Below are 288358 nucleotides of genomic sequence, written 5' to 3'. Positions count from 1 at the left end.
ACCAATATAAATCCTCCTGTTATTGAGCAGTGCGAATGTGTCCTGTTATCCGCACTCTCAAGCAAATAACCGCCCGGGTAAGTCGAGTTACGCGGAAGTGGCAGCAATCCTCCCTGTTATCCGTATTTATCCACGCTTCTTCTTGCAAGGATAAGAGGAGTTGTTTGCACAGAGTGAGTGCAGATAAATGCGACGTGGCCATAGAATGTCCCACTAGCAGTGTGCTTTTACTGTAGTCGTAGAGAATCTGAGCCGGGGAAAAGCTCACTGATAAAAATGACCCCTCTGGCAGTGTGGACAAAGTCACAAACACACATCTCGTGAATAATCGTAAGATCGCTGGGTTCGACCTTCGGCGAAGAAGCGTCGTACGGGGCCACAACCCAAAACGTCGTCCGCGCACGAGCCATGGTGGTAGCAGCAGATGCGGATACTTTACAATGATGACGATGATGACGATGCACACATGGGAAAAATAAACTATCCGGCGTGAGATGACTGTGGTCAACCAGAACAGACCGTGAAACAATTACTCGATGTCCGATTCGCAAATACGAAGAAGGAGGAGGCATCAGCACAGCGATGGACCACTCCGTTGCCACTGATGCAGTCATCCGGCTTGACCACTTCCACGTAACATTATAGTTGATAATAAAGTTTATTTTGGGGTTATGTCTGCGTAAACGTGTCGTTAAACCCGCCACCACCCGACACAGCCAATTAGTGAGGGTTTTCACGTAAAGAAGATCTGACGATAGGTTACTACTTCAGCACGCCAGTGTGTTGGAGAGTAAACCCACAACATTTTACAGTTTGAGTAACGACGTTTCGCTGGTGATTGCAACCAGCTTCATCAGGCGATTTGCCAGAATTGGGAAGCGGTCTTCCTGTTTCGGGTCAAATAGAGTAAAGGTGATGTCAACACTGTGAGCCTATCAGGTGCGAAGACCAGAGGGGGGTTAACGTCGTCATTATAAATTGCAATGCATTGTGTTATCATCGTTGTAAACTCACAGCTCTTGCTTGACATCTACATCAGCCATACGAAGAAGAAGACGTGTGGACATGGGTTTGTGTATTACATTGTGCGATGGGACTTTCAGCTTGAATAACCCGGCTTCAAAAGTGAAGGCTCACCACGGACGGGTTAATTGAATGTTAATACAAAGTCGATCGATCAAACAAGCACAGAGCCATTGCTTGGTAACGTAGACACAAGAAATTAACAAAAACAACGGCAAAAACACAATGATGTCATCAGAAGCTCCGTTGTGCTCACACCCTCCCAACATTTGGCAATATGGAATGCGCAGAACGTGACTTCATCTTGAGAAGATGAACTGGAGTAGTTTCCCAAGTATCTGGCAATTAGAATAAAGTATGGTGATGGCAGTCGGTGTGACAATTCTTTGAATGGCACCGTAAATGAGTCTCGCTTGCGAGACACGTCAACAAAGAACGCGTCAGAGCCACCGGGATTTTGAAATAACTACACTACATTTGGAGCTTTCGTGACTGCTGGAATTACTTTTGGTTCTTTCGGTAAAGTCACGTAAAAAGAAAAAGTATGCTATTATTCAATTTATTTTTTCTTTCTACATGACTTCACCGAAAGAACCTAAGAGTAATTCAACTCTACGTGACGGCTCTGGGAGCTCCGAAACGCGTTGTTCTTGCACTTAAGTGCGATTGACTGTTAACAATGGCTTACTGTGAAAGAGGCGAAAGATACCAAGGAGATGGTAGAAGGGGCACACCCCTTCAATTGCCGGCTCACGGCAATGATGACGGAAGGGCCTCCAATAGAAGGGAGTTCTTCTAGAGGCCCTCTGATGGATATTGTGGTCTATTCTTCCACACTGACCGGACATTAAAATGGTCGTGAAAAAAAAAATATGGTGGCATATATAATATGCGCACATTTGCGTACGATAAATACAGTGAACACACAACGTATAAGAATCGTATTGACCCTTTTTTGCCAATACAACGGGTGTTAAAATGTTAAAACACCACACAGAAACATTTTGCAAAGAATCCTGCCTGCACATCGTATCAGTCATTCAGAGATTCAATATAACCATGCACTATCTGAGCACTGCCCCACTGTGAGCTTTATGCAAACGCTGCTTCCTGAAGGTATTTTGCAATCTGTAGCATGGGTGACATGAACCATTACACATACCGTAACCCAATCCGTATGATTGTCCCTGTGTGAACGATGTGATGATGTATCAGAAGAACTAGAAAAATTACATTTGGTAAAACTAAAGTATGCTTATACCAAAACAATCTCAAAACCAAAACCTTCAACTTTGGGCACAAAAAAATTACATGCAACCCATGGCCGAGATACATTTGTCACTGGAGTTGTTTATGGGTGCTGAATACAAATATGGAATTGGGCCTTCCATAACTCAGCTGTTCGGATACTTTCATAAAGAGTGTGACACTGAAGTTTACACACAACAGGCATTTCATCAGTCGTGTTAAATTATGCTTAAGCCACTAAAATCAGGTTAAGAAAATCAGCACATTGTTCGATAACGCTGCCTTAAAAGGAAATATATGTGATAGGCAAAGTTCATGTAGTATGAAGCGTCATTGCCTGAAACGTCTCCTGCTATATATTTTTTATTTGAGGCAGTGGTATTGACGAATGTGTTTATTATTTGTGTTTGTGCCCCACTGCCAACAGAGCATCGCCAAACCACTCGTTAAAATCAGGTAGGGTGCTTTAGCCAACCTGGCGGGCCAGTTTTTTTAATGTGTTGTTTCAACTCTGGTTCTTTCGGTAAAGTCACGTAGGTAGAACATAAATTAAATCACGACGTTTCGGGCGCAACACAAGCGTCCGTCATCAGGTGGGACAACCACAGCCAGAAACAATTGCTGAATTGTTGCGCCCGAAACGTCGTGATTTGATTTATGTTATACCTACGTGACTTTACCAAAAGAACCAAAGAGTATGGATCCCTGCAGTCACAAAAACTTCAAATCTAGATTCTGTTGTCTAAGTTTATTCCTTCTTTTCGAAAGCTGCTTTGCTCAGCTGTGGCGATTTCAGACTTCGGGCACAGCCAAAGACAAAACAGCCGGTGGGCGAGACCAGAAGGCAAGATGATCACTGGAGGAGGGGATGGAAAGGTGAAAGGTAAACACAGTGGTTATGGGCTACTTTGGAGAAACAAAATAGATTAAGGTTTCGTTGTTGGGCACCGTGCTTAAACTATTAAACTACTTTAATTTCATGGGACCTCCTTTGCCAGTATCAAAATATACTAATATGGGTTTTCCCCTTTTTTCTGGCAACAAAAACTGACACCTTTTGCAAGGAATCATGCTTACATTAACCACAATACTTGCAGTCAAATGCAAACAAACAAACAAAAATTATCAGAGTATTGTTTTTGTTTGCATTTGACTGCAAGTATTGTGGTTAATGTAAGCATGATTCCTTGCAAAAGGTGTCAGTTTTTGTTGCCAGAAAAAAGGGGAAAAACCCTATTAGTATACTTTAATTTTACCAGGTAAAGTCCACTGAGCTACATAGCTCTTTATCAGAAGCGACCTGGCCACAAATGATGGCTCAATGAAGTGGCTCATCATGTGGAAATTTGTAGCAGGCAAATTACTCTAAACGCCTGTTTCTAAATGTGGAGGGAAAAAACCGGAGGAACCGGAAAATAATCCACGTGACCGCGGAGAGCGCGAGAGAGACACACGTAAACTTCAAATATACAGGCGTCTCGGTCGGGATCGAACCCACAACCTTCCTGTATACCAGGCGAGGCAATTAACAACATCTCTCCACCGCGGCTTAACGCAAATAGGATGGACGGAAGGTCCGTCTGATACGGTACGTGAAAGGATGGTTTTCCATACGCGAACACGTACGTCTATTGTGGTCCTCTGTGGAAAATACGAGCTGGCTCTGTAGATGCTACACACCCTGAACATGCAGTAAAATCATGCGGTTTGTGGTCACTGCTTGCGTGACCTCACACTCGTTGGAGAAAATCAGAACGAAGAGTCCACAATAGATTTATAAAGGTTGAACAACCCTTACGGGCAACACGGAATGTGGCGGGGAGGGGAGGAGGAGGACTTCATCCACGCGGTGGGTTGATAAAGGTCTGGAAAATGTGACAGCATTCGAGTATATTATTATTATTATTGCGGATAAGTTCGTACAGGTTACCAAGAAATCACAAAGCCAGGCGAGTCGCTTTTTTTACAGTACTGTTACTATTGTAACGACTGATGAGGTACACTGAGCTTGACTTGCCACCTTGGGGCCACGGTCGTTTAAATCCCGCGCGAATCTCCATCGCTTGTTGATATACCAGGGTGCTTCAAACACAATGTTCACACTTATATGGGACTATCGTTTTTAATGTAAAAAGAACGGATAATACACTGTAATTATGATGACAAAAAATGTAATCTTGATTTGAAGATTTCGTGACTCCAGGAATTCATACTATTTGGTTCTTTCGGTAAAGTCACGTGGGTAGAAAATAAAATATATAACAAATGTACGTTAATAGCTTCAAAAAGTCAAAGAGTCTCCCACATGTTCGCCATCATTGTCAGCGCACGCCCTGGAATCTTCTCCAGGTGGGTCTGCAGAGTCCCGAGTGGTGGGACGTGTGATGTGAACGGGCGCATCGTCCATCGGCGCGTTCCCGAGTTACCGCCGTCAGCCCCCGACGCGCCAGGAGGGGCACGGAGAGGGGGGGGGGACAAAAAAAACCGATGCCGGGTTAAATTTTGAATTAAAGCTTTCGTGGTCTGCAGGAATTCATTTTTCTTGGTTCTTTCGGTCAAGTCACGGAGATAGAAAATTAAATAAAAATAACAGATAATAAAATGTAATTAAAGATTTTTTTTAAATAATAAAAGCAAAAAACCCACGACGTTTCGATCGCAACACAAGCGGTCTTCATCAGGCGGCGAGAGACCGCTTGTGTTGCGATGGAAACGTCGTGGGTTTTTTGCTTTTATTATTTTCAATTTATAAAAAAATAAATATAATTTCATTAAATTGTATAATCTGTTATTTTTCATTTTATTTTCTATCTACGTTCCTTTACCGAAAGAACCAAGAAAAAAAAACGACCCCGGGGCCCATCGATCGCCGAGCACGTGCCGCGGCGTGGCCCTGATGTTGCGCCGCCTCTGGCGTCGGGACGCCGCGCCCTGCTGCCGTCTGCCTCCTGTGGGAACCCGACTGGCCAAGCTGCCAGCGTGCCCCGACAGGCAGCGATGGAGGTGGTGGGTGCGGAGGGGGAGGTCTGAGCAATGCAATCGCCGACAGTCAAATGTCACCGCCGCCACCATCACCACCATCACCACCAACAACGTAGTCCAGGCCACACTGAGCAGGGTCCATGTGCCGTAGTGAGCAGCTTCAGTGGTGAAACAGCTCGAGACTTGGCACCAACTCTTCATAGACGGACAGTTATAATTTACCAACAATAATAATTTGAACTTGTAACGCGTCGCGCGGTATTCACTCGCTCTCGGTGAGACAGACAGGAGAGACAGACCGGCTGAGAGGCGAGAGAAAGAGCCACAGCCACGCAGTGAGTCGGCGCTAACAATTACGCAAGCTCTGCGGTCCTCTATGCACGAAGGTGTTACGGGCCATATTACATGTAGAAGGCAACCGGAGCGCGCAGCGAATCTCAACGCAGGCGAGGGGGAAACGCTCTATCCTGCACAGATGGAACACGTGTTGTGTTTCTGCACAGCCCTCTGGCGAGCCAGGTTATGGCACCCCAATACCCTGCGGGAAGAGAGTTTCTCAACATTTTGTGAGATCCATCCACCGACCCGTCGCCTCCACAGTGCGGGAACACAGGCGTGCATCGCCCACCACTGCCCAGCAACTTGCGGATGTACTCTGCTGTCGTCTTGGTGCATCGGTCAGCGCGCTGAGCGGAGGTGCTGTTAGCGAGCAGCACCCATGAGGGCCGGCACGGCACACGAGGGGGTGGGTGGCTAGCAACCACGCCCGGCCGCCTTTAACTCCCCCAGTGGCTATGTTTAGGGGCCGTCCATAAATGACGTCACGCATCTGGGGGGGGGGGGGGTCAGACATTTGTGACGATGTGTGACGAGGGGAGGTGAGAAATGTGACGTCACATCAAAATGCGCAACTGTAAATAAATATAGACAACACGTTCTACTTAATTAAATAGACTTTTTGATAAATGTTTTCTCCTACAACATCAGAGTGCAGCGGCATATTAAACACGCACTACAATGACAATAGTTTAAAGCGATTTGAAGCATGTTTATTTTTTTGGGGGGGGCAGAGCTTTGTGACGTCATATTTGAGGGGGGTCTGACTTTTGTGACGCCGTGTGACGATTGGGGGGGGGGGGGGTCAAAAATCGCTCAAATTCGAGTAACGTAATTTATGGACGGCCCCTTAAGACACCACACCAGGTACTCATTTTAGGCTGAGTCGACCTAGGGGAGGCCCAGGGCCTTTTCAGATAATCGTCATTACTGGTGTTCGCCGTGAGCAGGAAGTGGGTTCTAAACGCTGCACTACCACTCTCCGTGTGTCACACATCTATCACGTGAATACATGCAGAGCATAGTATGGCTACACATTACACAGATATTTGAGAGATTTAGGTTATGCCGTCAACGTTTGGCTAATGGCGATGGTTTATATTTGTTTAAATGGCAAGGTTAGTAACGTGAATTTAATTATAATTATCCCCATATCATTGTGGGCACTGGAGATAGCTCAGTACCCCCTCTACCCCCCGCCCCCCATACTGAAGGCTGAGCCCCCCTTTATAAATCCTGATAGTCAAGTCAAAAAATGTTGGTTCAATATTTAACACCAGTTGCGGTTTTTTTAGCTTCTTGAAAGCCCTCCAGGTTCGGAAAACTTGGCAGAAGCAGATGCTGGCGTCACCCATTCCGTGTAACCTTTGACGTTTTGTTGAACGCTTCTGGTAACATTGACTGTGTCCTCTTCCCGCTGCACCCCACCCCCCCCCAAACTCCCCTTCCTTTTCAACAAGGTCACGCTTCCAGGTCGATGTGCAGCGTCATTGATTGATCCGCCATGCCTGAGTGTTAGAGTGGAAGATGGCAGCCCGCGCCGCCCACTCTGTTAAGTGAGAAATGTCGACGAATGCCATCAACGTGGCGACCGAACGTCGACAATCGATCTCCCGGTCTCCAGAGCAACAACAACACGAGCCACACTAACGGCCCTCTTCAAGGACACACAACGCGCCAGACGGGCCCTGGGACAAAGATCCTCCAAATGGACATTGAGGGACTCCCGTGGCCCAAGTGTCTGGGCCTGACCACCTGAATGTGAAATTGTAGTTGTCGCTCTGCAGCTACATCAGCCATACGAAAAAATAAGAAGACTTCTTTTTTTGGGTCTTTCGGTAAAGTCACGTAGATAGGGGGGGGGGGGGCTCTATTTTCTTTCTGATGATGATTGCTTGTGTTGTGATCGAAACGTCGTAGTTTTTTGTTTTATTTTATTTTTATTCATTTGAACCTATCTACGTGACTTTAAAGGCCCAAAGAATATGAATCCCTGCAGTCACGAAAGCCTTAAGTTAAAAGAAGAATACGAATTATTGACGAGTGGAGACAACCACACGAACCAAGATCATTGCGACGGAACGAATCGAAATGTGGGCCCGCATTTGGCGAAAACGAAATGGCGCACAGAAACGCACTGCGAGTTTGTGCTCACCGCATTAATCTTCTGAGTGGCTACAATTGTGGAATAAAATGTTTTTTCTTCCCGAGCCAGAGCCCCCAAGGCATGGTTCTGAGCCAGCATCTCTTACTTTTGGCATGTTCAATTTCGATTCCTGGCACACACACGAGTGTAAAAGAAACTTTCTCGTTTGTTATGCAGTAGTGACGTAAGTTTTTTTTTCTTCTATAGTTCCAGGCCAGATGCATGGACAATTGTCAGACCAACGCTTGCGATTGGTGTTGATGTTTTAGCTCAATTTCGCTCGCTAATAAGTGCTGGGAATAACACTCCGGATAAGCGGAAGCACTCTTCTAAGTTATATAACAGGGCAGCATTACCGGATTAATGATTTCAAGGACATTATACCCGGCGCGGTTCATGATAAGTGTGATAAGGACCATGATTCGTGATCTCGCATTTACCACTAATTTGTGCCTCTAAATTAGATTGCGATGGATTAAATTCCTTAATTACCCTTTCATATATATGTTTTTTTGTTACATGTTTCAGATGAATATTACTTGAGATACAATGTCGTCACGTGTATGACACGTTTGCTTCAGCGTCTTGAGATGTGGTTAACACGTACAGTGCTTGTGCAGCTGGATACGCTGCATGCTTCATGAGTGTCACGTGAGTGACCACACCATTTTTTTAGGGGGGGAGGGGGACGAAGCGTGTACGTAGGTGGGGCTACTGAAATATAAAAAATATATAAATATTCACGTGTGTGGGTGCGTGTAAAAGTGGTTATCGCATGGCAGGGCGTGGTGGTGGAGTGGTTTCGAGCACTGCGCGCTACGAACTCAGGTGGCTCGAATCCCAGGCAGGGCTCACAAGATTTTTTTTTAAAGTTCCGCACTTCTATTTAAAGCTTTCGTGACTGCAGGGAGTCATCTTCTTGGTTCTTTCGGTAAAGTCACATAAAAGGAAAATAATAAAATAATAAAAATAAAACATAATAAAACAATTCTCACGACTCTGTCCTCTCGACAGACCTGTTCTCCACCTGAAAACGGCTGCTTGCGTTGTGGCCGAAACGTCGTGAGAATTATTTTATTATGTTTTATTTTTATTATTTTATTATTTTCCTTCTATGTGACTTTACCGAAAGAACCAAGAAGATGAATTCCGCACTTCTCTTTTGCCGAGGGTCACCCAACCTGGCGTGGTGTGTGAACACAGGCACAAGGCAAGAATAAATATTTGGTTAGCGCGTGGTGGTGCTGGCCACCACCTCGTGTGCCGTTCCGGCCTTCGTTAGATGTCCTCTAAAAGCACTTGGCCCCACCAGCCTCTATAGGCTACACGGGGAATCTGTATCTGTATTACGCACGTGAAACAATGTACAGTAATATAGTGGTGGTGAATTTTTAAACTCTGTGGCAGAATAAAGAGTTTGCAATCTGGAATGAGTTTTCAATCTACAATGAGTTTTCTATCTCTTATGAGTTTTCAATCTATAAATTAGTTTTCAATCTAGAATGAGTTTTTAATCAATGAACGAGTTTTCAATCTATGAATGAGTTTTCAATCTATGAATGAGTTTTCAATAAATACATTCATTTTCAATCTAGAATGAGTTTTCAATCTATTATGAGTTTTCAATCATTCAATTCGTTTTCAATCTAGACTTAGTTTTCAATCTATGAATGCGTTTTCAATCTAAGAATGAGTTTTCATACTCGATAATAAAAAAAATGCACGCAGCTCCAGTGCCTTTCGTAACATCTATCGGATGGAAAAGCGTTCCCGACGGCCGCAGAAGCGCATCCGTGACAGACTCCAGACGTGCAAGTGAGCGTCGCCGTTCGATGGTTTAGCACGACGGCGACATCCACGCCACGCCTAATAAACTCGCTCGGTGAGCACAGACAATCAGACTCAGGTTTCTTCCCGGTCCCCCCCAACCTCACGTATGGGTTTTTTTTGGGGGGGGAGGGGGGGCAATTTATTAATTCATTTAGCTCACGTTAAATACAGTCCCACCGGGAGCGCTGACAACATGCACCGGTTTCAAACCGGTCTGACCAGCAAAAAAAAAGCGGTGGAAATCCCCGTCGCAGTCGCCAATCGGCTTCTGGAAACAAAACGCCTGCCACAAGCACCCCCCCCTCCATCACCACCAACCCCACGCCTACTGTATACGCGTAACGTGCGTGCACCCACGAAGCCAAGGCACGATGAAAACGCCATTAGCTTGGCACGCAAATGTTTGATCATCTTACGTCCCGGTAGGAAATCGAGTGTTGAGATGTTGAACCGCGGCCACCGTGGGATGTCGTGGGCGTCCAGACACTGCTGCGCCCCCCCCCCCTCCCAATGTTGTATATATTAGAAACATCTGAGAGACCTCACAAAATGTTGGACCACTGCTGATTAGGGGCCATCCACTTAGTCTGTACGCATGGAGGGGAGATGGGGGGTAATCCAAATGCGTACGATTGCGTATGGCGGGGGGGGGGGTCTACTGACAATTTACGTATAGAAAACGGGGGGGGGGGTGAAGCCTCGATAATAATGTGTCTACATCGGCCTTCAAATGAGTTAGATAGCCCGGCGGTGGACTATCTGTTTGCTTAAACACGTTCATATGATTAATCCTTGATCGTTTCTACGTGAAATAAATATCGCCCATTCTATAGGATTCGGGGGGGGGGGGGGGTGCGTCAAGCGAACGTACGCAGGTGGGGGGGGGGTGTAAAAAGTTTGCGTGCGTGCAGGGAGGGGGGAGTGGGTCAAGTTTTTTGCGTACCTCCTAAATTGATGGCCCCTTACAGAACGTTGAAGTATGTACGTACAAAGCGGGGTAAGAGAACAGTAGTCTCAATCGGTACTTTGGCAGTACGATGGAGTATAATTATAGTGCAGTGGAACTCGTCCTTTTTTGCGTGACGTTCGCGGGTTCCGTCTGTAAATTGCCCAAAAGCCACCTCGGAATTCCACGATGTTGCCGCGTGCGTCTTGGGGCTGCCGCAGCGCTGTCGCGATAGGCGTGCGAGTCGCGCCACGTGCCAGCTGGCGTTTCGTGCAAATACTCCGACGGTGTGAATTCGATATCTCGAGTGGCAATGGCTCTGTTGCGCAGCCAGTCATCATCCGAGCCAAACAAACAAATAACAATTGTGTGAAACTGCATTGGCCGTGGTGCACAAGCACGTCTCGCATTCGTTGTTTTAGGCCATAGTCAAGGATATACAAGGCTGACTTGATGATGGCGACCCACAACGTGGAAACCAGTCCATTCATGTATTTTTTTTTGCTTGCGCAAATGTTGCTGGTTACCTTAGGTCTGGAAGGGCAGTGGGTTGATGGACTAAAATATATGTTAAACGATGTATGCGGAGATAGGGAGGGAAACTGATTTATTCACGTGATAAACCAAACTCATCTCAGCCCAGGCTGCAATGAATATACATTTAAGCTACTCTGCCGGATTGTTTGTAAGGAAGGCACGGGTCCAACCATTCTATACCAGTCTGCACAATTAAGTGAATGACTGTACCGTGGCTTTGCAAAGACAAAAAACCCCTTGAAGAACATTGGGCAAAGGGCCAATGATGCCACAGGTCGTACCGCAATGAGATGCGCAGATCCGATGTCTGTAACTGGTTCCACTGTGGGAAACGTTTTCACCACTGTGTCGATTGGTGGAGAGCACATTACTAATTAAGTTATTAGAAGCATGATAACTGGATAAGCAATGGACATACAAATGTAACAGTGAAATTTGTATATCAAGTATACCACAAAAACAGTTTCATTTGAATTAAAATCGATTAACCATAAATTACATGGGCATGTGTAAGTGTATGCTGAGTAGCAATCTATAATAATGCAGTTATAATAATTTACAGAATTGTTTTTCCTGCACCTCCGATTAGCTACGTACGGTGTGCGAAAGAAGTTCAACGTACAGGTACAAACTTACATACGAACAATTTCACTGCTGGGCGAAGGCATCCCCACACAATGTTGCCATGCGGGGGTTCTTTGACCACGCTTCAAACACGTTGGCCAGCGAGTGTCGGTGAAGGGGTGGTGCATCAACAGGGTTTTGATGCCATGGCCGGAAATCGAACTTGGATCACGGGGCAGAGTGCAATGCATGAACCTGCGTCACCACCGAGCCCCGAGTTCGTAATTATACAACCGCATTTGCTCGAACTCACTCTTGGTTTCGAGTTGAAATCGCTGTCGGCGGGTGCACTCAGACCATCATTCGTCTTGGGGTTGATTAAAAAAAGGATACCGCTTGTGAGAAGTCAACGATGGTTGGGTTCTATGAAATGAATGTGTGGTCCATAACATGAGAATGTGGAACTCTCCTCCACTTGGCTCAGGGAGCAGCGTCGTCCCAAAGCTCCATCTGAGCATAGAGACACTTTTGGCCACTTTGACGGTCTTACGTGAAGAACGTTACCGCCCAGATGGCTCGGTGTTAAACGTCGAGTTGACTCGCAGATTTGCGTTCAGCGCAGCAAATTAACGGGGGAAGAAAAATCGCACGCACGCATTGTGTAAAGCGTTTCAGCATGCGCAAGTAAGCGTAGGCGCCACGGTGGAGAGATGTTAACTACCTCGCCTGGTATACAGGATGGTTCGTGGGTTCGATCCCGACCCTTGACGCTTGTATATTTGGAGTTTGCACGTTCTCCCCGTGGTCGCGTGGATTTTTCCCCGTGTCCCTCCACATTTATAAACACGCTTTTAGAGTATTTGACTGCTATAAATTTCCACGTGATAAGCCACTTCGTTGAGCTATCATTTGTGATAGCCATGTCGCTTTTGAAAACGAGCTATATAGCTCAGTGGGTCTTACCTGGTAAAATAATAAAAAAATATTTCGTATTTGTTTTTCGTGCTTTCCAGGCCGAGCTCTTTCCTTCCTGTCCACAAGAGCAAAACGGCCCTGACGCTCTTTTTCCTTTTTTGCATTTTGTCGACCCCGCTAAAGTGATTGCAGAGAGTTTGTAAATCAAATGGCTTGTTGATGAGAATTTGAAGGGGGGGGGGGGGGCTGAGACTTTCACAGGGGGTGCTCAGCTCCCTCCATCCCTCCAATCCCCCCACCCCTCCGCCCCACCGACCCTACATCGGCTGGGAGTTTGCCTCACTACCCACTCGCCTTACACGCCGACTTTAATAGGCGCTCGCTAACATAACTCATCCCGACAGTTAATGAGGCTAAAAGGAACGCCGTGGTGAAGGTGACAATTTTAACCTGACTGCGCTCCGTAAGGAATCAATGATTCATCGTTATCTATTTATTCAACTCACAAATAGACCCCTGGACTAACAGAGAGACCTACAGACGAGCACAGAGACCCACAGACACGCACATATACCCACATACACGCTCAGAGACTCATAGACACACCCAGACACCCACGGACAAGCACAGAGACCCACAGGCACGCACAGATACGCGCAGAGACCCACAGACACGCACAGAGGTCCACAGACACGCACAGAGACCCACATCATCCCCCTCATCAGGTCTAGTGTAGGTCCGGATCTAGTGGAGTCGGTGGGGGGTGGAATCATTAATGAGTTCCTCCAGTAATTTATTCTCATTTCCAGCCCTGCGTGAAGCCACAACCTCAACACACGTGTGTCAGAGGGATTTGTATGCTGCACGTTAATATATAACGTGTAGTGCCGCGAGTGAACGGTTGGGTGTTCTGCGTGAGCGATTGTTATCGCATCGGGGACCATTCTGACAGCCGCATGCCGACGTCGCGCGCCTCTGTTTTAATTCGAACTTTTTGTCTTGTTTGACACTCAAGGGACACGGCTGCCGAACACCACCATCGCACACACAGGGGTCAGTTGCAAAGAGAGATCTTGCGCTGGGCTTTCGCGCTAATATCGTGACGCTGGGCTTATTGCAAAGCATAGACAAATCCAAAAGTCAAATCAACGAATTGTCACCCAAACAATGGCAGATGCGCGGAACAGCTGATGAACAAATGGAAAATGGAAAACACATTCTTCAGTAGTAGTGCGACTGTGGTCATCCAGAACAGACGCGTACAATGCCCGATCCACACGTACGAAGGTGACATCGTCACAGCGATACAGCTCCACTGCTCCTGACAAAGAAGATGCACAGTGAGACATCAAAGACAAGCCACGGGAGTGTGATTGTGTCCACGCAACGCATGTTGTGGGCCGTATCGTAAACCACTTCCCTCTGCCCTCTCGTCGTGACGAGCAAGCCTCGACATTGGCATTCAGTTCCTCGACGTATTTGCTCTCCATCTTATGCAATAATAGAACAGTGCGCGGTGAAGGCCAGCAGTCACCATTATATTTGGCCTTGTCAGTGTCATCATCAATACACCGCTGTGGTCTATAGAGTCCAATAACACCCCAACACACACGCGGAGTGTCCCTCTATATATACACACACACACATACGGCGTGTCCCTCTACGTATACACACACACACGGAGTATCCCCTTACTGTAGACCAAAGACAGCAGACTCATGCGTACCGTCTTGTTTTTACGAGTCTGCATGCCAAAGTGCCGTATTTTCCACATTTTTAAGGTATCGTTTTGAAACACAGAAAGCTGGGGGTGCTGGACAAACAGCGGTAATTCCAGACGGTTTTTTTTCTTCCGAGTTCTCAGCAAGGGTTGCAGGTATTGAAGTCCTTTCCACACTTTCATCGCCGCTGGAAATATAAAACAAAGCTCTGATCTTCCACCCAACGTGTAAATTCCACATTTATCTGACGCCTAGGGGATCATCACAATTCTCTCTACGTTTTGTTTATTGTCTTTGCAATGGGCCCCATTCATGACAATGAAGAATCGGTGGCGCTATTTTTGTACACAACGGGGTGCTTGGGCAGTGTAATCGTTGCGACAATTACTCACCGCCCCTGTCCACGCTGTATACCGTCATGGGAGATTGTTTGACCATACTTCACCATGCTGGTCAATGTGGGTGGGTGAAGTCGGAGGGGCGGGGGGGGAAAACCCAGGACATGTTCGGCCATGACTCGGGGCCGATGCTGGCTCGGAATCAGAATCAGACCCCCTGGGTTTGTAACGCAGGGCGCTAAACATTGCGCCACCGCTCCGCGTACGTAACGCGTTTCGATGATCTGTCAATGTCAAAAAAACAGAGAACATTGCCTCGAGCAAATTCGGTTGACGTCTGGAAATAAAAGAAAGGAAGTTGCCGATTTTTGGCACGGTGAGACTGCTGAGTTAAGTGGGCGGTGACGCGGGCCGGGCGGTCGCGCGTTTGCCGAGGTTCGCGGTTCGAATGTCAGCGGCCACCCCGATTAATACTGCGGTTCGTTGTTTTTTTAACCCACGACAAAACGCGCTGCCGTCCGCTTTCACGGTGAACGTCCAAGACCCCGTGATGTCACCCGCGACGAATCGTGTGCTGGTGTGTCGCAAGTCCACCTTTCGAAAGATTACCTGCAAATGACTCCACTGGGATCACTGCGAGAACCGAGAGCTGAGCGGAGTTCACAAGAACTCACGAAACAAACAAACACCTTGCTTACGAAAGACCCAACGCACAACATCCCTGGGTTTGGTCTTCCACGAAGCTCATGGTCCACCCTAAACCGCATCCACTGCACAAACCATGGCAGAGGCGGATTCCTGATGCACAAATTGGAAAAATATAAAAACTCTCCCGCCGTGGTGCGACCATGGGCATCCAGAACGGAGTGCACGACGTGTAAGGGCGCAATGCCCCGATCAGCAAACACGAAGGAGACGCCACGGCGATGATCACAACTCCGTTGCATCTGACGCGGTTGAACGGCTTGACCACCCCGATGTGAGCAACGCAGTTGTTGCTCCGCCATCTTCGTCGGCCATACGAAAGAAGAAGATGAAGTAGAAGACTGAAAACTCGGCAGGACCCCTCCTGAAAATGTTGTCCGCGGGCACTTATGATAGCGAGTGTGAACCACGTGCTGTGGTGTGGTGAGAGAGCGAACTGTTGTTTCTCCACTTGTTTTTTTTTCTGATTGGACGCCGAAGCACTAGGGTCTCACTTCAGAATGAGTCAGTTGAGAGAAACCCAGGCCAGGAATCCGTCAATCGCACGCAATACATGTGTAATGCGGGCGAAAGCGACCTTCCGGATGTGACGTCACGAGGAGGCGGAGCCAGGTGACGTGGGTGAAAGGTAGGAGGACCTTAAGCGGGTAAACCGGAAGGAGAAGTCAGTCGGGGTGTGAATGGAAAGGTGTGGGGCCACGCGGGCGTACGAGCCGAGGGGGCACCGTCAGAAGCGGGAGCCAACCCTGGGAACAGTAGGGAGCTACTGGGAGGTGTAAAGCTGCAGACAGAGATAGGCAGTAAGGCTGTGTGTGAGGGGCAGCGAGGTGGCTGCCAAGAGTCGCAGGAGCAACGAGAAGGCGAGACAGCACGAGGCTGTCAGAGCTGCAGCAGGAACAGCCAAGGGAGCTGTGTGAGAGTACAGCAGCGGAGCTGCTGTGGGGCTGCAAGAGCGACAAGAACAGCAGCGGGGCTGCTGATGTGGACTGGAGTGACATCGGAACCAGCACAGAGAGAATAAGAGAGACAGCCGTGTGGGAACGCAGTACGGACCGAATAAAGGACACTGAGCCAGAGATCGTGGTCAAGTCTTTAATTACACTGGGGTCAGAAGTGAAACGGCATGTCTAAGCAAGTAAGGAAGAAAATTCCCCCGGCGCCAGCATCGGCTTCTTCGTCCGACGACGACGAATTCCCTCCGACCACGGATTCTGCTGGGGTGGTGGAGGAGAGCCCTGCTGAGGCGAGCACGGGGACGGGCGTGGAAGATGTCGGCGCGATGGCGGGTCCGTCAACAACATCGGACGCTGACCAAGGATGGCAACAGGTGGCAGAACAACTGGAGACACTCAAGGACGTCCTGGCGCATCTATGTCACCTCGTTACGCCAAGGACAACGATGGAACGAGAAGGTGCTCCACGGGCCGCCACGTTGCCTGTCCTGCCGCCGCCATTGGCCACGCGGCAAGAAGACGCCATCTTGCGCGCTCCGCGGCGCCAAACCGCCATCTTGGCCACGCCGCGGGCCGACGCCATTTTGAATTTGCCTCCAGAACAACCATCATTGGAAGGCGGCGTAAAGAGGAGTCGGAGTCGCCACCTTACTACAGTTAAGGAATTCTCTATCGGGGGCGATTGGAGCGCTTTCGCCTGCCGATTTTTGGCGGCGGTTCGTTCAGCAAGATGGACCGATGCGGAGGCCTTGGAAGTGTTGCCGACTCTACTGGATGACGAATCTGTTCGATTTTTCCGTTCCATAACGGCCGATAAGAAGAAGACTTTATGTGGAGTTTTTGAGGAAATGGCCGACGCCTATGAGCCACCTGACGACGCGCATCGGCGATTCGCTCAACGACAACGAGCACCTGAAGAATCGCCCGTGGCGTTCAGGGGTGCGGTGTTGGAGCTGGCCATGGCAGCATATCCTGACACGCCACAGGATCTGCTCGAGCCTCTCATATTGGGAAAAATGCTGGAGCTGTCTCGGGATCTGGGGATCCCCATGCCTGTGTGTGGGCATGAGAAGCTCACGTCCCGGGCGGCAGCAAAGTGTCTGGATGCGCAGTTTAATCTCCGTCGCTGGAAGCAAGTGGCGGCATGGACGGGTGGGCCCGTCAAGGAAGGAGGCGCGATGGGGTGGGACCCCACAAAGGCGATCTATGTGCCGGATGAGCGGGGTCCACAGGAGCTGACGGCTGCCTCCTCTCCATGGTCGGGACGCGGAAGGCCGGGGCCGCGCGCTACGCCATCGGGATGGGGCCGCCGGGATGCAAGACCTGCGCTTCGGCGCAACGAGGCCGATTGCTTCCGCTGCGGCCGTAGGGGCCATTACGCCAAAGATTGCTGGGCCCGCTTCCCGGGTCCGCCGCAGCAGGAGCCCACAACACCGGACAAGCCGACCAAGGAACCTCCGAAACAGGCATGTCGGCACGCACCAGACACTCGGCAAGGCTTTCCACCTCACCCACCACCTGTGTTGCGCGATCCTATTGTTGTTGTTAAAGAAAGGCCATCGACGGGGCCTTGTCATTCAGTTACGCAGTGGCGCAAATTGGCACGGAGAGTTGTCGCGGCCGCTGCGGGTTCGTCCACTGTACCGGGGTCCATACAAGGTGTGGACGTGCGCATTTTGGTCGACTCGGGGGCGTCTGCGACTATTATATCGGATGTCATTTTCCATCTGTTGGGCATTCCGCCGGGGGCTGTGCGTCCGGTTTATGGGTCTTGCGTCGCTGCGAACGGGGGTAGTATGGGTATCGTGGGCCAGGTGGATGCTAAGATATCTATAGGGGATGTGTCGGCTTCGGGCGTTGTGTTAATATCGAGATCTTTGGCGGTTCCTTGCTTACTAGGCACGGATTTTTTGGCTAAGATGCCCATTTTGATTAAAATCAATGAGAATTGTATTGAATTGCCGGGGGGCCGTCGAATCTCGTTTCTGCCGTCGCCCTGGGGGCGACCTGCTTCGGCCGTACAGGTGCAGGCGCTGTCCATCGCATCTGTGGACATCCCACCTGGTTCACAGATGCTTATACCCTTGCGGTATCGGAAGCCCCTGCCCGATCGGCTAGGAGCACAAGGGGTCTTGTTGTCACCATCCGCCACGATAACAACGGGATTGGCGTTAGTTGGGGCACAGACCATCGTCCGGCCGGATCAATTACCGGTTTTACAGGTGCTTAATGCGGGGGTGGAAAACATCCGTGTTCCGGCCGGTACGGTTGTGGCACATGCCACTACGGCGTTTGCGACGCACGATTGTCCGCATCGCCGGGGAGTGGTCGCTGGTGTTTCCGAGCCAAGGGGTTCGGATAATCGTTGGATCGCTACCTTATGTGACGAAAATTCTTCCCTGTCCGTGGGGCAACGTGATGCGCTGCGTAAATTGTTGCTGACGTATTCGGATGTGTTCAGCTCCGACGATTTGGATTTGGGACGCACATCGTTGCTTTCCCATCACATTGAGACGGGCGACGCTGCCCCTATTCGGTTAAATTCGCATCGGATGAGTCCAGCGGAGCGAGAACACGTTCGGGGGGCGGTGGAAGACATGTTGGCTGCGGACATTATATCGCCATCTAACAGCCCATGGGGCGCTCCTGTGGTCTTGGTTAAGAAAAAGGATGGCAACTTGCGATTTTGTGTCGATTTCCGGAAATTGAATAAGATATCGGTGGCAGATGCGTACCCCCTGCCGCGTATGGACGACTCCCTTGACGCATTGTCGGGGGCTAAGTTCTTTTCCACACTGGACCTCTCTTCGGGATTTTGGCAGCTTCCCCTTGACGAGTCCTCACGGGAGAAAACCGCATTCCGTACGCCGCAGGGGTTATTTCAATTCAACTGCCTCCCGATGGGATTGAATGCGGCCCCTGCTACATTTCAAAGATTGATGGAGCTCGTTTTGACGGGGTTGCAGTGGGAGACGTGTCTTATATATTTGGACGATATTATTGTGTTCAGCCGCACATTTGAGGAACATTTAACGCGGCTGGAGACAGTGTTCACGAGGATGCGCTCTGCCAATTTGAAATTCAAACCAAAGAAATGCCACCTACTGCAACGGTCCGTCCGTTATTTGGGGCACATTGTGAGTGCAGAGGGGGTGTCCACGGATCCGGAAAAGACGGCGTGTGTCCGGGATTGGCCGACTCCGGCCTCTGTGGGGGATGTTCGGCGGTTTTTGGGATTTGCCTCGTATTACCGAAGATTTGTGCCGGGGTTTGCGACGATTGCGAGGCCCTTGCATCTCCTTACGGGTAAAGGACGGAAATTTGTTTGGGGAGAGCCGGAAGAGGCGGCCTTTCGGAGTCTGCGTGATCTATTGGCTACGGCCCCGACATTGGATTATCCCGATTTTGATCGCCCTTTCATTCTTGATACGGACGCGAGTGACACAGGTATTGGGGCGGTATTATCACAGTCTAAAGGGGGCGTAGAGCGCGTCGCGGCGTATGGTAGCCGAGTCTTGTCGCCTGCGGAAACACGCTACTGTGTCACTCGTAGAGAACTTTTGGCGGTTGTTTTTTTCCTACGGCAATTTCGACCGTACCTTTACGGTCGTTCTTTTATTGTGCGTACGGATCATGCGGCCTTGCAATATGCACTTAAAATGGACCAGCCATCGGGACAGTGGGCACGTTGGTTGGACACGCTGCAGGAATTTTCCTTCCAAATTCAACATCGGAAGGGAGTGCGCCATGCGAACGCTGACGCACTTTCCAGATTACCAGGGCGCGCCCCTTGTAAATGTGCGTCGGGGACGCATAGGTGTTCGCCGATTCTGAACCCCCCTCAGCCGCTTACGTTGGCCGTCGGGAAGTCGGATACTCCGATGGAACCGGGACCGACTGATGGGGTTTTGAATCTGCCGCGGTCTGTCTGGATTCGGGAACAGATGATGGACGAGTCGTTGTTGTCCATGCGGAAGCGGTCTATGAGGGACAATGGGAGTCCGAGTTCGGCTGTGGGGCCGCGAACCGCTCTCCGAGATGGTCTGCTTATGTGGCAAGAAAGGTTCCAGGAAAGCTGGCGTGTGGTGGTACCAACGTCCTTGCGATTTGAGTTGATTAGAACTCTCCATTGTGACACACTATTGCATTTAGGGGTGCAGAAGACCTTGTTGACGTTACAACGTCATTATTTTTGGCACGGCATGGCGACAGATGTCGTAGGGCACGTGCGCGCGTGCCCTGAATGCGCCCGGCGTAAGCCGCCTAAACATCCTTACGTACCGCCTCTCCAGTCGATTCAGGTGTCTCGAGTCAATGAATTGGTGGCACTGGACATATTGGGACCCTTCCCACCATCGGCGAGGGGAAATAAATATTTGCTGGTAGGGGTTGAGTATCTCTCCCGTTGGCCGATGGCCTGGCCGTTGCCCGATCAGTCGGCCGCGGCCATCACCGACGCCTTTTTGTTTGGGTACATTATGGACAAAGGGGCGCCGGAGAGACTCCTCACGGACCAGGGCCGAAATTTCTCTTCTAAATTATTGGCTGAAGTGTGCGCAGGCCTTGGGACTAAGAAGATACGGACATCTCCATACCATCCGCAGACGGATGGTATGGTTGAGCGGCTGAACAGGACATTGTCTGCCATGCTTTGCCATACTGTGAGTGAACAGCAATCGGATTGGGATCTGCACATCCCCGGAGTGCTTTCGGCGTACAGGATGACGCCCCATGCGGCTACAGGGTACTCGCCATTTTACCTTATGTATGGTCGGGAAAACGTGCCTCCGGTGGATGTGCAATTGGGTACTGGGGTGAAGGGACCTCGTAAACCACTCCCTGAATACATTCAGGACACGGTTCGCCGGGTTACGGAGGCGCGGGAAAACGCCCGCGTGGCTACGGCCAAAGCCCAGGCCCGGAACGAGCGGTATGCTCGGCGGTCTGAGGGGGAGTGCCCCTGGAAGGTGGGAGACCTGGCCTGGCTCCATTGCCCGCAGGTGCGGCCGGGGACCTCTCCTAAATTGCACAAACCTTGGCATGGTCCTGTGCGCCTCATTGAGGTTCCCAATCCACAGTCGGCGCGCGTTCAGTTTGGTTCTCGCCGTTGGTTTGTTCATACGTCGCGGTTGAAACCATATGTTGCTCCCCTACGTGATGCGTCATCTCCCAATGTTGCCTTGCCGGGGTCTGTTGCTGCTGACTCTGACTCTTCCCCGCCTGCGTCCATTGATCTTGCTAGAGCGCCTGTCGTACCTGTTCCAGACAGGCCGACCGTGACACCGCGGGGGAGGAGTGGGCCTGTTCGGAGGGCGCCTGCCAGGGCTGCGGTACCTTCAAGCCCGGCGACCCTTCCGACCCCGCTGCAGGCGCATTCGCGGAATACGACCAAGACTGATTCGTCAGGGACACGAGATGTCGGTGGACTTCTAATCGCAGCAGGGGAATTACCCCCTGTCATTTCTCGTGTTCCATCGCGTCCCCGTTCTACAAGTGGGCCGCCGACCGTCCGGGACGGGCCGGCGACCCGCACTCGTTCCAAATCGCTTACGTTTCGTTGATTGTATGTTGTTATTGTTCTTGTTCTTGCCGTCGTATTTATCGCATGCTTTCGTACGTTCGTCGATGTTACTTGTGTGTTGTTCTTGTTGTTATATTGCATGCTTAGTGTCCTTTAAGGGGGAAGGTCGGTTCACCGCATTACGCTTTGGTGTTGTTCAGCCGAGGTCGGCTGGGTTTTTTCTATGGGGGAGGGTGGTGTAATGCGGGCGAAAGCGACCTTCCGGATGTGACGTCACGAGGAGGCGGAGCCAGGTGACGTGGGTGAAAGGTAGGGGGTCCTTAAGCGGGTAAACCGGAAGGAGAAGTCAGTCGGGGTGTGAATGGAAAGGTGTGGGGCCACGCGGGCGTACGAGCCGAGGGGGCACCGTCAGAAGCGGGAGCCAACCCTGGGAACAGTAGGGAGCTACTGGGAGGTGTAAAGCTGCAGACAGAGATAGGCAGTAAGGCTGTGTGTGAGGGGCAGCGAGGTGGCTGCCAAGAGTCGCAGGAGCAACGAGAAGGCGAGACAGCACGAGGCTGTCAGAGCTGCAGCAGGAACAGCCAAGGGAGCTGTGTGAGAGTACAGCAGCGGAGCTGCTGTGGGGCTGCAAGAGCGACAAGAACAGCAGCGGGGCTGCTGATGTGGACTGGAGTGACATCGGAACCAGCACAGAGAGAATAAGAGAGACAGCCGTGTGGGAACGCAGTACGGACCGAATAAAGGACACTGAGCCAGAGATCGTGGTCAAGTCTTTTATTACACATGGACAGTTCGTTCTCCTATAGAGCGGTAGTAGAAATTCCCGAAGAACACCGCGTTATGGGAAAATCGCGTTATAATACTGTCAACAATTATAGGGTAAAGAACAGTCCGCGATAACACGGCGAGATGCGTACGCAGGCTGAACAGAGACCGAGGTGCGCGGGTAGCATCTCGAAGCATCCAGCAGCATCCCGCCCTGTACAACCGCATGCTCCGACTCGTGCGGCCCAAGTTCCACTCGCTCAGTCGCCGCAAAGCCAATTCGCGTTATGACAGGAGAACGGACTGCGCTGCACGCACGAATATGCGAGCTTAAATAAGTAATGGCAATCGACGCAGCATCACAAACCACGAGTACTGCGGGAAATACACCACGGGCACGCCCTCGCAATTATCTTGACGGTGTGGAGCTGCGGCACGGGGTGATGAGCGCGCTGCGCTGCGAACCCGGCCGACCTGAGGTCTAAGACAGCCCCAGATAAGATCAGTGGGAGGTGGAATGTGGCCTGGCTCTGAAGCACCGCTCCCTCCCTCCCACCACTCCTCCTCTTCTTTGTGCAACCCACAGTGTCCAGCACGGTCAATTGCGGTCGAAGAAGCCAACACGAACGACGCGACGCGAGGAAGGAAGCCTGCAGCCCACCAGAGGATTGGCCAGAGGGCTGCGGGTTGCACGTTGAATGTGCGTGGTTTGTATGCGCATGCCCGCGCGTGTGTGTGTGTTTGTGAAGAGATGGAGTGATGTGGTACAGGAGGATGTGGAAATGAGTAGACTTGCCGATGACTGGTACCAGCGGTGTCAAGATCGGCCTCTGTGGAGGAGGCCCGTGAAGGACGCTACTGGGCAGTCAGGGGCAGACGCCCTCAAACAACAACGGAGGGCAGAGGAGCAACACTCACAACAACGAGCGGAGCGCCGGGCAGCTAAAGCACAGCAGGCTGGCACAGTAGGGGGCACAGGTGGTGCATCGGCCAGTAGTCATCTTAGTCAGTCGACTCATGTGGCACCTGCTGGGTCTGCCCCGTGACCTCCTGCCAGCGGGCGTTCGACACTTCACGTGGCCTCAACGTGCACCTAGCCTGGCACAAGCGCCGTGGTGACGTCACAACGCAAGACCCGAATGTCGGTTGTTGTGTTTGTGTTTGTAGGGGAGCGGGAGTGTTCGTGGTTAGCGCGCTCCGAACCTGGCGACTCCAATTCGATTTCCGCTCACGGCCAACACCAGTGACGATTATCCGAATCAGTCGTGGGCCTCCTCTAGGTCAACTCAGCCTCAAATTAGTACCTGGTGCGGCCACCCATCCCTCGTGCTGGCCTTCATAGGTTCTCGCTAACAGCACTTTTTAGGACTATACGGTCTATTTAGGACTATACGGGGGTCTTTGTGTACTCTGTGTGTATGGAGTGGAATGGTTTGCAAATCACGCTCCAATCCCACTACTGTCATGTCTAGCACCAGCGGCAAATGTTATATGAACCAATCAAAGGCCGCCGCCTCGGTCAACTTAGCATAAATCAACAACACATGGGGACACAAGAGCAGCGTAACTTGTGATATATCCTGTTTAGTGTTCGGATGTACACGTGGATATATATTATACTGGACTATGCAGTGGTGGGGTGGTCTGTGCACTGCACTATGTACCTAGCAACCTGAGTTCGATTCCTATCCACTGTTAACATCAGTAGCGAGTGATATCTAAACCGGCCCTTCGGTCTAGCGTGGTGATGTATAATTATACATTATTATTGTTAAAAATTATCAATGATAATTATAATCACCCCCCCCCCCTCCCCAACAATTGACAAGGGCCTGCAAATTAAACACTCCACACACTCATCAAGAACACTGCCTTCTGAGCTATGAAGAAGGGCCATTGCCCGAAACGTCGCCAATTATTTATTGTTTTGATATTTTAAGGCCACGGTGTTGTTGGTCAGCTTGTTGTGGATTTTTTTGTCAACGCAGCAGCAGCAGCAGCGTCACCAAATACTTTGCTTAAATGAAACTCTGTATGTTGCACATCTCCCCTTTGTAAGTACATATAAGAACAAAGCCCTGTGCTGTACTCATTGCAGCGACACAAGCAGTGGCTTTAATAAGGCGGCGTTAAACCATTAGGGGGGGTTAAAGGCTTGATGTATTTCTGCAATGATTATTATAGCAGCCGGGGGCCATTATCAACAGCCGCTCCATCCATTAGGCAGCCGCTGTGGTTAATGCGCTTGGTTTGCAGAGAGTGAGTGTTTGCTTTCTAGCTCTCTTCCCCCCCCCCTTTAGAGAACACGTGTACTGGACACCGCCCTCTACCTGACATCTGTGAAACAAAAAAGAGCTTTGTCGCTTATCGGATTCCTGATGTTTGACGTCGGGAGCCACGCAGCCAACGGACACTTGGAGTGTTCACGTCGGGTGGTGCGCGCGATGGGGAAGCCAAGACGAAATCTCAACAGTTAACCGTGCTGGGCGCAGGGAAGCTTTGCGTGCGATTTACGCAAAAATACAGAATGTTGTGCGAGGCTCGGGAGGAAGGAACCTCCCAGGAGCCTCCAGAATTCCCACGGGAGGAAGTGGCTGAACCGGCGTGACACCACGCAGCAGCCTTGTTTCAATGTCTCGCCTCCCCACCGCCCACACCCTCCAACCACTCACACGTTGTGCATCCATCCCCACCCCGCACCTCAAAACAAGCTCCCTAATTGAAATGGTGTGCACGAATGAAAAAAACCCATATATAATAATAAAAGCTACAAGTGTGCCGAAGATCGAAGAAAAGAAGCCTACGAGGAGGAAATCTAAGAGAGATGGGTTCAGGAATTAATACACATCCATAATACAGGATTTTTTGGGGGGGGGGGCTAGCTCGCATAAATATTTAAAAGTGTAATTAAACCCGCCACCACCCGACACAGCCAATTAGTAAGGTTTGTCACGTAAACAGAACGTGCCAATTAGTTACTAGTACAACACACCGGTGTGTTGGAGAAGAAAGCCACAAAAACACTTTTATATATTTACGCAATCCAACACAAAAAAACCCGTATAATGGATGACATTGGTCGCGAAAGCTTGTGATACGTGTTAAAGTGAAAACAATGAAAGGAACTGGGATCACCGATGGTGCTGTTGTTAAAGGAAAATAAATCGAGTGGCAATGGGCAGCACGCGTCGTGAGCACAGCTGACGAGAGCTGAGAGACAGAATCCACTCTGTGAGTGGAGACCGGGAGATGAGAGAGACAAGATTCTGAGAGACAGAAACCACTCCGTGAGTGGAGACCGGGAGAGGAGAGAGACAAGATGTTGAGAGACAGAATACACTCCTTGAGTGGAGACCGGGAGAGGAGAGAGACAGAGTTCTGAGAGACAGAATCCACTCCGTGAGTGGAGACCGGGAGATGAGAGAGACAGAATTCTGAGAGACAGAAACCACTCCTTGAGTGGAGACCGACAGAGGAGAGAGGCAGGATCCTGAGAGACAGAATCCACTCTGTGAGTGGAGACCGGGAGATGAGAGAGACAAGATTCTGAGAAGACAGAATTCACTCCGTGAGTGGAGACCGACAGAGGAGATAGACAAGATCCTGAGAGACAGAATCCACTCCGTGAGTGGAGATCGAGAGATGAGAGAGACAGAATTCTGAGAGACAGAATCCACTCCGTGAGTGGAGACCGGGAGATGAGAGAGACAGAGTTCTGAGAGACAGAATTCACTCCGTGAGTGGAGACGAAGAGAGGAGGGGGGGGAAGAAAAGCATAGGAAGGCAGAGAAAGGGACAGAGGTAGTTGAGACGACATCACGCAGTTCGAGAGGTTACTGCTGGACGGGAGCATCTCAGCAAGGGATGTAGGAGAATCGAGGAGGCCTTTACCCAGCAGAGAGAAGTTCCAGGCTGACACCAACAGCATTGCATAACATTCCAGCTTAAATAACAAATATGGTATTCGCGTGCAACGATACAAAAACGGTGGTGGGAATCAAGCCAATGCAACATTTCCGATCGATTCAGTGGAAATTGAGGCGCTCGGCACCAAACTGCGGTACAGTACTCTCCACGCATTGTCTCCGGCACCACTTTGGGTCATCGTTAAAGCCACTGCTGAGCAGAGGGCACTCACGCCGGCAAAGCAAAGTGATAAAATAATAAAAATAAAACATAATAAAATAATTCTCACGACGTTTCGGCCACAACGCAAGCAGCCGTCTTCAGGTGGAGAACAGTTCTGTCGAGACGACATTCAGACTCTGTCGTCTCGACAGACCTGTTCTCCACCTGAAGACGACTGCTTGCGTTGTGGCCGAAACGTCGTGATAATAATTTTATTATGTTTTATTTTAATTATTTTATTATTTTCCTTCTACGTGACTTTACCGAAAGAACCAAGAAGATGAATCCCTGCAGTCACGAAAGCTTTAAATCGAAAAAAGCAAAGTGACTTGAGTAAAGAAAGCGTCCCCAGCGTTTAACAGTGCTGCTATTTTTTGGTTTTGGAAGCCAACACCGGCCGTAAATCTTGTGGAGGTGCTTAACAAGGTACCTTCCCCTTCTAGCCCCGCCCACCTCCCCCTTCTAGCGGGGCCCACCTCCCCACCCTCCCAGTCCCTGACTGCCACATTTAGATAAGCTCTTCCCCCCTCCCATTAACCAGTATATAAGATCTTGTCTCTTGGATTTCCCATCACTTGATACAGTAAATTTGGCTGTGACGGTCCCACCTGAAGACGGAGACTTGTGTTGCCTCCGAAACGTCGTGATTTAATTTAGTTATTTTAATTTTTTATTATTTTATTATTATTATTATTTTAACTACGTGACTTTACCGAAAAAACCTAAGAGTATACTGCGGAAACAGTTCGAGGGACGGAGGGAGTTCCGCAGCTGACTTGTAAGAAGGGAAAACTAAAAGATGCGGGGAATTGTTTGGTGGTGCAGCGAGGCTGTTGCTCACTGCTACTGTGACTAATGTCACAGCGATTGTGGCATCGGTAGCAGTCGAAGAGAGACTCAGAGGTGACAGTGACACAGAAGATATTGTCGTAGAATAACAATAATAACAATACATGTTTTTGTTGTAGTCTTTTAGAGCTAGCCAGCTAGCTAAATGAACTGAGGATCGTCCGATAGAAAAATATCTGTCCCTCTTCCTGTTCATAGCTCCGTGGCTGATAGGGCAGAAATATTGTGCCGTCTTTTGGGCAACGTCACGTCATTGTTAAAGCACGGAATTGCCCTCCCCCCCATCGGAAATTCGGTTGTGGAATGTACGGGCGGTATGTGAAAACATTTCATGGAACAGACAAAATGAGTAACATAAATCTGTTGCGGATAGGCAAGCGTTAATAAGCATATTTTTGGAAAGGGAAGTTACATTTCTTGGACATGTAATGTGAAAACAAGAGATTGAATATGTTTTTTATACTGGGGAAATTAGAGGTACAAGAAGCAGGGCAAGACATTGAATGAAAAACTAAACTAGTTAAACTATATGTCGAGAGAAAACTCTTTTTTACTTTAACAGGTAAGCCCCACTGACCTGTATAGCTCTTTTTCAGAAGCGGCCTGGCCACAAATGAGAGCTCAACGAAGTGGCTTATCATGTGGACATTTATAGTAGCCAAATTCTCAAAATAAATGTTTGTAAATGTCGAGAGAAAACCCGGAGGACCCGGATAAAAATCCACACGACCACAGGGAGCACACACAAACTTAAAAATATACAAGTGTCAGGGTCAGAATCGAACCCACGACCTCCTGTATACCAGGCAAAAGGCAGCTAACATCTCGTCAACTGGGAGGAATATTCTATGCAGAGTTCTTGGGAAAATATAATTGAGAGAGCTAAATGGAAGGAAGGCCATGAGCACGAACATCTCTGAGGAAGGACTTGGCGCATGGAGAGACTTTTAAACCACTTTTAATGCCGCCAGCAGCAACAGCACTGGAGGCGATTTCGATACGAAACACAAAGTCACCAGCAACAAATAACCCAAACACAATGAAAAAACACAGGCGCTGTGGCGCTGGACGTGCCACGCACAACACACAAAAACGTCACGTGGTAGTGGTGGTGGTCGTCACGCACGCCACGCCGACGACCCGAGCACGTGAGAAGGTGAAGAGGAGGGTCTTGGCGCATAGAGAGAGAGAGGGGGGGGGATATACAAGCAGGTCACGCAGGTAGGTGAAGCAGGTCAATGGTGCGCCGACCTCTCCAAACACGTCTGGCCAAAGGGAAAAAGTAGACCAAATACCCTGTCGAGCATACGAAGTGGAAAAGGCTTGCAGTGAGGATGACAGCAGGTCAGAGAGACCCAGGTGTGATTGACAGATGCATCAGCTACATTACACACGTGCCAGCTTGCCTGCTGTGTTTTATCTGTACACTGCGTTCTTGTTGTTGCGAGAGTCTTCTGTTGTTGATGGAGGTTGCTACCACCAGATGTTTATCAGTCACAAACGTTAAGAAAAACCATACGCGTTTATGCAAATTTACATTTCGAGATTAGAGGGAACATGAGAATACTTGTGTAGTGGCGTAGGTCTCTTCTCCCTCCCTCTCACTCGTCGAGGTGTGTGTGTGTGCGGGTGGCGTGCGGTGCACACACTCAGTCGGAGACGAGGTCGTCACAGGAGGCACCGTCCTTCCTTTATTACGTTCACGCCACCAAGTCCGGCCCCCCTTTTCACGACCACGCTGCCGTACGACCCGGCCCAGACACGACCCTGTTGCACCAAGGGCGTCGACCGAGACAGCCAATTACTGTCCGGCTGCGCAATGATCAGGCGAAAGCGGTGACGACGAGATGAGTCCACTCCCAGAAGCGGCAGCCCGTAGCTTTCGCTTTCCGCTGCTTATATTTCCCACGGCGCGGCTTGGCTCCGCCCTAGCCGCGCCTCCCTTCTCAAACCCACCAGAGGGTTCCAGGGGCCTCCCTATGAGGTCTACCATGACCCTTGCCCCAGTTCCTCCGCCCTGCCGGCACACACATGTATATGCTCAACAGCGTGTGCGCTAAGTGTCCACCTGCAATTGCAGCTACTGTATAGCAGTCAGCGCTGTGTCACTACATCACCCCCCCCCCCCCGTTAAAAAAACAGCCGTCCTGGCTGTCAATACAGAAGCCACAACTGGTAAACAGGCAGAGCAACCCCCTAATCTCGAGGAACACCCCTCACATCAACGAAAAAAAATAAACTTCCCCACAATCCCATTACTACCATGGCATCCCCCGCGAATCAACAACACACCTCACTACCTCCCGGTGCCCCCTGATAACCAAACCAACACTCAACCCAATGCGACGCGCCCGATCTGGTGAATCGGCAACTTTCCCCACAGCGCGGTGCTCCCATCCTCGAATCGGCAACAACTTTACATACAGCCCCCCATCCGCGAATCAGCGGCCCCTCACGCCAGCACAATCGCCACACTTTACACAGTGCGGTGCCCCCCCCTCCGCAACTGACACACTTCTTTATTACCCCTTAACCCAGGCCCTTAGCCAAAACACTACTTCTCCCTCGGATTCCTTCCCAGGGCAAAGGAGAGTGCCCCCCATACCGGGACATAGCTCACGTGATTCGGTCCATGGCATGGGTCACCCCGTCTCAGCGGGGTCTTGCTCCTCTGGATTCCCGAGGGACAAGAGACCATAGAGACAAAGTCCTCGGCTCAAAGGGCATGGCTCCTCACCGCTCAGCAGCACCCGCTTGGATCTGGTCCCCGAGACCTCGCACTTGGCGATCTCGGTAGGCCTCAGAGACCCGGGTCCAGCGGGGCTTGGGTTGACTTTGCCGCTGGGCCAAAGGGCGCGGGTGACTCCGCTGGACATTCCTTAGCGATGAAGTCTGACCGGCCACACATGAAGCACTGCCATCATATCTTCCATGCTCCATACTGCAGCCTATCACCTTGCCCTCTGCTGCATTTCCTCAAAAACTTGTATCTTCCGGGCCACCGTTGAGGATTAAATTTATTTGCGGATGGCGGAGGCCAGGGCTACCCTCAGCTTTCTTGCCATCTCCCGCAGCCTCTCTGTCATGCAAAGGTTGAGCGCCCCCTCATCCAGAAGTGGGTATGCCTCCCATCCCAGCACCAGCAGTGCTGCCTGGAGGCATAGGGCATCTAATGCTCCATCCGCTCCCTCTGGAGGAATCTTGTGCGAGCCTCCCGTGCCAGTTCAGGAGCAGCTTCTTGTAGCTCCGTCACTCTTCGCACCTGCTCCGCGTCTTGAAATGGCGCCCACTGACCACGGGAGGTCCTCCGGAGACAAAATGGTGCCCACCATGTGCGCGGTCCCCCATCCGGAGCCCCTTGCTCCCACTCCGACAGAAGCTCCCGCTGGATTTTCCCCGCTCTCTTCTATGCCGTCTCCCAGGGTACGCTCCTCATGTTGGCCCGTGCCCGTCTTCACATTGCGGTCCTCCGCCATGCTGCTTGGTCGGCGTGTGACCACGGGAAAATCTTAGCTGCTCTCTCCATCGACGTGCAGCCCCCGCTCTCTCTCTCTCTGTCGACATGCAGTCGCTCTCTCTCTCCGTCAATGTGCACACAGCCGCTCCCACCGCCTTGCGTAGCCACTCTCACTGTGGACGCTCAGCCACTCTCCCACCATCGACACTCAGCCGTTCTCCCCGTAATATGCGTAGCAGCTGTCCCGCTGATCCGCAGTGGCTCTTCCGCTGCCCAACAGCCCCACGGGCTTCGTAACTGGGATCCCGGGTCCCAGGGCTGTTGGAGGGATGGCCGTCTTGCCATCCTCATCCCGATGACACTACAGGTGGGTTTTAAATACCCTACTTCTGTCACCAAATATCGTGTCGTAGGTCTCTTCTCCTGCTCTCTCACTCATCGAGGCATGTGTGTGCAGGTCGCGTGCGGCGCACACATTCAGTTGGAGACTGCGTTGCACCGACGGCGTTGACTGAAATAGCCAACTATTGTCCGGCCACGCGATGATCAGGTGAAGGCGGCAGCGACGACAGCAATGAAGGCGGCAATAACGACAGCGACAACGAGATGAGTCCACTCCCAGAACTGAAAGCCCGGAGCTCTCGTTCTCCGCTGCTTATATTCCCCTCGGCACGGCTTGACTCAGCCCTAGCCACGCCTCTCTTCTAGAACCTACCATAGGGTTCCAGGGGTCTCCCTATGAGGTCTACTGTGACCCTTGCCCCAGTTCCTCCACCCTGCCAGCACACCCGTGTATATGCTCAACGGCGTGTGCGCTAAGTGTCCACCTGCAGTTACAGCTGCTGTACAGCAGTCAGCGCTGTGTCAACTACACTTGGATGAGTGGCTCCGATTAGCACGGTTGGCTACGTATGGTGCGAAAGAAGTTCAACATAGTACAGATATGTAAAAATGTCTCTTTAATCTTTAACACGCATGTCAGTGCTCGCCTCTACGGCTAAATTCAAACATTCCTATGACTTGCGGCAGTCTCACCATCTGACGTGCACAATTATTTTCTGGCAGGGTGGGTCATATTTTTTACTTGACCCCTGGAGCGATGAATGCATATGAACTGAACCACCAGAAAGGATCTGATCACAAGTTAAGTAATTCGCCACATGTTGCAACATGCCCAGGGAAAGTTTGAAAACTAACATATATTAGAAAAACCCGGAGTTCCGTTTGTCCATCAAATACATGATAAGAGCCTTTCAGAAGGCCTGAATCAAAACGTTATATAAAGTGTCCCCCCCCCCCGAATGTTTTTATTTTTTTGTAGGCATATATGCCTACATACCCTGCATACAATATAGTCAGTAGTATCTACTACACACCCTACATACAATAGAGTTAGTAGTATATACTACACACCCTACATACAATAGAGTCAGTAGTATCTACTACACAAGCTACATACAATAGAATCAGTAGTATCTACTACACACCCTACATACAATAGAGTCAGTAGTGTCTACTACACACCCTACATACAATATAGTCAGTAGTATCTACTACACACGCTACATACAATAGAGTCAGTAGTATCTACTACACACCCTATACACAATAGAGTCCATCGTATCTACTACACACCCTACATACAATAGAGTTAGTAGTATCTACTACACACGCTACACACAATAGAGTCAGTAGTGTCTACTACACACCCTACATACAATAGAGTCAGTAGTATCTGCATGCATGGGGGGGGGGAAGAGGACATCAATGGGGGTGACGGGCGAGGCACGGTGCGCCGAGAAGCCTTCTGTAATTTCAGCCGCGAAATTCTAATCTTTTAAAATGCCCTTCCACGTGCCATTATGCACGTGTCTTTGGAAAACCGAAATTTGAAAATGAGAGTGAAAATAAGCATTGTGCCTGAAGAGGAGATTAGGGGCCGTCCATAAATGACGTCACGCGATTTTGGACGATTTTTGTCCCCCCCCCCTCGTCACACGGCGTCACAAAAAGTCAGACTCCCCTCAAATATGACGTCACAAAGCTCTGCCCCCCCCCCCCAAAATAAATAAAACATGCTTCAAATCGCTTTAAACTATTGTCATTGTAGTGCGTATTTAATGTGGCGCTGCACTTTGATCTTGTAGGAGAAAACATTTATTAAAAAGTCAATTTAATTAAGTAGAACGTGTTGTTTATATTTATTTAAAGTTGCGCATTTTGATGTGACGTCACATTTCTCACCCCCCCCCCCCCTCGTCACACATGGTCACAAATGTCTGACCCCCCCCTCCCCCAGGTGCGTGACGTCATTTATGGACGGCCCCTTAGAACATTTTCAATTGGTGCACATTGCAGGCTTGTGGTGTGTAGATCACAAACTTGGACGCTTACAGACGAAATGGGGAAGGAAAAAAAGTTAAATTGCACGAAGCAGATAGAGATGCATGCTTGGGAGTGCACGAAGAGGCAAAAAAGAGAAACAACGTGGATCAGGCAATAATTGCAAACCAGAGCTACTATATTGACTTGAGAAAAATTTGCCAAAGGCAGTGCACATCACTCGAATGAATAATTGAGAAAATGGACAAGACTGGTGACATAATGGATGGCCAAAGGAGAGAGGGCACTCAAGAGGTTGGATGTCCACCCTGCAGAGATGAAGCCATCAGTTCATGTGCACGAGTGAGAGAGATTGTTGCATCGTAGAATCGTGAGAGGTGGTGGCACCTTGGGGAGGCCTTCATCCAGCAGTGGATTGACCATGGCCGACCGTGATGATGCTGTACGTATTCTCATGGATTGGTTTCAGCGTAATGAGGGCTCACCATGTGTACGTATGTTGAACTTCTTTCGCACCGTACGTAGCCAACCATGCTAATCGGAGGTACAGGTTCTCTAGGTGGCTTAGCCTTGGGCAGGACACGTCACTCGAATGGATAATATAGAAAATGGACAAGACTGGTGACAAAATGGATGGCCAAAGGAGAGAGGGCATCCAAGCGGTTGGATGTCCACTCTGTAGAGATGGAGCCATGAGATCCGTTCATGTGCAGGAGCGAGGAAGAGTGTGGCATCGCAGGACCGTGGGGGATGGAACAGTGTGGGAGGGCCTTCATCCAGCAGTAAATAGATAATAGCTGATGATTGTTGCATAATGTGCGTTGTACATTTGTACGAGGCATAAAAGTGTGGCATTAGGTACAACATTTTTTTTTACAAATCGACATACATTAAAGACTAGCCACAGGAGTGAGATTGTGGCCACGCAACCCACACCACGGACCACGTAGTGAACCGCCGTAGTCTGTGCTCCTTCAACGGAGGAGGATTAGGAAAACTACACGAACTCTCTCCTGAAGCCCTCTCGTTGTGGCTAGCAAAGACCTCAACATTGGCAATTTAGCTCCTGAACATATTGCCACGTACGAAAATAGACTATAACCCAATCTATACAGATATTCTTGTCAACATAAATCACAAAATACAGAATGTATGTTCATTAAGCATCGACTCAAGTGTAATATTTTATAAATACATTGAGGAATCGCGTTTGAAAATTTTCATCCTAGCAATGTATGTTTTTATTTCTATCCTCACAGGTAGTGGTGGAGAGAACCGAAAGATACAACAACAAGAGGAACACATTGTAAAAATTACCGAAGTCCTTACAAAGCCCTTGTGCATGTGAGTAATTACAAGCGGAACACGCTGGGTTTTTTCAGGGTGTTTAGATGTTTCCATTTAATTACTCGGCTCCTTCCTCCATAAACGCATTGTTCAACGTTCCTCATTCATAGATTAAAAACTCATTTATAGATTGAACTCTCATTCTAGATTGAAAACTCATTCATAGATTGAAAACTCATTTGTAGATTGAACACTCATTCTAGATTGAAAAACTCATTCATAGATTGAAATTTCACTCATTGAATGACATTCATTCATGAATTGAAATTCATTCCAGATGTAAAACTCATTCTCGATGTAAAACTCATTCTCGATGTAAAACTCATTCTAGATTGAAAACTCATTCATAGATTGAAATTTCATTCATAGATTGAAAACGAATTCAAGATTAATATTCTTTGACTCTTTCAGTAAAGTCACGTAGATAGAAAAATAAGATTAAAAATAAAGTGAATACTTGTTTTTAAAAAAGAACAACAATAATAAAAACAAAACCACTAATGTAGACTGTAGCCTGGTTCTTAATCTGAGTGAGTGTACTAGCAGTCTATAATGTAGACTGTAGCCTGGTTATTACGTTTGGTGAGTGTACTGGCAGTCTATAATGTAGACTGTAGCCTGGTTCTTAACCTCGGTGAGCGTACTGGCAATCTATAATGTAGATTGTAGCCTGGTTTTTAACATGAGTGAGTGTACTGGCAGTCTATAATGTAGACTTATTCTTTGGTTCTTTCGGTAAATTAATATTTTTATTCACTTTATTTTTATTATTATTTTTTAATCTACGTGACTTTACCGAAAGCACCAAAGAATATGAATTCCTGTAGTCACGAAAGTGTTAAGTCAAAATTCATTCTAGATTGAAAACTCCTTCATATATTGAAAGCTCATTCTAGATTGAAAAATGATTCTAGATTGAAATCTCATTCATATATTGAAAACTCATTCCAGATTAAAATTCATTATAGATTTAAAACTCATTCATAAATTGAACATTCATTTCTCATTCTAGATTTGAAGCTTTCGTGACTGCAAGGATTCATACTCTTAGTTTTTTCGGTAAAGTCACGTAAGTAAAAAAAATAATTTAAAATTAATAAAAAATAAAATAATAAAATCACGACGTTTCGGAGGCAACCGAAACGTCGTGATTTTATTATTTTATTTTTATTTCATTTTTTTACCTACGTGATTTTACCGAAAAAACTAAGAGTATTCATTTCTCAGTTGAAAACTAGTTTCTTTATTTCTGCTTTTTGTGTTCAGATTGTTGTCATTCCCCCGCACCTCTGCTGATCACGGTTGGCTACGCACGGTGCGAAAGAAGTTCAACATACATACAATTCATACATACACACGTAAATACATTTTGAGACATGGTCGCATTGAATCGCTGAGGGAAATCTTTAAGACATCACCGCGTCACAGGAACGACCTTTTATTATCTTTAAATGCGCACGCGCGCGGTGAGAAACCTCATCGGATTAGTCTGCAAACACAGGGCACGCGATTGTTGGGGGAGTGGTGGCTGTGGTTTTCAAGCAAGAGAGCAGCGTGCAGAGTTGGCTTCCAATGACGCCGTTGAGCGGCGGGGAATGGGGAGCGAGGTGAGAATTTGTGCGGCTTGGTTAGGGGGTGGGGGGCTGTGTGTGCATGCGACGCTTCCTCGACGAGCCAAGGGCACAGTAGTGTGTTTGTGTGGGGGGCAGCTTTACGACAGCAGCTCCCGAAACTCCTGAGCACCACGTGGGAGTCCCAGTATGTGTGTGTGCTCGCGTAGTTGGGGAGCGGTAGTGTAGTGGTTAGCGCTACGTTGCCCTACGAACCCTGGCCATCCGAGTTCAATTCCCGCTCACGGCCAACAACACCAGTGGAGATTATTCGAACCGGTCCTGGGCCTCCCCTAGGTCGACTCAGCCTCAAATGAGTACCTGGTGCGATGAGTAAACATCGCCACTAAGGAGACAAAGGCGGCTGGGCCTGGTGTTGGCCACACACCCCCTCGTGTGCCGTGCCGGCCTTCATAGGTGCTCGCTAACAACACTTGCCCCAACAGTCTGTTAATGTTATACAACCTCTGCATCCATCCCATCACGTGCACGGTCCCCATGCTTTTGCTTCGTATTTAGTGCAGCGATTCAACAGCCTCTTAAGGCGATACAGGGTTGGTCACTGTCTTTGCTTGTGCGGTGCCTCTCGGTGACAGAAACGTGGACGTATCAGGTGAAGAAGAAGATGTCACGCTACCAGCAGAGGGAAGAACTGAATGTAAAAAAAAAGTAAAAGCACGGTCTTTGTGGTGGGGGGGGGGGGTGTATGATCACACGACCGACGAAAAAAACCCATCGAATATTTAACATCCCGCCGGGATAACAAAAGAGATTTCCCAGTATGTACCGCGACCTAAAATCTAACATTGATCCTGGGAAAAATGCAGGACAGGTGGCAGCCCGAGCTGTTGGCTCTTTGGCTTTGTGTAACCCTGTGTGACCCTACCCTCCGGCTGCGTTCACACGCGCAACACTTTATCGCTCTATAGAAGTCCCGTGTACTGAAGAGGTCACTTGATAACGTACACAAAAAGCCGCACTTCCGTGAATGTCACAAAGGTCAACCGGCCCTGCGGTTTGACCTTTGCGTTGAGAATTTTTCATTGGCATGCGATTTATTTCGGGGTAATTGCATTGATGTCACTATCGCCAGTGCTGAAAATACTGAATGGCCACGGAAGCGTAGAATCCTGTCAATTAATGTTTCTCTCGATCTGTGAATCTGCTCAATAGTGCCTCCAGACTCGAGCAATAACTTTTCAGGCACGGGCTTCGTCTTTGTTACCAGCCCTGAGCCAGTGTTTGCTATTATTCTTGTTTCCCTTATTTAACCAGGAGATAATTTCAACAACAACAACAACAACCGCCATTCGCCACTAAGTGGTGGTGACGTCACCACGACGCTTGTGTCAGGCTAGGTGCACGTTGAGGCCACGTGAAGGGTCGAAAGCCCGCTGGCAGGAGGTCACGGGGCAGACCCAGATGCCACAGGTCGACTGACTGAGACGACTGGCTGATGCACCACCTGTGCCCCCTACTGTGCCAACTTGCTGTGCTTTAGCCACCTGGCGCTCTGCTCGTTGTTGTGAGCGTCGCTCCTCTGCCCTCTGTAGTTGAGGGCGACTGCCTCCAACTGCCCAGTAGCGTCCTTCACGAGCCTCCTCCACAGAGGCCGATCTTGACACCGCTGGTACCAGTCATCGGCAAGTCCACTCAGCTCCACATCCTCCTGTACCACATCACTCCATCTCTTCTCTAGCCTGTGCCGCGCCCGTTTAGCCCCCTCGATCCGGCCGAACAAAAGCTGTTTAGGTATGCGGTGGCTGGGCATGCGGGCTACATGACACAGCCAACGCAGCCTTGCCTGCCGGAGGAGCTCACCGATGGGACTTTGTATCAGTGGGTTTAAAATCATCAAACCACGACCGATGATTTTAAACCCACTGAGCCACATGCAACAGCATTCCCTTTTATCATGGGCAGAGTTTGCGGGGGGGAGCATTGCCCTCCCCCCCAAGATAAAACACTGGACACCTTTATTATTTTATTTTCAGTAGCTTACATTTAAGATAAAAATTTTTATTAATTGTATCCACCCACGATTCCTAATGTAAGGGTCTAAGCGAACCTCTCCCCCCAAAAAAAATATCGAAGTCAAACTCCACCTATGCCTTTTATGCAAGGGTGATTTGGGTTATAAATTGCACATTACTATGGCCAGGAGCCAGTCTCTCCATAGGACAATCACATTCAGCTTTCTGAAAAGAGTCATGTTTATCTATCAATCACACAGTGGCGATGTGTCCAGTAGACCACTGACAAGGATGTGAAATGTCAACCTTCTGATTCAAAGTCGAGCGCTTTATCACAATACCATCCCCACCGTATAAGTTACACATTAGATATTTCGTTTGACTTTCCGTACACTCGCGGTTCCTGTTTGTTTGCTCATATTGATTATTTTGTTCATGTGCACTAACTGTTGTTGCTGCGCGACATACATCTCCTTGCATTTTACCCCACGTATCCGATGCAAAATAGGCGTTTGTCTCAAAGGGACCTAAATACAACACAATTCAAAATTAAAATAACAGTGCAAAAAACAGTTTGCATATATATGGCATCTTAATGTAAGCTCATCTCAAGACGCAAGCTTGTTCAACGGGCTTAAGAACTGCTTTTTGTGTTAAGTTTGTTGTCCTTCCCCGGCACCTCGGATTAACACGGTTGGCTACGTACGGTGCGAAAGAAGTTCATACCCAAAGGCAAATTGTTCAAAGCAACACTCGACACACAGCGAATGACCCTATCGCCGTCGATGAAGGCATCACGGCATGTCGAGTGAAGCGTCTCAAATAAGAGGTAATGTATTGAATGATTCAACACACGCCTGATCTCATTCTCACGTGCACCTTCATTTCAACGCTGCCCTCCAAACCAATCCCGCCTCCGCCTTGCTGTCTCCTCTCACCTCTTACCTTGGATGTCCCTCCATCAGTTGTCGCCTCTTGGAGTGACACTTTCCTGTTGAGAGGCCCCTTATTTACCAGTGGTGGTCGAAACATTTTTAAAACGAAATCTCCATCTGAGCCCAGAAATGTAATTTCTATCAGGTGTTTCGCACAGTTTCCAGCTGCTATTCACTCCATGTATGTGGCTTATATACCGTTCTGCTATGAATAATCACCATTGTTCTCAATGCCACCTATTTTATATTTTCGGTCTTCTTTAGGGGCGGCGTTATTGACGAATGTGTTGCTTTGTGTTTGTTATTTGTGCTTTGTGCACCACTTTCCAATGCAGTATTACAAAATAAAAATGGAATTGTTCACTAGCGATGTGTGTGCTTCTTGTTAGAACCCATGTGTTCCGCATGCGGTCAGGCTATGTCAGTAATTTCATCTTTGCAAGTGCCATTGTGCGGGTTTCAAGTGTTGTGCCCCTTCTTTTGCATAATGGGCCAATTTTCCGGTGGAGGTCATATGGCTGGCTGCGGGAAATGATTGAGGACTTTCCCTTAGAAGCACAATGGTCTTTTTCTCTTCATTACACAATTCGTCTTTCCAGAGGTAGGTCTCCTTCCGAGTTGGGGCGCCACGGTGGCGAGATATTAACTACCTCGCCTGGTATACAGGAGGCCGTGGTTTGCATGTTTTCCCCGTGGTCGTGTGGATTTTGCTCCGGGACTTCCGTTTTTTCCTCCACGTTGTAGAAACATGCATTTGGAGTCTTTGGCTGCTTTACATTTTCACGTGATGAGCCCCTTCGTTGAGCTATCATTTGTGGCCAGGTCGCTTCTGAAAAAAACTAACTAGCTCCAGTGGGCCTTACCTGGTAAAATAAAAAAAATAGTTTGTAGTTTTTTTTGTTCATAGGTAGTTCTCATGATTTAGGTCTCCTTCCATGTTCATGACTGTGGTTATGCATTGAATCACTGTACGAAATACAAACAAAAGCATGGGGGCCATGCACGTAATGGGATGGAGGCAGAGGTTGTGATTTGGTGAAAAGAGTGGAACTACTTATAGAAGAAAAAGATAATTTCGGGGCCGGGGGGGGTTAAGTAGGAAACCCTGCTGCTCAAACAATCAAATCAACCTCAACGCCCCAGACATTGTCGGATCAGAATGAACTCTAAGTAGGCCTGATCTGATTAGTAATTAGTCCACCCGAAACAGAATCCGCACACATCATGGCAGATGCGGATACATGATGCATACTTAGAAAACTAAATACTCTCCAGTGTGCGACTGTGGTCATCCAGAACAGACCAAACAACATATAACGACGAAATTGCCGATCCACAAATACGAAGGAAACATCACAGCGATGCACTCTGCTGCTCCTGATGCGGCTACCTGGCTCAAATTGCTCTTACTTGATACAGCAATCGTGCTGTGACGGTTCCACCTGAAGACAGAAGCTTGTGTTGCCTCCGAAACGTCGTGATTAAATTTTTTTTTTAACTTTTATTAATTTTAATTTTTTTACCTACGTGACTTTACCGAAACAACCTAAGAATATGAATCCTTGCAGTCACGAAAGCTTCAAATCTAGAATTACCTGGCTCAAGCACCTGAATTTGAAAGCGACCCACTGGGGTTTGCCAGGTGTTGTAAGTGTGGGGCATTTAGGTGGCCAGGAGATGGCAGGTGCTGAGTGTCTCCCCATTGTATGCGTGATGGGTTTTCTCCAGACTCTCCGGTTTCCTCCCAAGGGCTAAACACTCATTACGAGTACAGAGATTCCTCTACTTACGAACGTTCGACTTACGAACTTTCAGAGATACGAACAAACTTGTCCGTATGTCCAGTTGCCTGTTCGGACTGAGAGTCGTAAGTTCAACTGCCGCACAATAGATGGCGGTGGTGGCATCTACATCTGCAGAACGTGAAGAACCAGTGCTATCTACAGGAAATTATACACCATTTAAAACCATTCCCCGTGTTTCGTATAAATGCCATACAACGTGTTTGGAATCGATAGGAGTAAAGTTGGACTTACGAACAAATCGACTTAAGAACAGACCTCTGGAATCTAACTTGTTAGTAAGTAGAGGAGTCCCTGTACAGTACTCGCCAAACTTCCCAATGTAGGTCCCTCCTGAACTAAAAAAAGTATTGAGACTCGTTGAAGCTCTCCTGTTCAAATAACTGGAATTGTTATCGTTATTACCGGCACAGCACTATTACGATAATGATTGTATCACCACAATAAATGGCCTTAACTTCATATATAGCAAATTTTAAATTGTGGGTGGGATATTCCATGGTCATAGTTCATAAAGAGTATTGTAGCGTGAGCAGTCTCCTGTTTTCCCCTTGCTGCTTGGCAATGGCAGAGCCAGGATTTTCAGGTAGAGGGGGGGGGCAACCCCTCCAGCAATGAAAAATGATAGAGTTGTTAGTAAGTAAGGACTTGTCCCTTGCTGTTTATTCGACGCGATGTGCGGCGATGGCATAGCCATCGGTCGAGGGTCGAATTCGAACCGCGCTGTGTGATCGGCATCGCGCTCGCTGAAGGTGTTTGCCTTCAGGGAAGTCGTGTACTGTATACCAATTGCGCACAATTCTGAGTCACGTATAACTGCTTTGCAGTTACTTATTGCCAATTATGAATCAGACTATTGTCCTATCCTCTCATAGAGTCCCTGGCACGTTATAATATGCTACACAGTGGCAGCGGGGGTCGCAAAATGCCGATGTATTACTAATAAACCCCAATGATCCGATCGACATTAGGGATTTCGATCGGATCGTTGGGGGGGGGGGGCACGTGCCACCCAACCCCCCACTGGCTCCGCCAGTGTTGCTCTGCAATAATATCTGCAACGAATGAACAAACCTAGCGTTGTAAACACCCCGTGACTCTTGCCCATTATCCCTCCCTCTGGGGGGGGGGGTCGATAAAATTGGAACCACGTTGTGGGGGAAGTCAACAGTAAGCATCGTACGGATACACTCCCGCCCCCAGCCCCCGCCATAGGAATGTGTAACTTCCACCACTGGCCTCGGTGCTATAAACAGGAGATGAACAACGCCTCATTTCTCACTCAAGCAGCAGGATATGGCCGTCTTTTTTTTGTTCTTCCAACACCGTCACTCCCAAGACCAGACTATTGTTTATTGCAAAAAATCGCATCCCAAAATTCCACGTTAGAAAACTTCGCGTGCAAAGTTTGTTTTACTTTACTTCGCCCCAAACGATCTGAGTCACTATGGTGACGAAGTTCCACCCCCCGGATTCACCACCGGTCTTTACGAGTAACTGAGGTTACGCGGAAGATTGTTTTTTTTTGCACAAGCAACAGTCGATCTATCAAGGCCCTGTCGTGAGGGTGCCGAAGACGCGGGCGGTTCCCCCTGGCATTCGAGCGTTGCCTTGCCACTAATTGGGGTGCCCTTTCTCGAATTGGAAAAGTCAGAAATATCCCCCCCATTTAGAAGGTTATTTCTAAAGCCTCCCCCCAGGGCTGCTTGCCCGTTTGCCAGTGCAGCTCCGCGAGTCTTGTGAGTCTGCTTCGTTCGGGTGCTTTCATTTGATAGCAACCCCCCAAGGCAGTTTGGCTCAACACCGAATCCGGGAAACTTGATGCTGTATTCATGCGCGCTTCTGCCGGCCGTCAGGAACGCTCTTCCTTCCGATGTTGAGAAGCCACTGGAGCTGTGCACTTTCAAATCTAGGTCGTAAGCTCTTCTCTTTAGAACTGCTTTTTGTGTTTAGTTTGTTGTCCTTCCCCTGCACCTCCGATTAGCACGGTTGGCTACGTACGGTGCGAAAAAAGGTTCAGCATACATACAGACATACACACATATAAATAAATACAAATACAATTCCTTAAATGGGAAACAAATACCAATGAATAACAATTGAATGATTACCAATCTATATAATTACAATACCCTCCCCCTCTTTGCCTCGAATCACTGCACCAGATTGAATTAAATGATGACGTCACCCTGCTGCTGCTCTATTTAAGACCGGGAGCAACGGGAGAACTTCACCATTCTTGCCCGATGAAGCTGATTGTAATTATCAGCGAAACGTCGTACTCAAATTTTAAAATGCTGTTGATTCTCTCTTCAACACACCGGTGGGCTAAAGAAGTAAATTATTTTGTCCTTTGAAAAACGTGACACATTTTTTACTGTTTGGCCGTGTCGGGTGGTGGAGAGTTACGACACATTTATAAATAACGCGATCTGACCCAAAACCCTATATTATGAATAATATTGGTCGCGAAAGCCTACGTGTTAAACACATGTGGAAGTTACGCCAAGATATAATCCACCGTATTATGTTGCGAGTAGCCATGGGAGGTGATGCAAGATCGTGCTTACTGATGTGCAGACCTCACTCTCACCAACTATCCAATCGCGATAAGAGCGAGTCGGAGTGGACTCGTGTTGCAGCGGTTAGCACAGCGTATCATGAACCCAGCGGACGAGAGTTTGATTATCGGTCACAGCGACCATCGGTGGGGATCGATATCTGAATGAGTCCTGGGGCAACACCACTTCGCCAGTCAGCAGTGGATTGAACATGGCTGATGGTGAGCTGGTCGCGACGAATTTTTATGTTCGAGTTCAGCGGTGCAAATTTACGAAAAATAACAGGAGCCCATAGCCATTCACGCCGCTATCAAATATTCATATTTCACACACAATGGGCATGTATAAAGGTGTAGCATTACTTCCAGCGCAACACAGTGTGCCAAGGTAAACCCATGCTCATTCTGCAAAGAGTAAACATGTTTTTTTGGGCCTTCGGACGAGTTATTTCTTTCTGTGCGTTACTTGGTAATGGGCAAAATCACCCGCAAAACTTTTGAAAGATTGCAAACTTCTTCTTGTTCGTCGTCGTCGTCCGACTGCTGTTGATGCAGAGCAACAGCTGTGGTTGTACATTGCGGTGGTCGAGACAGATGATTGCGTCAGGAGCAGCGGAGTGGTGCCGTCTTCTCCTGCGTATTTGTGAATCGGCCATTGGGTCGTCAAGAGTCCCGTGGGTCTGTTCCAGGTGATCGCAGTCGCAGACCGGAGAGTGTGTTTTTTTAATCTTTCCATTTGTGCATCATCATCATCATCAATTATCTGTGTCTGCTGCTGCTGCCATGGTTTGTATGTGGATGCGGTTTAGGATTGTGGCCCCATGAGCTTCCTCGCGGAATATCTAAGCCAGCTTTTGCGTCGGCTATTTTGCGAGGTGTTTGTTTCGTGACTTCTTGTGAACTCCACTAGGCTTCATTACTGCACGCTCACCTGTATGTCACGTTACCCCCGAGGCTTTGATTGTTGGGCATGAACAATGCCTTCGGTGCGGAACTCCTGATCAAACAACATAAAACATGATCTTCTTGGTTCTTTCGGTAAAGTCACGTAATATATTATATTATATTATTATATTATTTTATTTTATCATGTTTTATTTTTATTATTTTATTACTTCCCTTCTACGTGACTTTACCGAAAGAACCAAGAAGATGAATCCCTGCAGTCACGAAAGCTTTAAATGGAAATAAGACATGATGTTGTTAGAAATTATGCTGATTCCTTGGAAAATTGGATTGACTCTTGGAAAATAAATAAATGCATGTGCCATTGCAGAATTCGGCCGTGAACATTGGTTTTCAACGTACCGGTGAGCTTACTTACACGTGACAGTCGGATTTGTTTGGCTGCGTTGGGCGACGGGGGCTTTACGACAGAAATTTGGCCAGATCATTGGGATGGACCATCCAAAAAAAGTGATGAATCACTGTGAGAGTTGTTCCCAAAACTCCGGTCCGCAAGGCTCAGCAGAACTGCTGCCGCATGCTGCGGCTCGGGGTAGGTTTCAGTGTGAAGTGTACGTCATCGGTGCGTGGAGGTCTGCGACAATTATTTGTTGTGAGTTCACAGCGATCCGCAAGATCGAGAGAAAATTTGGAACCACTGGTCTATAAGGTGCACCGTTGTGTAAGAAGACACTGGAGTGTTTGCAAAACACCTGTTATACACATCCTCCAGGGAGCGGACACAGATCACTATTGAAACGTGGCTATTGTAAACATATTATAGACTAATTTTAACATGACAGACTGACATATCTTAGTCAGATCGATGTATAAACACACTCCCTTGTTTAAATAAACAAATGCGGATTGTTTAAAAATACTGTCACGCAAACAAAACGTGCCAATTAGTTGCGAGTTCAGCACACCGGTGTGTTGGAGAGCAAGTCCACGACATTTACAATTCGAGCACGACGTTTCGCCGGTAATTACAACCGGCATCATCAGGCGGCAAGCCAGAATTGTGGAGAAAACTTCCTGTTTTGGTCTGAAATAGAGGGATGACGGTGTTGCTACATCCGGGTCACCTCCTCTTATCCTAAAGCCCCTGTCGGTAGTAAGAATGTAACGGATAAAAGCAACGTGCACGTGGCGCATTTTGGGTCGGTGACTAAAAGGAAGCGCAGATAATTCGGCCTCAGATCAGGGAGATTGTCATGCACTGTAGTTAATGAGGTCACCGTAACGAGGGTTAAACAAATTGGGATGACGTGTTTTAAATGTACGGCCTGTCACCAATTAAGTGATTTGATTTGTCCACAAATTACTGCGTTTAGCAAACCGTGCAGCCAGCTGTGTATTTAACGCGGATAATTGTATTTTTACTCATGGGGGGGGAGGGGGGGCTAAAACCTGCAACCTGCCAGTCAAGGGATGCCAGCGGCGATGATAATTCGAGGAGCAGTTGGTCCCTACCGGCAATTCAAGGAGAGGTAGCGTCGCGTACGCCCTATAATCTCGTGACGCGCATTACATCAGTGGCTCACGAGATTGCCCTGATGCTGTCGCCCGAGCGGTTTATTGAGTTATCTCAATGAGCTCATCTCGAATGTGTAATGTGTGTACGCTACCTGACGCGGTCCGCCCACGTTAGGTTTCGTAGGCCCTCCAGCCGCTGCTGACGGCTGGAGGGGCTTCCACAAGACGTAGTCCCTTTCGATGGTTGTTTGGCCTACCCTTCCATCCTGGCCGGGCGTGCTGGGAGAGGTTCGAGCTGCGTACGGCGCAAAAGAAGTTCAACACACACACATATATACTTACTTTACCGCAATGCATGTTACTCGCTGATCCTATACAATGTGGAGTACCCGTGTGTAGTGCTGAGAGTTATCGGAATGTAGAGTGCGTAACCAGCCGTGCTAATCGGAGGAAGGATAGTAAACTAAACAAAAAAGCCAGTGCAATGTTAATCTCAGGCAATGCGCTACTATTGGTGAATATTGTTCATAGAAAAAAAAGCTTTTTTTTACGTCATAAATCAATAGAATATACTGTGCGTTAAAGCGCTACCTTTTTTGTAACTTTAATGAAATATCGTTGCAATCGTGACATATGTAATGCGGGCGTAAGCGACCTTCCGGATGTGACGTCACGGGGGGTGGAGTCATGTGACGTGGGGGGAAGGTTCGGGTCCTTAAGCGGGTAAACCGGAAGGGGAAGTCAGTCGGGGTGTGAGCGGAAAAGAGTGAGGCCACGCGGCCGAGTGTGGAGAGGGGGGGCGCCGACGGCCATCGGGAGCCAACCCCGAAGATAAGAGGAAGCTGCGGAGTGGTGTGCAGCTGCAGAGGAGACAGCCAGAAGGGCTGCGTGTTAGAGGCAGCGGTGTGGCTGCCAGGAGGAGCTGCGGAGAGAGAGAGAGAGAGGGCTGCATGTTAGAGGCAGCGGTGTGGCTGCCAGGAGGAGCTGCGGAGAGAGAGAGAGACAGCAAGAGGCTGTCAGAGCTGCGGAGGGAGAGGAGTTGCAGCGAGTACAGCCAAGGGGGGCTGTGAGAGAAACAGCAGCGGAGCTGCTGTTGTGGATCGGGCCGACATTGGAGTCAGCACCGTGGAGAAGCTACAGAGTAAAGACAGCCGTGTGGGTGTACAGCACGAACCGAATAAAGGACACTGAGCCAGACATCGTGGTCCAGTCGTTTATTACACTGGTGTCGGAAGTGCAACGGCATGTCGAAACAAGTGAGGAAGAAAGTTAATCCGGCGCCTGTGTCGGGGTCGCTAGCCCCCGAGATCCCTCCCTCGATAATGCTAACGGCCGGGCTAGCATCATCAATCGCCCCCCCGCTGCTACGTTCCTCTCCCGTGGCGTGGGAACCATCGCCCGAGGATTCCCCTCCCCCGCGGGTCCGCGTAGCCGGCATGGCTAATTACCGAGTAGTATTCTGCCCCTCCCTACTACGATACCTCCCTGTCCTAATCGCGCGCCTGCAACCCACACGGAGCGAACGTACGCACGCCCACACACACACACCGCTCCGCGCACTCCAACTCTACTCGCGTTATGATCGCGCACCTGTATCGCACACGGGGTGGTCGCACGCACACACACGCAGCTCCCCACGCGACACACTGCTCAACAAGATCACGCGAGACCACGCTTCGCTATTAATGATTTATTATATGCTACCTGCGAATTGATGTTGACTCAGTGAGTCGACGAGGCTGGCCTATTCCACCCAAACCTGTACCTATTCCCTATTTATCGGCTTACGCTACCCTACTTCACCTCCCCACTCACTGTTTGGTGCCCGCGGTGGTTCGCTGCTCCCGGTGCTAACAGCGCACCTCGACACGTCGCACGGACGTCCGGGTCGCTGGCTGGAGCTGCTGCGGGTCCGCTGGCCTGGAGAGAACCGTCCGATTTCCCCTTTGCGCTTCCCATTTATCCTGATTCCCGGACCCCTACCCCCTTCCCACGCACCGTGCGCCTTCGCTATGCTAATTAATCCTTTGTCCGCGCGGCGTGAACTCCAAACAATGGCACGCGCCCCCCTCGCCCGGGCCAGGCAGCTCCGCGGTGCCTTTGTTCCGCTAATCAATGAGCGACCTGCACGGCGCAAATTCCAATCAATCCTTTTCTCACGCAGGCCCCCATCATCGAGGTTCATGCGGCGGTGTCCATCACAAAGGCCCGTCGTGGGAAGCTGTGCATGGCTCCTCGCGCGCCTCCCCTCTCCCAATTATTTATACTAATAGCCTTATCCTTTAACTCCCCTAACAATGGTGCCTGCGCGCTCAAGCGTAATTATCCCAACCCTCCATGACTATGCGCAACAGCTCCTGCGGTCCCGCTATTCGTGCTGTCCCGTCCCTCCCCTGCTTGCCCCGTCGACCCGTGGGGGTGTGTGTGGGGGGAAAATGCACCTCAACCGCGGTGGCCGAATGCCCCATGCCGCGACCACACCATATTACGGCTGGTCGCAGCGCCGCGGCGCAACGTAGCACGGGGGAGGTCGTCCAATTCCCTGATCGCCGGAAACCGTGAGAGTTAACCCCGATAAGGGTTTCTCGGATAAAAACCGGTCGGCCAGGTGACCTCCCCTCGGAGCTCTATGGGGGGGGGGGAATGCGTGCGGGTGTGTTCGTGTGAGGTGAGGTGAGGGGGACGCGGGGTTGGCTCCGTTGCTTGGTGGTGGCGAAGTCGGGGGTTTGGGCGCCTGCCGAACGGCTTCGTGGCGGCGGCATCACATAGCCCCCCGAGGTGCCAGTCCCCGTCCCGGGTTGACTGGAGCACCTCGCTTGGGCCGCGCCCACGAGGAAACGTTGCGGGGTCCGGGGGATCCGTCCGGACCTGGTGGCTGGCCTCGGGGCGGGTGGTTCCGTCCTCTGTAGCTCCTGCGGCGGTCTCCTCCTCCACTCCAGCGGCTCTCCCCGTCCTCCGGCACCTGTGGGCTGGGGCACAAACTCAGCAGCGGAAGGGTTTAGTGGCCGTCGTCCGCGTCTTCTCCGGACTGGATCGGGGCGTCTCGGGGGCCCGGCGGGGCCCATGTAGTGTGCGAGGCCCCCCAACACGAGGGGTGCGGGTACTCCGGGATTTCGGGGCCTTCGGGTGACGGGGTCCTCTCTCGCCGGGGCCGCTTTCCACGGTTTTAAGCGGCGGACGTTGACCACCGTCTCTCGATCCCTCTCCCCGCCATAGATTAGTACCGTCCAGGGGGATATCTGCCGCACCACGGTCCAGGGTCCCCGCCAGTAGGTCGTCAGTTTCCCCACCTGCCCGGCCCCGACGCGAGGGGTGTGTAGCCACACCTTAGCACCTGTCAGGAATAAGGGGGGTTCCATGCGGGGTCGGGTGCCCTGTTCCTGCCGCCGATGCGCGGCTTCCCCTTGCGGGTATGCTCGGCCTCGGGCTTCTCGCAGGGTCTCCAACAGGTGTTCCACGGGGCGGCTTCCCTCCTCCGGCTGGGGGGAAGGGACGCCGAATAGCAGATCTGCGGGTAAACGAGACTCACGGCCGAACATCATTAAAAACGGGGTTTGTCCCGTCGACGTGTGTACGGTGGTGGCGTAGGCGAAAAGGGCGTAGGGGAGGTGTTCGTCCCAATCCCGTTGATTTGCGGCCGCCATACGTTTGAGTTTCCCCGCTAGGGTCTGATTCATGCGCTCCACCATACCGTTCGCTTGGGGGTGGTACGCTGTGGTTCGGTCCTTCTGGATTCCGAACTCTCGGCACAGTGCCTGGAACAACTCGGCCTCGAACTCGCTACCCTGGTCGGTGAGGACTCGTTCTGGGATCCCGTGCTTAAGTACGTAGTGTTCCACGAATGCCCGGGCCACCACCAAGGCCGTTTTATCAGGGATGGCCACTGCCACGGGGTAGCGGGTGAAATACTCTACTGCGACAAGGATATATCGGTTGCCTCGATGGGATCGCGGGAATGGCCCCTGTAGGTCAATCCCGACCAGCTGATTCGTGCGGCTGACGCGGAACGGCCTTAGGGGTACCTGGTATCGTGCCGGTTTCGGCCCGCACTGCTGACAGGCGCGGCAGCCCTGTACCCAGGCCGCCACGTCTTGTGCCAATTTGGGCCAGAGATACTGGCGACGCAGGGTCTCTCGAGTGCGTCGTTCCCCATCGTGGCCCCCGAGTGGGTGGTCATGCACCAGCCGAAGCAGCTGGGGTCGCACCTGGGCAGGAACACAGATGCACCCCGGCTGGCCGGCCTCGGTTAACTCCCGTACCACTCCGTTCTGCACACACAACCGGGCATACAAACCGCTCCAGGGTCCTGGTAGGGCGCTCTTTTCCTCCCGCAGTGCCGCCTCCACTGCCGCCAGATCGGGATCTCGCTGCTGGGTCTGTCTCAGCTGCTCGTCGTTCAGGCCCGGGAAGGCGCAGCCGACGTCCTCCTGGATCCGTCCGATCGGGTCCCGAGCCGCGGGTCCCGCGCTTGCCGTGCGGTCGACGGGATCATCGGTGCCACCTGCGAGGGTCTCTGTGGCGCACACTGCACTCTCTCTCGCTGGGGGGGGGTCAGTGGCCGCGGCCGCTCGGGGGTCCGTTGCCTGCCGGCAGCGTCCCCCCGTGAAGCACGGGCAAGCCTCCTCCGCCCTTGTCTCGGTCTCCACCGTGGGTCGCCTCGACAAGGCGTCCGCGTTTGCATGCGTCCGGCCAGCCCGATACTCGATTTGCAGGTTGTACTCCTGCAACTGCGCCAACCACCGGGCCATCTGCCCCCGCGGCTCCTTGAATGTAAGAAGGAACTGCAGAGCATAATGGTCAGTGCGTACGCGACATTTCCTGCCGTACAAATACGGCCGGAACTGCTTACATGCGAAAATCACGGCGTACAACTCTTGGCGGGTCACGCAATAGTTAAGCTCGGCCCCACTCAAGGTACGGCTGGCGTACGCGATGACTCGTTCCGTCCCATCCTGTACCTGTGACAACACCGCGCCCAGCCCGCTGCTGCAGGCGTCGGTGTCCAAAATAAAATCGGTGGTAAAATCGGGGAAAGCGAGGGTGGGGGCGTGGGTGAGGTGGTCTTTGAGAGTGGTGAAGGCCGTCTGGCAGGCCCCCGTCCACTGGTAGGGGTGCTTAGGGGAGGTGAGTTGGGTGAGGGGGCGTGCAATCTCGCTGAATCCCTTTACAAATCGGCGATAATAGGTGGCGAGCCCCAAAAATGATCTGATCTCCGTCAGATTCCTTGGCCGTGGCCACTCCACTACGGCGCGTACCTTCTCCGGATCGGTGTGCACACCTGCCTCGCTGACGCGATGCCCGAGGTACCCCACCTCGCGTTGTGCGATGTAACACTTACGTGGCTTGAGCTTGAGATGAGCCGCTCGCAGTCGCTGGAACACCTCTCGAAGCCTGGACCAATGCTCAGACAAAGATCTACTGAACACTATCACATCGTCCAAGTAAATCAGGCACTGTTCCCATTGCAAGCCCCGCATCACCAACTCCATCAGCCGCTGGAACGTCGCGGGCGCATTGGTGAGTCCGAACGGGAGTACTCGAAACTCGAATAGCCCCATCGGGGTGGTGAATGCGGTTTTCGGCCGATCCTCCTCCGCCATCTCCACCTGCCAGTACCCGGACGCGAGATCGAGGGTGGAAAAATATCGCGCTCCAGCGAGGCTGTCGAAGGTGTCGTCGATGCGGGGTATGGGGAAGGCATCGCCGAGCGTGACTGCATTTAGTTTACGGTAATCGACGCAGAACCGGGTTGACCCATCCTTTTTCGTCACTAGTACCACTGGGGCTGACCAGGGGCTCGCCGAGGGCTGAATTATGTTATCGCGAAGCATGTCCCCAACTGCCTCTTTGATTTGGGCGCGTTCGGGTGCGCCCACTCGGTACGCAGGGAGTTTGATGGGTCGGGCTGCACCGGTGTCAATTTGGTGCTTAACAAGATCGGTCCGACCCACGTCCGAGTCGTGTTCACTGAATACGTCGGCATACTCCCGCAGTAACTCGCGCAGCCGATCGGCCTCTCCCTTAGGTAAATCCGCCCATGGTACATGTAACGCGTCGAGCAGGGGAACGACCTCGGCTCGGGGAGTCGGGCCGACTCGCCAGGCCAGGTCCTGGTCACCCTCAGGACGCCCGGGGTCCTCAGCCCAGAGTGCGAACACCGAGTCGTTAGAGTGGCGTGCGTGCAGGGGGTGTACGGTGGCTATCGGGGTGCGCCGCCGCAGTGTCGCTGGGGTACTGTGGGGGTTAAACATCCGCATAAACAATCGGTCCCCATCTGCGTTTACCAACGTGGCGGATCCCACGACCCCATACCGTTTTGCCAACTCCGGGTGAGGAGTTAGCATTACCTCTCCTGATGGTCGGAGCGCGGGGTCGGTGGGGGATGTTGCCACCGGCACCAGCATCTCGGTGAGCGGGCCGATGGTGACTGCCGTCGCCAGGATAGCGGCCACAGGTGCGAAGCGGGGGCGCGTTGGTTCTCGTCCCAGGAACGGTATCCGCTCGCCGTTGCTCTCCATGGTGGCGCATCGCTGGCGGGGTTGCACGTTGAGTCCCAGCCGTTCTAAGAGGTCGGTACCTGCGATACACTCGTGACACAACGCACTCGACACGTAGAACTCCTGGGTGCACACCTGACTGCCTATGCGGACCTCTAGGGTGGCTCTCCCCAGCAGCCCCATTCCGGCTCCGCTCGCCGTGTGCAGCGCGCGGTCCGGGGCCTGCAGGTGACGCACGTCGACCCCGATCGCGCTGCAGTGCGCTGCGCTCACGAGCGAGGCCACCGCCCCCGTGTCCAGCAGAATTCGGGTACGCACTCCGTTTACCTCCCCTTCCACCAGCGACGTGGCCCCCGTGATCCCCGCCACCAGCTCCCGTAGCCAGTCGCCAGGAGTCACCGTTTCCGTGGGCGTTGTTGTTGGAACCTGTGTGGAGATCACTCGCTCGCCATTATTCTCATTATCGTCTATTTGTATCGGGACCGCGTCGATTGCACCCCTAGTTGGTCCGCTTTCTAGGGGGCGTTGGAGTTTAACCCCCGCATCTGCCTAGCTCGGGTGATTTCAGGACAATCTCTCACTAAATGCCCTCGGCGATCGCACATATAACATGCCCGAGGAGGGGGGGCGGCTCCGTAGTGGGCCCCCTGCCCACTCCCTCCCCCCCCATTACGCCGCTGTCCACCCTCCGCCTCTAGTCGGGCCACCCTTCCAGATAACCCCCCTACCGTGGCGCGTAGGTCCCCCATTTCGGATCGGATGGTCTCAACGGAGGATTGCAGTTTGGTCATATTCTCACCTACGTGGGTTACCCTCTCACCTACATGGGTTATCTTACCGTCCATTTGGTCTACCCGGCCAGCAATATCTCCCATGCCGGTCTGTAACCCGGCTACCCACCCTGGGGTGGTCTCACTGGGTCTCTGGGGCTCCCTTGCCCGTCCCCTTACTGCGATGGCGATCTCTTCCTCCTCGTCGGAGAGTAGGCTCGCCACGGCGCACTCTCGTCCCCTCCCTCGAGGCTGCGCGCGCTCACCCGAGAGTTTCTCGCATTTGCGCGCGCGCTCGACGAGGGTGTTAAAGGAGAGGCGTGCACCGTCTACATTTGGCTGCCACCACGGGGTGCGTGCCAAATATCGTTGGATTTTACCGGCGGCGAGGCCCTCAATTATTTTGGCCTCGTACTCTGGGTACGCGAGCTGGGTCAACATGCGTACATCCTCGGCGTAATCTCGCAGATCCTCGCCGGGTTGACGACGGCGTGCCTCTAAGGCCGCCTGCGCATCCTCCTCGTCATAGGCGCCGAAGCGCCGTTCGAGTTCGCACATTACTATTTCCCACTGAGTTTGTGCGCTTGCGGGCAAAGCTTCCACAAAGTCAGCTGCCCGCCCATCTAAATGTAACTCTAACTGCTGCAACGCCTCCTCATCTGACCACCCATTAACTTTTTTAGCCCCTCTGATGCTGCGGGCAAACGATTTCCATGATGGAATTCCTTTGCCCGTAAATGTGCATTTGATTTTAATCTGGGTTGGGGGGCCTCTTTCCCTTGGGGGTGCGGGGGATCGTCCCGTTTCTGACACCAATATGTCGGGGTCGCTAGCCCCCGAGATCCCTCCCTCGATAATGCTAACGGCCGGGCTAGCATCATCAATCGCCCCCCCGCTGCTACGTTCCTCTCCCGTGGCGTGGGAACCATCGCCCGAGGATTCCCCTCCCCCGCGGGTCCGCGTAGCCGGCATGGCTAATTACCGAGTAGTATTCTGCCCCTCCCTACTACGATACCTCCCTGTCCTAATCGCGCGCCTGCAACCCACACGGAGCGAACGTACGCACGCCCACACACACACACCGCTCCGCGCACTCCAACTCTACTCGCGTTATGATCGCGCACCTGTATCGCACACGGGGTGGTCGCACGCACACACACGCAGCTCCCCACGCGACACACTGCTCAACAAGATCACGCGAGACCACGCTTCGCTATTAATGATTTATTATATGCTACCTGCGAATTGATGTTGACTCAGTGAGTCGACGAGGATGGCCTATTCCACCCAAACCTGTACCTATTCCCTATTTATCGGCTTACGCTACCCTACTTCACCTCCCCACTCACTGTTTGGTGCCCGCGGTGGTTCGCTGCTCCCGGTGCTAACAGCGCACCTCGACACGTCGCACGGACGTCCGGGTCGCTGGCTGGAGCTGCTGCGGGTCCGCTGGCCTGGAGAGAACCGTCCGATTTGCCCTTTGCGCTTCCCATTTATCCTGATTCCCGGACCCCTACCCCCTTCCCACGCACCGTGCGCCTTCGCTATGCTAATTAATCCTTTGTCCGCGCGGCGTGAACTCCAAACAATGGCACGCGCCCCCCTCGCCCGGGCCAGGCAGCTCCGCGGTGCCTTTGTTCCGCTAATCAATGAGCGACCTGCACGGCGCAAATTCCAATCAATCCTTTTCTCACGCAGGCCCCCATCATCGAGGTTCATGCGGCGGTGTCCATCACAAAGGCCCGTCGTGGGAAGCTGTGCATGGCTCCTCGCGCGCCTCCCCTCTCCCAATTATTTATACTAATAGCCTTATCCTTTAACTCCCCTAACAATGGTGCCTGCGCGCTCAAGCGTAATTATCCCAACCCTCCATGACTATGCGCAACAGCTCCTGCGGTCCCGCTATTCGTGCTGTCCCGTCCCTCCCCTGCTTGCCCCGTCGACCCGTGGGGGTGTGTGTGGGGGGAAAATGCACCTCAACCGCGGTGGCCGAATGCCCCATGCCGCGACCACACCATATTACGGCTGGTCGCAGCGCCGCGGCGCAACGTAGCACGGGGGAGGTCGTCCAATTCCCTGATCGCCGGAAACCGTGAGAGTTAACCCCGATAAGGGTTTCTCGGATAAAAACCGGTCGGCCAGGTGACCTCCCCTCGGAGCTCTATGGGGGGGGGGGAATGCGTGCGGGTGTGTTCGTGTGAGGTGAGGTGAGGGGGACGCGGGGTTGGCTCCGTTGCTTGGTGGTGGCGAAGTCGGGGGTTTGGGCGCCTGCCGAACGGCTTCGTGGCGGCGGCATCACACCTGCATCGGCTTCTTCGTCCGACGACGACGAACTCCCTCCAACCACGGATCCTGTTGGGGTGGTGGAGGAGAGCCCGGCTGAGGCGACCACGGGAACGGGAGTGGAGGATGTTGGCGCGGTGGCGGGTCCGTCGACATCATCAGACGCGGATCAACGATGGCAAGCGATGGCGGTACAACTGGAGGCACTTAAGGACGTCCTGGCGCATCTATGCCATCTCGTCGCGCCAGGGACGATGGATGATGCAAGTGGTGCTCCGCGGGCCGCCACGTTGCCTGTCCTGCCGCCGCCATTGCCCACGCGGCAAGAGGCCGCCATTTTGCGCGCTCCGTGGCGCCAAACCGCCATCTTGGCCACGCCGCGGGCCGACGCCATTTTGAATTTGCCATCACAACCACCACCATTGGAAGACGGCGGGAAGAGGAGTCGGAGTCGCCACCTTACAACGGTTAAAGAATTTTCCGTCGGTGGGGACTGGAGCGCGTTCGCCTGCCGCTTCTTGGCGGCGGTACGCACAGCAAGATGGACCGATGCGGAGGCTTTGGAGGTGTTGCCGACTCTCCTGGACGACGAATCTGTCCGATTCTTCCGTTCCATAACGACCGATAAGAAGGCAACTTTATGTGGTGTTTTTCAAGAAATGGCCGATGCTTATGAGCCACCAGATGATGCGCATCGGCGATTCGCTCAACGCCCGTGGCGTTCAGGGGTGCGGTGCTGGAGCTGGCCATGGCAGCTTATCCTGAGACGCCACAGGACCTGCTCGAGCCTCTCATATTAGGGAAAATGTTGGAGCTGTCTCGGGATCTAGGGATCCCCATGCCTGTGTGTGGGCATGAGAAGCTAACTTCCCGGACGGCTGCTAAGTGTCTCGATGCGCAATTCAACCTCCGTCGCTGGAAACAAGTGACGGCGTGGACGGGGGGGCCCGTCAAAGAAGGGGATGCGCTGGGGTGGAACCCTGCGCAGGCTGTCTATGTTCCGGATGACCGGGGCCCTCAACAACTGACGGCCGCCTCCGCTCCATGGACGGGACGCGGCGGGCCGAGACCGCGCGCGGCGCTACCAGAACGGGGCCGTCAGGAGGCGAGGCCTGCGCTTCGGCGCAACGAGGCCGAATGTTTCCGCTGCGGGCGTAGGGGCCACTACGCCAGAGACTGCTGGGCCCGCTTCCCGGCTCCGCCGCAGCAGGAGGCCTCGGCACCGGTCAAGTCGGCTAAAGATCCTCCGAAACAGGCCGGCCGTGACATTGCGGGGGACGAGGGGCCCTGCTCGGAGGACGCCTGCCAGGTCTGCGGGACCTTCGAGCCCTGCAGCCCTTCCGACCCAGCTGCGGGCACGGTCACAGGACAAGCCCAAGACTAACTCTTTAGAGACACGGGACGGCGGTGGACTTCCAGCTGCGACAGGGGGATTACCCCCTGTCATTCCTCGACTTTCATCGCGTTCCCGTTCTGCGAGTGGGCCGCCGACCGTCCGGGACGGGCCGGCGACCCGCACACGTTCCAAATCGCTTACGTTTCGTTGATTGTTGTTGTCTTGTTATTTTTTTTCTTACAGTTGTATTTATTGCATGCTTTTTGTACGTTCGTTGATGTTAATTGCGTTGTTGTTGTTGTTCTTGCTGTTACATTGTATGCTTAGTGTCCTTTAGGGGGGGAAGCTCGGTTCGCCGCATTACGATTTGCTATTGGTCAGCCGAGGTCGGCTGGGATTTTTCTACGGGGGAGGGTGGTGTAATGCGGGCGTAAGCGACCTTCCGGATGTGACGTCACGGGGGGTGGAGTCATGTGACGTGGGGGGAAGGTTCGGGTCCTTAAGCGGGTAAACCGGAAGGGGAAGGCAGTCGGGGTGTGAGCGGAAAAGAGTGAGGCCACGCGGCCGAGTGTGGAGAGGGGGGGCGCCGACGGCCATCGGGAGCCAACCCCGAAGATAAGAGGAAGCTGCGGAGTGGTGTGCAGCTGCAGAGGAGACAGCCAGAAGGGCTGCGTGTTAGAGGCAGCGGTGTGGCTGCCAGGAGGAGCTGCGGAGAGAGAGAGAGAGAGGGCTGCATGTTAGAGGCAGCGGTGTGGCTGCCAGGAGGAGCTGCGGAGAGAGAGAGAGACAGCAAGAGGCTGTCAGAGCTGCGGAGGGAGAGGAGTTGCAGCGAGTACAGCCAAGGGGGGCTGTGTGAGAGAAACAGCAGCGGAGCTGCTGTTGTGGATCGGGCCGACATTGGAGTCAGCACCGTGGAGAAGCTACAGAGTAAAGACAGCCGTGTGGGTGTACAGCACGAACCGAATAAAGGACACTGAGCCAGACATCGTGGTCCAGTCGTTTATTACACATAGAAGGCAACTCCGAACGCGTTATGAGAAATGGGTGTCGGATTTATTTTAAAATATCATGTCGGGATGAAGCAAAGGCTTGGTGGAAGACAGCTCAGGACAAAGTTTGCAAGTCACTTGGAGAAAATGTTGAAGATTTGCTCTCCAACACACGGGTGTGCTGTGCTAGTAACGAATTGGCTGTGTCAGGTGGTGGTTCATTCTAGATTTGAAGCTTTCGTGACTGCAGGGATCCATACTATTTGGTTCTTTCGGTAAAGTCACGTAGGTATCAAATAAAATAAATTAAATCACGACGTTTCGGGCGCAACACAAGCGTCCGTCATCAGGTGGGACAACTACAGCAAGAAACAATTGCTGAAGTGGGCATTGCTGATGACGGACGCTTGTGTTGTGCCGGAAACGTCGTGATTTAATTTATTTTATTTTATACCTACGTGACTTTACCGAAAGAACCAAAGAGTATGGGTGGTGGTGGGGTTGACGACACATTTACACAATCTAACTCAAAATATATATATGATCGATTTCGTCTTGACTTAAAGCTTTCGTTACTGCAGGAATTCATATTCTTGGGTTTTTCGGTAAAGTCACGTAGATAGGTTGTTATTTTTGTTATTTTCTTTGGACCTATCTGCGTGACTTTACCGAAAGACCAGGAAAAAATAATAGTTCTACATGACATACTTTATTTATTAATGAAACTTCAAAAAATCCAAAAATTCCACTACTCACATTTTTAAGACCAAATCATTCCAGGCGGTACATTTTAAGAGCACAGAAAATCACGCGTTTACGTCAAACTTTGTACCACAACTTGTTTGATATTACACGTTTCTATTTACCGATCATAACATGTTGATGAACACCTCTTCAGCAAGCCCGTGACTACATCTCTCTTTGTGTGTGTTTTTGTCGATTTTGTAAGGACGAATTTACAACCTGAAATTGGGACATTTGCTTAAAAAAACACTTGCCTGAGCTATAACACGCATACAAAAATATCCTTGTGTTCACAAATTGCACACACACTTTAACTGGACGCTGCAGCTGAAAATAAAGACACCGGCCACTCGATGATCTGAAGGGTGGGCGGCTATGAATGTAGCAAACGAAAACATCGTTGAGAACCCGACCGTGGAAGTGCCTGGATTATCTCTCTCACGACGGTGGTGGACCACACTCAACCGCGTGCAGACGCAGCACGGGGGATGTGCTGCGTACACGTTCCATAAATGTAAAATCAAAGATTCACCAATCTGCGACTGTGGTAAAATCCCAAACCATCAAACGCGTCGCCGACAAGTGCGCCATCCGTGCACACCCTGGCGGTATCGCCGCAATCCAAAGATGTGTCTACTGCCACCTTGGATTTCTTGAAGGACCTTGACATTCAACTATGACATCGTCTATTGAAACTGTTGCTTACATGCCATACGAAAGGAGAAGAAGACTGGACGCTGGTGTGACGGTTTGCCGCACACTGGACTTGCAATCCAGAGGTTGCCGATTCGATTCGATCTCCTGACACGGCGGTTGAAACGATGAGCTTTTTTCAAAAACCCTCCCGGCTCAACATGGAACCCCTTGACGACCTCTCCTCCAGTGGGCATTGATTCTTAAGAGCATTCATGAGGGTATTTAGGCACCCCACCCGCCCATACCTCCACCCTCTCCCTTTTATTTATACTCTTACAGGGGTATCAGAGCTGAGGAAGACACCAGAGGGTTGTGGAGTTTATTGAAACAGTTTATTGAAACACGCGGTCTCGACAGGTTTCCTGTAATCCGTAATGTGTGCTTGTTCTGGTGTCAACCCCTTTATATCCTCTGTGGTGTGTACCTGATATCGTTTTGTTAATTAAAAAAAAAGTACTTTTGGAGAGAAAAAAACCCCTCCCGGCTCTGTCCATGCAAAAGTATGAATGGGTGCACCGTGGTTCATTGACGAGCAGGTCACGTGTTGTGGGGTGTGGGTATGCCCACCTCTCCTTATAAATCGGTGGGGCGAAATGGCGTCTGGCCTGCATGGAAGAGTAGGCCAAATGCCCTCTCGAGGGTCTCTCTAGAGCTCCCTCTAGTAGAAGCCCTTCTGGCAGCAGTGGTGTGAGCAAGAAATCTTCTTTTGCAAACAACTAAACAGACCTTGCTGATCTGACATTGCCAAACTATTTGGCCATACCTGCACGTGTTCGGTAAATTAGAAAAACGTTGAATTAGCTTCATATTTAAAGGCTGGAAAATGACACAATCGCTTGCTGTAATATACTTAAGTATAATCACAATGATCTGGTATAATAGCATGTTGAATCAGATGGAGAAAAAAAAAACGTACCGCGTTGTGTTTTGAACCGCAGCAGAGGGATTTAAAAGTGTAAACTTAGCCACTGAGACGATGGAGAATGTAATACCCCTCGTCCACTGGCACATCCGAGCTGCACCATCAATCACTCTGTATTTAATGTGCTAATACCGACCTCATTAAAGTGGGCATCGGTGCACATCACAACGGAACGGGAACGCTGCAGGGAGCATAGAGCAACAGGAATGAAAAGAGAAACCCGTCACGACCTCGGCGGCTAACACCGACCGAGCAAAGTAAATTGCAACCACGCGCAAAATTAAGTACAGCCGCACGCAACGAATCGCATAATAAAGTTAAGCAGTAAATAAAACATGAAGATAAAGTAAATAATTTTTATTTAAAATGTTTTATTTTATGGGAAGGAAAGTCTGAAAATATGCGTCTTGCACAGACCACGGAATCCATAAATTCACCAGTGTCGAGCCCTCGTGGTACAAACGGTTTTCCACTGCCTATTTACCTACCCGAGCCAGAATCACACCCTGAAAGTCTGGCTTCACAAGAACACATCTGAATCTGGCTCGGGGTCATGCAGGGCTGGCTGCAGGTTTAACCATACATGCGGTTCATTTATTGAGTGTGATATTAGTGGCACGGCCCAAGTTCTACAGTGGAAAAACAAGCTAGCCCCTTGTGTGCTGTGCCTGGCTCGATCAGCACCAGCCCCACTTAGCTCGGATTTACAGCGAAAAGGAAATATAAGTTCTAGCAATGACTTGGTTTAAAATTTCGTGGTAGTTTACTCAGTGATGACTGTCCTTCAATGCCCTACGTAATTTATAATTATAATTTACAGACCTTTATGCATCCATTGCTGGATGGACTCTCCATGCCGTACTAACTCTGGGATTTGTTTGGCCATACTTTGACCATGCTGGTTCGTGTGGGTAGGTGTTGTTTTTAGATATCTGGATAATACTGTATAGAGTGGTCAGTGTGCAAAAAAATCAACAACACCATTAATCTCCTGCTTGGGTCATTTTCAGCAGGAAATTACCAAAGTATGCCATCTGCTGTGAGGTGGGTACTGTGCATCATTCGCAATTGCTCGACTAATCGTATAACACGAAAATAATTTAAAAAAAAAACAGTAATAAAGTATCACCGTCCCCACGTCTGCCGCTGGGCAGGATAAGATGAGCGGAAGAATTAAGAGCATCAGGTAGGACACGTTGCTAGACGGGACGATGGCGGATGGTGAAGACTCGTGGCCGAGTGGCAGCCAAGGGGACGGAATACGTCCGAGAGAAAGTGTCCACCGAGGTGATGGAGCATTAAAATCGGCTCGTGTGTTGGTGCTGGGTGGATTGTTACATCGCCCGAACAGTGACGGCTGGCGATGGCTTAGGGAGGCCATCATCCAGCGGTGGATTGATCATTATTATCATTATGAATATTCTGCTTGCTAACCCATAAAAGCCTCACTGAGCCTTAGGCCCTTTTTTCAAGGAGGTTCCTGCTGAGTTTTCGCAGTGGGGGGGTTGGGGGGCAATGTTGCTACTTGTAATCTAAATTGTGTAATATGCAGGTAACTATTCACTATTGTGCATTAAACTTCTTTCGCACCGTACGTAGCCCAACCGTGCCAATCGGAGAATCGGGACGTTTGGGCAATACCAGGCAAGTTGTATTCGTGTTTTGACCTGTGGGATGAAACCGAACGGGCCAGAGGAGACCCATAGAGAAGAGGGGGAGGGGCTCACAGTGTGCACAGTAAGCCACCAAAGTCGAGAATTGAACCCAGGGCCACTCTTGCCGTGTGGCACAACGAGTGTGCCACCCTGCAAACCCACGAACGGCTGACGATGATTGTAAACATGCATTTTGCAAGCGCGAACTTAAGTAACGCGCGTACAAACGCGTTTCTGTTGAGCACAGCAAAATCAGCACCCTTCCATTTCAGTGAGCCTCTCGTGCACGGGCAGTTGCTTGCACACAACGCTTTTGTAGCCAGCTGCTCTAATTTTTTTAAAAATATATATTTAAACAAAAAACACACGTTTTGAGTGCCCCTGTGCCCACTGGGGGACCACCGATAAGTGTCAGCACAACGGTTCACACCACAGCGCTGCAGCCAAATGCGTTGGTTTTCCAGAGTGTTGTGTAAACACGAAACCCTGAGTCAACGACCACCCCGGGAGCCGGAGAGGTGTGTGGTTGATGTCGGTGGTTGTGGTGGTGGTTGTTGTGGTGGTGGTTATGGTGGTTGTGGTGGTGGTGGTGTGTGCACGTGGAGTTGGGAAGCACAGCAAGAGACTAAAGCAGCTGCGTAGTCAAGCTGTGACACAGTCTCAAAGAAGAAAACAAACACGTCTTCAATTATTTTTTTGCTCATGTCCAGTGGTGGAAATTCCTCGGTTCTGATGGCAGGAGCGAGTCCTTCCATAGGACAATCGCTGTTCACTTCCCCACATAGTGCTTTTTATTTTTTTGACCCCGGATTTATGATGGACTGGGTCAACCAACCAACCGAACCGGCATTTTAACTCGCAAACTTGATTTTGACGAGCCGCTCACTCCACCGCTGGGCGTGAGAACGAGCCACTCAATGGTGTGCCGTGTCAACAAACCCGCGCTATTCCAACTCCGAGAGCCTGATATAAGCACAGTTGTGATGTTAGCCACACGCTTAGATTACACCTAGAGGGAGGGGGAGGCAAAAAGGCAACCTCTCATACAAGCACATTACTTCTGAGTGAGCACACTTTGGATATAAGCGTAGATTTGCCATTACTCCCAAGAGGTGTGCTAATATCCAACTTCTGCGGTAATAGATTAAGTAAACAAGCAATAACGTAGCTTTGTTAAATTGCCACGATGAAAAAGACACGCATATTTCGTTCACCCAATTAATCGGCGAGGAGCGGTAGCACAGTGGTTAGCGCAATGTCTCTATAATCCAATGACCCGAGTTCACTTTCCACCAACGGCTACCATCAGTGGTAGTATTAAATATTACCATCAATATTGCCATCAGTGGTAGTATTAAATATTACCATCAATATTGCCGTCAGTGGTAGTATTAAATATTACCATCAATATTGCCATCAGTGGTAGTATTAAATATTACCATCAATATTGCCATCAGTGGTAGTATTAAATATTACCATCAATATTGCCATCAGTGGTAGTATTAAATATTACCATCAATATTGCCATCAGTGGTAGTATTAAATATTACCATCAATATTACCATCAGTGGTAGTATTAAATATTACCATCAATATTGCCATCAGTGGTAGTATTAAATATTACCATCAATATTGCCATCAGTGGTAGTATTAAATATTACCATCAATATTGCCATCAGTGGTAGTATTAAATATTACCATCAATATTGCCATCAGTGGTAGTATTAAATATTACCATCAATATTGCCATCAGTGGTAGTATTAAATATTACCATCAATATTGCCATCAGTGGTAGTATTAAATATTACCATCAATATTGCCATCAGTGGTAGTATTAAATATTACCATCAATATTGCCATCAGTGGTAGTATTAAATATTACCATCAATATTGCCATCAGTGGTAGTTTTAAATATTACCATCAATATTGCCATCAGTGGTAGTATTAAATATTACCATCAATATTGCCATCAGTGGTAGTATTAAATATTACCATCAATATTGCCATCAGTGGTAGTATTAAATATTACCATCAATATTGCCATCAGTGGTAGTATTAAATATTACCATCAATATTGCCATCAGTGGTAGTATTAAATATTACCATCAATATTGCCATCAGTGGTAGTATTAAATATAACCATCAATATTATCATCAGTGGTAGTATTAAATATTACCATCAATATTATCATCAGTGGTAGTATTACCATCAGTGGTAGTATCTGAACTGATATTGGCCTCATTGAAATCTGCATTGATAAGTGTGGTAATGAAACAAAAAAAACTGCCATAACTGACAACGGCGTCAGGAGGCCTTTATCCAGCAGTGGATTGAGAATGGCCGGAAAATAATATGAATGATGACTGAATTCATCAGTGTAATTAAGCTGATCCGACAACCCTCGCGACCAGCAGTGGATCCAAAAAGGGGCTGTAATGTATGATGACTATTACTCGTGTCGTTACATCGTAAATAAACACGTTTTACTGCTTCGGATGTTTGGCTCGGTATTTATTTTTTGGAATACTTTGCGTACGTGGAAAGAAACCAAAACGCGCATAATAAAACCCCACACGTGATAAAACTGCAGCGCTGCGGCCTGCAACCTGCTTGCTGCACTGCCTTCTACATGCACCTTGTTGCCCGCCAGTGTGGGGGGGTGATGACTCATGTGCATGACCTCACCATCTCTGTGATCCACCAAACCCCTCTCTGGACCACAGACACGCGCTACTACAAACAGCCAAACTCATAGGATGCCAAGCTCAGGAGAATCAACATTCAGAGCCACAGAAAGCAGGGACAAATGGGTACAAATTGTGCCCGGCAAAGTGGCAGATATATAATTGGCCATTGCGAAGGGGGGGAAAATAGCCCCTTCATTAAAAAAATTGGAACAGCGCAATTAAAGTTCCAAACTTGTTCCAGCGATGAATCCACAGACATTTATTGGGGGTGAGACCATTTCTACCGCATTCAGTGGAGTTGGGGGATGCAAAGCATTTTCTGCGCTCAAGTTTTGAAAACAGTCCACGAGACTGCAATAAAGAAAGGTCTTTATTTAACTTGTTGCGATGAGTCATTTCAAACGGGTAATAAAAGTGTAAAGGAGCAACACGATGTTTTTTAATTTGTTTCGCAAAGGAAGGAAAACTATGCAGCTGTGTGATTGTCGGAAGAGCTTCATTGTGGAATATACGTGGGTCAAGTCAAAGAGGTCTTCGTGCTCCAATGAGAAATGGCACAGCGCTCACCTCCTGAAGCAGCCCAGAGGTACCGGTGGAAATTTCACACTGGCATGGAAAAGTCCAGTTCCACCATTACGCTAGCCTCCAATAAATAACATTTTACGAGCTCATATAGTATGTAAGGCTGACTTATGTAAACAAGCAAAATACAAAGCCAATCTCGTGATACTGCTTTGGCAGTGGTGTACAACTACAAATAATAATTTTAAAAACACACCGAACACATTCGTCAATAACGTAGCTCTCAAAGGGAAAATGAAATGTATTATTGCCATTTTTGTCAGTCAATGGAACTCATTCGTTTACCTCCGTTGAAGAACAGCCATTGTCTGAAGTGTCTCCTCTCCGAAGCGCGTTCCTTTTAAGGCAGCGCTTTATTGACGAGCGCGTTGGGTGTTTTGTTTTTAAAAAAGCAACAGTTCAAAAACAATTACAGGGCCACGAGACCTTTATTGAAAAACGCACCACAGTTGTTTTTCGTTCAATTAATAAAACGTCGCGCTAACATAGGTCATTGTTTCCCCCCCATCCACCCCCCGTCGCAAAACGAATACAGAATGAAACCATATAAGGTGGCACGAGGCTGCTATTTAATTACGGAGGACATGTCAGGAAGTAAGCGAATTAAATAAAGATTGCGCAATGTTGATTGAATCATATCGCCCGTGAACACGGAGTTGTGTTCTCTCGCCTGCCACACCCATGAGGATGGAGATACGGCCCCCTGTTTGTGTCGGATGACTACCACGGCACAACTGGAGGAGGGTCAATGCGGGCGTTTCACGATGGAATGCAGCGGCACTGTTGAATCAGACAAAGGAGCTTATGGGTTTGCAAAGATTAGTGCAACGTCCTTACCGAGTGGGGTTCGCGGGCTGGGCCGCATGTTGTTCAGCACGATGTCCGACGTTTCGGGTGTTCCCAGTGAAGCACCCAGGCATGTTTCAATAACGTGCGGGCATGGCCCAAAAAACTCATCGGATGGTGATTGTGGAAAAAAATAGAAATCATTTGTCTTGACAGCAATGATAATAAAACGGCATTTGTATCCGTCACGACTACAGCAAGACCAGTGGCATGTTCCCTTTGACGTCACACACGGAGCCAAACAACGAGTAATCACATGTACACACAAAGACTCCCCCCCCCCCCGTATAGCCTTCGCTGACTTTTGGGGCAAGTGCTGTAAGCGAGCATCTATGAAGGTCAGCACGGTAGACGAGGGGTTGGGTGGCCAGCACCACGCCCGATTGCATTTGTCTCCTCGAATGGCGATGTTTACACACCGCATCAGATGCTCATTTGAGATTGAGTTGACCTAGATGAGACCCAGGACCGGTTCATATATGCATCACTGGTGTTAGCCGTGAGCGGGAATCGAACTCGGGTCGCCGGGTTCGTAACCCGCTACACTACCTACACTGACACACACACACGTAAAATAGACAAAGAACCCCTTTAGCCTAGTGAGGATGTTAAAGCAAAGTGGACATCTATTAGAGCTGACATACACGCCTGTGTGTGTACACACAAGTGCACACGCACGCACGCGCGCATGCACGCGCGCACGACAAAAGGTTCGTCCAGGGATCAATGGTTTCCATTTGGGTGCCGTTAGCAGCACCTTAATTATTAAGGACACAAGCAGGGGGGGCGGGGGTGTTGCAGCCGGACCACACCCATGAGCCTTTTGTCCACGTTGCTGAAAATACAAAAACGAGATATTGCAACACCGGTCGATGGGACAGGTCGTGTGTGGTTGGGGCGAAGTGTGGACACTCCGATCTCTGCCAAGACGTCCGGGCAGCGTGGAAGAGTAGGCCAAATCAACTCTGAGAGGGCCTATCTAGGGCTCTCTCCAGTGGAGAGTGGCGTGAGTGTAGGGGTGTTACGGAGGGGCTGTATACATAGGATCACACGGGAAACAAACACAGTGGGCAGGGCTTCATGAGTGCACGGAGAGGTGCTCTCAACGACGTCCGCACAGGGCAGCCTGGGGGGCTGGCCCCACCCCTCAGCGGGGGGTTTTGGTATAAAAGGGGATGAGCCGGAGAGCTCGGGGAACAATGTTAAAGCTAAACCAGTGAAGACCGAAGATCGTCTAGCTAGAGCCCTGGACTCCCCTGGGTCGCCGCCCTTGTCAGGGCCGCGCAGGACCGAGCCAGCGGCGTGGTCCCGAGAACCAGAGCTAGTGCTCTGGGACTCCGGGTACCGTAGCCCGACTTACCAGTGTCGTGCCAGACAGCCTCCCCTAGCCCGTTAGTGGAGGACTAGGAGGTAGGTCAGAGATAGCTAGCAGTGTATTCCCAGCTAGCCGGGTGAGGGGGCCGATACCCCCTCCAGTGTTGTATGTCCGCGGTTGTGACAACTGTTGCGGAATAAATACGTGTGCCTCAACCCCGGCGTCCAAGAGTCCTCAACGATATTACATCTGGTGTCAGAAGTAAAGATCTACGAACATGGACACGCGCCGGACAGCTCGAGTCAGGGTACCGGAGGGGGAGGACACCGTTGCAGTCGGGGAGCCCGGGACGGCTGAAGAAAACACGGAGCAGTCGGGGTCGGATGCGTCCACATCGCAGCAACAGGAGAATGGAGAGCCGTCGACAGAGGGGCTGAGGCAGGCGCACGCTAAGCTGGCGGAGCTGCTGTACGCCGCTGCCGCCATGCTGGACCAGATCACAAAGCTGGGGGCTGCTGGACCGCCACGGGGCGACGGCAGCCGGCGACCACAGCGCCTTCCCGCCATTTCAACGGAGCACCACTTTGAAAATCCCGCCATCGCCGCAGCTGCTGTTGAGGGCGTGGCCGGGTTGGGCATCGAGTCCAACGGCGGGCATACAGTACCTGCGGCGTCATCACCAACGGACAGCATGTCACCACGGGTAAGACCGGCGATGCCATCGGTTGTTCGAGCCACGCCACAGCCGGGTGGGGGAGACGGAGTCGCGGCACAGCCGGGTGGGGGAGACGGGGGAGTGCGACCTTCCGCGGCAGCCGCCGCGTTACATCAGCGGCTACCTCCACTCAAAGAATTTGTGGGCGAGGAAGGCGACTGGGGCGGCTTCCAGCAGCACTTCCTCGCTCACCAGGAAATGGCGGAGTGGACGGACGCCGAAGCTCTCCGCGCGCTGCCGGCACTCCTCGACAGCGACGCCCTCGCCGCTCTTACATCGGCGCCGAAGGACAAACGCTCCACGCTACAGATGGCGCTGCAGTTGCTGGCTGCGGTCTACGGACCATCGTCGGAATGCAGGCAGCTCTTTTATGATCGCCAGCGGGGTGCAAAGGAGTCGCCCCTGGCGTACCGTACGAGTCTCCTGGAGCTGGCGAAGACGGCCTTCCCACGAATGGACGACGAAGGCGTGGATGCGATGGTAACGGAAAAGATCCTCCTGCTGGCGGACGACCTGGACATCGCCGTCGTTGCACAGGAGGACACAGAAATGGGTTCCCTCCAGGCTGCGCGGCTCCTCCACGCCAACCTGCTGTCGCAGCGACGGAAGGCCAGCAGGGCAGCGGCCGGGCGTACGGTGGCTGCAGCCACCCTCCCGGCGGAGGAAGTTTGCGCCATCGACCATCGACTGCAGCAGAGGGTGGGAGTACGGGCGGGCCGGGATGGATCGAGCCGCTCCGACCATCCGTCATCGCCGCCTGCGCTCCCGCGCTGTTACAACTGCGGCATCCGGGGCCATGTCGCCTCGGGGTGCCGCTCTCCTCGGCAGCGCGGGACGATGCCTCGACAGGACGCCGGCCCTCCTCCCAAGCTCCATCAACATAACCCGGCGAGTCGCGGCACCGTCGCGCCAACACGCACCACTATGGGGACTCAGATCGAACCCAGGCAGTGGTCCGTGTTGGCCCATCGCGTTGTGGCTGCATCGTCGGGGTCGTCAGCCGTGGTGGGGCACATTGACGGGGTTGAGGTGCGCATCCTGGTCGATACAGGAGCATCGGCGACCATCATTTCGGAACTGATTTACAATATTCTCCCTGTCCAGAGCCGTCCTTTACTGCCGGTTAACGTCCCATTCTATGCTGCTAACGGGGGCTCACTTGGCATCATTGGACAGATTCGAGCACAAATTTGTATCGGTGATATTAAATTGTCCGGCCCGATTTTTGTTTCCTCCTCGCTGGCGTTCCGTGCCTGCTGGGGACGGACTTCTTGGGCAAAATGCCGATTCGTATTTTAATAGACCAGGGCTGCATTGAGCTCCCGTCAGGACGACGCATGGCGTTTCTGCCGTCCCCTACTGCGGCTCGGACGGCGTTCGCGACGGTACCGGCGTTCGTCGTTAAAACGGTTCGCGTACCGCCGGGGGCACAAATGTTGGTGCCTCTCAAACTTCGTCGGCCCTTCGCTAAAGGCATTGGGGACCAGGGAATTCTGCTGGGGCCATCTAGGGCCGGGGTTAGCGGACCTCATTTGATTCCGGCCCAGACCATCGTAAAAGGGGACGGGGACCCTTTCATCGCGGTCCTCAATGTGGGGTCGCAGACAGTGGTGGTTCCTCAAGGGACCGTGCTTGCTCACGCAACGCCGGTGCCCTGTGAGGAACCTGTCGCGAATCACGTAGGCACTGTCCCTCTGCCGCATCCACATTCGGACACCGATGAAGGGTGGCTCGAGGCGCTTTGTGCGGGATCGACGGACCTGTCGGATTTAGAGCGTCAAAAGCTTAGGACACTGCTGCGTGAATTTTCCGACGTTTTCAGTCACAACAAATTCGATTTGGGCTGTACCCATCTGCTGCGTCACCATATTGATACAGGTGACAGCGCGCCAATACGCCAAAATCCTTTTCGGTTAAGTCCCGCCGAAAAGGACCATGTCAAATCGGCTGTTGATGACATGTTAGCCGCCGACATCATTTCTCCCTCTACCAGCCCGTGGGGAGCGCCGATCGTCCTGGTTAAGAAACAGGATGGCTCGTTGCGGTTTTGCGTCGATTTTCACCGCCTCAACAAAATTTCTGTTGCCGATGCATACCCGCTCCCACGGATTGACGAATCGCTGGATGCCTTGGCGGGAGCGCGATTCTTCTCCACATTGGATTTACTTTCGGGATTCTGGCAGCTTCCTCTGGACGATGATTCTAAGCCTAAAACTACATTCTGTACACCGCAGGGTCTCTTCCAATTCAACCGGTTGCCGATGGGACTCCACTCGGCGCCGGCGACTTTCCAGCGATTGATGGAATTGGTTTTGGCTGGATTGCAATGGGACTCGTGCTTAATTTATTTGGATGACGTTATCGTCTTTAGCAGAACATTTGACGAGCATCTCCAGAGGTTGCGGGCGGTTTTCCTCAAAATGCGGGCTGCTAATTTGAAATTTAAACCCCAAAAATGTAATCTGTTACGCGAATCTGTGCGTTATTTGGGACACATCGTTGGACGCTCAGGTATTGCTACCGATCCCGCCAAAACGCAGTGCGTCAGCTCCTGGCCGACTCCCACCTCTGTGGGAGAGGTCAGGAGTTTCATTGGATTCGCGTCGTATTACCGACGCTTTGTCGCGGATTTTGCGACAATTGCAAAGCCCCTACACGCTTTGACGTCAAAGGGGGTCCGCTTTCATTGGGGACAGGAGGAGGAGGCTGCTTTCCGCTCCCGTCGGGACGCTCTGGTTAAAGCTCCTCCCTTGGTTTACCCCGATTTTTCGAAACCCTTTGTGCTCGACACCGATGCGAGCAACACAGGTATTGGGGGCGTGCCTTCCCAGGTGGTTGACGGCGTGGAACGGTTAGTCGCGTACGGTAGTCGGGTGTTGTCTCCAGCGGAGCAAAGATATTGTGTCACCCGTCGGGAACTGTTGGCAATTGTCTATTTCATCCAACAGTACCGCCCATATCTGTACGGTCAGCGTTTCACCGTCCGTACAGATCATGCGGCACTACAGTACGCCCTGCGAGTTCAACAACCATCGGGACAATTGTCTCGATGGTTGGAGGTTCTCCAGGACTTTGATTTTTAAACCACGTACCGTAAGGGCGTCCGCCACACCAATGCGGACGCTCTGTCGCGCATGCCAACCACCCCCGAATGCGCATGCCTCCTGGGGTCGGGTCATTGCAGGCATCCGGGTGAAATATCTGTTCCGGTCTTGGCGGCCGCAGACGACGCAGCGTCAATGACGAATTCGATCGCACAACAGGGATCAGATTCCCTGTTGGGGTTGCCTGTCACTGAATGGGGGCGCCTACAGATGGAGGATACCTCCCTCCTCGCGTTGCGTCGTCGCGTCGGGGATGCTGGGCGGGGGAGGGGTGATGCCGACGCATGGGAAATGGTCACGGGTCTGCTGATGCATTGGGACGGGAAATCCCATCGACACCGGCTGGTGGTCCCTTCTGGGTTACGGGGTAAGGTGGTGTGGGCCGCTCATGAGCGCCTCCTCCACCTGGGGACCCAAAAGACCCTCGCCTTGCTCCAGCTTGATTTTTTTTGGCCGGGCATGACAAGGGATGTCGCAGATCTGTTGGGGTCATGCCCTCGGTGTGCGCAACGGAAACCACCAGCACGGGAGTCTAACCCGCCTTTGCAGTCTATCAGAGTCTCCAGAGTTAACGAACTTGTCGCGCTGGATATTCTGGGCCCATTCCCCGCCACCCCCAGGGGCAATAGATATTTGTTGACCGGGGTGGAGTACTTTACGCGCTGGCCTATGGCCTGGCCCCTGGCCAACCAGTCGGCAGCAGCCATCGTGGAGGCCTTTGTCCAGGGATACGTCCTGGACAAAGGTGCTCCCGAGCGGCTGCTGACCGACCAGGGCAAAATTTTTCCGGCAAACTGCTCCAACAAGTCTGTGAGCTCCTGGGCACGAAAAAAATTCGTACCTCTCCCTATCACCCGCAAACTGACGGAATTGTCGAGCGTCTGCACCGAATCATCACGTCCATGTTGTCACAGCAGGTTTCGGACTCACAGACCGATTGGGACCTGCAAATTCAAGGGGTCCTGGCAGCATACAGATTGGCCCCCCATGCGGCAACGGGATTTTCCCCCTTCTTCCTCATGTATGGCCGCGAACCTGACCCACCTGTTCGGGCCCAGCTGCAGATCCCCGCGCCGCAGGCTAAAACTAAATTGGCCGACCATGTTAAATTTAATCTTGCGAAATTAACAGAGGCACGGGATGCTGCCATGCAAAATTCCGACCTACGTCAGAAAGCTAATGAGCGGCTCAGACTGGGTCGCGCGCACGTGCTACAGTGGAAGCCGGGGGACATGGCATGGCTGCGCTGTCCCCAGGTACCACTCGCGACCTCCTCTAAACTGGTGCGGCCGTGGCGGGGCCCTGTCGAGGTGGTTGAGGTTTTGCAGCCTCAGTGCGTACGCATCAAATGGGGGAAGCGCCGGTGGTTTGTGCACCCCTCCAGATTGAAACCCTTCGTTGCGGTGCGAAGTCCCACTCCACACACGCGTGGCCAAACATGTGGGGGGTCGACCAACTCAAAGGGTCCGTCTCCGCTGCTCTCGCCTGACGTGTTGCCGGCTGTCCCGCCCCCAGGTGTACCAGGAATGACGGGCTCACGCCCGACAACCCCTACGGGAGATGCCGAGGGTCTCGCGACATCGAGAGGAGACTCACTTGGAAATGGACAGTTGCCGCCCGACGGCCCGCCATCCGGGGTTGCCCCGTGTGACGGGCCTGCTGCGAGGACGCGCGCAAGAATGCGCAGACTCTTGTGATGCACAAAAAGAAAAAAAAAAATATTTTTCACATGTTATGTTCACTGTGTGCGGCGTCGGTGGTGTGTTCCGGGCACATTGGATTGTACGTATGTTGTGTTCACTGTGTGCTGTGTGTGTGCTGGGGTTCCCTGCAAATTGTAAATACGTTGGTTTTACGGAATTCGTATTTATTCGGGGGTGCGGTGCGTCGGGTTATTTTCCCTTCTTGCTTTTCTGGTTCTTGTTGTTGTTCTCGTTCGCGTTATTGTTGAAAAAATTGCGAGGCACACGCGGGGTCGAGGGGTAAATAAACTTTTATTGTCGTTTGGTGCAGCCGGGACGGCTGCGAGCTGTACAGGGGGGGGTGATGTAGGGGTGTTACGGAGGAGCTGTATACATAGGATCACACGGGAAACAAACACAGTGGGCGGGGCTTCGTGAGTGCACGGGGAGGTGCTCTCAACGACGTCCGCACAGGGCAGCCTGGGGGGCTGGCCCCACCCCTCAGCGGGGGGTTTTGGTATAAAAGGGGATGAGCCGGAGAGCTCGGGGAACAATGTTAAAGCTAAACCAGTGAAGACCGAAGATCGTCTAGCTAGAGCCCTGGACTCCCCTGGGTCGCCGCCCTTGTCAGGGCCGCGCAGGACCGAGCCAGCGGCGTGGTTCCGAGAACCAGAGCTAGTGCTCTGGGACTCCGGGTACCGTAGCCTGACTTACCAGTGTCGGGCCAGACAGCCTCCCCTAGCCCGTTAGTGGAGGACTAGGAGGTAGGTCAGAGATAGCTAGCAGTGTATTCCCAGCTAGCCGGGTGAGGGGGCCGATACCCCCTCCAGTGTTGTATGTCCGCGGTTGTGACAACTGTTGCGGAATAAATACGTGTGCCTCAACCCCGGCGTCCAAGAGTCCTCAACGATATTACATGAGTAAGCAATGCAGGGCTGCATCGTTCTTTAAAAAAAAATACAATTCTCACAGGCAGTGGGACAATTCTCATATTGCAAAGCCACGCAGAGGCTAATTCGATGCTACGTGAAACATCTGCGTTACTTTAACGTTTGCAAATAACAAGGGACGTTGGCTTATGCACCGACCAATGTCTGTGTGTATGCACCCAAGGCAATGAGTAAGGGTGTGCACAGTATTCACAAACAAATGCGGTTTTCCAGCCGCACGTCGGTCGGACGAGTCTCAAAGAAAATGCCAAATGCGTTCCCTTCGGCGCTGTTCGCACGCTAGTGATCTGCGTCGCCCACGGTGACGGCACGATACGAAGATGGTCAATTATTGAAGCACAAGGTGGATGTGGTGTAAAGTGAAAGAAGAGCCATCATCCATTTCAGTGCCCCCGACCCACACACTTGAACGGGCGTTCATTGCTCTGATTGGCAGACTTCATTCTACCAGGTGACACAGCTCACTGATGATTCGAGTTGCGTCTGGAAAAGTGTCCTGGGTCCGTGGACCCACTTGTTAAGTGACGACCAATTATGCATCGTAGCGCAAGGAAGTGGCGTCGCTATTGCGTGCGTGTAGGGAGTGCAACTGCACCGGAGCCAACTCGGCTGCAAGGGCCTGAGCTCTGGACTATGCACGGATAAAAAAAAAACGTTATTCTCTTAGGCACATTGGTATGTTGCCTTTTTCTTTTTACCAAATTTGATTATTCTGTCGATCGTCGCTGTATTTTATGTTTTATCCCGTTCTAACGTCAAACACCGTCCACTGGGGAGACAAAGGCGAAAAGGACCATGTCAAATCGGCTGTTGATGACATGTTAGCCGCCGACATCATTTCTCCCTCTACCAGCCCGTGGGGAGCGCCGATCGTCCTGGTTAAGAAACAGGATGGCTCGTTGCGGTTTTGCGTCGATTTTCACCGCCTCAACAAAATTTCTGTTGCCGATGCATACCCGCTCCCACGGATTGACGAATCGCTGGATGCCTTGGCGGGAGCGCGATTCTTCTCCACATTGGATTTACTTTCGGGATTCTGGCAGCTTCCTCTGGACGATGATTCTAAGCCTAAAACTGCATTCCGTACACCGCAGGGTCTCTTCCAATTCAACCGGTTGCCGATGGGACTCCACTCGGCGCCGGCGACTTTCCAGCGATTGATGAAATTGGTTTTGGCTGGATTGCAATGGGACTCGTGCTTAATTTATTTGGATGACGTTATCGTCTTTAGCAGAACATTTGACGAGCATCTCCAGAGGTTGCGGGCGGTTTTCCTCAAAATGCGGGCTGCTAATTTGAAATTTAAACCCCAAAAATGTAATCTGTTACGCGAATCTGTGCGTTATTTGGGACACATCGTTGGACGCTCAGGTATTGCTACCGATCCCGCCAAAACGCAGTGCGTCAGCTCCTGGCCGACTCCCACCTCTGTGGGAGAGGTCAGGAGTTTCATTGGATTCGCGTCGTATTACCGACGCTTTGTCGCGGATTTTGCGACAATTGCAAAGCCCCTACACGCTTTGACGTCAAAGGGGGTCCGCTTTCATTGGGGACAGGAGGAGGAGGCTGCTTTCCGCTCCCGTCGGGACGCTCTGGTTAAAGCTCCTCCCTTGGTTTACCCCGATTTTTCGAAACCCTTTGTGCTCGACACCGATGCGAGCAACACAGGTATTGGGGGCGTGCCTTCCCAGGTGGTTGACGGCGTGGAACGGTTAGTCGCGTACGGTAGTCGGGTGTTGTCTCCAGCGGAGCAAAGATATTGTGTCACCCGTCGGGAACTGTTGGCAATTGTCTATTTCATCCAACAGTACCGCCCATATCTGTACGGTCAGCGTTTCACCGTCCGTACAGATCATGCGGCACTACAGTACGCCCTGCGAGTTCAACAACCATCGGGACAATTGTCTCGATGGTTGGAGGTTCTCCAGGACTTTGATTTTTAAACCACGTACCGTAAGGGCGTCCGCCACACCAATGCGGACGCTCTGTCGCGCATGCCAACCACCCCCGAATGCGCATGCCTCCTGGGGTCGGGTCATTGCAGGCATCCGGGTGAAATATCTGTTCCGGTCTTGGCGGCCGCAGACGACGCAGCGTCAATGACGAATTCGATCGCACAACAGGGATCAGATTCCCTGTTGGGGTTGCCTGTCACTGAATGGGGGCGCCTACAGATGGAGGATACCTCCCTCCTCGCGTTGCGTCGTCGCGTCGGGGATGCTGGGCGGGGGAGGGGTGATGCCGACGCATGGGAAATGGTCACGGGTCTGCTGATGCATTGGGACGGGAAATCCCATCGACACCGGCTGGTGGTCCCTTCTGGGTTACGGGGTAAGGTGGTGTGGGCCGCTCATGAGCGCCTCCTCCACCTGGGGACCCAAAAGACCCTCGCCTTGCTCCAGCTTGATTTTTTTTGGCCGGGCATGACAAGGGATGTCGCAGATCTGTTGGGGTCATGCCCTCGGTGTGCGCAACGGAAACCACCAGCACGGGAGTCTAACCCGCCTTTGCAGTCTATCAGAGTCTCCAGAGTTAACGAACTTGTCGCGCTGGATATTCTGGGCCCATTCCCCGCCACCCCCAGGGGCAATAGATATTTGTTGACCGGGGTGGAGTACTTTACGCGCTGGCCTATGGCCTGGCCCCTGGCCAACCAGTCGGCAGCAGCCATCGTGGAGGCCTTTGTCCAGGGATACGTCCTGGACAAAGGTGCTCCCGAGCGGCTGCTGACCGACCAGGGCAAAATTTTTCCGGCAAACTGCTCCAACAAGTCTGTGAGCTCCTGGGCACGAAAAAAATTCGTACCTCTCCCTATCACCCGCAAACTGACGGAATTGTCGAGCGTCTGCACCGAATCATCACGTCCATGTTGTCACAGCAGGTTTCGGACTCACAGACCGATTGGGACCTGCAAATTCAAGGGGTCCTGGCAGCATACAGATTGGCCCCCCATGCGGCAACGGGATTTTCCCCCTTCTTCCTCATGTATGGCCGCGAACCTGACCCACCTGTTCGGGCCCAGCTGCAGATCCCCGCGCCGCAGGCTAAAACTAAATTGGCCGACCATGTTAAATTTAATCTTGCGAAATTAACAGAGGCACGGGATGCTGCCATGCAAAATTCCGACCTACGTCAGAAAGCTAATGAGCGGCTCAGACTGGGTCGCGCGCACGTGCTACAGTGGAAGCCGGGGGACATGGCATGGCTGCGCTGTCCCCAGGTACCACTCGCGACCTCCTCTAAACTGGTGCGGCCGTGGCGGGGCCCTGTCGAGGTGGTTGAGGTTTTGCAGCCTCAGTGCGTACGCATCAAATGGGGGAAGCGCCGGTGGTTTGTGCACCCCTCCAGATTGAAACCCTTCGTTGCGGTGCGAAGTCCCACTCCACACACGCGTGGCCAAACATGTGGGGGGTCGACCAACTCAAAGGGTCCGTCTCCGCTGCTCTCGCCTGACGTGTTGCCGGCTGTCCCGCCCCCAGGTGTACCAGGAATGACGGGCTCACGCCCGACAACCCCTACGGGAGATGCCGAGGGTCTCGCGACATCGAGAGGAGACTCACTTGGAAATGGACAGTTGCCGCCCGACGGCCCGCCATCCGGGGTTGCCCCGTGTGACGGGCCTGCTGCGAGGACGCGCGCAAGAATGCGCAGACTCTTGTGATGCACAAAAAGAAAAAAAAAAATATTTTTCACATGTTATGTTCACTGTGTGCGGCGTCGGTGGTGTGTTCCGGGCACATTGGATTGTACGTATGTTGTGTTCACTGTGTGCTGTGTGTGTGCTGGGGTTCCCTGCAAATTGTAAATACGTTGGTTTTACGGAATTCGTATTTATTCGGGGGTGCGGTGCGTCGGGTTATTTTCCCTTCTTGCTTTTCTGGTTCTTGTTGTTGTTCTCGTTCGCGTTATTGTTGAAAAAATTGCGAGGCACACGCGGGGTCGAGGGGTAAATAAACTTTTATTGTCGTTTGGTGCAGCCGGGACGGCTGCGAGCTGTACAGGGGGGGGTGATGTAGGGGTGTTACGGAGGAGCTGTATACATAGGATCACACGGGAAACAAACACAGTGGGCGGGGCTTCGTGAGTGCACGGGGAGGTGCTCTCAACGACGTCCGCACAGGGCAGCCTGGGGGGCTGGCCCCACCCCTCAGCGGGGGGTTTTGGTATAAAAGGGGATGAGCCGGAGAGCTCGGGGAACAATGTTAAAGCTAAACCAGTGAAGACCGAAGATCGTCTAGCTAGAGCCCTGGACTCCCCTGGGTCGCCGCCCTTGTCAGGGCCGCGCAGGACCGAGCCAGCGGCGTGGTTCCGAGAACCAGAGCTAGTGCTCTGGGACTCCGGGTACCGTAGCCTGACTTACCAGTGTCGGGCCAGACAGCCTCCCCTAGCCCGTTAGTGGAGGACTAGGAGGTAGGTCAGAGATAGCTAGCAGTGTATTCCCAGCTAGCCGGGTGAGGGGGCCGATACCCCCTCCAGTGTTGTATGTCCGCGGTTGTGACAACTGTTGCGGAATAAATACGTGTGCCTCAACCCCGGCGTCCAAGAGTCCTCAACGATATTACATGAGTAAGCAATGCAGGGCTGCATCGTTCTTTAAAAAAAAATACAATTCTCACAGGCAGTGGGACAATTCTCATATTGCAAAGCCACGCAGAGGCTAATTCGATGCTACGTGAAACATCTGCGTTACTTTAACGTTTGCAAATAACAAGGGACGTTGGCTTATGCACCGACCAATGTCTGTGTGTATGCACCCAAGGCAATGAGTAAGGGTGTGCACAGTATTCACAAACAAATGCGGTTTTCCAGCCGCACGTCGGTCGGACGAGTCTCAAAGAAAATGCCAAATGCGTTCCCTTCGGCGCTGTTCGCACGCTAGTGATCTGCGTCGCCCACGGTGACGGCACGATACGAAGATGGTCAATTATTGAAGCACAAGGTGGATGTGGTGTAAAGTGAAAGAAGAGCCATCATCCATTTCAGTGCCCCCGACCCACACACTTGAACGGGCGTTCATTGCTCTGATTGGCAGACTTCATTCTACCAGGTGACACAGCTCACTGATGATTCGAGTTGCGTCTGGAAAAGTGTCCTGGGTCCGTGGACCCACTTGTTAAGTGACGACCAATTATGCATCGTAGCGCAAGGAAGTGGCGTCGCTATTGCGTGCGTGTAGGGAGTGCAACTGCACCGGAGCCAACTCGGCTGCAAGGGCCTGAGCTCTGGACTATGCACGGATAAAAAAAAACGTTATTCTCTTAGGCACATTGGTATGTTGCCTTTTTCTTTTTACCAAATTTGATTATTCTGTCGATCGTCGCTGTATTTTATGTTTTATCCCGTTCTAACGTCAGCAATTGTCCTAGTTACAGTATACCATCCACCTTTGAGCAGCAGCTCAAGGCTCTCACCTGTCCAAGCTCTCACCTATTCAGCTCTGACCTGTTCAGCTCTCACCTGAGAATAGGTTTTCCCCTTTTTTCTGGCAAAGGAGGTCCCATGATGCAGCTCTCACCTGTTCAGCCCTCACCTGTCCAGACTCTCACCTGTTCAGCTCTCACCTGTTCAGCTCTCACTTGTCCAGGCTCACACCTGTTCAGGCTCACACCTGTCCAGGCTCACACCTGTTCAGCTCTCACCTGTCCAGCTCTCACCTGTCCAAGCTCTCACCTGTCCAGCTCTCACCTGCAGGCTCACACCTGGTCAGGCTCACACCTGTTCAGCTTTCACCTGTCCAGGCTCTCACCTGTTCAGGCTCTCACCTGTCCAGGCTCTCACCTGTTCAGGCTCTCACCTGTCCAGACTCTCACCTGTTCAGCTCTCATCTGTCCAGGCTCACACCTGTTCAGCTCTCACCTGTTCAGCTCTCACCTGTTCAGCTCTCACCTGTCCAGCTCTCACCTGTCCAGCTTTCACCTGTTCAGCTCTCACCTGTCCAGGCTCACACCTGTCCAGGCTCTCACCTGTTCAGCTCTCACCTGTCCAGGCTCACACCTGTGCAGGCTCTCACCTGTTCGAGGCACGTTGTGCTCTGCTTACTAATGTGATATCCAGTTGTGAAATGTATATACACATGTATATATGAAGGACTGTTTATTCATGAATAAGGAATACTTATTAATATATATTGAATCTAGATTTGAAGTTTTCGTGACTACAGGGTTCCATACTATTTGGTTCTTACGTGACTTTACCGAAAGAACCAAACAGTAATATACATTGAATAATTTATTATAGAATGGAACATGAACAAAAAAACACATTAGAAAGTGAGTCAGGCAACTAGATGCAATATTAACCATCTCAGAATGTCCATTGACAGTCATTATAACAACAAACTAAAATCTATTAAAGTAAACGATTGAAGAACGTAGCGAAGAAGGTGGCACTGTTTGGCTCAAGTTAAGTATACTGTACATATATACGTCAAACAAAAGTCACGAGAAACAAGTTTGCCGAACGACTGAAGATGTCTGTCAGAGGGGTCACAACTGGAGAATACATCAGGGCACGGATGCATTTGGCCGTTGATCAGTAACGATGATTCACGAGGGATTTACATTTGGCAATAGCTCGAATGTCATCGTCAAAGATTGCAGAGAGGCACATGCTTTCCTCCTGACTGGCCTGGCTGATCCACACCACTGTGCCAAGGTCACGCTGCTGTAGGGCTCAACGATTTGGGGAAAATATCTAATTGCGATTTTTCTGACAGACATTGCGATTTGATTTGCGATAAAAATATTTAAAGTCAGGCTTAAGTTAAATTTTCACTGTGTAATAGATTTAAAACATGTGATGGAGCACTACCACATGATACCATCAAAATATGAACTACTCTATATATTATAATGCAAGGATGAGAACTTAAAAGATATGAATTGCTTCCAGCATGTATTTATTAAAACGTTTTAATTGAAATAGAACAATCAAACATAGAACAATTGTGAAGTTAAATAAATAAAGTTATAATAATACAAAATTATACAATTCCAATAAGAAAGTAATTGGACTTTTCGAATCGCAAAAAATTGCAGCCTTTGCGATTTGCTAATCGCATTGTTTCAAATTGCGATTTGAAATCGATTAATCGTTCAGCCCTACGCTGCTGTAATAACGACAGCCCACTGCAGGCATTTGTGATGACCTTACCAGGCTAATGGGGTGAGGACAATTCGTGTCGCGGTGCCACGGTGGCGAGATGTTAACTACCTCGCCTGGTATACAGGAGGCCTGTTGGTTCGATCCTGGCCCTTACATCTGTATTTTAGTCATTTACATGTTTATCCCTGTGGTCACGTGGTCCCACCACATTTAGAAACGTTCGTTTAAGGTATTTAGCTGCTATTGATTTCCAAGCGAAACGCCACTTCGATGCGCTTTCATTGGTGCCCAGGTGGCTTTTAAAAAAGAGCTGTATAGCTTGGTGGACCTTACCTGGTAAAATAAAATAAAAAGTTTCCTGTTCGGAGTATAAAAAGCAGTGTTGATTGTCTACCATTGAGTTAGACCTTTTTTATTGACTCAGCATTGCAGAAATATTGTGTGGCTCAAATTAGGCACAAGCATTGCTTACTTTTCGGCCGAATTATTTTGACATGCCACATCCATCTCGCCTTATGTTGTCAGACATTTTGTTTCACGTAAAGCTGTTCATAGGATTATAGCAACAGAGGGCAGCGTTGTAATAGCATTATTATGAATAGACATAACCTGTACTCTGGTGGTAGTAGTGCCCTACGCTGATAATCGAGATTCCAAGCGAGCTGAGCAGCGTTTCGGAAAGCATTGAGGGAGAAAGTAAGCCCTGGGCATAAATAACTAAAATAATAAAGTGGGAGGCTGCAGCGATCAGCCCACGTTCTTGTTCCTCATCATTGAATTGGGCTGCTTTCAATGGCTCTAGTGCAGAGTTGAGTGGTTTGTGTTGGGGTGTGCAGAGAGTGAAGTGGTGCTTTCACTTGGTTTCAAATAAAAAGTAGCTGAAACTACTCCACACACACAATCTGCCCTTCTTACTTACTGCACCACACACATGGGTTCTAACCAAAGATATCCCCCGTATAGCCTTAATTGTTGGGAGAAGTGCTATTTGCGAGCAGCTACGAATGAGGCCAGCGTGGCACACGAGGGTTAGGGTGGCCAGCACCACGCCCGGCCGTCTTTGTTTCCCTGGTGGCGATGTTTACCCACCGCACGAGGTACAGTACTCATTTAAGGCTGAGTCGACACAACATCTACAGGATTGGGTTGTAAGACCCCAAACTTTTGCTTTAAAATTCATGGGAAAAAAAAAAAATTCTTATAAATAAAATGTGGTATGTTTATTCCATTCATTGCACTACAAATGCATTGCAAACCGTGTTTTTGAATGTGCCCTGTTCTTGAATATGATATTTATTTGTAAAAGAGCGAAACAATGTTATTCTCCCCATCTACTTTTCCAAACCCATTTGTAGTCCGAGCACTTATTTGAGCAAAAAAAAAAGGCTAATTGCAAATCCAGCGGTAGTTACGTAGCCCAAATGCGAGCGCCAGCCTGGTCCACTTTACTTTTAATTTTAATTGCTGGTCTCTGGTGTCAACTCAAAGTTGCACAAAAGGAACCGAGGAGGTCAGAGGGCATGGAGGAAAAGAGCTTCGTCCAAAAAGCCACGCTCTTTAATTCTTCAAGGCCCCTTGGATAGACACATAACAGATGCTCCTCTTCTGAGTTGTTTTTGCCCAGCTGCTTGCTACCTTTGCTGGCCTTGAAATTAGTCAACATTTCTGCTACGACCGGTGGGGGGAGGGGTAAGCAACGGGTGGGGGAAGGGCAGCGGACACGGTAGCTCCAAAACACAAGCAAACAGAGGCTTGCTGCTCGCTCAATCACTCGGTGCCATTCTGATGGTTTGATGGTCGAACCGAGCAATGGCAAGAATTGCCGAAGAACAATGCACTATGCAGATTCAATGTCTAACCGATAACGCCGATTTATTGCGCTCCTTTTGCTAAGCTACGCTTTGTGTGAGCTTTGAAAGCAAGCAATGCTCTGATTAGTCAAGGGGAGACGGCAAGTAGCCATGCAACGTTGGCCCAATGTGCCGTGTTTACTGGCAAGTCAGAGGCTCGATTCAGTTCCTGAAGAAGCTCCCGACGCGTGGAGAGAAACGTCGGACATCGCGCCGAACAGCACGCGCGGCACGACCCGAAAACGCATCTAAGTGGATGCACACACATCACTAACAATAATTAACTTTTTAAAATTTCTTGTGAAAGCGATCTGGAGATGATGGAAGCCTTCTCCCAGTGGGGTATGGTGCCAATAGTTGAACCAGGCACTGATCATTTTAATTTTTAATAAAATGATCTGTGGAGGGCAATGTTTTGGTCAGTGCAGAAGCCTATTTATTGCAAAGTAATTTCAAGGCACAAATGTTTACTCAAGCGTAAATGGTGCAACAACTCACAACAACAACAACAAAATACCTTGAGCACATTTAACGAAATGAAAGGCTTTATAGCACGAGGAGGTGTGTTCGTGCTTCGTAAACACGCCTTGGCCAGCTCACAGCCTTCAACATACAGTAGCCAAGAATGGAATGCGTTTTTCAGTGCAGGGGGAAAAGAGTTGTGAGTGAGTGCGTGGGGTGAGCTGGTGGGGGTGAGTTGGGAGTGGTGGTGGTTGTGGTGGGAGGGGAGAGGCAGGGAGTAGGAGGCGAGGTGGTGGCTGGGGGGGGGAAGAGGAGGGATTGGGGAGCGGCGTGGGGATGGATCGTGGTTTTAGTCGTGGGGGAGGGAAGGACATTTTGGCAGGGAGTCTGTGTGGGTGTTCTGTGGGGGGGGGGTGCAAGGGCGGGTGGATGGGAGGGGAAACGGGGGGGGGGTAGTTTGGTAGAGGTCAGAGGGCACAGGGATGTGCGTGTGTGTGAATGTGTGGGTGTGGGAGGCGGTAGTGTAGCAGTGGTTAGCGCGCTGCGCACACGGCCAACACCAGTAGTGACGATTATGTGAACCGGTCGTGGGCCTCCCTTAGGTCGACTCAGCCACAAATGAGTACCCTTGTGCGGTGTGTAGTAAACACCGTCCACTGGGGAGACAAAGGCGGCCGGGCGTGGTGCTGGTCACCCCCCCCTCCCTCGTACGCCGTGCTCGCTAACAGCACTTGCCCCAACAGTCTGTGAAGGCTATACGGGGGGGGGCTGTGGATCTTTGTCTTTGTGTGTCCGTGGGTGGGAGAGTGAGCGGTGGTGGGGGGTGGGGGAGAAGATGACAAACGCCAACATGAGCATGGGGCGTAGCCTCGCGTGTGTGTGAGTGGAGTGAGCTCTAGAGGGGGCTGGGGTGTGTGTGGGGGGGGGTGTATGTGTGGGGGGTGTGTGTGTGGGATGTGTGTGTGTGGGGGGGTGTGGGGGATGTGTGTGTGTGGGGGGGATGTGTGTGTGTGTGGGGTGTGTGTGGGGGGATGTGTGTGTGGGGGTATGGGGATGTGTGTGTTGGGGGTGTGTGTGAGTGGAGTGAGCTCTAGAGGGGGCTGGGGTGTGTGGGATGTGTGTGGGGGGTGTGGTGGGATGTGTGTGTGTGGAGTGTGTGTGTGGGGGGTGTGGGTGTGGGATGTGTGGGGGGTGTGTGTGGGGGGATGTGTGTGTGGGGGGGGGGTGGGATGTGTGTGTGTGGGGGGGGGGTGTGGTGGGATGTGTGTGTGTGTGGGGGGTGTGGGGGAGATGTGTGTGTGGGGTGTGTGTGGGGGGTGTGGGTGTGGGATGTGTGGGGGGTGTGTGTGGGGGGATGTGTGTGTGTGGGGTGTGGTGGGATGTGTGTGTGTGGGGGGTGTGGGGGAGATGTGTGTGTGGGGTGTGTGTGGGGGGTGTGTGTGTGGGGTGTGTGTGGGGGGATGTGTGTGTGTGGGGGGTGTGTGTGTGTGTGTGTGGGGGGATGTGTGTGTGGGGGGGTGATGTGTGTGTGTGGGGGGGATGTGTGTGTGGGGGGATGTGTGTGTGGGGGGGGGATGTGTGTGTGTGGGGAGTGTGTGGGGGGGATGTGTGTGTGGGGGGATGTGTGTGTGGGGGGGGATGTGTGTGGGTGTGGTGGAGGGATGTGCTCGAAGCGCAAAGCCGTCCCTACTCTCACTCACAGCGAGACGAGAAGCGAAGCGAGCGAGAGGCGATTCCAAGGAGCAACCCCCGTGAGAGAGAGAGAGCGAAGCAGCAGCAGCACTTTCTTCTTCACCCGCCAAAAGTGAGTTGCAGAGCATCTCCAGTACGCAACCATTATATCTCCTCCTCTAACCCTGCAGACACACACATTATTATTACTACATACTATAAATTTAAACTTTTTTTAGTTTTGTCAAGTAAGGGCCCACTCAGCTATTTTAGGTCTTTTTTCACCAGAGAGCTGCCTATCTCAAATGATTGTTCAACGAAGTGGCTTTAGTGATGTTTAAAGCAGCCCGAATAACTCGAAACGCGTGATTGTTGATTCTGAACGTGGAGTGGGGGAAACCCGGAGGAGTTGGGATAAAATTCCACGCGACCACGGGGAGAGCGAGACACGCAAACTCCAAATGTCGAGCAAGCGGTCAGGGTTGGGGGATCGAACCCACGGCCTCCTGTGTACCAGGCGAGGTAGTTAACATTTCGCCACCGTGGCGCCTACTGGCACAAATTAATAAATATACCATGATAATACTTTCACAGACGAGCTTTTTAACGCCCTTTGCCTACACCCATGTGACTACACTTTTTTGTTCGAGAAGAAAAAAAACCCTTTTAAACTGTTGATCACGCACACGCCCCTTTATACGACCACATGCGCATTAAAAATGTCACGGCTTTTAAGTCCACTGCTGAATGAACGCTTCCCCCAACGCGCCTGCTTTAGTGGTCGCGATGGTTTTGGGGGGGTGGTGGAGAGATAGAGAGAGAGGGAGGGGGGGTTATTTGACCATACTTCACCACGCTGGGTTAGTGGGGAGCATAGCTGTTGGGGGGAGGGGTGGGACATCTGCGCACAATACAACAATTGTCAATTTTCTCCACCGCCATAGGCTTATCGCAAAATCACGCGTGCTCGGTATTCTGCAGCCTGAACTCTGGGGCGGTGGCGCTGTGGTCAACGCCACCCGATTCCCATTCCTGGCCACGGCTAACATCAGTTTGCCGGTGATATCTGCCAGAATCGATCGGTTCTAGCCCCAGCCCCACCGCTCCCACGCCTAGCCCACCCTTGACCAACACGCGCTTACCAGCGTGGCGAAGTATGGTCAAACAGAAATTCCACGGCGTTGGGATGCATTCAGTCATCCATCAGTGGGACATTGACAAAGGGCTGGACATTGTTTGCTCTGATCCTTCATCAATTTGTGTACTCTTTGACAGCATTATCGCATCCTAATTATGATCTACACCATGCAAATACGCATGCATTCTCTTACCATGCACATTGAATGCGTGCACTTAATTCTGTTCTTGGCCGACAATCTCCATCGACCGTGCATATATCTCTTACCTGATGCACTTCACGTACTATACTCGGACAGGCATACGTTTACATCCTTGGATATATTTCTTGGAAGCATGCATTGCATCGTGGCAGTGTAACATGTGCCTGATCATGCTCGGTATTCTCGTATTTGTCATACGTCTACATTCATATCACAGCGATTTTTAAACAAAATAAACCTCAGTATTGTAATCAATATCAACGGAACAGCAGCGTTGTTGACGGATGTGCTGAGTGTAATTGTGGTTTTGCACCACTACCAACATCAAACTGTTGGCATACTCGGTATGCAACGAGTGTGTACCTACTACCTACAAGTACTCGGATTTTAATTAGTCTCATAAAAGTGTGCACCCAACGACTCGTCACAACACAAGGCGAGCGAGTGGACAACACGAGTAAGATGAGAGGTTGTTGTGTTGGGGACTTGGATTATCCTGTAGACAATGTGGAATTTTCGTTGTTTAAAAAAAAATTCGGTCAACTTGTCTTTGCTATAATAAACACCGATGCAGACTTTATTACAAAGTTTTGTATTTTCAACATTTTTTTTCTTTCAATATAGCTTATGCCATATACAGTGTAGCAAACACGTGGCGGACTTAGTAATGATGTATTCAGTCAGTATTAATCTTGTGTACACGTATTTACTGGCTTTTAGATTCAATAAGAAAGCATGTGGTGGGGTAAGCGGTGTGTAATTATTAAACTTAATTTAAACGGCCTGGCGGGGGAAACGCGGTTCATATGTCCGAGTTTTCTATCACGATTAATAACGCTGTTTGTTTTGTCAAAAGATTTGTGTTGGCCAGTACATTGCTGAGTGAGGCATGTATCCAGTCGCCCTCGGTGTGTGTGTAAATGCAGCTCTGACACCAGCCTTTTATGAGACTATGGGTAACGTTTATTTCGTTTTAAAAGTTATGAACAAGACCGTATAACTTGCAGTAACCCTACTGCATTGACACACATCACAACATCGCTACAAGATAGATGAGATATATGCAGAGTGCATCATCATTTTAGGATCACGAAACATCCGCCTGAAGTCCAAACTCGATTTGCCTGAAACCACTTTCCAACGTGGAGTCGCAGCGACATTTGATCACATCGACATTACACTCACTACAACTACGCTGTTGATTCTCTCTTCAACACACCGGTGGGCTAAATAAGTGAATTATTTTGTCCTTTAAAAAACGTGACACATTTTTTCACTGTTTGGCCATGTCGGGTGGTGGAGGGTTACGACACATTTAGAAATAACGCGATCTGACCCAAAAACCTATATTATGGACAACTACGCTGCTGTGCGTTGCCTTTAGACAAACGCTGCATTGATATCTGCCACATCAACCCACCTCCTCCACTTCCAATTTGCAGAACACGTAGAGGTGTAAGGCGTGCTGGAACGAGTGTGTGGGGTGGGGATTTTGTGCAAAATATTGTGTTGGATGTGGTTTACAAACAAAGACAAAGATCCCCCGCATAGCCTTAACAGACTGCAGGGGCAAGTGCTGTTAGCGAGCAGCACCTTATGAAGGCCGGCACTGTGGCACACGAAGGGGGTTGTTTGGTGGCCTGCACCACGCCCGGCCGCCTTCGTCTCCCCCAGTGGCGATGTTTATTTTAGAAGCATGTATTGAATTTGAGGCTGAGTCGACCGATGGGGAGGAGGAGGCCCAGGACCGGTTCAGAGATAATCGTCACCGGTATCGGTGGCCGTGATCGGGAGTCGAACTCGGCTCTCTGGGTCCGTATAGCGCCAACCGCTCACACTACCGCTCCCCCCACTGGCCGTACACGCGCACACATCGTGGACTTAGTTGGCGTTGTGGGTGACCCCTGGGGGTTAGTTGCATGGGGGCTGGTGCCTTTTGTGCCTTTTCCCGCCCAATTTCAAAACGGAGGCCTCTAACTTCCACGGGCGGCATTGTCCAACACCCCTATAACCCGTAACGGTTCCTGCTCGTGTGTTTTTAAAGAGGTCGGCAACAGCTGTGGATTTCACGGTGGTAAAGTTTGCTAGCACTTCATGTGGGACAGATAAATAAAGAGCGCTGACTTGGAACACGTTGCTGTTGTACTGTATCAGAATGGGTCGGTCATTTTGTTAAGTGATCTGTGTGTGTCCATACCTGTCACCCCCTTATTACAGACCTTAAAAATGGCCGACAGTTTGTTCACATTTGACACAATCTGTGTTACATTTGACACATTTTGAAACGCGTGTTGTGTATCGGTACAACGGAAGTGGCTAATGCTTTTTTTAAACGAATAAATATGAACATTCACAAGACAATCATAACTTGAGTTGTCAATTTTCCCAGAGATTTGTTGTAAAATAAGCCACTGTTAAACCCCTCTTTTCATATATTTATCAAGCATGGTACTAGGATGTAATTGATTATACTATTTGACGAACCAGTCCTTTTGAGTAATAGAAACTTACAGATAAAAGTGTTTTTTTATATTAATGGGGGAAAAACGCATCTTCCCTGAAAACTCTTACCAACAGAAATTCAGGAATTATTAGTAGTTGAGTATATTAATGCAGCAACATTGGACGTTAAAAGTTTAAAATGCAACGTCCAATTCTGTGGGGTTTATTTTTTAGTCCAAGTTACGATTTTGGAACCCAATTCGCCCTCAAAATCCAGAAAACAAGACTCCGAAAAATGGGCTCCCACCTCGTTTAAATAAAAGGTTGATGGGCTATCACTGGTTTAAATAAACGTCATTCACAGTATCATCTGCGTATCTACAGCATCTACCAACATTGTCTCATCAGATTTGTTGTATATATAGTTTTTGGCACGACGTTGGATCAAAGTGGGATGATGTATTCATTCTAAGCAAATGCTCTTCAAGGAGACAGTTCAAAGGGGCAAAAGGTTAGGAGTGTTTTCTTAAGCGGTTGCAGCAGGGTTGAACACGGGTAAAGATGCCACAGCTTGTAAAAAAGGTCAACAGTGCCCTCATGTGCAAACCTCATTGGTCGACCCCAAACCAGTAGTGGACATTCCTTGGGGCAGGTCACATTGTGGTCATAGACAACAACTATTGACTTCCCCACTCACGTGATTCCAACAAGGTGGTGAAAATTTTACTGACCTCCCCCCCACCACCACCACTGTGATGATGATGATGGTGAATTGATCCCGGCTGAATTGAAATATAATTATCATGATGTCAGAATGAGAAGCCGTGTTCATTCTGGAGAAATCCGATGAGCTATGAAGCTCTTTTTCACAGACATCTCCATGCAGATGGAGACGTTGCTCAATTGAGCTTGATATAAATATCAACAGGAGCCCATGTGAAGGACTTGCACGCTCTAAAATTCCATAAAAATGTAACGTAGATAAATACAGGAAATCACTTTGCACGTAAAACAACATTGAACAATGATATTATACCGGCAAGCATACACTTCTTGTTCCTGAAATGCATTGTAGTAAAGTGTGTTTCTAGCAGTGTTATCTGGAGGCCGTGTTGGCATATAGATACAGTACTCGTGTGCCTCTGTACTGTACTTTACACTGCACAGTATTTATCTTGTCTTTCAACGTTGCATTTAGATGTGTATACATGTGCTATTAATCGCCATGACCAATTCATCCCGGAATGTGCCTGCCTCCCCCGCCCCTAATACATTGAAAACTAAGCAGAGTTAAGAATGGACAGAGCTCGCACGGGCGACCACCCATGCACAAACAATGTACAGCATAGGTGTTGTGAGCAGCAGAGGACAGCGCAGTAAAATCTGTTCTGTAATTCCCCCCCCTCCCTGACTTTTCATCAACCCGCACCGACCAGTGCGGTGAAGTATGGTCAATTAACCATCGTCACCCGCACGGTGTGGAGGAGAACGCCATCCAGCAGTAGATTGACAAGTTGGCATGTCGCACTGAACTTTACGCGTAACCATAAGTGTGATGCTACCCTGTTCGGCTCATGCGCACACCATGGGAATGTGGAATTTCCACGAGTGGCTCAGAGCCACCAGTGAGACGAGCACCACCCCGATGCTCGATTGATCACAGACGCTTGGACTTTACTTTTTTCGAACTGGTTGCTTTAATGCACGTGGCACAAAGAGAGGAAAATGGTTCGGATGTTTCGCTCAACCAATTGGGGCATGCAAGTTCAAAACATACTAGGCCCTCGCCCCAAGCTCTGGGAGGGAATTGTTGAGTTGCTGCCAATGTGATCTGTGCATTGTAAGGCCTACTGGATTGTGCCTGTAGCATTTTGAGTCGCAACAAGTACTGCATCTACGTATGTTGAACTTCTTTCGTACCGTACGTAGCCAGCCGTGCTAATCGGAAGTGCGGATGAAGGTTGCAATATCATGAACCATGATCCGTCCACTCCCAGGATGAAGGCCCCCTCCCCAAGCTTCCAACGTCTTTCGTCATTCTGCGATGCAAAAACAAGCCACCTGGCATCTGTAACGTGAACTGGTTTCTTTGCTCTATCTCCCCCGGTGGATGTACTCTCGTGCGCTTTCCAACCATTGGCTGCCACTCGGTCGTTATTATTGACCCGTCGGCCATCATCTCATTCTAATCTCGTCTCCTGTGCACACACCGCCAACTTTTCTCAACAGTTTTGATCTCACGTGCAGCGTTTAACGTGCCTAAACATGCGCACGTTCTCTCAAGCACTCGTTCCTCTTTCTGTCCTGTCTCTCGATGTTATGAGTAAAAGTTTACATGCTTTTCCTGGTTTTAACCCAAAACACAGGTTAACAGGACAACTGCACAAAGTGCATTAAAAATCATGCCTTGGTTTCCAATGCCTTTTTATGGAAATTCAATACATGCTTCAAAAATACCGTGTAAGTTAAAAACTAAACGAAACTACAGGGCATCATGAATTCTAAATACTGCTTGAACAAGATTACTGTACAACTGTCCATTTTTAACATGCTCGTACATGTAAAACTTTTAGCTTGGCGTGCCCGAGTTACAATTTTTACATTCCCTAGCCAGGTGGGGCGCACAGATCTCTCCACTCATACCTGCGGCTGCCCTGAGGTCTGCACACAAATGCACGTCGGACAACTGAATGCAAAAACGATCCCCATTTTAGTAACGTCGTCACGATTTGCCGAGGACCGTGCGGTTAGCGAGTAGCTGCAACAGCAGCTTTAGAACCAGCGCCCGCACCGTGGTCAACACCCGGCCGCTTAACAATGGTGTTGAGCACCACAAACAGACACTAATTTTAGGTTGAAGTGAGAAGCCACCGACAGAAACGTCACGGACACCGTCAATCTAACAGAACAATGTAAGTCTCTTTTCTCCTATGACACGGTAGTAGTTGCGTTCCTGAAAAACACCGCGTTATGGAATAATGGCGTTATAATGAATAATATATAATATTGGGGGTTAAGCACAGTCCTCGATAACACGGGAGATGCGTACACAGGCTGAACAAAGACTGAGGTGCGTGGATAGCATCTAGAAGTATCCAGCAGCATCCCACCTTGTGTGATGTTACGTCGAGGCAGCCGTACAAACGCTTATTCTTACTCGTGCGACGTAGCTCCGTTCACTTTATCGCATTGTATAAAATTCGAATCCGCGTGATAAAAAAATGTGTTCCCCAATACATTAATCGCGTTATAGCCAATTCGCGTTATGAAAAGACGCGTCATAGGAGGCCTGACTTGATGGCAGGCTGATGTTTTGGGAAATGACCCTTAACTCGGCAGTTCTGCGGAGCAGCGATTGTTTTCTTTTTCTTTCTCCTTCCCAGTCTGTGTTAAACTAGGCCTACGTCCGCCACAGTTGTGCGGGAACAATGCACGCGTAGTGAAACTCTTACAATGCCTTGATTGAATGGAAAATAAACGTGCATGTATTCGTACAAGTTTCACTCGCAAGGGTTATATGGTGTAATTAAACGGACTGGAATTAAATAAAGTACACGTGTTGCACTCTATTGTCGAATTATGCCTTGCTCTGCCAACAACGTCATGTAAAATCCACCGAAATATCTTGGGAAGTAGAATAAAGCAAATCGAATAACTAATAAATGGCATCCATTCCCAATCCACCGATGGATGATGAATGCTCTCTCCATGCTATGTTGGCACAGCAGGGGAGGTTTGACCACACTTCACCACGCAGGCCCCAGTACCGGTTGGTGAAGTGGCAGGAGGGCAGGACTGGTTCTCGCCGATCACTTGCCAACTGACGTTAGGTGTGGCCAGGAATCAAATTCGTGTCGCCAGGTTCACAGAGCGTGGTGTGAGCCACTGTATACCACTCTCTCCGCCCTGTGCGGCAGGAAGTACAATCATAGTAAATAAACAAACAGGAAAGGGTCTGCGCCATCACCAAGTTGGAATTAAAGTCGATCAACCGCTTGGCTTTTTAAATAAATTTATTATAAAAATGTATTTGAAGACAAACCATATACCTTTTATAAATGCTGCTGGAATATATTGGGCCAGACCATCCTTAGGTCGATAGACTATAATGTTATTACATTTTATTCTGGAAATTAAAGGAGCCCTTCGTTTTTTTACTTGTATTTTATTCTTGTTTTATTGACCACAATATCCCTGCCAAGAATATACAGAACTGTACTATCAATCTGAATTGCTCTATGAGAATGGAATATTTACCAATGACCAAAAATTCCAAAAGCTTAAGGATGATCATGCCTGCTTTTTACTTGGATGGATGATCACCCTTGCATACCAGGTGTTACAGCCTTGAGGCTGAGAGGTGCTTGGAGATGGTAATGGGTACACACTGCAGAATTGGTCCACTCTGTTCAATTGAATCTGTGGATTGAACCTATCTGTGCCGAGTTTTTCGCTGTATCCCCTCATATGCATGGGCTTTTCTACGTATATTCTATTCTGGTTTCCTGCCACATGCCCCAAGCTCATAAGTGGCGTTAACATCCAAACATTCACAGGCAGGATCCTACCAAGAAGAAGTCCTCAGCCTCGGTGAGACTTTCCTGGCAGAAATAATTCGCATCAGATGCCACGTGCTCCCTTGTGTATACGTTTCCCCCCTTGCCTCTCTCTCTCTCTCTGCGTACGCTTTTGTACTCAAGCCATGAGATATCCGTTACATCGTTTTCACGACCAGATTTCCCCAAGTGTTCAGTATATGCCGCCGGAGTGCATTCATCTTGGCCGCTTGCCTGTTGGAGCGAACAAAAAAAAATGCACTGTATGCGGAACCCACTGCAGTTTGAAGCATTCGCCCCCGCTTACTTTGCCCAAACGCATGTCTGAACCTGAGGGGAGACGTGTCACGAGCCTTAATGGGAACGAAACTCACCGAGCACACCCAGAACATTCGATCAGTTGGGCACACCTGAGATGGGGAAAGATGACGGGAAGAAAGCCAGTGGTGTGGTTTATATTACGGTGCCGTTTTTAATGATCGTTTAACTGCTCCGCCCTGGCTCCTGACAATGAGGCACGAAACTACGGTAAAAAGTTTAGCGCGTAAAAAAAAACAACCCCACAAAGCCTTACAGAGTTTTAAAAAACATTTGCACACTACTCGCTAAGAAACGCATCCCAATGACGTATCCAAGTGTGGTGCAGTTGTAAATGTTTACGTGAATTCTTTACGCAGGGCGTGCTGGATTGGCCGCAGTCTCACCGCTTATTCATCAAAGCGCCAACACGTCTATCGATGATATCGGCAGGCAGTGAAACACATTGCCATGGCGATGGAGGTTTTTCATTTTTTATCATTATCAGTTATTCTGCAGAGTAATGACGTGAGTTTATCTCAGACACGGTCCCTCCATAACACCCAGTGGTTTATGGAATCATCGTGGTAACTGTTGTGCGTGTTTTGACAGCTTCTGACACACACGACAGTGTTTTGCACTGGGTTTCTGTAGAAAATCTTCTCATCCGCAACCTTATTACTTGCCACTGATATCCGTTTTGACGGAAAATATAAGTAGGGTGTACGAAAATTACTGTTACCCGTGGCCATAATCTTAGCAGTTATCCTTGATTATCCATAGGGTTACCATACCTGCTGTGCAGAGCAGCTTCCCGTTCGTTTGCACATTTTTCACGGATAATTCACGCTGTTATCCGCATTTTTCCCCAAAGGATAGGTGCGGCGAATTGGCCGATAATCCCACAGATAATAGGATCGCTACCCCTATCACCGTGGTTAAGAGGATTTCTACTGTATATGTCGGTCCGTGGCAAGTAGCACACACAGGTGTCGATAATCTTTTATTTGGGTGGCTGGATAGTCGAGGGTTAGCAAGTTCACCACTGGCTGAGAACACACGTGGTTGCCGATTCGATTTACCGTCGCAGGGCTGTAAAGTACACGTACGCACTGACGGAGTGCGTTGTTCGCTGTCGGGCGGATGCTAAAGGGTTCATGGTGTCATTTGCAAGAAGAGTAACGACATTGTGCAAATCGATGATTTGAAAATTACCCCATAAGTACATTTTGTGCGGAAAATACTGACTCGTTGCTAGGTGGACGGTAATTACCATTGACGTTTCTCACGAATTACACCTGTTTCCACATTATTCAAGGACAAAAAATTGTAACAGTTTTATTAAAGTGTTATAAAGAGGCGTTGTAAAGTCTTAATGTTGCGTATCAGCAGCAATGAATTTAGAGGCAACAAATCAATTTGAACATTCTCCAACTCTTTTGGCTCTCTTGGGCTATCAACTAAATGATCACAAAGCGTGTCCTGTAGGAATATTCCTAGTACTGTACTGTATACACAGTACACACAGTAAAGGGGACAGTTTTTCACTTGTCGAAGAGATAAATGCGGATACTGGGATACTTAACTACCACTTACAGATGATGGTCTAATCCACACTTGCCCATTTCTTCCCAGTCAACTATGGTCAGGTCAATACCACAGCAAGGTGTGGATGATGGGATGAATTAGCTGCAGCTTCTGGGTGACTCCTATTATCTGTCAAAGCACACGGATAATAGGAAGCATTTTTATTAGAAAAAGTGATCAACTCGGGACGTGGATGAAAGAGAAATGAGTTCAGGAATCGAACTCACGCCATCACTCCACCACCTACACCATAAATGTTCGACTGTAAGTGCCACATTCATTGGTCATCGGACTTTTTTGATCAGTGTGGCTAAACATTTGCAGTGATTGAATTAATTCAAAGGCAGGGAGGTTGGTGGTTCATGCAGAGAGGTTGCCTGTAGGAGACAGCCCTTTACATTTACATGGCATACCTGTAGGAAGCAGTACAGCAAATATATTGCTGGAATACATGGACAGATTTATGTTTCGGGGTTTTGAGGGTTGCCTCTTCGTAGGTGTGGTTTTACCACACGGTGCCAATTAATCAAATTACAGTACTTTGGAGACAAGGTTGGTGACTTGTACAGATTTCATGATGCCGCACCCAGACTGCTAACTTGTAAGGGGTACTTGGGTGGCCAAGTAAAAGGCAGCACAGCAAGCAGGTCAGCACGATCTGCACAGATCTCAAAGGGTTCTCACCAAATCGGTTGTGTGGTTTCTCCAGGCCCTTGAGTTTTTTCCCATGTGCAAAATGCTCATTAAGGAATTGGGCCAACATCCCAAAATGCAGGGACACCCTGCAATTTCTTTGATGGAGATAATGAAGTTACAATTATTAGTTGTATTTAAAGGGTGCTGAAAGCCAGTTCTGTGGCTGTCTGTAAAATGTCTGCCAACTAATTTTGTCAGTCTATAAATGAGACCCACGCACAATTCATTGAATTAAATGCAGAAATTATAAATCTCAATAAGCCCATTCAAAACCTGTTACCATGCCTAAGCTTTAATGTTTGAACTAACCATGAAGTGAACTGCATCAGTGCACACACTGAGGACTGAAACCTATTCCGTAAGATGGGAGGCAGCAAGTTCTGCAATTTTTGTTAAACAAAATTGACCAGGGAACAACGCAATATTAGTGAACAGGCAGCACAAAAAAGAAAAGCACACAGTCTACTCTGTACAGTGATGTAACACGTCTGTGCCCGTGTACTTTTCTTGGAAGTAGTCCCAGCGTGAACCCGTCCGGATCATGATTGTACGGTATGTTCATATTTATGTTTTTGTTAATTCCTCGGCTGTAAATCATCCCACACAACGTCAGCTTCGTGACCCGGCTAAAAACTTTGCATATCCAACGACGGCAGTGTTTCTCAACCGGCATGCCTCTGCCACCGCGGCATTTTCGGAATTGCAGAAGATGAAAGAACCTCACTGATCTCCAACTAGGAAAAACGAAACTCTCCTCCGCCCGTGCCGTTCAGTGGCCAATCCAGACCCGCCCCCACCTCCCACCCCTCTCCCATTGGTCACGGCGCAATATGGCAGAAGACATCCGCCAACACCCTGCCCTGTCAACTCTCTCGGTTTGCACGCACATGCGTAGAGTTGGGCCCGCTACACACGCAGCCGCTTACACTCACCCATCCGGGCCCACGGTGGTGTTTCGGTTTGGTGTCCGGAGCAAGCTGGAAAGTGTGCCCCGCGGAGTGAAAAATCAGCTTTGTGAAGCGCTGCACTTTGGTTACAATCTTATTATGTGAATCGCTGCTATCCGCTCTTCTCCCATATCCACACCCCCGAATTGATGTGGAAAATCACATTACATGCGCATCAATACGTCCCAATGTACACGCTTATCCGTGCATAAGTCTCCGCGCTTATCCCCAGATAACGATCCATTTGGAAGTCGGTCTCCTGAAAGCACCAAATTCATAACTTTATTTTAAATATTTGCATATTTCTCTGGATAAGAGGGGGTGCCCAGCAGAGGAGGTGGCAAATGCTGTGCAATGTGATGCAGCTCCTTCTTCACTCCGTGGGGCAATGTGATGAATAGCCCCCCACTTTTCTCTCCGCCTGATGAAGACCGCTTGTGTTGCGATCGAAACGTCGTGGGGTTTTCTGATTTTTATTTTATTTACATTTTTAATTTGAAGCTTTCGTGACTGCATTTGAATTTTATTTTTTGTTTTCTATTTACGTGACTTTACCGAAAGAACCAAGCATATGAATTGCTGTGCAATATTTGTGTTTATTTACAGATAACAGGAATACTATCCACGGATAAACGGCAGACATTGCGACAGTAAACACCATTGGTACCCCCTTACGCGTAGCAGGAGGGGGTTTGCACCGTCTTCTCTTTGAACGTTTGGGATAGAAGTTTGACATGACGCTGATTTAGTGCCCCACATTCTTTAATAAAATACGCCCTTTCTTTCTCTTGCCATTGAAAAGCTGCCCTCTTTTAATAATGGAGGAGCCACTTAAGCTGCCCGAAGGCTGTGCACAGACAATCGCCTCAACATAAAAGTCGATGTTTACCAGTGGTATGTTCTCACATATTCACCTTCTCTCGTTGGGGCACCAGCAAACTTCACTGACGACCAAGCGCACGCCTTGGGTTTCTCGAATGCCTCCTAATGCGAGAAACGTGTGCTCTATTATTCAACTGTTCTTACTTAACAACGGTACGTCACATCGTATAGAATTTACTGCAGTACTTTAGGATTATAAAAAATAAAATCTCCAATAATTTGAAGCGCCCGGTCGCGATGATGTTGTTGCGTCGTCAGATTTCGTTTGAAAGTGCTGGAGACTAAAAAGTAACGCGGTGATGTATGTAGAAAGAAAGACAAAAAATAGTCCCATACAACAGCAGAGTTTTGGGAGCAAGTGATGTCTTTCGACGTAACTCGAAAATTGCAGGACTCCCGACTACCGCGTAGGTTTCACCCGTTGTGCTGCTACCAAGGCTTTGCGATGCGTTTCGTTGTGCCCACGTTGCTGTGTGTCACTGGGCACGATGTCCCGACGTTTCGCTCCACGTGCTGTGGGAGTTGGGGGTGGGGTGGTGCTTTTTCAGCCCAATGAATTGAGCTCCGATTTTTTTTCCCCGTCATCAGCTCCCAAATTCGTTTCCTCGGAGGGGGGCGGGGTGGGGAAGCTCCCGGTGCGTGGAGCGAAACGTCGGACAATTATGCAACACGTGGGATGGAGCTCTAAAACGCTTTAAATGTGTTGGGGAAAAAAAGGACGAGCAAAATGGCTGAAGCGCTGGCCCTTGTTTTTCATTGGTGCGGTCCCCCACGCGCTTGGCCGTTGGGGTTTAAAAATGTGCGTGCACGCCTTTGCCTGGTGAAAACCAGGGTGGTGGGGGCGTTGAGGAGGGGTAATTAGAGACCGGCTGTATACAAAGCCAGCGTCTCAGCTGCAGCGCCATGAAACCTGAGCCTGTCAGACACCACCACCACCACTCCCAGCACCCCAAGTTAAGCAGGCAGGGGTAGTCCCCCGGTCATAAACTCGACGGGAAACCCAAAAAGGAAAACAAAATACACAATTGCTGCATTCCTGTAAGAAGTGTGTTGTTGTTTCGAGTCGTAGCAAGGATGCTTTAATTCCCTGAGGACGGTGGCGATTTTAAATGTGTGCACGAAAAAAATGCCACTGCACTAACGTGATGCCCGAGGGATGCTGTGCTGTGATAGATCTGTTGGACATCGGGGGACGAAACTTGAAAGCGATCTTGTGTCTGCGTAGTACAGTGCTGTACAATGTGCAATCCAGATGTCGCCCTTTCGATTCGATTGCCGGGCGCGGCGCTTGAAACAGCAGTGCAAAGTTAGCCGATCGGTAACGTCGCTTGTGGCGGGGTAAAGGTGTGGGTGCCACCACCTCTTCCAAGGCGTCTGGCCAGTGTAGATGAGTAGGCCCAAAAAACACCCTAAGGGTGGGTTATCAAATGTGCAAGCAATTTACCTTTTTTTTGGGTCGGGGGGTACAATGTGGGCCCAAAACATTGTGACGATCCATGGGCAGTGGTCGATGTGGCTACACGTTGGCATAAACGGCATGTGAATGACTAATCGAATGGATTTATGGTTTTGTTATTTACATATATGCCTGGCATACATAAGCATAAACGGAGAGCAAATCAATAAAGCTTAAGAGTGGATAAGCAAACATTTGGGGGGAGGTTGACCTAGATTAAAATCTTGCTCGTAGGTTAACCAATTAAATATTATTAGCCCATTTGCCTCGGCGGTCTTTGTATGGAACTCTGGGAAAATGAAATAGCGTGGATGACGAGATGACTAGTGGCAGCCAAGGAGAGGACGTAGATCGTTTACATCGCAGCATCGCGAAAGATGGCACTTGCTTTGGGTTGGCCTTCATCCAGCGGGGGAATTGACCAAGGCCGATGATGAAATGGTGCGTCCGAGAGAAGAGATAAAAGTAAAAAGAGCGTTTGTGAGAGTTCATTGAAGTGTGAGATAGAGAGAAACCCCTAACGTCGGTGACGGGAAGGAAACACCCCCTGTAAGGAATGGCGCACTCCACAATTGGTGTGTCTTGTGAGCAACGGTGGGTGTGGCATTCACTATGGCGAGCAGTGTGGTTTTTTTGTGTGGGGTAAGTTGGGCACGGTTTTCCCCCCAACTCCCACCGTGTGTGCTGCTTGAGCCGGCGAGTCCCATTGACCCAAACGGCTCGTGTACACGGACTAACAGAGTCTGCGAACAGAAGGGTCGTGTTTCATCCCTTGGCAGCGTTAATGGAGCAGCCAAAATGCGACTTTCAATTGAAAACAATGTAATTGTAGTCAAGGTCGACGCACTGATGACTCTGTTGGAAAATTGTGAACGTGCTTGCCTCTGCTGCTTGCTCATGAGCCACTTTTAAAGGATATTTATTCTTGCCTCAGCAGCTCTCCCGCTATATGTTTATACCTAATGACGATCACTTGTGTTGTGATCGAAACGTCGTCGTTTTTGGTTTTATTTTCTTTGAACCTAGCTATGTGACTTTACCGAAAGACCCAAAGAATATGAATTCCTGCAGTCACAAAAGCTTTAAGTCAATATTAGGCCTTGGTGACTTCGCTTAACAGCCCCAGTCGTAGTTTTTGGGCTACTACTGATACCTACTACATTCCAATTGTTGTGAAAATAAATACATTTCTAAGCATGGGCCCCCGAAATTATGAAGCAACCAGCAAACAAACGACGCAATCAATGTTTTAATTGATAATAGTTGAAACGTTGCTTGATTTGAGCGAGGTTGAACTAAACTATTTAATATTTTACCAGGTAAGGCCCATTGAGCTTATTGCTCTTTTTCAGAAGCGACCTGGGCACAAATGATTGCTCAACGAAGTGGCTTATCACGTAGACATTTATAGCAGCCAAATTACTCTTAAACGCACGTTGATTCTTAACGTGGAGGGAAAAACTGGAGGACCCGGAGGAAAATCCATGCGGCCACTGGGAGAGAGACATACAAACTCCAAAAATACAACAGGCGTCAGGGTCAGGATCGAAACCACGACCTCCTCCATAAAAGGCGAGGTAGTTAACGTCTATCCCAGATAATTACGAGCATGAGGTAATACATATCAATGGGCACGTACTTAACTTGACCAAACTACTGTAATAGCTACGTCTAGTGTTCTGACATGTATGGATTGGGAGTGGGGTTTGTTGTAACAGGCGTATGAGAGACTTACACGTGTCCTTCAGTTTCACATTTACATATTTATACACACTCGGAATAATGCACTCTTCCGCGACTGTGGTTGTGCTAGATAATTATATAAGGAGCATACCCACGCGATTGCATTTTTAAATGTATGCTCAGCTGCGATGCTCTTAGATGATTTGGCTGCTATAAAATTCCACATAAGCAGCTTCGTTGAATTATCATGTGTCCAGGTCGCTTCTGAAAATTAACTAATAGCCCAGTGGGCTTTAACTGGTAAAATAAAAAAAGATTAAGTTTTGGTTAATTTATTTTTAGTGTAGATTTGAAGTTTTCGTGACTGCAGGGATCCATACTCTTTGGTTCTTTCGGTAAAGTCACGCAGGTATAAAATAAAATAAATTAAATCACGACGTTTATTTTTAGTCATTTGCTTACCTTTCCTATACCTATCGTTTTTTTGTGTTGTTTGTTGGAACTTTCTGACCCTGCCCCTTCTGGACATCTGTGAAAAACAGCATATATAGCACGTCGGATTTCTCCAGGGTAAATAAATATACTGATTCTGATTTCAAATGACACGTATGCTGTGCTCATAGTAGTGCGTACACGTAACCATGTCAAATCAAAGGTTTAGAAGTGGAATCACTTGCTCATTCCACTGCTGGCACAAGGGCCTCCACTAGAGGGAGTTTCTGGAATATATTTGTCCTATAATTCCACGCTGGTCCGATATTTCAGTTTCAGTTTTCAGTTTATTTTGTATAGCCCTGTGAGCCATTCGGCCCTTGAATCGGATGCAACCGCATAAAAAAAAAACTAAAACATGAACAAGAAAACATCTTAAAGTGACTATGCGCAAACAAAAAAATCCAGGAAAAAACTGCAAAGTCTTCCAGAAAAAGCACCATACACCAACGCTGTGTGCATCATCTTGCAATAGGTGGGAGTGCCCACACTTTACCCCCCCCACCACCACACGCGACCTGCTGATTAACTGCGGTGCGCACATTTACACCGCTGGGTGGATACAGACGGCGGGGGGGATTTAAAAACCTTGCACTGTTGTTTCAAATGTCGTGCCGGGAGATCGTTACACCACGGCGGAAAATCTGTACTCGCAACAATGACGATGTTTCTTTTCTCTCGTCTGGTTTTGTTTCCCCAACAGCAGAAGTAGCTCCGTCATCATCGCAAGATGTTTGCCCTGCTCATCTCCATCTTTATCCTGCACATTGCGAACATCGTCCTCCTCTTTGTGGCCACCATTGACAATGTGAGTATCTCGTTTCACCTCAGGGTTCAGCCAAGTCGGAGAATCTCCGTGCCCCAAATGGCCACTGGAGCAGTTGCTTGTGTATATCAGCAGCTCTGAATTGGTGGTGGAAATTCCACATCCACATGGCAGCGGGAGCAGGTCGGTGCTATGACCGAATTACTAAATACACCTGATCTTGAATTACTAAATACACCCGATCTTGTCGGATCTCGGAAGCTCAGTCGAGTTGATCCTGGTTAGTACTTGCATAGACTACCACCAGGACTACACGCGTTTAGAGTATTTGGCTGTTATAAATGTCCACGTGATAAGCCACTTCGTTGAGCTATCATTTGTGGCCAGATCGCTTCTGAAGAAAAAGCTAATAGCTCAGTGGGCTTTACCTGGTAAGATAAACATAGTTTAGTTTTATTTGTATATTTTAAGTAATTTGTTTACCTTTCCTATACTTTGCAGTGCTATCATGTTTTTTGCATTGTTTGTTGTTGTAAGGTTCTGACCCGCCCCTACTGCACATCTATGAAAAGGACTTTTAGAGGCTCATCGAATTCCTCGAGTATAAAATAAATATTCTGACTGATCGGAGGGATTCTTGGTGGCGGGGAGATTGCAGTGCGTGACTGTTTGTGAGCTTTCTGGGTACTCTCGTTTCTTCCTGCATGCCAAAGCCTCATTGATAGAATTGCCCAAACGTCCCCAATATAGGCAGGGCCTGTCTGAAAGAGAGCCTCTAGGCTCTTGAGGATTATTTGGGTAAATAATTGCCATTACCTGCATTGTCATGGTCTTGCCATAGGTGAAACAACTGTTAGTTTTGCGCAAAACGTTGTTATTTTTTGTATAAACTCGGTTAAATAACAGGTTAATTTGGCCTTAGGCTTCAGCGGAAAAATAATAGCATCCCCAGAATGTGACAATGCAAAACACTCGCCCGCTGCCCGTTCGCAGTCCAGCGACGTTTGACAACAGCTGTTCAACACAAATCTGCTTGCGCTGCAACGCGTACGTACACCGCATGGTCGAAATTCCAAATTCTCTGCACCTAAATTACCAAAAAAAATGTGACGCCTGCTGGCTATCCTGTTAAACCCTCCACCCCCGCAGGGGTGTGGAGCTCTGTGTGTTTGGCTTGGTTTCTAAGAATGTTACGTAGTAGGCTGTGATGTGGGGGTAAAAAAACGATCGTGTATATGATGGCTGATAAGAAAAAAAAGCTAAGAAATGCCACGGAAATTTAAGTGCTGAATAATTCATTTAATTCCCTCGGACAGTTTGGGTTCCTTTGCTATCGCACCACAATGACATTTTGGCCTCGGCCCAAGTCTCATTGACAACAGCAGGCGTGCGCAGTCATTGGCGATTCGATGCATTAAGTAATTGCACATCCTTACAACTCGGTAGGTTTTCCCAGTAGTGCTGCTGTAGCCCTCCGCTGAGTTTTCAGGTTGAAGTGCGTGTTGTTGTTGGGCTTGGAGGGAAACGCCGGGTATTGTGTGCCAAAACACAGGTGGTACAACACAACGGAGTGCAAATAATTATCTTCTCAATTGTGCCACCGGTTAATCCTTCATGATTGTGGAGCGTTTTCAGCGAACGAACGTTCGCTTGCCACTTGCTGCAGAGGTTTGCAGTTTTGGCCACGCGCGGGCCCCCCTGTAGAGCAACAAACCGCTGTCTGCCAACAGTGGACGTGAAAGATTCTGTGAAGTTATAAAAAAAGGAGTAGGCCACGTTTGCTGGCGGCTGGGTTTACATTTGACACATTTTAAATATTACCAGCAAAAATGACTCAATTGGGGAAAATACGTGGCAACATCGTTCCCTCACCAAAAAACTCAGCAGGGCCCTCCATTAAACAATCGTAAGACCCATTGAGGCTCTGCTGGGTTAACAAATGTTGAAGTGAAAAGTAAAAACAGGACGACATTACAGAAGGCGGTTGGTTGCATAGCATCACCGGCATTGCGATTCAATTTGGCAATCATTCCACGTGGAGGGAAGAATTTAGTTCTGTGGCTCTGTGGTGGTCAGGCTGCGTTGGTGCCTGGCTTCGTTGCCCTCTCCCTTGCAGAGGTCAAATCGTCGGGCGTTCTGTCCCTGAAGGCGAGTGGTAAGCGAGTGGTGATGGAGAGTAACTGTGCGGGCGGCCATCAAAGCACGCAAATTCCACATGCAGAGCCGTGTCAGAATCAGAGCAGCCAAAGTGGAGTTAATAATAATGCTCCCTATTTACCCAGGAATGGCCTGTTCATTCTCAGGATTCTATTTTCAGGAGGGTCCTGCATTGCGATGTTTGGCAATTGCCTCAATGAGCCATCTGATCTGGCTTCAGTTTGTTTTTCGGCATTTTAATAAGATTTTTCCGAGTGAAACGTCGGGCATTATGCTTGACAAGACGCAGCTACAACCTTGAAACACATCGAAGAGATATAGAGCAAAAACCTGCGAAATCCTGCCCAGCAGTACCGATTAATTGGTGTTTTCCATGCGGGAGGAAGTGAGAGTACCCTGAAAAAACTAATTTATAAGAGAGGGGGGTAACACTCAAAGCCACTCAGCTCGAATGAAGGATCCGTTGTTGTCTTCTTGCCATCCATTTGCCATCTCACAGCTCAGGCCTGCAACACCTGGGATAGTCACAGGCAGACTTGTCACCCCAGCGCTCTAAACTGCTTAAGCTCCAGAAGCTGACATTCGGGGTGATTTTGTCATTGCCTCTCCCGTGAAGGATTTATAAACCGGTTCCACTTTGTATTCTCAGGGGGGTGGTGGGGGGGGGGCAAAAGCCGACAACGCAAATACAAAAATACAATTTTAGCTGAAGTGTTACTTTTGACAAGTGCCACAAAAAGTGGTTAATTTGGGTAAACGCCTTGTCATATGTGCATGCCATAGCACACAGGATATATCGGTGCCTAGTATGACTGCTCTTCAAAGAATCTATAGAATGTGACTTGCACGTGAATGTGAATGACCATCCACTGACCTAGTCCATTAGTACAGTGCAAAAACAGATCCGTAATACTATATTGCTGGTGTCTGTATGTGTGTGTGTACGCGTGTATGGGAGTGGCCACCCACTCCTCGTGCTCCATGCCGGCCTTCGTAGGCTCTGGCTAACAGCACTTGCTCCAGCAGATCGTTAGAGGCTAAACTGGGGATCTTTGGAGTGATGGTGCACTGTTTTCCGCAGCACTCTACAAACCAACCTTCGTTGTATCCCCAGTCACGGCTTAGATCGGTGGCGAGTGGCATCTGAATCGGTTTTGGACTTCCCGTCTGTTGACTCGACCCTAAATCAGTACTAATCCTACAATGTGATAAAAATCCCACTGAACGTGGTGTTTCCACCCCCCCACTCCCCCGTCTTAATAGGTGTTCGTGAACAACAGCATCTGCCTAAAAACCTCTCTATAGCCGCATTGGCACGTTGAGGACTCTTTTGTATTTTACAACTACAGGTTTTTTGTTGTTGTGTTTAGCGTCACTTTCATGTTGCATTTTTCTCGATTATTTTTCTTTATTGCGGTGCCATTTTTTTGGTTGTTCCTCATAAAATGTCAATAAAATCTGCATGTGAGGGATTACAATTTAATTATTTTATATTTTATAAGTATCTGTTCTCTCATCCATGTGTTTCTATTCTCGCCCTCTGGAGTTATTCCAAACGTGTATGTGTCCAATCACACTTGCGCTAAGCTGGCCTATATTTAGTGGAAGTGATGCAATTATTCGGATAGTTTAAACCAGAAAAAGCCATCTTCTACTCAACATGACCGATATTATCCCTCGTTAAGTAATAACGATGATCATGATATTAGGTTCACGTAACTTTCTAATTGTATTTCACAATGTGATTCCATAGTTTTTTTACGTTTTACTGTACTTCCAATACAAATAAAGATTACTTTAAAACATTCTTCAGCTCAACGTAAGCCTGCCATGATAAAATATTTTGATCGTTGCAACTTGACAACCTTTACTGCTTATAATCCACATTTCGTAAAAAAATAAGACCAACCACATAGTTTTATGGTTCATAGCTAATTACAAGGTTATTGTGCTTTTGTTTTTTCCTAAATATTTTGTGTGAAGAAATTAAACATTTTCCACAGTGTTTGAGCCATGATAATCACGATATGATATTTCGCAAAAAGGGCCATGTTTACTGTGGGCCTTGTATCGTATGATTCATCACAGTATCGCTAAGCACCGCAACATTACATGATATTAAGCCCACCACTTGCTTATGTTGATCATCAAATTTCCCTTCATTTTTGCACAGCCTACTTACATTCCACGAGTTCTTGTATGAGGAAAGAAAAATGTTAGGCATTGCGAAAATGTTAATTAACATGTGGGGGATGTGTTTGAGTAGAACTGCCATCCGCACGTGTGTGTGTGTGTGTCAACTACCACGTTCGTGCATTTAAAATTATCCTACAAGTTTCTGTAGAGAGCTTGTTTGGCGAACGGACGTGTTAGTACCTTAAGCAGATCAGTATAACAAAACGCTATGGTCAAACGAGATGGAATAACAAATATATTGTAGGCCTCTTGGCAAATACATAATTTTTTTAAACTTGTGGTTGTTGCCAATCTCCAAAGTTTGAAAGGCGCTGCACAAACAAATGTTGAAATGCCAGCTTACACGGTGGCTTTTGTGGCATATGCATGCCGATGGTTAATCCTGAGTAAAACAGATTGGGGATAATGTCGTGTTACGATACGGTTTAGTCAAATATCCAGGAGTTGAACGGGACACTTTCGCACCAAGTCAAGTTATGTTGGCCTCCATCCGGAATGCAATCCAATTTCATTCACCCCACCTCTGTGGCCTCTGCATGCTGTGTAGAGGGGCCTTTGCCATCAACGTTGTCTATGATGTACTTCTTAAGGCCACGGTGTTATTGACGAATGTGTTGAGTTGAATAAAATTTTGCATTTGGATGCTTTTGCACCATTATCAAATGTATGTAAAATGCTTTGTAGAGCGTTTTAAGAATCCAAATATGCAATCAAACTTTTCACTTCCATTGTCAGTGGCCTGAGTACATCTGGCCTGATGACTTGACCAATACAAATGTGGCACAGGAGAAAATTCCTTGTCCACGGCGGGGACTGATATTGTGGATCCTCCCATCAATGGGGAAACCAGCAAATAATAAATAGTATTGCTATGCAATTGCCATTACCTACAAATACATTGTCTTCTTGGTTCTTTCGGTAAAGTCACTACGCGACTTTACCAAAAGAACCAAGAAGATGAATCCCTGCAGTCACGAAAGCTTTAAATCGAAAAATACATTGTCGACAATAGGAAGCCACGTAGGTAAAAAAATTATAATTAATAAAAGTAAAATAAAAGAAAAATCACTTAAATTATTTTTACCTACGTGACTTTACCGAAAAAACCTAAGAATATGAATTCTTGCAGTCACGAAAGCTTCAAATCTGGAAGCCATTATGTTAACTCCCTCACTTGGTATGCAGGAGATCATGGGTTTGATCCCGACCCTGACGCTTATATATTTGGAGTTTGCATGTCTCTCTCCCTGTGGTCGGGTGGATTTTTCTCTGGATCCTCCAGTTTTTCCCTCCACATATAGAAATCTGTGTTTATAGTATTTGGCAGCTAAAAAAATCCACATGATGAGCCACTTCGTTGAGCGATCTTTTGTGGCCAGGTCGCTTCTGAAAAAGAGCTGTGTAGCTCAGTGGTCCTTATCTGGTCGAATAAAAAAATAGTTGATAGTTTGACTGTATTTACCGCCAATCACCCTTCTATCTACTTTGCTCTACAATATTTTTTTTCTTTTCCACCACTTTCTCTCTCCGTTTCTTTCTATATATATTTGCATGTCTCTTTCTCGTATATCACCTCCTGGGGCAGGGGTCTGCAACCAAAATAACAAGAAGAGCCATTTTTTGTTCGAATTCGGGAAAAAAACCCTCAATATTTAAAGAGTAGCTTGTTAATTAATAACGTCACGAGCAGCCCTTAAGGAGCAGCAGGTTGCCAACCCCTGTCCTAGGAGCAGCCGTAATTCCCTAGACTTTTTTTCTCATCCCGGTTGCATTGATGTCATCTTGTACTCGGTGGTCAGTAATTTACAGATAAATGTACCTATCGAAAATGCTGCGTTTTACAAATGCGTAGTCCATAGCGTGAGATGCTATTTGTTTGTCCCTTCCTATGCTGTGTGCAGGCTTGGTGGGTATCGGCGAATGGAAGCAACGTGCTTGACCTGTGGCAGTCTTGCATACAAACTGCAGATGTCTGGAATTGCAACGCAGCCTTCAAGGCTCAAGGTATGATTTCAATGTGCAGTGACTGAGGAGCTTGAGGCCTCTTTCAGGGGTCGTTTTACCGCTCAATGTCTTAAATGCCACTGCTGCGTTTAACTTGGAGCACTGTTTGAATTTAATGCTGCCACCACATGAGAGTCGGAGAATTACGTTGCGATGATGACTCGTTGAGTAACATCTATTCTGAAGCTTGCGATGTACGCGCCGGATCATAATAAGGAAGAAAAATCATGCATGTGCTTGGATTTCCATGACACTTTCCGACACGCCATTGATTGTCCTCGAATATGTCTAGTTCCAGATATCAACACAATTATTTTTACTCGTATTTTGTTGACGTTTGATCATCGTTTTAAGAGTCATCACGACCGCCCCCCGTGTTCCAGCCAGACAGGACAGCGGCCGATGCATTAACGCTTTCAGCTTTACTTGGAAAGCGTAACATTTTTTTACAAATCGGTAATAAAAAATAACTATGCATACGTAATAGGTGTCTTGAAATAGCTGCGTGCACGGCTTAAATAATTATACTCGTAAAGGCATTATAAAAGGGGCAGGACGAATGCATATTTAGCAGGGGAATACCTTGAAAGATAGCATAAGTTTCCTTTACTTCACTTGGACATTTCCAGAACCATAGAAGCGCAGCTTAACCGTGTACCCCCTCATACAAGTGTTATGGATGCCGAGCGGCAAACCCTGTTAGAAAATAAATAATTATACACTCGCCGGGTATCACGGCGGCTCGTGAGTTCGAATAGCGCGCTCGACTCTCATTGGCAAGGGTCTCATCGCAGGGGCGGCTGACGTAGAGGGGCACACAATCGGATGTGAAGGTGGAAAACCATTCAAACCGGATTGGTCGTCAGGGAGCAACTAAATTTGAAATGAGGGGTCGGTTGGGAGACTGTTAATTGGTTGAGACTCATGGAGAGTTCCAGATATGATGGGGAAGAGAATAAAAGGTAGGGACAGAATGGGGTTCGGGGTGGTGCCCAAACTGAGTGACGTGTTGTTTGGAAGACTTAATGAAGTCGAAGTTTCCAGACTTACCCGTGCTGCTCTAACCTCACCATTGCTCTTCACGCCTTCAGAACCGTGGCTGCAGGCGGTGCAGGCTCTCATGATCCTGTCCGTCATCCTGGCCTGCCTGGCGCTCGGCCTCTTCGTCTTCCAGCTCTATCGCCTCAAGAAGGGCGGCCGCTTCGTCATCTCTGGCGGCGTCCTCCTGCTGGCCAGTACGTGAGCACGCGCCGCTGCTCCCACTCCCACAGAGGGGCCCCACGTTGTTTCCACGCGCCCGCAGTGGCGTTGCTGCCTGGTCCTTCCTGCTCCACTGAGCATTGACGCAGTGCTCGTGTCCCGTTTAAGAGCCCTGGGCCAGTGGTGGGGAAATCTACATTGCTATGGCATGGGCGAGGCTATCCATAGCACACAGCCACTGTTGACTTTTGCACAAAGTGGTAATCGTTTTAAAGACCCCGGGGGGGTGGTGGGCCGAGCCAAACCCCGACCATAATTTGAACTCCCAACCATTCGATTCGCTCTACCGCTGAGCCACCTGACCGGTGGCGAGATGTTAACTACCTCGCCTGGTATTTAGGGGCTCGTGGGTTTGGTCTCAACCCTGACGCCTGTATATTTGGAGTTTGCATGTTCTTCTGGGGTTGCTTGGATTTTTCTCCTGGTCCTCCGGTTTTTCCCTCCACATTTAGAAGCAGGCGTTTGGAGCATTTGGGTTGCTATACATTTCCACATGACAACCCACTTGATTGACCTATCATTTGTGGCAAGGGTCGCTTTTGAAAAAGAGCTCTATAGCTCATTGGGCCTTATCTGGTCAAATAAAACCAGTGTTTAGTGTACTAATAATGTTAAATAAAGGTTAAGATACAGCCCAGCAATTGTTTGCTCATATCACTACTGGCACGAACGAATCTAATCGGCAACCTCTGGAGTACAAGTCCAGTGTGCTAGAAGCTCCAAATTAAGTTTTATCAATTATAATGTTGATGATAATGATCATCATCTGCGAGATGAAGGCCTACCTACTGTGTTTCGGTCGTGAGTGCTGTTTGTCCATACTTCAGCACATTGGTCACTGTAAGGTGGCAAAAACGGGAAGCCCGGGACACTTTCAGATATTGCTCGCCACTGATGTTTGCCGTGGCTGGGAATTGAACTCGGGTCACCAGGTTCATAGTGCAGTGCTCTCGCCATTGCACCATCGCTCCGTAAAATATGACTTGTGCATCTTTCCAACTGTCCCACGTCCCTTCTGCTCCGTGATTGGCTCAGATGAGGTGGCAATTAAATGCCTTATGAGTGAAAAACGGATTGTAATATTAACATTGACAAGGACAGTCACTAGCAATAATCAAGCGTGGACATTTTTTTATATCTGGTACAAATGGAGAAACTGTATTTCTATTAACGAGTGGACATGGCGGTATTATTTTAACAAGCGGAGGTGGGGTCGACTTGGAATTCGGCTGCCAAAAAACCCCGGCATCAATGTATTATGATAACGAGCGCTTAGGGTTTAAGTTTATTTGCTTAACTCAAGAGACCAGGATAAGTTTCATTTTGCAAGAGTGACCTGGGGAGGTCACCAAAATGGGAAAAAAAGCAAAACAAATAAAGTAAAGTATAGCAATAAAGCAATTAGTTAATCCTGAGCAAAGGAAAACCGCGTTCCATGAGGAATCGAAATTGCTGCACAAACATAAACTAACGTGATTGAAAATGTATTTCTGTAACGCAAGCTGGCGCGGATAAATGCTTTTAAACTGTTCATCATAATAGTTTAGATACAGAAACGTTAAAGAGATGTGGGTTGATTATTGCATAATAATGTAAACAGACAGATATCAAATATACGTCTTTGGCTAAGGTTGTTTGGTGCAAAAGCATGTTTATTAGAAAATATCTAGTCAAAATGGGTGAAGTAGTAGATATACTATGGCTGATGATAGGTATTAAGTGGTGCTTATTCCCATTACTGGTCCTGAAACAGTAACCAACATTCCAGATTCCTAAACCAGAGGCCAATTTTATATTTGGGACTACAAACGGTTAAGAAATCATGAATTATTGAATGCATTCATTGTCTATTTACTTTTCATTTTCCTATTTACAGTTTTGTTAAATTGAAAAAAAAACGCGTCTTGTTAATTGAGCCAGTTGAAGTAAAGATTTAGATCTCAATGTGGGTACACGTGTTCCATGCGCGTGTGTATGTGTGCGTGTGTGTGCGTGTGTGTGTGCGTGTGTGTGCGCGTGTGTGTGCATGTGTGCGCGTGTGCGTGTGTGTGTGCGCGTGTGTGTGCGTGTGTGTGCGTGTGCGTGTGTGCGCTTGTACGCGTCTGCGCGCGTGTGTGTGCGTGCGTGCGCACACGTGTTCCGCGTGACGCAGACAGCGCTAATTGTTGAGCGCCGTCACACGCGGGGACGCGTTTAACGATCATCAGGCGCGTGCAGCGTGGAACATGTCAATTTGTATTTGAATGGGGGGGGGAGTAAATTGTTAAACGAGCAGAGACATAGCGTGGTGGGTTGCAAGGACTGAAGTTTGGGAAACCCTGTCGTACGAAGTCGTAACGATAGCAATGATTCTCACTTAAAACAAAAAATAAGTCGTCACGTGCTGGCCCCCCGCACGTCAACGAAGAGCGTAACGGCCTAATCGCGTGTAAACGCCTTTTCATTTTTGCGTCTCGCCCACCCACCCACCCGTGCAGGTCTGTGCGTGATCGCGGCCGCTGCGGTGTACACCGGCCAGTACCCCTCCACAGAAGCACCGTACAATTCGGGCAACTTTGGGCACTCCTACATCATCGCGTGGGTGGCCGCTGGACTCACCTTCATCAACGGCCTCATCTACGTCTTCCTGCGGAAGCGCTCCTAAGCTGTCTGCCCCCCAGGCACTTCCGTACAAAAAAAGCATACCAGTCACACACGGCATTTTGGCCACTGAATCTCTGCGGTAGTGGTTACAATTAAATACACACACAATTTTTTTTTTTAAAGTGCAGCTATGTGCTGGCAAAGTCATCTTTTATCTTTGCTCTTTCTTTATGTTTAAGTTTTCTGTTATTCACTCACAATGTATTGAAGCGTTACAGTGCGCTTCCCTTGATTACAAATGCGCCATTGGTTTTGTTTTTTGTTTACAGTGCTGGCAAAATTACTCAGACATTTTTTAACCTTAATTTTTTGGCTTCAATCGCCTGCTTTTAAAAAGAGATGTGGTGAATATTTGAGTCTAGTTCCTTTTTGTTTATCATTACTGTTATTATTAACGTACACATTAAATAGGTAATCCTGAGTCCTATGGGCACAAATTATTAGAATTATTAACACACGGATGTTGATAGTGGGAGTGACTTCTTGCTCGATTACGATTTAAAAAATTACATATTTTAATTTGATATGCGGTGAGGAATGGTGGAGGTTGCCCCTCAGGCTTGGCACATACGGTAGAATCACCACGGCTTTACAAGCAAAAGGAAAGAAATGTGTGCGCGCACACTGTAAGTCATGAAACATTCTTAGCAAACTTAAAAAGGCCATATGTAAAGAAGCAAGCGCAAAAAAATATACACACGTGTCATCCATGTGTCTTTTTTTAGCAATCGCTAAGCGTGCCAGCGACGCCACGTGCAGCACAAACAAGGCAACTTTCATTCCCAATATTTATGTAACTCATCCATCTGTCCAACGCTGCAGGTGACTATGTGTTTGAGCACCGCAAAAACCCACAGGTGTCAAATACATGAAAAGGAAGCTGATTTACGTTTAATGCCGCTCGTATGAAAAAAAAGGTGATTCGTTGAGTTGTGTGAATCTGTCGTGTGCAAGGATTTTTAAGCACGTGTGTTCAGCGATTGCAAACACACAGATTCCTTTTTGTTTCCAAGTGCTTTAACGCTGAAGAAATATAAACAAGGTTTGTTTTGCCTTGAATAAACATTAGGAAGCAGAGTTGCCTTTAACCTTTTGCCAATAATGTATTTCCAACGTTTAAGGCGGCGGTGGTGGGTTTGTGCATCTCAGTTATTGTGGTAAAGAAAGAAAAGAAAAAAAAAATCAACTTTCAGGCGTAATTTTTAAACGTGCGTTAACAGTGTTTATATTAATCTTGCGTTCGTATTTTGGTTCCTAAAGTTTTTTTGTTACTAAGACACATTCAGGTGATCTTGTCATTCTTTGAAAGTTCGTGTGGAGTCGTGTACAATATCGCGCGAATGATCGGATGTCATAGGATAAGCAGGGGCTTTCACAGTCAAACATTACGGTTTGCCCTTTTCACTTAACATGCGGACATCTGATTAGACGGCTGGCTCGGGCAGCAGCAGGCCCTCTTGCCGGCAAACATGACCCCATCATAACCCCCAGGGAAGAAGCTATGGCGGCATTGGCATTTTCACATGAATCCACTTCACTTCAGTTTCCACGGGATGTCACAGCAGATTCGCCAAATATCTCTTTCTTTCTTCACCCCTTCTACAGGGCACCCGTCTAACATACACAAACAATAGTTGGGCACACAGTTGCAATGATGGTTAACGACCCACCCCCCCTTCACGATTAACATCCTTGTTTCAGCAGCAGTAAATGGATAAGCTTGTGTCGTCTGTGTTTGGTCAACCAATATTGTATGTTTACCAGAAAACCGTTTGGAATTATAGTCCAGTAGCAAGTCAGCGTCTTTGACATCAATGATCTTTGAGGCAGAGATAGCCCAGAGCCAGAGCTATATAAATTCCACATTTTTATGACAGGGGCCAGACCCTTAATAAGTGTGTGGGCACTTATTAAAGCAGCGTTATCCTACTAAATAACCATATACTCTAAGAAAATGTTACCATTTAAATTCTTACAATGAAAACAAATATTTTAAACTAAATCCGAAAGTAACTTGTGTGTGCGTGCGGGTACAGTATACGTCTATGCATTTGCGCTAATTCATTTAGAGCCAGCGAAATTAGTCGATCTTAAATTGTGGGCCGTAATTAAACATCCACAACTGTTTCCGCAAGTGCCACTGTCTTTACATTGCTTTGTTTGGCTGCGCGTTATTATTGTTCGGGCGTGTCACTGGGAAATTAGTCTTATTTATCTCTTTTTGTTTTGCATTCATTCCATCTAGGTTATGGCTTCGTGTAACGCTACTGGGGTTTATTTTACACACGTACAGTGTTTGCTACTGTATGACTAATACATACTTTGGGAAAAGGTGGCTAGAGGCACAGCACACTACTTAGCGTCTTGAATCGTACAAGAAATATGCCTATAAAACTTATATTTATTTACGAATGAATATAGTAATTTGAAGGATATCCAATTGTGATGTTTGAAACACTACATTTTCTCGGCGCCAAATGTGTTAACACTTTACATACATATGGTACCTAGGTAAACCCAACACAAATTAAGAAACACGTTAAACGATGAAAGTAAATCATTAGAATTCGATTAAATAAAGGTTTGGGGAAGGTTATTAAGAAGCAAACATAGCTGACTTGCAGATGTTATATTTTACGTGCCTCACCTGAGACTCAGAGTGAACGAATAAACGGCGATGTATTTCCAAAATGTACCCTTATCCATTTACTACGGCTGGAAACTATAATTTAACATTGTCGTTCCACTCATGGATCAAGACCTCCCCACTCCATATTACTCATGTTTTTTTTTTTATATAACATAAGTCCAGGTTGGTGAAGAGTGGAGAGAGCAGTGCCGAGTCTATCACCTTGGCCACTGATGTTGACTGTTGATGAGAATCGAATTTGGACCGGTTCATGGCTAACTAACTTTTTCTTTTAGCAGGTAAGATCAAATAAAAGGCCCGCTGAGCTGGCCACAAATACTAGCTCAACGAAAATTGGCTTATCGGTCAAATACACGAAACGCAAGTTGATTTTAAATGCGGAGGGAAAAACCGGAGGGCTTGGAGAAATATACACACATCTATGGAGAGAAGACGTAAACTCCAAATATACAAGCGTCAGGGTCGGGATCGAACCCATGTCCTGTATACCAGGCGAGGTAGTTAACATCTTGCCACCGTGGTTAGCTCATTGTGTTAACGCCAATATCACCGCTTCCACTCAATGCTATGTTGCCTGGCATAAAAAAATAATTAACTAATAAATAAGGCAACAGTACATTGCCCATTATCATCATCGGTATATTAAATATAATCATACATTTGCCAGCGTTGTGAAGTTTCATTATATTGCTTTGTTCAAGTTTAAACAAAAACACTCCATTGGAATATCTTTTGACAACATTTTATTTTCAACCATTACATTTGTTCTATTATTATTTTTAGAACGATCTTTACCATTTGCAGTCATGGATTTGGGCATTGGATATTAAATATATATTGAAAGTATGTCTATATGCTTTTTTGGAAGAATTTTGTTGCAGATTCATAATTTGAAGCATGGTATATTTCCATACGGTTAACTGTCCTAACAGGTTACTATTCATCATAATGTGGACATTTTATTCATCTGTACCTAAATGTTTTAATTGGCTACGATGGACATCATTGTATTTATCCCTAACCTGCAACTGAATTTTCTGGTTTTAAATAAAGGCTTTGGCCCTCAATAAAGTCTGCCTGCTGATTGGGTCAGCGGCTCAGTGGGACAAAGGCCTTGCTGACAAGGCGAGGCGATCAGCAAGAGGTGATGAGGTCATGGTTTCAGATCTACGCGTCCAAGTTGTTATCTCACCGATCACTGTTTTCAAGCATGCGAGAGGTTTCGCATCCCCAAGTCCCAAGACTTGCCGAAGATCAGCTGTTGATGATAATAAAACAGTGTTGTACATTTCTTTTCGTCAGGCATTTCTGCAAGTGCTTTGCAACTTGACTGTAACATCGTAGATAAATACGATTAGCTCTAAAGAAGCATCGCGCATTCATGATACTCTAGAAATCCGACCCTTAAGTGTTCGACCCTGTTTACTAATCACTATGTGAAGTTGACTGGAAAACGATCTTAGATTTTAATACATTTTTAAGAGTGACAACTCAACGAAAGTGTTTGTATGCCGGCATATCTCTTCAACAATAAATCCCTGGAAGCTGTTGAAATTGTGCCTTAACATTGAACGTCATGGCTTCTGTGGACTTGTGATTGGTCAAAACCATTCCATGTGACCCTTACAAATATGAGTGATACTATTGAAAGCCAGCATGGGGTGGTTGCTGCCATGATCGGTTTCCCCTTTCTCGTACGATGGTCACCTGGAACCTTTTTGATGAATCCCATCCTGATTTTAAGCCATAATGCTCAATGGTACAATTGCAAAAAATAAAGAAACTGATCTAAAGAGACTTGGCAGGTGCATAAATGACATTGTACCGCTTGGCTGTGTAGCTCATCTGATTAAATATTGTTCATTTGACACCAATACAGGGCAGCCTTTTTCATTGTTTTAAACTGTAGGTTATGACATAATATCTCAAATGTTCAAAACGTGGATTTATTTTTTTGTTTAAGATAGAAATATATCTCGAGTCGATTTCATTATTGTAAAATGAGCTGCAAAAATATTTTTCAGGAAATATATTTTGGAAGAATGTTTTAGATTCATTTGCTCGAGCAATATAGTAGCTATTCAACCATGCCGGACAATAATCTATCCATATTTACACTTTGGATAAATACCTTTTATTTCCATGGCTACATTGGGTGGAAATTTTTTTGCACTTCCCAAAATGAAATCTGATGTGAAAGGCAGTTTATTGCTGCATGCCGATGCAACAACGCTTTGGAGTTAACAGGATTTAATACATACTGCCATGGTTAGCTACAAGTTGCCATGTTTCAAAGAACGTTGCGGGTTTCATTCGCCGTTGCAGTTTTAATCGGGCACCTCAGTGATGTAACATGCTGAAAGGTGTTGGAACTCCTTAGCACAAATGTGAATTAATAATAACAATACATTACACCGGCATTTGTATGTGTTTGCATTGCCTTTTGTATCCATTATAAATCAATATTTTTATGGAAATAATAACTTTGAATGGAATGGTGCTAAATCTAATTCACCGTACTTGACATTACAGATGTCAACCCAAATGCATAACAAAGTTAATTTGTGATGGAAGATGTTTACCTGAATTGATCTACATCTGTAAAGAGTGAGACCCAATGTGAACCAAATTCTATGCGCAATGTGCTTCATAAAAATGGTCAATTATAATAATGGAATGTGCCAAATATTTTTCCACTCAATGTATGGATTATCCTTTTCTATTTTTTACTTGTATTGTTTAGATGCATAAAATAACTATATAAATGTTTAGATGTTTTTTTTCAACCCAGCAAATAAAAAAACCGGTTCTAACTTTGTAATTTACTTTTCATCCCATGAAAAATCCTAATATAAAAATGTGTTGTAGGATTATATAAAACAGATATTCATATTGTGAGGGCGAAACTCTGACAAACACATTGTTGGAATGTACAAATGCTGTAAGATCCTACAAGACATTTTGTTGAAAGCTTAGGATTTTAATTTCACGAGGGATGTGTTAATCCAAAACAACGATATATCTTGTGTACAGTGTATAAACGCTCATGTAGGTGATGTGTAATGTGGCTAGTTTTTAAGACGTGTTCACACTTGACACTGGGTGCAGCAGAATTATTAGCGGGTAATCAAATCTACATTGCCTTTGCCCTCTTGAGCCTACGTGGGCTGTGTGCTCTGACCAGAGTAATACGATTAATCGTCGTCAGCCATGGTCAATCCACTGCTGGATGAAGGCCTCCCCAAGACGTTGCCACCACATCGCACGATCCTGTGACGTACCCGCATTAGCACGTAAACCGACTTCAGCGGCGCTCCATTGGTTGGCTGAATATTTATGAAGGTCAGGTTGGGTCGTTCATCCGGTGCCCCTCTCCATGAAACAGCATCCCTGAGTGGTTCCTCGGGTATCAATGATCGGATCGATAATCTGTGCTTGGTTACGGATCAGCTTTAATGATGGTGTTACTGTGCCACCCGCTGCAATTGGGCGTCGGCAATGCCGCAAGGCTTGACACAACTGGGCACGTGGCACGGATAATGATCGTGTAGTTTCTTGATGTTCCGTATTTGATGAAAAAAATAATAATAATTGGGAATTTAAAGTTGCCCCTAAAACTGGGTAGTCTGGTTTCTTTTAAGATCACAGGTTTCGTCTGAAAATTCCTCAGAAAATTCATGTTGGTATGGTTTGATCTTTTACATTGTCTCGTGTGAACCCGGCTTTGGCTTTTTAAAACAACACGCTTGTTAGTTTAATTAGCGGTGGACTGTGTAGCAGTTAGCACGAGTCATTAGAAATGATTTTATTTTGCTTTTGCTTGGCTTTTAGTGGGCTTTTCAATTCTTTCCGTAGAGCCTTGTCAAACTGAAACAAAAACTGCTTTGCGTTTTTTTATGTTGTGTTTTAGAAGAGTGTTATTGTTTCTGGCAGGGGAAGTTTTTGTATCACCAATAAAGGACATTGACGCATATGTGACAAGTGTCATTTTGCATAAATGGTCACGATTTTCTTTTGCTGCATTATGAGTTACTGGAATGTGCAGCGAGGGAGTCATGCATTCATTCAATTTCTTCTCCGCCGGATACAACTGAATAACTAGGAAGAAAAACCATGCGTGCGCACGGATTCTTTGATAAATGCCTTTCAAGATGCGTTTCTCTATTAAGTATTATAATTCGCGATGATGATGTTAGGTTTATAGCCTCTCCACGATGACGCCACACGGCTCACGCCTTTATTGGCCGAAAAATCTTACCCATTTATTGCTAAATCTTGGGCAACCCAATGATCTACAGTATTTGCCTTTGAAGCTCAAATTGAAATTGTATTGGGATCTGCCTTACGACGGTTACCTTGACTGCCGCCGATAGACACGGATGGACGGCTCGTGAAGTAACGCTCTCAACTCTACACGCAAAAGCATTCAAGATGTATTCACACGTATGTCGTTTTGCAGAAATCCTCAATATGCATTTAAGTAGCGTTCGTTTAGAACGCGGCGATGTTAAAACTAATAGTGTTCTTCCCGCTTGCCTCAATGTAAGTGAATAATAGGTTACTTTGGGACTGGCACTCATGGGAACAGACACTTAACCTCATGGTATTCATCATGCATAATAGGCGAGGCTATTCTCTTACAAAAAAAAAACCTCTTGTAAGCCAAATGCTTTAACAAAGTGCACTTAACGGCTAATTTTTCCAGGCCCGCAGCATTGAAAGTGTCCGACAGATCGCCGGAGGGGCTTCTGTGTGTAATGGAAAGGCAGCAGGGTCCCTGTAATTTTCCAGGTGGTCAAACACACGCGCTGGAGAAGGGGGCTAGAAACATCATTATTATTGTTATTATTGCGCGTCGAAGCGCCGAACCTAGGGCTCGCGAAAGCGCAACGACGCTCAGAGCGAGCCCCCCCTTGCCTTGGCAAGAGGGGCCCAGGGTATGGTAAATCGCGGCGCGCGTGCGTTTGTAAACGGATCAAGCGTGGCTGTGATATGTTCAATACGCGTGTGTGTGTGTGTTCGTGCGTGGATCAAGCTGCGATATTTTTTCATACGGCATTTGAAATCGTTAAAGTGATTGCTGTCACGTGATTTCTGGATGTAAATGAGACGATTTGCGGATCGTAAAAATCCCCCCGTTGTAGGCCGCCCCTTGACGCCGATTGACGTCCTGCTACCTTGACATAATTTTGGCATTCTGTCGCGGATTCGTCTTATCCTGTTACAGCGCGACTTGACCAAAGCCGCAAAGTGTGAGGCACCGCCAACCATCAGCCCCTCACCCGGTTCCAATCGGTGAGCCTTCTTGTATTGTCCACAGCCCCCCAACCCTCTCCTTTCACCTCCCTTGCCACAAGTCTCGGGCTTCCTGTGAGTTTTCCTTCTCAAGCTAACGGGGTCCGATTGCCTGACCTAACCACCGACCCACCCCTCCAGCCATCCGACTCCCTAACCCCCCTCTCTCACAACTTCTGATAAATGGGTGGTGAGGTTTCTGGTAAAGCAGCGTTTCCGTTGTTGGCCGGCCCCAACAGACCCTCCCGGTTGCTTAGGAGTCCAGTAGTTGCTTTGATTGGTAGCGTCAAATATTCTCAGTGGGCACCTCCCTCAGCGCCCATCGAAACCCGCAATGGAAACGAAGAGAAGCCGTCCACGCAGCTTGCGTCGTCTCGGGCAGCCAACAAACCTCGGGTTGACATCTCTTGGAAGGGACCGCCGAGACACATTGCCCTCGGCAAGTTTGAGCAGTTGCCAAGCAATGGCAACGTGCCATTCGACAGAAATCGGACGTAGAGGAAATAAGACGTAAAATAACAGCGGCAATAATCAGAGCATAATGACCGAAAGGATGAGATCGCAGGTACAAAGCAGCCGAAATGAGGTTTGCCGGGCTCACTCTCCGTGATCGGGTGAGGAGCTCGGTAATTCGGGAGAGCCTCAGAGTCGAGCCGCTGCACCTCCGGATCGAGAGGAGCCAGTTGAGGTGGTTCAGGCGCCTTGTAAGGATGCCCCCAGTACCGGGCAGCACGTCACACTGGGAAAGGGTTCATTTACTTCGCTCGGCTGGCCTGGGAACGCCTGGGAATTCCCCAGGAAGAGATCAAGTATGTGTATAGTAGTGTATAGTGTAGTTTATTGTAGTGTATAGCGTGGTGTATAGTGTAGTGTATACTAGTGTAGTATATAGTGTAGTAGTGCATTGCAGTGTATAGTGTAGTAGTGTACAATGTAGTAGTGTATAGTGTAGTGTATAGTGTAGTGTAGTAGTGTATAGTAATGTAGTGCTGGAGTCTATCGCCAGGGAAAGGGAGGTCTGGACCGCCACTACTCAACACGCTGCCACCGCGATCCTCAACAAGACAAGCGGATTGAGAAATGAACGAACGAACGCACACATATATATGTAAAAGAAACATTGTTCTATATTATTTCGTAAGACCAACGAGGTTATTATGGAAAAAATTTGCTACTAAAAAGTCCCAACAAACTTGATACCTCTCTTTCAAGGAAATCACTTTCAAGTTGCGGAAAAGGTCGTTCACCCCCACCCCCCACCACCACCACCGTTAAATTTGGAAATTCCTAACTTTGGCCTATTCCAATGGGAATGATGATGCATTCCCACGGACATCCATCCACCAGAAAACTGCCACGACGCTCAGGGAGCTCCGTTCTGCATGTGCACTGTTGCCACGTGGTGTGCGCGCACGTGGGAACCATTCCAGCTGCAACCTCGCAGGATCGCCGAGTCACATTTTAGAACATCGCCACCACTGTCCGCTTCTTCGACGATTCGCTAGCAGAATCCCTGGACGTTCACCATGAGGCTTTTTCTACGTCCATCCACTGGCTCATTCGCCAAACCTCAACGTGAAAATGACATAAATTGCTCCTCAATTCCCCGGGCCCATAGTATCCATGTACATATTTTGGGCTTTACATAAAACTAGGGGTGATTATATGGGTCTACTGTATGAGTCTCTATTGAAGTCTATGAACCTCCGTATGAGCCTATGGGGTCTCTATGTAAGTTTATACATCTCTATGTTGAGTCTATAGAAGTCTATGGACCTCCACGTGAGCCTACGAGTCCCGATGTAAGTCTACGGATCTCAATGTGAGTGTATATCTCAAACCAGGGACCACGTTGACGCCACTGCCCGCTTTGATAGCTCGCCGCCAGCAGCAATTCAGACGAGATTTGAAGCTTTCGTGACTGCAATGATTCATACTCTTAGGTTCTTTCGGTAAAGTCACGTAGGTAAAAAAATGAAAATCACTAAAATAAATAACGACGCTTCGGAAGCAACACACGCCTCCGTCATCAGGTGTAACTGCTCCAGTGAAATTACTGGAGCGTGTGAAGAAAGCTATTCAAGACACGTGTCTTTGATATAGGGTGCTGGGCAGGGAGGAGCCAATGAGTGGGGGGGGGGGTAGAGATAACCATCTCGGTGCTTGTACACTGCAAGTACGGTGCTTGTACACTGCAGTAATTTTACTGGAGCAGTTACACCTGATGACGGAGGCTTGTGTTGCTTCCGAAACATCGTGATTTAATTTAGTTATTTTCATTCATTATTATTTTATTATTTTATTATTTTTTTACCTACGTGACTTTACCGAAATAAACCTAAGAGTAGCAATTCAGACGTTCACCAGTCTACTCCTGGAGCCCGTCCACTGGATCACCCGCCAATCTCGACACGAAGGTAGAAGCGCTCTGCCAATCAGCTCTCTGCCGCTGTGCGGAAGAAGAAGAAGAAGACTGACTGTGAAAGTGCTGCCAGGGAGCCACCCATTAAGAAGGATGACCGAAGAATATGAATGGTCAACACTTCACCCGGCCTCAATTGTCTTTCATTCAGACGCTGTCTCCTCGACAGACCTGGTCTTCACCTGAGGACGGCTGCTTGCGTTGTGGCCGAAACGTCGTGAGAATTATTTTATTATGTTTTATTTTTATTATTTTATTACTTCCCTTCTACGTGACTTTACCGAAAGAACCAAGAAAATGTCACGCCAGTATTTGGTGTCCACGTAATGCGCACCAGGGTGCCCCTTTAAGACGCGCCAAACCAAGACGTGCTCTGGGTCACGATCGGATTTCATGAAATGCCACTGGTGTTGTGCGTGGCCAGGAATTGAACCCAGATTTTCAAGTCACTGGCATCGTAGTGCAGAATGGTAACCCATGGGCCATTACAATCATCCGCACACATGCAGACTCGTGGCAAAAAAAAACACCCTCGTTAATACAAAGGTAATGGGCACAAAAATTGCGCACAACACACGTGCGGACATACTTTACTGGACATCTGTGAAAAAAAAAACTTCACAGCTCATCGGATTCCTCCAGTGTAAATAAATATTCTGATTCTGATACACGTGCGCATGTGCGCACAAAGCCCGCACAATACTCTCACTGCACACCACCGCAAAATGTGCTTTTGCACCGACAAGCTCAAATCGTATGGACTTTGACTTTACGACAAATCCTTCTTTGCACCGTGCCATTTGATTGTTGACTGATTTCACCCCCTCTCACACCCCCCCCCCCCCGGCCGTTTTATAACTTCGCTCACAAAGTCGCGGATCCTCCGCATCGCTGGTCGAATCTCCGTACCAGCCCGGCGAGGTGCCAGAGGAGTCGCCGCCGTCTGTCGGGGTGTCATGAGCGCGTCAACGTGGCTCGGCCATGGCTCTGCGCTCGGTTCCGTGGCTTCTGCTGCCGCTGCTGCTGGTGGTGCTGGTGGTGGTGCAGCGTCTCGCCGCGGGAAGTGGTGAAGCCACCGTGGAGTACCTGGTAAACGTGATTCTCATCCAGAACGATCATCTGCCGTGGTCCCTCGACAAGGTCGCTCCGTTCATAGCGCTCGGGATCGAGCACGCCAATGGAAGGCTACGCTCGGCAGGTGAGCTGCCCGCTGGACTCGACGTTAGTTCCGACAGAGAAAAAAGACAAGTAAAAAATGATAGGCGGCATGAATTGACGTGTGTAGTACTCTGTGTGTATGTTGCTGTTGTTGTTCGTCTGTGACTTACCACTGTAAGGCAAAGGCCTCCACCAATATTTGTCAATTCCTTCCCAATGCTCCCGTCCAGCACCGGCCTCTCGAAATCCGTGATGTCGTCTCAACTACTGCTATCCCTTCCGCTGCCTTCCTCTGCCTCTCTTCCCCCCTCCTCTGTCGGTCTGCACTCCCGGAGTCGATTCTGTCTCTCGGAAGTCTGTCTCTCTCCTCTCCCAGTCGCGAAATTGCCACTCGATTTATTTTGCTTTAACAACAACAGCATCGGTGACCCAACCCCACTTAGTTATTCATTCTTTAACCCATCTCTCTTAGATGTACTTCCAAAATACTTGTTTCCATAGATCACTATACATATATAAACCCAGACAAATGCAGAGAACAGCAACCACGCTTAATTCACTGATGGTGATGCCACTGTGCACTTTGAGGTTAGGCGGAGCATTGAAGGCACACATGAAGGGCATTTTAACACGTAGGCTTTCGCGACCAATATTATTCATAATATAGGTTTTTGGGTCAGATCGCGTTATTTATAAATGTGTCGTAACCCTCCACCACCCGACACGGCCAAACAGTAAAATATTTATCACGTTTTTCAAATTTATAAATAACGCGATCTGACCTAAAAACCTATATTATGAATGAAGGACATTATAGAAAGGTTGAGGGGGGGGAGAATTATAAAAGTATTTATCAATTAATATAAATATCTCGAGGCTCGCCATATTTGCACTGAACTACTCGAGTAACAATCGATGTTTCTAGGCGTTGTGTGAATGATCTGTAAATGCGTTCTAAAATCAATTTAACACTTAGGCTTTCGTGACCAATATTTCCATCAGGCGGTGAAGCTAGTTGTAATCACCAAGCGGAATGTCGTTGCTCAAATTGTAAAAGTTGTGGGTTTACGTAACTCCAACGCACCGGTGTGCTGAAGTAGTAACTAAGTGACACGTTTTGTTCACGTGACAAATCTTACGAATTGTCTGCGATTAACGACACATTTATATTTACGTGATTTAACCCGAAACATTTTATTACTAATGTTCTAAAATAAATGTCTTCCTATCAATTAAAATTTCCTGTAATAATAATTGATGACGATGGCCGTGTCAATCAACGAATGTGAGGTGGTCAATATTCACTCCGTTTACATATTTATGCCTTTATTGTTCTCATCCCATTCATGGAAACCCACCGTGGAATGTCTCTGCGAGCAACATTGGTGAAAGTCCGTCTCCTTAATCTGTGTCTTGCTACTTGAAGAATGCTAAGATGAAGAAGAGGGCAGAGTTGAGCTCACGATAAATACCGCGCGAGGCAAACAAAAGTCACGCACAATATCTTCACCAAATAGGTGAAGATATCATCTGTGGGGCTAAGGCAGCTGTAAACACACATCTGAGTAAGTGGTGGTAGCTGGGCAGTGGTGGCTATCAGCTCCTGCGATCCAGCACAGCGGAGGACAGCCAAGGGTATGGGCACCGCTGTGATGCCACACGGGCAGTGAGTTTCATATCGTCTGTGTGATCAACCCTGGCCTCCAGAGTGCCGCATTGCAGGCGTGCGTAGCCAACCACTGCCCGGCTACTGCTCCAGCAGAGATTGTGCATGGCCAGTGGTCGAGACTAACGGTGGAATGGCAGCCAAAGGAGTGAACATGCCTGAGAGCATGGCAACAATGTAGCTGGAGTAATGAAAGCTCGTGTGCAGGCAAATGTGAACGATAACGACAAATTGGAGAGGGCCTTCATCCAACAGTAGCTTGATATTCTCTGACGATGACGATGATAACATCTGAATAATACACTCAAGCTCACGTAAGAAACGTGTTTTTGTTTTTTACAAATGACATCTAAGGGAAAAAAACGTTTAATCATACAAATGATAAGTTACAACGTGAGGCGTGCGTCGTGGCAAATCCAGTTAATCTCCAGAGGGTTGGGGTGAATCATGCACCCATAATAGTGAACACAAACACTCGGGCGTTAGAAGTTAACACATTACCACGGACACGTGCACAAACTGTATGCGTGTTGAACTTCTTTCGCACCGTACGTAGCCAACCGTGCTAATCGGAGGTGCGGGGGAAGGACAACAAACTAAACACAAGTATGTAATTCAGTGAAATGCAGTGGAGAGGCAATTATTTCCTTAATAGTGACTTGACTGCAAGGATCCATACTCTTTGGTTCTTTCGGTAAAGTCACGTAGGTAAAAATAAAAAATAAAATAAAAATACTTTTTTTATAAAAGTAAATTAAATCACGACGTTTTTGTGTTGCAATCGAAACGTCGTGATTTTATTTACTTTTTTTTACCTACGTGACTTTACCGAAAGAACCAAAGAGTAGTGACTTGATTAATTAAAATAAGTGTCACATTAAAACACTTGTAGGCGAAACATCGTACTCAGTTTGTAAATGTTGTGGCTTGGCTCTCCAACACACCGGTGTGCTGTACTAGTGACGAATTGGCGACGTTTTGTTTATGTAACAACCCTCGCTAGTTGGCTGTGTCGTGTGGTGGCGGATTTTGACGACACATTCATATATTTACGCGATCTAACCCAAAAAACCTCCATTATGGACTTGTATGCATGTAATGTTTGTATGCATGTAATATTTACGTCCCGTGTAATGTTAAAAACACACACACACAGACATGTTCAGTGCATGTGAATACATATGTGGACGGTGCAAATTTGCAGTCAGTTTGTGAAATGTAATCTTTGCTTTTTTTGTTTTACGAGGGCCTCGGTGGGTCAGCGAGTCGGGAAACACGGAGTCCTGTCCCCTCGCAATTCTACCCGCAGCTCCGGATTAAGACAGTGCGGGGCCTGTAGCATATGCTATAAAGGGGACCTAAATTTAACAAAAACCTGTAAATATTAAAACACACATTTTTTTACTTGCATAATAAAGAAATTGTATTTTTTCATTTCCTATACAGCCAGATAATACGACAAATCGCTAACCTCAAACACCCAGTCGTTTATAAAAGTTGAAGGCAGTATAGTACTATAGTAATAGAGCAAGTGCAGAATCACTGAACCGAAATTGATAGCTTGAAAGCATGTAGCGCGGGGCCCTTGAAAGTGCTACTCGGATAATATAATCCGACATTGCTGTCTTACCTCCAATACCCAACGTGCATACGAAGCCGTTTTTACGATTACGGACTAAATCAGCTGCATTTTTGGTTTCCGTCACGATGGCGCTTATTAAACGACTACGGCCGTTGTTGAATGGCTGTTCTAGGCACCGCTAACACAGAAAGATAAACTACGGCCGGTTGAGAGTCTAACCGTGCTTATTTTTGCATCATGTCAAAATTTCGTAGTTTGAAAAAAAAAAACTCTTTGTATGGTTTTTCAAGCGATGTGTTGGCGAGCCTATGTCTCCACCACCTCATGCCAAGTATGCGTAGCTCAGAACAGCGAACACCACCACATGTGTTTTAATCTTTTTGGTGTCATCACTGTTAGTACAGCTGCCGTCTGATTTGGCCAAACGGAAATGTCCCGTGAAAACATAAGATCGGATACAAAGTTGTGCAGCTTTTACATAATGAAGATCATAGACAGATGTTTAATCCATTTAATTTCCTGCCAATCCCTGATAGTACTTCTGCCGATTTGTGGTCGTGTTGACTCAAAACATCTATTACCCAATCGTATCGCCTCACTTTTATTGCTGAGCGTGGAAGGGAAGCATTTGCTGAAGGCGAAATCACCGTTTGGCGCGCAGGAGCACTGGCACAATGCGTGCTTGTCGCAACCTGAACGACGAAAATTCTGGGTTTATTTTACAACAAGCTGCGTCACCAGGATAATTGCCACAGTAGCGGATGTCTTCCCAGCCAGGGCGGCGCTGCACAGAGGGCACGGGTCCAAGGTCGAATGAACCCATCTATCCTCTGGGGTCAAGACAATGAGTAACGCTCAGTGGAAAAACAACAACAACAGCGTTTGTGTCCTATAACTCAAATGTATACGGTACATGTAAAGCACTTTCGTCCGGATGAGGTCTCTGCTGGTCGTGGGAGTTACTTGACCATATATAACCGCATTGGCCAGTGCGGGTTGGTGAAAGTGCGGAGCATAGATGTGGGGGCATATAAATACAGTCCAACGTTGGACTTTTTGTGCGCACTGCCTTCTGCGGCCCACCACGTAGCCCCACAAGCCCTGTGACGACCTAGTTTGTGCATGGTGGCCGCCAATATCAGCAGCATTTGAAATAATGCTTTTCAATTATTGTGCATGACAGTGTTTTCAGGAGGTCCGCAAGACACGAGAGTGCTCCAGGAGTGAGTTCGTGTAACGTTACGACTCCTCCTCCTCTGTCAAAGGAGCGCAAACCACAGTGGTTTACTCTGTGGCCCATTATTTGGGATTGCATGGTCACAAAATGCACCGCCGCCGATAATTTGTAACTTATAATGTTTCATTTACAAAGGAGATGTGCGCAACGACCTGTTGGTGTTCGGACGGGATTGATGGTTACGCCGGTGACATCCGTGAAAAAGAGCTTTATAGCTCATCGTATTCTTCCAGTATTAATAAATATTCTGATTCCGATAAATATTCAGATTTTGAATTCCAAAGCCGAGGAGGAGCAAAATAATCCTGTGGCGCATGAGCCTGCATCGCGGTGAACAATGTTGAGATGGATTGTAGTGGATGCGCTGTTGTTGTTCTGTGTGTGTGTTTGTATCTCTTCCTAGGTTTAAATGCGCACATCAGTGCCACTTACGATAACTTCATCTCCTTCTCTGGAAATCCACAAAAGGTGTGCATAGACACGGACTGCGGGGCCAAGGAGAAACTCCAGGACATAACGGTGAGGCTGCCGGGAGCCGGCTCGACGAGGCGATGGCTATCCTCGTGCACAATTTACTTCACTGACATTTACCCGACCGTGAGATGCCAGATGTTTTATTGCTGTTATCCTCCTTTCATAGAGCAAACGTATAAAACAATTGCGAAAAGCACATCCTGCCGTTAATGAGACCACTATGAGGCCATTAATGCAGTTTCTCTCGTCGAATGCCATTAATATAGACGCGAGGTTTTGCAGCACTTTTTGTGAATCAAGTAAAATGAAGCAGTTGATGGAAATGCCAGGATTGATACCACTTTATACCAAACTTTATTTTCATTCATCGTTGGTTCGCTATCATTTCTTCTGCTTCTTTTTCTAAATTTGGATTTCCCTACCCTCGTCTCTTTTCCGAAGTCCCTATAATAACTTTGCTCGATTCAAGAAATGTGTCAACTCGTATTTATGACCAGTGTTATCAGTGCTGTTTGTACCTGACTGCTTGGTGTTTTTGGGGGGCCTTTGGTCCTGTGCCCAGTGACCTTGCAAACTGTGCAAAAAATGAATGGCACTACACATGCCATAATATAAACATTTACTGAAAACATATTTAACGAAATGGTATTTGGAATATAATCGCGTGGAAAAAGCAAAGTAAATGAAAGCTGAACTCACCATCAACACGAAACCTTTTCTCGTGTTACAGAAATAATACGGGCAATATTTGACAAATAGGCTTTCGCGATCAATATTATCCATAATAATATTGATGATAAATCTATACATGTGTCGTTAAACCCACCACCACCCGACACAGCCAATAAGTAAGGTTTGTCACGTAAACAAAACAAGCCAATTCTTCACTAGTACAGCACACTGGTGTGTTTGAGAGGAGAGAATTGCCACGTTTTGTTTCCATGACAAACATTACTAATTGGCTGTGTCGGTTGGTGGCGGGTTTAACGACACATTTACATTGTCGTAATCTAACCCAAAAAACTTGAATATGAATACAAATAATGTTACAATTACGCAAATCTCCTTTTTGGAGTTTCAGCAATTCCACTTTGAGCAAAGTTTTCCACGTGGGCAGAAACTAGAGTGAAATAGAGCACATATGTTTTGGAGATGTGGGATAACGTGGGCACACTGTGTAGGTGTAAGGTTCCAGTGGAGACCTCTCGATCTTTTTGCGAGCTCTCATGGAACGTTTTGACGTGACAAGTTTGACCAGAGGACCCCTGAGCAGAGGCCCCGAGTGGAGGTTTGGACCCCAAAGGTCCATGCCTCCTGGATGTTCCACCTCGAAGGCAATAACATCCAGGAGACAAGAGGATGAAATGTTGTTCGTGTGAATTCTCCCTTGGATAGTACGCTGCACTTGCAATCCAGAGGTCGCCAGTCCAATTTAAACTATGTTTTTATCTATAAGGTAAGGCCCATTGAGCTATATAGCTATTTTCTTAAAAGCGACCTGGCCACAAATGATATCTCAACGAATTGGCTTATCTTCTTGGTTCTTTCGGTAAAGTCACGTAGAATGGAAATAATAAAATAATACAAATAAAACATAATAAAATAATTCTCACGACGTTTCGGCCACAACGCAAGCAGCCGTCCTTAGGTGAAGAACAGGTCTGTCGAGAAGACTGTCGAGAAGACTCTGTCTGTTCTTCACCTGAGGACGGCTGCTTGCATTGTGGCCGAAACGTCGTGAGAATTATTTTATTATGTTTTATTTTTATTATTTTATTATTTACATTCTACGTGACTTTACCGAAAGAACCAAGAAGATGAATCCCTGCAGTCACGAAAGCTTTAAATCGGAATTGGCTTATCTTTTGGAAACTTACAGCAGTCAAATACTCTAAGCACATGTTTCTAAATGTGGAGGGAATAAAAAAAGCCGGAGAAAAATCCACGTGACCACGGGGGAGAACATGCAAACTCCAAAAATACAGGCGTCAGCGTTGGGATCGAACCCACGTCCAGGCGACGGCGTTCACATGTCGCCACCGCGGTGCCCTCGGCTAGGCAGTTGAAACATTGAGCAAGTTTATTAAATGGCCACCTACCAGCTCCCTCTTCTGTCCACCCAGATGTATAAATGGTTACACCACAGTCGAGCAGAAGGTTACACGTGGTTGGGTAAACTGTGGGTACTCGCTCCTTTATCAAGAAGTATGGGAAGAGTGGACGAGTAGGCTATGATACCATCTAGAGGAGCTCTCTCACGCACCCTGTAGTGGTAGTATGTTGAACTTTTGAATGTTTGTTGGACCTCTTCTGCACCGTATGTCGCCAACCGTGCTAATCGGATGTGCGGGGGAAGGACAACAAACTAAACACAATAAGCAGTTCTAAAGAAATGAGTTTTCAATCTAGATGATTTATAAGTGCATAGCTCCAGTCGCTCCGTAATATCATAAGGAAGAGCGTTCCAAACAGCCGCAGAAGCGTACCTGAAAGCACGCAATGCAGTGGCCATCTTTGTTTGTTGGCTCGGCCATTTCACCAGCAGCAGCATGAGCAAGACCGTTGTTTTTATGCTGGCAAAATTTGGTGATAACTGAGATGTGGACAGGGCTTGATGAACTTTGGAAACCGTTTAGCACATGTTCATGATGATCAGTATTGACACAACTATAAAGCACAGGTATAAAAAGGATCATGCTTTATATGTTCTCTTTATAGTTTTGCCGCTCTTGTCACATTGGTGTCTAGTTTATGAAAGCAACCAAACACGTAAAATGCCATATGCTGCGGATGTTGGCTCTATTTGACCTATTGTAATGTACTTTCCCACAGGAAAATAATTTACTTGGGTGTGCAGTCATCGGGCCAACATGCCAGTATGCAGCCTACGCATTGCTCAGGTATGGTATTTATTAAAAATGTACCCGTAAAAACAAAGTTTTTCACTATAAATCCTTTATATGCGTGGCGGCTAGAGTCCTCTCGTCCTCTGGCTTGAGATGGCTGCCACCTATGGGTCAGATGATTGCCTGCCACCATTAAGCAATTGGTAATGAAATATATAAAAAAAATTCCTAAAAAGTGTAACATTTTGGAAAACAATTTTCACGAAAATAAATTGTCACGCACAACGAGTCTGTGTGCAAAGTGTCAGCTCGATTGGATCACGGGAAGTGGGTTAAAAAACGACCTAAAGATTTGCACGGTCGTAAGCGCGCAAGCAAGCAAGCAAGTGAACTTAATATAAAGCATTAAAAAAAATAGCAAGCTTTGTAAATAATAATAAGACGTTTGAACTTGTAACGCAGAGCACAGAATTCGTTCGCTCTCATAGACAGAGAATGACACAGAGGCGGCAAGGAGGAGCCACAGACAAGTGGGAAGACGGCCATACAGAATAAGAATCTTTATTTATCCCACAGGATTTCGATGAGCTCCAAAGCTCTTTTTCAAAGATGTCCAGTAGAGGCTGGTCAGAAAGTTATAGCAACAAAGTTCTAACAACAAACATGCGGTGAGCTGGTGGCAGATATTCCCCAAGCTCTGCGGCCCTATATATATGAAGATGTTATCAGCAAATAATGAGTGTTTACATGTGGAAGGAAACTGGAGCACCGGGAGAAACCACACGCATGCGAAGGAGAAACACCCTATCCTATACAGACAGAACAAGTGGAGACCACCTCCTGATGAAGGGTACGGCACATGGCCACCCATGGGAAAGGAGTTTAGCAACATTTGTGCGATCCACCAATCATCACTTCCGCAGGGCCGCATTACAGGCGTGCATAAGCCACCGTTACCCGGCTAAACACCAATAAGTTGCTGCCGAGTTTTGATTTTTTGTTTCGGTCGCCGCTTAAAAAAAAAAATCGCCTCGCTTAAAGTGTCATGAATCTCTTCAATGACTTAAGCACAAAGTCAGGGAAGCTGCCATGGCGCAACGGTTATGATGCTGAACTTGCTTCATCCAGAAGTTCCCAGTTAAATTTCCCAGCACGGCAGCTGAGACAATGGTGCACGGTTTTTTTTGTTGTAAATTATTTTTTATCGATCCAACCACGGGGGTGGGGTGTGTACAACTTCCGTGACAGGTGAGTGGTGCATAGATGGACAGGCGGCTCGGATAGACAACCAACGCGGACGCGTAGGGGGCCGTCCATAAAGGACGTCACGCACCTAGGGGGTGGGGGGGGGTCAGACATTTATGACGATGTGTGACGGGGGGTGGGTTTGAGATTTTTGACGTCACATAAAAATGCGCAACTTCATATAAATAAAGACAACACTTTCTACTTAATTAAATAGACTTTTTTTAAATAATTGTTTTCTCCTACAACATCAGAGTGCAGCGGCACATTAAATACGCACTACAGTGACAATAGTTTAAAGCGATTTGAAGCATGTTTTTTTTTTTGGGGGGGGGGGGCAGAGCTTTGTGACGTCATATTTGAGGGGAGGTCTGACTTTTTGTGACGCCGTGTGACGAGGGGGGGGGGGGTCAAAAATCGTCCAAAATCGCGTGACGTCATTTATGGACGGCCCCTAGGACCGTAGCGTCATGTGGTACGTGGCGCGTCAGATCCCTTTTCTTCGGGGAAGGGGGAAAGAGGAGGTGGGGGAATCAGATGCACGTTCCTTAATACCTCCCCAGCCCCCTCCACCCCCACCCACCGCCTTTGTCCACCAGCGTTCGTCGATTGGCAGAGGTCGCGTGCGGTGAGGAAAAGTGTGGGTTCCTCTGACCTCTTCCAAGGCCTCCGATTGGCACGGTTGGCTACGTTCGGTGCGAAAAAAATCCCACATACATGAATTTTTGAGTATATTTGGCCGCTAAACATTTCCACGCGATAAGCCACTTCGCCGAGCATTCATTTGTGGCCGGGTCGCTTCTGAAAAACTTAAAAAAAAAACTATACAGCGTAGTGGGGCTTACCCGGTGAATTCATTTAGTTCTTCTTTGGTTCTTTCGGTAAAGTCACGTATAAAGATAAAATCATAAATTAAATAATAGCATACGACGTTTCGATTGCAACACAAGCAATCATCATCAGGTATAATGAAATAGCGACATAAAATCTAACCAGAAAACTATAGACAGACATATAAGCAGACATATATCACCAAGATACATAGAGAGAGTAACACAGGTACAGAGAGGGGTGATCGTCTCTGTGGGGTGGCCTTAAATAGACAGAGGGGTGCGGAGGCAGAGAGAGGGAGGGGTTAGAGAAAAAATGTACATGTCAATGAGTATGAAGAGACGCGTAGTTAAGTACGCAGGCTTAAAGGGAGAAAGAACACACTAAATTAAATAACCTAGCAAAGTATCGAAATGTTATGTAAAACGACACAGAGAGTCGGTCAACACACAATTAACGCATAGCCTGGTCGATTACGTATTTCAAAGATTGCTAAGTTAGAATTTAAGTGTGAAAATTCCAAAGAAAGACAAAACATAAAAACAAGAGGAACGGAGACACACAGAAAGAGCAGAACATAAGAACGACAAAAAACGAGTGTAGACAAAAAAAATTACACTAAATATACAGACAGAGAGAGAGAGAACAAAAAACCCAGAGAGAGAGAAAAAGGTAAACTTAGAACTTAGAACCAAAGAATAATTCCTGCAGTCACGAAAGCTCCAAAATTAAGATTAATTTAGTTCTGTTTAAGTTCAAGGGTGAGCGAGTAAATTCGAGGGCTGCAACGTTTTTTTTAGCCTTCAAACCCGCCACCTTCTCTTCTGCAGGGTGATAAAGCGCTACGAGAGAATGGTCGTTTCGGCGGGCAGCTTCGGCCTGTCCACGACCTTCGTGCCTGAGCTGACGCGCACCCTGCTCAGCGCCGCCAAGGTCTCAACCTTCTTCGTGGATTTCTGGAGACTTGTCCAGCCGCAGCGCAAGCCCGTGGCTTGGAGCACGGCCTACGTCCTGTCGGGAAACTCGTACAACTACGACGTGTGTTTGTGGTGAGACGACAACAACACAGGCCCCCCAACCCACAACCTCCCCCCCACCCAAAAAAAAAACTTGTTTTTATGGGTTCTAGATTTGAAGCTTTCGTGACTGCAAGGATTCATATTCTTAGTTTTTTTTCGGTAAAGTCACGTAGGTAAAAAATTAAAATTCATAAAAGTAAAATTAAAATAAAAATCACGACGTTTCGGAGGCAACACAAGCTTCCGTCTTCAGGTGGAACCGTCACAGCCCGACAGCTGTATCAAGTAAATGTAAATTAGAGATTACAAGAGATACCACTCCGTATATATATAATCGTTGAAGGGGGAAGGGCCAGGAACGGCACACTTTTTATTAATATGGTATGGGGTCTGGCACCGTGATAGTTTTTGGGGGTGCCTATTTGTAAATTCAATCATTCCTTGCCCTTTACCGTTTTACCCAACACCCATAGCCAATGCCAAACACTCGATTATGATTTAGCTCGGTTATTTAAGTTCCGTGTTTTTTTTTCTGTACGTATTTAAGTGTTGTATATGCGGTATTATAAAGGCACAACCAGACTGCTGCGATGGTTGGGATGTGTGTGCAATGTGGGAGAGGAGCGGTTACCCAGACGGGCATTGTGGTGTACGTGTGTATGTTGAGCTTCTTTCAGCGCCGTACGTAGCCAAACAGTGCTAACCGGAGGTGATCTCCTCCATGAGCCCTACTACCATGGGGAAGACCCTAAGAGCAGGCGGTGGAATAGTGTTAGGGCATATCTAGGTATGGGTCTCTGTGTGAGTCCGAGTCTATGCATCTCTGTGCAAGCCAAAATAAGAGCAGGCGTTGGGATGCGAACTGTTAGGGGGCAGAATCTTGGAGGTCGCTGCCCGGCTCCTGTGCAGCGGCTGCAGGATCTGGTGGAGGGAAGAAAGCGTTGGCAATGGGGTGTGGTGGTGGTGGCAGTGGTGGTGGTGGTAGTGGTGCTGGAGGTGTGGTTCTGGTGGTGGCGGTGGTGGTGGCAGTGGTGGTGGTAGTGGTGCTGGAAGTGTGGTGGTGGCATCCAGCGCCATCGGCCACGATGGTGCCTTGATATACTCAATGAGTCACGAAATGTAAAACTAAATCTAATTTAAAATGACCAAAAGCAACTGGTAGCAATGCGCGCAGTGATCCCATGGCTTTTAATGACACACATTCAAGGGATGTATCAGAGTGCTACAGCTTTGCGTTGTAACCATTATAGAGCAGTATATATACATGATTAGGGTGTCCCAGAACATCCGAGTCCCACCAAGGCTACAGCCCCTAAAGCCCCGTGCACGAATCCGGCCGCTGCCTCTCAACGACACGGTGATACGCGACACTAGCACAGGCCATTCACGCACTCGAGAGGCAAACAGACGAGGGTGGTAAAAGGTGTATTTACCTAACCCTTGGCAAGAGTTAAGGACCCCGTAAAAGTAAAGGCATAATAGAACACTGAAGTTGCAATGGATAACAACAACAATATTTTGTGTTTAGTTTGTCGTCCTTCCGCCGCGCCTCGGATTGGCGCGGTTGGCTACGTACGGTGTGGAAGAAGTTCAACATACAGTACATTTGTGAATCCACTGCTGGATGAAGGCCTCCCCATACCCTGTCGGTTATGGGGGTTGTATGACCATACTTCACCCTGCTGGTCAGTCCACGTTGGAGGGGAGGGGACTTCGGATTGCTCCAGATATGACAAGCTAATGATTCTAGTCGTACTTTTTGGTTCTTTCGGTAAAGTCACGTAGGTAGAAAAAATAATAGATCACGACGTTTCGATCAGGTGGGACAACCACAGCAAGAAAAACTGCTGAAGTACGCCTACTTCAGCAGTCGTGAACTATAATTTTTCTACCTACGTGACTTTACCGAAAGAACCAAAGAGTATGTTTGCTAAATATTAGGGGTGTGTAAATTGGAGCATCGCATCATAAATAATTATCAGCGCTTCTTAGGCTCGCGATACGTGGGTCTGATGTGTTGTATGCTATAGGGTTCACGTGACCTCTGGAGCCACTCGTGGCCGCTATGTTTACCACAATGTAAAAAAAAACGGTATTGATTTTTGAACCCAATTTCAGCCTTCCGTGGAATCACCGGGCAGGTAGGTGAATTGCGCATACCTGCGTAAAGAACCACTGACCTCACTATAACCCTTGCCATGTGCAGCACCCCACACCTGTCAACCCACTAGGGTTACCCCGTATTATTGTACAGGGAAATTGAGTTTTCAGGTCCATTCGGCGCACAGCCGTTTCAATACGGGCCAACAAGTTTTGTCTATTTGTTTGTCTTTCTCCCTTGTGATGGGACATTGTAGGATGAACGTTGAGATTGATAAGGGGCAGTGGGTGACCAATAAGGTCAGAATTGGTTTGTAATAAGGTAGGACACTATGAGACCTCCTTTACCAGTAGCAGAATATAGTGATAGCTTTTTACCCTTTTATCTGGTACAAAAACTGACACCTTTATACAAGGGATCATGTTTGTAATAACCACAACACACCAGATAAAAGGGTAAAACCCTATTACTACATGGTAGGACACTGATAAGGGGTTGACAGGTATGATTGCGTCGCCACCATTAAATATATCAAGCATTCCCAGATAGGGTTAGAGCTTTCATTGTGACCAATTTTAACTCATTGTGGGATTTGGAAAAGCCAGATTTGTTTACGTCAAAGACAATCTTGGTTATAATGTGTGGGCATGAGCTTAGCAGGGTAGTAACTAAGACTGGTTCTGCACAGCAAGATGGCCATGGGTTCCACTCTCGGCGAGGGCATCTTTCTGCGTGGAGTTTGAACGTTCTTCTCCTGTTCTGCATGGCAGTAGAGTTGGAGCCAACCACCTACTACCTCACTGGGGGGCTTTGACATTCTTACATCTCCAGAACTGTTATGGCTCTGCATTGCTTTTGAAGTTGAACGAGAGGGGGGGTCTAATATTTTATATGGAGTCCTCTTGCCAATACCGTCAGGAAATCTAGCCCGACTCTGTCGATGAGATCCAGAAGGACGAAACTGGTTCGGCATTTATTGACTTGTTTAAACAAATGCTGCTCGATAATGTTGTTCGGGAAGTCAGCCAAACGGGCTCACGGAGTCAAAGATGCGTTCATTCGTAGGTGGAGGCACACGACGGAGCCGTGATTTTACTTGCTGCTACCCACAGAGCAGTAGCTCGCGCGTACAGTACCCCGCCGATTAATTCCCGGACTTTGACATCTTCCACTGAAAATTAATGGCCCAATAAAACGTTTTAGCGTTCACTCAGCCACAACATTATATTGTAGGCAGCCCATTGCATCAACATGGATGTAATGAAAGGTTCCAAGATCCATCTGAAGGTGCATGTGGTCAAGTTCATCACGTGTACACAATACGCAGACACAGTTGATATATAAATGTGTGATTAAACCCGCCACAACCCGACACAGCCAATTAGTGAATTAGTAAGGTTTATCACGTAAAAAGAACATGCCAATTCGTTACTAGTACAGCACACCGGTGTGTTGGAGAGCAAATCCACAACATTTATAATCTGAGTACGACGTTTCGCCAGTGATAAAAAAGAATACCTGTGTCTGTCCCACCACATAAAACAAATTCCAACTATTTTTAAACATCCACCACATCCACTATTTTTACACATCCACAAATACCTTCTTGGAGATCTCTAGATTAAACTCTACACCGAAGTAAAGTCACTAATTAACTCTCAGCTAACTGGCTCATTGTGGGATTGCTATGTGAATTACCAATTGTATTACGCTATAATACAGGGTGCTTAAAAAATTCTAGATTTGAAGCTTTCGTGACTGCAAGGATTCATACTCTTAGTTCTTTCGGTAAAGTCACGTAGGTAAAAAATGAAATTAAAATTAATAAAAATAAAACAATAAAATCACGACGTTTCGAAACATGACTTTACTGAAAGAACTAAGAGTATGCTTAAAAAATGTTTAGCACTCATAATGGACTATCGTTTTTAATGGCAAAAAAGAACGGATAATATATCGTAACATGATCACGAATGTATGTTAATAGCTTAAACAAGTCAAAGAGTCTCCACTTGTTCGCCATCATTGTCAACACGCGCCTGAAATCTTCTCCAGGTGGTCTCCAGAGCCCGGAGGCACATTTATTGTGGTGTTGTTGCAAATCCTCGGAAGTGTTAACATTTTTTTGACGCACCCTGTATTGCTCACTGAGTGCATCCTCAATTTACAGCCGTGCTGATAGTATTTGATCGTAAAGATTCGGTCATATACTTTATTGCTGTTGTTCATGGAAATGATATGCATCATGTAACTGCGAATCAATACCTCGTTTTAAAAAAGATAAAAAATATGTTGACCATGGCCCCAGTGGCATGACTGTACGTGGCCTCGTCTTGAGTTCTGGTGGGAATGAAACCGGTGTGTTTATTGTTGGCTTATACCATGCATCGCAAACGTGCATGAAAATCATTTTATTGAGCCGTATATTTAGCTACGGCAGAGCTTGCCGCCAAACTGATGTAGGCAAAAATCAGTTCGAGGGATGTGCTCCCGATTTTCAGATTAATCAGTAAAATACGAACATCTGGCCAAGACGTGAGATTTCAGACGATCCGATGTTTTTCTTCGATTTATCCAAAAACCGGAAACTAAAAATGTAACCAAACTAATTTTTTTTTATTTTAACAGGTAATGCCCACTGAGCTATATACAGTAGCTGTTTTTCAGAAACGACCTGGCCACAAATGATAGCTCAACGAGATGGCTTATCATGTAAAAATTCATAGCAGCCTAAACGCATGATTCTTAGTGTGGAGAGAAAAACCCGGAGGACCCAGAGAAAAATCCACATAAGCACAGGAAGGACACGCAAACTCCAAATATATAGGCGCCGCAGTCGGGATTCAACCCACGACCTCCTGTATACCAGGCGAGGTAGTTAACATCTCGCCACTGCGGCGCCCCACAAGCGAAGTCACTCACGGGATGTCACTTCCACGCTTTTCCTGCCAAAGGTGCTGCCACGTGGCAATGGGTGACATCCCAATGGTTGGCACCAAGACTTTTTTAATTGGTATCGAACGAAAACAATCCAATCTGAAACTCATCCCTAATGTGCTGTGTATAATAGTCTTGTACACAATCACGACTAGAATCGCTAAATGTGATTGATTCTCTCTCTCTCCATCCCTCTCGCTCCCTCTCGCTCCTATCGCTTGATGTGCAGGTACATCCAGGCCTTGTTGGAAAACATCAAGGTGGCAAGTGGAAACAAGCTGTTTAACTCTACTAAGGCCGAGTTGGATAACCAGCTGATTGAGGTGCCGACACTGGACAAACTGTCCAATGCTTTAATGACGAGAGAGAGCAATGGTAAGTCCAAATCGTAGATTAGTTGGGCGTGGACATTTACAATGCAACGCCTGTCATCACGTGGCGATGTGGAGGGCGCTGTCTGTCCTGCAGAAATAGCTCCTATTAATCGCACGGCGTCCTTTAGGGGACATCCACGCAGGAGATGGAGTGATTAAATCAGTTCATGTGCAGGTGCTCGCTACAGTGTTGCGTCGCGAGCGTGTGAGAGGTGGCGATGGCTTGTGGGTGGCCTTCATCAAGCAGTGTGGATTGATCATGGCAGATGAACCTGTAATATTTGATCAATATAATTATAATTAATGCAATGTCTCCTGGATCTCCCGGATCTCTGCTCTGATGTAACGGTTTTTGTTTATTCACATTTGTTTTGTCTGTTGTGTACACCATCTTGGTTTTGATCCGCATCGCATTTTGATCTGCAGTCACTTCCTTACTGAGCTCGGTGGTTCTACATAAGCAATGGAGCGATGAAATTAGTTGTGGGTCTTACCAGGAGTTTGCATGTCTCTCTCCCCGTGGTCTTACCAGGTAAGACCCAGAGAGCCATTCAGCTCTTTTTTGCAGAAGCGACCTGGCCACAAATGAAAGCTACACGAAGCGACTTATCACGTGGAAATGAAAATCGGTAGACAAACACTCTAACTGCACGTTGACTCTAAATGTGGAGGGAAAAACCGACGGGCCCCGGAGAAAAATCCGACGCGGCCACGGGGAGAGAGACACGCAAACTCCAAATATACAGCAGCAGGCGTCAGGGTCGGGATCCAACCCACGACCTCCTGTATACCAGGCGAGGGAGTTAACATCTCCTAGCCACCGTGATGATGATGAGAGAGAGAGAGAGACACGCAAACTACAAATATACAGCAGGCGTCAGGGTCGGGATCGAACCCACAACCTCCTGTATACGAGTACTAGCAGTAGTACCCGGCGTTGCCCGGGTGAAAAATATATTTCTTAATAACCTTACATATATACACACCCTCACCACTCACCACTCACCCTCACCATTCACCCTCACCACTCTCCCTCACCACTCTCCCTCACCACTCATCCTCACCAATCACACCCTCACCAATCACCACTCACCACTCACCCTCAACACTCACCCTCACCACTCACCCTCACCACTCACCCTCACCACTCACCCTCACCACTCAACCTCCCCTCACCACTCACTAATCACCACTCACAATCGCCACTCACAACCGCCCTCACCATTATATTTTTGCCCCAGTCAACGCCCGATATTTCCCATTCGTAGCAGTTTATATCAACTCTATAACCAACTTATATTAAACAGGAAGCGCGATCCTAAAGTAATTTACAACCTTCGATTAGTCCTTTGTGCGATTCAAAGAATCGATTCCTGGCATGTTGGGGGTTTACATTTTGAATGATAGAGTTTCATTTTCATTGTTATTTTATTTTTTTATTTTTTCAGTAGTTTTTAATTACATTTTAGCCCCTGTCAACGCCGGATATTTCCCGTTCGTAGCAGTTTTTATCGACTTTAACCAACTTATAGTAAACGGGAATCGTCCGAATCTAAAGGAATCTACAACCTTCGATTCCTTTGCGCGAGTCAGAGAATCGATTCTTGGCGCGTCGGGTTTAAAAGTAATTACACAGTTGTTTTTTCATTGGTATGTAATGTTTGAAAGTTTTCATAAGATTTTAAATGTATTTTCCCCCCGGGCAACGCTGGGTATATCGAGTTTATACCACAAAGTCGTCGCTTGACACGGGTGGGGTGTCGAGGCCTAGTACCGTGCAGAGCCTCCGGCCTCGCCTAGATTGCCCACCTGGCTGAGGCTGGGTACCGGGGCCGTTACCCCCCCCCCCCCCGCGCTACAATAATACTGTGTAATCGCTATAATTTTATTATCTACCGACCCTATAATAGTAATTGCACACATTGTGGTGGGGGGGGAGTGAAGAGGACGTGAAACTTTGATGAATTTACCTCAGAGTCGCGTGGTGGGTGTCGAGGCCTAGTACCGTGCAGAGCCTCCGGCCTCGCCTAAATAGCCCATCCGGCTGAGGCTGGGTACGGGTGCCGTTCCCCCTCCCCACGCTACAATAATACTGTGTAATCGCTATAATTGTATTATCTACCGACCCTATAATAGTAATTGCACACATTGGGGTGGGAGGGGAGTGAAGAGGACGTGAAACTTTGATGAATTTACCTCAGAGTCGCGTGTTAATGCGTGCGCATATTTTTAACGGGAATTAAAAATGGCGTCCACCCCGCAGCGAATGCGTCGCTACCCATTGCCAGGGGCAACCGCCGTCCAATGAAACTGCGTATGGTCCGGCGACACACAGACACACACACAGACAGACAGACAGACAGATTTGCGATTTTATATATATAGATAGTTCGCTAACATCTCGCGACTGTGGCGGTCCATTAACTCAAATTCCACCTTTTGTTCTCGTGCCTCAATCTGTACTGCATGGGCGGAGCGGTGATATTCTGTGGGGAAAATGATGATGACGATGATGATGATCACAGTTTTTTGTTCATGCCCAGTGGTGATATTCTGTGGGGACGTCCCGTATATCTATGAAGTGACCAACTCGCTGGAAAAGTCTGTCAAAAATATCTTCCAGCAGCTCGTCTTTGTGGCTCTGGATCTATTTGGGTAAGTATGTTTGTACGTTGAACTTCTTCCACACCATACATAGCCAACCGTACTAATCAGAGGTGCAGGGGAAGCACGGGAAACTAAACACAACAATCAATTCTAGAGAAATTAGTTTTGAATTTATATTCAAAAGTGCATAGCTCCAGTGGCTTCCTAATATTGGAAGGAAGAGCGTTCCAGACCGCCGCAGAAGAAGCGTCTGAAAGTGCGCAATGTGTTTTGGTCAGAGTTGCATCGTTTGCTGAACAGCATTGCGTGACAATGTTATATATTCCTTGGGTCTTTCGGTAAAGTCATGTAGATAGGTTCAAAGAAAATAACAAAACACTACGACGTTTCGATCGCAACACAAGCGGTCGTCATCACCGCTCTGAGTTCTTCACCAAACATGTAGCCAGTGCGGAAGAGTAGGCCAAACACCATCTAGAAGGTCCCTCTAGAACTCAGGCTACTGGAGGCGCCTCTGCATGCAGTAGCGAAAGATAGAAAATTACCTTTTACCTTAACCCAAATACAAACATTGCTAGCTCAGCGTATAAAATTGGTACACAAGACTGGATGGGTAGTTCAGATATCTTGTGACCCCCCATTTCAGTCTGTAAAACTTAATATATTTTTAGGTAAGGTTTATTTAAAACAGAAATGAATATGGCAAGGAAAAAATGTCAAAGGTCAATTAATTGGGGGGTCACAAGCCATCTGGACCACCCTGGACACTGTGCTGTTCATGTCTCCCCCTCCTAGCGTCCACGCGAAGCTCCCCTACCCCCCTCCCTTGCCCCTCCCCCCTCTTACCTATATAACCTCTTACCACGGTATCTCTCTCCCACTTCAGCAAACAATTTCTTGCTGTGGGGTTCCCACCTGATGATGATTGCTTGTGTTGCGATCGAAACGTCGTGATTTAATTTATTTCATTTTATACCTACGTGACTTTACCGAAAGAACCAAAGGATGTATGGATCCATGCAGTCACGAAAACTTTAAATCTAGATTGTGCTGTTTTTACTTATACTGAAAATAATGACTCACATGGCTTTACAGTGGAATATTGTTACGTAAAGGTAATATGTATTTGCCCATTTCTCATCTCGTTTTTAGTGGAGGTCATGTCGCCGCTGAGCGGAATTACACGATTAAAGGGACTGTGCTGATAGTGACTCTACCTACGCTCAACGTCACTCTGCCCGTTGCAGAGCAACACAGAAACGCCAGCAATGCCAAGGTTTGTTTCATCACTAACAAAGACAAAGCTTCAAATCTAGGACAAAGATCTCCCTTATAACCTTCACAGGCACCTATGATGGCCGGCGCGGCACACAAGGGGGTGGGTGGCCAACACCACGCCCAGCCGCCTTTGTCTCCCCAGTGACGATGTTTACACATCGCACCAGGTACTCATTTGAGGTTGAGTCAACCTTGGGGAGGCCCAGAACCGGTTCAGATAGTTGTCACCGGTGTTGAATGTGAGCGGGAATTTAACCTGCGTCGCCAGGTTAATAGCACAGTGTGCTAACCGCTATACTATCGCTCCCCACTATCGTTTAATCACACACAACAACAATTGCCATTCGCCACTAGTTAGCGGTGACATCACCACGGCGCCTGTGCCAGCCTATGTGCACGCCAAGGCCATGTGAAGTGTCGTACGCCCGCCGGCAGGAGGTCACGGGGCACCACCTGTGCCCCATATTGTGCCAACTTGCTGTGTTTTAGCCGCCCGGTGCTCCGCTCATTGTTGTGAGCATCACTCCTCTGCCCTCCATTATTGCTGGAGGGCGACTGCCTCCAACTGCCCAGTAGCAGCTTCCTTCATCAGCTTCCTCCACAGAGGCGGATCTTGACACCGCTGGAACCAATCATCGGCATGTCCACTCAGCTCCACGTCCTCCTGTACCACATCACTCCATCTCTTCTCCAAACCCATGCCACGCTCGATTAGGCCCTTCTATCCTGCCGAACAAAAGCCGTTTAGGCATGTGGTGGCTGGGCATGCGGGCTACATGACCCAGCCAACGCAGCCTTGCCTGCCGGATGAGCTCACCAATGGGACTTTGTCCAGATCTTTCAAGGATTTGCGAGCTCCTCACACAATCCAGCCTGGTTAAACCCAGGATGGATCGTAGGCAGGCCAGCCTAAATGTTTATAACCAGCAAAGATGTTCCATTAGGGGGATCCACGTTTCGCAAGCGTAGAGAAGGGAGGGCATGACCGTGGTCGAGAAGACCTGAAGCTTTGTGTGGAGTGACAGACCAGGTAGCTTCCACACAGCGTTGCGCAACCAATGAAAAGATAATGCCACTCGACTGATTCGGAGTGAGACCTCTGCTGTCAAAGCGGAGCCGGTCATGAGCAGACTGCCCAGGTATGGGAAACTCTCCACTTTCTCCACAACTGCCCCATCACCAACAGACTCTTTTGAGGCGAGCAATATTCGTGAGCACCTATTCAGCCCATTGTCAGAGAATTGACATTCTACCAAAACATTTGTTTTTCCCAGGAACTAATATTCATTGCCCCCTCCCCACCCCCCTTTTGGGAATAATGGTCCCCCGCCCTTCTTAACGTTTATACCCATTTTTTTTCTTGTACGATTTAAAGTTTTAAGATTTTATTTATTTCAGCAGGAATTGCCAAAAAAGCTGTACGGCTCTATTTCAGTGTTCTTCAGTAATTTTCATAGGGGGGGGGGCACTTTTGCCGACAAGACATCATCAGTGTGAGAGCTGCCACACATTTCAAACCATTGGGGGTTTGACAGCAGCACGATGACGATGATGGGGAGTATTTTCACTCTTTGTGTATTGTCGGAGGGCCGCACGTCACCAGGGAGCCGCCAGTGGCCCGCGGGGCCTTGCAATGAAGAACGCTGCTCTATTTCAGGAGCGTCCTGCGACGGTACAGAAGCACGTATCCAATTCTAATGACAATAGAGCCTGAATGCGGTGTGAGGAGACTAGTGGCCACGGGAGGTAATGACAGGGGAGTCAGCCTCCAGTGCAAATGCACTAGTGGCCACGGGAGGTAATGACAGAAGAGTCAGCTGTGAGTGTGAATGCACGAGTGGCCACGGTAGGTAATGACAGGGGAATCAGCTGTGAGTGCGAAGGGACTGATGGCTACGGGGGTCAGGTGACGGTGGAGTCTGCTGGTGGAGCGAGCGTCCAGAGTCAGCGAGAAGGTTTGAGAAGGTGGGCGTGGCCTTGTGTTCAGATATTACGGGGAGATGCGCGGGAGACTCTGGGCTGTTGCATTGGGGATCTCCGCCTGATGTCAAGTGAACGTGTCTTCAATAAAGTGCCATCTCAAGAGAAGTGTGTCAAGTCGTCATTACACAAGGAACTCTGACCAGAACAAATATTCGCTGGTGGGACCAAATTTTCCTCCACACTGAGTATGGGGGGAGTCATGGGCCAACCACCAGCAGCAAGTGATTGGTTGGTTGTATGATGATCGCCCACGAGAGACACCTACTGAAGAAGGATCATTGCCTGAAACGTTGCCCATTATATATATATTTTCCTTTCAATGGCTTCACAGTGTTGTAAACGAATGCTCAATTATGATTTTTTTTTTGGTCCTTGTGCATTACTGGTGGCGAAGCAGCAGAATTCGTTCATCGCGCATAGTCAGCGAAGGACCGTTGCGCCAAAAAATGTCACCTCTGGCGACAGCTTTCGCGTGAACTGCTCTTTGCTGCCGTACACCGGCATCTCAAGTGACCTGTTTGATCAACGGATCACGACGGGGTCCGACCACGGGGGATGGCGCCATTCCTTCGAGGGTTGCAGTCCACTTCGAACGTCGACCGCCAACTGAAGTGAGCGCTCTCTGCTACTGGAGTTTACGCGTGGGGCCCGGCACGATGCGTCCACAAAGCCGATGGCCGTCTCCCTCTCGAACTGAGTCCTCGATCGCTTGGAGACCAGTCGCAGACGCGGCGGTGACATCCCTGACAAGAGTCGAACCATCGGATTCCCCAAAAGGCGTTTTTTGCATCGCACGTGGAAGGACTGCGACCGATCCAAATCAGCTTGAAGCAATGTCCAGGCTTGCATAACATACAACAACAACACTGACCAAACACTGCCGTGTGTTTTGTCAGCAGCAGCAGCGGCAGCAGCATCACAAAAAACGTTGTTGAAATATCGACGGTCGGATGAATTTCTGCAATAAAAAAAAACCCACAAAAGTTCCTACACGGAACTTAGTAGTGGCACAAGGACGAGCCCCCCCCCCCCAATGCGTGTGCACGCGTCGCCTTCCTGTGTGCACGTCCGCGCTGGTGAGACGGCGCCAAGAGCTCCGGCGATAAAGACTCCGACATCCAGAGCGTGCCATGCCCCACCCCCCCACCCCGTCCCTGCCCCCCCAGGCACCCCCTCTCCCCCGGGCACCCCCCCCCATCCTCTTCCTTCTGGAGCCCCACCGCATGGGAAGAGGCTCGTTTTCCCCCCCCCTCCCCATGTGACATCCAAATAGAAACACAGTGGCCGTAATTGATTGGCTACGGCCTACTGCTGAAAGCCTCAGTGGGCTTTGCCTGGTTAGTTTAATTTGCATGTTTTTTGGGGTGATTTGTTTACCTTTTTTTGTACTTGGCACTGCTATCGTGCTTGCATTGTCTGTTGCCAGTTGTAACGTTCTCACCCGCCCCGACTGGACGTCTGTGAAAAGAGATCTTTGTAGCTCATCGGATTCCTCCAGCGCGGTCTGGATAAATATCATGATTGTAAAGCGTGCAAGACGGCGAAACTGGTGCAGTGCACGTCGGGCGGGATTCTCTCAATTCGTGGCCTCGCGATAAAAAGTCAAAGCTCCGGCCGCAGTGAACCATTCTCCCTGGATTGTTTGTCCAAGCTTGTCTACCCTGGAAATGCCTTGCCCGGGCCTCAAGCCTATCTTTCTGAAGGGTTCTACCAAGCTTTTTTTTCTCTCTCCACAGCAGGGCCTGTGGTCCTATATATCATCCTATGCGAGTGCTTATTCTGATGAGTGATTTGCGGAGTTCTTTTTTTGTTGTTGTCAAATTTTGGGAACGCGACGCCGGCACGCGATGGCCTGCACCTTGCGAATTTGCATTACGAAATCTTTAACGTCCGCTGCGAGTGAAGCGGACGGTGCGTAGTATTGTTCCGATTATTGCGCTCGCAGTTATAATCAGTGGGGGGGGGGGAGGGGGGGCTGCTGGATTCGAACCGTGAACTTCTGCAACATTCGGGGAACAGCACCACCGCCGGGCCATGTCACTGCACCCCTTTTAAAGACCATGGGGTAGACGTAGGTTATCGCTACGTCCGCTTGGGGTTTCCACACTCGAGCGCTGGCTGTGTGTGTGTTCGCATCCACTGCCATCTCTCAAGCGAGCGGTGGAGATTTCACGTTCAAAAGACTTAGAGGGTCACTTCCGTAAGACCACCACTGTCGACGATTCCCATCTACCGATTTTCGGCATGTGGAACTCATTTCGCGAGCTCCCCCTGGGACAGTTACAGCTTGCTTTTTGTTTTACCTCGACCTAGATTTAAACTCGTGATCTTAGTATGTGGAGACTTATACTCCTCCTCTGGTGCAATATATAACATCAAATGCAACGGTTAAGCAGTCAACTCATCTAGCATTCGTCCTTTGAAATTGTGGGCATCAATGCAATGGCGTGGGAATTTCAACGTTCTTTGGTGGCATCAAGAGAACATTTCAAACGTGTTTCGGGCACTTCGGCAATCGAGTACGATTGTATTTTTAATAGCTGGGGCGAATTCTCCCGATTGGCAAGTGTCCACCCACTGCTGCTCGGTCGATTCCACAAAGCCGTTGTAAAAGCCGCCCTCCATGCCCCTCGTACATCATCTGACAAGCATGAGGACTTTTACTGTACCCACTTAGGCATCGACCTTGCTTTGACTTGGTGAGGGGAATGGCTTTGGTATGGTTTGGGAGGGGAGGGGGGGTTGACGGGTTGAGGAAGCATTGTAAAAGTAAAAAAATGCTTTTATAAAAGTAAAGTACACATTCATAAGCTTCGAGGAGGCCCATGGGAAAAGCCGTGGTTATTTTGGAGTGCGGGAGTCTGGGAGGAGTGACCTTCCTGTGGTAGCTCGTTTCTTTGGGACGATTATTCATTGGGGGCGGACTGCCGCTGCACAAAAACGGCCTTCTTTGAAGCACATGTGTGCGGGAGATAAGGCTGTTGCAGCAAAAATAATAATAAGAAGAGGTTTCCCCCACGACGTTAAAGCAACACAGTATACATTCCGCGAACTGCCATTGACTTCAAAGTGCAATATGCATTTTTTTACGATTTAAAATGGTAAAAGAAAAACGCTACTTTTTATTGCAAATATGAGGATTGGATGTCTAAGTTTTGTTTCGCTCGTACGTTTTGAAAACTGGGATCCGCAGTTTGAAACTGTTGATCTCCCTCTAGTGGAGGCCCTTCCGGCAGCAGTGACATTAATAAGCAATTGCAGGCCTGCGCCTTTATCCTTTACTCACCACTCTCCCACTACTCCACCCTCTATGCATCATTATTTTTATCATATTTCTTAAAACACACACCATGGCTTGGATTGCACTCTGGCAGCAGCACAACCTCAATATTCGTCCATCTTCATAATGAGACCCAGGGCTTGACCAACACGCGATTGAAGAGTGCCCTTCAGCGCCAGGTTGCTCAGCAGCCAAAGACGATGATTCCCGCAAGGGTCAAAGGGCAGTGAACTGAGAGGCGAGCGAGCTGCTCAAATACGTGCGATCCGATTTGAAGGTGTGGGTGACCGTAATGACCGTAAACCAAGCTTGCTCGTCAGACATTTGCCAATAATATCGGATTGTATATAATGTACATAATGGAGATGATTAAATGAATACAAAAATACTCCCAACTCGCCATAACGGCGCCTCGAGATGTAAACTCCGTCGCCTGGTATACAGGAGGCCGTGGTTTCGATCCCGATTCTGATGTATATTTTTGAAGTTTGCATGCCTCTCTCCCCGTGGTCGCGTGGATTTTTCTTCGGGTCCTCCGGATTGTCCCTCCGCATTTAGAATCAACATGCGTTTAGAGTATTTGGCTGCTATAAATATCCACGTGATGATAAGCCACTTCGTTCAGCTATCACTTGCGGCCAGGTCTCTACTGAAAAAGAGCTATATAGCTCAGTGGGCCTTAACTGGTAAAATAAAATAAAAAGTTTAGTAAAATTTTATACGTACATACAAAACTTTCAGAAAACGGTCTCAGTGGGAACTTATGAAATAGCAATTTTTATTTTATTTTAAAAGTAGTTGATTAGAACAATGCCTGTCAATCATCAACGAACATTAAACCTAATAACGTTTAAAGTTGCATATTCTGACGCTACAATGTTTAAGTTAAAACGCAAGTGAATGGAATTGCAGATAAATAGTGAAAATCAATCATTAGAATTACCTACACGGTATAATTTACCACGAAGGTTTGTCGCGGTTGTTGCACCACGTGTAGTTTCGTGATGACGTCTGATGTTTACCTCCACGTGCTGGGAGTTTCGTCAGTGACTTGAGATTCCAGTTGGGATTCCTTAATCTCTCGAAGAAGCTCCTAGCACGTGGAGGGAAACATTGCACCCGTATGTACGTTGAACTTATTTCGCACCATTCGAAGCCAACCATGGTACTTGGAGGTACGGGTGAAGGAGAACAAACTCAATTTCGATTTAAAGCTTTCGTGACTGCAGGGATTCATCTTCTTGGTTCTTTCGGTAAAGTCACGTAGAAGGAAAATAATAAAATAATAATAATAAAACATAATTAAATAATTCTCACGACGATTCGGCCACAACGCAAGCAGCCGTCCTCAGGTGAAGAATGAAACACCACCAAGCTTGGAGCGTATATTTAAGCGGGGTTGGAGGTGGAAGAAGAGCGCCTTGACAAAATAATTTGCATATCAAGAGGAATTTAGCATATTTATGGGAAATGCGTAGGAAGTGGGCGGGGGGGTTTCAAAGTCATATTATGCCCATGCATTATGCAGGATTAGCAGCATCAAAGGGAGGGGGTAGGGGGTAGCATTAACAAAGGGAGGGAATGTTAATAGTATGTAGAAGCAACGAAACGTGTCAATGGGAGAGCGGTGAAAGGAGACCCGCAGCAGAGCAAATAATCCATTCCCTGTGGAGAACACAAGATACACAGTCAATGCCAGTGAGTGGACTGCGGTCTGAAAGTCACCGTAAACGTGAACAACAATCAGTTAAGATGCGAAATGGTTTATTACGACCTTCCAATGATTGCTGAGCCAGAATCCATCTTCTCGGTTGAAATTGTCTCTGTGTTTGTATATGTGGATCGCCTCATGAACGACTCTCTCATGGTAGCCATATGGCTTGCAGAGAACCTCTGTCTTGGAGAAGTCAATGTCATGTGAGCCCCCTGAATTGTAACAGTGATCTGCCACGGCTGAGGTGTTTGTCCTACCGTGTTTCAGGTCTGCTTTATGTTCACCAATGCGGTCCGAGACATATGGGCTCTATGGTATAGAGTCTTGATGAAGGAGTTCTCTGAGATGGATGGTGGTGGGAATCCCATACGGATGCTTACCTAAAACCGGATTCCCACCACCATCCATCTCAGAAGAACTCCCTCATCAAGACTCTATACCATAGAGCCCAATGCATCTCAGACCAGGAACACATTGCCAGTGAACTCAAACACATACGCCAAGCTCTGAAGGCTAATGGTTACTCCGACTACAAAATCCGCAAAGCCATCACTCCAACCATCAAGAAGGATCCTGTTGTGGAGCCTTTCAAAACCATCACCTTACCCTACATTGCTGGGGTCACAAAAAAGATCTCCAAAATCCTGATTAAGCACAAGATCCAGGTCCGATTCAACACAGTAAATAACATCCGTGATCTGGTCCCATCTGTAAATGATGTGGTTCCAGACATACAGTACCCTGGCGTCTACAAACTAAGTTGCCTCTGTGGTAGCAGTTACATTGGAGAAACCAAACGACATGTCTCGGACCGCATCCGTGAACATAAAGCAGACCTGAAACACGGTAGGACAAACACCTCAGCCGTGGCAGATCACTGTTACAATTCAGTGGGCTCACATGACATTGACTTCTCCAAGACAGAGGTTCTCTGCAAGCCATATGGCTACCATGAGAGATTCGTTCATGAGGCGATCCACATATACAAACACAGAGACAGTTTCAACCGAGAAGATGGATTCTGGCTCAGCAATCATTGGAAGGACGTAATAAACCATTTCGGATCTTAACTGATTGTTGTTCACGTTTACGGTGACTTTCAGACCGCAGTCCACTCACTGGCATTGACTGTGTATCTTGTGTTCTCCACAGGGAATGGATTATTTGCTCCGCTGCGGGTCTCCTGCCACCACTCTCCCATTGACATGTTTCGTTGCTTCTACATACTATTAACATTCCCTCCCTTTGTTAATGCTACCCCCTACCCTCTCCCTTTGATGCTGCTAATCCTGCATAATGCATGGGCATAATATGACTTTGAAACCCCCTTGCCCACCTCCTACGCATTTCCCATAAATATGCTAAATTCCTCTTGATATGCAAATTATTTTGTCAAGGCGCTCTTCTTCCACCTCCAACCCAGCTTAAATATACGCTACAAGCTTGGTGGTGTTTCTTTCTTCACCTGAGGACGGCTGCTTGCGTTGTAGCCGAAACGTCGTGAGAATTATTATTATTATTTTTTTTTTTTTCCTTCTACGTGACTTTACCAAAAGAACCAAGAAGAGAACAAACTCAACACAAAGAACAGTGATATGACACAAACGTACAAAGGAGAGCGGAAGCCAATTTTTTTTTTGCATAATAGAGGTTTTTTTCTGGGATCGATCGCGTAAATATAAATGTGTCGTTAAACCCGCCACCACCCGACGTATCCAATTAAGTAAGGTGGCCCACTTTACTCCAGTGACCCGGGTGCTGCTGCGGGGTCCACTTTCTGCCCCGCCTCCCCCCCCCCCCTTCTCTCTCCCCCCCTACGGCCGAGGCCTACTATACACTACACTATACACTACACTATACACTACACTACACTATACACTACACTATACACTACACTATACACTACACTACACACTACACTATATAACCTAGTGCCACGGCAGATTTCTCGCCTACTTCAGCAGTTTTTTCTTGCTGTGGTTGTCCCACCTGATGACAATTGCTAGTGTTGCGATCGAAACGTCGTGATATATTTTTTTTCTATCCACGTGACTTTACCGACAGAACCAAAGAGTAAGTAAGGGTTGTCACGTAAACAAAAAACATGCCAATTCGTTACCAGTACAGCACACTGGTGTATTGGAGAGTAAACCCACAACATTTACAATTCGAGTGCGACGTGTCGCCAGTAATTACAACGAGCCTCGTCAGGATATTTTTTTTGTTTGCTTTACAGATACCCCATGTGAATAAGTTTGCAGAGGCGTACTACGAAACGATGCTGATATACGGAGATTTCTTGAAGAGAAGTCTTCAAGACGGCACCTTCACTTGCTCCAGCACAGACGCCACAACAATGCGTGGGAAAAACTACATAGGTCAGGCTCTTTGGGGCTGCCCTCAAAACTGTGTGCCGTATGATAATAATAATTTCAAATGTCCACCACTGTGGCTCAGGGCAGCCGTGTAGAATTCCAAATGCGATTCGTGGATAACAAGTTCGTGAATAACGATGGAATATTCTAGATTTGAAGTTTTCGTGACTGCAAGGATCCATACTCTTTGGTTCTTTCGGTAAAGTCACGTAGGTGGAAAAATAAAAATAAAAATATAAATAAATAAATCACGACGTTTCTTGCTATGGTTGTGACACCCGATGATGATTGCTTGTGTTGCAATCGAAACGTCGTGATTTATTTATTTATATTTTTTTCACCTACGTGACTTTACCGAAAGAACCAAAGAGTCACGATGGAATACTGCATTACTAATAGCCTGCGATTGTGAACTGTGGAATTTTAAAGGGCATAGGGCGTCAGTGCATCAGCTTACTGTGAATTTCACCGGTGTGACAATGAGCTACTCTGTTCTGTTGGGCAGGAAAGGACAGGATGGTGCACATCGATGAGAATGGTGACAGCGAAGGGGAGTTGGAGGTCCTCTATCTTCACAACAACAAGGCAATTCACCCCATTCATCCAGAATAACTCACGCGGAAGTCACCCTCAAGCAAAACCTTGCCTGCTCCCTGGGTGGAGCGGTGGCGCAGCGGTTAGCGCGCTGCGCTACAAAGCCACCCCGGTCCCGAGTTCAGTTCGCAGCAACGGCTAACATGAGTGGCGAGTGATGTCTGAACTGGTGCTGCCCTTACATCACCCTGCGTTGACCAGCGTGGTGAAGAATGGCCAGTCAGCCTCTGTGACTGACAACAGCGTAGAGGGGAGGGGGTCTTCATCCAGCAGTGGATTGGCCAGAGGCTGTAAATTATTATCTCGTGGGGGGCAGGGGGGGGTGTAGTGGTTTTAAGAAAGTTGTCAACGTCCAATCAGCAACAGTAGCATACATAAATACATAAATGGCTAGACCGCGGTGTTTGTGTACAGATGGGCACAGGTCACGTGCGGTGGGGTAAAGTGTGGGTGCTCGCAGCTCTTCAAAGAAAGTTTGGGCAGCTTGGAGGAGTTGCTCAAATGCCCTCTCTCTCTCGAGCTCCCTCGAGTGGAGGGCCTTCCGCCGGCGGTGACGCGGGGGAGGAGAGGGGGCAATTGCAGGGCTGCGCCTCTGCCACAGTTGCTTCACCGCGCTCGCCATGTTTGCTGCTGCGACTGTACAAACTCAGAGGGGGCATTTAATGAAATCATAATTTAGCACGGTGCAAAAGAAGTTTAAAATGCATACGTACAGTTTCGTTAATATCTTGACAAAAATGTATTGTTCGTTTTTTGTGTAATATGTGACTTCATTTTTTAAATGATGCAATTATAAAGCCATTATTTATTTCCCTGTACCTCTGACGCGTCCCGTTTCGGACGTTTTCTGTTCCTCCCTATAGACCACCCTGACGTTGTCGCTATTGTTATGTGCTGACAGCACCACGGATCTCCCTTGCAAACCAGCTGGGTGACTGGCACAAATGGGACTTTCCGTGTAACAAATGAACACATAGATTGATCGTGATCGCAACACGCTTTCAACTAACGGTATTATACTTTGCGTGCAGTTCCACGTGGTGTGGCAGTACGACACTTGGAAAAACACGTTCAGAGAAGTCTCCAACCTCAACTTCACCCTCCCGACCGATATCCCAGGTACAGCCGCACGTGTGGCCATCGAAGCGATACGCAGCGATGTGTAATGGTGAAATATTGCGTGAGAAATCATAAATCGTACTAACAATCATTATTAAAACACACACGGTAATATATATTTTTGTCAGAATGGAGGTAATTAAAAAAGCTATGTTTACTCACTTGTTTTGCACTGTTGCAGAGTACTTGATTCACAATTAATAAGCGAATAAACGTATTGGCGGTATGCCGGTGAGCGGCATAACAAACAAAAAAGCTAATTTTTCACAATCATTACTTATTTTCCCACGATTCGCAACCCTCGGTCAGAAAATCTTGCAGGGTGGGTGGTGGTGCATCAAAATAAGTTTCTTGAAGCAGTCGGAAGACGAATCTCCATTCAAATTTTAGATTTCAGACTGTTTCATGAGGGCCGGTGTATTATGCTGCACCGGTGTGCCGCCAGTGCGTACAAATGTAAAGGTGCAACCCTGCAATCGCTTGCTCACTCCACTGCCAGTGAAAGTGGCCTCCGCTGGAAGGAGCTCTAGAGGAGAGCCCCTCTGAGAGGGCATTTTTTGGCCTCCTTTTTACATGCTGGCCAGTCGTCTTGGAAGAGGTGGGAGAGAACGAACACACTTTACCCCACCCACACGCGGACCTGCCAATCGACTGTGACGTACGCATATCCACTGCTGAGTGGGCAGAGGTGGCGGTGGGGGCAGTGGGGTGGTGGGGGGAGTGGTTTTAAGAAACCTGTCCGCATTGTTTTTTACATTTCATAAACAAATAAACAAAAAAACGTCAAGCGCTATCCTCGCACACTAATAATTCGTCACGAAAAGATGCAAGTGACTTCGTTTTGTTTTATTTCGCAGAGCGGAAGGAGAATCACGCCACGATTATTGCGCTCTTTGCCATCAGCATCATCTTCATCGTGCTCATTCTGGGCTTCCTTCTGCTCTGGAGGTAACGCAGGCGGCGAGGACACAGGGCCCACTCGGTAAGGGGCACCACGGTGGCGAGGAGATGTTAACTCCTTCGCCTATGCAGGAGGTTCGTGGGTTCGATCCTGACCCTGACGCCTGCTGTATATTTGGACTTTGCGGTGTCTTTCTCCCTGTGGTTGTGTGGAATTTTCTCTGGGTCCTCCGGTTTTTCCCTCCACATTTAGAATGAACATCACGTGTTTATAGTATTTGGGCTGCTATAAATTTCCACGTGATACGCCATTAAGTTTGAGCTATCATTTGTGGCCAGGTCGCTTCTGACAAAGAACTATACAGCTCAGTGGGTTTTACCTGGTAAAATAAAAAAAAGTTTATTTAGGTTCAGCATTAAACGCTCATGAATAGAATTGGCCAAAGATCCCATTGTAGCACCACAGAGCTTCGACAATTGTTGACACTGGTTCTAGAGGCTGTCTGCGATTTACCGAGTGAACAAAAACTGTGCAAGTTACAATTGTAACCCATTATTGCAGATGCCATGGCTTAATAGTACTCGTATCACCGTTTATAACAAACAAAATTTTCCCCAATTTTTCCCCAGTTGTGCTATCGGCATGTCACGAGGACCCTTGCACAGCAGTGCAACCCTCTAATGTTAGAGAACGGCTGGCAGAAGTGGCTTTTGCGGAACTACTTTTGAGATCCCATCACGTGACCTAGGAGAATCCACTAAGTGACCATCAAGTGACCCCTGATCCATCCAGTAGGGGCAGCAATTCCCTATCCCTCCTTGATACTACAAAGATTAATTGAACGTGGTTGGATTTTTTTTGCGAGTTGAAACCATTGATTCACGACTACACTCGAGAACCCAGTTAAGTTACAGGCAGATTCGCGTGTCGTGGGGTAAAGTGTGCGTACTGCCACCTCTTCCAAGCGTGGATTTTAGGAACGTGTCTATTGCTTCCACTTCCGTACCGAGAGATGCTATGGAACTGGCAACCTCTGGATTGCAGGTCCAGTGCACTGACCATTATAACCACAGCAGCAGCAGCATCCTCTGTGCTTTGCCAGTCCCAACTTTGTGTTAAATTTAATTATTTATCCGTTTACTAATCTGCAAATGAAAAGCATTTCAATGCATTCAAATAACTCATCTTAGGGAAATACTGTGTGTTGCGCCAGAAACGTCGTGATTTAGTTTATTTTATACCTACGTAACTTTACCGAAAGAACCAAAGAGTATAAATACTGTGCTGTAGAACGTGTCCATTTGTTCTGAGAATCGCCTTCTGTATCTTTGCACCACATGCAAAAACGTTAGTTTAGGCGGTCTTTTTTTCCCAGGCTATCTTGGTTGTACGTCCCTTGGGTTTATGAAACAATTCTCATGACCCCTGGATTAGTGCAATGACACGCTCGGAGCGAGAGTGTGGTATTTATTACGCAGCAAATCGCGATGAAGTGACCCTCACAATGCGGACGACAGTACTGCTTCTCATGGAATGTTTTAAATGTTATAGAGGGAAAAAAAAGAAAAACAACTGTAGCACAATGGCGTGTGTCCTGCGCCGTGAATCTGGCAACCTGAGTTTGATTCCTGGCCATGGCTATCATTCGTAGTAATTGACTATTTAACTTGTCTTTTACCAGGTAAGGTCCACTGAGTTATATAGCTCTTTTTCAGAAGCGGCATGGTCACAAATGATAGCTTTGTGAAGTGGCTTATAATGTGGACATTTATAGCAGCCGAATACTCGAAAAGCATCTTTCTAAATGTGGAGGGGAAAACCGGAGGACCCGGAGAAAAATTCACATGACCACGGCGAAAGAGAGAGACACCGCAAACTCCAAATATACAGCAGGCGTCAGGGTCGGTATCGAACGCCACGACCTCCTGTATACCAGGCGAGGTTGTTAACATCTCGCCACCGTGGCGCCCTGAACTATCTGAACTGCTCCTGCTCACTACCTTCACCAATCTCGATTGACCAGTGTGGCAAAGTATGGCCAGACAACATCCACGACTGGCACCGTGTTGAGAGGCCTTCATCTAGCAGCAGTTAAATCCACATAATTCCATGTGGATTAACATGGAATTATTATATTATATCTTATATATAAAAGTCTCCGTGCGCTCGCGCTTGCGGGGGATTTGGCTCTCGGACGGTGGGGTTTAAGACCGAAATAATTTGCCAGCCGGCACGCCCTAAGTCCCGTGGTGGGAATAGGCTATTCCGTTTTCCCTTCCGTAAACTTTAAAGTAGTATAATTAACACATTTGTGCCGTTTCTATTATTCATTATTTACTTATTGCACCAGATCGACCGTACCAAGTGACGCCAATTGCGTTGGGGGGGGCGGACCCTGCCAAGTCATGCGCGTTCGCTCCAGCTCACGGGGGACATTTTCTTTTACGCGTTTAACATGGAATAAATATCCACATCACGCTGCCGATTTCTCTTCACAGTGTGATGTCCTCTTCCCCCCACCACCCCAATGTGTGCAGTTACTGCTATAAAGTTCTTAGATATTAACTTAATATTTTTAAAGCACTTACATAGTATTATTCTGCCTCGGGCGGGGGGATGGTGGGGGGGGGGTAGCGGCCCAGCCAGCAGCCTGGCAATGTCTCACCTCCTCCGGCTTGCTAATCTAGGCGAGGCTGCGGGCTCTGCATGGGACGAGGCATCACCACGCCAATGTAAAGTACAATTTTATTGCATCTTTCGCTAAGAACTGAGGTTTATTGTTTACTATTATTAATCAAATAAGTTTACAAATATTACAATGATAATATTTGTGTGCACATAACAACTCTGCTTAATTGTTTACTATTATTAAACTAATACGTTGCCTAATATTACAATTATAATGTTCGTGTGCAGAAACTACATGTGTCCCTAAAGTCGATGTCTGTGTGTGTGAGTCCATATGTGTTTGTGTGCATGTAAGTCGATGGGTTTCTACGTGTGTGGGTCCATGTCTGTTTGTAAGTCCATGTGTGTGTCTGTCTTTTTTAAACGGACAACGCCCAATGTGTGTGTGTACGTACAAGTGTGTGTGTGTCAGTCCATTTGTGTGCGTATCAGTCGCTGTGTGTGTGTTAGTCCACATGTGTGTCTAAGTCCATACATGTGTGTGTCTCACTCGATGTGTGTGTGTAAGTCAATGCGTGTGTCTGAGTCTATGTGCCTGTTAATCCATGTGTATCTAAAGTACATGTCTGTGTGTCACAGTCCATATGTGTATGTGTGTGTAGGGCAATGTGTGGGTCAGTCTATGTATGTGTGTGTAAGTCCATGTGTGTGTGTCTTAGTCGATGTGTGTGTGTAAGTACATGTGTGTTTACGTCAATGTGTGTGAGTCCACGTATGTCTGTGTGTGAGTCGATGTATGTGTGAGTCGCTGTATGTGTGTACGTCGATATGTGGGTGTAACTCCATGTGTGTGTATCTCAAGTGGATGTCTATGTGTGTGTGAGTCCATACGTGTGTGTGAGTCGATGTGTTTGTGTGTGAGTCGATATGTGCGTGTGTGTTAGTCGCTGTGTGTGCATGCCTCCATATTAGTCAGTGTAAGTCCATTTATTTGCGTGTCTGTAGGTCCATGTGTGCATCTTAGTCCATGCGTGTGCTTTATTGACTATGCTCAAGGCCAATGATACCATCAGTAGGCCTGGCCTCTGGGTTGCTCTTCGTGCTTTCCGAGTCCCTGACCCACTCATCACCATCCTTAAGGACCTTCATGATGGTGAGCGGCCCCGCGTCTAACTACGTGGCCGTGAGTCAGAGCCATTCCCTTTACACCTTAGGGTGCAACAGGGATGTCCTCTGGCTCCCACATTATTTTACATATATTTGGACCACGTAGTTCGTCAAGCCTTCAATGCCTGTGTAGTGGTGATACGCGCTGGGGTAAGGATCGTGTGCCAGCGCGTAGTAATTGGCTGTGTGTGTTGGTGACGCGCGCTGACGGTGAAGGATCATGGGTCAGCGCGGGGTCATGGGTTATGAGGCGGTGAATGGCTGGGTATCGGTGACGCGCGCTGACAGTGAGGGGATCGTGAGGTAAGCGCGTGGGAATTGGTCAACTAAGGGGGTGCTCACGTCGCGGTCCGCATACGCTCCGTCTCCCGGGAGCGGAGGCTATATAAGGCGGTGCGCACAGGCGCACGGGGAGTTGGTGACCAGTGAAGACAGAAGACGGAGGAGGAAGAGATAGGGCCCTGAGGCACCTAGTCCCGCTGTCCTTGTGAGGACCAGGGCCCTGTGTGGCTCAGAGGCGGGACCTTGGGACCCGGGGCCGAACGTCCGTGTGAGGGCCGGCCCGCGGGACCCAGAGGTCGTGACCCACGCCCAAGCTGGGGTGGGTCTGGAGGCTCCACGGACGCTACGGGGCTGGAGTGGCTGTGAGCGTGCAGCGTGTAGCGTGTAGCGTGAGCGTGCAGCGTGAGCCGTAGTAACCACACGTGTCAAGTGGAGTGTGTAGTGTGAGAAATAGTGACCACACGTGTTATTGTGCAAAGACAAGATTTAATAAAGTGTGCTACCCGTCAAGTGGTTTCCCGCCGTCATTCCGAATACTTCAACTGGCGTCAGAAGTGAAACAGTCTTCCAGGCATGGATACAAGGAAGACTCTTCGGACTCACGGGATTGACCGCGAGGATAACCTCGACGACTCGGGCCAGCTGGCATCAGGGGGAGAGGACGAGGAGATGCCGACGCCGCAGGACCCACCGGGGGCGCCCGACGAGCGGCTGGGGGCTGTGGAAGAATTCCCATCTGCTACAGATACAATGGGAGGCTGATCGATGGCCGGGTGCGGTCAAGGGATCGCTCCCTATTGCTCACCCACGTTATGTATGCCGATGATCTGCTAATTTCTGCTCACTCGGAGGACGAGTTCGAGGTGCTGCTGCTAAACCTGGAGCTTGCTACCAACAGGTGGGGCCTTACCATCAGCCCCACCAAAACTAAACACCTGCCTGCCTATTTTGTACCATCGGACACTCCACCCCCACAACTCCCAATTTGTGATGGGGCAGTTGTGGAGACAGTGGAGAGTTTCCCATACCTTGCCAGTGTGCTAATGACCGGCTCCGGTTTAACAGCAAAGGTCTCACTCCGAATCAGTCGAGCTGCATTATCTTTTCATTGCCTGGGTGACGCTGTGTGGAAGCTACCTGGTCTATCACTTCATACGAAGCTTCAGGTCTTCTTGGCCACGGTCATTCCCTCCCTTCTCTATGCTTTCAAAACTTGAACCCCCCTAATGGAACATCTTCGCCGGTTAGAAACATTTAGGATGACCTGCCTACGATCTATCCTGGCTTTAACCAGGCTGCATTGTGTGAGGAGCTCACAAATCCTTGAAAGATCTGGACACAGTCCCATCAGTGACCTCTGGCAGGCAAGGCTGCGTTGCCTGACTCATGTAGCCCGCATGGCCAGCCACTGCATGCCTAAACAGCTTTTGTTCTGCCGGATCGAGGGGGCTAAACGGGCGCTGCACGGGCTGGAGAAGACATGGAGTGATGTGCTACAGGAGGACTTGGTGCTGAGTCCACTTGCGGATGACTGGTACCAGCCGTGTCAAGATCGGCCTCTGTGGAGGAGGCTCCTGAAGGACGCTACTGGGCAGTTGGAGGTAGTCACCCTCCAACAACAACGGAGGGCGGAGGAGCGACGCTCACAACAACGAGCGGAGCGCCGGGTGGCTAAAGCACAGAAAGTTGCCACAGTATGGGCCACAGGTGGTGCATCAGCCAGTCTCCTCAGTCAATCGACCTGTGCCATCTGGGTTTGCCCCGTGACCTCCTGCCAGTGGGCGTTCGACACTTCACGTGGCCTCAAGGTGCACGTAGCCTGGCACAAACGTTGTCGTGACGTCACCACCACTTAGTGGCGAATGGCGGTTGTTGTTCAGTCTATGTATGTATGTGTGAGTCTATTTGTGCGTGTAACTCTATGTGTGTGTGTCAATGGATTTGCGTGTGTAACTACATGTGTGTCTGCCTTTTTCGCCCGGGCAACGCCGGGTACTAACCGCTAGTTCATGATAATTATCATAGGGATAAAAGTAACAATGTTGCGCATAGCAGAATGTCACACATCCGCCCGTCGCATATCCGCCCTGACCAATGGACTGCCTACACCAAGTGCAGTGTAACTGTTGTATTCTATAGATGTTCACATATCGGACCTTTTTACATTTCCGCCCGTACCTCAATTCCCAACAGTTGGATACGCGACATTGCGCTGTGCACCATTTCTTTGCCCTAGTTATTTTAAACCAAAAAATAAAAAAATCGTCTCCGCGCTCAAACTCGAGCAGTGAAGCGACAGGCCTCTCCACTTTCTTGGGTGGGTCCCGTGTCGGCGGAGTGCATTATACATTCCCATGGCCGGGGCCCGTTCTATCTATGTCAAGGACGTTAAGGGTTTAACAATCTCGGAGCGATAATGAGCCGCCGATCCAGTCAGGAAACGCACTCATAACCTTCTTATTGTGAGTCAGCCGTTCTCAGAGCAGTGCCAATACAGGATAGGACTTATCTCGTAGATAGCGCCTGTCAAGAGCACCAGTCCCGAGCTAAACAATCGACGTCTTTAGAATTTGACGCGGCCTCTCCACAGAATTGCCGTGTGTTTTGCAACGGGTTATCTGCAATGGAAAAAAGTAGAAAATAAAGTGATTTTTTTTATGTACCTGGATTTATCTCATTGAGACCCAGTCATATGCCAATTTAAGATTCCTCTTTACATTTACAAAAATACATTAATTATTCAATTTTAATTGGTATCCTGCCACGGTGTAGTACTAGGGATAATGGACTTGCAATCCCGTGGTGACCGGTTCAATCCAGAGTTTGCCGGTTCAATCCACCGGTCGCCAGCTCAATCCAGCGGTGACCGGTTCAATCCCCAATGTGGCAGTTGAAACATTTGTGCAATCTTGATTTGAAGCTTACGTGACTGCAGCAATCCATACTCTTTGGTTCTTTCAGTAAAGTCACGTAAAAAAATAATAATAGATCACGACGTTTCACCGGATCAGATGTCACCCCACCGATCGAAACGTCGTGATCTATTATTATTTTTCTACGTGACTTTATCGAAAGAACCAAATAATATTTGTGCAAGTTTCTTACATTCCCCCGCCCCACCGCCCCTGTCCACCCAGCGGAATGAAAGGTTATTCCATAGTTAGTCGATCGGCAGGTTTCGTGCGGTGGAGTAAAGTGTGGGGAATCCCACCCCCTCCAAAATATCCGTGCCAGCCAAATACTCACTAGAGGGGCCTCTATCGAGCTCCTTCGAGTCGAGGCCCTCCTGCCCACAGTGATCGTGAGAAAGCCATTGCAGGGCTGCACCTCTACCTTTTACATTTTCATTGCGGAATAGCTTATTTCAGGTAGTGCAGTGTTCTTCATTGCAAGGCCCGTGGGCCACTGGCTGCCCCTAGTGGCCTGTAGTGCGGCCCCTGACGTGCGGCCCCCGGCAGTACACAACGAGTAGAAACACCCCATCATGAAGACCCGCTGGGTGTGGTGCTTCACAAACCGTCGTGTCGCCGCCACAGCAAAGTCCCGAGCGTGCCGTGGTATTTTGGAATTATACGGAGAGGAATGAACCTCGCCGTTTGCAAGCGAGGATGGAGGAGCTATCCTCCTCCGTGCCGTTCAGCGGCCCGATCCAGCCCCCCCTGCACGCACTCCCCTCTCCATTGGTCTCGGAGCAGTGCGGCAGCAATCAACCATCAGCCCCTATCCCCGGCCCCTCTCAACTCCCTCGGTCGCGGAAAGTGCCAGTCGGGCAAACGGTGTGCCGGGAAGATCGAGACAGCTCGCACAGTGAGTGTCGTGGAATAACAAACCAAAAAGTAAGTTCAGCAGCACTGCTTTAGAAGACCATAGGAAGTCTTGTAAAAAACAAATTTGCCTCCACAAAATTAATGGTCACAGTGTCTGTAATCATGGAAACAGTTGGCTTAATCTCACTCATATCGTGACCTTGGAAGGCTCAGTGAAAGCTTTAGTGTTTATATTGAATGTTGGACTCGCAGAGTTATTGATTGATAGCACACTCAAGTAGAGTTTAACACCTCTGTTGATGTTTGCGAGTGCTTCTCATACATCAAGCTGCTCCAACAAATCTAGATTGACACCAGTTTATTCGTGATAACAATCCACTGCTGGATGAAGGCCCTCCCCCTGCCTGTCAGTCAAGGAGACAAAACTTCACCACCATGCTGGTACAGTGATGAGTTGGTGAAGAAGGGATGTCCCGGTTCAGATGTCACCCTGTCGGTTCAGATGTCACCCCGTCAGTTCAGATGTCACCCCGTCAGTTCAGATGTCACTCCACTGGTTCAGATGTCACCCCATCAGTTCAGATGTCACCCCACCAGTTCAGATGTCACCCCACCAGTTCAGATGTCACCCCATCAGTTCAGATGTCACCCCGTCAGTTCAGATGTCACCCTGTCAGTTCAGATGTCACCCCACCAGTTCAGATGTCACCCCATCAGTTCAGATGTCACCCCACCGGTTCAGATGTCACCCCATCAGTTCAGATGTCACCCCACCAGTTCAGATGTCACTCTGTCAGTTCAGATGTCACCCCATCAGTTCAGATGTCACCCCGTCAGTTCAGATGTCACCCTGTCAGTTCAGATGTCACCCCATCGGTTCAGATGTCACCCCGCTGGTTCAGATGTCACCCCCCTGGTTCAGATGTCACCCCATCAGTTCAGATGTCACCCCACCAGTTCAGATGTCACTCTGTCGGTTCAGATGTCACCTCCCTGGTTCAGATGTCACCCCATCAGTTCAGATGTCACCCCACCGGTTCAGATGTCACCCCATCAGTTCAGATGTCACCCCACCGGTTCAGATGTCACCCCATCAGTTCAGATGTCACCCCACCAGTTCAGATGTCACTCTGTCGGTTCAGATGTCACCCCCCTGGTTCAGATGTCACCCCATCAGTTCAGATGTCACCCCACCAGTTCAGATGTCACTCTGTCGGTTCAGATGTCACCCCCCTGGTTCAGATGTCACCCCATCAGTTCAGAAGTCACCCCACCGGTACAGATGTCACCCCACCAGTTCAGATGTCACCCCACCAGTTCAGATGTCACCCCGTCAGTTCAGATGTCACCCCGTCGGTTGAGATGTCACCTCGCCGGTGCAGATGGTGACTAACCATGACTGGAAATCGAACTTTGCTCACTGGGTTCATTGCACAGTGACGCTAAGCACTGCGCCAACCCCACGCCCCATCCCTAATAGCACCACTGTGTGCCCATTCATAAAAACAATGTCTTCTTCCATAATTGTTGCCTGTGCTTCAGATTCCAGAACCGCAGACCTCATGATCTGCTAATCAAAGGACACTGCTCCCATATGTCTCATTGTAAACACTGGCAAATATGTAAAAAAATCTGAACAAGTAGGTCACTGTGGGGGTAAAGATATGCTCCCCTCCCATTCAAGCATGTGTTTATATATTTTTTCAATATTACAGTGAACTTAGCGGCCTCTTGCGGCTAGAGGGGGCTCACACGTGGACCCATTTCGCTTCATATTAAAAACAAAAACGTCTCTTCGTGGAATTGGCCAAAAGCTACGCGAGCTCTCTCCTTGAAAGCCCTCTCATCGTAGGCCAGCAGCAGACCTCGACATTGGAACGGTGGCTCCTGAACGCATATCCGCAGCACATCATACGCGCAAGAGTAGAGAACAGCACAGCAGCATCGCGAAACGATACCGGAGTGGTTTCGACGACCGGACGTGTAAGTATTAGAGCGTCCTCTCGGAAATGGTCAGTCGCAAATATTTTTCAAGTCGGAGCATGGGAGACGGGATGTAGGTCAGGAGGCAGTCGAGAGAGATGCTTGGAGAGGACATGGGGGAGAGGAGAGAGATGGTAGTGACATTGGGGGAGGGGTGGGGGAGGAGAGTCTTCAATTAATTCCACTCGGCGTTTTCACTGCATTGCTTCTCAATTCACAATGGACAAAGTCACGAATTTGGCCTCACGCCCATCTTGTCGCCAAGCTAAAGGACTCTCTCTGCAATTGATGGGTTTCTCAATAACAAAGGAAGTTATTGCGACTGTTCGTCTTCTATAAATCGTGGTTACACCACTGGCCTTGTTTCTCTTATACAACGGTGTGAAGTGGTTACTGCGCGGGTCTTTTTTGCCTGGTGCATTGTGTACGAATGCAGTCAACGTATGAGAATAATTGTATACAGTTGTGCACTGTCAAAGCAGATATTTTGCATTGTGGGTAAAATGGAATTTAACATTATATTTATAACTGCAGCAAACATTTCACTTTTTGTAACTAAGTTTATTATTTTCAGGAATTTCCTCTGATTATTTACTCTTACTACCACGCTTGTTTACCCAGGAAAGCCTCACCGAATCTCAATTTGGTGCTTTTCAAGTTTTTTTCTCTCTTTCTAAAAAATTGGGATGTGTTGGCCAATATCAGTTGCAACATATGGCGATATTTTAGCTATGGGAGGACAACGGAGAACCCAGAGGAAGCCCATGAGGTTGAGAGCATACAAACTCCAACACCCGCCTTTCACCACTAAGTGACCGTGACATCACCACAGCGCCTGTGCCAGACTAGGTGCACTTTGAGGCCACGTGAGTTGTCGAAGGCTCGCTGACAGGAGGCCACGGGACAGACCCAAGTGCCACGGGTTGACTGACCGAGATGACTGGCAAACGCACCAGCTGTGCTTGCCTTCTGTGCCAACTTGCCACACTTGAGCCACCCGGCACCCCGCTCGTTGTTGTGAGCGTCGCTCCTCTGCCCTGCTCTGCACCCACGTTGGAGATTGAACCCAGGACTTTGCAATAAGACACAAGCGTCACCACTGTACCACCCTTCCGCCCATTAAATCACCTGTCCACTGTTTTACTGACATGTCAGAATATTCATCCTTGTCCCAATAAACTGCTGGATGAAGGCCACCAATGCCATGTCAGGCATGGGGTTGTTTGGCCACACTTCACCATGTTGGTGAAGGTGGGGTTTTGAATGGGAGAGGAGTCCAGTACATATTTAGATGTCACTCACCACTGATGTTGATCGTGAGCAGCAATTTAACTCAGGTAACCAGGGTCATAATAGTGCAGTGCATGAACCAATGGCTCCCCACAAACGATGCGTCTTCATTTCAACCAATCGCGAGCTGCACGTGACTTTTTGCGCGTGTGAATTGGAAATACCCTGGGCTGGTGTGAGGAGCTAAGCGAGATCCTCCAGGATTGGCACCACAGGCATCCGTGTGGTCATTCCGTGGACTAGTTCTGATGTGGAAAGCTCTCGTTGCGACTGTCGCCGCTTCGAGCTCGTGATGTGTTCACTTCAGTGCCCTCGATCTGGTCCGTGTTGTTTTTCACTGTGGTCCCAACAATGTTTCGATGCATATGTAATGCGAGCAAGGAAAGAGGGGGCGGAGTTAGGGTCACGTGAGAGAGAGGATTTAGGGGGAGAACCGGAAGGGATCTGGGAGTTGAGAAGGAGTGGAAACAGGAGGAGGCCACGCTGGGCAGTGGCGAGAGAGTGGCGCGATTGCCACGTGGTGGGAGGCCACGGCACCGTCGGCCAGCGGTGTAAGTGGGGCACAGCAGAGCTAGTGGGCTAGAGTTAGTGGAGTAGAGCTAGCGGAGGAGAGCTAGTGGAGTGTGGGAAGCTAGCCGGGCGTGAAGAGCGAGCAGAGTGTGCGGGGCACACAGAGCAGCAGTGTTGCTGCAGAGCGGAGCAGCGGTGTGGCTGCAGGGTGCACGGTGGAGGAGGTGCGGGTCTGAGCGAGGACGCCGTAGGGGCGAGAGAGACAAGAATCCGAATAAAGGACAACGGAGATCTACACTGTTTGAAGAGTCCTTTATTACACATATCTGGGCAATGGTGGCTATGCACGTGGCCTGTAATTCAGCACTGTTGGGGGGGCAAGGGTTGGCGGATCGCACAAACGTTGCGAACCTCGCTTTCAGTGGACATCGAGCCAGTGCCATACCCTGACTTGCACCTCCGATTAGCACGGTTGGCTACGTACGGTGCGAAAGAAGTTCAACATAAAGACACACGAAAGGAGGCAGTACAGCAAAAATGTGGACTACACCTGTTTCGTCTGTATGAGGATAGAGTGTTCCTCCGTCGCACACGTGTGCTTTCTCCGGGTGCTTCCGTTTCCTCCCACATGTAAACGCTCCTTAATTGGCCGATAACACCTTCATATGTAGAGGACCACAGAGCTTGGGCGGTTGTTGGCACCGGCTCATGACGTGCCTGCCTTACTGCTTGTCTGCGGTTCCTCCTCGCCTCCGAATAGTTGTCTCTCAACGATAGTGAGTGAATACCGCGCAGTGGCGAGTTACAAGTTGAAATCATCCCGCGTCGTCATTATTCGTATCGAAACGTCATTCGCAATGTTCAGCGCTAATGAGCACAATTCGCACGAATGACGTGCCATCAAACTATTATTCATGAGCAATAGCGGCACAGACTAAAGCGAAGCGTTATATTGCCGCTGTAGGCTTGAGCTTTAAACAACAACGAAAAAGACGACAATTCCTGGATGCCCCTTTGCTGATGGAACGGTGTCTCTCTCCAACGCAGGAAGTACAGCGTGGAGCGGCAGCTGCGGACACAGAGATGGGTCATCCCCTGGGTGAAGCTGGAGGACCTTCCGGAGGACGAAAACAATAGCACACACGAGGTGCAACGATCCGAAAGACAAAGATAAAAGATACCCCCCAGGATAGCCTTTAACAGGCCGTTGAGCCAAGTGCTGTTAGCGAGCACCTATGAAGGCCGGCACGGCATGGCACACGAGGGGGTGGGTTGGCCGGCACCATGCCCCGGCCACCTTTGTCTCCCGTGTGCCGATGTTTACACACCGTACCAGGTACTCATCTGAGGCTGAGTCGACCTAGGGGAGGCCCATGATCAGATGAAATATTTGCCGCTGTGATTGGTCGTGAGCGGGATTCGAACTTGGGTGGCCGGGCTTTTAGTGCAGCACACTAACCACACTACATTAACGTTGCCCACACTTTAAATATCCCCCATATAGTATTTAACAGACTGTTAATGCTATGAGCAAGCACCTATGAAGGCCGGCACTCTCTTATGCACTCACTCACACATATATGTATGCACACACCCTCTCATTCATACATTACCCTCCAGAGAACTCCTCTAGGCTCGAGGGTAGATGTTTTAAAAAAACGCAGCCCTGCAATCGCTTGCTCATACCACCGCTGACGGAATGGCCCCAACTTGAGGGAGCTCTAGACAGCTCCTGTGGAGAGCATTCAATTTGGCCCCGCTCTTCCACTCTGGCCAGACGTCTTGGAAGAGTCGGGGAGTACCAACACTTTTACATCGCAGGAGGTCGGCGAGGGCTCCGAAGTTGTGTTGTTGCTTCGCGGTCGCGTTGACTTTCGCGAAGCCTCGGTTTGAGTGGAGCGGCCATGGACGATCCGCCGTCTTTTAAAGAAGTCGGAAAGCCCATGGACCCGCGGTGGAATATAAAGAGCGCTCTCTGTCGCGCACGGCGAAGCGATGTTCCACGGATATAACACGCAGGGGCCAGATGTGCACTCTGTTTTTAGAAGGCAAACATTAGCAATTCATTTTTTTTAACTCTGAGTCTTAACTATTTTCTTTACCAGATGAAGCCCATTGAGCTATCAGCTCTTCCATAATAGAGGTTTTTGAGTTAGATCGCGTAAATATATAATTGTGTCGCTAAAACCCGCCACCACCCGACACAGCCAACTAGTAAGGGTTGTCACGTAAACAGAACGTGGCCAATTCGTCACTAGTACAGCACTAGTGTGCAGTGTATAGTGTAGTGTATAGTAGTGTATAGTGTAGTATACTAGTACAGCACACCGGTGTGTTGGAGAGCCAAGCCACAACATTTACAATCTGAGTACGACGTTTCGCCAGTAATTACAACCAGCTTCATCAGGTGACAGCCAAATTTGTGGAGAGGTCTTACTGTTTTGTTCCTTACATAGAGGAGTAGATGTGGTGACCACGATTGTGGACTCCAAATATCCAGTCACCGTCACGGGTCGGGATCGAACCCATGACCTCCTGCGAGGAGGTAACACCTCAGCACCACGGCGCCACTATTCAGTTTAGAAATGCAATCGACAGTTTTGAAACGTGGCCATGAAGTAGTTTAGGGGCCGTCCGTAAATGACATCACGCATCCGGGGGGGGGGGGGGGTCAGACATTTGTGACGATGTGTGACGAGGGGGAGGGGGTGACAAATGTGACGTCACATCAAAATGCACAACTTTAAATAATTGTAGGCAACACGTTCTTCTTAATGAAATAGACTTTTTAATATTTTCTCCTACAACATCAGAGTGCAGCGCCACATTGAATACGCACTACAAAGACAATAGTTTAAAGCGATTTCAAGCATGTTTTATTTTTTGGGAGGGGGGGCAGAGCTTTGTGACGTCATATTTGAGGGGGGGTTTTGACTTTTTGTGACGCCCTGTGACGACGGGGGGGGGGGTGTCAAAAATCGTCCAAAATCGCGTGACGTCATTTATGGACGGCCCCTTACACAATCCGGTTTACACAATTAGTGTTTTAATTGTGGTGAATATAGCGGCATCTAGTGGTTGCAAAGTTCATGTTGAATCGTCAACATTAAAACACAAAAAATTCCAGCCATTCTCAAGTCACTGCTGATAATGGCCCCCTTCATGCCGTGTCGGACATGGGGAGTGTGTTTTTTCACTCGCACTCATCCATGCACACACGTATTCTTAGGTTTTTTCGGTAAAGTCACAGCCAGCGTCTCGAGAAGCTGTGACTTCTTGTCTCGTTGTCTGTTAAAAACTCTAACAGATAGGTGGAATTCCTCCCCGTAGAGGGCATTAATTCTAGATTTGAAGCTTTCGTGACTGCAAGGAATCATATTCTTAGGTTATTTCGGTAAAGTCACAAAAAAAAACCTAAGAATATGATTCCTTGCAGTCACGAAAGCTTCAAATCTAGAATTCATGCACACACGGTCACGCACACTCGTTAGCTCACACTCATCCACATCGGAGAGTTGTGGGGGGGGGGGGTGAAGGGCTTGAAGGGGTGGGGTAGGAGGATAGGACCCGGTCTGATGTCACTCGTCACTGATGTTAGCCGCTGCCAGGAATTGATTTCAGGGTTCCGGGTTAGTCGCGCAGCGCCGCTAACCACAACAATCTGCGCCGTTTCACGCCGCATTCATACAAATATAGGAATTGACAGACATCAATTCTTACCGCTCCACCCCACCACTGCCATAGCCACCGTGCTAACTTGGCCATCGAGCGCTCGCTGTGTTTGTATCTCGACTGCGCTGTCGGCGTCGTGTCACGAGTCAAAGAATCCTCTCGGATCTCTCACAAAGAGCAGTACGAACTTTTCGTGTTCGGGAACGGCCCGCAGAAGCGAATGTCACAGAGCTACCCCTGGGATTCCCTTACAACGAGAACGGTGGAGGAGGGCAGCACTTTCCTCACCCGCTCTGCGCAAGAGAGTGAGGCTCATACTTCTAGATTTGAAGCTTTCGTGACTGCAAGGATTCATACTCTTTGGTTTACAGCGACTTTGGCTGTAACGGTTCCACCTGAAGACGGAAGCTTATGTTGCCTCCGAAACGTCGTGATTTAATTTAGTTGTTTTAATTTATTTTATGTAATTTTATACCTACGTGACTTTACCGAAAAACCCAACGAGTATGAGGCTCATACTCTTTGGTTCTTTCGGTGAAGTCGCGTAGGTAGGAAAAAATAATCGATCACGACGTTTCGATCGCCACACAAGCAATCGTCCTCAGGTGGAGGACGAAACGTCGTGATCTATTATAATATTTTCTACCTACGTGACTTTACCGAAAGAACCAAAGAGTATGGATTCCTGCAGTCACGAAAGCTTCAAATCAAGATTAGAGCGAGGCTCGTCGTCGCACAACAGTCGAAACTCGATATTTTCACACTCAGAGCTGGAATGTCGTCAGAGATTAGTGTGGGGGGGGGGACACACCAAACTGAACGTGATATTATTTACGCAGTTATTGATGACCGGCCTGACACCATAAACTCGCTACAATCGAGAACCGCGTCTCTGCGCACACGGCCCATCGGATTCGGACACCAGGATCTCAGCGACGCTCTGACCTCTGGGCGATCAGGCTCCGCCGTCGCCACTTTCTGAAATGTCACGTTTTGTCGCCGCAGGTGCACCAGCGGAAGCTTAGCGTCTACTTCGTCCCGGACGGCAGCTTTGAGTCGGATGCCATCACCAATAAGAAATACGACAACAAGGTCGACTGTGCTGCAGAGCGCCCCCCCTCCCCCCCTGCAGCGCTGTGCTTCGCGTGGTGACCACCGGTGCCCGTTTGATGAGATCGCTTTACGTCCCCGGCAATGTCACGCAATGCGCCGCACCGCCGCTTTCTAGCCGGCGCGTCCAACGAGGGAGAGTGTCAACGTCCCCAGCTCAGTCCATTGTCCGCCCAGGGTCGTTTAAGATGAGTATTGCGCCACTATTGTGGGGAAAGTCAAGCGGTGAACCCGTGCCTCCGAATATTACAGTTGGCTACGTACGGTGCGAAATAAGTTCAACGTACATACAACACGCAGGCGTATGTCGCCAGCGCTGCTCCCCCTGGCATCAGAATCTTTATTTATCCTGGAGAAATCCGATGAGCTATGAAGCTCTTATTCACAGAAGTCCAGAAGGGTCGGTCAGAAAGTTGCAACGACAACCAACACAAAAAAACGATCGGAGTGCAAAGCATCGGAAAGGGTAGGCATATCACGACAAAAATGATGATGAGTTCAAATCGCATCGGTACACCAATTCCTAAGCTTGGGAACGGCAGCAAAACAACAGCACGGGAACAGTCCCAGGCGACAACAAGACAATGACACGCGGTCCCTAGCCGTTGTGCGCCAGGCGGCGGCTCGCACCGCTCCGCTCGCCAGCGGCCGTGCCCGCTTTGTCGTCGGCGTTCTACCGCGCCGTCGTCGCTTGCGCCGACTTCGGCGGCTGGGGCGGTTGCGTCACCCGTGCTGTGGCCGTGGTGGGGTCGGTTTATTTGGAACCCACTGCCCTCTGCCGTGACGTCTGACCGCAAGGTCCGGCCTTAAGCGTTTCCGTGAGGGTTTGAATACGAATATCACGAGCCGTTATTGTTCCGGTGGTTCGGTCCCCAGGTTAGAGAATTCAGATTTAGAATCAGAATATTTATTTATACCGAAGGGATCCGATGAGCGATAAACCTAGGGGCGGGTAAGAACGTTACAACAAACAATGCAAAAACATGATGGTAGTGCAAAGTACAAGAAAACAAATCACCCAAACACACACAAATTAAACTAAACCATCCCCATCCTACTATGCAAAGCCGACTGAGGTATGACTTTATTTTTCAGAAGCGACCTGGCCACAAATGATAGCTCAACAAAGTGGCCCGTCATTTGGACATTTATAGCAGCAAAATAATCTAAATAATCTCAATGCACGTCTCTAAATGTGGTGGGAAAAACCGGAGGACCCGGAGAAAAAATCCACGCGACCACGGGGAGAGAGACACCGCAAACTCCAAATATGGAGCAGCCGTCCCCCCTTGTCCTCCTACTGAAGTTAAAAAGTGTCACAAGTTTAAAATTCGCGGTCGGACGAAGTAAGCTGGCGATCAAACAAGGGAGGGGGAGGCTGTGATCATCTCCGCTTGTGCTCCTGAACCAGAGAATTCCACATTCCTACGGCAAAGATGATGATCTACATTTCCACCTTCGGGGCCGTCAGCAAGTGTTATTCATTTTACCGACCTCGGAGGGATGTGTGGGTTTACTGTCTCACACCCGGTGTCGCTGAACTAGTGCCCAATCCGCATGTTTTGTTTACGTGACCAACCTTAACTGAGTGGGCGTGTCGGATCGTGGCGTTCGGAGCATTGGTGAAGAACGCTGCCGCGTAACCTGTGTCCATCAGGTGGTCATGCTCAAGCCGCTGAAAGTGTACGACGGGGTGTTCACCAACACGCAGAAGAGGGAGCTCTGCCTCGTGAGTCATTGAGCGGCACGGTCTCTTTTTTTTTAAACAAGCCACGCCAAGGTCGAGTCAAGGTCAAACTCAAGAGAGTTCCCATGCTGCATTAGTCCTTGGCCCAGAGTCGAAATTGGTACCACCTAAATTCAGCAAGAATTTGTAGCGATTTATTTATGTGGCGAATACGATTTAAAATTTTAACCAGAATAATTATTTAAACTGGAGGAATCCGATGAGCTATGAAGCTCTTTACCCACCCGTTCAAAACTGTTATCATACAATTCAATGTTATTGGCCACTTCAAGCTATTGGAACCACTGAAGTTTTGTAACCTCAGATGGTGCCCGACAAGCGAAATGATATCTGGTCTGGGCTCATGGGACCATCCGGTCTTTCGCAGTAGTGTGACACAGCGTTCTGATGGTTGGAACACCGCGGTACAACCAGAAAACGCATTGGAGAACGCAATACTCACTCACTCGGAAGAGCGTAGGCATTGTAGTCATCTCCATCGGTGTCCCCGGAGGAGCGTGGTGGAAATGTCTCAGTCCTATGGCAGGGACCGGTCTCTTACCACAGCGCAACCCCTGTTGGCTTTTCACAAAGTGGTGCACACGTTGATTTAACGTTCATTTGTACACAAAATGTACGGTTCATGGGGCGTGTATATTCGATGCCACTCACGGTGACGCAGTGAATTGGTGCACTTGCGCTATGAACCCAGTGAACCGAGAGGTTCATTCCTGGCCATGACTAACATCAGTGGCAAGTGATTTTTCAAGTCGAGTTCCAATTCTTTTTGTTTAGCCAGGTGAGAACTCAGCGTTCATGTGTACCAGGTGAAAACTCACCTGGTAAAATACACCCCCCCTCCGCCCAATCCCCTCCCACCAACCTGCCACTGACCAGTGTGGTGAAATATGATCAAACGACCCCCGAATGTCATGGGACCTCCCTTGCCAAGTGTCAAAATGTAAGAATAGGTTTTACCCTTTCTGGAAATAAAACAGTTGTGTTAAGATGATAAAACACCAAACAGAAACCTTTTGCAAGGAATCATGTCGGCATTAACGACATGTACTTGTGGTGAACATGCACACAGAGACTAGGCTCTAAAGAAAGCGGTCTCTGGTGTGGACCAATCAGTTTCAAAGACAATGCATCATATACTACCAGAGTATGTTTATTTGTGTGCGTGTTCACCACAAGTATATGTGGTTAATGCAGACATGATTCCTTGCAAAGAGCTTCTGTTTGGTGTTTTATCATCTTAACACAACTGTTTAATTGCCATAAAGGGTAAAACCTATTCTTATACCCCTGCAAGACCAAAGCAGGATGCTTTCATTCAGCAGTACATTGACAAATGAATTGAAATCATACAACGCAGCACGTGTTTCAAGGATGCTAGTTGAAGGTGCCAGAGTGCCCCCTGCTGATCTTAAAGCATCCTGTACCACTTCCCTTTACGAATGATTGAAGCTGGTAACTGCTGTGCGTCCATATGTGTTGACAACATGAGGTGGTCAGTAAAACTGGATCCGAGTTAGTTCAGGACTAGAGGCTCTGCAATCCGGCTAGATGTGTGTAGTGCGCGCAGAGTGGCGCACATCAAGACGAGAGGGCATTTGCCAATGGATGGCAATCGACGTCGCAACACGCACGCTCGTTTCACAAGCTTGGGAGCTTCACAGATCTGTGTGAGCCACCAGGCCTCACCTCCAAAGTTCTGGTCGCTGGCAAGCGCCACCGCTTCTGTGGCTGTCGCTATACATAACTGGCATTTAATCAGGATAAATAAAATAATTAAGAAAAATCTCACACTCGTGAACAAAGCTGCCTTAAAGTAATATATGTATATGATTGTACCTGTCCACCAATGCCAATGCAGCATCACCAAACAATTTAGGATGATAATTTTCATTTGTACACCTCTGAAATGCCACAGCAACTGAAGGTGACTTGCAAAGACATACAGTAGTTGAGATAGATGGCCAACAACACAATATGCAAATGCTGCGGGATAATTTTCATCTGGAAAGCCATTAGGCTACTGAACCTAAAAATGCATTCGATTAATACGCGCAGGCACGCAAATGGGTTCCGCTTGTATATCCATTCATTCAAAGTGCGTAGTCAGCGAAGGACCGATGCGCCAAACGTGTGACCTTTTGCAATCGCAGTCGCATAAACTGCTCTTGCTGCCACACCGTAATGCTCCACAACGATGCATCCTGGACAACGACGCAAACCGCTTCGTTCACAGCTGATATCCATGGCCTGCGACAACTTGACCAAGTTTTACGGGACCACGGTGGGAGGCATCGGGGTTACGTACGCTGTGACCGACTACTGCAGCAGAGGTTCCCTCTGGGTGAGTGACGCAAGATGCTCAACTCTCACCAACGTGAATGATACAGCTGGGCTCTCGACGGAGGTGTTAGGGGCCATCCATAAATGACGTCACGCACCTGGGGGGGGGGGGTCAGACATTTGTGACGATGGGGGGAGGGGGGGTTTGAGAAATGTGACGTCACATCAAAATGCTCAACTTTAAATAAATATAGACAACACGCTCTACTTAATAAAATAGACTTTTTAATAAATGTTTTCTCCGACAACATCAGAGTGCAGCACCACATTAAATACGCACAACAATGACAATAGCTTAAAGCGACTTTAAGCATGTTTTTTTTTTTTGGGGGGGGGGGGGGGAAGAGCTTTGTGACGTCATATTTGAGGGGGGGGGTCTGACTTTTTGTGACGAAGGGGGTGGGGTCAAAAATCGTCCAAAATCGCGTGACGTAATTTATGGACGGCCCCTTATTGATAAAAGCCAAAGTGATTTCCTGCTCCAGTTTACAGTCCTGAGCCATTGGCGGAAATTCCACATTACCGTGGCGGGGGCGAGACTATACATAGGACAAGCACTGTTGCTTTCCCCCACGACGTGGTATTGATTTTATCAACCCCGGGGAGATGATGGGCCAAGTCAACCACCAACCACGGATTGAACTGTCGAGCTTGTGATTGAGAGGCGCTCGCTCTGTGGCCGAGCCAGCTGGTCGCGCCGCGGTTTGAACTGTGCGGTCGAAAGGTGGCGAAAGCGTTCCTAGTCCAGCTGTGGAACTGACAAAGGGCTGTGCGTGCATTTACTCCGGGGTGCAACAATCTGCACTCATCACGGTTCGACGGATTCTCGTGTTTCAGGCTCGCGACTCCATTCAGCAGGTAAATAGTTTCAATCCTCACGTGTTAAACTAACTCGTTTTATTTTTGATTTGAAGCTTTCGTGACTGCAGGAATCCATACTCTTCGATTCTTTCGGTAAAGTCACGTAGGTAGAAAAATAATAGATCATGACGTTTCGATCGCAACACAAGCAATCGTCATCAGGTGGGACAACCACAGCAAGAAGAAACTGCTGAAGTAGGCGAGAGATCTGCTGTGGCACGAGGTTATATAGGCCTCGGCCGTAGGGGTGAGAGAGAAAGGGGGTGGGGCAGGGCAGAAAGTGGACCCCGTAGCAGCACCCGGGTCACTGGAGTAGAGGTCGAAAAAAGATGCACAGAGAGAGTCACACACAGAGAGTCGGAAATAACAGCTGACATGGGCAGGTAGGATGGAGACATCACAGTCAGTTAAGACTTTACCTGGTTAATAACGTCCTTCCAATGATTGCTCAGTTTGTACCCATCTTCTCGGTTGAAGTTGTGTCTGTGTTTATCTATCAGGATGGCTTCATGAACTAGTTTTAACATTGTGGTGAACATAGGGTCCTCCAGCTGCTGCAGGGGTCACGGGGAACCCATTCCCTGCAACGTGTATGAAACAGACAGCGCTTGGAACGAGCCTCTCCCATCCATCCATAACACAGGCGTTACAGGCACCTCTGCTGTTACCCTGAAGGCAGCAGAGGTAAATGCAGCAAAATCCATGGTTGTACTGCACGTCTATGCCCCAGGGTGTATTCCGCCAGTTTTCACAAACCTACACCGACCTAAGTGGTGAAGTATGGTCAAATAACCCCCACAAGCCCGCATGGTATGTGGAGTAGGCCCTAATCCTGCAGTGGACTCGCCAAAAATGGCTGCACATGTAAATACAAACAGAACAACGTTACTGCTGGCACACTCGATTCGAGTTTGATTAATAGATTATTAATAGCATTGATTGGTCTGCGTGTGTGTGTGTGGCAGTGCGTGGAGAGTGATAGTGTAGCAGGTAGCGTGCTGCACTACGAACCCGGCGACCCAAGTTTGATTTACGCTCGACCAACATCGGTAACGATTATCTGAACCGGTCCTGGGCCTCCCCTAGGTCGACTCAGCCTCAAATGAGTACCTGGTGTGGTGTGCAAATATCGCCACTGGGGAGACAAAGGCGGCCGGGCTTGGTGTTGGCCACCCACCCTCTCGTGTGCCGTCCCGGCCTTCATAGGTGCTCGCTAACAGGACTTGCCCCAACAATCTGTTAAGGCTATAAGGGGGATCTTTGTTTTTGTGGCAGTGTACGCACGCCCTATATCTTATTCTGATTCACTTTAAAACACAGGACATCCTTCAAGATGAGGTCACCTACCCGGAGGACACGCTCATGGACTGGGAATTCAAGGTGTCCATCATGCATGACATCGCCAAGGTGAGCGGTTCGCAAGCCCCGGGGTCTACTCCGACGACGATTATGTTAATCGATTAGCGTGGCTGGCGACGCACGGTGCCAAGAAGTTCAACATACGTACTTTCAAATTGTAAATGTTGTGTGTTTACTCTCCATCACACCGGTGTGCTGAAGTAGTAACTAACTGGCATCTTGTGTACGTGACGAACCTTACTAGTTGCTCGTGTTGGGTGTTGGCATGTTTAATGACACATTTATATTTACGCGTTCTAACCCGGTTTTTTTTGTTGCCTTATTATGGATACATGAATCTTGACTTAAAGCTTTCGTGACTGCAGGAATTCATATTCTTTGGGCCTTTCGGTAAAGTCACGTAGATAGGTTCAAAGAAAATAACCAAAAACTACGACGTTTCGATTGCAACACAAGCGGTCGTCATCAGGAAAAGGGGGGTTACCTTCTAAAGGCAACTGTTTATAAAGGTTTGAAATGGGCGTAGCCCAAATGTCAATCAGCCAATGTAAGTGGTGGGCAGCGACTGTGGCAGTGGTGGGTTTTCCACCAATCAAAGGGCTGCCAGGTAAAATTAGCATGTCAATGCAAGATCGCCGAGCATCCTCCACGGAGAGTGCGCCAAGGTGGCTGTGTGAGTGTGAGAGATTAGCATGTTAATGGTAGATCGTGAAGCAGCAACCTCGAGGATGGCGCGCGAGGTAGCTGTGTTAGTGAAAAATGTAATCTGTTAATGTAAAAAATGAAAGAGCCGAAAATAACAACTAACATCGGAAGGTCGTAGGATGGGAACATCACAGCCAGTTATGACTTAAACTGGTTAATAACGTCCTTCCAATGATTGCTCAGTTTGTACCCATCTTCTCTGTTGAAATTGTGTCTGTGTTTATAGACTCCAATACCCTGGAGTCTATAAACTGAGTTGCAGCTGTGGTGACTGTTACACTGAGGAAACGAAATGTCATGTCTCTGATCGTGTCCGCGAGCACAAGTCAGATTTGAAACATGGCAAAATTGAGTCTTCCGCCGTTGCCGATCATTGCTACAACGTGGTGGGCTCTCATGAGATTGTTTTCTCCGAGACTAAGGTGCTCTGCAAACCCTCTGGCTACTATCAAAGGTTTGTACACGAAGCCATTCAGATATACAAACACAGACATAATTTCAACCGTGATGATAGGTATAAACTTAGTAATCATTGGAAATATGTTATCAACCATGCAAAAAAGACTTAATTACACATTTTTGGACCATCTTACCTGACAGGCACTATTTTACTTTACTTTACCGAGTGTTAACATCCCCAGTGTTTAACAGTACTCTCTTTATTGTCAGCCAACACTGGTATAAACATGGGTATTTTCGTTCTTTTCTATCATGTGTATCAACAGGTGCTTGTACATACACATGTCCACGTACACTTGCACCCCACACTCTCTTTTAGCCCCCCCTCCCCCTCCCCGTCCAATACGTTAGCATGTGCAACAATAGTTACTTGCACACAACCACGTCGCCGGCTCTTGCGTACCACTTCGTGCATTCTTTTGGCCCCGCCCCCTCCCCCCTCCCGATACGTTCTACATAGCACTTCGTGCCTTCTTTTAGCTCCGCCCCCCTCCGTCCCGATACGTTCCATTCATTGGCTACCACATTCTGATAAGTCCCCCCCCCTCTCCTCCCCCCTCAACTTGCATTTAAGGACTTGCATTTAAGGGCTTACATCTTGAATCCTTGCCTCACTTGATGCAGGAAATCTGGCTGTGACGGTCCCACCTGATGACGGAGACTTGTGTTGCCTCCGAAACGTCATGATTTTTTGTTTTTTATTGTTTTATTTGTATTAATTTTCATTTCATTTTTTACCTACCTGAATTGTGTGTTTGTTCATGATTTTGGAATTATTTTTGGTGACCCCTGCTATGTATGCCAAGGTGATGGTTTTGATTGGGTCCTCAGATGCTTCTTTCCCACCGGTTGGGGTGATAGCTTTACGGATTGTGTGGTCCGAATATCCATTCATCTTAATTGTGGGTAAGTGAGGACCCCTAATGAGGAGGGAGATATGACGGAGTGTGCAGAGCAACACGGGGAGTTGGTTGGTGCTCAAGGGATGATGAACAGAAGAGTCGGGGAGAAGACGCCTGGGACCTCGCCCTCCTCACCTCGTCCTCCCCAGCAGTGTTGGCTGATCCCCTGCTGGGAGCAGGGACGAGGGTGGAGGTGTGACGGAAGCAGCACAAGATAGCGGAGTATAGAGTGAGAGAGTTAGCGGAGTACAGAGTGAGAGAGTTAGCGGAGTATAGCAGGGAGTTCGGAACAAGGGTGGGTGTGTGTGTTCGTGTAAGTGAGGAGCATCCACAAAGATCCCCCGTGTAGCCTTAACAGACTGTTGGGGCAAGTGCTGTTAGCGAGCACCTATGAAGACCGGAACAGCACACGAGGGGGTGGGTGGCCAACACCACGCCCGGCCACCTATGTCTCCCTAGTCACGATGTTTACACATCGCACCAGGCAATCATTTGAGGCTGAGTCTACCTAGGGGAGGTACAGGACCAATTTAGATAATCGTTACTGGTGTTGACCTTGAGTGGGAATCGAACTTGGGTCACCGAGGTTCGTAGTGCAGTGCGCTAACCGCTACACTACCACTCCGGTTTCCTCCCACATGTAAACACTCATTAATACAGGGAGGAACAATGTTCCACACTGCCCACCAGGGATTATTTAGCTGTCTGTCTGTCTGACTGTCTGTCTGTCGTGCATAAATAAATATATAATACACACAGCTCTTTGATTGGTGGAGACCTTACAAACAGCTCTTTGATTGGTGGAGACCTACTGCCGGGTACGGAGAGGGGAGGTGCCTAAGGGAGAAGGGTCAGGGGAGGGGCCTAAGGAAGGGGGGAGTCAGGTAAACAGCTCTTTGATTGGTGGAGACCTACTGCCGGGTACGGAGAGGGGAGGTGCCTAAGGGAGGAGGGTCAGGGGAGGGGCCTAAGGAAGGGGGGAGTCAGGAGAGGGGCCTGAAGGGGGGGGGGGTTCAGGGGAGGGGCCTGAGGGGGGGGGTCAGCGGAGGGGCCTGAGGGAGGGGGGGTCAGGGAAGAGGCCTAAGGATATGTGGGGGGGGGGGGGGTGCTAAGGGGAGGGGCCTAACAGAAGGGGGGTCAGGGGAGGGGCCTAAGGGAAGGGGGGTCAGGGGAGGGGCCTGAGGATATGGGGGGGGTGGTCAGGGGAGGGGCCTAAGGGGGGAGGGGCCAAAGGGAGGGGGGGGGGCGATAGTTAAGGGGGCTGTCTGCCTGGCTACCTAAAGTCAAGTTATCTTTTATACATACAGGTAGGAACAACAGGTTCCACACTGCCCACCAGGGATTATTTGTCTGTCTGTTGTGCACGAATGCGCTGTCCAACCAAGTTCCTACCTGCCCACTCCGAAGGAACGTGTTTGGCTGATAACACCTCAAGATGTACAGGACCGCAGAGCTTGAGCAGTTGTTGACACTGGCTCACCGCGTGGCCTGTCTGCGGTACCTTGCGTGTCTGGGTCATTCTCTCTCTTTCCAGGGCGAGCAAAATCCTGTGCGGCATGTTACAAATGTGAATGATTACCATCATGATTAAGAAGACGATTATGAATACATATCGACGTCCTTCGTAAGGCAAGTGTGTTCTCTCTGCGCGCAGGGCATGGTGTATCTGCAGAACAAAATTGGTGCGCACGGCAGACTCAAGTCCATCAACTGCGTTGTGGACAGCAGGATGGTGGTGAAGGTCACGGACTTTGGGCTCATCAGCGAGAGGGAAGACAGGGATTGTGAGTACACGATGTGTGTGTACATACGTACATTGCACTTCTTTCACACTCTAATAGAGGTTTTTTAGGTTAGAGCGCGTAAATATAAATGTGTCATTAAACCCGCCACCACCCGACACAGCCAATTAAGTAAGGTTTCATACTCTTTGGTTCTTTTGGTAAAGTCACGTAGATGGAAAATAAAAATAAAACACGTTCCTTCGGAGTGGGCAGGTAGGAACTTGGTTGGACAGCGCATTCGTGCACAACAGACAGACAAATAATCCCTGGTGGGCAGTGTGGAACCTGTTGTTCCTACCTGTATGTATAAAAGATAACTTGACTTTAGGTAGCCAGGCACAGCCCCCTTAACTATCGCCCCCCCTCCCTTTGGCCCCTCCCCCCTTAGGCCCCTCCCCTGACCCCCTTTCCCTTAGGCCCCTCCCCTGACCACCCCCCCCATATCCTCAGGCCCCTCCCCTGACCCCCCTTCCCTTAGGCCCCTCCCCTGACCCCCCTTCTGTTAGGCCCCTCCCCTTAGCACCCCCCCCCCCCATATCCTTAGGCCTCTCCCCTGACCCCCCCTCCCTCAGGCCCCTCCGCTGACCCCCCCCCTCAGGCCCCTCCCCTGAACCCCCCCCCCCTCAGGCCCCTCTCCTGACTCCCCCCTTCCTTAGGCCCCTCCCCTGACCCTCCTCCCTTAGGCACCTCCCCTCTCCGTACCCGGCAGTAGGTCTCCACCAATCAAAGAGCTGTTTGTAAGGTCTCCACCAATCAAAGAGCTGTGTGTATTATATATTTATTTATGCACAACAGACAGACAGTCAGACAGACAGACAGCTAAATAATCCCTGGTGGGCAGTGTGGAACATTGTTCCTCCCTGTATAAAATAAAAATAATAGATCACGACGTTTCGATTGCAACAACAAGCGACCGTCTTTAGGTGAGAGAATCTGACTGCTGTAGACGAGGCATTATATAAATCGAGAGGGGGGGAGGGGGGGGTTCGGATCGGGGTGGGGGTTAGAGATTGTGTGAGATTAGCATGTAGGGCATGTGAGAATGAGAGTGCAATCCAAAGGACATGTGAGAATGAGAGTGCAATAACTAGACGAGTGTGTAATAGAATGAGGGCTTGTGGGAAAGAGAGTGTGATCCAACAAGGGCTTAGTTGAGAGAGAGAAGAAAGCTGAGACATCAAACTTAGCAATGCAACTCAGAGAGTCGGCCGACACAACAGTTAAAACTTTACCTGGTTGATCAAGTCCTTCCAATTATTACTCAATTTACATCCATCTCTCGGTTGAATTTATGTCTGTTTGTATATCTGGATAGCTTCATGAACAAATCTTTGATGGTAGCCAGAAGGTTTGCAGAGCAATGTTTTGGTCTCAGAAAAAAACAATATTTCACTGACGGCGTCGACCGGGACAGCCAACCACTGTCCGGCCACATGATGATCGGGCGAAGGTGGCAGCGACGAGGGTGACAACGACGGGTCCAATCACAGAACTAGCAGCCCGGAGCTCTCGCTCTCCGCTGTTTTTATTCCCCTCGGCGCGGCTTAGCTCCGCCATAGCCGCGCCTCCCTTCTCGAACCCACCAGATGGTTCTAGGGGCTTCCCCACCAGATCTACCGTGACCCTTGCCCCAGTTCCTCCGCCCTGCCAGCAGACCCGAGTATATGCTCAACGGCGTGTGCGCTAAGTGCCCACCTGCAGTTGCAGCTGATGTACAACAGTCAGCGCTATGTCACTACACATTTTTTAAAATGTGAACACAACAAAACTATTTATAGAAAAGTATTTTTTATTATAAAAATAATGTCTTATCTCCAGCTGCTTGGTGGGGCAGCGCCCCAACGCTCCTAGTGGACGAACCGCGCCTGGCCGTATCCTTATTCACGGCTCTTGAGTCGCTGCTCAGCGCTGGCTTGAGCCACTCGGTCGCTTCCAAAGGTTCATGGGCGGCTCGGCCGTGGCTTGGCTCAGGCTCAGCTCATGGAAATCCTAAGCGTGGATTGGACCACGCTCAGAGACAGACATGGCATGGAGCCAGAGCGAAACATGACGAGGAATGGAGGCCGTAATGTGCGGCTGACATGCGGTACGCGTAATTCCTTGTGCAGGTTCCTTGAAAAGCACACCTCGTCCTGAGAATGCAGTCAAGGAGAAGATAATTTCATACGCCCAGATGTTAAAGGTACAAGCATAAATATGTGTATATATACACACACAGAACACATCACCACACAATCAACTTTATAGATCCCGGAAATTGTCTTGTGCAGTTGAAAATGAATTCACTAGCGTAACGTGCCACAACAAAAACAAATATTTGAACCTCCCGGCATTGTGGAGTGAAACGTCGGACCATCGTCGAGCAAAGTCTTGCAAGTATGGTCGTGCCATTCGGGTCTGCTTGTCGGGATTTTACCGCGTGTTGTTCGGCATGACGTCCAACGATTCGCTGCACGTGTTGGGACCTTCTTCAGGAAACCTACGCAGTGGTATGGACATAGGCGGAGACATTCCGCGGAGGAGAATTTCGCATGAAGCAAGCATCTGAAGGAGGGGCGAGTGACGCTTTGCTTTTGTGATTAAACTTGCCAGGGGTTTGCGACTGTTTATCAGCATTGGACGTGCCAGTTTTAACATTTCTAGGGTAAGATTAAAAGCACTCCATCTGATACATTTAAAGAATTACCTTCCCAGAACCTGCCTCAAAGTGCCTTAAATGTTGGTGGAAATCTCAGCTGACAGGTGCTCTTGGTTAATTTCAAGCCGGGGACAGTTTGTTCACAATTTCCAAACGCTATTGTGTCATTTTCTGACCAGTGAACGCATTTATAATCGTCTCAATTGCCGGACTAACGCTTGATGTTAAAACGCGTTGGCGCCCTCCCTCAGGCGCGGACTCGGGGTCAAAACAAGCTTTTCAACAGATTCATAGCGCGGCGCTCAAACCCATGCGACGAGATAAGGCCAACGAGACCGAGCTCAAGTAAGCCCATGTCATCAACGTGCAGCATTAACGTTCATCATCGTGTCCCAACCCCGTCCTTCCCCCACCCCTTTTTCCCTTTATTTTTGTTCCTCTTCCCTTACCTTCCCTTCCCATAAAGCCCTATGTTCCTGCTCGCAGTCCCTGCACGTGAGTGGCACTCACAGTCCCCGTGAGTGGGGCGCTCGCAGTCCCTGTGCGAGAGTGGTAGGGAGAGTTTGGACCTCGGTTCACGGAATTTATGTACCATCCCTCCCCTCCCTTGTAACGGTTTGTGCCTTGTACCGGGCTCTTATAAAAAAAAAATACACAAAAAAACATTCATTATCGTTTAGCTGTACTCGCCAATATCTGGATTCGAATTAACGACGTCAATTTCGCCCAGATGACGGCATTAGTTGTAGCGTTTAGGGTGACACAGAAAGACGTCGTAACAGGCGGAGCAGCCACGAGAAGGAGGCTGCCGACTCCCACCAAACGGAGGAAGGAGAACGGCAAAGCTACACGGACTCTCTCCTGAAGCCCTCTCATTGTGGCTAGCACCAGACCCCTAGACGTTGGCATTTAGTTTCTGGGACATGTTGCCACGTGTAAGAATAGAAGCATCATTATCATTCACGGTCAATCCGCTGCTCGATGAAGGCCTTTCAAAGTCACCGCTGCCACCTGTCACGATCCTGCAATGTATTAGTTCCCCTAGCACCTGCCAAGTAACCGGTTTAAACACTCTGCATTCATTTTATTGATTGGTGCCTTAACTTTCAGAATCCCGGTAATGTAGTAATTGTCGTTCTCCCTGTCGACAACACCATGTGTGCCCAATAGCAATCGGAAATTTGGCTCGCCGAGGAAGCAGTTACGATGGCAAAATGCGTCCACATCTCTGCATGACGTACAAGTGCATGTGCGAGGCCTTTATCAATCCACTGCTAGATGAGGGCCTCCCCACACCGTGCAGGGTCGTGGGGGTTATTCGATCACATTTCACCATGCCGGTGAAGGTGGCAAGCGTAAGGGGCGCGAGATGTTAACTATCTCGCCTGGTATACAGAAAGTCGTGGGTTCAATCCTGACGCCTGTATATATTGGAAGTTTGCATGTCTCTCTCCCCGTGGTCGCGTGGATTATTTTTATCTGGGACGTCTGGTTTTTTCCTCCACATTTAGAATCAACATCACGCGTTTAGAGTCGTTGGCTGCTATAAATGTCGACACGATAAGGACTTTGTTGAGCTATCATTTGTGGCCAAGTTGCATCTGAAAAAGAGCTGTCTAGCTCAGTGGGCCTTCTTCTTGGTTCTTTCGGTAAAGTCACGTAGAAGGGAAGTAATAAAATAATAAAAATAAAACATAATAAAACAATTCTCACGACGTTTCGGCTACAACGCAAGCAGCCGTCTTCAGGTGAAGAATGAGACACTGCCAAGCTAGGAGCTTATATATAAGCTGAGTTGGAGGTGGAAGAAGAAGAGAGCCTTAACAAAAGAATGTGCATATCAAGAGGAATTTAGCATATTCATGGGAAATGCGTAGGAGGTGGGCGGGGGGGGTTTCAAAGTCATATTATGCCCATGCATTATGCAGGATCAGCAGCACCAAAGGGAGGGGGGGGGTAGCATTAACAAAGGGAGGGCATGTTAATAGTATGTAGAAGCAATGAAACATGTGAATGGGAAAACGGTGGCAGGAGATCCGCAGTGGAGCAAATAATGCATTCCCTGTGGAGAACACAAGATACACAGTTAATGCCAGTGAGTGGACTGCGGTCTGAAAGTCACCATAAACGTGAACAACAATCAGTTAAGATCCGAAGTGGTTTATTACGTCCTTCCAATGATTGCTGAGCCAGAATCCATCTTCTCGGTTGAAATTGTCTCTGTGTTTGTATATGTGGATCGCCTCATGAACGAATCTCATGGTAGCCAGATGGCTTGCAGAGAACCTCTGTCTTGGAGAAGTCAATGTCACGTGAACCCACTGAATTGTAACAGTGATCTGCCACGGCTGAGGTGTTTGTCCTACCGTGTTTCAGGTCAGCTTTATGTTCACGGATGCGGTCCGAGACATGTCGTTTGGTTTCTCCAAAGATCTCCAAAATCCTGATTAAACACAAGATTCAGGTACGATTCAACACAGTACATAAAATCCGTGATCTGGTTCCGTCTGTAAAAGACGTGGTTCCAGACATACAGTACCCTGGCGTCTACAAACTAAGTTGCCTCTGTGGTAGCAGTTACATTGGAGAAACCAAACGACATGCCTCGGACCGCATCCGTGAACATAAAGCTGACCTGAAACACGGTAGGACAAACACCTCAGCCGTGGCAGATCACTGTTACAATTCAGTGGGTTCACATGACATTGACTTCTCCAAGACAGAGGTTCTCTGCAAGCCATCTGGCTACCATGAGAGATTCGTTCATGAGGCGATCCACATATACAAACACAAAGACAATTTCAACCGAGAAGATGGATTCTGGCTCGGCAATCATTGGAAGGACGTAATAAACCACTTCGGATCTTAACTGATTGTTGTTCACGTTCATGGTGACTTTCAGACCGCAGTCCACTCACTGGCATTAACTGTGTATCTTGTGTTCTCCACAGGGAATGCATTATTTGCTCCGCTGCGGATCTCCTGCCACCGTTTTCCCATTCACATGTTTCATTGCTTCTACATACTATTAACATGCCCTCCCTTTGTTAATGCTACCCCCCCCCCTCCCTTTGGTGCTGCTGATCCTGCATAATGCATGGGCATAATATGACTTTGAAACCCCCCCGCCCACCTCCGACGCATTTCCCATGAATATGCTAAATTCCTCTTGATATGCACATTCTTTTGTTAAGGCTCTCTTCTTCTTCCACCTCCAACTCAGCTTATATATAAGCTCCTAGCTTGGCAGTGTCTCATTCTTCACCTGAAGATGGCTGCTTGCGTTGTAGCCGAAACGTCGTGAGAATTGTTTTATTATGTTTTATTTTTATTATTTTATTACTTCCCTTCTACGTGACTTTACCGAAAGAACCAAGAAGATGAATCCCTGCAGTCACGAAAGCTTTAAATCGAAATCAGTGGGCCTTGCCGGGTAAAATAAAAAGAATTGTGTTAATTTCGCTACGATTTGGGGCCCGCTTGACAACCACCGTGAGAGACAATTCAATTGGCAGACTAATGTCCACCTGCAGGCCAGGGGCCGAGTCACCTCATGTCACCACTGGGACAGCCGCCGTTGGGGCTTTCTCGTTAAACGGTTGAGATGAGGCGCAACGCGGTTTGCAATGCCCGAGGCGTTTAAGCAACATGCAATAGCAATGAGTAATATTCTAACCGACGGACGTGACTTGCGATCAGAACTCTGGATGGCTCCAGAGCACCTGCGAGTGGGGGGCGTCTCACCCAAGGGTGACGTCTACAGCTTCGGGATCATTCTCCAAGAGCTCCTCTACCGCAGAGGCGTCTTCTACATCCGAGATGGGAGCTACGGCGAAAGTGGTGAGCAGCTGGGACGACGGGATCGTGGCAGGACTCCCCGTCCTCCCTTTCTCCACTTGCACATGTGAGACATGTCGGGGCCCCATGCTGAACCGGCGCAGCAACTGCTCAAGGCGGCACCGATATTGTTTTTTTTCACTGAAGAAGTCGTGAGCACGTGACGTCATCGTCACACGTAGACTGACTGACGCTATGTATGACGAAACATTTTTTTTTAATCAAACCCCTTGCCCTGCTTGGCCAGCGTGTCACGTTTTTGGTCACGGCTCGGCATGGCAAATAGCTGGTGGAAAACGTCCCGGGAGGCCTCTGTCCTGGCATGTCTCGGATGTGCCAGTGGAAAGGCGTGCTGCTGAGGGGACAAGGCCTGTGGGGATCAAAACAATGGCCATGCCTGTGACATGGTCTGAGGCCTCCAGTTAAATAATTACTCCGGCTGAGGTGATTTTTGTCAATTAATGTCCCCATTTGTTTTAGTCTTTGGGTAGGGTGCAGCAGTGGCAGCGTGATCAGTAGGCTGCACTGTTAACCTGGTGATCTGAGTTTCATTCCTGGCAAGGGATATCCCTACTTATTCTGGGCCTCCAACTGTCACCTACCCCACACTAACAAGCATGGTAAATCCATAATATTTTTTTTGAGTTAGATAGCGTAAATATAAATGTGTTGTTAAAACTGCCACCACCCGGCACACCGATGTGTTGGAGAGTAAGCCACCACACACCAGTGTGTTGTACGAGTAACGAATTAACATGTTTTGTTTACACGACAAACCTTACTAATTGGCTGTGTAGGGTGGTGGCGGGTTTAACGACACATTTATATATTTACGCGATCTGACCCAAAACGCCTTTATTAGCGTATTAATTGTACTCCAGACACACTTGAGTTCATTCTTATACTGCCATGCGGAAAAATAAATGCCTTCATTGGGGCTTTCATTCGACTGCCACTCAAATATCTGTGAGCCATGTGGCCGATGGAATAAGCACTGCACGTGGTGTACTTTGTATTAGTTGTTTGTGGCTTTACACGAACAGCGGTCGAGTCAGTCCACCGCTGAATGAGGCCCCCACCGTGCTGGTTGTGGGGGTTTTGAATCATACTTCGTGCGGGTTCGGTGAAGATCAGGAGCATCGAAAGTGCATTACAACAATGTACATTGCAACAATGTACAAACTCTTTGGTTCTTTCGGTAAAGTCACGTAGGTAGAAAAATAAATCACGACATTTCTATCGCAACACAAGCAATCGTCATCAGGTGAGACAACCACAGCAAGACAAAACTGCTGAAGTAGGAGAAAGAGCTGCTTTAACAAAAGTTTATATAGGATTTTTCAGCTACTTCAGCAGTTTTTTTTTATTGCTGTGGTTGTCCCACCTGATGACGATTTCTTGTGCTGCGATTGAAACGTCGTGATATATTATTTTTCTACCTACGTGACTTTACCGAAGGAACCAAAGAGTATGAATTCCTGCAGTCACGATGGCTTCAAATCAACAATGTACAAGTACATTAGAACAAAGTACATTACAACAATGTACAAGTACATTCGAACAAAGTACATTAGAATGAGGCATTCCGCTGCCCACCACACAACCTGGCAGCCTGGCGTGCGTGGTGGTCACAAATCTGAGCATTATTTTTACTTTTTTATTTCACCAGGTAACGCCCACCGAGCTGTGGAACTCTTTTTTCAGAAGCGCCCTGGCCACAAATTATTATAGCTCACATAATAGAGTTTTTTTTGGGTTAGATCGCGCAAAATATATAAATGTGTCGTCAAAGCCTGCCACCACCCGACACAGCCAACTAGTAAGGGTTGTCACGGTAACAGAACGTGGCCAATTCGTCACTAGTACAGCACACCGGTGTGTTGGAGAGCCAAGCCACTACATTTACAATCCGAGTACGACGTTTCGCCAGTAATTACAACCATCTTCATCAGGTGACAGCCAGATTTGTGGAGAAGTCCACCTCTTTCGTTCCTTCTATAGAGGCGTAGCCTACGTGTTAAACTATTACAACTCAACGCAGTGGCTCGTTACTTGGAAATGTACAGCAGCCAAACACTCTCAACGCACGTTTCTAAATGTGGAGGAAAAACCCGGAGGACCCGGAGACGAGCCCAAGTGACCACGGGGAGAGAGACACGCAAACTCCAAATATACAGCAGGCATCAGGGTCAGGATTGAACCCACGAGCTCCTGCGTACCAGGCGAGGGAGTTAACATCTCACCACCGCAGCACGCCAAGCGGTTCCACCTCTGCTGAGCTTCCGAGATCTGATGAGATTGGGTGCATTCGGGGGTCACTTGGTCATAGGTAATGGATTGTTTTGTTTATTGGGTGCAGTTGTGAACAATAGCCATATCAGACTCAGTCCTATAAGGCGTGTGGTGAAGTAAGGAGATGGCCATGTGGTGCTTGGCATTTGAAGGCCTGAAGACCAGAATTAGTGATTTCGCCGACGTGTTCAGGAAGGGCAGTTGCATATCCGGACAGCAGAGTGAAGAACGGAGCTTCTGACCAGGGAGCATGTTGTGCACCTGTTTCACTTTCTCTGCAGAGATAATAGAACGCCTGATGTGCACGGAGGACACTGGACATTTCCGGCCAACGCTCGAAGAGAGCGTCATCGTGGACAAGACCGGAGGCAACGAGGTGAAGACATCAGCTTGTTTCACTGCTTTTCTCGCTCGGCTAGAGATATACAACATCTTCACCTTGCACCGTCGGTTTAGAGGGGGGCAATGGCGGAGTGGTTAGCGTGCGGCGCTATGAGCCGTACTACCTGAGCTTGTTTCCCGCTGTGGTGAGAAGTTAACTCCAGTGACGTGCGGTGAGATCAATGGCTGGGGAGGCACTGGCTAGTGTCAGAGCCAGATTCACGGGGGGCGTGGCCTCACGGAGGGGGCGTGTCCTCACTAAGGGGGCGTGGCCTCGCGGAGGGGGCGTGGCCTCACGGAGGGGGCGTGTCCTCACTGAGGGGGGCGTGTTAGACACGTCCCCCTCAATTCTAGATTTGAAGCTTTCGTGACTGCAAGGAATCATCTTCTTAGGTTTTTTTCGGTAAAGTCACGTAGAAAGTAAAATAAAATAAAAACAAAATTCACGACGTTTCGGAGGCAACACAAGTCTCCGTCATCAGGTGGGACCGTCACAGCCAGATTAGCTGTATCAAGAGCTAATCTGGCTGTGACGGTCCCACCTGATGACGGAGACTTGTGTTGCCTCCGAAACGTCGTGAATTTTGTTTTTATTTTATTTTACTTTCTACGTGACTTTACCGAAAAAACCTAAGAAGACGTCCCCCTCAGTGAGGCAGATGTGATAGCTGCCTCCCCTGGTGCTTTTTCATTGCAGTTTCATGACGAGACCAGCGAGCCTAGATATCTTTATACACATACGTGAAATAAGTTACCTGGAGTATGGAAGGCGAGGACATGAAATGAAGGGGTCTACAAACATTACATTGGTGACATACTGAGATTGTAACAGGCACGCGCTTATTGCTCGCGCGCCATCCAGTTACTGAGGGGTTGCGCAATCAGAGGGGAGGCTGAGCTCGTCACTGCCTCACCTCTCGTCTCTTCCTGTATTTGCAGTGGAGCTCCGCAAGTTTGGCGATTTTGACTATAAAAATGATTTGAATCGTACAGAAATTACGTTTATAACACAGATCAGTGGAAAAATCTTAATATATATTTTGTTTGATTATTCTTTTTTTTTTACTTTTCATAACAGATATTTTCATTGGAGTATGATAGGTGAGGCTCTGCCTCCCCTGCCTCCCCTGACCGTACGTCCCTGGTTAACTCCCTCGCCTGGTATGCAGGAGGGCATGGGTTCGATCCCGACCCTGGAGTTTGCGTGTTCTCCCCCGTGGTCGCGTGGATTTTTTTCTCCGGATCCTCCGGTTTTTCCCTCCACATTTAGAATCAACACGTGTTTAGAGTATTTGGCTGCGAAACATTTCCACGTCATACGCCACTTCGTTCAGCGATCATTTGTGGCCAGGTTGCTTCTGAAAAAGAGCTATATAGCTCAGTGGGCCTTACCTGGTAAAAAAAAAATGTTCCAGGCCCTGGCTCAATGGTGAGCGATGTCTGATCCGGTCATTAATCATGCACATGCACAGATTCTGCAACACTTCCCAACACGCGTTTGTCCACGGACTTGTTTCTTTCTAATTAATAACGGTAGCGCTCGCGCCAGGCAAGCATGAGGCTATGTGGTGCATTAGCCATGATGAGATGACGGGCTTGGATCGCGGCTCTACCGACGTGCTGTACTCGTAACGAATTGGCACGTTCTGTTTACGTGACAAACCTTACTAGTTGGATGTGTCGGGTGGTGGCGGGTTTAACGACATATTTATATTTTTACGCGATCTAACCCAAAAAACCCTCTATTATGGATGTCACGTCGTGGTCCCGTGACTACTACCCAGGCTCTATTGCACCAGTTTCCCCTCTCTCTTGCCAGAGCGTCCCACTCATTGGCGTTTGTGTAGATGTGAAGCTTTGTTGAGAAGGTTTAGAAACCTAAAGACATTCTGTTAACCGTGAGTTAATTCCTATTCGAAGATAATATTTTTTCTAAAGTTGTATTGACGTTACAGTTAATGCGTCTGCATTTGGCTGCAGATGTTCCAAATGATCTCCGACTGCTGGGATGAAAATCCAGAAAGACGGCCCGACTTCAAACGTCTGGAGGGCAGCCTCAAGAGGATTTCTAAGTAAGAGGAGCACATATCATGCAGAACATAACTTATTTCGTTCGCAATTTCATTGAAACTAAATCTGATTCATTTAAATGGATTGTGTACGTGTGTATGTTGAACTTCTTTAGCACCGTACGTAGCCAACCATGCTAATCGGAGGTACGTGTGCAGCATATTTATAGAAAAAAATGCCAACCATAATAATAGTCATCACGGCAAGTATCCACTCTAATGTACTACACAGTTCCTGGCCTTGACTGAGCATTACTATTATCATTTTGGAGAACACCTCCGCTGGAACGCATTGCATCTCTGCATGCATGCTCTCCGTTCGTCTCCAGCAAAATCCACCAGGGCCACGGAGGCACGTACGTGGACAGCCTGATTTGGCGCCTGGAGCAGTACTCGAAGAACCTGGAGCGGCTGGTGGAGGAGCGCACACATCTTTACAAGCGCGAGCGGGACAGGGCCGACGAGCTCAACTACCAGCTGCTACCCAAGTGCAGCTCTGCCCACAGTGCCCTTCACCCATCGCTCTTCACCCACGACCATCACCGCAGCAATCACCACCCCCATCACCGCTCTCAACAGCACAACTGCCACGATAATAATTAACCGGATTATCGCCACCTTGGTAATCATCGTAATGGCCTCCATCATCATCATCATCGTTGGCACCATCGTTGTCACCGATATCCAGAAATATCACTATTATCATGACTATCACCACCGCCATCAAAGACAAAGATTCCCAGTATAGCCTAAACCAGGGGTCGGCAACCAAAATAACAAGAAGAGCCATTTCTTTCCAATTCGGTACAAAATTCAGTATTTCAAGAGCCGCAATGCATCTATGTACATACGTACATATCGTCAAGAAGCAGCCCGTAAAGAGCCGCATGCGGCTCCGGAGCCGTAGGTTGCCGACCCCTGGCCTAAACAGACCATTGGGGCAAGTGCTGTTAGCGGGCACCTCTGAAGGACGGCACCGGCACACGAGGGGGGTGGGCGGCCAGCACCACGCCTGGCCGCCTTTGTCTCCCGAGTGGCGATGTGTACACACCGCACCAGATACTCATTTGGAGGACTGAGTCGACCTAGGGGAGGTCCAGGTCCAGTTCCGATAATTGTCACCGGTGTTGGCCGTGAGCGGGAATCGAACTGCCGCTCGCCCCACCGTCATCACAACCTCTATTGACTCCACCGCCATTACCATCGCTTCCATCAACATCATAATTACTACGACCATCACCACTCCATCCAACACTACCACTATCACAATCATAAATCACTTCCACCATGGCCACTACCCCTACGCCACCATCACAACCACCATTACCACCTTAAAGAGTAATACTTTTAAGCAAGATAAAAACACCCCCCCACAAATACAAAGGTAAAAGCACATTTTTGCACAACAGAAGATGCTGCTGCACTGCACTCTGCTGCCTCTAGGCCTATTGACAGCCGAATTATTATAATTTAGCTTTGAGTGAGGATGTCACCTCCTCAAAGTGCCATCTCCAGGCTCAACTCGGTTGAAGTTCCGAGTTCCCATGAGATTGAGGTACTTCCCAGGAGATTTGATCGGAGGCATCGGCGGAGCCAGTGGGGAAGGGGGGGGGGTTGCACGTGCCCCCCCAATGATCCAATCGAAATCTTTAATTTCGATCGGATCATTGGGGTTTATTAGTAATAAATCGGCATTTTGCAACCCCCTCTGCCACTGTGTAGCATATTATTACGTGCCAGAGACTCTGAGATGATAGGACAATAGTCTGAGTCCATCATTGGCAACAAGTAACGGCAAAGCAGTTTTAAGTGACTCGCAGAATTGTGCGCAGTTGCGTATACAGTCCATGACTTCCCTGAAGGCATCAACACCTTCAGCGAGCGCGATGCCGATCACACAACGCGGTTCGAATTCGACCCTCGATCGATGGCTGTGCCATCGCCGCACACGCGTCGAATAAAAAGCAAGGGACAAGTCCTTACTTACTAACAACTCCTGTAATTTTTCATTGCTGGAGGGGTTGCCCCCCCCCCCCCACCTGAAAAGCCTGGCTCCGCCATTGATTGGAGGCAACAACGCACCGTAAAAAGATACTGCTGCTGAATACGGGCTAGATTGTGGAATGCAGAGTAGATTTCGATGAGAAGGGGGGGGGGGACACCAAATGGCATGTAACACAACTGGCGAGATACACCATTCAACATGGGGGACTGACCGGAGGCATCCGGGCTCGCTGCTCTACCACGGCAGGGGTGACGGTCGCGAGCATTCTATTTGGACGGGCGGCAGAAGAGCACGGAAGGAAGGTCACAGTTTACCAGATTGTTAACGGTCAAGCGGAAGGTGAATGGCACCCGTCAATTCCCAGCAGGATGTGCGCATAACTACGAGAGCCTCGTTTTTTTTTTGCACCCCAAAAACCCAAAGCGCCGTCGAACGGGTTTTTGAGGCATAACCGGGGCTTGAACCCTCGGCGGGGGCGCGCAGGTCGGCAGTGATGGCGCTGAAGGCCCGGGGCTTCTTGGAGCCCGAGCTCTTCGATGCGGTCACCATCTACTTCAGCGACATCGTGGGCTTCACCACCATCTGCAAGCACAGCGAGCCCATGGAGGTGGTGTGCCTCCTGAATGACCTCTACAAGGCCTTCGACGCCATTGTCGACTCGTACGACGTCTACAAGGTGTGACGGTGACGGTGGCTTGATTGTATCGAACTTCTTTCGCACGTAGCCAGCTGTGCTAATCAGGGGTGTGGGGTGGGGGGAGGGACAACAAGCTGAACATAAAAATAAGTTGTAAAGAAATGAGTTTTCTACCTAGCACACGTGACGTACAGAGAGCTCATTCTAATTAAGATTGAGAACTTGTGTGTAGGTGATGTACCACATCCAGATTTAGAATCGCTCTCTAGAATCGCTTTGTCAATCTCGATGATGATGATTTAAAAGTGCACAGCTCCCAGTGGCTTCCTAATATCAGAAGCAAGTGAATTTCAGACGGCCGTAAGAGCGTATCCGATACAGCACGATGCAGTGACCGTCTTTGTTCGATGGCTAGCCCAAAAGCTGAAGCTGCTGCTGCAAGGATGACCGGAGTTCACGCGATGGTTTTATGCTCCTCGACAAGATCAGCGAATTACTGCGGTTCATTTGTGGCAAGCACTTTGTGTGTCGTCATGAGGCTCGATTATTGGAGCGGTGTCATCCTCTACAAGCTTCGCAGTAGGGGTGTCGGTGGGGGGGGCAACAATTGCTATGTGGTCACCCCAATTAATTAGCAATTTAACAATTTTTGGACCGTGACATCAGCACACCATGCCCGGGCTTTTTTTCAAACAACACCGGATCTCGTGACGCTCACTGGGAAGCAGGCAGGCGCGCGTTGTATTTATTGCGCTCTAAAGACGGAGTCCTGCGGCGTTAACCAGGGCGGCCGCCAGGCTCGAAACGCGAGCCCCTGCGACGAGCGGTGATCGCGCTTCCATCTCCCCCGCCCCCGTCCCAACTTTGACCCCACGGCTCCAGGTGGAGACGATCGGAGACGCGTACATGGTGGTGTCGGGGCTGCCCAGGCGGAACGGCGCGCGTCACGCGGCTCAGATCGCCGACATGGCCCTGGACATTCTGGACTTTGTGGGCACCTTCCAAGTGGACCACTTCCCCGGCCTGCCTCTCTGGGTCCGCATCGGAATTCACTCCGGTACCACTCCAGCGCCCCGTGCCCCCTCCCCCCCCCCCCCACATGAGCAACGGTTGGCTACGTACGGTGCGAAAGAAGTTCAACATACAAAAAGTTATTTGTGAACCCACTGCTGGATGAAGGCCTACCCATACCCTGCCGGTTATAGGGGTTGTTTGACCATACTTCACCCTGCCGGTCAGTCCATGTTGGAGGGGAGTGGGCCTCTGATTGCTCCAGATATGACAAGCTAATGGTTTCAGCGTGCCTGCAGCCAGCCTCTCTTTTATTTATTATTACACGCTTTATATTAACTCACTCTGTCTGTTGTTGTTGTCGTATCCTCAAATCTTGTAACTCAATTTTAACCCACTTCCCAATGTGGTATCGACTGAAAACTTGGTATACTTATGTCATACTGATGACAATACTATATTCTATTATTTAAAACAAAATTAACCATCTTTGTTGTATGTTATGTTTCGCCTTGGGTCTACGGTAATTGTCCTACAGTCAACTGATGTTGGCTGTAAATCACCACGGCTCCTTACGTTATGGCAAGCTTCGGGGCCACTTTCTGGAGTCGTGGAGTTCTGCCATTACTAGTACGGTACATTTCATTAAAGCGTGTTTTTTAAAAAGTTTTTTAAAATATTACTTATTCCATCTTTTATCTGTCTTAAAATCACGTGCCTGCACTCTGTCAGTCTCCTGTTGGACGAGGGCTCCCCATGCCATGAGGGCCATTCGTTCCTGAGTAACAATTTGTAATGCACAACAAATTTAATTTTAAAAAGGACATTCAAGTATTGAGATTCCAACAGAGGTGACGACACAGATGTCGATGTGCCGTGCAGTGAGAGAGGAGGGAGGGAGGGAATTCCAGGCGACCGTAGCTGTGACAGGGTCTCTATGTGAGTCTATGGGTCTATGTGTGAGTCTATGGGTCTCTATGTGAGTCTATGGGTCTATGTGTGAGTCTGTGGGTCTCTACGTGAGTCTATGGGTCTCTCTCCGAATCTATAGGTCTCTGTGTGGTGAGTCTGTGGGTCTGTGTGTGGTGAGTGTGTGGGTCTCTGTGTGGTGAGTCTGTGGGTCTGTGTGTGGTGACTCTGTGGGTCTGTGTGGTGAGTCTGTGGGTCTGTGCGTGGTGACCCTGTGGGTCTCTGTGTGGTGAGTGTGTGGGTCTCTGTGTGGTGAGTCTGTGGGTCTCATTGTGGCGAGTCTGTAGGTATCTGTGTGGTGACTCTGAGTCTGTGTGTGGTGAGTCTGTAGATATCTGTGTGGTGAGTCTATGGGTGATGTTGATGATGCCGAGACTGTAGGAACAGACCGTGGAGGTTGGGTGCTGACTGGGCAGAGGAGTTGACTGGGATCAGGCAGAAGGAAGCGCACGCCAGTGAGGGGCGGTGGCACCCTTTGGCATTGGCCACGAACACCTATTTGGGACCCGTTCGTGTTATTGGAAAATGTTTATCTTTTTTATTTTATTTTTATTTATCCATCTATAACAAACACATCCAAGACTTCTTCATCGCCGATGTTGGTGTTTCTGCCGTTTTCGTTAGCCCGTGAACCGCGGGCCCGTTGTCTTGCAACACCACCGCAGCCATCGGGTGCCCAGTGGTTATCACTGATGCCCTCCCCATCTCCATAGCCACCCGCCACCGACTCATTCATCTTGTCACCTTCACCTCTGTTTTCTCTCGCGCATCATCATCATCATCGTGCTCGTATTTATGACATTCACCGCGCCATTCCATCTCGTCCCATGCCACGGTATGTTTTTGTACTGTCGTGAATTTGCTGTACGGCGCTCTTGTTAAGGCACTTGTAATTAAGTTTGGTAACGACGATCGTCGTGCGTGACCCCGCCGCCACAGGTGGCTGCGCCGCCGGTGTGGTGGGAAACAAGATGCCGCGCTACTGCTTGTTCGGAGACACGGTCAACACTGCATCGCGCATCGAATCAACCGGGCTTCGTAAGTAATCGCTGTGCATGTCCAACACTCGTAGGCGAGAAGGCTCAAGCCTCCCCTCAATCACGTGACTCACGTGTTAAAAAATAAAAACTTCATTTATTTTATTTTACCAGAGAAGGCCCACTGAGCTATGTAGCTCTTTTTCAGAAGCGACCTGGCTCTCACAAATGATGGCTAAACGAAGTGACTTAAAGCGTGGACATTTATAGTGGCCAAATACTCTAAACGCATGTCGATTCTAAATGCGGAGGGAAAACTCGGAGGACCCGGGGAGAGAGACATACAATCTCAAAATATATAGCAGGCGTCAGGGTCAGGATCGAACCCACGACCTCCTGTATACCAAGCAAGGTAGTTAACATTTCGCCATCATGTGGCCACCTCTCCACTCTGAATCCCTCCCCTCTCCTCTGCCGCTCCCCTGTGAAAGCAGGCACTTGCTCCTTCCTTCTCTCTCTCCTTCTCTTCCATCTCCTCTCATCACTCTCTTATCGCCGACATCTTCAGCTGGTCATTCCTTCTCCACCTCATCCCCTTCCTTCCCAGTGCTCCCTCTTCAGCGGTACCCTCTCTGTCCGTCTTGGGAACTTGCATCCCGGAATCGCTGCCCTTCTGTTTGCTGCCCCGTGCCCCCCCCCCCCCCATCTGCAACTCCTCTTCCTGTGGTGTGCCACAGGGTACAACGTTTTATAATGATAATAAGTAATGATTTACAGTCCCTTGTTACTAAAACCCTTTCCCGTTCCGAGACATCTGCAAGTTGCGGGGTGGGTCCCGTTCACCGCTGAATCTCGGAAATCGCAAGGGACTCAGCATTTATTTTATTTAGAGAGGTGTAGCGCTGTTGTTGTTAAAGACATTGTACTCACCAGAGGTGTGGACTCGAGTCATGTGACTTGGACTCGAGTCAGACTCGAGTCATGAATTTGATGACTTGCGACTCGACTTGGACTTGCATAACAATGACTTTGTCCCACCTATGAGATGTGGACTCGAGTCATGTGACTTGGACTCGAGTCAGACTCGAGTCATGAATTTGATGACTTGCGACTCGACTTGGACTTGCATAACAATGACTTTGTCCCACCTCTGGTACTCACCATAGAGAACTGCAGCGACACGGCCGCTGCACTCTACGATAGCTGGCGTCATACTGTGCTGCACGCCCTCCTGCATGGCCTTGTGGGAGCCGCGGTACTGAAAAAGTTATTTTATTCTTAGTTTTTCTTCCGGTTACATTCCGATGATGTAGATGTACGTCATCGGAACGGAATTGGAATAAAAACTTATGATGTACACGTACGTACACGTACGTACACGTATGTCATCAGAACGGGAAAGGGTTTACTGCTGGACGTGTGTCATGCCTGACCATAGTTCACCACGCTGCTCATTGTACCAATCTCAGCTTTATTTTGGAAATGCTGTTTTGGGTGCTCTGATATAATCTACAGTGCTAACAGAAGAAAAAACTGTTTCAATGGGAATTGCATAGCGGTCAAAAGTTATGGCGCCAGTACCTCAATACCGATTTTGATCACTGGCAAAAGACTTGAACATCGCTGATTGAATCACTTCGCCGCATTGCGATGGTTTTGTGTTGAAAGCCTGGAGAATACACACGAGCACCTCCACGGTGAAGATACTCACAGAGATCGAGTCGGGCCATATGTTCGAGGAAAGAGGACTCACGGAACTCAAGGCAAGCGGTGCCAGGGGGTTGCAATTATCGCGAAACGCGCACGTTCACATTCAATTGTCTCGGAAATGAATTTTGTGTTCACCGCAGGCGGAGTTTGACTTCCATATCTAGCAGGGGTTCACTTTATCCCTCGCATTAGGAATCGCCAGTGCATATTATAATTAATCAATGTTTAATACATTTTTTGTAAACAACTGAAAATAAACTTATGGTGTCCAGTTTGGGCGGGCCGTTGCCCTCTCCCCCCGTGCCCCCCCCCCCCTTCAAACTCCGCCCATGATATTTACATTTATGAAGGTAGATTTGTAAATGTCCATAGACTGAAGCACACCGTCACACTTATTATCACGTAATTCTATTGCTATACAGTACTGCTGTTTAATAGTAATACTATTATAGGATGGTCAATACTAACACGAGTTATTGTTCCTTAATTTCCAGGGACGCGGTACTGAAGTAACCTACTGGCTAATTGGAAAAGAAGACCTGACCAAAACACTTCCAGTCCCTCCAGAAATGTGAGCAAAGCCATCACAACCGGAGCCATCCCGTTACATGTGCATTCTGTTTGCTGCTGAGGTCAGAACGGTATTCCTTCGCCGAGGGGCCGGTGGCGTGGCCCTGCAGTAAGGGCGTGTGTGTCGCTTGCTGCAGAGGTGCGTGGTTCGAATTCAAGCGGCCGCTCCCGGTTAATACTGCGGTGCGCACTAACCATGAAGTGTGCGACGTCCGGTTCACAGTGCACGTCAAAGATCCCCGTGACGTAATTCGCAAGAGTAGGCCTCTGTGTGCCGGCGTCACACGTTGCACATTTTCAATATTACACTGCAAGTTAATCATTAAACTAAACTAAAATGAAACTTTTTTTTATTTTACTAGGTAAGGCCCACTGAGCTATATAGCTCTTTTTCAGAAGCGACCTGGCCACAAATAATAGCTCAACGAAGTGTATTACCACGTGTACATTTATAGCAGCCAAATACTCTAAACAAATGCTTATGAATGTGGAGGAAAAAACCAGAGGACCCGGAGAAAAATCCACGTGACCACAGGGAGAACATGCAGACCCCAAATATACAGACATCGTCAGGGTCAGGATCGAACGTACAAACTCCTGCATACCAGGCGAGGTAGTTAACATCTCGCCACGGCGGCGCCCTATTAGGATTATACGTAGCAATCATTGCTCCCTCCTCCCTTCCCACTGAAAAAAACTTGACAACCATGCGACTTTTCGGGGGTAAACAAGCATAATACAAACAACAAACTATTCTGGACAACCGTGAACAATGTGAAATGGGCCATGTAGATTGTGAAATAATTAATGAAAATTTATAATTGCCGGGTTATATCCATACCCTGCTGTTCAGAAAGTACAACCCTTGATTTTTCTTTGTTTGCTTGCCCCCCCCCCCCGTGAGGTTTCCAATTGAATGAGGTAATGTTTATCTTGGCAAAATTACCTATCACAAAACAAGTGGGTAAAAAAAACATTTCAAAGTCTTACACCAGTTTTTATTTTTATAAAAAAACATGAATTTACCCTATATACAAGAGGGCTTCAAGCTTAACCTGCACCTTTATTTTATGAAGTGAAGCGAATGAATGATTACTCTATTTGTCAATGTAGTCTGCTCATGCACAATAGTGAGTCCCATGGGTGTTATGATGTCTTAATTGAAGAAGCATAGAATGCCCCAGAAAAATAATAAAACTCCACTACACCACATAGTTCATTTCTTTTAGAACGTATATATTTTTTATATATATAGTTTGTTGTCCTTCCCCCACACCTCCGATTAACACGAGTTGGCTACATACGGTGCGAAACGAGTCCATCATACATGCGTACGTTTCTCACCATCATTAAAAAATAAATTCACACTGCTTTGCGGCAGCTGTGACGTCACTTCACAACGTCACGATGCGCCCCCCCTCTCCCCCACCGTTGCTGTGCTCTGCCACAGTGACATTGGCCATGGGATGAAGGGGGAGTTTGAGGAGATGATCAAGGACCTCAAACGGAGACGCCGAAGCAATCCACGCGCGCCGAATCGACGCCCCCGGAGAGACGCCCCCGTCGCAGAGGAGCTTCCCCTCGAGTACCTTCAGATACTCATCCCAGCTCCAGACCACGAAGATACCTTGCTGTGAAATCGTCCTAGGTCATCCACGCAGGTTCAATGGGATGGGGAAAGCGAGATTTACCCCCACACCAAAGACTTGGACATGTCAATCGATTCGTGGGGTTTGTGCTGCACGGCTCTCCCACCCACCCACCCACCAATGTGTTTTTCAAGGGTCGCTACGCAATGTTAAGAAACATCGGGGCCCCATGCCACATCACACGAGGTGCAGCAGCATCAACAGATTTGATTTTTTGTGGGGCAGAATGGCAAGGGAGAGAGAGGATGCACCCCCGGGGGTTGAGGGGGGATGATGAACACCGTGGGAGGTGGAGCGAGATGACATCAGTTCATGTTGCAGCTGCGAGTTGGATGCTGGAAATCACAGCCTCACATCCAGCAGCGGATGGGCAATGGCTAATATACAGGGCGCTTCAACAAAAATGTTAACACTTATACGAAGACTACTATCGTTAATGAAAAAGGAACGGATACTACACTGTAACATGACAAATGTATGTGAATAGCTTCAACAAGTGAAAGTGTCTCCACTTGTTCGCCACCTGGAGAATCTTCTCCAGGTGGTCTCCAGAGCCCGGAGGCACATTTTTGTGTTATTCTTTCAAATTCTCAGAAGTGTTAAAACATTTTTTCAGCACCCTGTGTATCTTCATAACAAGCTCCATGATAAGAAGGCTCAGCTAATCGAGTCTCTTACCTTTCTGAAGAGATGCCGCGACTCTAAGGTAATACCAAAGGCATTTACACTAACATCTGCTGCTGTAACTTCTTCTAATGCGAAACGAATTCTGTCTAGAACTAGCTTAGCTCTTATCTCAGAGAAAATCAGACTTACGCGCACCGAACTAGATCAGTTAGACAAGACACTCTACAAATCACACTTATCTTTGAGTGCAACAATGTCCACATCGGATTGGGAACATGTAGAAAAAATGACTGCCTCTTCAGCTGCCGCTATGTCGACTAAATGTAAGGACAACTTGATTTCCAAATTAAACCGCCTCTCAAACAAGAAACCGGACCCACACATTGAAAAGCTAGATGTTAACAAAGTCGTAATTAATCGCAGTAACAGTCCTATTTCTGAAGGTCTGAAATCCGTTTTAGCTAAAGGACTAAACTTTGCAATCACACCTAGACACATACCAGTTAATGATATAATTGCTCGAGTAGATGTAGCTCTCAAGGGCTTGAGTCACATCGCTGCAGACGTAGCAAGATCTGAAATCTCTGCAACCCTCAAAAACGCTAAGATGCCAGCTAGCAACATCAGCAAAGATGAGCGTTTTGAATTAGCTCAATTAAAAAAGAGGGATGACATTGTCATCCTCTCAGCCGACAAAGGCAATGCCACTGTCATCATGGACAAAATAGAATACAACAACAAAATTCAAGAACTACTCAACGATGGCAGCTATACAAAAATAAAAAGAGACCCCACCAACAGCCTCGTCACCAAAACCAACAAAATCATTTCTGCTTCAACCGCTTTAATTGATCAGACCAAACAGTTCTCGTTGAAACCTTCTGCAGCCAGGCCACCAAGATTGTACGGCTTGCCAAAGATACATAAAGAAGATACACCTCTTCGTCCCATTGTCTCTACTATCAACTCCCCCACTTACAAACTGGCTCGTTTTGTGTCTGAAATCCTACGGCCTTTCACTGGAAAAACCACCTCTGCGGTACAAAACTCTACTGACCTGGTATCGACAATCAAGGGGATTTCCCTGTCCCCAGACGACCTGCTTGTCAGTTTTGATGTGGTTTCCTTGTTCACCAAGGTTCCTGTGCCTGACACCATCGCAATCATTGAAGACTTGGTTCATCAAGGACTGAATGCTGGGGTACCCCCCCTGGTGAGACACTGCTTAACCAATACATACTTCACCTGGAATGGAACCTTCTAAAAGCAAACTGAGGGTACCCCAATGGGCTCCCCCCTATCTCCGGTTGTAGCCAACATTTTCATGGAGAAATTTGAGACTGACGCCATCCAGACTGCCACTCTACACCCGACCTTATGGAAGAGGTACGTAAATGACACTTTTGTCATCTGGCCACATGGCCGGCCTGCTCTAGACAAATTTCTCGACCACATCAATTCCATACACCCAGCCATCAGATTCACCATGGAAGTCGAAAAAGATGGCAAGCTACCCTTTTTGGATGTCATAATTAAAAGGAGACCTGATGGTTCAATGAGCCATTCTGTCTACAGGAAAGCCACCCATACGGATGCCTACCTAAAACCGGATTCCCACCACCATCCATCCCAGAAGAACTCCCTCATCAAGACTCTATACCATAGAGCCCAATGCATCTCCGACCAGGAACACATTGCCATTGAACTCAAACACGTACGCCAAGCTCTTAAGGCTAATGGTTACTCCGACTACACAATCCGCAAGGCCATCACTCCAACCGTCAAGAAGGATCCTGCTGAGGAGCCTTTCAAAACTATCACCTTACCCTACATTGCTGGGGTCACAAAAAAGATCTCCAAAATCCTGATTAAACACAAGATTCAGGTACGATTCAACACAGTACATAACATCCGTGATCTGGTTCCGTCTGTAAAAGACGTGGTTCCAGACATACAGTACCCTGGCGTCTACAAACTAAGTTGCCTCTGTGGTAGCAGTTACATTGGAGAAACCAAACGACATGTCTCGGACCGCATCCGTGAACATAAATCTGACCTGAAACACGGTAGGACAAACACCTCAGCCGTGGCAGATCACTGTTACAATTCAGTGGGTTCACATGACATTGACTTCTCCAAGACAGAGGTTCTCTGCAAGCCATCTGGCTACCATGAGAGATTCGTTCATGAGGCGATCCACATATACAAACACAGAAACAATTTCAACCGAGAAGATGGATTCTGGCTCAGCAATCATTGGAAGGACGTAATAAACCACTTCGGATCTTAACTGATTGTTGTTCACGTTTATGGTGACTTTCAGACCGCAGTCCACTCACTGGCATTAACTGTGTATCTTGTGTTCTCCACAGGGAATGCATTATTTGCTCCGCTGCGGATCTCCTGCCACCGTTTTCCCATTCACATGTTTCATTGCTTCTACATACTATTAACATGCCCTCCCTTTGTTAATGCTACCCCCCCCCCCTCCCTTTGGTGCTGCTGATCCTGCATAATGCATGGGCATAATATGACTTTGAAACCCCCCCGCCCACCTCCTACGCATTTCCCATGAATATGCTAAATTCCTCTTGATATGCGCATTATTTTGTTAAGGCTCTCTTCTTCTTCCACCTCCAACTCAGCTTATATATAAGCTCCTAGCTTGGCAGTGTCTCATTCTTCACCTGAAGACGGCTGCTTGCGTTGTAGCCGAAACGTCGTGAGAATTGTTTTATTATGTTTTATTTTTATTATTTTATTACTTCCCTTCTACGTGACTTTACCGAAAGAACCAAGAAGATTCATAAAGCATGCTACATTGAACTAAAACTATATTGCTCTAATAGGAATCTTGTAAAGCACGTTATTATATTCATTTTTTCACGAGAAATGTTAATGTGGTGCAAAGCGTGTAGAGCAACAAGCAATGTTCGTCACGATTAAGACAGCACCGTTTTCTTTACAAGCTACAATGTGGAGATGTATTGTGTATTAATTTTAGCTTTCTTAAGAAATGAATGTCGGTTAATTCTGCTTCTATTTTACTAGCACAATTCACGAATTGTGTTTTCCGCCCATCGTGTGACCGCACAAAGAGTACTGTGATGTACACGAGACAAGCCAGCTTTAAGATGTAACATTAAGTTATAAAACGTGAATGCAAAAGGTCTCCGTTGTGTCGAATTTCACGAAAAGAAAAGTGTAGAATGGGCACTTAACATATACACGTTAAGGTCTCAGCCGGTTATTGGGGAGTTAAAGATCGTAGCTATGGTCAGCTGTTGGATTAACCGCTTGCAGACCCCTAAAGCACATTCACTACTTGCAGTCGCTAACTGTACAGGACAACTTAAGAGTTGTGAATATTAAAAACAATTGAAAAATAATCATTTGCGCCGCGGTGGAAATTTTATCTCCCTCGCCTGGTAAGCAGGAGGTCATAAGTTCAACACCGAAGGGTGTATATTTGGAATTTTTATGTTCTCCCCTTGGACGCGTGGATTTTACTCCGGGTCCTCTGGTTTCTCCCTCCACATTTTAGAAACATGCGTTCAGATGATTTGGTTGCTATACATTTCCACATAAGCAACTTTGAGCTACCATTTGTGGCCTCGATCGCTTTTGAAAAAAAGAAACAGAGCAAATATCCCAGTGGGCATTACCTGGTATATCCAAGTTTGGTTTAAGTTTATGTAGTTGTAAGGAATGCCGTCCACCAGCATATGGGCCCCCACAATCACAATTCAGATGTTCTTCTCACCATGTGTAAGAGTACAGTAGTAGTACTCATGGGAGCAGGCACAACTGCCAATGTTTGACACTTCTGAAGTTACATTTCCTCTTAAGTATCATGTGCTGCATCCAGTTACTTGAATTGCAGAATTCTTCTGTAATAAGCAGATTCTGCAGCATCAATTCAACTTTCACAATTTTATTGAAGACATTTTAGCCAGGCAGTACACTTCTACTCCATCATGTCTACACCATAAAATAACAAGTAAAATGCATAAATTAATCACAAAGGGTAATTAGAAAACATTGGTTTGTTCAAACTAGATTAATTCTTTAAATTATCTCAATATAGCAGTGAAAAAGTGTCAGCGTACGTGTAAAGGTTCAGCATAATACAATGCATAGTCAATCAGGCAGCTCAACGTATGGGTTGTCATCAACAGGAGTTTGAAGCATTCAAAGAAAACATTAAACCGTCCTCCAAAAAAATTAGAGGATTTAAGTTTCATGTAACTGCAAATGGCCTGTGTTGATCTCCATTTAGAATATCACACTACAGGTATGTCCATCTCTTAGACCGGATGTACAATTAAGAAATGCCCAGAGTGCAACTGCCATCGCCATTCTCAAACCAAGTAACACATGGGAAGTCTACCGATAATAAGGGTGTTGCTTTATCGTCACAGGTGTAGATTATATACCAACGCCTACATCACGGGATAATTATAAACATGTAACTGCATGAATTGTATTAGATTACTTTGGATGCATGTGCAACACGCACAGACTGTGCAAATTATGGGGGTTGAGGGAAATTAGTTGATTGTCCCAATTTTCTTGGGAAAATGGGGGATTAGAGGGCTGGGTGGAACCCCAGCCACTGGGGATTCACACGAGAGGAGGCCGTGTTATGAAGACTGCTTTTCAGCCTGTTCTTATGTTTTCAATAAACTTTGATATTTAAAAAATTATAGAAGGCAACTATGCTTGGCCACACTACAGTAGCGCCACTACCGAATTCTTTCGTGCAGGCAGGCTACTCCTGAAGCCACCGGCCAACCTCAAAACACTAGAATAAAACCTTGTTAATACATTCTCCTGCAACACCACCTAGCCAGTGAACTGGAACACGTACACCAGGCCCTTAAGATGAATGGATATTCGGACCGCATTATCCGCAAAGCTGTTTCTCCAACCATGGAGAAACAACCCCCTGAGACGCCGATCAAAACCATCACGTTACGATACATAGCAGGCGTTACCAAAAAGATTTCCAAAATCTTAAACAAACACAAGATCCAGGTCCGATTCAGTACAGTACACAAAATCCGTGATCTAATCCCATCTGTGAAGGATGTCATTCCTGACATGCAATATCCTGGAGTCTACAAACCAAGTTGCACCTGTGGTGATTGTTACATTGGGGAAACGAAACGTCATGTCTCGGACCGTGTTTGTGAGCACAAGGCAGATCTGAAACACGGCAGAACTAATACCTTCGCCGTGGCTGACCATTGCTATAACGCTGTGGGCTCTCATTGTTTTTTCCGAGACCAAGGTGCTCTGCAAACCTTCGGGCTACTATCAAAGGTTTGTTCATGAAGCCATCCAGATATATAAACAGACATAACTTCAACCGGGAAGATGGATACAGATTGAGCAATCATTGGAAGGATGTTATTAACCAGGTAAAACCATAACTGCTTTTGGTCTGCCTTCATATCCGCATCTCCAGTTTCCTAACCCTCCCACTCCCAGCCCCGCCCACTTCCCCTCCTCTCCCCGGCATTTTTTGCCGTGCTTGTGTCCTCCACTCCCCCTACCCCACGCTCCCACCACCCCACACTCCAACCCTCCCTGTCTCTCCTCCCTGGCTCCTAACCCTCCCACTCCCAGCCCTGCCCATTTCCCCTCCCCGGCATTTTTTGCCGTGCTTGTGTCTTATTTGCAGCCTCCACTCCCCCTACCCTACACCCCCACCCTCCCTGTCTCTCCTCCCTGGCTCCTCCCCCCCTTCTCTTGCCTATATGGCCTCTTGTTACAGCAGCCCTTTTGCCCACTTCAGCAATTGTTTCTTGCCGTGATTGTCCCACCTGATGACGGATGCTTGTGTTGCACCTGAAACGTCGTGATTTAATTTATATTATTTCATACCTACATGACTTTACCGAAAGAACAAAAGAGTATAAATGATCCTGCCATACGAAAGAAGATTCCACTGTGAAGCAAACATGCGGCAAAGGCAAGCCCTTTTTTTAAATCAACCTCCACCTCCCACTCATTTAATTAGAGGTTTGATTTTCATGACACTGGACTTCAACGAGTAGGGAGCCACCTTGCTGAACATACGCCATCGCACGAAGGAAGCCCATCCAATGTGGCTGCCCTTGGGATGCCAGTCGCCGTTCAGGTCGGCCGCACCGCAGTTGCTGTACCACCAGCCGGCTTGCGTCCTCTCCCGGCTGCAGCTGTCAACCGCGATGTCTCCGAAGATGCAAGGGTTGCAGGCATCGCTATCACTGTCCATGGTGCTGAACTTCTGACCGTTCTGGTCCTCGCCCTCGCGGTCGCCCTTGAACGAGTCGCCTGAACGCAAAAAGTGCGGACCGTGAGGATGCCTCGATCGGGGAATGTGCCTCCCTCCACACACCTACGCTCAATGTGGGGGAAGGCCTCATCGAATGTTGGCAATTGATGCATTTCATTTTATCTAAACGATTGCTCGCGATTTGGTCACCAGCAATATTTGCTACGTTTTCCATTCCAAAATCAGTTGTCAATTCTGCACATTCATCTTGCTGTTCAGTTCCCCCCTAATGGCTTCCTTTCGTGATTACTTCATTCAGATAGCTCCTGCTACAAGGTTGTATTGCTCTGAAGACCCATTATTGGTCAACTTAAAAACACATTTTCTAAATGATAATGTATCACATTTGCAAAATCATTCACGACAATTTAAATTACAGGAGCTGTCTATTGAGACTGCTTGTCTTCAAAGTGAATTCTGGATGCTCTATAATTATATAAGAGATGTTAAACCCTTCAATATATCATTGACTAACAGAACATTTCTCGTGTAAATGATTAACTTTTAAAATCCCTTCCTAATTTTAATGGAATATCGGCGTCATTAAAATGAATCCATTCAGTAATCTCAGAGCGTACCGAGTCCGAACAAAGATATATTTTGTAGGACTTCCCCAGATAAATCCTTTTACTTGTATATTCTGCATGCAGTAGAGAGTGCAGTCACTTTTCCAACACTCTGCCTAACAGGCTGTTTCCCAAGTAAAAAATGTAATTCTCAGATCTGGAATTCACTAAAAGAACGGCAAGTCCAAAACAATAATGTGCTCATTGGTGACCCAGGTTAAACCAATCAACTTCCCTACAATTAAAAAACTACTTTAAACAATAAATGGTCAAAATCGAAAAATTTGGATTTCAAGATCGCTCGTGCTCAAGTGACCAGATCTAAACACCCTAGATTCCTAAAAAATGCGTTTTTTTAACCTCAATTTCAGAGGTCAACCTTTTGCATGTAAATAATATATGAAGCTAGCTAGTGAGTACTCTTAGGTTTTTTCGGTAAGGTCACGTGGGTTAATACAGTAAATTTGGCTGTGACGGTCCCATCTGATGACGGAGACTTGTGTTGCCTCCGAAACGTCGTGATTTATTATTTTATTTCTATTATTATTTCTATTTTTTTTATTTTTTTACCTACGTGACCTACCGTAAAAACCTAAGAGTATGAATCCTTGCAGTCACGAAAGCTTCAAATCTAGAATAGCTAGTGAGTAGCGCCAAGAGGCATCAAGCTTCTTGCAGTATGTCTGGATTTGTACGTGTCTGTAGAGATGAGAAGTCTGTTGCCAACAGAGCAACCGCGAGGGCTGAACTGTGGGATTCGTTTTAAACGCTTTAACATTCCGAAACATCTGCAACTTGCAGGGTGGATTCCGTTATCGGAAAGCGCAAGTGGTTCAGCTTTAATTGTATTTAGAGCAGGCAGTGCCGTTGTTTTTAAAGACGTACTCACCACAGATAACTCTAACGACACGACCGCACTCAAGGATACCTGGTGTCAAACTGTGCCACACACCCCCTGCATGGCCTTGTGAGATCCTTGGTACCGATTCAGTTATTTTAGTTTTCCTTCTGTTACCGTTCTGATAACTCACCCGTACGTCATCGAAACGAGAAAGGGTTAACTGCCGGATAAAAGCCTCCCTATACCATGTCTGTTATGAGTTTCCAACCGGCTCCTTACCAGCGTCGCCGGAATACGAGCCAACGTGCAGGGCGTAGCCGTCATACTCGCCATCCACGCTGAATGTGGCGTAGTTGGCATTCCGCTTTTCGCCTTCAAAGTCCTCCACCTCGATGCGCAGGGTGTAGCTAATACCCTCCTGGTGGGTGAGCGCGTAAACCTTCTCCAGTCCAAGCCAGTGTTCACCTTCACAAAACCACCGCATTCGCAAACACCAGTCATTTCAAGTCTTTCACCGCGTGGCTTTAACGAGAGTACACTCCAAATGGCCTCCCATACCCTCCCAGCAGCAACATATACAGAGCCAATAGTGTGCGCAGCCAGGAGGAGGTTTACTCTTGGAGATTTGGGATGCTAAGAGCAGAAGCCAGGTGTATGTCAATGGTACAACATGATTCAGTAGAAGGAACCAAGTAATGGGGAGCTATTTTGGTAGTTAGGATATTGACAGGCTAATTCAATATTCGTCAGGTCAATTGACCATGTCACAGCCCAAACCTAAAATGGACTCAATTTTCTACTAAACATGTAATGTCTATGCAAAACAAACAAGTTCTCAAAGATGCTTCTTGACGTAACAATACGAACATTTTTCTTTTTTAAACCAATATTCCCATCAGACAACCTATAGCAGCACAAAGGGGGCAAACCTTCCAAAGAGCCAAAGCCATTCTTGTAATCGCTCCATTTTGTTCCAAAGGAGACGGAGCCATCAAAGCGGTGCTGAAACACTGTCCACGCACCGTCGGCTTCAAATGAGCAGTACACCTGGAAAAAAAAAGAGCAGGACACACCAAACGCAACTTTGCAAGTGCTCTGTTGTGCCGTGTAGCTCCGCTGTGTTTCTGGGTTGTCCCAAGTGTTGTTGGGCAGTGTATAACACGTGACTGACTGCACATGCGAGGAGCTTCTTCAGTCACCAAATTTTGCGGATAATTTTTTTTCCTGCAGGAGAACTCACGTTGAACTTTTTTCGCACTGCAGGTAGCCAACCGTGCTAAATCAGAGATTTGTTATCCGTTAACCCACGACTCCTATTATCTGCAGCACAAACACTCCTATTTTACCGCGCAGGCCAATTCGTATTATCTACGATAAGCTGCTTCCTATTATCTGAGATTTTCTTTGTCAATAAGTGTCAATGTTGCAAATTCATCTCATTGCTCATCCGCGTTTTTGGTTGCAAAAAAAAACCGTTTATTCTTTAAGCCTTAAAATAATGTTCATAATGCACAGTATTAAAAGATTATTTTGCAATGAACATCAACTACATGACTTTGGTGGGTGGCCAAAGTGCACAAAAACGGGTGTTTGGAGGTGGTTGCAAGGCATTGAAGAAGTCGCCATCTCCTGGTTTGGCCAGGGTATGGCAGTACAGCAAGTAGATTTATTTACATCTAAACATTGACCATTTCCTGCTCCCACCTTAACCGCCCCAACCACTCCCATGTGTAGGTTTTCTCTGGGTACTCTGACGTTCCTTCCACCTGCACAAATTCCAAATCTTTTAGGCAATTATTGTTGCAGATTCTAGCTAATTTCCTGCTTATCTGTCGTTTCTCAAGGTCTTTTGAGCATAAACTAAGCAAGTTACAAAATGTACAATACCGTGCATTGTGATTATACTATTGTACCCGCCGTGATACGCGTTTGAAGCACTCCTAGTATTCGTGCAGGTTCAACAAATTAAAAATTCTGCGATTATTCTCGACATAGGTGGAGTCTCACGGTAAAATTCATGCTATAATCTGCAATTTTACTCCGGATATACGAGGAGAGAAAAATCACGGATAACCTCACGGAAAATAAGTCGTGCAACATGGGTACCCCATATTTCCACCGACGGGAGGCGTTCTGCTGTACCAAGTAAATTTTAATTTGGAAATTCTGTTCCGACAGCTGTTCCCAACACATGGAGAAAAAAAAAATAGACATGCCAAACACGCAATACAATATGAACCGCAGAATGTATTATCACAGTCTGTGCATGCATGAAATGTACACAATTGAAACACATCAATATTTAAATGCCCAAAACATTTGTTTAATTCACAAAATGTCAAATCTTTTGAGCAAACACGTTCCGGCATGTTACACAATATACACACAGAGAACCACATGGAATATACAGAGTTTATTGGGTTGGATTGCGTAAATATAAATGCGCCGTTAAACCCGCCACCATCCGACATGGCCAATTAGTAAGGTTTGTCATGTAAACAGAACATGCCAATTCGTTACTAATACAGCACACCACTTGTGTTGGAGAGTAAACCCACAACATTTACAATGTGAGTACGACGTTTTGCCGATAATTACAACCAGCATCATCAGGCCACAGCCATAATTATGCATGGAATTTATTGAAGAAGTCGGATTAAAACTGTTCAATGTGTTTTGTGTATAAGCATGCAGTACTTTCAAGGTGGACAATTCATATATTTCTTAAACATCATTGGTACTGGACTTGATGTTACGTTCGTTTGAAATGCTGACAGATGTGCAATACACACCTCGAATGTAGACTGTGCACCTTGTGGTTGAATCCTATAGACTCCACTTTTGGCAGAGGCGTGCGTCTCCCTCACTTTGCTGCAGTCTTGTACGACTAAAATGTTACAGAACAATTGTTAAAATTGTTAACATGGTCTATCTGCAATAGTAATTTAGAGAAGAACATATGGGGTTCAAGTTTTAAATGGGGCACAACAATGATCAAAAACGCACTGCGGCACGAATACAAGCACTTATACTCGTGTCGAACAAGTCCATAGCATAATCACTGGCGGCACATTAAGATTGATTGCGGCACCAAAAGAAAATCAAGTGACAGTACGACAATGGAGAGAAATCACTCGACAGAAGGATACAAAACACAAATCTGCCTTCTTACCAGTTCCGTCCTCATCACAAGTGGAACCTTTCTCCTGGACACGTGGACAATGCAGAGGCATAGTTAGGGGTACAAGATAATATAAATACGAGAATACTGTTTACATCATGGACATTAACACTATGATATGCACCACATTTTAGCCCCTTTAATACAAACAGGCCGATGTTTACTACGAATGCCCCCCATGCTGCAAGCGACACACGCCGTGGAAAGGAAGGCCTTCATTGGGAATTTTATTTGGGTTTTCAAAAAACATTTCCTGCGATTAAAATAATATATGATTGAGCCTCTATCCCTATACTCTCGGATAAAAAAATAATTTACGGATCCTAACATAATAATCTGACTACATGAAAAAGACTTACCAGGGGTATATATTGTGGAGCACCCTGGCCAAACTTGTTCCGCATGTAGTCAGACACGGCAACCACGTACTTCTCCAGGTGATTATAAGAACACTCAAGTCCTGCCGTGAAAACATCCCACAATTATCCTCATTATGCACGGTATAATGTGCACATTTAAAATCGCAGTTCTTTCGTGACCCACTGCCCCCGTTTGTTCGGGATTTGCCAGTAAAAAGAAAATATTTAGATAGCCAGACATTCCTTCAAAGTCTGGGGCAGAACACCACTAGAGCACCAGTTAAATTTTAACTGCAAAACACATTTGCTGTAAATCGCAAAATCGATGCACACGCATTATCTGCAACTTACCTTGGAAGTGATTCTCATGCTGTTCGAGTCTCTTCTCAAGCCCAGTCGGACCACCGTCAACACCGGGATGCTAGAGAGAAGAGGAATAACAACGTTGCCATTGAGGATATGTAGGGAGGGTATTTCCTTCCAACGGAGGCCATGTCAGCTCAACAATCCGAGCTTGTGCGACAAAATAATTAACCATTGCTTGCAATGCAAGCAAAGCGAACTTGTATGGACATTATTTAGACAGTCTCAACGAATAAAGCGTTTATAGAGTACTTCCACATTTGGCATTACCTGTACATGCCCAGTCTTTGACGAAAAAATGGCAGCTGCAAATAAATGCCACTTGTGAATGTTAATTCACGAAAAAAATGCTCCACTAGGATTTATTGTCCCATTGTTGGCGCGCGATGCACTGTCATCACGTACACCCCCCGTATGCGGGTGTAGTACCAGCCCTAGCGGGGCTTGGTGTGCGCTGGATTAGCGTGGGCTCCACGCATAGCGTGTGGTGGAGGCTCCCACAAGGGGGAGTGGGAGAGTGTCCGCCCCGGGGCAGGGTTTCCACGGGCCATGTCACTCTGGTTAACCCTGTAGACACGTGATCCGGAGTGTCCACAGAGAGGCTCCCATGTGGGGGGGGGCTAGGGGGCGATCACATGTCCGGGGAGAGCTCTCGAGAGGGATCGAGAGAAAGCTGGAACGCTCGAGAAGGCGGGCGGGGCTAAGAGCGGAGCAGCCTGACCCAGGGGGATATAAGGTGGGTCCCTGAGAGGGACCGGGGTCACTGCATCCTAAAAGCTGAAGCTCTACGTCCTACAAGCTGGAAGCTCTACAGGCATCAACACGTGGTCGGGACCCGTGTGAGGGTCAGACCCTTCGTAGCTGTAACTCCTCCGTATAGGGTAGTTAGCTGGGTGGCCACCACCCTAGGCTGTATCTGGTGAAGGGGCAATTACCCCTTTGTGTTACGTGTTGATGTTACAAATAAATGTGTTGCCTCTAAAGAACAACGTCTGCGACTCAGTTGGACTCACTACACATTTAACAGACTGTTGGTGTAGTGCTGTTAGTGAGCACCCTATGAAGGCCGGCACGGCACACGAGGGGGTGTGGATAGCCAGCACCACGCTCGGCCGCTTCTGTCTCCCTCGTGGCGTTAAGGCTAAACAACGCACAAAGGGAACTCATTTGAGGCCGAGTCAACTTAGGGGAGACTGAGGACCGGTTTCGATAATCATCACTGATGTTTTCCCAGTATATTTATCCAATCTAGAACATGCACGACACATATGTAGGATGGACAACAGGAAAATTTCAAAGTATGTTGTTCAAACAAATGGAAGGAACCGGAAAAGAGAGGAATACCTAACAGAAAATGGCTTGATGACGACATAAGAGATTGTTGCCAGAGAAAAAGTTAATGCCACGACCTGAGCGTATTGTCACAAGATAGAGGAGAGTGAAAACAAATGAACCTCATGGCGGTAACCCTGGAGCATCATGGTACCACGGCTCTCGCATAATGTCCGTGATGCAGTCATTTTTAGTCTGTTGATGGTCGGCGATGCAGCAATCGACTCATCTCGACGAGGTGTACACGATGCACCACCACGGTGCGTACGAGCGTTCAGGGTTTCAGCGCAATTGTCCTCGCTGCGTTTCGACATCGCGGAGTAGCACCGATTTCGGATTGATTGGTACCCCAGTCGCGGAGTTTAGTACACCCCTGGGAAAAAAAAGTGTTTCCCAGAAATTAAATATTTAATTGCCTCTGCCATTTTGTATCATTTAGTACCCCGGGGTACCGCCATGAGGATCAAATGACGAAATGTGCAGTGAACACCGACGGGCTATCTGCTCGATGGGTCGTTATGATTTTGATAGATATACACATACAATAAACTTTTAACATTACAGGCCTATGAGTAGAGTAATTACCGTATTTTTCCGCATATAACCCGCGGGGTATACCACTTTTTACAAACAAAACAAGACCCTGCGGGGTATATGGAGGTGCAGGCTATCCCAAAAATATTTGACACGTGTGACATGTCATAACTCGTTAAATGTTTTCATGGTAGGACTATTCACTATGCAACACTTACTTTTGACTAAAGCACTGCTGAATAAACCACTCACACTAAAATTGCACGTGTTATCACGTTTTTAATTATTCGAATTGTTTGTACAATGAAACGACAATGTTTGAAGTGGACGCACATTGTTAACCGGCGACGGGAGAGCTGGGAGGAGAGAGAGATGGGGGGGTTGGGGGGTGGGGCAGCTGGGGGGAGAGAGAGATGGGGGGGTTGGGGGGTGGGGCAGCTGGGGGGAGAGAGAGGTGGGGGGGTTGGGGGGTGGGGCAGCTGGGGGGAGAGAGAGGTGGGGGGGTTGGGGGGTGGGGCAGCTGGGGGGAGAGAGAGAGGTGGGGGGGTTGGGGGGTGGGGCAGCTGGGGGGAGAGAGAGGTGGGGGGGTTGGGGGGTGGGGCAGCTGGAGGGAGAGAGAGGTGGGGGGGAGGCAACTGCGTTACCGTAGTGCCGCTATTATCTGCGCAGTGCGCAATCTACCAGTGCTAAAATTACTTAACTACCTGTTATGTGTTACTTATTTATTGGATATTTAATTTTGTTACTTATTTACTGTTTTACGCTCACTCGTTTCCGGTTAGTTTGTTTTCTTTGCGCACGTTATGATTTTAATGTTAACAATTGATAGTGGAATGTATTACAAATGTAAACTTCGTATTAATATGATGGAATTAAGCTGCGGTAACGCCGTTAAAGATATGAATGCATGCGGGGTATATGGAGGTGCGGGCTATCTGAAATGTGTTTTACACAAAACGCTATTTTTGCGGGGTATATGCGTATGCAGGCTATATGCGGGAAAATACGGTACTAGCATAAACATAAATTTGGTTGCAAACGACCTCCTTTGGTGAAGATGCTGTATCCCAAGGGTAGGTAAATTCTCATTGTCCTCTATGGTACCCTTGAGCAGGACCTATTTTAGCCATAACCACCATGGTTGTGTGTGTTGGCACAATTTAAGCATACCCTGTCAACCCATACAGGTTACCCCGTATTCTTGTACAGGGCAAATTGAGTTTTCAGGTCCATGCGACGTACAGCCGTTTCAATACGGGCAAAAAAGGTGCATGTTTGTGCTTCTCCCTTGTGATGGGACTTTGTAGGATGAACTTTGAGATGTATAAGGGGCACGGGGTGACCAGTAAGGTCTGAGTTGGTCTGTAATAAGGAACGGCACTGATAAGGGGTTGACAGTGATGCTGAAGGCACTTTCAAAGGAGCACAAACGCACAGACGAGATCGGTAGGCCTCACGAGTTCAACAAGGGGATTGCTGTGAATAACGTCGATAGTTAAATATGCAGAGGATAACGGACGAGTTAACTGAGATCAATTTCGCAAGACTGAGAGGTTAGTAGACCTCCACGACAGACGCATCTGCTAGACATCCAAAGTGCATGTGGACCATAGCATCCTGATGAATGGTACTGCACACGTAAATCATTAGCAAATGGCAAGAAACATTTAAGCGGTGTTTTAACTGAAGTGGTGTTAAACATTAACATACTAACAAACTCGGCTGAAAAAAATGCTCAAGGAGATAAGGCTTTGAAGTCATAACCTTTACACAACATATCTAAAAAAAACAAAGCATGTTTGCGTGCTTGCGTGCTGTTGTTTATATTGCTCGGGTAAAATAAGGGATCAAACTATATTCCAATAGTTTGTGCAATTCTCCATTGTAACCGTAGGTTTTGTGGACAGATGCAGTATGCGGTATTTGTTAAAATTAAACGCTCGAAAAATACAATTCATGAGGAAACGCATTTGGCGCGTTAACGTTAAAACGACGGATAAGATTTGATTGCTAGAGTACAAGGGCTTGTAAAAGGTGGAGAAGTGGTGCATTAGACTACTCTTCTTGATTACACTCAAGGATAACATCGGCAACTGCACTAGCTGTTCAGCCGCTTTAATATAATGTAGTTTGAATGCAACTTTAGGATGAAGTTGGAATAAAGTTGCATTGCCTCTGGGGCGATCGACCCTGTGCAGGGTACAAACATCGGCAGCTAACACGAGCACCGCAGCCTCATAGCGGCCTAACAATCAACAAAATGAACCTTTAACTTTATTGTATTGGTTACCCATAGAAGAATGGGTCCCGTTGATAAAACGGTTTGCCTGCACCTCCAAAAGAAAAACTTCTCTTTTTTACCCTACGTTCTTATAATTATCAACTAACATGGTTGCCTACGTAAATGCCTAATTTTCAGATGGATTTACATTAGCATTGACACAAGCTCGTAATAGCAGACGAAACCACGTGACTCGAAGCGTCACTGCAGTTGGGGAACAATGACAGCTCTGACCGGAGCGCATTAGAAGGTTCAAAAAGTAAATTAGCATAGAGTTTTAGCCTTGTAGGTATAGTGATACAGTAGTACATGTAAGCAGGGCTTTCCAAAAATATTTTTGTAATAACTAACTACAGGGATTTTTTTTTTTAATAAATAATACATTTCTGCTGAAACACTGCACAACATTTTGTATAGACAGTCATTTTGGTGTCACCCCCTCTGATGGTGTCACCCGGTGCGGTCCGCATGCCCCGCACCCCCCTAGTGACGCCACTGGCAGTAGGTAAGGTGGCTTTGGTTGGTGCGAATGTAATCTCACGGCGTCTTCTGTGCGGTGGTGATGATGGTGGTGTTGGTGTCCTTCCTTGCCCTTCTCTCGACGAGCACACGCCAGCGGCACGAGCAGCAGCAGAAGGACGGTCAATGTTGCCGGACGAGCCATGCCTGCAGTAGGAATTCGTTGTCTCTCACTACAGCACGGAGGTAACTCACACTTGTTGCTGTTCCGACTACTCCGCTGATGCTGGAAGACGTGTGCTGTTCATACCGACCAGCTTTTTATAGAGCCGAATCAACAACCTCCCCCCCCCACCACCACCAACCACCCAGAGTGAGAGGGCATTGGGTGGCAACTTGGGTGTGGCTTGTGGTGGAGCGAATAAACATGAATGAATAATTTTATATATAAGATCGCTCAAATTGTGCCACAAGCAGCAACTTCGGCACGATACTACCGTGTCTCCAAGAGTCGCTTACATAAGACGGGGAGGAAAAATAAAAACCGTAATGCCGTCTAAAATATGATGGCAATCATTAAGATGGCAATAATTTAGTTTTCACGATGGCAACAATGTATTCACATTGTTCATTTTGATGAGTGTGTAAAAAAAAATGGGAACCATTCTTGAACGATAGTTTGGTTTATTATATTCCAGCTAGTCCTGTGGCACGCACAGCTGCACAATGACGTGCATCTGAGGCCCAAGCGATCACATCTGTATCTTTCATGGCTGCCCTAAAGCCACATTGTCAGTTATAATGAAAAAAATGTTCTTCAATTTGCCCTTCGAATATCACCTTCCTTTGGCCACTCCCTGTTCGAGAGGCATTGAGTTACTGGCTGATGCACTGTTGACTGACTTCAAATGTCCTTCCGGGTATGCAGCCCATTTCGAATGCTGCAGGAGGGCAGCCTGAATCAGAGCTATTGATTCCTTCTCTGATTCGAAGTGGTTCACACATCTCACCGTCATTGTCTGAGCTTAGTTTCTGGAAAAATGGAAGTGCTAGTGCCATGAAATTGTGATTTTTCAACGGTCTTACTTAACTTGATTCCTCTGTTTGTCTAGGTCAAATCTTGTAATAAAAATTTCGTCCACTTCTGGTTGTCCAATCAATTCCACATTTTGCACACATACTTAGACCCGGTGACAATGCATGCCTGCATCAAAATCGGCATCAATTAATGCATTAATTCGCTACTTTAAAGCAATTTACATTTTGTATCGACGCCTTATTATTTATATAGAAATGTGTGTAGGTCAAAAACGCCGCGGTCCCTAAACTGTGGAATCGGCTCGCACAAAACGCAGGCGCCGTGTGTCTCAGGCGCCATTTACGTACTTCTCGACCGCGAGTTAAACGAAGTAGTTAATAAAACCATTGTTTAAAAATAACTTTTTTAAACGAGTTTATTATTGCTTCAGTTGTATTATGATCAATGTAAATCCATGGCAAACGATGTAAATCACCGTTTTTCTCAAAGCTGGTGGATGCACTATCCCATCTTCCACATATTTTGTGACCAATGCATCTCCAAGTTATGCTGACATTTCAAGCACACTGTTAGTTTATTGTGAAGCACTCTGTCATAGCAACTTCTGAATCCACTGTCATTGAACATTTTACAAGCTACCAAATTATTGTTTTAGCAAATACAGACATTCCTATATAAACAGGGGAATCGCGTGATCTTTGAAGTGTCCGTATTTCTGTTTCTACTTTGTACCCTGCATAGCAGTTCTAAAGAAAAAGCTGTGCCATAGCCATGTCTGCTTTAGATGCACCAAACCTTAACCCGTGATGTTATATCTGCACCATTGTCAATCACGTTCACAAACTGAAGAGGTGCTGGAGGGATGGCTTCTTCAACATATCCTTCATGGAAAGTTCTGTAGCATGGCCTCGCTCTGCCCCCGGCCACGCCCCCTTTCTGCAACCTACTTGCGAGTTCCTGGTGGGCCCCTTCTGTGACCTTTCTCCCTCTCGTGTCTATCAGGGCCTGCTGATGTCAGGACTGCCGTACGCGGCAGATCCCCTTTTCTGCCAGCAGCCAGCGCTATGCCACTACACTTGTACAGTAAGGGAAAAAAGTATTTGATCCCCTGCTGATTTTATACGTTTGCCCACTGACAAAGAAATTATCAGTCTATAATTTTAATGGTAGGTTTATTTGAACAGTGAGAGACAGAATAACAACAACAAAATTCAGAAAAACGCATGTCAAAAATTGTAAAAATTGATTTGCATTTTAATGAGGGAAATAAGTATTTGAACCCCTCTCAATCAGAAAGATTTCTGGCTCCCATGTGTCTTTTATACAGGTAACGAGCTGAGATTAGGAGCACACTCTTAAAGGGAGTCCTCCTAATCTCAGCTTGTTACCTATATAAAAGACACCTGTTCACAGAAGCAATCAATCAATCAGATTCCAAACTCTCCGCCATGGCCAAGACCAAAGAGCTCTCCAAGGATGTCAGGGACAAGATTGTAGACCTACACAAGGCTGGAATGGGCTACAAGACCAGCTTGGTGAGAAGGTGACAACAGTTGGTGCGATTATTCGCAAATGGAAGAAACACAAAAGACCTGTCAATCTCCCTCGGCCTGGGGCTCCATGCAAGATCTCACCTCGTGGAGTTGCAATGATCATGAGAACGGTGAGGAATCAGCCCAGAACTACACGGGAGAATCTTGTCAATGATCTCAAGGCAGCTGGGACCATAGTCACCAATAAAACAGTTGGTAACACACTACAACGTGAAGGACTGAAATCCTGCAGTGCCCGCAAGGTCCCCCTGCTCAAGAAAGCACATATTATACATGCCCGTCTGAAGTTTGCCAATGAACATCTGACTGATTCAGAGGACAAATGGGTGAAAGTGTTGTGGTCAGATGAGACCAAAATGGAGCTCTTTCGCATCAACTCAACTCGCCGTGTTTGGAGGAGGAATGCTGTCTATGACCCCAAGAACACCATCCCCACCGTCAAACATGGAGGTAGAAACATTATGCTTTGGGGGTGTTTTTCTGCTAAGGGGACAGGACAACTTCACTACATCAAAGGGACGATTGACGGGGCCATGTACCATCAAATCTTGGGTGAGAACCTCCTTCCCTCAGCCAGGGCATTGAAAATGGGTCGTGGATGGGTATTCCAGCATGACAATGACCCAAAGCACACGGCCAAGGCAACACAAGAGTGGCTCAAGAAGAAGCACATTAAGGTCCTGGCGTGGCCTAGCCAGTCTCCAGACCTTAATCCCATAGAAAGTCTGTGGAGGGAGCTGAAGCTTCTAGTTGCCAAACGTCAGCCTTGAAACCTTAATGACTTGGAGAAGATCTGCAAAGAGGAGTGGGACAAAATCCCTTCTGAGATGTGTGCAAACCTGGTGGCCAACTACAAGAAACGTCTGACCTCTGTGATTGCCAACAAGGGTTTTGCACCAAGTACTAAGTCATGTTTTGCAGAGGGGTCAAATACTTATTTCCCTCATTAAAAAGCAAATCAATCTATAGCATTTTTGAAATGCGTTTTTCTGGATTTTGTTGTTATTCTGTCTCTCACTGTTCAAATAAACCTACCATTAAAATTATAGACTGATCATTTCTTTGTCAGTGGGCAAACGTACAAAATCAGCAGGGGATCAAATACTTGTTTTCCTCACTGTATATACTGTAAAATATTGTGGGAATGTTTAACTTCTTGCTTGAAATTGTAATTTACTTCAGAACGAATGTTTTCAAGTTGTATTTGCTGTACAAAATGTTTTAGTTGTCTAGGCTTTTAAGTGTTTGTATGCACCCACCCACAACCAAGTATGTACCTATTATATATGTAAAACTTGCAATGCGCATCAGGACATGGGGGCCGTCCATAAATGATGTCACACACCTAGGGGGGAGAGAGGGGTCAGACATTTGTGACGATGTGTGACGATGTGTGACGAGCGGGGGAGGGGGGGTTTGAGAAATGTAAAAAATGTCAAAATGCGCAACTTTAAATAAATATAAACAATAGAATTGTTATAACAACACTAATTTTGATTAATTTTCATTATTAACTATTTGATTATTTTAATTGACTAAGGTCACCTTTTATTTATTCCATGAAGGAGCATTTTGCTTCTCCATTTTTTAATGATTGTTATTAAACATTTTGATTCGATTGATTCTACCAGGGCTTTTCATTATGTGGAATGAATGTGATTGTTATAATTGTACTCTACAATTTGCTTTGTTCTACTACAAAGTTTCAAGTATTTTGTATAGTTATAATTACTGTACTTTTGATATTTTATAATTGTGAGAGAATTTCAACATGATATTCTGAACATCTGCAGTTTTAGTTAGACATTGAATATTTTCAAGTGAATTTTATGCTAAATTTCAGCTTTCCAAGGCATCCTTTTTAATACGTGTGTCGTCGCAGACGCAATCTTGGGAGCAACACTCTTTATTCCACATTAACACGTAACACAACACGATCTACACTCGGGCCTCGAATACCCATCTAACCACACGGCAGAACTCCACACGGTTCACGATCCCGGTCTGGACCACAACCGGGGTCCCGGACCACGTGGCTAGAGGCTTCTCCCCGACGTGGATCTTCCTAACACCGGCACACAAACAACCTCGAGCTCCTCACGGTGCCCTCGTTATATCCCCCTGAACTAAAACTGACTCCGGCCTTCGCCCCGCCCACCTTCCAGGTCTCTCGAGCTCCTTCTCGAAGGTTCCCGAGAGCTCCATTGGACCACGTGACCGCCCCACGGCCCCTGCCCACCGGTGCCCCCCCTCCAATATCGTCCGGTCACGTGACAGCAGGGCAACCAGCGCATCGTGCCCCAAGGTAACCCTGGCTGGCTGACGCTCCCTCTCGCCCCCGCACCGGGAGCCCGCACCGCACACTGCTCGTGGTGCCTCCGCGCTAACCAGCGCTCACCCAAGCCCTGCTAGGGCTGGTACTGCATCCCATAACCCAGGCTGCCCGTAATGACAATACATTACTGGCCGTGGCTTCGCAAGCCCCGGCACCATACAGTGACAAGCAGTCACTACACGTGTTTTCTCCAACATCAGAGTGCAGCGCCACGTTAAATACGCACTACAATGACAATAGTTTAAAGTGATTTGAAGCATCTTCTTGGTTCTTTCGGTAAATAATAAAAATAAAACATAATAAAATAATTCTCACGACGTTTCGGCCACAACGCAAGCAGCCGTCCTCAGGTCTGTCGGAAAGACAGCGTCAGACGCTGTCTTCCCGATAGACCTGTTCTTCACCGGAGGACGGCTGCTTGCGTTGTGGCCGAAACGTCGTCAGAATTATTTAATGTTTTATTTTTATTATTTTATTATTTCCCTTCTACTTGACTTCCGAAAGAACCAAGATGAATCCCTGCAGTCACGAAAGCTTTAAATCGAAATTTGATTTGAAGCATGTTTTTATTTTCAAAATGGAAATATGGTTGGGGGGGGGCAGAGCTTTGTGACATCATATTTGAGGGAGGTCTGGCTTTTAGTGACGTCGTGTGACGAGGGGGGGAGGGGTGGTCAAAAATCGGCCAAAATTGCATAAGTCATTTATCGACGGCCCCATGCCTTTTGTTTCAGCGACACGCCAGCAGCAACTTCAAACACAATCATATAATGAAAGCACTGCTGCATCTCTGAAAAATACTGCTGCATCTCTGAAAAATACTGCTGCCACCAAATCTGGTTTTTGGGGGTAATGAGTGTGTTGGCAGCGGGAAAGTGCACTTTGTGCATCTGTCAGCCATCTCGGAAAATTAGCCCATAACACCTGGATTTGTCTTGTCGCCTTGTGCCAGAAAGCTTCTGATACTTCAGGTGGCTGAAACGTGCACCTAACCTGGCGTAGGCATCATCCGTCACTTAAGTGGCAGAATGGCGGCTGTTGTTGCTGTGCAGTAACCATACGTGGGTCAGTTAAGGCTAGAACTACAAATTGGTTAACTATTTTTCAAAGCACCAGTTTTTCCTTACCTTTGCACCAGGACTTTGTGCAGCAGTGTCTGTGTGGCAAAAATGTCAGCCTAAATCATGTCCCAGTCATTTCGAAATAGTTCTACATCTTTCACAACCGAAACTCAAATGTGCAAGAGTCAATATTGATATTTTCCAACAATTTATTATGTTAACAAATACAAATGATACAACCACACTTACCATTACAGCAGTTCATTTATTGTAACTTTGAAAAAACGGGTTCAACAGTTCGGTTTCATTGATGATCATGGCCGTTATATCCCATTAGACAATACTGTAAAATAACATTAAAGCATTTTGTATTTAAAATGAGATGGACCATTCCAGAAAACAGCTGAGATCACAACACAGAATGGGTATGTACAATACATGCATATACTCTTCTGAAATATACTACAACAAATATTCCCAACAATTTACAAAAATTATACCGCATATGAAAAACCTATATTTTTATGTCACTGTATTTATTGATTAAAAGTGCCTGCAAATATACACTCGATCAAGAAAACAGTCTTAATAGCGATAGCATAGAGACACAACTCAGATAATGCTAATAACACTGCAATGTGTACAGTCTTCAATAGGGTAACTCAAAGGTCACATTTTTATCATCACTCGTCCACAGGTCAAGCCGTTTCTCAAAGACTATCGCAAACGAAGTCACTTGATTAGTCTATCTTCACTATTTTTCTGTTAACCCATCCATCTTTTGGTAGATCTACCACAACCGTCCATCCACGTACTACTTTTATTTAGTTGCACCAGATCATTGCCGCATCTCTAAAGGCACAAGCCCTTGTTCCAGCTGTCGTGCTCATCAGACTGCCAGTGAAGAAAGTATTAGGAACATTTTAATTTAGTGGGCATATCCAAAGACAGCACTTTAGTCATATAAGTTTACATGCAACTAAAAGGCAAATACAGGCGTCCCTCGCATAACGTGACATGCGTTCCTGAAAAACAGCGTGCGCAAGTCAAATCGTGCTGTACGAACCCAAAAAAGTATGATTTAATTTCGGAATTTTAGCCATGGGTTTACACAATACGTATAAATCCAATACAGTACTTAATATTAACATTACAAAAATGACCAGTTGAATAATATATCATTATTGAGACATTACTCCTTACAAAGAACACGTAATGAGGAGTAACGTCAGGGCTTCTTGAACGATTCCGTGGGCTGCTTCTAACAGCAGCACGCACGATGGAAATAGAAGCCGGAGATTTATGAGGGCTACACCTAAGCCTGTGACATTGAACGCTGCCATGCCGCGGTGACGGCATCAGATTGTAATTTAAATTGATGAACCTGCAAATTTTTTTTTTACTTGGAGTTTTTATAATTGAAAATATTTTGTTTTACTTTGAAAAATTTTAATGTTACATTTTTTTCAGGGCATAACTGTCAAAATGATTCGCCCAAGTGTGAAGTATGTCCCTAGAACGTGAATGGCGTAGCTGCAAATTCCCGATATGGCAGGGCATTACGCAAGGGACGCCTCTATTGCAGTTTTAATTTCAAGTGTTTAATTTGTCCTCAAGTTTACGGAGTCAACAAAGCCTTCATGTTACATTGCTTTGGCTGCCTTAGCCACCAACATGACAGTCCTTCAAATGAACTTGTGCCTAAATAGTAATATCCATAAAATAACTTTTTAATATATAAGGCAGTAAAGTGCAAGCATTTCGATTTCACAATTAGGTGTAATGAGATCTTCATTTCGAATTTTTATATTAAAAAAAAAAAATCTACTAACACTTGTACAACCATAGACAACATAAATGTATGGGTATGCGAATAACAAGTAGTGTATGGCCAGCTTACTACAAAACTTAATGTGATAAAATACTTAAATTGTTTAAAATGACAACTATTAAGGAGAACCAAAGTTTACAGGTTGGTCTTAAGAGGGTAATTTCCTTTAAATAGACAATGTTTAATGTTTAATCCTTGCAGCTTTAAACTAATGATCTTGTTTCCCACCCATTTGAACATTTTCATTTGTTTTCTTCTGTCAAAAGGAAGCACTGACATGAGAGTGCATGAAGTGTGAAAGCAGCAGAAGTGCAGGTCGATATTGGAACTCGTGCTGCCACCTGTGACACCTTTACTAGAAGTGGTCACTGAACAAATTGATAAAAAACATTAAATGTAGACGATAATGTACATACGAATGCATGGAAAAGCTTCAGGTGGTGTATGGAGGATGCTTATTAATGACGGAAATAAATGGCCACAATATGGTAAAATGTGTAGAAAATTATCTGCAGTATTTGGCAAAAATCTAATCAGGCATATTTTGTGTTCTTGATCACAAACTAAATGGATCTTAAGGTCTATCACATTCTTCGAATAACAGACATGACAATTTTCAGTACATGGTATATGCAAATGTTTAACCATATACATATTTAGAATGCATTGCATTTTAAATACTCCATGTGAATTTTTATTTTGCTCTTCACAAGCTGAGATGCTACTAAATTCTCAAGATAAAAAATATATATTATTTATGATTGTATGACATCAGTTTCCTTACCAATGTAACTGACAAACAGTACTATGGAGTTTAATTTAAGGTATTACTTTTTTGTATAATGCTCATTTTTATTATTTAAACACTTTACATAACATACATAAATTTGCCTTTAAATAGCATCCAGTTACATTCATTGCTAATTCGGAGGAATTCTGTTTCACTAAATGTTCCTCCAAAGTATATGCATTCAAGGCTAATATGCACATGCCTAGGCATCTGAAGTCTTCATGACAAAAACATTATATCCAAGTCAGTCCCGAATTTAAATGTATATCTTAAAAACGAGTATGATATCCTTTTGGCTGAAACATAACACACCGTTCGCAAACCAAAAGTGAACACTGAAATCTATGAAGTTAAGGAATTAAAGTTTTTAAAGCAACACCACTATTCTCCTTGCACGAACGAGTGAGCCATTTTTTGCAACTGCCTTGTGCTAACTTTCCTGTAAACGACATACAATAAATTCACGTAGTTGGGATGGTGATTAGCATCCGTTTAAATAAGGTTCAGGCAGCTCAGTTATTAATTGTATGGTCGGCCACTCAAAATGCATGTGTGAACAAGTGTCTACAGTGTACGACTGCACGTGGTTTAGTCACTAAAACGAAATACATGACATATTTAGGGCATAGTGATGCTTTGCTAAAGATGGGATGGTAACTCGGGTAAGCCTATGCTGTCGGCCGGACCATCAAACATAGTTAGTAGGCTAATGTAAACACTAAACATTCAACGGGGGCATTGAAGCAATCGACTGCACATTAACTGAAGCCATTTTCTGGCTAACTAAACTGGACATAAGACTTTTGATGATCCTATTCATCCTTTCATATGCAAGAAGTTTCTGCTGCCTGTAGGCAACCATTTCATAATACATTTTTAGAGATGCATTTTAATTTTCAACAAGTAACATTTACGAGCGAGCTTATTATACCCAGATAACTTGCTCACAGTGTGAAACAGTATTCTCTCCCAAACAATTTGCCACCAAGAAAATATTTTCCAAAGTGTCAACGGTCTACCCTATATGGTGCTTCTAAAGCACAAGTCATTTAAAAATAAAGTACCGTACTAAACACACCATGTAAACACAAACTATAGTTATACCCAATAAAAAAAAAACATCCACGGAGCATATATTTTTTTTTCTTGACTGCTTTATGTTTTTTTCTGATAACACAGGTTTAACTTCAAGGGATTTCTATCAACTCTTTATAATCGAAAGATTGTCTAATGTATTAGTGACACCGACTAGACTTCCAACCCTCCTAAACATGATTCTCCTTTCATAGAGGCAAGTGTATTTTAGTAAAATTAAACCAGTTCAATATAGGAACATTAAATTGGTAAAGACTCTCTCTTCATGCGGAAATATAGCCTTCTACTGAGCTATTATTTCATGCCTGCAAATCTCACCACAACTTAACGTGATAAATTCAACATTTTTTTCTTGTTAACCATTGCCCATACCAAGACAATTTATGTTTCCCTGGCAAGACAGTACACTACACAACGACAATTTCCATATCATAAAGCACACCTACAAATCAAACAATGCTATACATTAGTTTAAAAAAACCTGACGTTTCAGTGATGTTAATTTTTGTACGTGTGTAGTGGCATGATACCCAACTAGTTAAACAAAACATTGCTGACGCCAACACAGGAAAGTACAGACCAAGGAACAATGATTTGGTGCAGACGACAGGGCTGTTTGCTGCTGAGGAAAGCTACTCGTAGCCATAGGGCTCAGCGCTGCCTGGGCTGGAAGTGCGGATGTCTTGGTGAATCTGAATCGACACGCAGCTCAGCCAGCTTCTGCTGGTCGGCATCTCTCCTACAATCTCCCACGTGTCAGTCAGGTCATCATACCTCTCTATCGTGTCGTGGTACCTGTGGAGATAGAATGGCAGAGTACACGTTATAAGTTTATTTGTTTATACCCCCTTTTTGTACGTGTACTTAGCCTGTAACAGTTTGGCCATGGGAAATATAAATCACTGAAGCGTAAAGGAAAGTGCAGCTTTTATGAATTGGTAATTCAAAACAGTTTTTTTATGGATAGTAGAAGGAGCAATAATAACGCTTCATTAAACAAGTTAGCCTCATATTATCGGGTTTCCATTCAGGTTATTTGAGCTATTTTATTAGTTTAACCACATATAGTGATTTTTGTTCACCTCAGAGTTTATTGGGCCCTTCCTACTGAAAATTCTAAAATCTATCTCTATCTAACCTGATATGAAATAACCAATTTAGATTAAGAATAAAAATTATATTAACCATGCAAAAAATAAAGGCAAAGAGTCATGCACAGATTTGCTCTCTCAAGCCAATGCAACCGGTACTGCTGGCGAGTGAATGAAGTTGTGTTTGGAGAGGTTATGCTGAAATGTCACCTGTCCCATCCTTCCTCTCCACCAAGTACATAAATCTTGCCGTCCACCACCGCCACGCCAGGTCGGTAGCGCCGCTCAATCATGGGCGCACACATGTGCCACGAGTTCTGGGCCGGGTCGTAGCACTCCACCTTGTTGGTGTTTTCCGTGGATGCATGCCAACCACCTTCAAAACAAGATCACATGTATTGTAAAGAAGTCAAAAAGCCACGGTTTCTATAACCTTTACAAGAAGTGGCAAGCAGATATTTACGAAAATTAATCAATTTATTTTTACCACGTAAGGCCCACTGAGCTATATAGCTCTTTTTCAGAAGCGACCTGGCCACAAATGACAGCTTAATGAAGTGGCTTATGTGGGAATTCATAGCAGCCTAATACTCTAAACACATGTTTCTGAATGTGGAGGGAAAAAAACCAGAGGACCTGGAGGAAAATACACATTACCAGGGGGAGAACATGCAAACTCCAAATATACAGGCATCAGGGTCAGGATTGAACCAATGACCGCCTGAATACCATGCAAAATAGTGAACATCTTGCCACCGTATCTTGTGGCAGTGTACAACATTTTTTTTTACAAAACACCAAAAACCTCTGAGATAAATAATTTTAGTAATCTTGATAACATGACAAATAGTACCCCATAGTAGTCTTCAAAGTTGATCTGATCTAGCAAACTTTTATCCTGTTCAAAAGCATTAGGCTGTGTAATTAAAACCCTTTGTTTACTTTACACCTTACTATTGTCTGTTGTTAATTTACCATCCCCGAAATCATTAGCAGCCATGAATATGGGGTTCTTTTTAAGATATTGTCACATTCAAATCGGTATTGATGTTTCAATTCTCGAACAATTTATATACAAATAAATGCATATATGACTTGCATTACATACACAAGTGTATATGGTTGTTTTGTTCACGATAATTGGTCACTATGTAGACTACAAATCCACTACAACAGATCCTGGTTTAAACACAGGATCTATACAATACCGAATCACTACTGTTGTTAAGGATATGCTAATGATCTCTATAATGAGAAAATACACTTGTCACTTGAATCCTGCCACATAAAACCACGTAAAAAGACACTTCATCATATATACATGCTGATAAACGATCCTCTGTGTAGGTTGTGTACCTATTACGTAGATTTTGCCCTTGAGCACGCAAGCTGCTGAGCCAGAACGAGCGATCTGCATTGGGGGGACCTCTGACCATGTGTCCATTTTTGGGTTGTAAACCTGTACCAGCTCAATCCCATCACCATCTTCTAACACAGCACCACCTGAAACAACAACAAAAACCCATTCAATGCAAACAAACTATGGATTTATATAACCTCCAAACTTGACCATATCTCAAGCTGCTGTAGAGAAACTGCAGTTGGGTTTATTTATAATAGAGGCCAAGTCACATGCAGAGAAAAATATGTCTTGAGAATGTCTTTGAAGAGGGGCAGGAAGTCAAGAACACAGATAGCTTGGGGCAAGAGAATTCCAGGCGATTGGGGCAGCAGAGGTTGACCCGGGGCTTTGATGTAAAGCCTTGGTTGCTGGAGTGGAGAATATGTGGAGGTGAGTCGAGTGTGATGACAGGGGAGAAGTAGGCAGGAACAAGTGCATGGTGAACCTTGAAAATAGTGAACCTTGAAAACGGTGACTATGAAATTGATCTGAGATTGAATTGAGAGTCAGTGGAGCGATTGCAGTATGGGGGTAATGTGGTCACGTTGATGTGTGAAGTTTATGAGTCTGGCAGCAGAATTTTGGATCATCATTCAACAACACTGTAGAATTGCAATGGCAATCTTTCAGGGCAAGGTGTTCACAAGACTTACCAGTGACATATAGAAGTCCATCAAGAGCCACCACGGCCGGACTGGTCACAGCCATGCGCATCGGTGCCACAAACTGCCAACAGTTGGTGCTGGGATCGTAGCCCTCCACCGAGTCGAGGCGGGACGAGCCCTCCCACCCACCCACGGCGAACACGAACCCATCCAGCATCGCCAGGCCTACAGACGACAATGCCATTTTAACACGTAGGCTTTCGCGACCAATATTATTCATAGTAAAGGTTTTTGGGTTAGATCACGTTATTTATAAATGTGTTGCAACCCCCCACCACCTGACATGGCCAATCAGTAAAAAATGTGTCACGTTCTGGCAAATTCGCCGATGATGCTGGATGTAATTACCAGCGAAACGTCATACTCAATTGTAAATATTGTGGTTTCATGCTTCAACACACCGGTGGGCTAAAGTAGTGAACTATTTGTCTTTTGTCAACATGACACATTTTTTACTGATTGGCCGTGTCGGGTGGTGGAGAGTTGCGACACATTCATAAATAACGCGATCTAACCCAAAAACCTTTATTATGGACAATGCCATTGCTAATTCTCTGCAATGTGCAGCCCTGAAATTTCTTTTTCATGCCACTGCTGCCGGAAAGGCCTCCACTACAGCCCCTCTAGAGGTAATATGGTGTACTCGTCCACAGTGGCAAAACGTCTAGGAAGGGGTGGGAAGTACCTACACTTTAACCCCACAACATGCGGCCTGCCAATCGACAAACTATAATGCACCCATTAATACTGCGGTACCAGGAGTTCAAAACAGCGACCTCTGGATAGTAAGTCCAGTGTAATAACCATTACACCATGGCAACATTGCCTCTCTGCAATGTAAACCTCTTCAATCAACATTCCTGAGACACAATGTATCTTCGAGCAGCAAGATGAAAGTTGTGATACCATACCGAATTATGACTGTCCCCATCTCAATCCTTCTTTAACTAAATAAATACTGACAAAATTCCGTATTCTCTGTGCAGACATGAAGTAGAATTATTTACAAAGTAAACTCCTACCTTTTCCAGATTTACAGAAATAATTATCCACATCTGGGTCAATCAGTCTGTTCTCGGGCAATCATCCTAGCTAATGTGTTTGGTTTCAAACATGCAACGTGAAATGAGTCTGGCAAGTTGAACACAATGTGCAACTTTAGGTAAACTTTCAATGACTGCATTGACAATGGTGTAGAATACTGACACTTTTATTATACAGGACACTTAATGTTGACTGTACGGGGCAGTTAGCACAACGTTTGTATGACCGTTACATTTTAATTGTGTATGGCTTTGAGTTTACTAGGACTTGGCTTACAGTTTGTCAAGCTAAAAGTGAAATTGTCCCCATGCATAAACGAACATTGGAGATTCGTTCTCATCTCTGTTTTGTAGTACTAACCTGGTGGTTGAAATTGCACATTCCTATGGTAAGGACCAGTGTCTGGAAATAATAACCACTGTTCACCTTCTAAAAATGTGTATTTTATTGACGACATTAATGTTGGGCTAAGCTAACACCCAACCTTCCAATTGTGAGTCAAGCCAAAATGCCACATAGCCGGAAATTTGCGACGGCGATCATACCTAGTTCAGAGCGTGCCACGTTCATCTGGGCCATCTCCTGCCACGTGTCAAAGCTGGGGTCGTAACGCCACGTATCCCGGCTGGCAAGGCCATCCGGAAACTCCCCACCCGCCATGTACAATGTGTTTCCTATGGGCAGTGTCACATGAGAAAATTGTATGTATCATTGTCATAACCACCATCATTGGTGAGCCATACATTAAGTACAATATCATCCAGTGGAAAATGCGACCCAAAGATATTTCAACATATTTCACATTAGATAATTATCAAAAAGTATTCATGAACATTTCATTTTAATAAACAAGACTTCAATTAAGTGATACAGTTGACTGTATCCAGTGATATAGTTGATACAGTAATTTTGCTGTGACGGTTCCACCTGAAGACGGAAGCTTGTGTTGCCTCCGAAACGTCGTGATTTGATTTATCAAATTTTTTTACCTATGTGACTTTACCGAAAAAAACAAAGTGTATTTATTATGTTTAACACGTAGTATTTATTATCTTCTTTTTTTACCTTCGTGACTTTACTGAAAGAACCAGAGTGTGGGATTTACATTTATTCAAAAAAATAAGTGTATTTACATATAAACGTATTAGAATTACAATGGGCTAAACTCTTTCATAGAAATGTACAGCCCTTCATCAATCCACTGCTGGATTAAGGCTTCCCCACGTCATGTTGGTCATGAGGCTTGTTTGACCATATTTCGCCACGTTGGTTAACGTGGGTTGGTAAATGGGGTAGTGATGCCAGTTATCGCTTGTCAATAACGTTTAGTCATGGCCACTAATCTAATATAGATTACAACTATAAGATATCTTCTTTCAATTCAGACCAGAGGGAGATACTTAATAGTTACGGCCGTGGGTGCTGCCAAGCTCTACACAACTGTACTTTAACGGAACATGAAACCTGATGAGTATTTCGATCAATTGTATGGCCAGAAGCACGCCAGAAGCATGAAGTGCCTGGGGAAAGAGAATGGCTAACAAAGGTGATGACGAGAACGTGCTCAATACCACGATTATTTAAAAATGGGAGTAAGGGGGCTATTTCAACAGTTGGCAGTGACTCACCTGAGACGACGAGACCATGCTTGCTGACTGCAAAGGGCAAGCAGGCAAGGGCCTTCCACTGTCCGCTCTGTGGCCCATAACATTCGACGCTACGGAGCACCACCTTATCGTCCTCGCCACCCACAGCGATGATCACCTCCGTGATTCCTACACGGCAGTTTCAGAAAAAGAAGTGAGCAATATATAGAGGTCCCTTTCCGGTTGAGATAATTTTCTTCATATGCTACAGTGGCTGTGAAACAAAACATTGGCAATAAGGTATTTCTTTGACAGTGTATCCACGAATCTGGGCCACGAATAAACTTGCCAAGTATGAACGGGAAATAAAACCATACGACCGAAGCTGCAGTAAACTAGCAACCATAATCACAATTATTAACATGATGTACATACCCCGGTGATCTCTTATCTTATTACCGGTGTTAGCAAACATCAAGATCGCTCTATGTAACAAAATGGCTTAATTTTTTAACCATTTAGTAGTTATAACACATTACAGCTATAATTATAACACGTAGTAGTTATCGCAATACAATGGAACTCTATTAATCAAGTGGTGATTATCTCTGATGCTGAAAAGCCATGCCAGTTGCCCCCCATTTTTTATTCACTGAAAATAAAAGCAATCACATATGCATGGAAGCACTGTGCAAAGTAAGGTATGCCACAACACACACATCATGCAGTATGCGCAGGCAGAAATTGGGAGCCAGAACTGACAGCACATGAAAAGAGGCATGTGTAGGGCTAATGCACAACCGTACCGTGCCAACTCTTCAACTGCTTCAATACCTATGGCACAAGGAGTGTGTGGGATGGGGGGGTGTGGGCAGGACTAGAGAGCCAACCCACCGGAGGAGTAGCGGGGGCGTGTGCGGGGGCTCACGAGCTCCCCGCGACGGTCCTGCAGCAGCATGAAGTCCTTGGCCTCGGAGACGAGACGCTGGCAGATGGCAGACTCGGAGATCAAGCTCTGCTTCTCCACCACGTCGTGGATGTAGTACGGGCTCATGAGCGGGAAGCGCACGAGCTCAAACACCTGCGCACGCACGCCAAATCGGCAACCGCTCAGTCCATCAAGAGATTTGTATCCCACAAATACACCCTTCTCAAGAGACATCTCTGAACTGCATGAGCAGACGTACTGTGACCACTTGTAATTATGTGCTCCGAATAAACGGCTCACAGTCACTAAATAAAGGAGATCCCTATGTTATTACAAAGACAGGCTTCTTTTTCAAACGGTGGGGGGCACTGACACCTTACCCCAACAGTCTGCAGTTGACTTAATGCAACGCATCCAATTTAACCTCTGCAATTGACCTATTGAAATGCAATACAATAAAAACTAATATTGATGCGAGTTTTGAATCCATAATCATAGTAGCTCGTGATCTGAAATGGTTTGGATAAAAAGAGGTCAGTTTTCACACTTACAATATCGCATTCCCACTATATTTTGCAGTGCAACATATAAGTAACTTACTCTTCCAAAAACGGCATGCATTTTTATCCCTTGATGATCTTATGCAAGGCAGATACGTAGCATAACATTACGTATGTACCTATTGTGGAAAATATAAGTTTGAGTCAATTGATATATTTCACAGTCACAATTGTACAAGGTCAACCGCAGTTCCATCTCCAAGATTTAGAAAAGTAGTGCAATACTCTGGCTCTGTTCTCACGAAGCCAGTTTTATAATCGCTGTAGATGTTGTTGCATTCAATACAGAGGCTGGCATGATGATCATTTCGATTTTAAAATATTCATCGCCAGGGAGACCTTTCCATCATAAAAGAAAAGCCTCAAAATAACAGCCACTGAAATATAACATAAAAATGTGATTAAAAATAACAAAGGACAGCTCAAAGGTATACTGTACAGCTAAGGATTGAGAAAGAATGTTAGGGTTTCGAGTATAACATTTTTTGGCCTTGATGTCTCCAGATTTGAATGTCCTGGTGCCTTTGATGATGTGGGCTTTAAACTATGTATTGACAAACTCTCCATATTATGCTCTCTGGGGAAACACCAGGTCAATGTGAAAATCCGCTAGCGATTTGAAAGCTAAGCAGACTTAAATGTGCAAGTTACCAATGTCACTTTTTAATGCAGCACATAACGTACATGTGGATGGACACAGATTCAGCATATAACAGGAAGCAGATATACACATTTCTTTTATCAAATTGAGTCAATTAAGCTTTATATATTTTATTACATTATTAAGGCACAGAGATTGCAGATTCAAATAAACCACATGGTGAGGTTACTAAGTTGGTCAGGGGCTTGAGTACATAAAATACTCGTAAAACTTGTCACAAGTCTGGTCGGCGGCGATTGTAGCAATATCTAAAATGGAACAAAATTCAACGGATATAGAGGTGTTCGCGTAAGATTGTAACGCTGTGGGCGTAATAGCAGTTTCTAGAGATATTATCACTCCCATTGCACCTGCCAAACATCTTCCAGAAAGACAACTCCATGCAACATTACTAGCAGAGGTCTCCCATGCAACATGATGTCATCACTCAGTGTGCTTCAGCCGGTTTGCGGCTGTATTTGTTATTCACGTTATTATTAATTTTGTTATTATGTAACTTATTAATAGGGGTGGAATCTCTCTTATATTTGGACTTTGGCAATGAACTTGAAAGTGGTCCGGACAACCCCTAAGTTATCTCCTACTATACCTCACTTAATTGTTTTAACTCCCTTATAGAATTGCAATTCTTATCTTTGATGAGACTTCCACCATTTCTATATTTGCATAAGTCGTTCTTTATTCAGGCCCCAGGTGCCTAATGCCTGCATTCGCAGCGAGTCATCGCTACTGCTAGACTGGGTTCAAAACCAGCAAGCCAACCATGAATAAACCAAGATGTATTGGTGACACTGCATTGCCAGTGGTACTCAAAACAAACTTACACTCTTCAAAAAGGAAAACAAATATTAAAGTCACGTTTAGGGCAATGGCCTTTCTTCATAGCAGACAGAGGCCTGAGCGATTGAGGGAATAATATTTGTGAAAGTCAAAGTGATTTCACTGGTCTACAATTGTTTAGACGTCGTCTGCTTCAGAGATGAAATGTGCTGTTAATTATGGATTTTGATGTGCTGAATTCAAATATGACAATGAAAACCGATTGGCTACTGTTCCCAAGATATTTAAGTTTTTACATTTTACGTCCATGTATATTGTGTAGGTAGAAGAGTTTTACTCATAAATTGTAAACCTAGGTCTTTTCACGTGTTTATGGTTGCTTTACATGATAACATGTCACCTGTCCTGTTGATGTAACACTTTAAATATGAGCAAAAGGGTTATATGAATACAATTTCTTATGATACAAAAGTTTGGTGGGAAAAAATCTTAATATGAGTGCAAAAAAGTGTATCTCTAGTGACATGTTGCCAACAAGGCTTTTGTATGCCTTGAGGAGATTTTCCACCAACTCCCTGGAGTTGTCTGCCTTGTTGTTTCCAAGAAAATGTGTTGCCACTAACTGGAAGGCTTTCCATGCCGTCTTTTCCTTGCCACACAGCGCACTGTCAAATGCATCATCTCGAAGAAGTTCACAAATCTGAGGACCAACAAAGACACCATCCTTCATCTTAGCTTCACTTAACCTTGGACATTTTCCACGGAGGTACTTGAAAGCTGCTTGTGTTTTGTCCCTGGCTTTGACAAAGTTCTTCATCAGACTCAGCTTGATGTGCAAGGGTGGTAACACAATCGTCCTTGATTCAATAATTGGTGGATGCTGAACACTTTTCCTCCCAGGCTCCAATGAATGTCTGAGTGGCCAATCTATCTTGATGTAGTAGGAATCTCCCGCGTGATTATCCCATTCGTATAAAAAAACAGCAGTACTTTGTGTATCCAGTCTGCAGACCAAGCAAGAGTGCAACAACCTTAAAATTGGCACAAAGCTGCCACTGATATTGGTCATAGTTTATGCACCTCAAAAGTTGTTTCATGTTGTCATAGGTTTCCTTCATATGGACTGCAGGACCAACTGGAATTGATGGCAAAACATTTCCATTCGGCAGCAAAATAGCTTTAAGACTCATCTTCGATGAATCAATGAACAGTCTCCACTCACCTGGATCAAGAACGATGTTGAGGGCTGCCATCACACCATCGATGTTGTTGCAGGCTACAAGATCACCTCCCATGAAGAAGAATGGGACAAGATCCTTTTGACGGTTATGGAACATGGAAACCCTAACATCACCTGCCAGGAGCCGAACTCTTGGGTAGTTCCAAATCCCTGACAATGTCTTTCAGTTCACCTTGTGTTATTAGGTGTGGTTCAGAGGAGGAGGAGAAAATGCTCTTCCTCGTCTGACTCAAGTAAAAATGATTCTGGAGCATCAGGAACTGGCAGTCCTTTTCCGTGGGGTACGGGGCGTATAGCTGATGGAATGTTTGGATAATGCAGTCCACTTTTTATTCTTTGACACCTTTCTCAACTGGAGGCGCCATGCAGAAGTAACAATTTCTGATATGATCTGTTGGCTCTCTCCAAATCATTGGTACTGCAAAAGGCATAGATTCCTTTTCCTGTTCAACCACTGGCCAAGATTTGTTGAACAAGTTATGCAGCATATGTGTGGGGCCCACATCTTGTCCTGGTCTCCAATTTTGCAGCCATAATAAAGGTGATAGGTTTTCTTAACCATAGTGGTTATACTGCACTTGTGATGCAAAAGTCACTTCACCACAAACATAGCAGAAGTTATCTGTATTCTTGGTTCTTTCGGTAAAGTCACGTAGAAGGGAAATAATAAAATAATAAACATATTAAACAATAAAATTCTCACGACGTTTCGACTGCAACACAAGCAATCATCATCAGGTGTGAAATCTACAGCAAGAAAATGTTCTTGCTGTGGATTCGAAACGTCGTGAGAATTTTATTGTTTAATATTTTTATTATTTTATTATTTCCCTTCTACGTGACTTTACCGAAAGCACCAAGAATATGAATCCCTGCATTCACCAAAGCTTTAAATCAGAAGTTATCTGCTTTGCTCACACAAGTACGAGGCATCTCTACTCACTTTGGCTAAACAGATGTGTCCCTTTGCAAAATCAAACACTAACAAATAAGAGAGCACGACACTGTATTATTTCTTGAGCTGATATAGGGCAATTTATTCAGCAGAGGGATGTAAGCCTAGTTATGATTGCACAATCCATGACTTCAAGGAATAACATGATGCAATTCATATAATCTATGACGCAATACCAGGTTCAGATTGCATCATTCATTGTTTTGCTCAAAAAGCAAGTCCTGTCCAAACCCTGTCATAGATTTATTCATAGATCCAGTCAAAGATGTATTTTAGTCATTTCCAATTGAGATCCCTTGCCTTTATAACTCACTTATCCTCCGCCTATACCAAGTCAAGGGTCGTATATACTGACCTAGTAGCATATCTTGAAAACTAGAGCCATGATCCCTTCCCTTTATAACTCACTTATCCTCTGCCTATACCAAGTCAAGGGTCGTATATACTGACCTAGTAGCATATCTTGAAAAGTAGAGCCATGATCCCTTCCCTTTATAACTCACTTATCCTCTGCCTATACCAAGTCAAGGGTCGTATATACTGACCTAGTAGCATATCTTGAAAACTAGAGCGAATCAATAATTTTAAGCATCATTTCATTTTCAGTGACCCAGAATTAATAAAGTTGGACTACATTTATTTTGGAAGCATTTTGGCTGTAGACCAGTGTTTCCTGCTCAAATAAGCATTAAGGCAGTGTTCATCTCCTGTTAACATCCATTAGCCATTGGTGGAAATTACACTTTCCTATGACGGGGGTGAGTCTATCTATAGAATATTAAATTAACTCATAACCTTCCAATGGTGAGCCACTCGCTCTACCACTAAGCCACCTGGCCAGTTGTATTTATACACCATGGGACCCTTTATAATTGCATTGCAACAAAGCACCTTGTCGGCGTATTGCCGGCGGTCAGCGGTGCGGTTGAGCCAGGCGAGTGATGCCTGGAAGACGGTCTCCTCGCGAGGCGCGTTGAGCCGGTCACTGGCCAACAGCTCGAGTAGCTTGTCGGAGGTGAGCGCACCGAACTCCTCCTGCTGCCACACGGACGCAAAGTGCTGCAGTGCAAAGTCCAGGCTCGCCCTCTGCAGCTCCGGGCAGGCGTGCGCCTCCGCGAAGCAGTGCATGCCCAGGCAGTTGGACACGTCCAGCTGTGACTGCGGCCAAACGGTCAAAGACGCAAGCAGACACGAATACACACAAAGCACAGACAGCACAGAAGCATGTCAAAAGTAAACCCGCGCTGTAAAGTTTTTTTCCACAATCACATTCAACCAACTGGTTATGAATAGTTTTGCTACGTAGGTTTTAGAAGTTGTGCTATAGAGCTCTCTGAACGGCATGTTATTTGGTGTGATGTCTGACATTTTTCTCCACGTGCTGGGAGTTTCTTCAGGAACTGAATGGAGCAATTAATTTTCTCCCTCCAATATAAAGAATTGCCAACTCCTTCTTGTATTGGTGTAAGCCAGCGAAAGTTGTTGTACCCTATGCAGATGGATGGCTGCATTGAATTTTGTGAGCGCTGACAGATGTACCATATGGGAGAAATTATGGCAACTGCACACTTAAAATAGAGATGCAATTAACTTACCATTTCAAGGCATGACGATTAAACAGATAAGAGAACTTTAACATAAGGCTATACTTTAATGCTCCTAAAGTACTAATGGCAGTGAAAGTAGAATTATCAATAACTGTACAATATTTCTGATTCTCTCCAGCATGACTGTCATAAATATCATGACCAAAAATCTGAAATTAGAAAGTTACTCCACAAGGATTTATTAAAAAAACTGACACCTTTGCTTGGTTTTCATGATTAAGAATCCTTCATCCTGAAGACTGGACATTACTGGTGGCCTAAAGTGCTACAAGAAGTGATTTATACAAAGATTAAACAAATGTGTAGTTCCCCACACATCATGCATGTATATATGATATTCTTATACAGTTACCATGAAACAGGCATAATGTAATACTGTTTATTTCACTTAAAGGGAATCTAAACAATGTACAGACAGTGCGCATATTGATTTCATAGGTACAGGCAAAAAAGGTCCTGAGGCAAGTTGAACATGGGCAGGGAAGCAACCGCACGGATGGCGAGGGGAATGGAGTTCAAACAACTCAAGACGGATTCGAGCTAAATCAAACGTAAGCAGGAATGTATTAATGTACAACAGTAAAAGAACCCCGTGCTTAGCCGAGCCGCTCATCCTAACCTGCAAGAAGCGGGCACAGGCCTGGCGCACGGGCGGCACGTCCAGCAGGTCAGCGGCCGCCAGCAGCGCCTGAACGTTGGCGCGGCAGATGCGCACCTCCCCAGTGTAGGCGTACGACAGCAGCAGGCCGAGTGAGGAGGCATCAACGCCGGCAAGCGTCACGCGCTCCTGCCGGCTCTCGGCTAGGCCTGCCGAGAACATGGCGCGGAAGTAGGGGCTGCACGCGGCCAGCAGCAGCCGGTGGCACGGGAACTCGGACGTGCCGCAGCACAGCGTCACGTCGCAGAGGGCGCCCGCCTCACGCAGTGCGCGCACGCCCAGCAGGACAGCGCTCGGGTGCGACGGCTCCGAGAACACCACGCCGGGGTCGTCGTCCTCCTCGTCGGCTGCCACCGACACCGCCGCTGCCACCGTCGTCAAGGAGGCAGCGGCAGCGGCGGCGGCAGCACCGTCGTTGGCTCTGACCGGGTCGCCCGTGCCCGGGTCCACCGCCCCCGATGCCAGGCCCACTGCAACGCAGCTCGCGGTAAAGCGCCTTGCTCGATACCGGCGATACGGTTTGTCTTAAAAACATTCCCTTTGTTGTTGCCCTTCTTTTTGTTCGTCATTTTTTTTATTATTAATAAAAAGCTATAGTCCAATGTGTTCTATCAGTGACATGTCCTGAGGAGACACTCACGGCACGCTAACATCAGGTTACAATAATTATTCTGGATTAACTTACATTGGCCCATCCTTATATTTCCTGCCGTGTTTATTGCAAGAAAAATCTATGTTCTAGTAATCAAGGAAAAACTTTTATTTTTTCAATAACACTGCCTTAAAAAAAACAAAAATATGTAATAGGAAAATTTTATGGCAGTGTTATTGAGGAATGTGTTGAGTTTTTGTTATTTATGTTTATTCACCACTGCCAATGCAGTATCATCACGCGATGTATTCAATTTATATGTTTAAGTGATTGGGGAACAGGTTTAGACCCTCAAACCACATTAGAGAATGTGTTTAATGTGCAATGATGGGAATTTGGGTTAAAATCTGGTATCTAAGCAGTGTCCTTTGACTGTTATTAACCCCACTGACTCACATTACCATATCCAAATACCTCCGTTTAATGTTAATATAATGCTGTATTTTTTAAACCTGAAGATTGCTCAGAAACATTATTTTGTGCTCTGTACAAACTGCCTCACTGGCAAGGGAACTAATTACTAGCCTAAAAATAACAGAATCATATTAAAACGTGACATCTTCATCCTTTTAAAAGTTTTTGAAAATGCTTTTCTACTTCTACAAGCACTCACGCTGAAATCCCTGTGCCTCATAGTATGCATGCTGAAAGCCACAGTGATAACTAGAGAGCACTAGAAGCCACATCCCAAAAACTGTAATTTAGTTTTCACAAAAATAATGCTGTGCACAGAATATAACCAATAACTAAAGTGAGGCACAATTGATGTCTTCCGAAATATTATATATCAATATTGCTGTTACAGTGGGTTCTGCTGGCATGCACTCAATATATTAATTGCTGAGATACAGCAAAACTAAATATGAAGGTATATTCAACAGGGTACATTTTGCAACCGCTTAGGACTCTTATTCCCTCGCCAATCATAAAAGCTTTTGTTTCAGCTCTTGTAGTCCCAGCGCTGTTATAAGATAGCATAATGGGACATATATTTCTCTTATTGTACATGGTGTGATTATTTTAAGCGAATCCAGGGGCCAAAGTCATGTAACATTTGTAGAATATTGACTATTACTGTATAGCTCATTCCTTCTGTGAATGAGTTTCTGCTTTACTGGTAAGACCCTGAAAACATGAAACTTGTACAAACTAAGCCACTGAAATCATAATTTTGATATACCTTTAGTTAGGGCACATTATTCAGTCTTTTTTTTTTTTTATAAACCATCAAAAGCGCAACGAGTTTGAATCATCATCTGTTGTTTAGTACTGTTAACAGAAAAACAGCAACACCTTGATGCACATATAAATTTCACAGCAGCTCAAGAGTGGAAATGTGAATTTTAGTCCCGTAATAAAGTATGCGAATAAATGACAGAAAGAAGGAATCTTATGTTCGAATTAAGATCAGCTGAATAATGCAGAGGTGGCTTCACTCTTTAACTGGTGCTGAGAGTACAGTGGTAGAAAAACGAACTTATGCATTGTTATTTCAGCAAATGTTTAAAAACTTAAATTGTACAGTGAGGGAAAAAAGTATTTGATCCCCTGCTGATTTTGTACGTTTGCCCACTGACAAAGAAATGATCAGTCTATAATTTTAATGGTAGGTTTATTTGAAGAGTGAGAGACAGAATAACAACAACAAAATCCAGAATAACGCATGTCAAAAATGTTATAAATTGCGTTTTTCTGGATTTTTTTGTTGTTATTCTGTCTCTCACTGTTCAAATAAACCTACCATTAAAATTATAGACTGATAATTTATTTGTCAGTGGGCAAACGTATAAAATCAGCAGGGGATCAAATACTTTTTTCCCTCGCTGTATATCAATAAGGAAACAAGCAAATGCATAAACAGCAAAAGCACACAGACAAAAGATAAACAATTAAATCACATTACAATGAAATACGAATGAACCACAGAAACCAGAAACCCCTATTAACTGCTTCCTGACCTGTCGGCATATGGCGATGTAATCGCAGAACACGTCTTTCACCTCGGGAAGGGGCGTTAGCGGGATCGAGTGCGGCCGCGTTCCCTCCGGACATGCTGCCAGCGAGGCAGGCGTGGGGCACTGCGAGGGCTGGGTCGGCCACCGCGCGGCAGCACAGCCCTGCACAGCCATCACACACCTGCGATTAGCACGGTGGTGCAAAAGAGGTTCAACGTACATGCATACACACGGTGGTTAGCATTGTCGCTGCAGCTGGGTCAATGAAGAGGTTAGGTAAATACCTCCCCAAAGAATGAAAGTCTATGCTTGCTTGCATAAACATATGCAGCTTGATAATATCGGTCTGGAAAGCAATTAGGGTGATGGGACTCAAAAACTTTTTATTTATGTATCAAGAAACAAAATGGAGTTCTGCTTTTTATGGTTATAAAGAAGTCGGCGTTTTCCAAATTACAATTCTTACAAACCACCATAATCTTCATTTCCATGGTTATACACTGCTTATTGGTAAATACGACCTATGTGACAAGGCGTTGATTAAATGTAGGAGTGCTCTCATAGTCATACACCCACAATATCATTATTTTATTCGAATCAGCACTCAGTCAAGCAAACACAACATGTTGGGTAAACATTAAAAGGCCTACTCTGGTAGTTCAGGATGATTGGTGTTAAAAAGTAACTTATATTGTAGAAAGTAATTCGCAGTGTATATAGAGTTCAGATGAAATCTGCTAAGAGCAATACATATTACAGAAGTCAGTGGCAGGCCATTTAAATAAATGCAATTATTTCACAATTTTCTGCCAACGGGTAGCAAGTAGCAAGAAGCTGTCTTGTCTGAGTAGAAGCACATACAATCAATGAATTGTGCTGTACAATGGAAAACCACTATACTAACTAAATACTTCAAAGATCCACTAGTTTATCTTTTGAGTACCTATAAAAAGATATTATATTTAAACATTTAATAATCAAATACTTAAATACCCGGGGTTATAGTGACAGACACTGTATGGCGAAGTTATTCTTGTATATTCTACATAATAATTGAGGCGGTAATAATTACTTGTTTAAGTAAATAGCTAAAACCATTGACATAAGGGATTACTCACTTGGATACCAATCACTCACTAGTGCTGTCAATTTATAACCCGGCCTTTCATTGTTCATTGACTGCCATGCTAGTGCAGTGCGGATAATATAGTGACTTAATTTCTATCCATTTTCTTAATTTCTGAACCTCCGTGTTCATCATGAGCCAACTATATACATGAAAGTGATTGCATTGAAAAATATAGCCATGGAATCTGGTCCACAAATACATGTACAGAAAATGTGCCTTTCAGCATTTTACATACATCTCTTGTCTTAATAAATCATATACAGTCTTAAATTACACATTTACTGTAATAAATACTTGTGTGAACAGTGAGTAAAACACATCGATACTTACTTATGCCATTATCAAGTTAATGAAAATGTAAGCTCAGTGCCTGGACATATGCCACTGTTGACCAATGTGCCAGTACTTTAATATAGTTTTGTAAATTAATGATAACAATAACATATAAATGTACAGCCCTTTGCCTATCCACTGATGAATGAAGACATGCCCGCACCATCCCACACTGTGCTATGAACCTGACTTCAGTATTATACCCGATCACAGCTAACAGAAGTGGAAATTTATATCTTCCCACTCCATCAACCCACAATGACCAACATGATGAAGTATGCTACATCATGGGACCTCCTTTGCCAGTACCAAAATATGAGAATAGGTTTTCCCCTTTTTTTCTGGCAACAAAACAGGGGTTAAGATGTGAAAACACCAAACTGAAACCTTTTTACAAGGAATCATGTCTGCATTAACCACAATACTTGTGGTCAGAATGCAAACAAAAAACACACTGATAATATATGCATTGTCTTTGAAACTGATTGGTCCACACCAGAGACAGCTTTCTTTTGAGCCAAAAGGCGTCTGGTCTAACACCATTTGAGACTAGGCTCCAAAGAAAGCTGTCTCTGGTGTGGACCAATGAGTTTCAAAGACAATGCATATGAAGTACTGTTGATGACTCTTGGACACCGTTGGTGAGGCACACGTATTTATTCCGTACAAGTAGTCACAACTGTGGACATACAACACTAGAGGGGGTATCGGCCCCCTCACCCGGCTAGCTGGGAATACACTGCTAGCTATCTCTGACCTACCTCCTAGTCCTCCACTAACGGGCTAGGGGAGGCTGTCTGGCCCGACACTGGTAAGTCGGGCTACGGTACCCGGAGTCCCAGAGCACTAGCTCTGGTTCTCGGGACCACGCCGCTGGCTCGGTCCTGCGCGGCCCTGACAAGGGCGGCGTCCCAGGGGAGTCCAGGGCTCTAGCTAGACGATCTTCGGTCTTCACTGGTTTAGCTTTAACATTCTGCCCCGAGCCCTCTGACACATCCCCCTTTATACTCCACCCCCGCTGAGGGGTGGGGCCCCGGCCTGCCTGGTGCGGACGTCGTTGAGAGCACCCCCCCCCCGTGCACTCACGTAGCCCCGCCCACTGTTTGTTTCCCATAAGCTGCCATGCATAACGGCTCTCTCTCTAACACCCCTACATCACCCCCGCCCACATAGCTTGCAGCCGTCCCGGCTGCCAACATACAAAGAAACGACAATAAAAGCGCATTTACCCCCTGACCGCGCGTGTGCCTCACTATTTTTCAACATAACGCGAAGAGAACAACAACAAGAACCAGAAAACCCCGAAGGGAAAACAACCCAACGCACCCCCCCCGAATAAATACGAATTCCGTAAAAGCAACGTATATACAAATCGCAAGGAACCCCCAACGCACACACAACACAACACAATGTGCCAGGAGCACACCACCGACGCAGCGCACAGTAACCATACATGTGAAAATAAAAAATAAATAAAAATTCTTCTTTTTGTGCATCACAAGAGTCTGCGCATTCTTGCGCGCGTCCTTGCCGCAGGCCCGTCACACGGGGCAACCCCGGATGGCGGACCATCCGGTGGCAGCTGTCCATTTCGAAGTGAGTCTGCGCTTGATGTCGCGAGACCCTCGGCATCCCCCGTAGGGGTTGTTGGGCGGGAGCCCGTCATTCCTGGTGCACCTGGGGGCGGGACAGCCGGCAACACGTCAGGCGAGAGCAGCAGAGACGGACCCTTTGAGTCGGCCGACCCCCCACATGTTTGGCCACGCGTGTGTGGAGTGGGGCCTCGCACCGCAACGAAGGGTTTCAGCCTAGAGGGGTGCACAAACCACCGGCGCTTCCCCCATTTGATGCGAACGCACTGAGGCCGCAAAACCTCGACCACCTCGACGGGGCCCCGCCACGGCCGCACCAGTTTTGAGGTCGCGAGTGGTACCTGGGGACAGTGCAGCCATGCCCTGTCCCCCGGCTTCCACTGTAGCACGTGCGCGCGACCCAGTCTGAGGCGCTCATTCGCTTTCTGACGCCTGTCGGAATTTAGCATGGCAGCATCCCGTGCCTCAGTCAATTTCGCAAGGTTAAATTTAACATGGTCGGCCAATTTAGTTTTTCCCAGCGGCGCGGGGATCTGCAGCTGTGCCCGAACAGGTGGGTCAGGTTCGCGGCCATACATGAGGAAGAAGGGTGAAAATCCCGTCGCAGCATGGGGGGCCAATCTGTATGCTGCCAGGACCCCTTGAATTTGCAAGTCCCAATCGGTCTGTGAGTCCGAAACCTGCTGCGACAACATAGACGTGATGGTTCGATGCAGACGCTCGACCATCCCGTCAGTTTGCGGGTGATAGGGAGAGGTACGAATTTTTTTCGTTCCCAGGAGCTCACAGACCTGTTGGAGGAGTTTGCCGGAAAAAAAATTTTCCCTGGTCGGTCAGCAGCCGCTCTGGAGCACCTTTGTCCATGACGTAACCTTGGACAAAGGCCTCCACGATGGCTGCTGCCGACTGGTTGGCCAGGGGCCAGGCCATAGGCCAGCGCGTAAAGTATTCCACCCCGGTCAACAAATATCTATTGCCCCTAGGGGTGGCGGGAAATGGCCCCAGAATATCCAGCGCGACAAGTTCGTTCACTCTGGAGACTCTGATAGACTGCAAAGGCGGGCTTGACTCCCGTGCTGGTGGTTTTCGCTGCGCACACCGAGGGCATGATGCCAACAGATCTGCGACATCCCTCGTCATGCCTGGCCAAAAAAAATCAAGCTGGAGCAAGGCGAGGGTCTTTTGGGTACCCAGGTGGAGGAGGCGCTCATGAGCAGCCCACACCACCCTACCCCGTAACCCAGAAGGGACCACCAGCCGGTGTCGATGGGATTTCCCGTCCCAATGCATCAGCAACCCCGCGTGCATTTCCCATGCGTCGGCATCACCCGTCCCCCGCCCCGCCTCCCCGGCGCGACGACGCGACGCGAGGAGGGAGGTATCCTCCATCTGGAGGCGCCCCCATTCATTAACAGGCAAACCCAGCAGGGAATCTTTTCCCTGTTGTGCGATAGAATTTGGAAGCAATGTTTCGTCGTCGGCGGCGGCCGCCAGGACCGGAACCGGCATGTCCCCTGCTGGCTTGCAACGTCCCAACCCCAGGAGGCATGCACATTCGGAGGTGGTTGGCATGCGCGACAGAGCGTCCGCGTTGGTGTGGCGAACGCCCTTACGGTAGGTGGTTTCGAAATCAAAATCCTGGAGGATCTCCAACCATCGGGACAATTGTCCCGATGGCTGTTGAACTCGCAGGGCGTACTGCAGTGCCGCATGATCTGTGCGGACGGTGAAATGCCGACCGTACAGATATGGGCGATACTGTTGGATGAAATAGACAATTGCCAACAGTTCCCTACGGGTGACACAATATCTTTGCTCCGCTGGAGACAACACCCGACTGCCGTACGCAACCACCCGTTCCACGCCGTCAACCACCTGGGAAAGCACGCCCCCAATACCCGTGTTGCTCGCATCGGTGTCGAGCAAAAATGGTTCCGAAAAATCGGGGTAAATCAAGGGAGGAGCTTTTACCAGGGCGTCCCGAAGGGAGCAGAAGGCAGCCTCCTCCTCCTGACCCCAGTGGAACCGAACCCCTTTTGATGTTAAAGCGTGTAGGGGTTTGGCAATCGTCGCAAAATCAGCGACGAACCGTCGGTAATACGACGCGAAGCCAATGAAACTCCTGACCTCTCCCACCGAGGTGGGAGTCGGCCAGGAGCTGACACACTGCGTTTTGGCGGGATCGGTAGCAATACCTGAGCGCCCCACGATGTGCCCCAAATAACGCACCGAATCGCGTAACAAATGACATTTTTGGGGTTTGAATTTCAAATTAGCAGCCCGCATCTTTAGGATAACCGCCCGCAACCTCTGGAGATGTTCGTCAAAAGTTTTACTAAAGACGATAACGTCATCCAAATAAATCAGGCACGACTCCCATTGCAATCCAGCCAAAACCAATTCCATCAAACGCTGGAAAGTTGCCGGCGCTGAGAGTAAGCCCATCGGCAACCGGTTGAATTGGAACAGGCCGTGCGGTGTACGGAAAGCAGTTTTAGGCTTTGAATCATCGTCCAGAGGAAGCTGCCAGAATCCCGAAAGTAAATCCAGTGCGGAGAAGAATCGCCCTCCCGCCAAGGCGTCCATCGATTCGTCCATCCGTGCGAGCGGGTATGCGTCGGCAACCGAAATTTTGTTAAGGCGCCGAAAATCAACGCAAAACCGCAACGAGCCGTCCTGCTTTTTAACCAGGACGATCGGCGCTCCCCAAGGGCTGGTGGAAGGAGAATTGATGTCGGCGGCTAACATGTCATCAATAGCCGATTTGACATGGTCCTTTTCGGCGGGACTTAACCGAAACGGATTCTGGCGTATTGGCGCGCTGTCACCCGTGTCAATATGGTGACACAGCAGATGAGTGCAACCCAAATCGTATTTGTCCCGACTGAAAACGTCGGAAAATTCCCGCAGTAGCGTTCTAAGCTGTTGGCGCTCTGAATTTGACAGGTCCGTCGATCCCGCACAAAGCGCATCGAGCCACCCTCCATCGCTGTCCGAATGTGGGTGCGGCCGGGGAGCAGTGCCGACGTGATTCGCAACAGGTTCCTCGCAGGGCACCGGCGTCGCGTGAGCAAGCACCGTCCCTTGAGGAACTACCACTGTCTGCGACCCCACATTGAGGATCGCGATGAAAGGGTCCCCGTCCCCTCTTACGACGGTCTGGGCCGGAATCAAATGAGGTCCACTAACCCCGGCCCTAGATGGTCCCAGCAGAATTCCCTGGTCCCCAATGCCCTCAGCGAAGGGCCGACGAAGTTTTAGAGGCACCAACATTTGAGCTCCCGGCGGCACACGAACTGTTTTAACGACGAACGCTGGTACTGTTACGAACGCCGTCCGAGCCGCAGTAGGGGAAGGCAGGAACGACATGCGTCGTCCCGACGGGAGCTCAATGCATCCCTGGTCTATTAAAATACGAATCGGCATTTTGCCCAAGAAGTCCGTCCCCAGCAGGCACGGAACCGCCAGCGAGGAGGAAACAAAAATCGGGCTCGACAATTTGATATCCCCGATACAAATTTGCGCTCGAATCTGTCCAATGATGCCAAGAGAGCCCCCGTTAGCAGCATAGAATGGGACGTTAACCGGCAGTAAAGGACGGCTCTGGACAGGTAGAATATTGTAAATGAGTTCGGAAATGATGGTCGCCGATGCCCCCGTATCGACCAGGATGCGTACCTCCACCCCGTCAATGTGTCCCACCACGGCCGACGACCCCGACGACGCGGCCACAACGCGATGGGCCAACATGGACCACTGCCTGGGTTCGATTTGAGTCCCCATAGTGGTGCGTGTTGGCCCGTCGCAGCGCAATGTCGGCCCCCCGTTCGTTGCGGTGTGCGAGTGTGTGACGAGTGTGTGCTTGGGCCAAACATGAGGGGTGCCGCGACTCGCCGGATTATGTTGATGGAGCTTGGGAGGAGGAGGGCCGGCGTCCTGTCGAGGCGTCGTCCCGCGCTGCCGAGGAGAGTGGCACCCCGAGGCGACATGGCCCCGGACGCCGCAGTTGAAGCAACGCGGGAGCGCCGGCGGCGATGACGGACGGTCGAAGCGGCTCGACCCATCCCGGCCCGACCGTGCTCCCGTCCCCTGCTGCAGTCGACGGTCGACGGCGTAAACCTTCACCGCACGCCCGGCCGCTGCCCTGCTGGCTTTCTGACGCTGTGACAGCAGGTTGGCGTGGAGGAGCCGCGCAGCCTGGAGGGAACTCATCTCCGTGTCCTCCTGTGCAACGACGGCGATGTCCAGGTCGTCTGCCAGCAGGAGGATTTTTTCTGTGACCATGGCGTCCACGCCGTCGTCGTCCATTCGAGGGAAGGCCGTCTTCGCCAGTGCCAGGAGACTCGTCCTGTACGCCAGGGGCGACTCCTTTGCACCCCGCTGGCGATCGTAAAACTGCTGCCTGCATTCCGCTGAAGGTCCGTAGACCCCGGCCAGCAACTGCAGCGCCATCTGTAGCGTGGAGCGCTTCTCCCTCGGCGCCGATGTAAGGGCGGCGAGTGCGTCGCTGTCGAGGAGCGCCGGCAGCGCGCAGAGAGCCTCAGCATCCGACCACCGTGCCATTTCTTGGTGGGCGAGGAAGCGTCGCTGGAAGCCGCCCCAGTCGCCCTCCGCGCCAACAAACTCTTTGAGCGGAGGCAGCCGTTGGTGCAGCGCAGCGGTCGCCATGGAAGCTCGCAGGCTGCTGTCCCCGTAACTCGGCTGCGCTTCGGCGTGAACGGCAGATGGTATCGCCTGTCGCAGCCGTGATGACGCTCCCTCCGCTGGCGGTGACGCGGCAGCCCCAGCGAGAGCGATGTTGGACCCGAGGTTCAGGCCGGCCACGTCCTCAGCAGCTGCTGCGGCGATGGCGGGAGATTCAAAGTTTGAATCCGTTGAGATGGCGGGAAGGCGCAGCGGACGTCGGTTCTCCTCGCCCCGTGGTGGTCCACCAGCCCCCAGCCGCGTGATGTGTTCGAGTGTGGCGGCAGCGGCGTAAAGCAGCTCCGCCAGCCTCGCGTGAGCCAGCCTCAGCCCTTCTGATGGCGGCTCCTCTTCATCCTGATGCCCCGGTAAGAATGCGTCCGGCCCCGGCTGCACGATGTCTTGTTGAGCCGTCTCGGGCTCGACAATTTCAGCGGTGTCCTCCACCTGCGGTACTCCGGCTCGAGCTGTCCGGCGCGTGTCCATGTTCGTAGTTGTTCTGACACCAGATGAAGTACCGTTGATGACTCTTGGACACCGTTGGTGAGGCACACGTATTTATTCCGTACAAGTAGTCACAACTGTGGACATACAATACTAGAGGGGGTATCGGCCCCCTCACCCGGCTAGCTGGGAATACACTGCTAGCTATCTCTGACCTACCTCCTCGTCCTCCACTAACGGGCTAGGGGAGGCTGTCTGGCCTGACACTGGTAAGTCGGGCTACGGTACCCGGAGTCCCAGAGCACTAGCTCTGGTTCTCGGGACCACGCCGCTGGCTCGGTCCTGCGCGGCCCTGACAAGGGCGGCGTCCCAGGGGAGTCCAGGGCTCTAGCTAGACGATCTTCGGTCTTCACTGGTTTAGCTTTAACATTCTGCCCCGAGCCCTCTGACACATCCCCCTTTATACTCCACCCCCGCTGAGGGGTGGGGCCCCGGGCTGCCTGGTGCGGACGTCGTTGAGAGCACCCCACCCGTGCACTCACGTAGCCCCGCCCACTGTGTTTGTTTCCCATAAGCTGCCATGCATAACGGCTCTCTCTCTAACACCCCTACACATATATTATCAAAGTATGTTTTTTGTTTGCATTCTGACCACAAGTATTGTGGTTAATGCAGACATGATTCCTTGTAAAAGGTTTCAGTTTGGTATTTTAACATCTTAACACCTGTTTTGTTGCCAGAAAAAAGGGGAAAATCTATTCTCATTATGAAGTATGGCCAAACAAACCCCATATCTGACATGGAATAACCAAATGGGCTAAATATTTTTTTTTAACAATGCAAGTACTGTAACTAAATAATATTAATTATAAAAAATATTGCATAACATGGTTATATGCACTGAGCACAAAAATATTTTAATACTTTTTACTACTTTTACTCTTAAACTTCGTATAAGAATAACTCTGTAACGCATGGGTTAACTCTGACATGAGTGATCTCAAGCAGATAACCAATTAACATGTTTTTCATATAATTACATTTGCATATCTAATCTGGTCCTTGACCTCCACCCAACCTGCACTGCTCAGCGTGAAGACCGGATAAAAAAAACCACCATGCCCAATTTCGTACTGGGCAGCCTTTATCCAGTAGTGGATTGACAAAGAGCTTTAATGTCTAACTGTATTCCAGTTACATGCTAATTTCTCACATTAACACACATTAACATCATGGTAAACTCCCATATTAACATATCCACTTCCGTGCCCTCTTAATTTCTCACATTAATATCATGCTAATCTCTCACATTAACATAGCCACTTCCGTGCCCTCTTAATTTCTCACATTAATATCATGCTAATCTCTCACATTAACATAGCCACTTCCGTGCCCTCTTAATTTCTCACATTAATATCATGCTAATCTCTCACATTAACATAGCCACTTCCGTGCCCTCTTAATTTCTCACATTAATATCATGCTAATCTCTCACATTAACATAGCCACTTCCGTGCCCTCTTAATTTCTCACATTAATATCATGCTAATCTCTCACATTAACATAGCCACTTCCGTGCCCTCTTAATTTCTCACATTAATATCATGCTAATCTCTCACATTAACATAGCCACTTCCGTGCCCTCTTAATTTCTCACATTAATATCATGCTAATCTCTCACATTAACATAGCCACTTCCGTGCCCTCGTCAAGGAGGCCCGCTTTCCTTCTTTTCCAGTTACATGCTAAATTCTCACATTATCATCACTAGCCCCGGCCACTTCTTTATGACCCTTGGGCTACACCCATTTAAAACCTTTTAAAACAGTCTGCCTCAGCAGCAGACCATGCTTTCCCACCTGATGACAGATGCTTGTGTTGCTTCCGAAACGTCGTGATTTATTTTATTTTCTACCTACGTGACTTTACCGAAAGAACCAGAGTATGGATTCCTGCAGTCACGAAAGCTTCAAATCAAGATTGTATTATTTACATTGACTTGAAACAAAAATGTAACATATGTTGTTAAAATATTTATCTTCAGTATGTATTATTTACATTGACTTAAAACAACATGTAACTTATGTTGTTAAAACATTGATCTTCAGTATACAGTGTTATTGGTACAACAAAGGTCAAATATTGCCCTGACAACCTATAGTTTTGAGAACCACCTTTCTCTGAAATAATTCTACCTCACATGAATATCCAGACCGCCACATTACCTTGGATTTCTCTGATTAGGAATTTCACACTTGCAGCCAGGTGGGATGCGTCAGGGAGAGGCAGGCGGGCTCTTCAGTCCGCTCCAAATCTGCCAATAATGACACAAAAGTTTGTATCTTAATCCCCAGTCTTAATTATGGACACCAAACAAGGTTGTCCATAGACTGAGTATTTGAACTGAGTATGAGAGTCTGACTGGACTGTCCCTGTTTGGCCTCTTATCCAAATACAAGTTAAGCCTCTTATCCAAATATCTAGATGGGTTTAAACTGAGTAACTATGCAATGCTAGTCTTATACAGAAAAAGGTTATTAGTACATGAAATATTCTCCATTGGGTACGGTTTAATCAGCAAGTTTTCAATGTTGTATGATAATGTTATAGCATGAAGCAAAACCTCCCTTCTTGTTTGGGCCCATTACTGGACATTAGTTTAAGTGGACTTGTTATTTAACTAGCCACAGCTGAAACAGATAAAGAATAATGTTATCACTTGCGAATGGCAGTTGGAATACAAAGCCAGTAACAATACATAAGTTTACTGAAAAAAAATATCACGTGTGCTTTTAAAATAGTCTCCTAGTTTGGCAAATGTGTTAAACATTAGGCATGCAGATTAACCACTAAAATAAATACTGTAGGTAACATTTTATCCATCAGCCCAAAGCCTTTACATGTTTGGTTATTCGCATTTGCTTAAAAAGCCAAACTCAGCCATTATTAAGCTTTAATGGGTATCATCAGAAAGGTGGGGTCTGGTTAACACATATCACTAGTCACCCTGATGTAACCAACTTGAGGCTTGGATCAGTATGATTTAAGAGTCCATTCAGCAAGGTAGGGCCCTATCCAAACAATGGCACTGTGTGCCCTGACACTGAGTAGCCGCAGGCACCTGCAATGCAAGTCAAAAGTAGTTTCAGCAGCGGTGTGCCAAATTATGAAAACATAGTGTATTATCGGAGACCTGTCAAGACAAATGTGTCTCCTGAAATCCCTGTGAGCAGAGCTTCATATCCTGTCAGGGGAACATGACTTCAAGATGTGACACAACTAAATTACAGCTGGTGTCACTTCAGTAATCGGATTTACTGTGCTTACATATTTTAGCCCTTTGAGCTGTGCTGCATTAAATTAAATATCAATTAACGTCATTTCAGTTTGTACAATCGTGACAACTTCAACTGAAGCCATTTGCAGAGTACTGTACTGGCTCATCTTAACAATAAGCAAGACGACGACCATGGTCACCACTTACTACCGATGATATTGCCAAGAGGTGGCTGGAACTCAGATTCAATTCCCTGTATCCCAGCAGTGCTGGTTCGATGTACCAACATGGCCATAATGACCACACTATTGCAGCGGTGAATATTCCACGTGCTTAAGGTGTGGGCCAAAATCTCCATGCCTCCCAGTATGTCTGTGCTTCCCACAAAGCGGCACTGATTTTATCGACACTCCCCGAGTGGATGATGGGCTCAGGTGACTGCGAGTCAGCTGCTGTGCCACAACGCCACCTCGCTGTTTTTTTGCACCGTTTTTAAATCGCATAACGCAGATGAACACAATTTCAGAACTAAACAAAAAACACATTTGTAATACTACGTTGGCAATGGTGCACAGGCACAACCAACACCTATTAGGGAAGTGTCGATAACACAGTGTCAATAACACTTCCCTAATAGGTTAACAATTCTATATAATAGACAACGTTCCGGGCAACGACCCTTTCGCGCCAGTGGTATACACGCGGCCATCTTGGTGATACATTGAATCAGTCATTGTTTATAGTGGAGGAATCCGATGAGCTATAAAGCTCTTGCACAGACGTACAGAAGAGGCGGGTCAGAAAGTTACAAGCAAAATAAAAAACACGATAGATGTGCAAAATCACAAAAAGGTTTCATTTTACAAGGTAAAGCCCACCGAGCTATTAGCTTATTTTTCAGAAGCGACCTGGCCATACATTATAGCTCAACGAAGTGGCTTATCACGTGGACAATTTATAGCAGCCAAATAATCTAAATAATAATATTGTAAACGCGTGTTTCTACATGACCACCAGCATGGCGGTCCTGACAACACACGTGTGAGATGAGAGGAGGGGGGGTGGGGGACATTGATATTAAAACATTGCACAGATTAAAAATGTATAATAAACCGAATGCACATTAGAGCAGCAACACAAACGCAAACAAATAACCCTACACTTATCACCGTTCAATCGTTTACGCCGTGAGCTTGCACGGCAATCATGCGCATTACGTCACCGCAGTGCCTGTATTACAGTACAACATAAAAAAACACATCCTCGGTAACATTTGTGAATGTTCGCACGTAGTAGGGGGCGTTGGGGGTATTGAAATGACCCCCCCCCCCAACCACCACCACCCGTCAACTTTGCAGTTGTGAGTGCGATATCGAAGCGATATTTGTGGGTACTCACTCAGACCCAACGCTGGGCATCCCAGGCCTAGTTTAGCTCCCGAGCGCCGCCGCCTCCGCTCGCATAACGGGATCGTGACAAAGAGACGAGTTCGAGCGACATAAAACCACGACTTCGCGCTAAGCGATGGACAAAAGTGGGCTACGGTGCATAGTTTAGTTTTGTTGTTTAAAGCGATGTAGGTTTATTAAAAAAAAAACACACGAAAACACACAAACACGGCTAAGGAAATCCTAGCCCGGCGAGAGACCAGGGCGAGTAAACACAGGCCCTGGGCACTGGCACGTCCAGGTTATAGGATTTCCCTTCAGATTCCTCTCAGTGTCAGAGGAGGTGTTCAGGCTAGAGGATTTCCCTCCAGATTCTTCTCAGTGTCGAAGGAGGTGTTCATACTAGAGGATTTCCCTCCAGATTCCTCTCAGTGTCAGAGGGTTTCCCTCCAAATTCTCAGTTTCAGAGGAAGTGTTCAGGCTAGAGGATTTCCCTCCAGATTCCTCTCAGTGTCAGAGGGTTTCCCTCCAAATTCTCAGTTTCAGAGGAGGTGTTCAGGCTGGAGGATTTCCCTCCAGATTCCTGTCAGTGTAAAAGGAGGTGTTCATGCTAGAGGATTTCCCTCCAGATTCCTCTCAGTGTCAAAGGAGGTGTTCAGGCTAGAGGGTTTCCCTCCAGATTCATGTCAGTGTCAGAGGAGGTGTTCATGCTAGAGGATTTCCCTACAAATTCCTCTCAAATCATACGAAGTGTTCAGGCTAGAGGATTTCCCTCCAAATTTATCTCGATGCCAGAGGTGTTCAGGTTGAAGGATTTATCTCAATTGTTGTTTAATTTATTACATCGGAATTTTTAAATACAACCATTGAGCTATCAACCCGAGTTCATTATTATTGTTGCTGTTAAACGTGCATTGTCTCTTGTGCGTCACAAATGTCTGACCCCCCCCCTAGGTGCGTGACGTCATTTATGGACGGCCCCTTTTCTGTCAACGCATGAATCAAGTGCAACGCGTGCTTTTCAATGAGCACCTTTCATTGTGCCCTTGATTTAATAATAATGATGACTATTCACCCCTTTCACAGCGCTGTGTCCTGTAAAAAAAAAACACTCGGTCCGAAATATGCCCATTCGCAGAATAGATACACAATTAACAACGCTGCGATTGCCACGTTGGGCAATGGGGCCGTCCATAAATGACGTCACGCACCTAGGGGGGGAGGGTCAGACATTTGTGACGAGGGGGGAGGTGAGAAATGTGACGTCACATCAAAATGCGCAACTTTAAATAAATATAGACAACACGTTCTACTTAATCAAATATACTTTTTAATAAATGTTTTCTCCTACATCAGAGTGCAGCGCCACATTAAATACGCACTACAATGACAAGAGTTTAAAACGTTTTGTAGCATGTTTTATATTTTTTTGGGGGGGGCAGAGCTTTGTGACGTCATATTTGAGGGGGGTCTGACTTTTTATGACGTCGTGCGACGATAGGGGGGGGGGGGTCAAAAATCGTCAAAAATCGCGTGACGTCATTTATGGACCTTGATTTGTGCCCTTGATTTAATAATGATGACTTCACCCTTTGCATAGCGCTGTGTCACGTGAAAAAAAAAAACACTCGGCCCGAAATATGCCCATTCGCAAAATAGATGCACAATTAACAACGCTGCGATTGCCACGTTGGGCAACGTTTTACCACAGCGTGTGCCAACATTTCGTGACGGTGCCCAGGCACCCCACGAGGCAAAGCAGGGCGTTGGTACAATCCACTCATTGCATTCCACTCAGCTCTCTCTTTTGCCTTGACGTTTTCAAAGTTTATGCCGCGACCGAGCGAGTTGCAGAAAGAAAAAAAGCAAATAACTTCGCAAAACCTCACAGCCCGGTTGGCTTTGAGTGCTACTCTGGGGGAGAGCAAAGGTCGTGTATTTTTTTGGCTTTTAACGAAACGTTTTAAAATCTCTGCGTGTAAGCGTCTACGCAACGAGTGTGTTGTTTTTGTTGTTTGTTTGCAGGCAGGCAGACAGACAGAAGAAGCCTGTGTAAAGGGCCCAAGCTTATTATGTCTGGCACGTTATACGTGTAGGGTTGTAAATAAAGGCGGAAGACTTCTTGTCTTGTTCCCGGGCCACTTTATTACAGTTTGTTTATATAACACTTGTTTTAGTCAAGCCGATGACCGCCGTCCATCGCTCGTTCGCTGCCTCACTCGCCGTGTCCCTATCCTATTCTCTACTCTCCTTTCCTCACCCCTCTCGGCTTCCGTGTCTCGCTGTCTCAGCGGGTCGACACCACCGCAGCCCCGGGGGGTCAAACGTGCCGACGTACGGACTGTTGCTTGCCCCTAGCGACCCTATCCTAGCCTACCCAGGTCCACACAGAATACTCTTAACTAGCTTGGCGAGTCCGGCTTCAGCTTCTCTTGTCTTCTGTCTTCAGCATACTGCCCCTCGGGCTCGTTTTGCCCGACTTATATATCCCTCGCGACCCCTTCCAGAACATTCTCCAGAAGATCCCTCGATGATTGGCAGATACCGGTCTTTTTGAATTCCGGACCACCTCCCCCCTTGTTTACCCCAACGGAATTACCCCAAAGGTCATCCTGACCCTGGCTGCTCTCGACATTACCATGATGATGCTCACCAATCGCCTTCTTCTGGCTACCGAGCGCGGACATGCAGCCGTTCTCGAATATGCGCGCGTTGAGCCACTACATATGCAGTACTTAACATGGACGAGTGATAATTGTTTTTTTAACCTTTTATCTGGCAACAAAACTGACACCTTTTTTTACAAGGAGTCATGTTTGCATAGACGACAATACCTGCAGTCATAATGCTAACAAAAAACATAACTCTGATAATGTATGCACTGTCCTTATCAGAGTTATGTTTTTTGTTGGCAAATGAGGTTCCAATGACGGACGAGTGAGTTTTCAAAATCCTTAGTTTTCCACTGGCCTTTCGGATTTGAAACTACATACCACGAATGCTTACAACTGTATTGAGTTTCTGGCCAATGTGGGGTGAACGAATTTTCCCTATGTTTGGCGATGTATGTGTGCGAACCGGGGACTGTACTTATACTGTTTCATGATTGTAAACGTGTCATCAATCTGTAAGATTGCAAAATTGCTTGCACACTCTAACGTGGCCAGTGTAACGTTATGATTGCATCTTTGGGTGCAACGGGTGGCGCAGTGGTTAGCGCACCAAACTATGAACCTTGCAACCTAAATTGGATTTTCCGGCTACATCTATAACAAGTGGCAATTAACGTCTGCACCGGTCATTGCCCACCCCCTTCAACTCACATTGGCCTGCATGGAGAAGTATGGTCAAGCAAGACGGGTGGATCTCGCATGCAGGATGGACGAGTATCGCTTTAGGCTGCCAGAGGGCATTATCCAATAAGACTGAGCATAAAGACTCATTGACTCTCACGGAGACTGATGAAGATTAATAACTCAATTTCGGGACACATGGCTTGATAGGAATGAGAAGGTAGTGTTTACACAGCGCTCCGTAGACATCCGTGACACTTCTGGTTGTATGGAGGCAGTGTAAAACAGCCTTGAGATCAGACTGAATGTCGGATGCTGACTGAATCTGTGAGATCGAGCAGAATGAAGCGATAGCGAAATGTCGTGGCATCAGTGGCTTTGGCTGTGAAGACGTCCTAACCTTGTCAGAGAGTTTTGGATTCCTATCCTCCCCACCCCTACTTCAGTCTCGGCAGATTCTTTCATGACACTGCCCTCCAGAAAATATATAATTGACCTTTTGCCCAGTAGCCCTTCTTAATCTCAGTGCTACGAAGGGACATTTAACCAAAATATCGCATATTACAGTATTATACTATTCTACGGTACATTCTATTCCTTTGAAGGCAATGTTATTGATGGACGTAATAACTCAATGTTATTCGTACTTGGCTCCACGCCTCTGAGTTGAAATATTGTGTGCGTTACAGATTATATTTTTATTCACCCCCCCCTCACCCCACTCCCTGCCTTCCCAACAGTTTGTGCTGTTCTGGGTCTTTTAAAACTACACTGATTGCATGACTTTCCACTTGGGTCAACGTGCATTCAAGAATGCACGTTGACCCAAAAGGAAAGTATTTTTGGCGTCCTCTGGTCTAACACCGTTTTGAGACGAGGCTCAAAAGAAAGCTGTCTCTGGTGTGGACCAATCAGTTTCAAAGACAATGCATATATTATCAGAGTATGTTTTTTGTTTGCATTCTGACCACAAGTATTGTGGTTAATGCAGACATGATTTATTGTAAAAGGTTTCAGTTTGGTGTTTGCACATCTTATCACCTTTTTTGTTGCCAGAAAAAAGGGGAAAACCTATTCTCATGCATTCAAGAAGTTGTCATGTAATAATACGTCGAAATGTAATGAAACTAGATAAGGTATTGATTCTAGCATATTATAATGAAACTAAACAATGCATTGATTCTAGCATACTATAATGAAACTAAACGATGCGTTCATTCTTAGAATTTGTTGATATAAATATATTACCGAATTCGTCACCTTGATATAAATAATGGGTTTAAACTAAATTGTAATTTTAGGTGATGAAACTAATTGTATTTGACAGAAACCTTCAGGCAGTTTAGTTTCTGAATGCAGAGCTCTATAGCAAATAAAATCATATACAGTACTCCAGAACCAAATAAGTTTGCAGATGAGATGTTCTAAATGTCACACTTGAATAGGTCACTACTGCCTATGTAAAAGGGCAATCTCTCACGCCAGGTGGAATAGCTATATACTTATTTTAAAATGTATTAGATGTCTCAGTGCTGCTAATTGTAAGAACAATTCATACGTAAGATATGTTATTCAAAAACTAAATACACAGTTTAGCACATGCCCAACTAGCGGCGCTATCGAATAGGTAATAGATAAGAGTGTAACACGTTTCTTGAATTGAGATATTTTATTCTAAGAGCTTGGGAAAGAGAGGACGGGAGGCAAAGTCTTAACAGTGCAAGGGAAGAAGCTTAAAGAGAAGTGTTGTAACCTGCAGTGTGGCTAGTGCGTTGTGCAGTCTACTCCACGAGACAGGTCATATGCATGTCGTGTCATGGAATTGCCAGGCCACACAGCATGACGTGTGGCTTCGGTCGCTGTGTACATTGGTGCAGGAATAGCGCCTCAAACGTTTATTATCAATGTACTGTACACTTATTCGCGGTGGCTCGAGTGCTGGACTTGTACGCAGACTGAGATATTTGTAATGTAAACTAGCAAGTCCACCGCGTATGTTAGAGACTGTTTTGGTTAGCGTCATTCTTGTCAAGGAAAGCTGATTCTGTGAACTTGCTCTTTACTGCTCAAGCCCCGTGACTAAACCTACATGTGTCCTTAGCTTTTTGGCAGAATTGGATTTATTATCATGTACAGTACTTCTTCGCCCGTATTGTGTGTAAAAACTTTAACCGGCTACCATTGTATTGCATTTGTAAGCCATTCCGCAGCATGTACGTGTGTTCTATTCGGCAGTGATCTGTGACATGCCTTATGGCTTGCACCGTGCCACATGATAAACTAGTACAGCCTTTCAATTATTTGGGGTGCCGCGGTGGCGAGATATTAACTACCTCGCCGAGTATACAGGAGGTTGTGGGTTCAATCTCGACCCTGATTTGGAGTTTACATGTCTCTCTCCCCGTGGCCGTGTGGATTTTTCTCTGGGTCTTCTGGTATGTCCCTTGACATTCAGAAACATGGGTTTAAAGGATTTGGCTGCTATACATTTCCACATAATAAGCCACTTCGTTAAGCTATCTTTCATTTGTGGCCAGGTTGCTTCATAAAAACGAGCTATATAGCTCAGTGGGCCTTACCTGTAAATATAAAATGTACAAAAAAATAGTTTTAATAGTAATTTACTCAAACCACTGTGGGCAGAAGGGCCTCCACTAGCGAGAGCAAAATAGACGTCCTCTAGAGAGCATTTGGCCAGATTTCTTGGAAGAGGTGGTCGTACCCACACTCACTATACGTGACCATGTGCGACTTTTAGGGTAGTGAGTTTTGAATGCATTTTCTCTTCTTTAGATGCCATAGCTCATCTCTCGAAGCATTAGGCGTTTCCATCCTTGTTCTTTCGTATGGCCGATGTAAGTGATGTTCACATTCAGTTTCTTTATCTGAGAATTAGTGAAATGCAGGTACACCCACCAACACCGCCTCGCCATTCATATTCGGGGCAGTGCGAAGTTACCGTGGTCTATGGTTTGTATTTCGTAGCCACAGTGGCATGCAATGGAACGTATCAGAGGTGGGACAAAGTCATTGTTATGCAAGTCCAAGTCGAGTCGCAAGTCATCAAATTCATGACTCGAGTCTGACTCGAGTCCAAGTCACATGACTCGAGTCCACATCTCATAGGTGGGACAAAGTCATTGTTATGCAAGTCCAAGTCGAGTCGCAAGTCATCAAATTCATGACTCGAGTCTGACTCGAGTCCAAGTCACATGACTCGAGTCCACACCTCTGGAACGTATGAACAACTCATCCCACGCTCGGTGGCGTTTGAACCCTAGGACGGCATGGCAGACCTGCCGACTTACATTGGAGCGGAGCAGGTGCAGAGCGTGCTGCGCTATGATGCACTGGTGGCCCGTCTAGAGGTGGCGCTGGGCCGGTTCTCACTGGGAGCAGCTGGTGGCGTGGTCCAGCCACTGCGAGCCATCGTGCCTGTCAGCCCACATTCGGGGTGAGACAATGGTTGCCAATTTTCGAAATGCAAAAGCACCGTGAGATGTATGTCGCGGTAGCCAATGGTGCTAATCCGAGGTGTGGATATGTGTAATATTGCCCTCAGTAAAGAAGTCATCGGTGCACATTACAATAGAACGGGAACAGTACAGGAGTATAGAAGAACGAGGCACTAACCACAAAAAAAGAAAACCCGCTGAGGAACGGCTAATACTGACTGAGCAAAATAAAGACTAACTGCACGCAGCGAATGTATAGCTTTAAAAATGAATACGTCGTAAATGAAATAAATTAGTAGAGAAACCGTTTATATATCTCACAATGCCAGAAGGGGAGAGAGCTAAATGTATGTGCACTGCGCTATGAGTGGTGGATGTTTAGGTTACTGACAAAAATGGGGGCTCTTAAGGTTCTGGGAGCACTTACAGATTTTCCAAGACAGTGGTGTCAAAAAGAGGATGATCCAGAGGGAAAAGTAGGACATGTGGTATCCCTGAGTGAGGTGCCAGTGATACGGTCCGTATGGGTGGCACAATAGGCTCACATTTGATCATCGTACTTTTCACTCTGTGCTCTGAGAAAAGTGACAAATGTTCAGAACATTGCCAAATCAAGTTTTGTATTTACATATAAAGTGTTCCCAATAATGAGCGTTGAACAGCATAACAAACCTTTCAAATCAAAGTATAAACTGGTTCAAATTAAACGTGAACAGAAAGATTTTAACACGAAAAATGCATCGTGGGTAAGGTTCCACAAAATTAATCAGCCACAGTTATGTGCAATAACCTAATGGGCCGCTGTTTTGAAATTGGCCCTGTGTGCTGTGGTGAGTCTAATCGCTCAATATCTTTTTGGCTGATTTCAGCTGTCTGCTGGTGATGCCGGCCTACAGCGCCGGCGACGAGGCACTAGCCACAAAGCTCGTCACATCTTACAGCGGCAACGCCGGGGGGCCCTTTCCCACCCACCAGGCCACAATCCTGCTGCTCGACCCAGCCAACGGCTCCCTGCGTGCTGTGCGTACCTCCCTGGCATTCTTGGGTGTTTGTTTTTTGCTACGTTTGCTGTCGACTTGCTGAGTGAGTAGGCAGCAGCTTCCTGCGTCGCGGTCGGGTTTTGCTAACTCTGAGGTACAAAAAAAACGGGGACGTAACGTGAAAGAATATTATATCACAGTGCTGAAAATGGAGAGAATTTGAGTGTTTGGCTGCTAAAAATGTCCACGTGATAAGCCACTTCGTTGAGCTATCTTTCATTTGTGGCCAGGTTGCTTCATCAAAACGAGCTATGTAGCTCAGTGGGCCTTACCTGGAAAAAAAATAGTTTTAACTCCATGCAAATCTATTGTCTTGAGTGGTGTATTATTATGCAACTGACAAACCAGGAGCTTTAAGATTTCAAGATTTCCCAAGACGGCTACTTAAAAAAAAGGAAATATTTTGTAAAAACCTGGTCAGGTGGCAACACTATTCGATAGGGTGACATCCATCGTTGGGGGTCTCACAGTTTCGGGAAGATGATTTCAAAAAGTGCAACGAAATGGAAGCGAATTTATCATATCTTCCTCTGCCAGAAGATGACAAGATTTATTCCATGTAATTTTTACATCATGACCAGTTTGGAGACAATTTGCTGAGTACTGGTGCTTTATGTGGACATTTCACATTGCAGAGATTACATTTAACCACCTGCATGTGTCACCAACAATTGTGAAAATCTGAGATGGACTGTCACCCCACTGTAGTTATGAATTTGCTATTGAGAAAAATTAGCATTGGTCATTGCTCCTATTCTGATTCCTTGATACCCCGTAATTCCATTATGCAGGTAAGCCACGTAAAAGCAGTCAGTCCTTCCTCTTAAAAATATAAATTGATAAAGTTCCGGACTACGAATGCCTGATTCTATCATGATGAATACACTGTTCCCAGTCTTCTTAGAAATCCTGGCGAATGGAATGTTTTCAGCAAGCTCAGAGAAGATCAATCTAGATTTGAAGTTTTCGTAACTACAGGGATCTATACTCTTTGGTTCTTTCGGTAAAGTCACGTGACTTTACCGAAAGAACCAAAAAGAGTATGATAGAAGAACTGACTAACATCCCAACCAGAAGAGTTATTCTGTGCTGCAAAGATGATTGGTGGCCAAAGGAAGTTTAAAAGTCTGTTACCACAAAACAAATGTATACACCATCAATAAACCAGCTTTCAACACCACCCCCATTACTGTCATGAAGGGGAAGAAAAAAAACATCACACACACACACTGTTGAACAAATAATTTGAGGAGGCTCAATCCCATCTAACCTGCATTAGTTGTTATTACTTCACGAATTGGCTATGAATGACTGGTCCAGACATTCAATTAGTGAACCGAGATGAGCATAGGTCGGACATGTGCACCTTCACTACAACGTTGTGCTTCTTCCATGTGTCTTTCGGGTAGATACATGGCGGATGTTCTGCTCTTTCCTAGATCATGGATGGGAGAATCATTACGGATATGAGAACAGCCGCTGTGTCTGCCATAGCTACCAAGGTAACGCTTTAACAACACACGCCATCACCTCCATTGTTTGAGTTGTGTACATCCAGCAGCTTGATGGTGGGTTTGGTGGATCATGCAGGTATGGAGCAGTGGGTGTTCAGGACATACGCATTTGCTGGGGAAACACATTCCTGTGGAGGGAGCTGGTAGGAACGTTGGGTTGCTCGGTCAATGGCCAGGGTCAACGGCGGCGTGGTGTATTCCGCAAATATGGCCGACTTTGTGAGGGCAGGCACAAGCCGGTGTGAGTAGATTAAACGTTGAGTTGTATAAGGGCACCACGGGGTGACCAGCCCCTTCCCACCCAGCCCCACCCCTCCCACCCCCCCCACCCAGCCCCACCCTCCCTCCCCACCCTCCCCTCTCCACCCAGCCCCACCTCTCCCATTTTTGGATGCACGATGGATGGACGGACACAATAATCCCCTGTGGGCTGGTGTAACCAGGAGGTTCCTACCAGTATAAGGTTCCTGTAGCAGGCAGTACAGCAAGTGGGCTTTAGCTTAAAAAAAAACATGATTGCTGGAGCACAAGTCCATTTACGTCCAGCGGCTAGCTACAAACAGAATGATTACAATTTTAATAGGTAATTGGTAATACATTTCGTGAATTGAGCAAGGTTATCCAAACTTGGGATCCATGATATGGGTCTCAAGTCAACTAGCGTATCCCTTTATATGCAAGAGCTTTATTAGGAAACTAGTTTCTAGCCACATGTGAAATAAATTATTGGATGAATAGGTGGACTGTATTCATAACCAGGTCAAGGTTCAGGGAGTAAAATATGTATATGATATGTTTAAAATTATGACATATATGTACATATGTTTAAATTATTTCGCATCATACGTAGCCAAACCGTGCTAATTGGAGGAGCGGGGGAAGGACAACAAACTAAACACAAAACAGCACACTAAACACCATTACAGATATAGAAAATGACTCATTCCAAAGAAAGTTCTTCTGAAAAATGAATTTTCAGACTTATGAAGGCATTCAGGGTAAATATTTTATATTATAAAAGTATTGCTATTACAAGTAATTAGTGCAAGGCTCCAAGCACATTGATAACTTCCGCTGCTATGAGTAGTGGACAGCACAACCTTCGCCTGGCGAGACAGATTGCAAGGGTTCAATCGGCTGACATCTCACAGTGCCTGTGGGAGATCGTGAAGGCTCACCATCTGCCAGAATGTACAAAGTTAAGTATTCCTTTTTAGATGTTATGCAAATTAACAATGGAAAGTTACCCATAAATTGCCGAAACAATGGATATGACAATTTAATTTTGTAAAAACTACAGTTTTCACTTTTGCAAATTGTTTTAACATGAATATAAAAAGGTCCATAATAACACGATATAGTTTTCGACATTTGTCCTATTTAACACGTCTTTATTTACGTGTTACATGTTGCTAAATTAAGATATTCAAGGTAAAGAGCCATCTTGCGAATATGTCACCCATTTCCGAACTACATTGACATTTTTGACAATTTATGGCAATGTGACAACTCCATTATCCTATAAACCTGTTTTATATTCTTAGGTTTTTTCGGTAAAGTCACGTAGGTAAAACATCAAAATTAATACAAATAAAATAAAATAAAAATCACGACGTTTCGGAGGCAACACAAGTCTCCGTCATCAGGTGGGACCGTCACAGCCGGATTAGCTGCATCAAGTGAGGCAATGATTCAAGATGTAATCCCTTAAAAGCAAGTTGAGGGGGGAGGAGAGGGGGGGGGGGAGCTCATCAGAATGTGGCTACCACTCATCAGAATGTGGTAGCCACATTCTGATGAGTGGTAGCTCACCTGATGACGGAGACTTGTGTTGCCTCCGAAACGTCGTGATTTTTATTTTATTTTATTTTTATTAATTTTGATGTTTTACCTACGTAACTTTACCGAAAAAACCTAAGAATATGAATCCTTGCAGTCACGAAAGCTTCAAATCTAGAATTAAAACCTGTTTTATATGTATACATGAAGTTACATAATTGGATTATCAATAATCACCTGAGCCTAAAGTGTTCCTGAATTATACAATAACTAACGTTTATATTCATGTATATGTGTATTGGGCGCCAAGGTGGTGAGATCTTAACTACCTCGCCTGGTATACAGGAGGTCGTGGATGCTATCCCGACCCTGACGCCTGCTGTATATTTTGAGTTTGCGTGTTCTCCCTGTGGTCGCGTGGATCTTTATCCGGTTTTCCCCTCCACATTTGTAAACCCGCGTTTAGAGTACTTGGCTGCGATAAATTTCCACATGATAAGGGACCGTCCATAAATGACGTCACGCACCTAGGGAGGGGGGGGGTGTCAGACATTTGTGACGATGTGTGACGAGGGGGGGGGCGGTTGAGAAATGTGACGTCACATCAAAATGCGCAACTTTAAATAAATATAGACAACACGTTCTACTTAATTAAATAGATTTTTTATAAATGTTTTCTCTTACAACATCAGAGTGAAGCACCACATTAAATACGCACTACATTAACAATAGTTTAAAGCGATTTGAAGCATGTTTTATTTTTAGGGGGGGGCAGAGCTTTGTGACGTCATATTTGAGGGGGGTCTGACTTTTTGTGACGCCGTGTGACGAGGTGGGGGTCAAAAATCGTTCAAAATCGCGTGACGTCATTTACGGACGGCCTCTAAGCCACTTCGTTGAGCTATCATTTGTGGCCAGTTCGCTTCTGAAAAAGAGCTACATAGCTCAGTGGGCCTTACCTGGTAAAAAAAAAGTTTTTTAGTTTTTAATTGATTGTTAACCCGCATGTGTCCTGCAGTATCTGTCGCCTCCTGAATCCCGAATCTTGTGCATCTTGGGGGCTGGGGCTCAGGCTCACAGCCACTACCAAGTCCTCATGCAGATGTTTCACTTCGATGAGGTTTGTCTATAATTTTACATTTTTCATTTTCGTCAAGCATTGTAGCAACTCGGTTGAACTCTACAGCAGAGCACAAGCCACTCGTCCTCCGCTGCTGTCATTGCACCGATGACAATGCTGTATGATTCATCATCACCATCATCCTCGTCGTCATCACCATCATCACTCAACTATGTCATTCACTATATTCGGGTGGAGCGGTAGGGTAATGGTTAGCTTACTACACTACAAACCCAGTGAGGTGAGGTCCAATTCTTGGCCACAGCTATCAATAGTAGCGAGTGATATCTGAACCAGTCCCAGGCCTCCTCCCCTCTTCATCAACTTTAGTTCAACCCGCAGAGGAACTCAGGTTGCTGGCTTCGTAGCGCAATATGCTGACCATTGCACCATCACTCCGGCAACTCTGATTATAGTGCCTGTGATGACACACAGTGGAGAACCCATCCGACGCGCTTGGAATTGCATGTTTAATTTGAATGTGGCTGTCGCTTCCTCTGCACGATGGTTTTTCTCGCACAGCTCACTCTGTCATCTCCACTGGAAATGTGAGAAGCAACGTTTACAGCGATAAACAGAGTTGAGGTGTCTGAACTGAAACCTGCTCCCAGGGCGGCAGATGAAACAATGGCGCAAGTTTCTTAAGTTTTTCCCCCCATCCGCCTGCAGTTATTCAATCGGCAGGTCACGTGTGGTCGGTGTAAATGGTTGGTAGGCACCACCTCTTCCAAAAAAGTTAAGAAATATGGCCAGCGTGGTGGAGTAGGCCTAACTACTCTCTTGAGCTTCCTGTAGTGGAGGCCCTTTCACCCGTAGTGGCATGAGCAAGAACTTGCAGAGCTCCGCAGTGTAATTCCGTGGTGACATGGCAATGCCGTGCCTAACACGTGTTTGTATTTGGTTTATAAGGTGGCCTAGCCAAGATTAATTTGAAGGAGGAACATTGCTGGAAACCCATTGGCCTTTTGGACTTTCCCAATTACAATATACATCAACTGCCCTAAGAGACCTTGATTAAGCCTTGTTTGCTGATGATTGCGAGATGTGCGATAATACGTTACGATTGGACCTTGGGGATTTGACAGCAGCATTGTCCCCTGCAGTTGAACCGCTGCCCCTCAGCTAATCGCTTCGGCTTCCCCGTGTTACTTTTTAATTCATCGCTCACTTGCCGGTTATTAGCCGCGTGGCTGTTAGAATAGAGATCGCCGCTCACTCAGCAAAGGGACGTCTTAACGCTGGCAAGCGTGAAGGGAAGGGACTGTACTGCTCGCATGGGGAGCTTGGTTATCGTACAATGACAGACTCTCGTGAGTAATGCCACCAAGTCTCATCATCACCATCATCTGTCGCATCGAAACGATGATGACTGTCAAGTGTGTTCAAAACGGTGGAATGGAGAGTGAATGGATTCAAGAATGACTGGCATTGTCTCTCTTCAGTTCGCAATGACCGTGTCACTGCGAATGCAGCACGTTGCAAGTATATGCACGGCATTAGGAGGGATACTTTTAAAAAATAATCCACCTCCAATTACCGATGACTCGTGAATAAAAAAAAAATAACTGTTGGCCCCTCACATCCCCTTTCTCGGAATATTGTCTCCCTATTTGGCTGACAGGAGATGCTCGCTCTATGAGTAATCATAAACCCCCGTGGACAAGGGGATATGAGCTAGTCGATATTTATTTAGGGAAGTATTCATTATGAACACACGCCATTTTCTGGTCAAATAAAGTCTACATTACATTTACAATGTGCCGTGATATTTGTATCAACTCGTGAAAAAAAAACTACAAGTGCAGTGGGTCAAAGAGCCATGGAATAAAGCCTCTGTTGAACGTAACAAGACAAGGCAGAATCATAATTCATACAGTGAGAGGAATTACACAAGTGACAGGCGTTAATTATCGGGGCAAAAATTGTTAAAATGTAAATGGGCAGGCCGTGTGGAAGTACTTAACGAATGACTGATGGGCAACACCGACAAGAGACTGGACACCACTCGATGGGAAAAGGAACAGAGGATGCCAGAACAAGAGCTGGCGAGACGAGATTCTAGCAACGTGCACAAAGGAGCTGCTGCTTGTTGAGGAGGAGGTCGGCAGCAGTGAGTGTGGGAAACGATTGGGAAGACCTTTGCCCAGCAATTTGGGGTAGCTACAGGGCAATTTTAAATAAAAAGCAGAGATGATTTTTTCAATTAAGCAATCGATCACTCTACCAGTTATCAGTTCCATTGCTCGACCACATAATGAGAATGCACGAAAATAGTTGGAGAAAAAATTAACCCGTAAAAACAAAGTTTTTCACTATAAATCCTTAATATGCGTGGCGGCTAGAGTCCTCTCGTCCTCTGGCTTGAGATGGCTGCCACCTATGGGTCAAATGATTGCCTGCCACCATTGAGCAATTGGTAATTAAATATAAAAAATAATTTTCTTAAAAAGTGTAAAGTTATGGAAAAAATTTTTCACGAAAATAAATTGTCACGCACAACGAGTCTGTGTGCAAAATGTCAGCTCGATTGGATCACGGGAAGTGGGTTAAAAAACGACCGAAAGATTTGCACGGTCGTAAGCGTGCAAGCAAGCAAACAAGTGAACTTAATATAAAGGATTTAAAAATAATGTCCTCTGTTTCCACATGCGTAGCCATGATGGGCATGGCTACGCGCCTTCAGGAGGCAGGATGTGGGGTCAGCTGCCAAGATAGTCAATGGGCCAGAGCAGACATCGGTACCACTTGAGGTAGAAAAACCTAGCTTATTTATTTTTACGGCTGATCACTGTGGGGCCGTCCATAAATGACGTCACGCGATTCTGGACGATTTTTGACCCCCCCCCTCGTTACACGGCGTCACAAAAAGTCAGACCCCCCCTCAAATATGACGTCACAAAGCTCTGCCCCTCCCCCTCCCAAAAAATAAATCAAAAATGTTTCAAATCGCTTTAAACTATTGTCATTGTAGTGCGTATTTAATGTGTCGCTGCACTCTGATGTTGTAGGAGAAAACATTTATTTAAAAGTCTATTTAATTAAGTAGAACGTGTTGTCTATATTTATTTAAAGTTGCGCATTTTGATGTAACGTCACATTTCTCAAACCCCCCCACCCCCCTCGTCACACATCGTCACAAATGTCTGACCCCCCCCCCCCCAGGTGCGTGACGTCATTTATGGACGGCCCCTGTAGTTTTCACATAATTAACTTTTGTCGGCCACGTTAATACATTGGAACGACTGAAGTTTGCGCCACCTCACGGAGTAACCAACAAGCGAAGCATCTGCTACGGGCTCATGCACTAAATCTTAACGGAGGACCTACGTGATGTTCCACAAAAAGGCGATAAAAGCAGTATTGTTTTTTCTTCCAAAAAGCATCCTACTCTTAGTTGGAGCTGCGAGAAATCGTATCTCAAACCGAGCTTAGGTGCCGTCCATAAATGACGTCACGCACCTGGGGGGGGTCAGACATTTGTGACGATGTGTGACGAGTGGGGGGGGGGTTGGAGAAATGTGACGTCACATAAAAATGCGCAACTTTAAATACATATAGACAACACGTTCTACTTAATTAGACTTTTTAATAAATGTTTTCTCCTACAACATCAGAGTGTAGCGGCACATTAAATACGCACTACAATGACAATAGTTTAAAGCGATTTGAAGCATGTTTTTTTTTTTGGGGGAGGGGGGCAGAGCTTTGTGACGTCATATTTGAGGGGGGGGGGTCTGACTTTTCGTGACGCCGCGTGACGATGGGGGGGGGGGGTCAAAAATCGTCCAAAATCGCGTGACGTCATTTATGGACGGCCTACGATGTGGTCGTTGATTCTGTGGGAGTGGTGGGCTGCCTCCTCTGCCCGGTTGCCCACTGCCGCAGGTGCGCGTGTGGAGCCGCACGTTGGAGAGTGCGGAGCGCTTCGCCGGCGCTGTCGGTGGCGCCGTGACACCGCGTCGCTCCGCCGAGGAGGCGGCACGAGGCGCCGACGTCATCGTCACGGTCACCATGGCGACGGACCCCGTTCTCCGCGGGGCCTGGGTCAAGCCCGGAGCACTCGTCAATGGTGAAGGCAGAGCAAGGCCAAGCCACTAAGCGAGCCTTGCAATTGCAAAGGGCCCCGTGGCCAGCAGAGGGCCCCCTAGAGTCACTGCTAGCTAGTGGGTGAAAAATTAAAACATAATTTAATAGACTAAAATTTTTAAAAATAACATAGTAGATATAATATGTACAGTATAGTTATAAGGTAGTCATTGCTTTTCTTTAGGCCTTACTTAAAACGGTCAAAGGGGCCTCCAACCAAATTTTGCTTAGGGCCCCCAAAGGTCTAGGTCCGGCTCTGGGTGAAGGAGGAGGCGTGCGACCGGGGGGTCGGCCCGTCTCTCGTTCCCCTTAGTACCGCTTTTCCACTGCACGACCGAGCCGTGGTTAAAGGCCGTGCTGAGCCAGCCCCGGCATGGCCCAGGTTATTTTTTCCACCGCAAGAAGGAAAAAGAATCATGCCAGCTGAAGCCGCGCGCAATGACAAAGTGGCCGTTGGGTGTTAAATGTTTCGAACTTGTGCACGCAACGTATGATGGAAATTATTGTTAACCCTGCCCCTAGCCATACTTTTGGTTCTGGCTCGGCTTGGCAAGGAACTAACCAGTGGGAAATTGTTATTCGTGGATGAGTTTGTACCTTGTGATATAAAGTTGAGCACCTAAACTTCTGAAAAGTGTCTGGAGACTTAAGTCAAAGTATTCCCGAATAAGATAAATTACTATTATCCATATAATTATCCAAAGTTGACATTTTTAAGCACACATAGCATCGAGCTCATCACCATTTGTGGCCTTAAACCAGTGAAGGAGATTACACAAAGTGGTACTCACTTTAGTGACCCAGAGAAGTGATGAGCTGAGCCTACTTGCAAAGAGGATTTAATTTTGCAACTGCCTGTGAGTCAAGCGCTCTGCCGCAGTGCTCCAACATCCAAACATGCTTTGACACAACTCTCGCTGAGAAGGGAATTCTGTACCGGTGTGTTACACTGTATCAATCAAATATGAAATGTCCAATATTTGTAGAACTATGTAGAAGTTTCCACTCAGGAACTGGAACGATGAGTTCAGCTTGTGAATCGGAGCCAGATGTGTTGTTGCGTCACGTGACCATAAGGGGATTGTGATGGCTTGAGGAGGCGGATAGATCACATCTGATAGAGGATCGTGCTCAGCGGTGCTTTGCGAGAGAGACAATCTCGGTAGAGTTTAAGACGCCGCATTGAACGATTTATTTCCTCTTTATCCCAGTGGTGGGAGCGAACGGACCGACTTCGCGGGAGGTGGACGACGACCTGATGAAGAGCGCCGTGATTTACGTCGACTGCCGAGAGGCAGGGAGCCGGGAGTCTGGCGACATCATTCTCAGCAGGGTATACGGCTCTCAGCGGTCACCTTTAAAGCCAAAGATCCCCCCTCCACCCCGGCCCATATAGCCTTATCAGACTGTTGGGACAAATGCCGTTAGCGAGCACCTATGAAGGGTGGCATGGCACACGAGGGGGTGGGTGGCCAGTGCCACACCTGGCTGCCTTTGTTCACCAACAGCACCAGATATTGATTTTAGGCTGAGTCGGCCTATGGGAGGCCCAGGACCCATTCAGATTATCATAACTGGTGTTGGTCGTGAGCAGGAATCGAACTTGTGTCGCTGGGTTCGTAGCATAGCGCTAACCGCAACACTAGCGTTCCCCACACTGGAGTGATTGGTGATCGCTCCACTCACTCACCAGCAGCGGTCAGTCGTCAACTCATCACTCGCCTATTCCAGCGATGAACGAGCACCGACATTTTGGAAACAACCTTGTTTCTTCCCTGAACGCCGTAAATCTCCCTTCAAAATATATCCTGAAGCGTGTGATTAGTGTTGGGTTTAATCACATTTGCAAATGTGATTTGTAACTTTGGTCCTTGACCATGCATCGAAAGTTTAAATTTAATGTGCAATCTAATTGAGGGACTGTGTGTTGTCTTGGTATGGTTTGGGACCACTTTTGTTGTTGTTTTTCTCCCTTGCCCAAGCTTGTATTTCGTGTTGAAAAATCTACAGGAGTTTACATACTTATGAAATCTGTACACATATACTTTATTTTTCTTCAATGATTTAGTGACTTGCTTAACTTCTCTCTATGTTGCACTCTTGCTGACCCACCCAACTGCACACCTGTGAAAAAGAGCTTTATAGTTCATCGGATTCCTCTAGAGTAAACTAAGATTCCGATTCAATCGATTCATGATATATGAACTAGCTGGCCCAGTCATGACCACCCCATACTGACCAATATGGTGAAATATGGGCAAAACAAACTTCGTGACTGACACGGCATGTAGAGAGGCCTTTCTCCTGCAGTGTATTGATAAAGGGCTGTCCTTTTTTACGTAACAATTCCCCCATAGGATGGATTTCACATATCAACACTGAGTTGTATCACTTTGGTAATGTAGTTACGTGACTTTATTTTACCGAGTAAGGGTAACGGGTTTATTAAATATTTTCGGCTGAACACTGTGAAACGCCCTTGCCATATTGCGTCGGTGCAGGCCAACATTTTTGCCGAGCTGGGAGAAGTGATTAATGGCTCCAAACCCGCTCATCGAGAGAAGACCACGGTGTTTAAATCACAAGGTGAGTTCAATGCCCTTGCTCAGGTGGTGGTCGTTAAGAGGTCACAAGGCAAGGATTTCCCAGGGCCCACTCTTAACTGAAATCCGCACACACCCATTACTCCTCATCTTGCCGTTTGTGGAGCACTTCTCGAACCCACCTTTAACGCTGCATTTTAGCATCAGGCGTGATGGCAAATTCTAGTGATGTTTGAAAAACCGACTCAAGGAAAGTATGTCAAAGCAAAACGCCATTTTCTGTCTCCAATAAGCAAAGCAAACGGATATACCTGGTCTCATCGGCAGTCATTCTTGTTAAACAAATGCTTCTGGGTTATTGAACATTGTTGGCCAGAGCAATCAAATTAAACGTAAGCGACAACTCTGTTCTGTCTCCACATACATATTGGAAAGTAGTTATCTCAGTAATTAACAACGCGGTGTGCCACGATGGAGGTGGTTGATGGCAATCATTTGAAAAATCCCACGTGAATTTAACTGTACACATGTGGGTTTTGTTCGGACATTCCTCCGTTTGAAACCTGAACTGTGTGTCCAATTTGACAGAAGCAGGGAGTGTGTAAAGACACATACACAAAAAGTCAAATTTAAAAAAAGTCAAGTCTCCCTGCTTCAAAAGCCCACTGGAACATACTAATATTCTTTGGCAGACCAAAGTCAGTGGTACAAATTTAGTGTTCCTCTTGCAGGAGCCCTTATCTACACATAACATCCACTGTCGACTTCCCACAAAGTGTTAATCGTCATTGTATGATAAATAATGAGCTCAGTAAAACCCTTACCTGGATATGAACACGTACGTTTTCAGTTAAAGGTCGTCCACTCTGCTCCAGCATTGACGCGGCCAGATAATGGATCATATAATCCAGTAGAGCATATCACAAATATGTCATATCGCACCAGATTCCTCCACTGCGTGGGTCTCATTTCCGAACCCATTAGACGCCACCATCTGATGGTGCAATAATCGTCTTCAACAACGGTTCACGTGATTGGGGTTTCAGCTTTATACGTTTTATGGTCAGCGCATTGCGCTGTGAACCCGGCAACCCACTTTCGATTCCTGGTCACTGCTAATGCTCGTTGAGTGGTGAAGTACGATCAAGCAACCCCCATGAACGACTTGGCTTTGAGGAGGCCTTCATTCAGCAGTGGATTGGCAAAGGTGTAAATTAATTACTGTATCGAAACATATACAGGCACCGACAAAAATGTGGCCTTCACATCAAGTGTTTGCTAATCGCTGAGTGTGTTTGTCTCTGACAGTGTTTCATCTCAGGTCATATTGAGGTTTTAATGGTTCATTGAGTTTTCCAACGAGGCCCTGGTATAATGGAGGGGTGGTAACGAATAACCGAATGAATGGACGCGTGTACATGATAGAACATCAGGACATTATGCACTGCCATAATATACGCCAACCCCTTATTTCGCATTAATGAGAGTTCAGCACAATTTATGTTGCTGGTCTAGGCGTACATTAAATGTTCTTTGATCACGGTTATGTTAATCCGATGTGTAATAAGCACGTCCTATTTTAAATGTGAGCGCTTGAATTTCGAGCATTTTGTATAATTTCTAATTACATTTCAAGGACTTGTGTTGGCAGTGGCCGAAATTACTTTCATCCCCATTATCAGTGGCAATCACATTACCTTGTAACGTTTAGGGTAATGGGCCATATGTTAGCGGTAGGATTTTGAAGTGGCTAAGGAGATGTATAGGATTTTTGTTTCATGCTGAGCTTCAAGTGTAGGTTATGTAATGTTCCATATTGCAAAGGCAACTTAACCAGCAATTGCAAATTTGTGAATTCAAAATTCCGCTTAGCAGTCAATTCAGCGCACTGTCCCTCTGAGGTCAATTAAAACGAGTATCACTTTTTTTACGTTTGATCGTCTGTTTACAGGCAGTCCCCGACTTACAAACGCCAGACTTACGAACATCCACACTTACGAACGAGCTTCCATAGATGTTCATTTTTTAACCATCGGATGTGTGAACGCCAGAGGTGGGACAAAGTCATTGTTATGCAAGTCCAAGTCGAGTCGCAAGTCATCAAATTCATGACTCGAGTCTGACTCGAGTCCAAGTCACATGACTCGAGTCCACATCTCATAGGTGGGACAAAGTCATTGTTATGCAAGTCCAAGTCGAGTCGCAAGTCATCAAATTCATGACTCGAGTCTGACTCGAGTCCACACCTCTGGTGAACGCGAACTCGCACTTGCAAACCGAACCGCGGAACTATTTTGTTCAGTATATCTCGCGGTCCTCTGCGAGATATACTGTGTCCCAGCATCTCGCTGGGAGTGAGTATTTGGGTGTGTGTTTGCGCGTGGACATACGTGTGTCTGAAAGTGTGTGTCTGTGCGGGGGGAGCGGTGGAGCAGTGGTTTGTGCGATGCGCTACGAACCCGTGGACCCGAGTTTGATTCCTGCTCACGGCCAACAGCAGTGACGATTATCTGAACCGGTCCTGGGCCTCCCCTAGGTCGACTCAACCTGAAATGAGTACCTGGTGTGATGTGTGAACATCGCCACTCAGGAGACAAAGGCAACCAGGCATGGTGCTGGCCACCCTCCCCCTCGTGTGCCGTGTCGACCTTCATTAGTGCTTGCTAACAGCACTTGCCCAAGCAGTCTCTTAAAGCTGTACGGGAGATCTTTGTCCCCCCATGTGTGTGTGTGAGCAATTGTGAGGACTCATTACACCCATTCAGACCAGCATCAGGACTCAAGGTAAGTGAAAATGAAACAGATTTGTTTTCTTTTCACGTTACTTTATTTTAATGCTTTATTTACGATACAGTATTTATCTCATTATTATATGCAAATGTACAATATATATTTTTCATGAGTTTAACAATGCTTCCCGTTTTTGTTGAACAGTAACACATTATTGTTCCGACTTACAAACCGTTCGACTTACGAGTGGGTTTCAGGAACGGAATCCGTTCATAAGTCAGGGACTCTCCCATATTTACTTAAACGCTTTCAGTTTTATTTCTGTAATTTGTAAAGCATTTGGTAAAGTAACAAAGCATCGTGGAGTCAGAGAACTGGACATTAAAATGTTTTTCATGGAAGTAAAGCTACATTATGGCATGATACTTTACATACCTGTCAACCCATACAGTTTATCCGTATTCTTGTACATGGAAATGGAGTTTTCAGGTCCATACGGTATATAGCCGTTTCATTACGGGCACATTTTTATTGGTCTATTTGTTTGTGTTTCTCCCTTGTGATGGGACTTTGTAGGATGAACATTGAGAATTATAAGGGCACGGGGTGACCAATACCATTTGAATTGGTCTGTAATAAGGTAGGGTACTGATAAGGGGTTGACATGTATGACTTTACCTTTGTATTTAGATGCTTCTTGTTACAGGTTTCATAGGAGGATATGGTAACGTAAAAGTTGATAATATAAACTATTCAACTTTATTGTTTTTAGCAGATAAGGCCCACTGAGCTATATCTTTTTCAGAAGCAGCCTGGCCACAATTGATAGCTCAGCGAAGTGGCTTGTCACGTGCAAGTGTATAGCAGTATGTTAGAACAGGTGACAAGAATACGGTGTACGTGTAATTAGGAGGTTGCGATGGCCGACGTATATGTGCAGGATGGAAGAGGGCCCGACTGCAGAGACAGGCATTTGGAGTGGCACTCAGAGATCACTAAACGTGGGGAAGACCTGCAGCCAGACGGTGGGAGACTGTGAGAACAGACCTTGGTGGTTGGGTTGTTGACTGTGCAGTCAGCGATGGTGTGTGGGGTGGCAATCGGTGGCATATTGGCTCAACATAACCTTAACTTTGTTTAACAACTAGAAACAGAAGTTGTCCAATGTTAAGACTGGACCCTGTTATTAGAATTTGGAATTCCCAACACTAAGCTCGGGGCTTGGCAATACAGATGCGCCCTAATGCAGTCTAGGGTTGAGCACTAGGACACGGATTTGTGTGCGAGTGGTCAAGTCGCAACACAGAAACGGTACAAAGCGTTGCTGTTGCTGCTCCTGTTGCTACTGCTGGAAGCTATGCACTCCACTAGAGGCCCTCAGTGTACCTCCGATGTCAAAACGATGGCATTGAGTGCTGTCGTTCTCTCTCCTCTGCCAGTCTCGTCGCGTTGCTCAATCTGTAAAACCCCCCACGTCCATTCGCACCATTAACGTAATTTGTATCACCGCGTTGTAAATAACGCGTGGCGCCATTCTAAAGGCGAAAGTGAGGGCCTCCCAAACAAACAGACCAAGTCGAAATCCCGGTGACGATAAACATCGGTGGCGAGTGATATACTACCAGTCCTGGGTCCTCCTTCACAGACGCACAGTGACATTCGTGGTGGAGTATGTGCAAACAAACTGACATCACAGGTGAGGAGGCCTTCCACCAGTGCACTTGCAAGAGGCAGTACATCCCTAAATAGTTTTTAAGCCATCCACTGTTTATACCTCGCCTACATGTAATCTCCAACTTTTGTCCAATGGTTCCAACCACGTGCCGACGTTGGACTAACGTTGGAATGTCTACTGGGTCCACCTTCCATTCTCTCTGGCCTATGCCCATGAATTACACTTGTCAACAACAATTTTTTTTCTGGCCTGGACTTTTGTAGTTGTTTTAGACTAATTTCAGGGTACTGATTCCAAATCTGATCTCAGATTTGCTCTATCACATCTCATTTTTATGCTATCGGCATACCCCATTTTCATTGATTTTACCCGAAATTAACTCTGTCACTTATTATTGCAAGTTGTTGCGAGTCAGTGACTGCTTTAGTGTTAAAATATGGTGCTGTATTTTTAGGATAGTGTGTTTATAATATCATTTTATGTAGATATCCATATTTTTCTTCTGCAGTTTTGATTGAAAATGCAATATTTGATATCTCAAAAACCTAATGTGATAGACAAAAACTGATGCCAGAGTTGTAATCAGCACCCCAAAATTACCTTAAAACCGTTGGAATACCTTATTCCAGAAAACGTGTGTTGACCAGTGTTATGCACTCCCCGTGAGTTCACCGTATTTTGTTGTTCTATGAAATCTGTAAGAGAGCTGCCGTGGTTTAATGGCTAGCACACTGCACAGCAATCCAGAGGTCATAAGTTCAATTTCATCTTCCAGCGTGGCAGTTTAAACAACGGGTTGGGAGGGGGGGGGCATGTCCGTTAAATCCTTCTACCTGTGCCCACCCAGTGGTATTAATCGGCACAACCACAGTCGATGGGCAGGACAATCATAGTGGAGTAAAGTGTGGGTACTCCAACCTCTTCCAAGACGTCTGGTCAGCATGGACGGGTAGGCCAAATACCTTTTAGAGCAGCGGTCCCCAACCTTTTTGGCACCAGGGACCGGTTTCGTGGAAGACAATTTTTTCACGGACCGGGGTGTTGAGGGGGGGTGTTCATCATTGGGTCTTTCCCCCTTTTCAAAGAAGCTCTCCAGCGACGTTTGTTTTTTACTCATTTTGGCTAGGGGTTGGCTTGTGGGCTCACCAAAACTGTGACTAAAACAAGTGCGTGGTGCGGGAAAGAGGCGCGGATGGAAGGGGCATGCCACGCGCGGACTCACCGCTCTCACCTCCTGCTATGCGGCCCGGTTCCTAACAGGCCACGGACCGGTACCTGTCCGTTCCCCAGGGGTTGGCACCCCTGGTCTCGAGCTTCCTTTCGTGGAGATCCTTCCGCCAGCAGTGGCGTGAGCTGCTCCTTTACCTTTTACAAATCTATAACTTTGGTGTGTGCAGGGCTGGCAGTGGAGGATGCTGTTGCAGCCAAGCTGGTGTACGACAGCCTGCAATGAAGAAATATCTGTGAATTACCAATCATAGTTACCAATCATCGGTGCCACTTACATTTTGTGTCATTCCCCTCGCTTAGTGTTCAACCGAATCGGTCATCGTGAGTTGCACTGCCCTTTGTATCGAACTGCCGATAACGTTTTGCTGTCGCCAACCTGACAGGTTAGACGTGAAATGTTATTGATCAAGGGAGGATGTCAATATGGAGCGAATGTTTTTGATCTTCAAAAGCGCCACGAAAGCCAGTTTCCTAGTCTTCCATAACAACACATTATTTTATTGACTTAATCCGATAAAAAAGTGGCTTTGTGTTTTACAGCCTACAGTCAAAGCAAAGTGTCTCCCCGTTTAAATGCACAGTCTAATCCGATGAAACCAAGACACCCAGGAGATCCTAGATTTGAAGCTTTCGTGACTGCAAGGATTCATACTCTTAGGTTTTTTCGGTAAAGTGACGTAGGTATAAATAAATAATAAAAGATACATTATAAAAAATAATAGAAGAAATAATATAAATAAAATAATAAATCAACATGTTTCGGAGGCAACACAAACTTCCGTCTTCAGGTGGAACCGTCACAGCACGATTGCTGGATCAAGTAACGTCGTGATTTATTATTTTATTTCTATTATTTCTTCTATAATTTTTATAATTTATCTTTTATTATTTATATATTTTTACCTACGTCACTTTACCAAAAAAACCTAAGAGTATGAACCCAGGAGATCCTTTTTAACTTTTCTACATGCTACAAGAATGCAAGTTTTGTTGTTGTTGCAATGAACGGTCGGCACCTTGCCACGTGGGCTTACCGGAGTTGTGTTGTCGTGTTCCCCGATGACCTGCTCTCGGGTTGTACCCGTGTGTCGTTTGTCCGACGTTTCACTGATCGCACGGGAGCTTCAGTATCGGCACGTGGATTGAAACGTGAGGCATCGAAGACGGCACACGGCACAACCCGTACACACACATCATGGGAGAGGTGGCACTTTAGTTTTATTATTTGAGTGAAGCAGCTAAGAGTAAAAAAAAGTTCCAAGTATTTCTTTGTACATACGTGGCACCTTACTGGTACAGATCTGCCACTCAAAGTGCCATCACTTTGAAAACCAACAGGACATTATGAAAAAAAATCTGAACAATGAGAAATACATTTTCTCTTTTTTTTGCTAATGTTCTGTGCCCACAACGTGAGCTGTTGTGAGCCATACGAAGCCTTGGACTCATGGTTGACTTTTGCAAACACTTCAGACAAAAAGGGCTGCCTATAAAATACAATTTTACACGATTTTCATAATCAACGTTTTTGGGTTTAGATCGCGTTATTTATAAATTGTCGTAACCCTCCACCACCCGACACGGCCAATCAGTAAAAAAAAGTGTCACGTTGACAAAAGACAAATTAGTTCACTGCTTTAGCCCACCGGTGTGTTGAAGCGCGAAACCACAACATTTACAATTTGAGTACGACGTTTCGCTGGTAATTGCATCCAGCATCATCGGGCAATTCGCCAGAATGGTGAGGCTCTGCTGTGTCTCCCGTTCTTATATAGAGCAGCAGCAGGGTGACGTCATCATTAACTCATTAACTCGTGTTAAACTGACGATTATTTTGAATGTATCTATCGCAGAATATCATTGGAATTTGCAATAATCCGGTTGCACCTGTGAAAATGTTGCTAATATATTTTGTGTTTTCCCCCTGTAATCATATTAAGTGATCCTTTTAATTAATTTAGAATACAGAAAGATCTAATGAATACGGAATTAAGACTAGCTTATGTAATGTGTATCATGGGGAACAAATGCCTGTCTTCACAAGTTAGGGACTAAGATTGTTTCATTCGTGTTCACTAACAAAAAAAATAGTACAATAAACTGTGAAATGTGATGATTGAATGTGTTGCAAGTCCTTCCCTGGTCCGGCTGAAAGCCCTCTCTGAATGTCACGTTATATTTCTGGGCATCGTGACCAAGTACTACTGAGAATGAGCAACAAGGCTCTCGCATCGATTAGAAACGTTCAGCTAACGTCAACCTGCACTCACTTCTTTACAAGGAAGCAGTCACCAGATTAGTTTTTGTTCGTGAACGTAATAGCCCTCGCCATCGGAAGGTTGTGAGTTCCAAATCCTGGTTGGGGATTGACTTAAGCCCATTATTCCTCTGGGCTTGATAAAATTAGTACCACTTTGTGGGGAAGTCAATTAGTTGTGCTCCTGAGAGACTCGACCCTACCACAGGAACGTGGAATTTTCACCACTGGCTCAGTGAGGGCTGTAAACGAGATGAGCACTGCCTCTGCTCCTTGGAGCATGGAATCACTTTCACTTTTTTTGTTTCACTAAGAGCCCAAATGATACATTTAAAAATGACTCCGAATTTAACATCATCAAACAATTTAGCACGGTAATATCTTCATGTAAATGTTTACCCAGACTATGGTTGGAAACAAGTAAACCCGTAAAAACAAAGTTTTTCACTATAAATCCTTTATATGCGTGGCATCGGGGCGGCTAGAGTCCTCTCGTCCTGTGGCTTGAGATGGCTGCCACATATGGGTCAGATGATTGTCTGGCAGCATTAACAATTGGTAATTAATTATTTAAACAATTTTCCCTAAACAGTGTAAAATTTCGGAATTTTTTTTTCACGAAAATGCATTGTCACGCACAACGAGTCTGTGTGCAAAATGTCAGCTCGATTGGATCACGGGAAGTGGGATAAAAAACGACCGAAAGATTTGCACGGTCCTAAGCAAGCAAGCGAACTTAATATAAAGGATTTAAAAATAGGCTGCATCCTTCACACCGTGGTCCTCGACGGTGACGTAGTTGGTTAGCGCACTGGACTACGATCCCATTAACCTGCGTCTTGATTTCTGCCCATTCACTCCAGTGGCAATTGGTATCTGCAGTTGGCCTTGACCTTCTGCAGGTCAACTCGACCTTAAATGAGGACTAAGTGCATTGTGATCAGCGTCCGGGACACAACGTTGGCTGGTGTGCATGGTAAAGACCACACTCCAATGTTCTTTAAAACGTTTTGAAATTTATTTTTTCCCAATTTATCTGTATTTGACTTTCAACTTCGTGTCACGAGGACATAAATCAATTCGAAAATCTGGCAGAGCAGCACAAATACCCATTGTGTTAGCGAACGGCCCACAAAAGCGGATACCACTGCACAATCTCGAAGATAGATTCAAGCGACCTCTGAGTTTTCATTGGTGATGGACAGGCTGCTCCAATGCCAACTCGCTACACTTTAGTGACTGGTTATCATCACAAGCGGCTGCCTGGACTTGAACCCACATTTCCAGTGCTGCTCTTAAAGGCTACTCACTAATAACACTTGCTCTAACAGTCTGTAAAGCTAATTTTCAGAGTGGGTGGGGGCCCACTTTCGCCGATAAGACATCATCAGTGTGAGGGCCGCCACACTCGTGGCGTTTTTACTCGTCGTGTATTGGCAGGGGGCCGCACTAAAGACCACCAGGGGCGGCCAGTGGCCCACGGGCCTTGCAATTAAGAACACTGAGTTAATGGGTTATAGGATCTTTGTATTGAAACCCCTCCCTCCACCCCCCCCCCCACCACTTTTCTCCAAAAGTAGACTCGGCATTGCCTGCGGGACGGTTCAATATTTCTGTGCCTCTGTTTCTTGAGTTCCTGCCCCAGTTTCTTGCGTTTTAGTAGTGGTGGTTTCACCGATTGGAACCCATTGGGGTTTACATGTACAGTATGTGAATGGGCCAGCTACTTCGGCGATCACTGGCTTGTGTGTTCTGCTCCAGAAAAAAAACAGCTTTGTGTGTTAATTCTCTCGTTTTGACAAGCTACAACACAGTGCATGTGTGGGGTGGGAAAAATGAAGCGAGAAAAATTTACTCGGCGTCATGCCAATAACATACATTCATATCAGAGTGAAATGTTATACGTGCGGTTAATTGGTTTATAATTACCTGTAAGTAAAGACTTCACCTACCACAGGGTTGCAGAAGCACCCTGTAAACAGCACGTCTTATTTAATGTATATTTAATTTGAGCACGCACTCGTATGGAACGCACACACTTCCTTCCCGCGCCATCGGCGTGCCGGGGCGTCACGTTACGCTCATGTTCGGATCGTACAGATCGTCGAGGAAACAACCACGGTGGAAACGTTGGTCGTGAGAGATGTACTATGTACCGTACATTTAACTTCTTTTGCACCGCGTGTAGCCCACCGTGCTTATCGGAGGTGCCGGGAAAGATTCGGAGGTACTGGGGGGGGGGGGGGAAGTATGCCGAATAAATATGGAATATGGCAAGTAAATACCACGAGTAAATGTTTTTTCTTACCAATCCCTCATTGATCAACATGGTCAATGTTGGCCACGCAACCCTTACGACTGACATCGCAGCGCCGAGAGCCTCCTTCAGCCGTGGATTGACAAAGGGCTGTTCATCACATCACAGTATGTAATATCGCAGGTGTGTGTGCATTGGCAGACATTGGCAGCTGGGCTGAGACCACGACCTCGCTACATTCTCGAAGAAATTCTGTTTCCATTACGAATGCCCGAAGCGTGGATTTGAAAGACGGTCCCAATATTGTGAGCCTAGTGTTCTGACAAGTCGCAGCCACCGCCTAATATACCTGGCCATCTATTTACGTTACCTTTTTTTTGGGAGGGGGGCGGTGGGGTGGGGAAATGAAAACAAACGACTGTGCACCCAGAATAGCGGAAAGCTTGATTGGGATGTAAGTGAAGGGTGAAGGGTTGCACCCGGATCAATCACCGGGTGTAAAAGGTACCTGCTGCTTATCTATCGCAGAGTTTAACATCAATCAGGCCGCCAATTTACCGGCCACACTTGTCCGAATCTGGACCCACCCTGCCAACACACCCCTTACATCACAGTAGACAAATCCATCCATCGGTGGTGGTGCAAAGCATAAGCAAACTCAGCAAATGCTTCGCGGTTCCACAAGTAGCTTAAAGAGACTTGGATTCGTAAAAAATAAAATGGGGATGCACCAAATATCGGCGAGAATTCATATCCTAATATATAAAAACATACATTTGGCATTCACAAGATAAAAATAAAATGTATCGCTCGTCTCTATCTCGTCTGCAGCTCTCCTCTCTCGCCCCCCTACATCTCTATCTCGATATCTTCCTCTGTCATCTCACTCGGAGTTTATAGGGGAGGGAGGGGGGCCCAACATAATTTCTGCTTCAGCCCCCCCTCCCCCCAATTGGGCC

General features: G+C 47.2%; 5 protein-coding genes across 13 annotated transcripts; 3 read left to right on the top strand and 2 right to left on the bottom strand.

Moving 5' to 3' along the window:
• The first annotated feature begins 84780 nt into the window (after nt 1-84780).
• LOC144730350 (peripheral myelin protein 22-like) lies at nt 84781-115943 on the top strand. 2 transcript variants are annotated; one of them, XM_078611108.1, is made up of 5 exons: nt 84781-84951; nt 101903-102004; nt 108217-108319; nt 109411-109554; nt 112057-115943. In XM_078611108.1, the coding sequence occupies exons 2-5, from the start codon at nt 101927-101929 to the stop codon at nt 112221-112223; spliced, it is 492 nt and encodes a 163-aa protein (XP_078467234.1). In that variant the 5' UTR covers nt 84781-84951; nt 101903-101926; the 3' UTR covers nt 112224-115943. The 2 variants fall into 2 exon arrangements, with proteins under 2 accessions (XP_078467234.1, XP_078467233.1); XM_078611107.1 differs by having other exon boundaries at nt 84830-84951; nt 101900-102004.
• Nucleotides 115944-123540: 7597 nt separating this feature from the next.
• On the top strand, nt 123541-207016 carry LOC144730349 (guanylyl cyclase C-like). Its single transcript, XM_078611106.1, has 29 exons — nt 123541-123787; nt 128636-128751; nt 131539-131606; nt 134459-134677; nt 139915-140060; nt 142603-142714; nt 143819-143942; nt 153158-153299; nt 153802-153881; nt 154922-155009; nt 155867-155957; nt 168585-168684; nt 172215-172301; nt 173977-174048; nt 176300-176407; nt 178588-178674; nt 182347-182476; nt 184585-184658; nt 185366-185459; nt 188814-188954; nt 191525-191619; nt 193605-193696; nt 194023-194181; nt 196182-196374; nt 197218-197392; nt 199255-199353; nt 200961-201055; nt 201497-201573; nt 203023-207016. Exons 1-29 carry the CDS (start codon nt 123571-123573, stop codon nt 203207-203209), a joined length of 3468 nt encoding a protein of 1155 aa, XP_078467232.1. The 5' UTR covers nt 123541-123570; the 3' UTR covers nt 203210-207016.
• A 750-nt stretch (nt 207017-207766) lies between these two features.
• Nucleotides 207767-220458, bottom strand: LOC144730348 (microfibril-associated glycoprotein 4-like). The gene is made up of 8 exons (XM_078611105.1): nt 220169-220458; nt 215469-215538; nt 215118-215218; nt 214750-214783; nt 214370-214464; nt 212507-212624; nt 211857-212042; nt 207767-210169 (listed from the first exon to the last, which is right to left on the bottom strand). The coding sequence occupies exons 1-8, from the start codon at nt 220289-220291 to the stop codon at nt 209862-209864; spliced, it is 1035 nt and encodes a 344-aa protein (XP_078467231.1). The 5' UTR covers nt 220292-220458; the 3' UTR covers nt 207767-209861.
• A 5807-nt stretch (nt 220459-226265) lies between these two features.
• Nucleotides 226266-258734, bottom strand: LOC144730345 (kelch-like protein 24). Of its 6 annotated transcripts, none has more exons than XM_078611096.1 (12): nt 258431-258729; nt 255981-256069; nt 245578-245736; nt 242929-243437; nt 241594-241860; nt 236473-236659; nt 235621-235767; nt 234538-234666; nt 232937-233113; nt 232238-232384; nt 231092-231257; nt 226266-230585 (listed from the first exon to the last, which is right to left on the bottom strand). In XM_078611096.1, exons 3-12 carry the CDS (start codon nt 245669-245671, stop codon nt 230423-230425), a joined length of 1986 nt encoding a protein of 661 aa, XP_078467222.1. In that variant the 5' UTR covers nt 245672-245736; nt 255981-256069; nt 258431-258729; the 3' UTR covers nt 226266-230422. The 6 variants fall into 6 exon arrangements, with proteins under 6 accessions (XP_078467222.1, XP_078467224.1, XP_078467225.1 ...); XM_078611098.1 differs by having other exon boundaries at nt 241594-241854; XM_078611099.1 differs by having other exon boundaries at nt 245620-245736.
• Nucleotides 240429-284998, top strand: CRYM (crystallin mu). 3 transcript variants are annotated; one of them, XM_078611102.1, is made up of 9 exons: nt 240430-243454; nt 264995-265167; nt 266038-266188; nt 267648-267710; nt 270520-270621; nt 274507-274690; nt 275919-276040; nt 277209-277293; nt 283053-284998. In XM_078611102.1, exons 2-9 carry the CDS (start codon nt 265001-265003, stop codon nt 283106-283108), a joined length of 930 nt encoding a protein of 309 aa, XP_078467228.1. In that variant the 5' UTR covers nt 240430-243454; nt 264995-265000; the 3' UTR covers nt 283109-284998. The 3 variants fall into 3 exon arrangements, with proteins under 3 accessions (XP_078467229.1, XP_078467228.1, XP_078467227.1); XM_078611101.1 differs by lacking the exon at nt 240430-243454 and adding an exon at nt 260072-260350; XM_078611103.1 differs by lacking the exon at nt 264995-265167 and having other exon boundaries at nt 240429-243454.
• Nucleotides 284999-288358: the final 3360 nt, after the last annotated feature.

The sequence above is a fragment of the Lampetra planeri genome, chromosome 35, assembly GCF_965212315.1.
Source record: "Lampetra planeri chromosome 35, kcLamPlan1.2.h2, whole genome shotgun sequence".
Classification (NCBI taxonomy): Eukaryota; Metazoa; Chordata; class Hyperoartia; order Petromyzontiformes; family Petromyzontidae; genus Lampetra; species Lampetra planeri.
Note: the sequence above shows the minus strand (reverse complement) of the source record. Positions and strands in the feature narration are given on the sequence as shown.

Bases quoted from the DNA above. Each gene is read 5' to 3' on its own strand.
- LOC144730350 (XM_078611108.1), top strand. From the start codon at position 101,927: ATGTTTGCCCTGCTCATCTCCATCTTTATCCTGCACATTGCGAACATC. The intron at 108,320-109,410 runs GTATGATTTCAA...TCACGCCTTCAG, and splicing joins CGCAGCCTTCAAGGCTCAAG to AACCGTGGCTGCAGGCGGTG. The intron at 109,555-112,056 runs GTACGTGAGCAC...CCACCCGTGCAG, and splicing joins CGGCGTCCTCCTGCTGGCCA to GTCTGTGCGTGATCGCGGCC.
- LOC144730349 (XM_078611106.1), top strand. From the start codon at position 123,571: ATGGCTCTGCGCTCGGTTCCGTGGCTTCTGCTGCCGCTGCTGCTGGTG. The intron at 153,882-154,921 runs GCAATTCACCCC...CTTTGCGTGCAG, and splicing joins TCTATCTTCACAACAACAAG to TTCCACGTGGTGTGGCAGTA. The intron at 182,477-184,584 runs GTGAGTACACGA...TTCCTTGTGCAG, and splicing joins CGAGAGGGAAGACAGGGATT to GTTCCTTGAAAAGCACACCT.
- LOC144730348 (XM_078611105.1), bottom strand. From the start codon at position 220,291: ATGGCTCGTCCGGCAACATTGACCGTCCTTCTGCTGCTGCTCGTGCCG. The intron at 215,539-220,168 runs GTGAGATTACAT...TCTTCTCTCTAG, and splicing joins ACCACCGCACAGAAGACGCC to CATCCCGGTGTTGACGGTGG. The intron at 212,625-214,369 runs GTGTGTATTGCA...TTTTTTTTCCAG, and splicing joins GTGCACAGTCTACATTCGAG to GTGTACTGCTCATTTGAAGC.
- LOC144730345 (XM_078611095.1), bottom strand. From the start codon at position 253,797: ATGGACACGCGCCGGACAGCTCGAGCCGGAGTACCGCAGGTGGAGGAC.
- CRYM (XM_078611102.1), top strand. From the start codon at position 265,001: ATGGCAGACCTGCCGACTTACATTGGAGCGGAGCAGGTGCAGAGCGTG. The intron at 274,691-275,918 runs GTGAAGGCAGAG...TCTTTATCCCAG, and splicing joins GCCCGGAGCACTCGTCAATG to TGGTGGGAGCGAACGGACCG. The intron at 276,041-277,208 runs GTATACGGCTCT...GCGTCGGTGCAG, and splicing joins GCGACATCATTCTCAGCAGG to GCCAACATTTTTGCCGAGCT.